The following is a 249,367-nucleotide window of genomic DNA, read 5'->3' as shown; positions in this document are numbered from 1 at the left end:
TTGGATATATTTTAGTGTCTACTATGTATCAGGCCCTGTTCTTAGCACTGAGTATATAGCTATGAGTAAAGTCAATAAAAATCCCTGCTCTCATGGAATTTATATGTCAGGTGTTCTTGTACCTCATTTACACAAGAGCAATAAGGCTGTGAAATCTTTCTAGCTAGCCATATATCTGAGACACCATTTATTTCACCAATGAAAATGTATTTCTAACATCTCTTATGCTAATTAATGAACCTTCTGGTATAAATTTCAATAGAGGTCTTTGAAATGCTTAAGTAGCCACCTGGGACGTATGGATTTCTGATTAGGGTACTTCAGATTATAACTAACCACCCCTAGAGTGCAAATTCTGATAGGTAACTCTTATAATAGCTAACCTCCCCTAGAGTGTAGATTAAAGTTAATTTACACACAAGTGCATTACACTGTTTATAAGGAAATATTTTAAAGTAAATTATAACAGATACAATATAACAAAATGGCAGAAAGTATGGTTGCCCAGAGCTCCCAAGTTTCATACATAGATTTTAAAATAGTGGAAATTACCACCTCTCTTTGGATGCCCAGTTCCTTCCCTAGGATCCAGCAACAACCAGGGTAACAAAAGGAGTATCAGGGGTCTCCAGGCCCCTCTGACTATAACATGGTTTGCAACCATTCTGACTGGCCAGTGCTCATACCATTCCAATCATTAAATATTTTTTTCTTTTTATAAAGCATGCCTTCCCTAATGCACATCTCTCTGTGTGTCAATTTAATTCTCAAAACAATACCATGGGCTGATCATCATCATCATCATCATCATCATCATCATCACCATCATCCCCTTTTTATAGATCAGGAAAGTTGATTCATAGAGAGGATAAGTTACTGGTGCTATGCCACACAGCCAGTGCAAGACAAAAACAAACAAAAAACCAGGATTTGGACTCACACAGTCTTGCTCCAGAGAACATACATCCATTACATTCTACTGCCTCTCAAAACAATAATGAATTTGCTATCTGTCAGCATTGCCAGATAAAACATAGGACACCCAGTTACATTTCAATTTTATACAAACAACTTTCTTTAAAGTGTAATTATAAAAATAAGTTTTTAGCATAAGTATGTCCCAAATATTGGATAGCCCTACTTATATTTTTTTTAAAGTTTGTTTATCTGAAACTCCAATCTAACTGGACATTCTGCACCTTCATTTGTTAAATCTAGCTACCCTACTTCCTCATATAATAACATGACCGTACATGGGTAGTTCCAGGATTGGGAAATTCAACATATCAATGACACTAGCGTTTGAAATTCACTTCTCTGTGAGTCTCTAAATTTCCCCCTCATGGTTACAAAATGGCTGCCAGTGTCCCATCTTCACAGGACAACATCCAAAAGCAACAGGGAAGAAGATGGAGGAAGGGAGAGAATGAGGAATCTAAATATTTTAAATATCACTCTTGTTTAAATCTTTACCCATGAAGAAACTGACAAGACTCTCTGAATCGCAACCCCAAATACCTTGGGGAAGGAATTATAATCCCAGCTTAGCCTGGGATTCATGACAAAATTGATTGGAATTATAATCCCAGCTTAGCCTGGGATTCATGACAAAATTGATTGGGATTGTCCAGGTTGCAGGATCTTTATAATTTCCTTGGGTGGGATGATGGAGATGGTTGTAGACCTTCTTTAGGTGTCCATGACAGGTGTACTGGGTTGCTCCAACATCAGGGTTTTACCAGAAGGGCAAATCAAAAGAGCAAAGAACCACAAGAGATGAAGATGTAAACAGGGGAGTGGACAATGGAATATTGGGTAGAAAGGGAAGTAAAACAAGCCTTTATTAAATCATTTGTAGTAAATAATTTTATTTATATCAAAAAGAGCTATGGGTGGGGCCGGCCCGGTGGCTCAGGCGGTTAGAGCTCCATGCTCCTAACTCTGAAGGCTGCCGGTTCGATTCCCACATGGGCCAGTGGGCTCTCAACCACAAGACTGTCAGTTCAATTCCTTGAGTCCCACAAGGGATGGTGGGCAGCGTCCCCTGCAACTAAGATTGAACATGGCACCTTGAGCTGAGCTGCCTCCTGGATGGCTCAGTTGGTTGGAGTGTGGTCTCTCAACCACAAGGTTGCCAGTTCGATTCCTCAACTCCCGCAAGGGATGGTGGGCTGCGCTCCCCACAACTAGTAACGGCAACTGGCCCTGGAGCTGAGCTGCACCCTCCACAACTAAGACTGAAAGGACAACAACTTGAAGCTGAATGGCACCCTCCACAACTAAGATTGAAAGGACAACAACTTGACTTGGAAAAATGTCCTGAAGTGCACACTGTTCCCCAATAAAGCCCTGTTCCCCTTCCCCAATAAAAAAAAAAAAAAAGAAAAGAGCTACCGATGTGCATTAGAAATGCTATCAGTTCTGGTCCATTTATATAAATAAATAGATGATCTGATGACAGTATTAATAACTGCTACTTTAAAGCAATGACATTTTCCATATCTTATTGTGATATTATGATGTAAGAAATATATATTTTGATCTTCATTCCTGGCTCCTGGCGATAGGAGCATCTTTTGTTCTAATGAGGGGACTCCCTGGGTGGGCTTCTGGATAGCTTCAGGATGGGGACTGGTCACCAGAAAGATCAAGCCATGATTAGAAGCTTGGACTTTTCAGTGTCACCCCCATCCTCCAGGGAGGGGAGAAGAACTAGAGATTGAGTAAATAATTGATCAAGCCTATGTGATGAGGCGTCTATAAAAAAATCCAAAAACTATGAAGTTTGGAGAGAGCTTCCATGTTGGTAAACACATCTACATGCCACTGAGAGAGTGATGCACCCCCAACTCCACAGAGACAGAAGCTCCTGAACTTGGAGAATTCTGGACCTTACCATATGTATCTCTTCATCTGCATATTCATTACTTTATTATATAATATTATATAATAAATCAGAAAATGTTGTGTTTCCCTGATTTCTGTGAGCTGTTCTAGCAAATTATTGAACCCGAGGAGGAGTTTTGTGGAACTCTGATTTACACCCCATGGATCAGAAGCAGAGGTGACAGCCTGGGGCCTGTGATTGGCATCTGAAGTGGGGGCAGTCTTGTGGGACTGAGCCCTTACGCAGTGGGATCTGACTCTAATTCCAGATAGTTTCAGAACTGAATTGAGTTGTAGGACACCCAGCTGGTGTTAAAGAACTGGTTCACACAGTTAGTGTCAGAAGTATTGTGAGTGTGAGATTTAAGAAAAAGACATACAATTTTTCCTAGACACGTATAATAACAAGGAAAATAAAACATGAATTTTTGACATGAACTTCTGAGGGATATGGACAGAATGGATCTTTAAGGACATCACAGTGTTCATTGGTGTTTACATTATGTCCAACATTTCTTTTCAAGTAAAAGAAAGTTGTATGGGGTGAATTTAGAAGAACCAGCTAATACTTGACTAATCCGTTTAGCTGGAGTATATATGGTAAGTGAAAGAGAGTACTGGGACATTGCTGTTTTGAAAAGACAGCTAAAGAGACACCACGTATCTCAGATTATTTATCACAGCAGAAAGTTCAACATTGGGGAATGAAGTAATGTGTACATACTGAGAATCTATTACGTGAAAGTCCTACCTTGCAAACTAACCTGAGCCAATTTGGCCATGCACAACTTTTAGGTTCTTTTTGTTAGATACAAATAGCCAAAAAAATTTTTCTTCAAGTAAAAGTCAAGATTCCAGAGGGAGAATTGGGCCAGGTACCTAGAAGCCTCCAGTGTCCTGGCCAGAGATCCCTTGAAGGATTTTAGCCTAGGGCATCATTGCTAAGAGCATAGGCTACAGGCCTCTGGGGATTCCTACACTCTACTTATGCCAGGACCCGAAAGAGAGTCTCTGGGATATTTTTAGATAATCACATATCATAATCACATATCTTGAATACATTTCATTTTGCCAGAAACAAACAAAAAAAAAATCTCACTTCCAACATTCATCATGTTGGTCAACAGGCCGGCTTTTACCAGTAAAACCCATTTCTCACATTTAGTAGGAAAATTACGAAGTGTTATTGTTGATCAAGCCACTGGTAAGAGAAGCATTTATAAAAGCTGCCTCTGAATGTCAGAACACCAGTGCCATTGGACTGTGCATTCTTTTTTCTTTAAGCTTTTCATTATGAACATTTTTATAAATACAGAAGATAGAGAGAATAGTATAATGAACACCCATATACTCCTTACCTAGACTTAATAAGTCTTAACATTTAAGCATACTTGCTTATGTATTATGCAGTTAATTATAGACATCGTGACATTTCACTCTTAAATACTTTAGTATACACTTCTAACAACCTAACTACATTTCCTCATGATCACAATACCATTCTCACACTTAATAAAATTAACAGTAATCCCCTAATATTCTTTAATGCTCAATCTGTACTCAGATTTCCTCCACATTTGCCCCTAAGTGTGTTTTACAGTTAATTTGAAAAAAAAAAAAAAAAACAGATCCAACAAGGATTTTGCCTTGCATTTGGTTATTGGCTTGTACCTTCTGGATTAGAATGCTGGCCGCATCTGGGTGACGTTAATATAAATGGTACACACAAAACATCGCAATGTAAATGCTGAAATATAATAATCATAGTGCAGACCTCACAATGACTTTACTACATATCTTTACTGACATTATCTCATTTATCGTTTTCCTGAAGAGGAAGAAGTTTTGCAGAGGACTCAGCCAGGCTAACATGTATTCTCTGCAGAAAAGACCTTTCTAATCATTTTGGGAATTCTTAAGTTAAAAGAACAAATGATTCCAATACCACACTTAGGGAAACACTTACCCATGATATCACATGCAAATTCTCAGGTATGATGACTCTGAAGGCTCTTTGTGATTTGGCTTCAAACCACTTTTCTACTGTCTTTTGTACCTACACAGGTATCTCGAGCTGTTCAGTTTTTACTGACAGGGCCAGGATTCGGGTGAGGGGAGAAGCCTGGGACAGAAAATGGCAGGAGGCAATGCCACAGCTGCATTTGCAGGAACATGAGAGGGACATCTCCTTAAATGTTGTGTCCTAGGAACCTCTCTCACCTCACCTTAGTCTCCTCCCTCTTCCCTGATACTCTCAAGCACTTCACATGTACAACTGCAGCACATCCTGAAAACCCACTGAGTTTGAAATTCTCTCTTATAAAATTCCTGGATATCAAAACATGTAATTTTGATGACAGTGTTCATAGGTGACTTGAATTTTGGTACAAGATGTAAGATTCCCAGGGCTGCTGAAACTCTATAGAAAACCTGTTCTACCTAAGGACCGACAAGCCCTGCAGACAGAGAGGCCTGGGGAAGTGCAGAACGTGCAGCACCCACATGGCAGGGATTTATGATCCTTCACACACATGTCCGTGATGTAAAATGAGGACCAGATTTAGAATCAGACTTTTCCAAATCCTGTGTTTCCCCGAAAATAAGACCTAGCTGGACCATCAGCTCTAATGCTTCTTTTGGAGCAAAAATTCATATAAGACCGGGTATTATATCATATTATATAAGACCAGGTCTTATATTAAAATAAGACCGGTCTCATATGAATTTTTGCTCCAAGATGCATTAGAGCTGATGGTCTGGATAGGTCTTATTTTTGGGAAACACTGTCTAAGCCAGTCATTTGCCAGGAAACTTTGGGCTTCACCTTACTTGGTCTTGGGGATCCTGTTTCCCCATCTATACAATGTAGATAATAATGGTGACTTTTTTAGAGTTATTGTGAGGAGTAAAAGAGTTAATATATGTAAGGTGCCTTCAGCCTGTAACAACATTGGTGCTCATTAAATGCTAGTTTCCCTAGAAGAGCTTAACAGGAATTTAATAATTACGTTTTCCTCAGGAGACATTCCAGCAGTGGTGGAGGTCTCAGATCTGTCAGGACTTGAGATGATAATAATAATAATAATAAGTATTTACTTCTGTCAAGCACTGTTCTAAGAATTTTACCTGGATTAACTCATTTAATCCTCCCAATCCCACGAGGTTAAAATTTGTAAAAATCCCCATTTAGACATGCAAAAAGGCACTACCAAGAAGCCTGGGTCTTGTCAATGTATGAAATGTCCAAACCTGTAGGGAATTTTTCATAAGACTTTATCTGAGCCCAAACTAATGACATATGCCAGAGAAGCAAGATCTCAAATACTCTAGAGAATAACAGGTTTTTGTTTGTTTGTTTGTTTGTTTGTTTGTTTTTATTATACTGATTGTATTATTTTACTAAGCCATTTTATCTTCCTCACACTCATGTGAGAAATAAAACAATATTTAAAAAAAAAAGGTCCTGGGACAGCTGGATGGTTCAGTTGGTTAGACCATGAGCTCTGAACAACAGGGTTGCCGGTTCAATTCCCACGTGGACCAGTGAGCTGTGCCCTCCACAACTAGATTGAAGAAAACAAGCTGCCACTGAGCTTCTAAAGTGGCGGCCGGATGGCTCAGTTGGTTAGAGTGCAAGCTCTCAACAACAAGATTGCCAGTTCAATTGCCCCATGGGATGGTGGGCTGTGTGCCCCCTGCAACTCAAGATTGAAAACAGCAACTGGACTTGGAACTGAGCTGCTCCCTCTACATCTAGATTGAAGGACAACGACTTGGAGCTGATGGGCTCTAGAGAAACACAGTGTACCCCAGTATTTCCCAATTTAAAAAAAAAAAAAGGTGCTCATTATTATTCACAATAAAGGATCTGTTTCAGGGGCGGCTGATTAGCTTGGCTGGTTAGAGCACGGTGCTCTTAACCACAAGGTTGCCGGTTCGATCCCCACATGGGCCACTGCGTCCTCTACAACTAGATTGAAACAACTATTTGACTTGGAGCTGATGTGTCCTGGAAAAACACACTTAAAATAAATAAAAGTTAAAAAAACAGAAAGAAAGGGATCTGTTTCATTCTGCAGGTCTGGGGACACTTCATGACTCAAGTGGATTAAACCATTTTGATTCTGATCCACCAAAAAGAATCTCATGCAGATATGGTGACTGGACTAACTCCATGGGAGCTGTGATAGACTGAACCATTTCTGTGGTATCCCCAGATCTCAGTAAACAAGAAAAGACCCTATGCAAGAAAAGATAACAATCAATCTATCCATAAACTATATCTATAGGCTCTTCCTTTAGTCTAAGGTAGAAGAAGAGGCCCTTTCTTTTGAGTACATGGATATAAGTATTGTTGTCTAAAGATTGGATCCATATTGGGTCTGTAATAATGAAGATAAGGCAGACATCAAAACCACTGTAAGATTAAGAAACTTCCACAACTTGTCTCAATTCTTCAAATAATGGAGCAAGTTCCTTTTCTAGGCTGACCATTAATCTTGTGTTGGCAGTGCTGCTGCCTATGAATCTCACCACCAAAGGTAAATGATGGAATTGAACCACCTGGCAGGTATTATTGTAACAGACGATATTTTAGTTTTTGAAAGTCCAAGTTTGCTACCTTGGTCTGTTAAGAAACCAGATCTTAAAGCATGCTCTGGAGTATTATCACTGGCCACTTCAATAACAGTCCCTCATCTCTGACACAACAATAGCATCGAGCCCTTCAACACTTGGACATTTTTTACAGGGAAATCACTTTAGGTCAACTGCCATGAGGAACCCCTTTCCTGCAGGTTCAATATCCACACTCGGTTTCTGGGCTGCCTGGTTCTCTGGGCAGAAGGGTTCTGAGCAGCCTGCTGTCCTTCAGGGACAGCTTCAAGAGAGATTCCACTGACAGCCATCATCACATGACTTGTGACCTTCTCTATGCTCCAAGAAGCACTTCCTACCCATCTGAAGCCCGGGGACATAAGTGGAGAATAACTGTCTTGCAGTTTATTTTATGCATTTGAAATTAAGGAGGAGACATAAAAAAGACTATATGAAGGTAGAAGAAAGCAAGTCAGGGATTGGAATATGGAATAATGAACAAGATTATGTGCTCTCTTGAGGACAGTTACATATTTTAGAAGGAGGGATCTGAAAAGAGGCATTTCAAAGGTATGTTAACCTAGATGTACAGACACAATGGACAGGGCTTGCTTCAGGCAAAGACAAGCCTTTTACTAAAAAGTTACAGGCCTAGGGCTTAACTACTAACTACGACTTGCCCAGTTAGGAATTTATAATTTATTGCAGCACCGCTTTTTCATCCACAGGTTCCTCTGACTCTGTAAGAGCAAAGAACTAAAAGTAGAAGAAGAAATTCTCTCTTAGCATCTTTATCCTTTTCTAGACCATATGGCTCTCTGAGCAGCCTGAGTATCTGTCCTCATGGTAGGGTCTATCCGTCAGGCACTGCTGCCTGCTCAGGTGCTTTCCATGCTGATGGCGAGCTACATCCTCTCCCGTGACTAATTTCTAACATTGAATTCTCCGATAAGCTGTATAGTTATTATAACACTTGTGCTAATAATGAACATTAGGTCCTAAGATGATTTCCTTTGTGTTTTATGAAATATGAAAGCAGGTTTGTTTGTTTGCTTAGCAGACTTATAGTTTCAGAAGATCCACTCCCAAATTGTAGTCAAAGCTCCCACAGACTAGTATTTGCTTATAGCTTTGCCAGTGATTTAGTTTATCTGTCAGTAAAATGGGTGTGTGTTTGCATCTGTTAGCATTCCCGAAGTCTTTCTGTGAACCTAATCATTGCTGTCATAACTTCTATGCCATTGATATGGAAGTTAGCTTTAGTTTAAGTAACAATAGTTAGTTTGCCCAAAACAAACTATGCATTTTGCCACTTACAAAGCATGTTAAGCCTTCCCTCCACTGCCTCAAACACAGCTATCTACACGTATTAGCATATCACTGACAGAGTTCTTACAGCTCACATCAATGAGAGGTCTTCAAAACACTTCCTGCCCCAGAATTCTTAGCTGTCAACAGCTACAGGGCCCATCATTTCCAACAGTCTGGCAAACAGGTCACATATGGCCATAATTTAGTATTTTTATTCATTCAACACATATTTACTGAACACCTACTATATGCCAGGATTTGTAGGGTCTCTGGCAAAGAATTCAGAAATCTCTTCTTTTCCTTTTTGTTGGAGAAAGGGGTAAATAAAGCCTAGAAACAGGAGAGAAGTAATTCCTGGAGGCACCAGGAGCCTGGGGGAGAGAATGAGGGTGTTCTTATTGGCTCCCTCAGCTAGAGGCTAGAGAAACCGGCTGGAAAGGATCAGACACAATGCAGGTTCTGTCTCAAATATTTGAATCTATTCCATCTACACTATTTGGCTGGCAGGAAGTCCCTGCTCTCTGTGGATTTACTAATGGGAGACAAACCTCTGACATAATGAAGTGGCAGGAGGTGTGCTTTACTCCAACTTCCCTTGAAGGGAGAGAATAGCAGCAACCGTTAATCCCAGGGCACACATTTATATGTGGGTGCCCATGCTGGTATGCAATCATCTGTTAAATCCAACAGGCTGCAGCTCTGTAAGATAGAGTAAATTAATTCATTTATATTTTCAAACAATAAGGAAAAGGAGACTTAGCAGTAAAGTTGGGACACTGGGCCCTATCTTAGAATGAGACAGTCTGATCTCTGAGAAGTTCTACTTGTATTGTTTTCTTGCCCTGGTCCGTTCCATTCTTGCACATTTCTGACAACTGCATAACTGGCTACAGGCTGAAATCGGTTCCCTTGAGCATACTTTGCTACCAATGAATCTGGGCAAAACTCTAGATTTTAGAAGGTGAAATCAGATGATGATTCAGAAAGTTTGCTTTTAAGGAGAGGCAACATAATTATTACTCAGGAGAAAATTTTAATGCAGTCCAAAGATAATTAGCTACAAAGCCAAAATTAGATGCAGTACTTGTTAAAATGACTCTGGTACTTAGAAAAAAAAAATTTTCTAAGCAAAGCCCACAACATTGCAATGAAAAAAGCCATCTACTAAGCCTGGTCTGATTGACTTGGTCAAATGGTATATAAATTAAATCCATCTGAAGAATCTGATCTCCAAATGGGATTTTCATTTCCATAAGACTGCAGTATGTGAGGTAAGAAAGTAAGAGTAAAAACATTTTCCCCCACGGCTGGTGAACTTGGCAGCCCACATGGAAAATGAGCCAGCTCTTCCCTTGCTGAACAAATCCATGCAAAATGATTTCATAGTTTTCCTTCCTCATCCTTTGGAATGTAGAAGCCATTTTCTAGCGGGTTTAAAAATTTTGTCTGAATTTAACCCTTTGAGAGAAGACATTTATTCTCTCTTTTTAAAATTTTTCCAAGGGTATATAGAATAATGCTATGGGGGACTTTTTTTTTTTTTTTTTTTTTTTGTAAGCACAAATGCTGTAGGCAGAAAGTTGATTCAACTTTGTTTAATTAGAACCCAAGGGGAATAGTTGTGCCTAATATAATGCAAAGTTCTATAATTGAACTAACATGATTTTGCAGCCACCTGCCAGGGAAATACCAATGTAGGTAGATTAAATGATACAGGATTTTTTTTTTTTTTTTGCCTTCGTATTGCAAAATTAAATAAGCTAATTAAAAATTACCACTTGGAGACTGCTAATTTTTGTAGTCAAGTTGGATTCTTTTTGGGATGTCTTTTTTCCCCTTGTCTATTTCCCCACATCCTATGCCAAATCCTATACCAAGTAGAAATGACATATACATATTTGCTTATACCAGAGGTGCCAAAAAAATGTATACACATGATTTGTATTCATCTCATTATCGATATATATTATTACAATTTTAATACAGTTATTTCCTTTCTTAAGATGTGTACACTTTTTTTGGCAACTTTTGTATATGCATAAAATATATCTTCTAGAGAAATACACACAAAACTTCTTAATTTTTGCATTTTTCTTCTTTTTTTGTGTGTGTGTATTGATGAAGTTAATTTGTATATTGGAACCCACAAAGTGGGGCTACCCCAGTGGTCAGGCCCCCAACATAAATCTAAACCTAAGTCAGCCTACACTTACAGACACACCTCTTAAGAAACGTAACATACACTAATCGCCATCTTCCAATTCAGCTTTAGCTGCTTACTTTAACCCTAGAAATAGGACCTGCTAGCCTTATAAGGAAATCCTGACCTCCTAGCCAATCATGCCACGTTTCCCTGTTGCCTCTTTTAACATTCGATAAAACTCTAAAACTCACTCTTGTCCCAGATCCCTCAGAAAGAGGACTCAACTGTGTGTGAGGCACTGTCTTCTCCCAATCCATGGATTATTTTCCCTCGAATAAAGAACATCAAACTCATTGCTAAATTGTTTTAGCTTTGTCATGACAGTATAGGTAATTTACTTACATTAATCCAAATTGAGGAAAGGTATACAGGAAAAGTCTTTCCATCTCTATCCCTCAACCGCTCAATTTTCCTTTCCAAAGCAACTGATATTTTGGTTTATTTAGTTATTTAATTGTTGTTGCTGTAAGGAACGTAACTTTTTTCCGAGACCTGATGTAAAAAGAAACAATTTGGATCAAAATGGAGTCAATTTTGCTAAGCCATGTCACCAAACCAAAATTTAATAATTAACCTACTTGCAGTGGCAGACTCTCCCAGGAGTGGAATTTTTAAAACAATCAGTCTGGAATTTTCTGGTCAGCACTAGTGAGGTAATCTACCTGATAAGACCCCCTGCCTACCCCTAAGGGCAGGTGCTGTTGCCTGAAATAATCCACTCTTTTAACTTCTTAGTCCCACCCTCTTTCTGCCTACAAAACCCTTCCATTTTGTGCAACTTCTCAGAGCCCATTTCTAGCTGCTAAATGGGATGTTGCTTGATTCATGACTCACTTAATAGAGCTAATTAGATCTTCGAAAGTACTCAGTTGAATTTTGTTCTTTATGGATAGTTAAGTAACTACATACATGAATTCTCTAAATGTCAACCTTTATTTTTGTACAAAGGGTAGCATAGAAAAATATTAATTTGTGCCTCACTTTTTAATGAACTGAAATGTATGTATTTGACAAAAGAGCAAAGGCTGGAACAACTGAATATCCACATGAAAAGAATCTAGACACAGACCTTACACCCTTCACAAAAATTAACTCAAATGGATCATAGACCTAAATGTAAAATACAAAGGTATCAAACTCCTAGAAGATGACATAGGAAGGAGAAAACCTAGATGACCTTGTATATGGTAATGTCTTTTTAGATAAAACACCAGAAATACGATTCATGAAAGAAATAATAGATAAGCTATTCTTCATTTAAAAAGTATCTGCTCAATGAAAGACACTGCTAAAAGAATGAAAAGACAAGCCACAGAATTGGAGAAAATATTTGTGAAAGACATAATTGTTTTCCTGAGGTCTGTAAGCCATTCTAGCAAATTATGGGACCTGAGAAGGGTTCATGAGAATTCCTGAATTTGTGGTTGTTCAGGCAAAAGTGTGGGTAGCTGAACACCTCATTTGGAGTTGACGTCTGACATGGGGGCAGACTTTTGAGAATAAGCCTTTTAACTTGTGGGTTCTAAGACAGACTCCAGGTAGATAGTGACGGAAATTAATTGATTTGTTGGGACACCAGGTTGGTGTCACAGAATTGGAGAGTTGATTGGTATTGCCAAAAACCACTATGTACTTGGTCTCAAGGGAAAAACCCTTGCAATGACAAAATGAACAACCTGATTAAAAAATGCACGAAAGACCTGAACAGACTTCTCACCAGAGAAGATATACAAATGGAAAGTAAGCATTCGAAAAGATGCCCGGGGCGGCCAGGAGGCTCAGTTGGTTAGAGGGAGAGCTCTGAGTGGCAGAGTTGCCAGTTCGATTCCCACATGGGCCAGTGAGCTGTGCCCTCCACAACTACATTGAAGACAACAAGCTGCCTCTGAGCTTCCAGAGGGGTGGCCAGATTGCTCAGTTGGTTTGAGCGCAAGCTCTCAACAACAAGGTTGCCCTTCAATTTCCACATGAGATGGTGGGCTGTGCCCCCTGCAACTAAAGATTGAAAATGGTGACTAAACTTAGAGCTGAGCTGTGCCGTCCACAACTAGATTGAAGGACAACAACTTGGAGCTGATGGGCCCTGCAGAAACACACTGTTCCCCAATATTCCCCAATAAAATAAAATAAAAAACAAACAAAAACAACAACAACAAAAAACTGAATGGACTTTCACTCTAATGTTAAAAAAAAGGAAAGGAAAGAGGCTCAACATGTATGTCATTAGGGAATTGCAAATTAAAACAACAATGAGGCACCATTGCACACCTATTAGAAGGACCAAAATCCAAAACACTGACAATGCCAAATGCTTATAAAAATGTGGAACAACAGGAACTTTCATTCATTTCTGGGATGCAAAATGTTACAGCCACTTTGGAAGACAATTTCTTATTTGTTACAAAACTAAACATACTCTTACCTTACAATACAGTATTATGGTATTTACCCAAATGTGTTGAAAACTTATGTATATAAAAACCTGCATATGCATGTTTATATCAACTTTATTCATAATTGACCAGACTTGGAAACAACCAAGATGTCCTTCCATAGGTGGATGGATAAATAGACTACAGTACATCCAGACAATGGAATATTATTCAGTACTAAAGGAAATGAGCTATGGAACCATGAAAAAACATGGAGGAAAATTAAATGAATATTATTAAGGGAAAGAAGCAAATATGAAAAGGCTACATATTGTGTGATTCCAACTATGGGACATTCTAGGAACGGCAAAACTATGGAGACAGTAAAAAGATGAGTGTTTGCTGGGGGTTAGAGGAGGGAGGGAGGGAGAGATGACTAGACAGACCGCAGAGGATTCTAAGGCAGTGAAACTATTCTGTGTGATACTGTAATGGTGACTATATGTCATATATTTGTCCAAGTCCATAGAATGTACACCACCAAGAGCGAACCCAAATGTAAACTATGGACTTTGGGTGATAATGATCTGTTAATATAGGTCCATTGATTGTAACGAATGTACCACTCTGGTGCTGGCTAGTGAGGAAGGTGGTACATGTGTGGGAATAGGGAGTACATAGGAATTCTCTGTATTTTCCGCTTAGTTTTGCTATGAACCAAAAACTGCTCTAAAAAATAAAGTCTGTTTTAAAAATTAATCGAACAAATAATAAAATATATATCTTGGAGATATTTCTGTATCAGTATTTTGAGTTTTTTTCAGTCCATTTGGTAGCTCTATGCTATTGTGAATGAAAAAAGGCGTGCTGCAATAAATCATGAATTCTTAACTGGGCAGGACATGGTAGGTAGTCATGCCCTAGACCTATAATTTTTTAGTAAAAGGCTTATCTTTGCTTTAAGCAAGCCCTGTCCATTGTTCTGTACATCTAGGTTAACATACCTCTGAAATGCCTCTTTTCAGACCCTTCTTCTAAATACTGAACCACCTGATCAGACCCCCTCCTTCTAAGATGTAACTGCCCTCAAGAGAGCAAATAATCTTAACTATCCTGTAATCCAGTCTCTGCCTTTCTTTCTCCTACTTTCATGTAATCTTATGGTCCCTCCTTAATTTCAAAAGCATAAAACAAACTGCAAAATTGTTATTATCAGGAACATTTGAGATCTTCTCAGCATATATCATTAGCTTAGCTCAAACACACTTATAAAAGTTCTCTATAGCTTTGGACGCTTTTTACGTCAACACTATGGATGTACCATTATTTATATTACCAGTTTCCTATCAAAGGACATTTAAGTTTTATTCTAATCTTTTGCAGTTATTAACCATACTGTTGCAATGTATGTCATTTCACGTGTACATGTATGTATATAGGATAAATGTGCCTTTTTAATTTCTATAGGTACCACCAAATTGCCTCTATAGCGCTTCTGTCAATTTATATATACTCTTATTAGCAAAATATGAGAGTGTCTGTGGCTATTTTCTACAAATTCAGTGTTTTATAAAATATTTGGAGCTTTGCCAATCTGATGGCTCAAAAAAATGTTATCCCAGTTTTTTTTAAAGTTCTTTTATGGGTAATTTATATTTCCTGCTCTGTGAGATTTTAACTTTTTGATGGTTAATCCATCTGGATTTTATTTTAGAGAACAGTGTGAGAAAGAGATAACTCCCTAATATTACATAACAGGAAGACATCGTCCATCCTTTCTTTATCCATTTGAAAGACTCCCTCTTTTTGGATGCTGCTCTCTTTTGTGGCTGTATTTTGTTCTACCCAATACCAACACCTTTATGATTTCAAAGACTGTAGTACCAGACTGTTTCAATATCTACTAGGGCAATCCTTCCTTACTAGTCTTCCTTCTCTAAAATTGTTTTTCGATTCACTGTCGTTTATTCTACCAAGTGCATCTTAGAATTAGCTTGTCAATTTACATAAAGAATCCTTATGAGAAATGATGACGACTTCCATTGAATTTATAGGCTGATTTCATGGGTCTCTTCAAATACAGCTGCTGCATTTGAATTTAGGAATATGATATGTCTTTCCACTTGTTTAAGCCTTCTTTTACTTCCTTCAATAATATTTTATATTTCTTGTTAAGCTTATTGCTAGGCACTGTAGTAGCTATGTTTCCATTATGACCCTAATCTTTCTTTACTACATTCTTTGAACTTTTGAATGGTTATTCTTATTGTGTACAACAATTTTCTTTTTAATGTTTTAAATAAGATATATCTCTTATCTGGTAATTCTCTGTTAGAATGATTTACATTATTTTTCCTGAATCGACAAAAAATTTTGAACAGGTCATAAACCCTAATATTTATTATGCAAGTAGAACTACTGTTTGCTGAATACTTACTACCAACAATAGCTAACTTATTGAGCACAACTGTATGTCAGCCACTAAAGTATGTTTTACATACTTTAATTTCTCACAATCATCCTATGAAGGAGTTTATATTATTATCTTTATTTTTTAGATGTATCAATTGAGTCACAGAGAAGTTAAGTAACCTGTTCAAAGTCATGTAGCTAGAGAATAGTGGAGCTAGGAATTATAAGCAATTTGGCTTCAGAAGCCCTCTTCTTGCCAAACATTGTATTTTAAATGTCTTATTTAATTTTTATTCCTTATAGTCCTATCAGATTAAAAACTATTAAACTCATTTTACGTACAGGGGAAGTTAGGCTAAGAGAAATTAAGTAATGTGCCCAAGGTCACCTACCAGACCCGGAGTAAAAGCAAACCTACGTACTTTCCATTATTCCTTGCAAAATCTCATTTTGTCTGCAAAACTGCATTGTTTATGTATCCATTAATTTGAACTTTAGTCAGAAGTGAAAACATCTTATAATCATAGCTTCTGATGAGGGTGGGATAACCAGAGGTACCATATTGCCACATATCATTTCAGTAAAAGCAAATGACATTTTAGTTAACCCGTGAAGCTCTATTGTAGGGAAATTTATTATTTTCCTTGGGCTTTCAGAAAATGGCATAGTGGCCCCTTTTTCATTCCAGCATCTTAAAAGGCAAAGCTCATATACTCTCATGAAAAATTAGCAGCCGTTTCTTCTCAGCATACTATAACACACTATTAACATTTACTACTCATTTGTCATAGAACAAGCAGTATCCCAAGAGCTGGGTTACAATTGTGAACAAAACAGACATGGTCCCTATGCTAAGGGAGCTTCATTCTAATGGGGAGGCAGATATTAATAATCATTCAAATTTATAATTATGAACTTGATAATTGCTCTGATAGGGAGTACAAGATTATTTGAGAGCACAAAACAGGGCAACAAGTCTAGTCTTGGTGTATGTTGCGGGGAGGGTGTCGAAGACAAATCTCTCAGGAAGTAATATCTGAGCCAAGCCCTGCAGAAAGGAGTGATTGAGGAAGCATGCTCAGGGTGCCTGGAACACTGGTGACGAAGGAGGACTGCTCACAATAAGGCTGAAGAGTTAGGCATGAACTAGAGAGCATGCATGGCTTTGTGGGACCTTAAGGGATTTTGATTATTGGCCCCAAAGTAGTAAGAACTCTTTGAAGGGTTTTGAGCAGTTTTCACTCACAATACTTCTGACACCAAAAGAGATTTTTTTCCCCTTCCTGACACTAAATACCTGGTGGCTTTTCCAACACCACTGCCCCAACTCTCTGACACCAACTAGGTGTGTAACAATTCAATTCAATTTTGCCACTATCCAGCTGGAGATAGCACCAGACCCACAGGTGAAAGGACTCAGTCTCACAAGACTGCTGCCAACCTCAGACACCAATTTCAAGTCCAGTGCACCCTTACTTCTGACTGACCAGCTATAAATCGGGGGTTGCTACAACCCCCTCCTCAGGTTTGATAATTTGCTAGAATGACTCACAGCACTCAGGAAAATGCTTTACTTATTATTACTGGTTTATTATAAAAGACAGAACTCAGGAACAACCAAACAAAAGAGATGCACAGGGTAAGGTACGCTGGAGGAGAACAAGGAGTCCCCATGTCCTCCCTGGGCGGGCAGGCCACTCTCCCAGCACCTCCAACCTGGACGCTCTCCAAACCTCATCACTTATGGAGGTTTCATTATGCAGTCATAACTGATTAAATCATTGGTCATTAGGGATTGAACTCAATCTCAGGCCCCTCTCCCCTCTCTAGAGGTCAAGAGGTGGAGCTGGAAGTTCCAGTCCTCTAATCAAAACGTTTGGTCTTTCTGGTGAACAGCCCCCACCCTGAAGCTATCTAGGAGCCCCCTCCCCCCCACCCTTCACGGCTACTATCAGTCATCTCAGTAGCAGCCAAAAGACATTCTTATCACTCCAGAAATTCCAAAGATTTTAGGAGTTGTGTACCAGAAACTGGGGACAAAGCCTAAATATATATATGTATGTTTTATTATACCATAGGTTTTAAGTGGAAGGATATGCTCAGGTTTCCATTTTTGAAAATATTACTCTGCAGTGTGGAAGATGGACTGAGGGGAGATAAACCCAAGTGAGTGTTGGTGGTTGCTTGATCTAGGAGACGCAGGAAGAGATGGAGAGAGGAGCATATACTTGAGGAATATGAAGATACAATAGCAGGAGTGGGAGGTAGCTTGGATGCCAAGCAGGAAGAGTTATGTCAGGGACAGCTCTTTGGTGTCTGTCTGTGCAACTGGAAGGATAGTGATACTAATCTCGAGGTAAGAATCGGAGAACTAGGTTTAGAATGAAACTGTGTGAATTCAGTTTTTAGTAAGTTATATGCAAGGTGTTTTTGAGACACGCAAGTGGAATGTCAAACAGCTGGACATACTTGAGACAGTGATGGCTTCCTGATATCTCTGACTAGGGATAGTCACAAGATCACCTAGGGACAATATAAAATGAGAAAAGCTGAAGACTGAAGCATGGGCTAATTATCTAGTTTATGAATTTGACCAAATTCTTTTCTTCCAGTTTTCCCATTTGGTCCCCAATAGATACAGAACAAATCTTTGAAAAATAGAATATTGTAATATTTTCAATGACTATTTGGACCTCATGTGGGCTGGTCATAAGAGCAAGTAAAACATCAGTTGGCATGCCTACATCCCTCATTCCCACTCAATTACACATTTTTTTAGGGCATGAAAAAGAGATAATGCTAGGAATCATTCCTTTGGTGTCTGGTTGTTGCAGAGGGGAACAGAATGCAGACCATCATTCTATCACCAAATCTCACTGCCATTTTTCTCTGGAATAATGTTTCCTTGCCCTCTCTATCCTATAGGAAAAAAATTCCATCTTTGGATCTCCCTGTACTCAGCACATACTTCCACCATCGCACCACCACCACATCATTTTATTAGAGTATCGAGAATTTTTTGTTCTGTTTTGTTTTACTTATGAGTCTATCCCATTACAAGACTGTGTGCTTTTCAAAGGCAGATATGTTGTCTTCATTCATTTTTGTATTACATTAGACTTCACTCTTGGTTTGTACATTCTGTGGATTTGAACAAATATATAATGATATCCACTATTATAATATCATACAGAATAGTTTCACTGCCCTAAAATCAGCTGTATTTTGCCTATTCACACTTCTATCCCACCTCTAACCCCTGAGAAATACTCACATTTTTACTGTCGCCATAGTTTTGCCTTTTCTAGAATGTCACTCAATTGGCATCATACTGTACGAAGCCTTTTCAGATTTCATTCTTTCTCTTAGTAATATGCATTTAAGATTTCTGCATGTCTTCTCATGGCTTAAAGGTTCATTTATTTTTAGTGCTAGATAATATTCCACTGTCTGGATGTACCCCAGTTTATTTACTCATTCACCTACTAAAGGACATTTTGGTTGCTTCCAAGTTTTGATAATTATGAACAAAGCTGCTATAAACACCCATGTGCAGTTTTATATGTGGACACATAATTTTAATTTATTTGGCTAAATGCCAAGGAGCATACTTGTTGGGTTGTATGGTAAGAGTATGTTTAGTTTTGTAAGAAACTGCCAAAATAGCTTCCAAAGTGGTTGTACCATTTTGCATCCCCACCAGCAATGAATGAGAGTTCCTGTTGCTCCACATCCTCACCAGCACTACTACACACTTACTAGAATGGCCAAAATTCCTTAAATTTAAAACAAAGTTTTCCACCTAAATTCATGGATTATTTATTGGTAAATTGATGTAAAGTAGCTCAGAGTGAAGAATTACTTAAGGGTTTCCCTTGTAGGAAAACCCCAAATTCAAACTTTTAAAACTTTGTGAAAAATTAGATTCAGATATAAAATGCAGATTTTATTTATTTGGCTCCAATTTGTATATAATAAATATTCTCTATATTCTTACACTAAGCATAACATAGGCAAATGAATAAGGGCAAGAAAGAACTAGGTACTGAGCATACCAGCAGGTTGATTAGTAAAAAAAGAAAAACCTAAATGAGGAAGTGAATTAAAAATTTAAAGGAATATTTTGGGAAATCTACTAATCTTTGCTGATTGACATGAATGATAATATTTTGCTGCTTTGTATCAGTTGGGAAGAAATAGGACATTAGGTCATTAACGTTTGCCTATTTGTAAGATGACCCCAAGCCTGCAATGCTGGGCTTATTCACTTGAAATGCCCTTTAATACCCTACTAAAAACCCTCCTATTCAATTACTTAAGAACACTTTGACTTCATAAATTGTGAGCTGTTTGGACAGATTGATTCAATTAAGAGTATACAAAAAACCCCATATGACTATTGTCATAAAATTATTTAAAGTTATGCAAAACCCACATGATCTTTCCGAGGTAGGACTGAAACACAAACAGAACTGTTTTCTTTCTACTGTGTGTTATTAAGTTTAATTGCTTCATTCTCCTGATTGCTTTTGAAAGAGAAGAAATCAATCAAGCTTTCACTAAAAGTGGATGCCATTGCATTATGTATGAGGTTGGCAAGGGAAGAGAGACCTGTGACCTAAAAGGAAATCAGGATCTAAAGCACTTACAAATGTGAGGCTCTTCCGTGTCCAAGTCGTCTTTGTGAAGAGGCATGTTGCCTTTGAACATGAACTTCAACATTATTCACTTAATGTAAGTTTCTCAAGTTTATTTTTCAAGCTAGATCAATCCCTTGAATGTAAAGATGATGCTACTGATACATTAAAACAATATACAGACACACTTTGCCCAGGAGTGTTGAAAAGGCTCTGTCTACACTGCCTCCTTTAAAGCCCTTGGGAACTTACAGCATTCATTTTTGAGATGGCAAAGCAGGATTAGGGGTGTTGATGATGGAAGAAAATTTGTCTCTGTTTGAATCTCCTGGCCCCCTGGGGCAAGCTCTTGGCCTCATTGGCACCAGAGTCCAAAAAACTGAGTGAATTGGCAAAGATTTTTCATTTAAATGCCATTATTTCACATATGTTAGATACTAGGGGTAAAAAAAAAAAAATCCTTCTGTTTTTCCCCTAATTTCCAAACATGTCTCCGCATTAATCAATCTGTTTCCTCATTATAACAGCAGATCACCATTGGAAACAAGCAAACATTCACAGAGATTAATTTAATTGAGATATATATTCACAGAGTTTTAAAGCCATGTTATAATCAGTATTATTCTCCAGCATAGTTCCAGAGCAATTTCTCATTGAAAGCCTTCCCATCCAGGGAGACTGGACTTCATTAATATGTAATCTGTTTGTCATCTTTGTAGGCAAAATTTAGCAGCCAGCAGAAATAGCTAGCAAAGGCAGGATATTTTAGGTAGGATGGAATCTCTAGAGGGAAAATAAGAATTTGGTAGAGAAAGCATCTTTCGTTGACCTTCTCTCTAGAGAAATCATTGTTTTCTGGCCTGACAGAGATTTGACTCTCTAATCATTATAGTTCCATTGAACTTATCTATCATTAACAAACAACTCGAAAGCTATGTTTCTGTAAAAAGAGGTATTCTTAAGTGTCTAGTTTCCCTGTTATTAAGTATAATTTTTGTCTATTAAATGGTTGAACTTGGAGCCAGAGTTCCTGAAAACATATCCCCTCTTTCACAGCCCTTAGAAGGATGGGGAGTCAGACAAGGGAACTCACAGTTTTTGAGAGCGTCCTCAGGGTGAGACATAAGACTGGGTAATTTTCCAACTTTCTTTATAATCAGATGAGGAAACTCTGGAAGAAGTTAGTCTGAGGATAGGCAGATGGTTAGGTACACTGTCAGCAGGAACCACAGTCTGGTTCATGCCACTGTGAGCTTTGCTGAAGAACTGGTCCCTGGTAGGAAGGGTGAAAGGTAGGCGTGACTGTTGTACACCTACGGCGGGTAGTATAGAAAAGTGATGAAGTTGTGAGTGTCCCTTTGCTCGGGCAGTGCTACTAGAGTGTCTTTTTGTGCTGTAACTGTGCCTTATACAGCCTACGCAGCATGTAGCACAGTGCTGGAGACGTGGTCCTCAAAGGAGGTTTTTGGAGTTAATTCACATTTGCATCATCTAAGACATATGTTTCATGTCAGTGTCACCATTGCTGTAAACAGAGTCCATTCTTTTTGGACAGATAAAAACTGTTGCTGGAATATAATAACATGAGCAAGTGCTGGGATGCGAGCTCCCACTGCAATTCAGCAAATATCTATCATTAATATCACATTGATAGCTCAGAATTTGATTAATCTCTTAATTAAGAGACACTAGGCAATGAAGACAAACTGACCCAAATAGGGTTAGCTGTCAGGTGCTGAAATACTGATCTCCATGTACTGTAGAATTTACCCGGAGTGTCCTCTGATTAATTTCAGGGCCCTGAAAGCCTAGGGTGAAAGGATTCAATGCCTACGATACTACTCGGAAGGTAAGAGGGAGTGGAAGAACATATTGAGTGTGAGAAACGAACAGTGCTGCCGGAGAGTAATAGAGTAGCAAACAGGCATCCTGCCTCTAGGGCAAAAGGTCTTACTTGTTTTCTGAAGTTAATAGAATCATCTGAATTTGGAAACATGCCTTTTCTCTCTCTGCCCTTTTTTAGAAGAGATATGGGGGAAGAAAGTGTTCCCTTTTGCACAATTTTACAGTGAATTCAATGGGTAACTGATTGACTAAGTTCCCCACAAAAAACTTATTCATGTTTGAGGTATGTATTAGCATTCTATTACTAGTATTAGTAATCTAGTGGCTTAAAACAACACCCATGTAATAGCTCACAGTTTTGTAGGTGAGACGTCCTGGTGGGCTCGCCTGGGTTCTCTGCTTCAGGTCTCAGGAGGCCGAAATCAAGGTATCAGCTCTGCTGGGCTCTTTGTTGCAGGCTCTGAGGAAGATTCTCTTTCAAGCTCATTCAGGTTGTTGGCAGAATTCAGATCCTTGTAGTTGTGGGATTAAGGGTCCCCTTTCCTTGCTTGGGTGTCAACCAGAGGCTGCTCTATGCTCCTAAAGGCCACGTGCATTCCTTCTTAAGTGGCCCTGTCCATCTTGAAACCAGCAACAGTGTGGCATTGAATCCTTTAAATCTTAGCTCTCTGACCTCTCCTTCTACTTAGCTGAGAAATTTCCATGATTACAAAGGGTTCATTAGGAAGATTAGGCCCATCTGGATAATCTCTGTTTTCCATGTAATGTAACCTCATCGCAGGAGTGTGGGTTTATCATAGTCACAGCTTCCACCCACACTCAGGAGGGGATAACACAAGAGCAAGGTTCACTGGGGGTCACACTTACAATTCTATCAACCCTAAGTCTCAAGGTCTGTTTTCGATCCAGAAAGGTAAAGAGACCAGCAGGCACACCTTGATGGGCATCAGTTCAGTACTTCTCTTTCAACCTTCTTGTGAGGATTAGAAAAGGCAACATTGCTTATCTTGATGGCTCTGGGCAAAATACCTGGGGGTGAAGAGCTTGGTGTGTCTCAACTTCCCACTGGAATGTGTTGTTCCCTTCCAGCCAGCATCGGGCTTTTCAAGTTAATGCATTTCCCGTTCATCTCTTACCCTATCTGTGTGATCCCACATTCCTGTAGTCTTGAGGGATAGAGAGATAATCAAATTTCATTATTAAAAACAGAGAAACATTATTACCTACTTATTCAGCAAAGCTTTACTATGTGCAAAGCACTCTACTAAGCACGGGGATACAACAATGGTACATATATTTGTTGAGTTGCTACGTGATTTGATGGGGGAGAAGCTACAGCTGTGAGGCACACAGAAGAGATGTTTTATACCAAGAAGGATGATTCAGTCAAGGAAGTCTTCTAGAAGTAATGAGGTCTAAGCTGACTCAGAAGTAGGAGATTCTCAGACAAAGGGATAGAGCGTGTGTGAGTGAGTGCTTGCATGCCTGCATGCCTGCAGGGAGAGTGTCCCAGGTGGAGGGAACAGCATATCGTTGTGATCAGTTTGGATCTCCACACTCCATGCAGCATAACTCAGCACTAAGATTTGAGATGATGGGTAGTCAGAGGATTGCTGTAATTAAGTACGTACATAGACTCTGAAGCCTGTCTTTTTTTTTTAATTATGGTAAAATACAGGTAACATGAAATTTACCACTTTAAAAGCATGTGATTCAGTAAGTACATTCACAACTATCTAGTGTGCAAATATCACCACTATCAAGTTACAAAACTTTTCCATCACCCCAAATGGAAATCCCATACTTATTAAGTAGTCATTTCTCATTTCCCCCATTTCCCAGCCCTGGCAATTGCTAATCTACTTTCTATCTCTGTGAATTTGACTATTGTAAATATTTCTTACCAGTGGAATCATAAAATATTAGGCCTTTTATGTCTGGCTTCTTTCACTTAGTGTAATGTTTTAAGTTTCACCCACGTTGTAGCACGTATCAGTACTTCATTCCTTTTTATGGCTGAGTAATATTCTATTGTATGGCTCGACCATAGTTTGTTCATCCACTGATGGCCATTGGGTTGTTTCCATCTTTTAGCTTTGTGAATAGTGCTGCTATGAATATTTGTGAACAAGCTTTTTTGTTTGGACACCTGTTCTCAATTATTTTGGCTGTGTACCTACTAGTAGAATTATTGTGTCATGTCTAACTTGTGGAGGAACCACCAAATTTGTTTTCTATAGTGGCTGCACCGTTTTACATTCCCACCAACAATGTGTGAGGATTCCAATTTCTCCATATCTTGCCAACCCTGTCTGCTTTTTAATCCTGGCTCTACCACTCACCAGTTGTAAAATCTTGGCAAGTCCTTAGTGTCTCTGTATCTCAGTTTTTTCATCTATAAAATGATGAAATAATAGTGCTTCTTTTCCCAACTTGTTGTGAGGATTAAATTTAGTTAATATGGGACTGCTGGATGGCTCAGTTGGTGAGCTCTCAACAACAAGGTTGCCGGTTCAAACGTCGACTGGACTTGGAGCTGAGCTGCGCCCTTAACTAGATTAAAGGACAACGACTTGGAGCTGAGGGGACCTGGAAGAAAAGAAACACACTGTTCCCCAATATTCCCCAATTAAACAAATAAATAATTAATTAAAAAATACTTTCTTCAACAAAAAAAATTAGTTAATATGTATATATTTAGTTAGTATGTATAGGGCAGTGTTTGGCATGAGTTAGTGGACCATACGAAGTAGCGATTGACTATTGTTGATACATAGAAGAGTAATTTTATATGACTCAACCTAATAGCAAGCAGTTTATTACAATTTGTTTTATTTAGGAAAGGGCCAGCTAAACAGTTTATCGTTGGTCTGAGAGAAATAGGACCATCATTAAGGGGTTACAAATAGGGCAGTGATATGATGACATATAGAAAATAGATTGAAAATAAGAGGTAAGTCTGCATTAATTTGGAGGCTGGTGTAGTAATCGAGGTGGGAAAAAATAGTAGCAGTGAGGATGAAACTAAGTAGATACAATCAAGAGAATTTTAGAAGATAAAATGGACAGGAAAGGCATATTGATTAGATGTGAACATATGCTGATTCTATTGATTTTTCTCTCTTAAATATAAATATTACACAAATATAGCCAGTTTCCCATCCTGTTAGCACTTCACCAGTCCAAGTTATCATCTCTCAAGTAGACTACTATTATGATTGCCTAATAGCATTTCCATATAAATTATTTTTATTCCATATCTATTCTAGATTTTCTAATCCATTCTCCATATTGTAAAGTGGTATTTATAAAATATTTCAGATATACGAAAGAATAGGGAATCATGTATATTCATGTCTCCAACTCATATATTAAAAAATAAAAATACATACGATTGTGTCCCTCTTGTAACTTTCCAATCATGTTATCCTCTTCTCATTCTATCCGTAATTAAGCATTACAAATGGAGGCCTCTGCTATCCTGATTTTGGTATCTATCATTTCCTCATATATCTTTATACTTTTACAACATTAATATATGTTTGTGTATTTGTGTATTTTCTTGAATATTTTAATGCTTCATATAGATGAGATCACATTGTATACTGCAGGTGCCAAAAAAATGTATAGACGTGATTTGTATTCATCTTTTGTTATTGGTCTATATTGACTATTACAATTTTAATACCGCTTTTTCCTTTCTAAAAATGTGTATACATTTTTTTGGCACCCTCTCTATATCCTTCTGTCATTTGTTCCCCACCCTCACCCCACTTAATCTCATATTAGTGTTAAGTTTTCATGCTGAAACATGTCCTCGTCCATTTATTTTCAGTGCAGTGGAATCTTTTCATTGTAAGAGTATACAAAAATGACAGTTATCTATTCAAAAGGCCAATCTGATCAAGTCAATCTCCTGCATAAAATACCTCAGTAGTTTTCCACTGCTCTCAGGCTGAAAGCTACAAACAGGCCTGGCTTGATTTCAGGCTCCTCCTTCTACTGCCAAAGCCTCATCTTAAGCCCCTTGCTTCCATCCTTTCTATGAATTAACTCCCACTCATTCTTCAGATCTCAGCTCAAATTTACTTCCTTGAGGAAGTCTTCCCCCACCATCACTATGTCTGGCAGATCACATCTCTTATATGCTTTCATAACACACAATCTTTCCTTTATAGCACTTACCAGAACAAATAATCACATTTGAACTGATGTTAGTTCCTCCTTCCCAAAACTGGAAGTCAGCGGAGGCCATATCTATTTTTGCTCATAACTGCACCTCCAAGAGCCATGCAGAGTGCCTGGAACTTAACAGATGTTCAATATAATTTGCCTGAATGAATGAGAAGAGAAATAGATACTAGAAGTCTCTTCCTGCCTAGTGGGTATATTTTTCTAATTAATACTACTAAATTTAAACTTAAATTTAAATACTGTTAAAAGAAAATTTCCCAGTTTACTGATCTAGCAGGCTTTTATTCAGTGATTCATGAATCAGGCAGCATCTAATCTAGCAGATAGAGAAGAACTACAAAGAGCTGTACAAGGCGAGAGATGTTTATGGACTAAAGCTAAAAGGAACGAGGAAGTTATACTAGTCACTTGTTGACTGGTTAAAGCAGGGTGGCCTTCTTTGTATGGGGTAAAGAAGAACTCTAGCACTGGGTTAGGTAACTTGTGCTGAGCAGGCAAATGCTGATGGGTTGACCTAGGCCTTCCTTTTCTGGGAGAGCTCAGCATAGAAACTTAGTTAAGTTTTGGTTTGCTGACTTGGGGCTTCTTAGCATGAGTGACTCCATCCCAGGGCCTACTTTAGCTATTTTTACAATATATATTCCAGAATTTAATTTTGGACCACGGTGGGGTGGCTGGGACTGAGTACATCCTCCCTCTGTAGACAACTGGAAAACTGGACAAAATACTGAAACCTGTTTTCAGACATTGGACAACAAAGAGTGCAGGACTGTGTGTGATCCTTGAGAGAAGACAAACAAATGAGGCAAGCCCTACCATTTTTTTTTCCTGGACAGTGAGTGGTGCAGAGAGGGTATCCCAAGCAGAGATAGCACTCAATTCAAAAGAAGCAGAAAAAGGAAAAAGGGACTAAAGAACAGATGGGACAATAGAAAACAAATAGCAAGATGGCAGATTTAAACTGAACCGTACTGATAAATACATTAAAGGCTACTAGTCAAAACACACCAATTAAGAGACAGAGATTGTCAGATTGAATAAAAAAGCAAGGCCCAACTGGTGTGCATTTATAAGAAATGCACTTTAAAGATTCATATAGGGTAAAAGTAAAAGGGTAAAAAATATACCAGGCAAACCCTAATCATAAAAAAAGCTGCAGGGGCGGCTGAATGGCTCAGTTGGTTAGAGCACGAGCTCTGAACAACCAGATTGCCAGCTTGATTTCAACATGGGCCAGTGAGCTGCACCCTCCACAACTAGATTGAAAACAACCACTTGACTTGGAGCTGATGGGTCCTGGAAAAACACAGTTCCCCAATTAAAAAACAAAAATTAAATATATATATATATATATATATATATATATATAAATAAAAACTAATGTGGATAGTTTAGGAAACGGATAGTCAGGCACATTCTAAAATTTGATTTTAAACACTATATTCTTTGGGTTCCACTATTTGTGAAGCTGCTAAGTGAACTCTATCCTTGAGTGCTCTTGACCTTCATTAGTTATTCTCTTAGCCTCAACCTGATCTACCCTCTGATCCTTGCTCTTTGCTGCTCCCAGTCCTCAGGTTTACATCCTTATCGTTTCCAGATTTTCGCCTTCTTTACTTCCTTTTTGTCCTGTATTTCTTTTACTTTTATAAAAGAAGGTAAAGCGAGCGTAGCTCATATATTCTTTCCACAAAGTGGATGTACTGATTCTCCTAGGGTTCATCCACAGGAATCTTATGAGAATCGATTACTGTCACTTTGAAAGCAATCACAGACCTCCCTTTGAGTTTTCCAGAAAATTTTGTTCCAGTTGGTATTACAGTAAAAGTCTAGTGACTCTTCAAACCTGAGGATTTTTGGACAAGATAGATTTGTGCCACTATTTTTTAAAATAGGACTAGTTTTGATTAAAAGAAATGTAACTCTGCACATTGTTTATTACAATGTCTTACGTTACTTATGAACCATTCCATCTGCAGCCAAAGGAAATCGCTTGAAACTTCAAGGAGAGTCTATGTTTTATGTTGCTGTTCCTGAGATTTCCTTGGAGATGACACATTTACAGTATCATATTCTACCAGTCCAATTCACAAGTAACTTTTTACTTAGTATACTCACCCATGACTTCTTTTTGGCATGCTTATCAGTCTTGCTTCAGAATCAGGTTCTTCATGATTGTGAGCTGAGCCTATTCCTGAAACAACTATCATTTGGCTTCCCTGACTGAGCTTTTGGTCTGACAATTGAGGGTATGCTGGAGTTTGTCCTCTTAGAAAGACAAGTGAAATATAACAGACTGCAACTAACTGTATTTTCCAAAATGATTTGTTTATGGTTTTCTCCTTATACTTGGCTTTGAATCAATTTCAAAAATGTTATGGCCAAGATATGAAGGTCACTGGGGAGCGGGGCAGGAGGCCTCATCAAGCTGATTTTAACTGACTAGTTTATCTCGTTTCAGGTCTACTGAGAACTTAAAAATGAACACTCAAAAAAATTTTTTTTCTTTTTTATTCCAAAACTAAGACATGAATGCTTGAGGAAAAGATTCAGAGACCGTAGAAATCTTTAAAGGTCCAAAATGAACTTTATCATGTATATCAGGTTTTTCTGTGAATATATCATATACAAATGTATTTTCAGGAAAATGGGATCCTGTGAAACATGTTATTCAATAACCTACCCTTTTCACTAAATATACAGTGAACAAAATTAACCACACCACAGTGGCTGCATACAATGGATATTCTCGAATTCATTTAATCAAATCCCTACAAGTGGACAGGTAGGTGGTGGGCTATTTTTTGCAGTTTGGCTCACGCAACAGCCATTTTAACACCCTTCTCACTGCCCTCCTCTATTCTAAAGGCTGGACAGATAAACACTTGCTTTCCCAGACACCCTTACAGGTCAGGTGGACATGTCATTTGGTTCTGGTCAATGAGACAGAAATGGTAGCAGCTGATAATGCCTCCTGGGCTTCCTGCCCTCCACAGGTGGCACTGCCCGAGGTGCGGCAGCACTGCTGATGGTCCAGCAGGAGAGACAGAGCATCCTGTCTTCAGCCAGCCATAGCTTCCACTGCTGGGACTTCCTACAGCGTGAGATGAAACGACCCCTTATTTAAACCACCAACAAAACAAACTACAAAAGACTCACTACATTATTTAAGATAAATTCTTTAAGTAGAGTTGCCTCTCAAAGAGCATGAGTTCTTACAGCTTTTGAAACGTTTTATCAGTTGACACTCCTACCAACCTCAGATGAATATAATATGAATATACCCTTTTCTCTATACCCTGCTAACTCTGGACATTATCATTTTGTTTATTAAAACAGGTTTAGTGCAGTATAACTGACATACGAAGAACCACACGCATTTAATATGCACAATTTGATGAGTTTGGACATACGCAAACACCCATGAAACCATCAACCACAATCAAGATAATAGACATCCAACAATTCCCAGAGTATCCTTTTGTCCCTTTGTGGGTTGTTTTTTTTTGTGTGTGTGTGTGTGTGTCTCCGTGTGTGGTAAGAACATGAGATCTACACTGTTAATTTTTTTCCAGCTTTACCGAGATATAATTGAGATAAACACTGTTTATCTCTTCACCAATTTTGAAATTTTGAATGCAAGAATACCATATCGCATTACCACTCTTTTTGCACCATTTCCAAACTGATGTTAAGGTTTAAAAAAGATATTTCATTGTTTTAATTTGTATACCACAGATGAGCATGTTTGTACGTTTATTAAATGCTTGTGTTACTTTGTAAATTTCAAGTTAGACCATTGACCTTACTGGAAGCAGTTGCTTCCCTCATCTTTGCTTGTGGACAGTTTTGGGGATATGGCTAGGGGCTAATTTGTTTGAAATGCTAGCAGCTCCAGTACTTCTCTGTTGCTTTCCAGTAGGATATGACGGGCATGAGCTTCATCTCAGGCCCACTCTTTGGCAGTTTCCAGATGTCTCCACCACCCCAACACATTTGGCAAGGATCTAGGTGAGATATGTTATTTAAAAAAAGAGAGCTAGGGGATTGTGGACCATCTGCTACTTAGGGCATACATACCTTGAACAAGTTTCCTGACAGTTTTAGTTGCTACTTCAAATACAAACGAATGTCGTTCATTTTCTTGTATTGGGTAGAACCAGACAGCTAACAGGCAGAGAATAGCAATTTCTTATACTACAAATGTCTCTGTATAAATCACATATTTCAAATAATATAATTTGAATAAATGACATGGATTTTTTCATGGGTGCAACTCCACTGTGATGTGGAATAACGTCTTTATTTACCCACTTTTAATTGTTTTTGTAATTACCCAGACTAAAGAGAATCAGGTAGATTGAATTGGTCATGAAGGCTAGATTTAAAATCCAAATACACCTGGGGGAACCAAGGAAGCACCAGAAGTGTGCGTGGAAGCTGACGCAGAAAAAGAGCCTCAGCCTTTCCTGACCTTTGCATGTCTGGACGCTGCCTTTGAAGCATTTTCCAGGAATGATTCACAGCCCGCAGGGCCCGAGAGGGACCTACATGCTCTGGATGGCACTCAGACACTGGGGCTTTCAATTCAAGGAGCAGATGCCATGACTTGCAAGTAAAAACAGCAAGCAGCATTTTCCTTGGGAAGATCGGCCGATATCTTCTCTTTGTCCCTCTGTATCTCGTATTTTTCGGCGGCGCCTTGTCACAGGAGGCTGACCTATATGGATTATTAAGGGAGGTTCTCCAGGATTCTCACATGCTTAACAACTGTTGACTCCAAACAGCTTGTTTTGTGGGTTATGTCTATTGCTATTTACTGTAATAGAAATTAAATCTGAGAAACAAAATATTTACTCATTCATCTATTATAACAGTAGTAAACACGTTAAACTTATTAACATACATTTTAATAAAAAAAATTGCTTTCCATTTTTGTTACTTTAATTTCTGAATTAGCATTTCACATCTGCTTCTGCATTCAATCTGTTGAAACATCACAGGTCAGATAACTTTTGGGCAACTCCATTATTCACTACAGAGAGAATGAAAGTGAAAAAGGCAAATAACATCTGTGTTATGAAAACACTTTTGACTTCAAGAATCTCCTGAAAAGGCATTGGAAACCCCCAAGAGTTCCCGGCCCCACCCAATACAACCCCTGAGACCTCTGAATCCTGCTGGGTTCAGCCAATGGGAGCCTGGTGTCATGGGGGAGACCCTGCTCGCTGCGCCATTTGTCATGCGGGGCGTCCGGCGGGGGATCCTGCTCACAGCGCCATTTGTCATGCCGGACGGCCTGCGGGGTCTCTGCTCCCACTCCCCATACAAGAACGCAGGATATGGTGAGGCCAAAAAGGAACACACAAGGAGCCATAGATAGGGGAGTCATACTTAGTATATTCTCGCCGGCGGCACTATACTCTCACTGGAGGCTGGATCCACACTGTCCGCAACCAGCCATCCTAACTGCAATCCGCGCTTGCCAGCCCAGCCACCATCTTCTTGCTAGCCCCCATTTTCTTCTCCTTCCTTCTAGCGTAGCCACAGCAGTTATATTAGTGGCCAATGGCTCACTGGTTACAGCTGACGGCCAACTAGCCACAGCTGATGGCCATGCAATCACAGTTGGCCATTTACTACCTGAGCCAGCACCTGTCTATGTGAGGCCGAGAGCCTGGAAACTACTCTCTGGGGCTCCGCCCCCACACTGGGAAAGAAACTGGAGTGATAAAAGACAGTGTCGTCAGAATATGGCTAAATCCCTGTAGGGCTGGCTTTGTCTCTTGAAACCAGAGTAAGGGCTTCTCACAAGTATAGATTCCAGTTCCTTCTCTCCTCATCCCTGTGGACCTCAGGGCGAAATATCTTTTGAGTTGTTACATTAACTTAGTTTTTCTATACTCTGTGCACACCTTTGTAAATAAAAACTCCCGAATTTACCCTAATTTTATACCATTACATAAATGAAACAAAACTTCAATAGACAACACAGAGCCTTATTATATGCCAGTTGTTCTCAAAGTGTGGTCCCTGGAGCATCAGCATTAGTATTACCTGGGAACTCATTACAATTCAAAATTTTGGACCATACTCCAGATTGACTGAATCAGAAATTCCAGGATGGGGCCCAATAATCTGTTTTAACAAGTCTTTCGTGTGATTTCAATGCATGCTAAATTGTGATCCAGTGTGAAAACAAGCATTGCTCAAACAAGGTAATTAATGATAGTGCCCTCGTAAATTTAGAAACTGTCATTCAAGTTAGCCCTTAGTTAGTAACAGCTAATGGGAATAAGCATTTATATGGTGCCAGGCACTGTTCAAAATACTTGACATATTAACTAATTTACAACAACCTTAGAGTGTAATAATAACTATTAGTGCACCAATTTTTGATATGCAGAAAAAAAATTACACATAGAGATCAGTACGTTGGTCTAAAGACATATAGCTAGTAAGTGGCAGAGCTAGGTGCGAACCCAGGCAACCTAGAGCCAGAGTCTATGCTCCCAACTACTGTACAATAAGGCCCCAGAGCAATAACAAGGGTCTGGAAGGAACTCAGTTTCCCCAGCTACAGAGTTGGTGGAGGGTCCCTTCCGCCATTCTGCCCAGCTAGGATGATTGCCTTCATTGTTTCCCAGCACTGGGAGAAGTGAGGATGAGCCCCTTCTAGGAAAAGAGCTGGAATGGTGAGTCCTCACTCAAGTAGACTAGATAGGCTTTTCTGAACCTGGTTAATTATTTAGAGAATGAAAGGGATTTACCAGTAGCTTGTGAGGGTCATAGTTCGGGGGGTTCTATCCTATACTTAAATGTGTTGTCCCAGGCTTGAATTACATGAAACAGTTCTGCTGTGTTCCCTCCATGCCTCTGACCAGGTCTTCACCTTCACCTTGACTTTCCGTATGAACTCCTCTCTAAAATAAGATTACCTCCAAGCTTCCTGAGATCAAGGCATCCCTTTCACATTAGCTCCTTTCTCCTTTACATATGAAAAACTTCTCTGAATTTTGCTTTTCAGACTTCAGGGTGGTGTAAAAGTGAATGACTACAATGACTGAGGAACAAGATTTCATAGAAATAGCTAGAATTAGAAATAATTAAATTTAATATACGATTTGTTGTGATCAAGTATGATGGAAGAAATAAAATGGAAATGTAACTTCAAAAAGAAAAAGGGATGATGTAAAATTAAAAAAGCTTGTTTGTATTTTAAAAATGAATGACGGAAGTATCAAAACACTATTTAGAGTGTTGGGTAAGTTAAAAAACTGTTGTAACAGTTTTATTTTAAAAAATCAATATTTACAGTATGCTAAAAATTGCATCCTTTTCAGTTTTTTAACTTATGAAAAATTGTAGATGTCAAATTGAAAATGTGCAAAGGGGTACATGATGTTTAAAAATATTTTTGTGGGTATATGCAAGCAAAAACATTTGCAGATCACTTGTTTATGGTTATCTGTTTAATTTCTGACCACCGTAAGAATTTGTCAACTTTCTATAAATTGGGGGCAGGTTAGCTGCGGGGACTTCGATATGATGACCAAGTCACCAACCCAACAGGGCATGCACTAAACTTTGGTGCTTGCTTCCATGCCTGAGAGACGGCCCCTGTGGTGATTCCCCCACTCAGAGTAACTGTCCTCCTTACCATGAGCCTCCCTAACTCCTGGGTTCGCTGAGCACCTCTCCGAAAAGACAGGGGGACTTGGGTAGGTGAGCTTTATGTGAAAAAGTTTTGATCTAGCTGGAAAGTTTTAAGAACTAGTAGTCCCTTATACTATATCCTGTAACAAGTCCCTGTGCTGACGTAGTGTTTGTAAACATGATTTTCATCGGGCTTTCTGAAATGTTGACAAGAGTTACAACTACTTTATACTGCTTTCTCCGAGCTCCATAGGCTTTCCAGTAGCCCCATAAGGGACATTTTCCCTTCTTGAAATAGTTAAAAAAAAAAAAAAAAGTGCTTATAAAACCAAAGCAAAACACACACCACACATACAAAAAACATAAAGAAAACTCCACAAAACCACCCCAAAACAGTAACTATCCCTTCAACTGTAAAAATCTGTAAAAATGACTTCATCGTAACTAAAGGGAAATAATCTGCTGATTATTTCCTTTAAGAAGACTTTTGTGTGACATCTTTAGATAAAGGTAATATGTGTAAACATATTTATGTAGATAGAGAGTTAAACACTCTCCTTTCATTTTAACCTCTCTGTTCATTCACCTCCTACAATATAGACCATACCTATTTGCATTTCTTTTTGTGTATTTCTGTATGGAGAAGATGAAGTTTTATACATCTGCATTTCGAATTAAATCTAAATCCTCTTTAATATAGCATGAAAAAAAGGAAGACTGACCAGTGCCAATTTTGTTTCAGCCATTTTATATAGGAATCCAAAAGCATCAAATTTCCCTGTACTCTGGGAACAATATACAGCATGAACAAAAGGTTATAGAAGGAAGAAAATGTAATTGAGTCTGAAGAGCGTGAACATCTGCAAAGAATGAATTGTAAGAGAAAATGATCTCTGAGGGTCCTACTTATGATGAAACGGTTTCTAGTTACTCGTGTCAGAGAAACAACCTTCTGCCCTACACACGCCTCTCAAAGTCGAATCTACTGAGCAGAGTGAGACTGCAGATGCTAGTTTCCACAACAGGGAAACAAACAGAAACAGGTGTTAAAAGACTTCACAAAACTAAATTTGCCCAGTGGTGTTGAGCTTATGGCCTCAGAGGAAAAGTCAGAAAAACGATATTCTGGTCCAAATTCTGTCATTAAAAGAAATGTGACTGTGGCTAAATCAATTTATCTCTCTGGGCCTCAAGTTCCTCAACCTTGACATGGGAGGGTTGGACTAGATGACAGAAAAGGTTCTAGAAGTCTCTTGAGCCTCAGACTTTCCATTTTAGATGGAAAGAGCAAAAATTCTAACACAAGTGATTTAAGAACATCAACATTTATTTAACATGATAAAAAAGAAATGAGATATGAACATTTGCATTTAAACAATAGTAAGTAGCCTTTAATACTTACATTACATGTGCTCATTGTATAATATATACACAATGAACATAATTACATTTGTACACAAACTAAGTACTGGATTTGAAAACCTGCTTATTGCTGTACACATCTATTCCAATGAAGTATAAGCCCAGTACTTCAAAATACCTACATTTTAAATTGTTTTTCAAGAAAAAGTAAGCGGTAACATTTGTGTTTAAGCTGACAAGAGTGTGGCAGTAACTGCTGACATTGCAATTTGACTGGAAAATAATTATGGCAGAAAACAGGACATACTTCACTTAGCAATAATAAAATGGCACATTTTAAATATATATATATACATATATATATAAAATTTTTACAAATCAAGTATGAAACAAAGCACTGCAGTAGCCAAAATGGAACGACGACAACAACAACAACAAAAAAAAAAAAAAAAAGGAAAAGAAGCTTCATTGGAAATAAAACTGATGTACTGAAAAGCAAAAGCAATATAATTCCACCTAGGCTTTAGAAACATCAAAATCTGGGAATCAGCAACTATGTAAGCTCTTGCTGAAGACTGCACAGTAAAAAGCACCTTTACTTATGCTCTGAAATCATAGCAGCAAGCTGGTGTCCGAAGAATAACCTTGAGATTATGGAGTGTACATATGGGCCATTAAAGCTGTTTGGAATAAACATTTTCCAGAAGTGATAAAATGATGCTCTGTGACCAAAAGCATCAGAACTATGAATTTCATAGATTTAAAATATACTGTACAATATCTTCTCACATTGCTGGAGGTCATGTCTTTAGGTGTGAATGGTTTCACCAGAAGACAGCATAGCTGAAAAATAAAGAGGGAAATTTATTATGACACCTGCGATTTAATGAATGACCATTTCCTAAAGTAACTAAGGGTGACATTCTATAACAATAGAATGACAAGCATGGCCATGAAAATCCTAAAACATTAATACAATTAAAGGACGTTTCTTTTTCATTTCCGTAAGCTTAATTCACAAAGCAAAGAAACACAATTCAATTAAATATCAATTCTGAATTAAAAAATGTACCCAAATGTGTGGCTGAATCTAAAAAATCCACAAAATGAGCAAAGATTTGCATAACGTCACTAAAATATGTAATAATATATTGAGCAGCCTACATAGCAGTGCCATTTGTAAAACTTTCCTAAGTTCTACCAAAACAACTAGTACAGAAAGATGACATATACACAATAGGAAGACGTAAAATAATACAAGTTTGATTGTCACTAGTTGCTTGTGCGGGCTGCATGCTGTAAGATTGGAAAATATCTGGTAATAACTGTACCTCATTCCAGTATTCCACTGGCTCTTGGAATAAAAGTAAAACAGAACAAAATTCAATAATAACATCTTAAAGAAACTGGAAATATACTTGAGTTTTCACTGAACATTCTGTATTATCAGAATAGTCTATGTGGAATGAATTGCGAACCTGTTTGTTGAACCAAAAGATAAGGAGAGTAGCTTTTAATGTACATTTCTCCACTAAGACAGACAGAGGCCACTGATCAACTCTTTGCACAAGAGGAATCAAATGAGCATAATGTTTATGTCTGGTGTTATTCAGTCACTAGTGGCAACTGTCACTTCTGAACATATTAAGTTAAAAGTCTAAACACATTGAGTGACAGAGGCAAGACATAGGTAAGACTATAACAAATAGGTTGTTTGTAACTCCAGAAAGGATGTCAGTCCTGCATTGATACCAACTGACAGCACACAAAGGCTTCTTCTAAGATCCAAGTAGACAGAATCTCAAATAAAAGTTACAAATACGACAAGATAGTGAAGCATAAGTCCTTCTGGCATTAGGGAAGGGCACAGATTATAGCTGCTATAAAAAGGTGTGAATGGGGGGGCCGACCCAGTGGCTCAGATGGTTGGAACATCATGCTCCTAACGTGGAGGTCGCCGGTTCGATTCCCACATGGGCCAGTGAGCTGTGCCCTGGACTGGCAATCAACTGCCTCAGCCGGAGGGAGCGTAAGGCTCATAATACCAGCATGGGTCAGGGAGTTGCGTCCTACACAACTAGACTGAGAAACAATGGCTTGAAACGGAGTGGGGTGGGGGAGGCGGAAGAAAGGGGGGAATAAAAAAGGTGTGAATGGAAGTGGATTATAGAAAAAAAACAATACCAGATAAATGTAGTCAAGTTAGTACTTGTATTCATTTATTCTGAGAATCTAAAAATCAAAGACTGTATGAGTAACAGTGATCACAATGTCTCCAGGTGCTTTTGCTGCTTATAATTGTGTAACAGAAACTGGGGGTAATTTTATGGGACAAAACATTACTAGATCTGGTAGATACTGAGAGAAAAAAATGCAGAAAACGGCTTAAAATGCTCACTCCATACCTCACAGCTTTTCTGAAAAGTTAAAAAGTGTATCTATATGTACCAAAATGCACGTAGGATTCAGCAATTGTTTAAGTTTAAAAGTAAGACCTTAGGAAATTATTCTGTTCTGAAACTATGGTCTAAGGAACATTATTCAAGAAAGGCTTTCTCCTTGTCCCTGTCCCCACTCGTGGTTATTTTTTAGTAGCTATCTCACTGACGTAAAAAAAAAAAAAAAAAAATCATTTAGAAATATTTTCTGATAGGTATTAAAGATTTTACTATTCCATCCAGTTGGCTATACTATAAACATTTCTTTGTCCTTTAAAATAATTAAACTCCCAATGTGGTAGATATGTCATACTAACTCTAAAACACATTACTCAATCAACATGTAATGACTTAAACAGAATTCTCAGATCTGACTACAGAAAGGAACATTAAGTTGGGAGCACAGCTGCAAAACACTGTAAGGCTTGTCTTGGCATAGGCCGCATGCTCCAAGTTTTGCTGTTTTTACAGATGATGAAATAGGAGACAGAGAAATGCTGTCACACAACAAATCATTGGAAGGACCCATGTTGGAAATGTGAGTTACTGCCCATGGTTCAAATACATGGCCTACTTGCTCTGCCAACTATCCCTAACCTACAGTTCAGAATTAATCTCAGTTTTTATTCACTAAACCAACAAATGAATAAAATTCCAGTCAGAAACTGTAAGGGAAAAGCAAAGGGAAACAACGTACTTTTCTGGAGGTTACACACACATGAAATGTGATCCTTCGGTGAGCTGAGGCTGAGTGGACGGGACCGGTGATGCTGAGCACTCAGGAGACGAGGACACACTTTTCACTAAAACACACCAAGAAAATGGGGGAAAATAAATATCTTTAAGATACATTTGAGGAAGGAAATCTGATGCCGTGATGCCACACAATAAGAATATGTTTCAAAGAGGAGTTAGTTGTATTTGGGTTCTGTTCTTTACTAATCTGGGAACTGATTATTCAATATGAAATGCCACTCGAAGACTTTTTGAATAGTCTACTTCCTTGTATACCTTAAACTCATACAATGTTAGATGTCAATCATATCCCAATAAAATTGGAATATTTTTTTTTCTTTAAGGTCAATTTTCATGTGTCTATCAGTGAATTACTCTTGTTGGGTCTCACTATTAAAAGCCTTTCTAGTTCCATGGAGTTAAATATTATAGATGGTTTAAATGTTGTAGTTTTAATATACCCACACACCACTTTGACCTAGACCTGCCACATCAATAACTGAAAGTGGTCAGTGACAATTAAAAAAAAAGTGAGCATTCCAGTGCACATATCCTTCTTATAAGTGATAGAGATGAAGGCAAAGACAGTGCTTAATACTGGTTACAAGGGAACATGATGATATAAATTTGCATATTATATGTATATAAAATACAGACAATGCTCTACCTAAGTAGAAGAATCCTAAAGAACTCAACTTCACTGTATTTACCCTTCTGCAAAATGATTGGTGGTGGTAGGGAGGGAGGATTACTAGGAATGATTTTTGAGAAGCAAAGCTGATAATATGCACTGGTAGGCAGTACGATCTCCTATCTCCACCCCTAACCAAAATTGTAAAGAAAGAACAAAAGACATGTGAAGAGTCTAAAAAATATGAAAGAATAGCACAGAAAATTTTAATTTTTAACATACTTTGGACCACAGTCTTCCATGAAAGAAAACCCCAGATGTGGACTATAATCCATTACTGTAGGAGGGGCTAGAGAAAACAAACCCATCCTATTAGTTTAGATATTCAGTCTTCCATAGTTTCCAAAGTGATAGGTTTGTGAACACTCTTGAGAATCTAGGCTCAGAGAAAACAGGTAAATTTTGCAACTAATGAAGGATATTCTTATTAGAAAAAAAATTATGGTATGTGTTAAGATAAAAAACAAAAACAAAATAAAAAATGAACAAACTGATCCCAAGCCAGGACAGCCTCTGTGTGGATCTGTCTGGTTAGGCAGGGTCACCCTTTCCTCCTTTGTCCAGGTGCATCCTTCCTGAAGGTGGGAAGGCAAAGGTTGATTAATCTGTACTCAAAGTACTTAAGTGGCTCGCTTGCTAGAATCTCCAGAGGTTCAGAGGAAGCACCAGTGAGAAAATCATGACATGTGTAATATCTACCTGCCATTGTTTGGTTTCCTTTAGAAGCCTCAGGAATTAGTTCATAAGAAACAATACTTTCTTCCTGCTCGTGAATATTGTCCTTTGTATTTTCTTCAGGGTGGCCTTCTGATTTATGATTTGTGATCTGTTTCTCTTCTTGAGGGCTAATAAAAATATGATATTTCAAAATTTATTATAGAACGCTATCTTTTCCCAATTTATTGTTATCAAATATTTTAACCCCATAGAAACGATGGCCATCATCTATATTTAAGAACTGCTAACATTTTCCTTGCAATCAATCTCTTTTCTTTTCCCCCTTTCTCATAGAAACCGCAAACATTAAAAAAAAATTAGAGTGAATACGAAACCTTTACCCTGAGCTTCAATGATTATCTACATTTTGTCAATCTTGTTTCATCTAAAATCCCTAAATCATTTTTAAAGCTCATTCCAGACACATCATTCAATCTGTAAATATTTCACTTTGTATTTATAATACCTTAATATTACCAAATATCCAATTAGGGCTCAAATTTACTTTATTGCCTTATAATTTTTTGGCATTATTTATTATTAGTTTCAGGTGTACAAAACAAGATAATAATTAGACATATACACCCCTCACAAAGTGATAACCCCACCAAATCTACTACACCTCTGACACCGTACATAGTTATTACAACACCATTGACCATATTCCCTGTGCTGTACCTTATAGCCCGCGATTATACATATATTTTAATTACAGTTGACATTCAATATTATTTTACATTACTTTCAGGTGTACAGCATAGTGGTTAGTCATTTACATAATTTATGAACTGATCCTCCCGATAAGTCTAGTACCCATCTGACACCAAACAGTTTTTACAACATTACTGACTGTATTTCCCATAATATAATTTTACTAACCAGTTTGAATCAGGAGTCAAAGTCTATACAGTGTGATTTGCCTGACAAATCTCTTAAAGTCTACTTTAATCTAAAATAACCCACCCCACACACCCCGAAAGGGTCATTGCCATTTATTTGTGAAAGAACCAGGTTTATCTGTCCTATACAATTTACCACATTCTGAATTTTGATTATTGTATCCGTCATATTTTTTATAAACCAATGTAATTTTGAAGCCTGATCAGATTTAAGTTTTTGGGGGAAAGAAGGTGGGTGTCGTGCACTATTGTATTACCAGGTCGTCACTTTTCATGATGTTAAAAATAATCCATGATTTCAGTGCTTATCAGCTTGATCCATTTATTACAAAGTTCCCTGTCAGAGTTTTTCATCTAATAGCTTTAGCAGCCACTGAGAAATTTTATTCAAATCCATTATTTCTTTAGGGTTAGCAAAGCAGTGATATTCTGTCTCTCATGCCTTACTGAATGAAATTCTTCTTAATAAAAAAATATTTCCACATTAACTCTTTGGCTGTAGTTTGTTTGGGAAAGGCAAGATAAATTTAGAGTCTCTTTAAGTTTTAGAATAATAATGATTCGATTCTTAAGCATCCCCAAAAGTGGCCAACAAATTATTTTTTGTTGTTAAATCATCATGAACTCATAGATTTTTAATATACTGGATGTGTTTCAATCTATGCCTATTAACAAAAATTCAGCAGAGATGTTTTTCTTATAAGCTATTGCCAAATATTTTTCAAATTCAATCTTGCCATTCATTGAAGAGACAAAGGCATTCCTAATAACAGTAAATCACATCATTTCTCTTTTCCAGCACAGGTTGTTTTTTAATGGAGGGTGAAATTGAGGATATGCACTTAAGAAGGCTAGTTAACAAATACAGCTAAAAAATAAACAGCAATTCACTGTAATTTCTGGAATGATTATTGATGAGACAAGTAAAGAGTTAACAGGAGCTGCCTTGTGAGCTTGCAGGATGGGACAGGCAGAGTTAACAGGAGCGAGCTTGTGAGTTAGCAAGAATGAGCTTAAAAATTAACCACTTGGCTCTGAATCTCCCAGCTAGCACTGCACCTGCAAGCTGACAAGCACCTTACATCCATCATAGGTAGGAATAGAACAGTTCCCAATCACAACCGCGACACCCTGTAAACTAACAAACACCCATCATAGATGGGAAGAGAACAGATCCTACTCGCAACAGCAACCCCCTGCAAGCTGACATCTATCATAGATGGGAACAGGACAGTTCCCAGGAGAAGACAATTGTAATGGCAGCCCCACTGCAAGCTGACAAGCACCCTACATCCTGCTTAAATATAAAACTCCAGCTAAACAGAAACCTGCTGCAGCTATCCCTATCAGGTTCTGCCCTGGCAAAACTCCCTTTGCCAGTTTCAAACAGAACTCTCTCTCTCTCTCTCTCTCTCTCTCTCTCTCTCTCTCTCTCTACCTGACTTTCAATAAAGCTTTCTTGCTCTCCCACTTTGTAGAGTCTCATGAATTCTTTTCACAGTCTGTGAATGACCAGGGGTTAAATCTACACCAAGACACTTATCAGACAACTTAGACTTCTGATCAATGTCTATCATTATGTAGGCAATGCTGAGGTGCTTACTTTGCTACAGCTCATGTACCTTTGCCATTTTTTTAAAAACAGGTACTTACTGAACACTCAGGTACTCAGTACAGTGTTAATGCTATACATGTATTTTCTTACTTAAATCCTTAAAATTCACTTGTGAGACAGCTATTATTTATCCCCATTTTCACAAGTGAGGAACCTACAGCTTAAGAAGGTTATATAACTTGCTCAAGATATTACAGCTCCTAAGTTCTATGCTGGGACTGGAATCCAAGACTTTGACTCTGAAGTTCACCATTTTTAAGCAGTTACACAAATCTGTGACTGTTCTCTTGTTTGTTTGTATTCCCTAACTATTATTACCTGTATGAAACATCCTCAGGCATTTTTTCTTTGTTTTTTTCTTCATCCATCACTTCCTTAGCATTTACTCCATTTGGCTCAGGTTTGATACGTGTTTCATAAAAAACATTTTCAGTTTTTTTAAACTATAAAATAAGATGGAAAATTTTTTTAAAGCATTTGTACCACATTAAATATTTATTAGTAAACCTAAAATGATCCCAATAAAAGTTTATTAAAAAAATCATACCCTGTCAAATATTTACTGAAATATAAATTTAGATGCAAGTATATTAAAAATATTAACATTTTTTACTATTAGGATAAAAGGTTATTTGCCCAAAGGGATGAAGCTATAAGCTAGTTGTTTTGGGATATACGATTCTTTAATTGGGTTAACAGTAATTTATTCCAGCCGTGGTTGATCATGTTTTAAAAGTTTTCAGTTAATCAGATTATTCAAAACTGATCATTTCACTTAGATCTATGGCTTCTGCGACAGAATGAAATATTACTTTATATCTTGACCTAATCTTCAAAAATCTACCCCTTTGGAATATCTGCTCTAAATAATCTCTCTACCTCTGTGCTGAAATCCGTATTTTGAGGTTCAGCTTCTATTAGTCGAACAATTTCTGCTGCAGGACTTTCATGGTTTGGCTTTACATCATTTTCTCTACTGACAGTGTCCAGTTCCTTAATGTTATCATCCTTCCTTCGAGTCTGTCCAAAAGATATATAGCATTCTTAGATTCAAACCGGTAACAGGCAGCTATTTAGATAGCACCTGTTAATTGTGAAAAAAGCTGGATCTTCACTCATAAGGTTTCCTTATGAAAACCAAGAGGAAATGTATATATTTAATATATATCAATATATTCATATACATTAATTATCGATATATTAGTATATAGCATATTAACATATGGCAGTAGTCTACACATTTTTTAAACTCTCACTTTAAATTTCTCCTTTTGTAATTTGTAGAATGTGCAGTTATTCAACTGTTAATGAGTTACTCTCCATTAGCAATGCCTGCTCTTGGTTAAACGAACAGGAATTTCTATGAAGATAGGGAAGCACTTTCAGTTGATCCACGTCTACTTACAGGGTCAGACCAGACTGAAGCTACTAAAAAGGTTTACTAGTTGGCTCCATACTTATGAATCAGGGTAACAAACAAACAATAAGGAACAGAATGGTGTCACTTTCCAAAGTTCAAATCGAGACATGAGGAATAGTAGAACTTTTATTTAGAAGCTCTCTTCCTGCTACAATTTAGGTCACATTAAATTAGGACAGAGTAATACACATTTTATTGGGAGGGGAATTGGGGACTATCTTGGTAGCCTGCATGGCAATTTACATTTGCTGAAAGCATTTTTATCTTCTTAGTATCTCTGTGAAGTAGACAGGGCAGGTTGAATCATTATCTGATTTACAGTAGAGCAGCGTAAGTCCACAATTGATGCAAGGGCATCCAACAAGTAATTTAGCTCTGTTTTTTTTTTTTAACCCAGGGTAATTTCCATTTTACTAAACTGTCTTAGCTTATTATTGTAAGATTAAATAACATAAAACAACTATCCATCTTGTAGTCATTTGAAAACCCATAAAACATGTAACTATGATTCCAAGATTCAAATGATATTAGATTTTCACACAAGAATGATTAAAAGCAATTGATATACCTGGGTAACCCTGAATGGATTATCCCTTAAATTTGAAAGACTTTGTAAGGCCGATTGCTCTAAAGCACCAATGACATTTAACCCCTTTTTCTTTTCCCTTAAGCATGCTTGTTGATGTCTCCTTATTCTTTCCATTTGTTCTTCCACAGTCATCCTAGGTCGAGTACTTTCAGCCAAACAGAGCTGTTCCACTGCACTTCTTGGTCTTTCCTTTAAATTAAGAATAAACATATGAATACAAAAATAGAGTAACTTCAGAAAAGTGTGTTAGAAAAAAAAATGTTCTAAAATGCACTTCTTTTGTCTTCAGAATCAAAAGTGGAGGTTTTGAATGTCATTTAGATAACACCAGAATTATTTTATCCTTAACAGGTAATTGCTGATGCACGGTCGTGATGGAAAGAAAGAAAAAAAGGGGAGGCAGGAGAGAAAAAAAGAGAAACTAGTGAGGGTATTTTTTTCTCTCTAAATAATACAAAAGGGTATGGCAGCTCTGGGATGATCCTACGCCATGGGCCTGAAACAGGACATTGTATAAAACTCAAACTAGGACAAAATAGGGGACACAGCTTCTAAATATCACCAGTTTCTTTTAATGAAAATGTGATGCTTTTAAGCCACATATTTACCGTGAAAGATTAGTGGAGAAAACATCCTTAGTTTCCGATCAATAATAAAACTGTGGAAGTACCTATCTGCTATAAAACGGACAGGTTTAATTTGAAAACATTACTTACATACGACTCATTTGTATGGTTTATGGAAGGGTTTAAAAATATCAGTCATATTAAACAACCAATTCTTACTTTTTCACTTTCTTACTAAACATGCAACATGACATTGGTGTAAGATTCAAAATAAATACTTTGATAACTAGTCATAGCAAATTTTAGCTTATTTTATGTAATAGAACTTTTAAATATTGAACAAATTCTAGGAACTATAGAAGAGAATCCATAGATTTCTTTGCATCTTCAGGGCTGAATTGGTGGGAACTGACTGAGACATTGGAGGAGTCGGAGTTTTTCAGAGAACAGGTCATAGGTAAATATTTCTGTAACCAAGTACTGTGTCAGGCTAATGGCTAAGATTCTTTTCTTTCCACTGCAATATGAAAAATGCAGGGCAGGAGCTATAGCTCTAGAACTATTTTCTATTGTATAGAATAAATATCTTAAAGTACTCAAGTAAAAACCAAAACGAAAAGGAAAAACAAAAAGTCTTAATGGACCTAAATGATGATTCTCATTATTTCCTATAAAAAAAAAAAACCCTTAAAAAAAACTGATTTATGTTTATTCCTCTCTATTATGTAACTTGTCTATTACATTGTAAGTATTTTCTTTTGGCATTGATATTACTTATAAAGATCTTTCTTATACCAATATTATATAACTATAGTTTCCAATATTTCCAGTATTTGGTTACGTAAAAGTCTACTTCGAGTACTCAAGATAGTTATTAAAAAAAAGGTAGTCGTAGAATAATATAAATCCATTAATATCTTTCTGCTTGACCTCAGCATGCATTTTTTAGTCCTTTTTTTGTTTATTTAACATTACAATTTCCAAAAGAGCACCCTTCTAATCTGCAAAAAATGCCTAACTCTATGAACAAGCAGTAGTATTCTATTGACAGAACCATGAACACCAATGTGAATACTGGTAACATAGCTGTTATTTTTATTCTATACTAATTATCTTTATAGGTCTTCATAATTTCTGTGCTAATTTAAAATATTATGTTTCTTATATATAAATTTTTAAGATTTTTTAGCATATACTTTAATATCTTTCAAGAATAACCAAAAACCTTTTTAGTTGTAGTACCTTTTATTCTTTTCTTCTAGCTTAAAATTATTCCATACCAAATAAGTAGAGAATTTATAAAGATAAAAAGTAAAAGTTCTTTTCCAGATCAAATTTCTAAGACTATTTGGTGAAAGGGAGGTAATCTTCCTGAGAATCTTCACAAGAACAAGATTAGACTGGTTTACAGCCAGTTTGAATTAAATGGATCTCAGATGAAAGTGTGAAATACAGGATTTATTTCCCAATCCCAACTTACATTTTCTAGAGTAACCACTGGATTGACAAACTGCACATCCACGACAGTTGAAAGGCCCTGCAGATTTAGGCTAGCTTGGAAAGCCATTAACTTGGGTGACCACAGGACATGTGTACCACTCTCATCAAGGAAATTCTTAGACATGTCAAGGGATCAAATACAAGGCAGCTATCTGAGAACAGGTTCCACAAACTGTGGACTAAGCCCCATGTCAATGCTGGTCAAAGGAAACCTAGATTAGTTACTGCGTAGGTCTGTCCTCTCAGGTGCTAATTCCCTGAACACAGTTTTAAAAAAGTAAGATTACTAAGTTTTGCTTAAGAGTATGTAAATTTTTTTGATAAAGCACTAAAAATGGAAACATATGAAAGAAAGCAATAAATAGGTTTGAGAATCCTTTTAGAAATTAATTTCTATTTAAATACCATTCTTGAATCCATCATCTTCTTAGTTTTCCTTAAGGTTACATATGAGGCTATTGTTGAAGATTCGGGTGTTGGTGATTTTGTCCTTGGAGGGACTACTCCAACAGGAAAGTGGGAACCTAAAAATTAAAACACCAGTAAGTTCTACAGAACAGCTCTCACACAACATTGCTTCTTTTGACATACTCAATTTTTGAAGCTTTTGCACACCAAAGGCAAATTTATTGTTTGAAAAGAGCCAGGGAAAATATAGTAGCCTTCCATTAGTTATTCTACCTAATAAGCCAGGCAATGATACTACCAGAGAAATTTAGGGTTAAATTTAGAGATAAAGTTCTACAGATTAACAGGTGATATTAAATATTAATTGTAAAATTTATAATAGTGTACTTAATGGCTCACATATCCTCACAACAACCCTGTAAAGAAAAGAAGGTAGATGTACTGGGTCAACATGTAAACTGAATTTATTGCTAAAATGCCTGAAAAACACACAGGAGATAAAACATATCCCAAATGCTGACCTTTAACTGAAGTTTCTATTTCTGAAACAGGTTCTGATTTTTCTTCTCCATTAGATTCATCAACTTCTGCCACTGTTGTTAACTCTGGTTCACTCTTGTAGAGTCTATAATCTGGACCCTTGAAAGGAAGATACGCAATTAGGACAAAAAGCATTGCTAAAAGTTTCTTTTAAAATGTTTACTTCTAAGGACTCAAATCAAGCTCTAAAAATTAAAAACCTCAGTCAGCTATCTTGGGTATAACACAATTCATACATATGTTACAGCTAAGGTACAAAAAGAATTGAAATATTATTTTTAACTGGTAAATGTTTTGGTAAATTAAGAATATTCTTCTTAGGGACAAAGTAATTAGAACACTTTTATTATAGTATAACTGAGTTCTGAAAATAATTATATCATAACTCAGTTGGCCCTATTCCTTTTTTCCTTATTTTCTTCTCCTTGCTTATTATATTTTACATTTATTTGTTTAACGCCAAACCTGTTATTTTCAGTTTTCCATGGGTAACGCCTCTCCTTGGCAATGTCTGCATCCTCTAATAGTTTTCCTAGACTGAACTGACCACATCCCAACCCTTTTATCATTCCTAGTAACAATCTTTTTCTTTCTTGCTTCTTTCTGAACTAATCATTTCATGTAGTCCCTTATATCTTGAAATGGTCTATTTAAAATACGACTCCTTAGACAAATGCAAAGTAATTTTATGAAAAATATAAAATTATGAATGATTATTAAAATTGTGAAAATATTAAAAAGTGAGAATGGTAAAACCAAAACAGGAAAAACAAAATGGTAACATCATAAACAAAAAGCACTGGCTAAAACTGGTGTTATAATAAGAACAAGTCTGGATGTAAAAGAAATTCACTTTAAAAAATGAGAGGGCATGTATGATTGATTATTCTGTGGCTATTGCAGCCACTTACAGAGTGAGATCCATTTCTTGTATATCCTTGAACTTGATGAATCTTCTTGTCTTCAGGCAGATGGACTGGGCCCCTGCTATAACAGAGCAAGGAGCTGCTATCACTGGGCAGAGGGGGGATTATGGGAGGTTGCTCTGTAAAGTCATAGGACCGAGGAAGTGGAGGACGAGGTGGGACTACTTCCTCTTCCTAAAGATTGTAGAATAGTCACCTTATTTAGATAAGCACATTGAATTAAGTATATCTAAATTCTTTGCAATGGTAAGTTAACTTAAATTAGCTTTAAGATAAAGGGACACTGCCAAGCCAAAAGTCTCATATTGAAAATAAAACCAAAAATATTTGATAGCCAATAACTGGTTTTTAAATATGGTTGTATTTAAACTTTTTTTGTAACATGCAGGTTAGCTTTACTCTGAAGCTCAGCATCAAAATGCTGTACGAAACTACTGTATTTCATTTTAAAAATAGAAGAAAATAATTAATTTGAAAATCTTATTACCTTTTTTTTTTTTGCATTATTTAAGGGAAAAAAAACCACATTTCTTTTTGATTGGCTTTTATACAAAATTGAAGACCACCGATGCTTTCAATTAGATTGACAGTATCTCTTTGTAATTGTAATTTCTTTATGGTACGCATGACACACACCCAACTTATCTATCAATTACCCCACAAATTTGACCAAGTATGAGAAGAAACAATAAATTTTCAAACAATAAATATTAGAAAACATGACAATGTTAAAGTTCTAACATAGATTAAAAAATAGTGATTCAATTTTTTCCTTTTTGCATTAAGGGAAGAAAAATCACATTTGTTAGAAGTACCAAATTACTAAACTGGTGAAATTTCAAGATTAAAACAATGACACTTAAATATAGTTAGAAAACATTTTTGTTATGAGTAGAGAAGACAATTCTATTTCATGTTTTAAACATTTAAAATAATTTATAGTTAGACAAACAATCCAAACTTACCTCACTTTTGTACTTAACTGTTGAGAAAGGCTTTGATACTGCCATACCTATTAAAAAATTATAAAACATAACTTATACTAAACATATCTTTCTAACACCATAGAAAAATGCCATTTCAATTTTAAACAAAGCCTTCAGTTTCTAATCCTTCATTTATAAATGTCTGCTGAATTTGAAACCAATTACACTAAAAAACACAAATTAAAGCAACCAATTTAAACAATAGTATAGGAGGTGGGTTTTCTTATACATTCACTGGCGTAAGTACATTTTGATATAATCTTTTAGGAGGGCAATTTGGCTCTGCCTATCAAAATGGAAAAATATGTGCTCATTTCCCACTTCTTGGAATCCATAGCACTAGCATGTATGCTTAGTTATATATACAATAATGGTCATTACAGCACAGCTTATGACAGGAAAAACGAACAAAGAAACAAACTTCAAAACCAGAAAACATGTTTATCAACACAGAATGGAAAAATTACAGTTCATCTATGCAATGAATTCTTATACAGATATAGTATTGTAATCAAGGGAAAAAAAAGCAATGGTTAAAAATAGGTATAGAATGATTCCATTTTTTGTTGTGGGGGGAAAAACTCCAAAACCCAAAACAGTATGTGTTTATAATTACAATACTTTTGAGTGGGTGAGCTGGCAGAGATTTTGCTTTTTACTTATAAACGTGTGTACTGATTCAATGCCACAAAGAAAAGTTTCTGTTTTCGGATGTCAAAAATCTATTAAAATAACAAAAGTAACCCAATTCTATGTGTCATCCCATTTAGATATAATATTATGGTCAATTACTGCAGAATAGAATACAAAAAGCTACCTTACCTGTTTCTGTAGTGGCTCTTTGCTGTTTGTGCTTACTCAGTCCTTCCATGACATCTTGGATTCTCCAAAGTTCTTTCTGAATCTGTGCACGCTGAATTCCTGCTGATTCAGTCTATCAGTAAAAACATACCACACAGAGGAAAAAAAAAAATCATTAAAAAAAATCATTAAATAAAGCTATAAATCTCACTAATTATATATTTAATAAATCAGAATTGTAATGGATTAAATTTTCAGAATATTTAACACATTCTCAAAAATTTTGCAACTTCAGTGGCAAAAACAAAGCAAAGAAAAAAATTTAATTTTTCAGCCTGAAGTGTACTATTTCATTATTGTCTCAGTAAGTTTTGCGCTATTATTTCTGATCCTAGGAAGCAATACTGATCAGAAGGGACTAAAAATGCAAAACAAAAACAAAAAGAAAACAACAAAATAGAAACTCACAAAACCCCAAGACACACACACACACACACACACACACACACACACACAGGGTGCCAAAAAATGTATACACATTTTACGAAAAGGAAAACTGTTATTAAAATTGTAATACTCAATATATACCAATAACAAAAGATGAATACAAGTCACGTTTGACTTCTGTAATTACAAGAGGTGCTCAAAGTGGTTACCATCAGTGTCCAGACACTTCTGATTACGGTGAACTACTTACTGCTTGAGCAAAGCTGACCAAAGTGTCCACTTGTATACATTTTTTGGCACTCCCCTCCCCCATACACACACACACACACACACACACACACACACACTTTTTTTTTTTTGGTGGGGGGGGAGTAAGAAATGGAAAGTATACTAACTTCCTAAGTTGTAGAACATAGAGACATGCCAAAAAGAAAAAAAAAAGACAACTAAAATATATTTAGAAGCGTTTTGACTAATGGAATTAAATGTATTTGTGGGACTAATTTTCAATTTTGGAATCTAAATCTAACATTGCATTTTTTCTCTACTCTAAATTATATCCACTTTCTTTGTTTTATTTTACATTTCTCTAGTTACTAGTGACTTTGAATAATATTCAAATACTTGTTAGCAATGAGTTTTCCCTTTTTATGAATTAAAACTATTAATGTTCTTTATCTATTTTGCTAATGTACTGCTTCTCAAAAAAAAAAAATCTTTGCAAACATAAATAGTAACTCTTACTGAATTTTAGTGGTCAAGATATTTATTTCCAGTTTTAAGTTTGTCTATGTTGTCTTTATTGTTTACTTATATAACAAACATTTATATTTTTTATGTGCCTGATACTAGCCCAAGTGCTTGAAAACTATCAACACATTTAATCTTTGTAACAAGCCAACAGGGGTACGTACTATTACTTTTCTTCTACAGTTGTGGAAACTGAAGTGCAGAGTTGTTATGTAACTGGTCTAATATCACATGTGCAATGCTACTTCTCATAGAGTGCGCCTTTTAATTTTTTATTTATTTTTTTAAAATGTCTTGACTGCTTATGGTCTTTACCTTAAAAATATTAAAACTGTTTTTTAAATTTATTTCAGAAAGTTCTGGAAATTTGTTTGAAATAGACTTGAGCTTATAGGAAGAATTTTCATTGTGATAATGTTAAATCAGGCCATTGATGAACATGGTACATCAATCACACTTTTGACATTTATTCAAATCTTCTCTTATGTCTTATAATACAGTAATTACATTTTCATGATGAACAGTTTTTGTTAGATTAAATCAGGGTGGCAAACTGCTTTGGTCTGCAAACTAAAAAAACACCCAAGAGTACGCTGCATACTAAATAATTCAACATCTGGCCTTTTACAGAAAAAGTGTGCTGACCCCTGGTTTATCTTAGATAATTGTAGTTTTTTCTATTGTATTTAGTATCTTGTTAGTGTAACTTCAGTCACCATCACATTTGGATAGTTAAACTTAGACAATTAAAATGCAATATAATTAAAAATTCAGTTACACTAACATTTCAAGTACCCAAAAACTACATGTGGTTAGTGGCTACTCTATTGGACAGCACAGACAGAGATCAGTTGGTTTTTTATGAGTCAGCTTACGATCCTTTTATTTGTTATATTGATTTGTCTATTGAGCCCACTGGGTTTCCACAGCAGATGATCAAATTTACATATGGCCAAAAGCATGAAGTGACTTTTTAAAATTTCTTAAACATATCTCCACGTTTCAGAGCAACACTTTAAGACAGGTATTATTATTTCCATTTCACAGAGAAATAAACTAACACCTGGAACTTGATCCCAGATCTGCTTGCTTACAAAACTGGGTCCTTTAATCCATATGGTGCTGCATCTTCTCTGTGTCTAATAATGCATCAGTCAAGATAACAGACTAAATACAGTTTGATAAAGGAGAGGCATTTAATATAGAATGAGAATCAATTTTATAAAAACATAAAATATCCATTATTTGATAAATCCATACAATTCAATACCTCAGTACCAAGTGACATGTAATTAGCTAGGAGCACAGAACATTATAGGTCTCACACCATGTACCCAATAGAACAAAGAACTTTTAAACAATTAGAAACGTGCTGCTTTGTGAGATAGTGAGATTCCTATCATTGAAAGGATTCAAACCGAGGTCTTAGGCAGCCAATAATGTAAAAAACTGTTAAGGGCATACATGGATCTAACAAGATGTTTGTACAGTACCAGTCAAAACCAGTTAAAACAATGCAAAAAACATCACACTTTAGTACCTGAACTTCACCGAGGCAATCTAGTTGCTCTTGCATCTGGTTCCTGGTAACAGTTACATCATATTCTAACTTATCATAGTCTCTCCATGCTCGTTCCAGTTCCTAAAAATCAGAGATTTAATTACTTTAATGGGGAAAACATATTTTTATGTTGTTATCACTGCAATTATCATGTGGTTTACATTGAGCAAAATAAAATTTATTTTCCTTTACTGTTAAAGCATTTTCTTATATGCTCTGATTAAAATTTCTTCATGGATAAAAATACTAAATAGGTTTATTTTGGTATGTTGGATTTTCAGTAACACCAGAAGCCTGATATGACATAGAGTGAATTTACAGAAATGTAATAAACCTAATTCAGCTAACTAAGCTAGTCAGTGAATCCTGCTCACAGTCAATATAGATACTACCCACCTATACTTTTCTTGTTGGAAAAAACATCACCCCCAAACCCTAAAATCAGAGAAATTTTTCATATTTGGTCTTTGACCACCTATTATCTGTTGAATATAGAATAATTCTACAAGAGCTCAAAAATACATCATTTCATTGTTTCAGGAATGCTGTTCTGAGGGAGTGTAGGCACTCTTCTGTGGGTTGTAGTTACTCTTCAGAAATTTCAGACAGTGGTATGAGGTCAATAAATTGATCAACTAAAGGCTGGGACTATATTTGATTACTATTTTATCACCAGTATCTATTGTGGTGCTGGCACACGTAATACAACCATCAAATACTGGGGGTACCAAAAAATGTATACAAGCGGACACTTTGGTCAATGTTGTTCAAGCAGTAGTTTGCTGTAATCAGAAGTGTCTGGAGGCTGATGGTAACCACTTTGAGCACCTTTTGTAATTGCAAAAGTCAAATATGACTTGTACTCCTCTTTTGTTATCAGTATATACTGAGTATTACACTTTTAATACTCTTTTCCTTTCTTAAAATGTGTGTACATTTTTTTGGCATGCTCTATATTTACTGACTGCTGTTGTAAAATAAATTAGTAACTCTTGTCTAAGAACTTCCCATGACCAGGGATTTCTTGCCTTGAACTGCTCTGAATGAAATTCCCTTGGGAAATGTCAGTTTAACAACAGCAATAGTCTGGGGATAAGAAAAGAGAACACTGAGTGTGGAACAAAGGTTACTTAAAGTAACCTCAAGTTGTTTTGTGTTTTGTTTTTTTTTTTAAAAAAACAACCCACCAACATCTCACGTTCCTAGAAGCTCTCTTTTAAAGAGTTATTTTATTTTGTGTATTCTGTAACTAGCTTAAAATCACTTAAAAACTTAGGCAATGAAAAATTTCTCAAAGGTGCATACTTAACAAAATTAAAAAGTGTTAAAATCTTGCCATTTGGAATAATTGCTTTTTGAATTTCAGGTTCTCCTTAAGCAGGTTTGCAATGAATTATATTTTTAAAAAAGGAGAGATAAACCACTGGAGATTTCTTTTATCATCTCTCTATTATATAGATACTTTACGGAGTCTATTAAGGAGAGTTTACCATGAATTAAATTTTAAAAAAGAGAAGTGATAAGGGACTAAAGATTTTTATCTCATCTATATTGTATAAATATTAGTAGTCTCTTTACTTGGCTTCAGCAAACTGTTTTTTTTACCTGAATAAATAGGCATATTGATCTCCTTTAATGAAATTGCTTCTAGCCATCTTCTAAAAACCACAAATTTAAATAGTGGCCTTTGAAAGCTTCGGGGAAGGCAAAATGAGGATAAGAAACGCAATGACAGCCCAGCGACAAAGGAAGATGGCATTGCCAAACGAATAGCTAACCTCTCTTGTAGAAAAGCCAGAGTTCAGGGTGGGCCCAAAGGTGCTGTAGAAGTATCTAAATATAGTAAGAACATTTTGGGATGGTAGGAATCCTCGTCTTTCTCACAGAAACATATGAGAAAAAGAGATTGAGGGCTAGAGATTACCACTATTTTAGGGGAGAAGAAACACAATATACTTTTTCCTAACCTGGAAAGTCCTGCCATTGCACTGTATCATTTAGCCTGAGTTCCACAATCCTGCTGCCACCAGCCCAACCCCGTTTCTGCCATTGCCGCTGGACTCTTCAAACATGATTACGTGTGGGCAGAACATAAGTCAAACAGGGGACGAAAAGAAAAGGGGCAGCAACACTGGCATAACATCAGTTTCCTCCCAACACCTGGCTGAGTATTTCATGAAAGAATTTAACGGATTATATAAGCACAGTGTTAAAATCTTTAAATTATGACCTTACTATTTTTTGTCAAGAAGATAATATATAGGTACACTAAGACGATTAAAAGGTATAATGATGTTCAAATATACAATTATCTTAAAATCACAGGCACAAGTCAGGACACAGTGCTTTCTATAAAAATGTGGCGAGTTTCCTGCTATACAGTTAAGACAATGAAATCTTGCAATCTGCAACCACCTGGATGGACCTCAAAAAATTAAAAGAAGCCAAAGAGTATATACTGTATGATCACACTTTTATAAAGTTGAAAAACAGGCAAAGCTAATATATAGTTTAAAATTCAAGGAGTGGTGTTTTTGGGAGGGGGCAGTCACTGGGAGGGCAGCTTCTGGCATGCTAGTTAAAATTCAATGTCTTGATATGGACGTAGGCCGCATATGTACACTTATACTGTGTACTTTTCCGAAAATACGTTATACTCTCACAAAGGTTAAAAAAAAAAATGTGCGTGCAGGTGTGGGATTGTTACAGGGAAAGCAGAAGAGTTTTAAAAAAGTGACTTCGTCTAAATTTAGGGCATGGAGCAAGTAAATTTTAATAGTGGTTACTTTTTTATACTTTACTGAAAGAAGACTTGGCCACTGTGGGGGAAAAAACCCCAAAAACAAACAAACAAAAAAAGCAAAATTTTAAATAGGTCTGCAACACTCAGATGCAATAAAACCCCAGACTGCCAAAAAGATCAATGAGGATTTTAATATCTAACTACAGAGTTGTAATAGCCACAGATTGTGGTCTTTATTAAGAAAGGCTTAGGACTAATGCCTCATTTCCAAGTTTTTAATGTAATAAGAACTTTCCTTTTCTTGTCCAGAATCAATGGTAATTTATAACAAAATCTACCCGGGAGGGAATTGTTACACAATATGCTTAAATAAGTAAATAATTATTACCACATTATGCTTAGAACTAATAGAGACTGGTTTACTTCTGGTTTGCTTCTCAATCAGTGTTTCTGAGTTTTAATCTAAGAAATGGTAATTGATTAACAGATTTTCAGTTTCAAAATGGAGAGGGAACAATAGTATAGATGTAGTATGATTATTTATTAGCTTCTTAAGGTAAGCTTCAAACAACTCTTTTCAATTTTAAATATCACAGATTAATGTTCATTATGAAATCCTGGAAAGTTAAAGCATTGCAATATTTAAACTTACCATATATGTCGAGAACTAGGCATAAAAAAATGTTAGTATTTGTCTTGTATGATTTTATACTTGCCTTGTCATATAACTGCATCTCAAATAAAAATCACTATTTACTAAGCACACGCTATACCTAACTAATAATGACTGTATTGGATTTTTAAATCTAAAAAGATGTTTAAGAGGGATCAAATTCAAACTGCATAAAGTGAGTATCATTAAATCAGTCATGGTTACAGAGATACCGATGTTTTAAATTTCCAGTTTATGGTAGCAATGATAGTAATTCTACTTTTTGGCTGTCTATCTATCTATCTATCTATCTATCTATCTATCTATCTATCTATCATCTGTCTGTCTGTCTGTCTATCATCTATCTATCTATCTGTCGGCTACTTACAATCTTTAACTCATATCTTAAGTTTCTCCTCTAATCTCCTGGAAACAAAACTATATTCCATCTCAAAGTGATTACTCTTTCCAGTACAAATTTTAGATATAATAAATTTTTGTAATTATAAAAATAGAAAAGCTGTAACACTGGAACTGGTACAGGAAAAAAAAAGACTTATTACTGTGCTATACATTTGTCAGCATTTCTGTGGATTTTATTTTAGTGTTTCTCAGATATGCACAATCGAAATTCCGAATATACAAAAAAGTAGTGCCAGCTACCTGAATTCAACAATTATCACAATACATGGCCAATCTGGTTTCATTTATAGCACCCACATTCTATCCCTGTGGGATTATTTAATTTAATTTATTTATTTATTAAGGAGGGCGCAGATCACAGTGGCCCATGCAGGGATTGAACCAGCAACCTTAGTGTTATTAGGACCATGCTCTAACCAAGTGAGCTAACACGGCACCCCTATGTGGGATTATTTTAAAGCAAACACCAAGCATCATTATCATTTCATCCATAAATACTTCAGTATGTATTTCTAAAGAAAAGAAACAAATATGAAAAAATAAGAAAATTATTTTTAAATTCATTAATAAGCAATCCTTTAACAATATGTTTAATTATAATACCACCACCCCATTCCCTTGCAACTTATTTGTTGAAGAGAATGGGTCACTTGTTCTGTATAGATTCTCCTATTCTGTATTTTGGCTAATTGAATGCCTATGGTATTTGGCTAATTGAATCCCTATGCTTAGCATACTCTTCTGTTGCTTATATTTCCTATAAACTCGTAGTTAGATATGGAGGCTTTTTGAGATTCAGATTTGATTTTTTTTTTTTTTTTTTTTTGTAAAAATACCTCATAAGTGTTGCTGGGTACTTTCTACTGCAGTACATGAGGAGGCATATCGCATCTGGCTGTCTCTTTTTTGGGAGGATGTTATTTTGTCATCATGAAATAACCAGGGCATTTAAAAACCATCTTAAAATCTTTCAAAGCATATTCCATGACAATTCATGGATGTCGACAGACTTACTGTAAAAAATTACACTTTGGAATAACCATGATTCTCAGTAGCTCTTTATTCCATTGAAAATGAGTATATATGAAGACATTTAGTGTAACCTTCTCCCCAGTATAGTTCCTTTGTCCTGTTGCCCTGCCCCTTTAAGTTTACAATCAACTTAGTTTATCCATTGTACTCTAAACTCTGCTTACTCAAGGCCCTCCTACTTAGAATCCAGTTTAGAACACAAATAAGTTTAATGGAAGTCTATCCATACTCCACATTCATGATGTACCTCTGTGCACTCTGTGTCTCAGTTTTCCATTTTTTAACATAGTAATAATACCAATGTCAAGGGGTTATAATGTGGATTAAGTGCATATAAAGCACTTATAATGGAACCCTGTATGCAATAACTGCTCCAGAAATATTCATGATTATTACTATATTTCACATATTGGTATTATTTTACAGTGGATAAATGCAGAAGCCATGCAGAAAGTTCAGAAAGTACATGTGACCACATGGTGAAGTGTAGTACAAAATACAGAAACCCTAGATTTAGGTGTTGACTCTGTTCCTTATTAGTTATGTCACCTTGGCAGGTCATTTAAACTCCACGAATCTCAGTTTCTTCATCTGCACAGCAGAGGTAATAAAAATGAAAATAAAATGGAGATAATTATATTAATTTTGTACAGCATTTTCTTAAGGCTCAAACCAGGTAATATATGTGAAAAACAAGAAATGCAAATACAGTCTGCTGCCATTATAGGATGAGTCACAAACTCTCATCTATGGTATGTGAATGATTATCTGTTTCATCTGGCTTCTTGAGTTGTTTGGAAGAATAAAAGCAGCACTCGTGGAGCTGATAAAATATAAGACTATATCTTTTCCATTTAGAGCTAAGGCCTAATGTAACTTCCCTAAAAGAGGTGACTTGTGGCAGACATTTAAGGAGCTCCACACCACAGAAACCTGATCGCAAGGAACTGTGGGACAGTTTCATGTATGCCAGCATCTCATGATGAGCTAAGGCAGTTTGGAAGTGTGGGTGAATTAAGGACTCTGAGACAACTGTGACCAGTGAGTGACAGATACCCAGCCTCCCAGCCTTTCAGCGGGAAATTCTTAAGCTTTCTGCTCATTTCCTCAGAGTCCCCAGTGGGATCAAACTCCAGCTGCCCACAGTGGTAACCAACTCAGTAGTGAGAACTTCATTTGCGTTTCTCCCTCCCTGTCTCGTTCTCCAGATTGCCTTACTGCTGCTTCCTAGAATCATCTCCCAAACAAACCTTCTGAACCCAGTTCCTCATCTCAGGCTCTGCTTTAAGAAGAGAACCCAAACTAAGACAGTGACACACTGAAAAATTTCAAGGTATAACCAACTGTTTCAACAATCTTTCTCACTAATCAGGCTTAGATAAAACAAAGTAGAGGCCAGGAAAGAAGTTTCAAGAGTTAAATAAAACATAAAACATGCCTTACATGTTTACCTTCTGATAATCCTAGTTTTATGTACCTTAGTGGCCAACCAGGTGAGAAGATGTTCTCTGAAATCAAAGCTTTGATCTATGGATGCCTTAATGTTATACTTCTTATGTTACTGTATATTTTATGCCTCACCACTTGGATTTGAAACAATGCCCTGAATCAACTGTGAAAGAATGAGAGAAGTCCTTTGAGATTCTGCTGGCATAAATGTTAATTCAAATTTAAATCTAATCAACGTCAATTGAGCACCCACCATAAGCCCAGTATGATGTTATGCATCATCTGTAGCTTTAAGCTGCAAATATGTGTAAGTTTACATAAAGGCACAAATAACAGTTTGTATTCTGTGTAGTAAGACACATCTTAGAAGAACATATTGAGAGTTTGTAATGATCAATGAATAATGCTGAAGGCAAGGAAAAAAAAAACCTAGGAAAATGATTATATAGGATAACAACCAGAAAACAGGATACTCAAACATGATTGATTTCTATTAAAATATTTTTAATAAGCTTCAATAAAGGCTGGCGTTAACCTTGGAATGGAGCAAATTCTAAGTCTACCAATGAGATTTAAGTTACTAAACAAAATGAACACTGTACATCCTTAGAATTTTCCAAAACAAACACCAATCATGAAATAGTTTCCAACTAAATTTTGATTTGACTCAGGTTGTCACAGGGATACCGAGCTTTTCATTAGGTTGGCATTGACAGTTTAACCCTATTTTCTCTTTCTAATCTCATATTCCCAAACCCCTATTTCAGCGAGTCAGTCCTGCTTCTTGCTCCTCCAGACACGTCTCCTACATTCTCATTTCTGGGCTGTATTTCAAGTTGTTTTGTCCAGTATGGGCCACCTTTCATTTCCTCTTTCTTCCTATCCAAATACTACCAATCACTGATTAACTGACTACTTTTTTGTAGGCAACATTTCAGATGTGTATATTTTCTTTGTGACATTATAAAAATGCGTGTAGATCTAAGTCTACAGGACTATGGTTAAAAGATCTGGATTTGTGTTCTAGACAGAACATTTATTAGCTCTGTAACATTGGGTAAGTCACTCAGTTCAATCATTCATCAAATTTTTAATGCACATCCCATAGTGTTGGATGCTAGAGTTACAAGGATGAACGAGATATGGTTCTGATTTCCAGGAGACCACAACTGAAAGGATATTAAATTCTTTGAAAAATCTAAACACTTTACAATGTAATTAAGATACTAAATGAGATAATTTAAGTAACAGTATTTTAAAACTGGGAAAAGGTATGCTAAAAATAAGGTATTTAAGAATCAAACACACAAGCGTACACACACACGAAAAATCACAAAATCTAAGTTTTGATGTATTTAAAACCATGGTATACTCCTTTTAAAATAGCTCACGCTTGGAATGTTATTTTAGTGCTTAGAATGGAAGCCATGTTGAGATCCTGGTATCTTTCCAGCTTGGAAATTCCTCTCTTAGTGAAGCTGTAATGTCTGTGAACGTTAAAAGGTAGCTGCTTCCTAAAGAGCCCATTGAAGGTGCAGACAAGGGTTTTTTTGTGTTAGCAGCTTTCTTCAACAGGTGGCTTTTGCAAGGATTTCTCTTTCAAAGGGCTGCTTGGGCAGGTGCTCTTACTATGTTTAGAGATGACTAACTGCATCATAGGATCTAAAGCAGACTCTTTAAACTCATAAAACACTTAATTTATAAACTCTAAGTAAGACTTTTTGATTTGGTAATCCCAAGAGACTCTGTATAAAGTGACATGACTATGGGTTAAAAGGTTCTACTAATTACATTTCTTACTCAAACCTATCATCTAAACTTAGATCACACTGCAGCTATGAAATGGTAATGTTGATGGCTTCTTACTTAAAAGCATCTCACAGGTATCTTTTATTGAAATGGTTGGTTAAAGTGAATCTAATTACCACTTACCTTCCCCAAATTATTCTAACTCTCCTAGAATTCACAAAATATTTCTTTTTTTTTCTTTTTCTTCCCCTTTTTTCTGCATCCTCCCGCCACCACTCCGGTTCAATCCGTTGTTTCTCAGTCTAGTTGTGTATGACACAGCTCCCTGGCCCATGCTGGTATTATGAGCCTTGCACTCCCCTCGGCTGAGGCAGTCGGTCGCTGGTCAGCTGCTCACAGCAGCTCAAGGCAGCTCTTGCCGGCTGCTGGCAGCTCACGCTGGCTGCCTGCCACTCATGCTGGCCACCAGCTGTTCATGGCAGCACATGGTAGCCCAAGGCAGCTGACGCCAACCTCTGGCTGCTCAAGGCAGCCCAACTCCAGGGAGAGCCGTTGTTCACAATCTTAGCTGTAGATGGCGCAGCTCACTGGCTCATGTGGGAATCGAACCCACGGACCTTGGCCTTAGGAGCATGGAGCTCCAACCACTTGAGCACCGGGCCGGACCAATGTTTGTTTATTTTCTTAATGCAATAAATTTTAACATATCTAAGAATTTTTCAATTGCATAATACATAAACAGGAGCATTTGCCTCTCCTGTAAAATATTTCACAAAACAACTATTAATCAGAGAAATTAATAGAGAAAAAAGATCATCCTTTATTTTTGGTATTGTTAATAACAAATTAATTTCCTGTTATAGTAGATAATCCCAAAGACAGTCCAATTAATTATAGTATAAATTAAATAGAAAACAAGAAAAGAAAAAAAGAACTGTGTAATATTTCAGTGACTCTTACCATAAAAAAAATCTACTACTTACAGCAGTGGCTCGAGAGAGTTCTCGACATGTACTAAGTAGCCCATTTTGTAAGTCATCCCTCTGCAACACCACGGTCTGAATGGCTGCTGGGTTATCTGCATTCATTTCTATTTCTTGGCTGGCCGATAGCAAAGCTTGCTCAAGCGTGTACTACCATAATAAAAATAATTACATTTAATGTTCTGCATCATCGAATTAATTCTTTTCTACTTTAGTTATCAGTGTCCTGATAATAATCATTTCAAGTAACATCAATTGTAGATAATAAACATAATTGTCCTACTTTCTCCTTGTGGAGTTGCTGAAGTTTCTCTTCCAGAGCATGTACCACTTTATCTTGTTCACAAAGACGACTTAACTTCGCCTAGATTATAAGAGAAGGTGTTTTTTGTTAGCAATTTTTTATTTTTCCTATAATTGGACGTAGGTAGTTATCACTTGTATAACTGGAGGTGGTTACAACAGGAGAACAAATTTAAAACAGCTATGGAATACCTAATTAGGTCAATCTTTATTTCAATGAGTAATAGTTTAAATATATCTTATAAATATAGAATGCTTAAAAAATATGCATTATTATGAAGTGAAAAAGCATTTCAACCATACTCTTTAACCTACATAATTGAAAATATTCTTAGTAGTCTCACATGCTTTTAACAAATCATTTTAACGTGGTTAAGATTTTTTCCCCTACAAACTGCTGGATAGATTAAGTGATATATGCAGTACTTAAATCACTTTCAATATTTTAATGTTTTAAATTCTTGGTACCATCCCAATTTTTAAATTATGAAAATATAATAAGAGTACTCTAATAAAATTTCAATACTACAATAAGTCAGTTCTCCACATATCTGAAAATAAAAACTTTGGACAAGTGTTACTATGTCCCAAGCTTTATTGCATAATGACAAATAAGCAAGAAACATAAGATTTCACTTTCTTTGCCATTTATATATTGAAGTAACTACCTTATCTTTGTTAGACAACAAAACTTATCAAATGGAATACAGTAGTCCCCCTTATCTGTGGGGTATAAGCTCCAAGACTCCCAATGGATGCCTGAAACAGCAGGTAGTACCCAACTCTATACATACTATGTTTTTTTCTATACATACATATACTTTACATCTTCACTTTGGCATATATGAATTACCCACATCACTACTCTTGTGCTTTGGAGCCATTATTAAGTAAAATAAGGGTTATTTGAACACGAGCACTGCGATATCCAGTCAATCTGATAACTAAGATGGCTACTGAGTGACCAACGGGTGGGGAGCAACCAGTGTGATTCACATCTCGGGTGAGATGAGCAGGATGGAATGAGATTTCATCATGATACTCAAAACAGTATCTAATTTAAAACTTATAAAATGTTTATTAATATTTCTAGAATTTTCCATTTAACATTTTCGGACCATGTTTGACCGTAACTAAAACTGCAAAAAGTGAAAACACAGATAAGGGGGGAACTACTGAATATTGAAATGAGAAAGAGATACAACTCAACATAATAAAACCAGGGAAAATGAGGGAAGAATGAGATAAAAATAAGTAATAATGCATGGCAAGTCAGTAATATGAAATATGATTTAAAAAACCCCCACAAATTTAATTAAAAAAGGAAGCAGTGATTGAATTTCTAGAGGCTGATATTTTTTCTAAGAGACATAGACACTTTTATTTTGTTTCCAGTCCTACATAATCTTTCATGAAATAGTCATTTACTTTCATTTAAATGATCCTTAGTATATTCAACCGCTAACTATGGAGGTAAGGGTTGGCAGAGAATAGACAAGGGGGTGAGCATTTAATTGAATCTAAGTGCAAAAGAAGAAAATGTTAATTTATTTGATGTCATTTTGGAGGGGAAGGGAAGAAAAGGAATTTTTTTGTCATGCTCATCTACAATGTTTGGCAGAGAATATGACAGAGCACTGCCTGACAATATATAGCATACTAATACTTACGTCAATATCTACTTCTTCAGGTCTATATTTGTATAATGTGCCTCTGCATTCATCTTGTGACAGCTATAAGGAAAAATGTCATATAGCAACTTTAAAATTAATATTTTAAAATATATGTATTTAGCCTATAGTTAATACTTTAGATTTATATAACAATAACAAAAATGGGATTTTATGGGTCTTATGCTTTTAGAAGTTTAATTCAAACACAGATCATTACAAAAGTAGAAAAATAAATTTAACAGTGATACAATATGTAAGATACATAAGAATGGTGTTAACTCAAGCTTGTCAAACAAAATAATAAGCTGGTCAAACAAAATTATACAGCACCTCACATTTTCCATTTGTAAGACACACATTATTTTAATGAAAAATTGACAAATACAATTATAGCAACTGTACTGAATGGAATATTCGAATCAGGCATATTTCAACAGTCAAAACCGTCCACAGTATACACATCATCACACAGCTGTGTATGTGTACACATCTTAGTACAATTTTACTAACAAAACCTATAACATATTATATACAGATACATAATATATAAATACACATACACAATATAGACTTATCTTGTTCTTCTGTCTTAAGAACTAAAAGATAATGGAGGAAAAGGATGGGTTTAATTGAAAAGAGGAAAATCATTCAAAACCTCATAAAACTGAAAGCCTATGTTATAAAATGGATAGTCAAATTTCATAGAAGCTTACATGTGTTCGCTGACACCATTTGTTTTATAAGGAACAATTATTCTGTATATTTAAACATTGTTTATTCAGCTTCTTTTGGTCAAACAAATCCTCATTTCTGATTGTGCTTACCAAGGTTTCTATAGCCATTCCAGTCAGTTATACCACAGATCACATCATAGCCTCTGCAAGGCAGTATTTCACTATCTCTCGTCTTTTGACTTAATATATTGACTGCTAGACAGTAACAAAGACACAGCAGGAAAAATTTAATAGGGGCTCACTGCATGTTTAGTAAATGGCACACTTTTTCCTCAAAGTGGGAAGAGAATAATGTATCCCAACTACATTCTAGACTGTAAAATTAAATTTCATATATACACATACAAATATATAAAAATGTATAAATTACAACTATATTGCCCTCTCTTAAAAAAAACTGCTTAACAGTTACATCTTTAGGAGGAGGCATAATTTAAACAGCAGGTAATTTTGAATGGATCTAGAAAAATGGGAATTGGCAGGTTAGAAATGTAAGCATTCCAAACATACAATAATAAATCCTGGCTTTGAGTGTTTATTTCAAGACATGACTTTCACATACCTCATGCAAATGAACCTGTGACTATTTAAGGGTATGCACAGTTATTATTAACCACAAAACTTTCATAGAAATGAACATCACATGAAAAATGAATTTAATGACAAAAGTCAGAATACTTGTGCACTATTTTAAAATAAACATCACTGAATGTCCTGAGAAGTGTCAATTATTCTAAATTAAAGCACCTAGGTACAAGGAAAGAATATATACTCTTACTTGAAAAAAAAGTAATGAAAAATTAAGTTTTAAAATGCTTAGATTCATGATAAAATGTAAGATAATGACACAAATTTTCTCATTTATAAGAAATTAAAGCTATAAAGCCTTTAACTACTAAATGTCCAAAATACCTTGATTATTTAATATTTAAAGTTAAATGCTAAACAGCTTTACTAAACCATGGAATGTATAATTTGAACATAACTAGTGAATACTGCTATATCCAGATTAAAATATGAATTGTACTCTACAAGCCAGGGTCAATAGATAAAAGATTAGTAATTTTAAATGGAAACCTAGTAATCCGTAATAAGTATTTAGGATATTGGTATACTACTTTTATTTAGGGAATCTTTTGTTTTTAATTTCGATTTCAATTACTTTTTAAAATAATGCTTTTACATTTTTCAATTACAGCTGATATAAAACATTATATTAGTTTCAAGTATATAACATAGTGAGTGATTAAACATTTATATACCTTATGAAGTGATCACCTCGATAAGGCTAATACTATTTAGGGAATCTTACTGCATAGTCACTTTCATATTAGTTGGCATATTATAAAAATATATACTGTGTGGCTATAATTTTAGAGTGATATATCTTTATAGACATATAACTATTAATATATGACACATAAAGTTTTGTTTTACCCATATTTTTAGCACCACTGCAAAATTTATTGAAACCTTTTATCAAGTTATCCAATAAAGATACTCATTATTAGACACCAACTAACAAAAATCTTAAAATAATCAACCTTTGACTATACATTGCTTGTACCTGTCAGAAGAAAAGCATAAGAAAATAAGATTATTCTTTAAATAATTAACTTTTAAGCATGGCCTATTTTCCATTACTGATAATAATTACTGGGGCTTTTCTTAAGAAAAAAAATGGATATAATTTGTTTAAAAAACAATTTCCACTTAGAATTGAAGATGTTTGCTATATAGTCCTCCATATAAAAATCCTACCAATTAGAAAAATGTAATTTCATAAATATTTCGATTTATTCAAGTTCTGCATCAAATAAAGTTGCATGGCAACACTTTTTTTTAAAATCATTTTTCAAATTCATCTTTAGCAAAAAAAAGTTCTACGTTTGAAGTATCTCAGCAACACTAGAAAAGCAAATGAAAATGACTATGTAGTAATTACATAAGCTTGAGCAGGGCTCAAGTTTTAATTAGAGAAGTGTATTATGCAGACTTTACTGGCTATGTAAGGATATGTGCTACATTTTATTTAGAAAGTCAACTTTTTCATAGGGTATTTAATAATCTTTTAAAAAACTGGCTTGGCATTAAGTTAAAACAAAATTATTTTTGTTAATTAAAATTCAACTTTCTACAGTATCTTTTTAAGTATGTGAAATATATGTGTGTGTATATATATATATATATATATATATATATACATACACACATATATATGTATGTGTGTATATACACACATACATACACATATACACAAACTCCAAGGAAGATTTTTTCGGGGAAACAGTTAAGAAAATTAGACATCATATTCTAGGAGGACTCAAAAATGCTCATAGGGCTGTAGGTATTTGCTAATTTAGTCTGTATCTTTTAAAACATTTATCAGGTGATTAATTTTATTGTTATTGATTATGTTATAAAAGCTCTGGTACAAAAATGTAATTATGAAAGGTGGTAGGACGATTAATAAACTCAGAGGAATCATTCAACTTGATGCTCACTTATGTAGCATTTGTTTTTATTTCAGTTTTAGGTTCTATTATTTGACTAATTTTAAGATAATTACAGCCTAGGCAATTTCTCAGGTGTCCTCCCTTTTTCTAAGAAAATGCAAACATAAAGGTCCTTCTGAGAGAAAACCTGAAAGGTTATGATTTAGAATAGCAGGTCATGGGACACTCTATTGTCACTATATTTTCGGCTGAATTTCAGGAGCCTATTAACACAGCATTGTAATGCAGTGTTAGCAAAACAAACTGTAACAGTGTACAATATAAACTTTCATCAAGCTTTTCTTTGGATAAAAACACAGTAAGGGAAACCTGGAGAAAAAATAAGATCTAATTTCAATTTGTGCAAATTTATAACAGAGTTTAAGAAATGTATCTGTCACTTTTATCTATCAATGATGATCTACAATAATTAACGTATTTTGCCAGTGGTTGATTTAAAAAAAGGATCTCCTGAAGACTCCCTAAATGTGACAGCACTGAGTCAACATTGATCACCTAGCAATTGGCTGCCCATCTCATGTCCATGCATGGCTGCTGACATGACACTCAGATCTTCTTGTTCTATACAATTTCAATTTTTTTTTCTTCCAAGTGTTACTATGAGGAAATATATTTACATAAATCTAATGCTCTTTTAGTATTCAAGGTCAGTGATGCAGTATAAAACCAGTCTCAGATAACTCCACACTTTTGAAAAACTCCAGTTAGAACTCTTAGTACAGCAGCAATTTCAATCAACAGTACGTCTGCATCATCAACCCTGATTAGTGATCAGTACAAAAAAGAAAAAAACCAAAACCAAACAGAACATACAGGCTAGTATTCTTATGTCAATTTAGCATTATATAAAATAAACGATAAGCTTCAGACATGAACAAAGGTATCAGTTACAGAGTAAGTGCGAAGGTTCTAAAGTGTGATATTTTGGAATGGAGTGTCAAGGTTCTATAATCTGGTGACTTTAAGAATGGAAAGATTCTATTTTCTTTGGAAGAGCAAAGCTGTTTAACTTTAAATATTTAATATTTCATTTATTTCAAATGAAAAACTATACTCAATCATGTAACATACGTTCAATGTTTTGAAAACTGCTCAGAAACAAGTCACCCCCTCCCACCAACTATTTCAGTTTCACAGTTAAAGGCCATGATGCAGATCCCAGGTGACTAAAGCAAACCGTGGCCTTATTTAAAGCCAGTGTAAGCTCAAGGTGCTTTTTTTTAAACCAGGCATTTTACAGATTTTAATCAAAACATATATTCATTTTTCATGTTAGTTAATTTTCTTCTTCGGTATGATTTAAGTAATTGTAACAGGTCATAGGCCACAGTAATTTGAGAGTGTTGAAGTGGAAGAAGCTGATGTTGCAAAACACACAGCTAAGAACATTTAGACCATGAAATACAAAAAAATTGGATAGGAATGTATAAAATGGCTTCTTTTGCAGATCTGCAGATAATCAATGTCCTAAAATCAAGCCAGCAAATTCCATGGTACGTATTTTGAGTAAGGGAAAAGAATGGGGTAAGATACAGCTATCTTGGTAACTGCATAAGAATGATAAGAACACAGGGAGAACAAACTCCCAGTACGTTAATAAACGGCCACCTTTAGGTTTTACCAAACCACAATACACAAACTAGATTTAAAGAACTCCTAATACATTGAGGTGGGGGGAGGGGTTACGAGGGGTTGCCATTAAAAGGAAAAAAAATTTTTTTTTAAATTTCCCCTAATAATTATCTTTAGAATGCTTTTAGAGTTAATCAAAATTAATGGCAATCTAGTAAAACTTTGAAAATGTACTGCAGACCTCCAAGTACATATCAATCAAATACTCTGCACAAAAACTTTGGGAGAATGGCACACTTAATATTCAACAGCAAAATGTTCTGCAAAGCCATGCTAAGAATACGGCAGCATCTTGAAAAGCAGGGATGAATTGTGTTTTTCCAAATAGACATAAACGAAAAATGGAGTAAGGAAAACACTAATGTTATGAGTAACTCTGAGGATAAACCAAAACTGTCACTGAGGGATTTTGCAGATGACAAAGCAGTATCATTCACTGTCCAAGACCTTACTTGCTGGTACAGTTGGGGTCTTAGCGCCGAGTTCTCAATCATTGTGTGAACCATGTTGATAATAGGTTCATTTTCTTTCATCTATTTCAAATCAGGAGGAGCATACAGCAAACATCAGTTTACAGCATAGCTAGATTTGAAAGACGACACTGTAAATATAGCCTCTACTGTAATATCTTCCTAATAGTGCAGTTGCTTACATTTTACCCCGAAGTTGTACAGATCTAACTTATATAAACCATTTCGAACAAGTATTACATGCTATACAATATTTTCAAGGTTATAAAAAAAGCTAATTGCAATATTGCTGCAAGCAGGTTTTACTTTATAAAAGGAGAAACAGGGCATCCTTCAATTGATTACTTAATCAGTAAAAAAGCTTAAAATGATATTCAGTTCTTTATAGATTAATCAGAAAATTTAGTTTTCTACAAATATAAAAATTTAATAATATAAAAATATATCTTGTCACTTGGAAAATCACACATTTTAATTGAAGTTAATCTTAATAGTTATATACGCTCCATTTTGGATTTTCTCACAGAATAACACCATATGAAGATTTATTTCAAGGATACGCAAAGAAAAATTTACTTAGCAAAGACTCTGTATCTCCCTAGCTCCTAAAAAGGCTAAAACCATGTTTCACATTTCCAGCTATGTTGTACTTAATTACTGCCTCTAGAAAAATGTTTTAGCAGGCTCTGGACTCAAGAGTTAAAGCATTCAGAAGACAATCATCATGATATATAGAGTAAAAGGCCAAAAGAGTTTATTGCCATTTGTAAGCAGATAAGTCCATTTTTAATTTAATTTGTGGCATTTAATTTACATGATTTTCATCTTCATGTTATAGAAAACAAGTATTTTTATCATGGTTAACAAATGCTACTTTACTGATTTAGCTAAATCTACAACATAAGTTTACTAATCTTAAGATTAATAAACACATAATGCAAGTAAAAAATGTATCTTGAAAACTGTATCTAGACAATTTTATTTTCAGCCTAGTTACCAATATTTCATGTCAATAAAACCTGTTTCGGTTGTCAAATTAGAAACTTCCTGTTCTGTTTAATGTACTTTTAAAAATTTTTTCAAGCTAAATAACTTATTTTTAAATCTACACATCCACATATTAAACTCGAACTTCTACACATCAAACTCAGATCTACACATTAATCTCAAACAATTTTTTTTCCTCCAATGTTTTCCAATAAGGGACCAAGGCATTTTTAAGTGACGTCTCATCCACACTGGAAACAATTATGGTGATATGAAGTACAGAATACATTTTTTACAGTGTTGGAAAATAACTTTTAAATAGACAACTACAATATAAATTTTTCTTTAGCAAGAAACCTTTATTACAGAAATTTAAGACCTCTATACTTTAAACTATCCTCTATGTTTTAATGATTAGTTATTTTACCTTAATCAAATGTTGATCTTGGAATAAAGTATAACTGCTTTTTGTTTTGGCTTAATCATTTGACTGCACTGATACATACTTTGTATAATACAAAGCAGCTTAAATCTCGATTCATTTTTGGTATTATTTAATTTTCAAAGCAATTTTATCTATATTCGGTATTTCTCAATAGCTTGTCATGGAAATTAGACAGAATAGTACCTGACCCAGAGATTATTAGGTAGTAGGGGTGGAAGTTAGAAGCACAAATGTTTAAGAAGTAATGGAAGATCAGATAGTATCCAAATTAAAGAATACTCAAGGTCAAAATAAAACTGCCCCTTGGAAATCCGGCACTACTAATGGGCCACTGTGTCAAATGGCTAATTCTGTCAATATAACTCACACTTTTAAGTGGAGCTTCAATATGGTACAAATGAACAATTAATGTTCATACTCCAGGCCTGAGGAATTTACTTAAAAATGTATTTAAACAGGGAGAAGGAACAATACGATTTCTGCAGAAGGATCATCAAGCCTGATTTATTTAGTAAACTATTTTGAGAGGACAAATATGCTTATGTGTGTGACTTAAAAATGCCTGTTTAATTTATGTGTCAAAAATCATTAAATATTAAGTCACTGAGAAGGGATCTTTGCAAGAAGAAACTGGCTTAGGAACAGAAAAACTAAAAGCAAAAATAGTATTTAAAGTATACAAATGGCACAGTGTCTCAGAGATCTCTTCTGGAATTGGCTACTTTTCACTGTGAAAAATTTCAAACATACATACCAAAACCCTAGAATTTTAAAATTAGGAGGCATCTCTGGAAGCTAACAATTTAGTACAACAAAGGAATGAAAATGCTAGCAGCAATTATTTTCAACTGTGGTAATGTGGATTATTATATTTTTCTTTCTCTATACGTCTCTACATTTCCCAAATTTCCACTACTGAGTAGATATTGAATTTATGATAATATTAGGTTGGTGCGAAAGTAATTGAGGTTTTTGCAGTTGTTTTTAACCTTTTAAACCGCAATTACTTTTGCATCAACCTAATAATAAAGAAAACTTACTGAAGAATCAAAGATAAAAATATATAAATACAAAATAAACTAAATTAATGGAATTATCCTCTAGCAAATACCCCTTGGTGACATAAAGAGACTAAGAAAAATTTTAGCACCATGTGTTCATATCATGTTAAAGGCTGGGATACTGGTAGAAGAAACCTATTGGAGTCCTCTCGTGCAGCGAGGCTTTGATCTAGAGAACTATTCTCCTAACCATTCCTCTCTTATGAACCTATATCCACATCAAAAATTTACTGGGAGATATGTTAACTAATTTAAAAAAATAAGCTACCCAATGCATTCGTAAATACATATGACTATCTTTCAATACCTTTTCTCCTTTTTATTACTGGCTACTTCAGAAAACAAAGTTCAAGTTTATTAATATTTAGACCAGTGGTTCTTAACCCACATCAGAATCACTTGAGGACCTTGAAGAGAATGCAGAATAACGTGCATCTTGAGCATCTTTGATGTAGACAGTATCATTAAAACATCAAGGTGACAGACTAGTCTAAAGATTCCTTTGGGAGAAGTAACTATGATGTTGTCGAGGTATTAAAGTAAGTCAAATGTAATCTGATTAATAGTTAGTGTTCCTCAGCTCGTATTCTCCTTGGGATCCCATTTTATTCAAGTTGAGAAGAGATTGGGATAAGACTATCCTACAGAAAGGAGGAAGCCATGGGACCATTTCAGAATTCCCTCGGGCATCACACTCACTCAACTAAGGACCCTTAGGGTACCTGGGTCTGGGTTCTAAGAATATGTGCAGGTGAGGGGTCCTGGTCCTGTAAGTGGTGGTTCTCTCCTTGCACACAGCACACAATAGCTGACGCCAACTAAGCACAATAATCAGAATCCCAAACAATGGGAGTTTGGTCCCTATTAAACAATTTCAATGATGTGATTGAACCTTCATTCTTTCCAGATTTATTGAACTGGAAATACTAGATCTGCTTTGCCTCCAAATATAGCCTAGAAATAGGCTAGTGGTTCCTTTCACTAAATTACTTCTGAAATATTCTATATCTTAATATTTAGAAACTGACTTGTTTCTGTAACTTACACTGAAATGGCGTATTTTAACTGGCTTTTGCTATGTAAACTTTATAATAGTTTTTGAATTAAAGTAGTAAAGTATAACCTAAAAAAATAAAATATATAGTGCTTCATAAACACCTTGAAATCTCAAGTTCTTAAAAAAAAGGAATATCTAACAACTCTCCTCTGGTTTGAGTTCAAGAATCCTAGACAGCACTATAATGGTATTAACAGCCCACATATTTTGCTTTAAGTAATCTGAGCAAGAGAAAGACTAATTAGTATGTGCAGGATGTTTAATAATTTACTTGAAATCGAGTTAAATGCTTTGCTTCCTGCTTTAATTCCTTCTTTGAAGTAACAGGTAATATAGGTTTAGGTTTCAGTTAATTGCTAAATTACAAAAGGCTTATTATTTTATAATAATAAAAATGAGAATGTACAATTCAGGCATTACGCTGTTTTCATAATTAATTTCAGCAGTAAGTAAGAAAAGGTAAGCGGAAATATCTTGAAAATACACTTGGTTATGCCAGTGTATTTCTGTTACAACAAAAACACATTTTTACTTAAATTTGTAAGTCCAAGTATTTAGAAAAACTGCCTAGAAAATATGATACTTGACTCTAGTCTCTTTCTCAGCTTTGCGGTATGTTAGGTAATATGAATATAAAGCATCCTTTGATGTGACTGTAAGAAATACCTTGATTTAAAAACCGATCAGCAAAAAACGTTTTCAATATGATTACATGGAACTGTGTCCCATTTGCTAGGATCTTGAGCAGAACTTCCCAAACGATACCTATTGGCTGAGAATGGGTTACAGGTGTGTGGATAGGGACGACCTCAGTCCCCGGTGGGCCTAACATGCTCCTGACAGTACCTCCTCCAGGTTCTTTCAAGGCTGTACAAATATTGTCACTTTCTATGTGTGCCATACATGAAAAAGGTTTGAAAGCACTAAGACAGTGTTTCTGTTTCAGAAAACCTAGACTTTTCTTCTTTATTTGGTGTTCCTTGTGATTATGTATCTCAGTAGTTCTCAAACCTGACTGGAAAAACAAAAAACCTATTGAGACTTTAAAATATATGCAGGGCCGGGTGAGCTCTGGCAATTCTGACTGGGACTGAGGGAAAGAGGGCCTTGAGAACTGTACATTTTGTTTTTCTCTTTCTGAAGACCCATGGGGAGTTCTGACAGGAAATCAGATTTGAGAACCATGGTCCTATCCTGAAACTAATTCAAGTAATTGAGGACTAATTCAACCTCCCCAATAAGGAATTTTTCAAGGTCCTGTTGGGTCATGCAAAATGTTGGTCAAGACATCTGCACAACTATCAAAAGATGAAAAATTTCAAACTAATTATCTAAACACAAGTATTGCATCTAGATGAAAATATTCTCGTCATTGTATGAAATATAGTATTAAGAGACTTAACCCCCTCTAAAATAGTAAATTGAATCTTCTTAGATTCAAATGATTCAGGTACAAATGTAGAAGGAACAGGATACTGTAACTCAAGAGATAATGTGCCTAAAGAATTTTTTAGGGGGAAAGGTCAGAAAAAGAGAGATTAGCAGTCAGCAGAGTCAAGAGATCATTCATGTAATTTATGCTTGGAAAAGATTAATTCTGCAGTCCTCCTTGAAGTACAAGAAGTGGTTAAGTAGTGGCTTAGCTGCTCTTTAAAAAATTTACATAATAAATCATCTAGAATAGCACCATCCAACAGAACTTTCTGTGATGATGGAAATGTTCTATATCGGTGTGTCCAATATTGTAGCCATCAGCCACATGTGGCTCTTTAGCCTTTGACATGTGGCTAGTGTAACTGAGGAAATGAATTTTACTATTATAAAAAATAACTAATTTAAATGTAAATTTAAATAGACAGGCACATATGGCTAGTAGCTATCATATTAGATAGATCTAGAAATTCTAGAGCAGTAAAATAAGTGTAATCTTCCTACCTCACTCCCAATCTGTATCTCATTCCCAGAAGGGGAAAACATTTGCTCAAACTGTCTTGTAACTGAGTTTCCTTGAGTCTGAATCTGTGCTGACAGCTTCCTCTGCTTTTTCTTTGAGCAAGCAGCCTGGATGATTTCTATCTGCCCTATAGAGCTTTTGTCCTTCACTGATAACCAATGAGAAGACCCATTTCTGTGCTGTCATTTTCCATTTAAATGGACTTTTCCTGAATTCTTAATGACATCCTAGGGAAAGAATTTTTAAGTTGGGAATCTATCTTAACAATAGCAAAAAACCATGATAGCCTAATCACTGAAAAATCCATTTCTCAAGAATGTCCTCCTGTGTCTACATCAATAAACTCTTAAGATGTGTGGCAAAACGAAAAAGCTCAAGAATTTGACACGCCTAGGGTGAAGCTTTGAGGAATGCAGGGGTCTTTATATATAGGTCATTTAGATAATGACAATGAAAATGCCTTTCACTTTCAATGGAAGCACATCTGAAAGTTCCAGAACCTGAGATTGAAGGGTATGACTACCTATTGAAAGTACTCATTGTTTAACAGGAAGCAGAGAAATTTGAAGTGACTTTTTAAAAAGAAGAATGAAAATAAATCTCTCTATAACTGATGGGGCAAAGTACTGAGGTCTATTTAAAAGTTTTGAAGCAATCAGAATACTGTCCATGCTATATATGTTTTCTAAAAGTAAAACTTTGGGAAAATATTACAATTATTACATATTCAGAAGAATCAATGGTACTTTAAAAGACATAATTAGACTATATAATGTTTCTTTATTTTCTTTAAGGGAGAAAGATTAAAGACAAAGGGAGCAACAAATTGGGACACTAACATAGGAGTCAAACATATCTGACATTCTCTTAAAAGAAAAAACAAAACATTTCTAAACTGGCTGATGCAGTAAGTTCTGGCTTCAGGAATATCTATAAGGCCCACTTACTTAGAAACATTATGAAAATACTCTAAAGCCAGCAGAACAAAGAGGGTAATCTTTATACTCACGACCTCATTTAAATTACGAATTTTTAAAGCCACCATTTTGAGATATATACCTATGTTGTATTTTGAAGGAAACATTGAAGGTCTAGGTCAAGATCTTCCCAAATAATTTACTTACAGTTTGTTTGACCCTTTTTTCTTTTTTCTTTTCTAATGTAAACATCTTTAAATGAAAATCCTTTTGCCTACAGGATAAATTTTACAAATCTGATTTTGAACTTCAGTGGCTGAATCTATTTTCCTTGTTTAAGGACTCTTAACCACTGTTCCTTTAACTTGATGCTACCATCTTTATTCCTGGCATTTACAGACAACTGGAAATATTAAAAGAACTCAACATTCATTTTGTAAAAATGGTTTATGGTGGCTACGTTTGAAATGGTTATATTTTCCTCCTCTTTGCAAATATTTTAACAATACCATTTTAAAGGGACAAAACATTCCAAATGCGAAAATCTTACATCTCTCTTAGTAAAATAAGATATATGTTCTGGCCATGGGTAAATCTACTCTAAAATATATTTGTGGTTTAAATAAAAATATCTTCTAGATACAAGGACCTGGATTTTATTAATAGCAATTGTACTCTTACTGAGTAACAGTTGGTACTGAGTAGCAGAATTCCTGCCATTAATTCAAAGATTTATCAGTTTATGTCTTAACTACATAATCACACCCATAGGTCAATCCTAGAAATGTTTTTGGCATTTATGCTCAACTTTTTTTCTTTCCTAGGCTTTGAAAAGCATTTAAGAATTCTTACTTTGTAAGCACTAACTTCCTGCCTTACACCGAACTCCATAAATCTTTGCTTTTTCAAAAAATATATAAAAATAAAACAAGAGCAAAAGCTACAGTAATTGAGGTACAAAAATATTTGCTTTGTAAATACCAAATAGAACTGTATAAATATTATGCATTTTAGGAGGGGTGTGGAGATTTTGTTTTCATTTTTCTAGCTTGTTGGATAGGAAAATAACCAGCATGTAACAAGGAGCTGATAGTTCTCAGGTAACAAAGATCAGCAACCTGAAACTGAATTACTTTAAGAACAATGGCATTAATATTAAAGCAAGTCAAGATTGATTAAAGAAAAAAGGAAAGAAAATCCATTAATACAAACTATTCATCCTAACTTTGTGATTTTGGGCAAGTCATTAAACCTGATTGAATGGGGATAAAGGTAACCAGCCCACATGCTGCAGAGGCTATGGATGAGAAGCCCAGTGGGCTATCATACATGACAGTGCTCAGAAAACGGTGAAGTGATACTTAAGCTATTAGAATGGACCAGTGCATAATGTAGAGAATGGGAGTGCTTTTGAAGTATTTGAGACACAATGAGTCGCTGGGTGGAGAAAGGGGCTTACAGGGGAGGAAGTGTTTCACAGGTTGGTGGGTGTTGGTGCTGGAGTAAGGGTTCAAATGGCAAACCAAAAAAAGACCCAATTTTGTAGTTAACAGGAAGTTTGTGAAATTTCCTGAGTTAGATGAAAGACATAATGCGGCAGATGCTTTTAGTACTGCCATGATTTAGTTACTAAATGGTAATGAGCAGCTTAATATATATAGGGTGTCATGGGGGCACGTATTATCCCGACCACGCAGATTCTCCAGCCTTAGAATGGGGAAGAGCATGCAGGAGGCCAAGGATCTTCACTTCTTGGGTCCTTCCAGGTTGCTATTTGATTTTTTCATCTACCAGGCAATCAGACTGTGAAAAACTGGTGTCAGGCTATCCTGGTCATAGCTGGAAGAGGAAACTGGGTGTCACTTTCCTGGGGGCTTAAACTACTTAAAGTTCTTGGTTTAGACAAATAGCTAAGGCAAAGGTCCTGATCCGTCTCAAAGCCCAGTGAGCTGTTCCCCAAGGATGATGTGTTCAAGAAATGTTTATTACATCAATGAGGTTAAAGGTGACCAATATTTTGAACCATTTTTCCTTTGATTTTTTTTTTTGTCAGGGAATTGAGGATAAGATGACAACCCAAATTTTGGACATGTTGGGGATGTACTGAAGGCAGAATTTCCAAATGGAGATCTGCAAAAGCAACGAGAAATACATAACTGAAACTGTAGAGAGGTGTTTTAGACATCTTTTGTGCCCCTCTCTACATCCTATGAGCCCATTAACCACTTGTATATGGTGACCCACTAGATGCTCATGTATGTACAACGTCAATGTGCTGGTGAGTTAGTCTCATGGGGCAACCCTTGGTCAACGGAGGATGAAAGCTGGTACAAATGCTTCCTTCTTCTATTGTTCAGTTGTGTATTTCTGCAGTGTTTCTACTCATTTGTCAACGAGAATCAGTCAGATGAAGCCCAAGGTGCCTATTGCAGTTGATAATATATACCCCACCTCCCTTGCTCACTCTTTCCTCCTGTCCCTTGGTATCACTTCCCAAAGTGAACTTTCTGCAAACAAGCCCCTATCAAGGAAGCTCACATCACAGGCTCTGACATCTGGGAGAAACCCAGGGGCAAGAGATAAAGAACAAAGAGAAAACTAGTGGGGCGGCCAGTTAACTCAGTTGGCTAGAGCATGGGGCTGACGATAATACCAAGGTTGTCGGTTCTATCCCCACATGGGCCACTGTTAGCTTTGCCCTCCTTAAAAAAAAAAAAAAAAAAAAAAAAATAGAGACAACTAGTAAAATGATGAGTGGATGAATGCTGAAATGAGGGAACACCAAGAAAAAAGGAACATCTCCAGTTAGGGTTGAGTTGGGAGAAAATAGCAAAAAGGGACAGATTAATTACTGGTAAGAAAGAGAACCATGATAATAAATTGTAAGCACTGGATAGACCAAGGGATCGGGATATTGACACACATATTTTAAGTCACTCCACATTCTAATATACCCATTGTCCATTTACTTAGTCTCCTTAGAATTCTGTCATAATGACATCATATTCTGCTTAAGAACTTTGAGTGCCATGCCCCCTCTCCTCACTACTTCTATGATCAAATATGCGGTGGAAATGGGAGACAGAAAAAGAAAACAGGAGGAATGGGGTATGAGGGAAAGAGAGACAGGATCGCTCCTAATAGCAAGGCATAAGAAAATACAGATATTCTGTACCATGTGACTAGTTTGGGTTAGCGAGTGTTAAATGACATATGCTTCATTTTCTAGTTTCCTTAGTTTTCTTTTTCCAAATGCCTATTTTATATCCTCCTAGAAACATTACTTCTTGTAGCTCTCAATCATCCTTAAAAATAGAAACTCCAGGACCCCTTGAAATATTAGAGAAAATGGGATCTTGCTTAATAGCTCAGTAGAATGAAGTTACTGAATTGACATGAACAATGAAAGCTATCAAGAAATCTTTTCAATCATCTTGTTAGCATTTCTTCTCTTATTGGGAAGCTGTCTTTCATAAACACAAAGAATAAAATTCAAAAAGTACTCGTGGATTTCTACCTCGAATGGTTTCAGTACCAATTACATACACCCAGCTAATTGCTCCTTTTTGCATTTCCCTTGGCGTAAGTATGTTTAAAAGTGGTCAGAGCTGTCTGCATAGTTTTTTGATTGTGGTTTCTTGAAAGGATATAGAAAGCATACTAATGAGGAATGTCCACAGAAACCAATGACAGAATATCAAGACTTCTCCGGAAAGTCACTAGTGATTTTAGCATACACTTCGTAAAATATTAATATTTATAAAAAGAATCACATCGTAAGATCTGAATGCTACCACAAAACTTTTGCAAATTAGAAAGTTTAGCTTCCTTTTCAAGGTTTTAGAAGTTAGAATTAAACAAAAGTGATTTTCTTATCCTTCCCACAAGTATTTGATACTTCAGAAGGATTTAGCTACTGATTCTTGCAAACCTTGAACATTTTTGTGTAACAAAGAACACAATCGGTATGCTTAAGCTGTTTTTTTCCTTTTACTGCACTATGGCAAACTGGCTTGTCAGGAGAAACTTCCAGCTCTTCCCTAAGAATTTAAGGACAAGGTCCTTTAGCCACCTGGTACTACAGAATTGAGAAAATGGATATAAATGCAGTCATTTCAAAACAGAGTTGGAGCTGTTATCCCAGAGGAGAGGGCTTGCCGTCTTGTTCCTTGAACCTTTGGAATGTTTGAATTGGGCAAATAACCTTTGGACTGGGCCAAACCAACATTGTATTTCAAACAACTATTTGTAAAGCTAATAGGAAAGCAGACATCCTGACTATGAGAACTGAAAATTAAGGACATTCTTCAGAAGTTCACCACCACGTAGAGCTAAAGAATAACTTAGCTTATTAGCACCAACAGACATTCCTTCCTTCTTTTCATGTAATTATTTCCTTTCCCTTTCTCATAAAAACCCCTTGCCTTTTCCCCATAATCAAGACATAATTTGGGTTTCTGTCTGAATCTACGCTCCCAGATTGCAATTCTTTTTGATCTCAAAAGAATGCTTGTTTTCTCTCACTTTGGCGTTTTATTTTTAGGTTAATAGAATACACTATTTGATGCTATATTCAGAAATGACTTAAGTATGTTCTAGCTGGGGGGAGATAACTCCAGCTTAGTAGAAGCAAATGAGTTTCATTAATTATGGTAGCACAGGCACATTCTTTTCCCAAAGAATTTTTGGGTACACTGGGTATAGGCAAGCCCCAACATAAGTGTGGCTTCCTTTCCCATTCTCATGCAGATACTTCTGATGCAATTAACTATAGTGACTCCTGAAGGGAGAGGGGTAAAGGCAGAATGCCATAATTTTAAGGTAAATTTGTGAAAGCACATTCAATGTTACAATATAATTTCATATTTAAAAGATGAAAAAAAATACCTGCTGCAGTATCAGTGCAAGTAAAGCTCAAATTTGTAGAAGTTAAAACTCAATTTACTGTGGCAGGTATTGTCAAAGAGGGTGGGTAGCTACTTGAGTGGTATAATCATAAACGGTGGTGGGAGAGAGAAATGGATTGGTATATGTTTATCTTACCCACAAGGGGGCAGCATACTTACAAAAGGCTTATGAAGGACAGCTCCAAGTTTCTTGATCCTTTGTCTACCCCTACCTGCTTATTTATCTCTTAGCATGTCATTTTCTGTTATTAATCGCCTAACATGGAAAGCTAGCAAGAAGGTTTTAGGAAGACTGAAAAGGCAACATCATCTAAATTCTCTAATAATAGCTTTTCAATCACTAATAAGAAAGAAAAAGCAAGTGAGGAAGAAAGAAACCAATGGAAGACAAGAGCTAATGAAGTGAGGAAAACAGATGAAGAGATTGGGAACACATTCTAATTTCCCCATTGCTATTAATCTTCCCTTCATGACTGATCAAACCAGCTTTTGTTCCACCTCCTGATCCATGGAGAGGACTTGCCTAATTTCTCTTTTGCTCCTAGTCTAGTTTCTAAAACCCAGACTTCATTCCCTTGCTCAATACAACCAGTCCTGGTTCAGATTACAGCAGCCAAGAGCCAAATGTTGGCGGAAATCCATACAAGTGACAAGATTAAGAAACTTGAAGTCCCCACGCCCAGTGTTAGACCTGCTTAAGAAGGTGGATATACGTGTGTGTGTGTGTGTGTCTGTGTGTGTGTTCCTAAGATCCTCGGTTGGCACTCTGAATACATTTTCTGAGAGATGTTTTCCTTAATACAGTTAGGGTGCATGATATTGTAAGTCCAAGTTTTTAGGTGTGCTACTGGGCTAAATGCATCATTTATGGCCTGGATTGGGAATTTAACAACAGGGACACTACTAAAAACACTTATTAACCAGTAGGTACAGGAACCAAAACAACCCTGTCTGTATTTTACAGCTGAATGTCAGATTGTTGACTACAATAAGCTTCTATGGAAACCAGTTACTTCAGTTTCAAACAAATGATTTACATCTGACTCTATGGAGACATGAAGAACTCTTAATCATCAAACACTTGTTCAGCAGGGCCACATAATTCTAAAACTCACGCTCAATCTGCCCTATTTTGAAAAGAAAATGTATCAAGATAGTCTCTTTTCCCTCACTTTCAAGGAACTGCAACAGGACACTCCATTCTTCTTCAGAGGAGACACCATTGATTATAAATGATACCAAATGATTATAAATGCTGATAATCTTGAATTTATTTCCAACTTATATTACTTATGACTTTCCCTCCATCTCTCTTCTGTATTGTTAGGTAGATGAATAAACAAGAAAAAAAGTTAATAAATGTTAAATTCATTTCATAGAGCATATTTTAGGATGATGCTTGCCAAGTTTCACTTAAGCTGTAAAAAGTTCCTCTAATATTCAATGATAACTAAGCTGAATGAGAAGAAAATAAGTTACTGATACATTATGTATGTATTTATTTTTTAAATAGAACCTGGATGGGTTACATAAAGTATACAGTTGGGATTATTGTATGTTCACAGGTTATACTTAGGGACTATGTTACCTTAAAATTCACGAAAATGACAAATAAACCTATGCTAGTCTTACTAAATGTAGGCTTTAGATAGTCCACTGAACTATAAAAACATAAACAAACTGTAATAGTGTACTTCCAAATGAAAAAAGAAATGCAGAAGTTTGTCATATAATTAGCACAGCTTTTGTTATTTTAAAAAACACTTCAGTACATGACTTATCTTCCTAATGGTGATAATTAGAAACCAAAGTATATTGCTCAAGGTACAGGCACCAGAAAAATCACGACTTTTGGACTGACTGTACAACACGTAAATCTTCAGAACTTCACATAAGGTGCTTTCTTTTCTTTTTGTTGTTGTAAGTATTCTGGTGATATCAGAAATGAATTTACCTCTGAAGCAACTTGGAAACTACCCTTTGGTTTTATTTTTCGTGAGTAGTGATAGAGATTAAATAATTTAAATCAATTAAAAATTTTATTTTGGTGACAGTGGTATCTGACAAGGCGCAGGCAGACTTCATTTTGTTGCTGGCCTTAGGTTATTCTGATGATTTATTATAGCAAGCAGATATAAGTGTTGAAAGTGAATATCAATTAGTACATATTCATTTGGTATTATAAATATGACCAGAGCCTTTTCCTCTAAGATTTTAAAATCTACTTTCCAATTTGTAGTTATATAAAACTGATGAATCAATTTATAAACCCAGGCAACCAATAATGCCTATAAGATTAACAGACCTGGTAATCTAAAATACGTCATTGGCAGTAACAAGACTAAAAGCTGGAAATGTTTGAGCTGAATAAAAACTTTCATTAAAATTCAAAATTATCAAGAATTCCTTTTATATAACTTACTAATCTTACTACTGATACAAAATATAGGACAGTTCAAAAGTAAATATTTTATTTATATTAAATGCAATTACTTGAAACCATAAAAAATTTTGATTTCTTTAAAGAGAGATTTTCTTTAGGAAACCTTAAGGATATATACCTTTAGACATATCTGAGCTTCTGGGCAAAGCCCCAACCATATTTTTATATATTGTCTAATTATTCTCTAAAAATGGCCCAATTTTTGCCTTCTGATCAGCACGGGAATTTTGACCTGTTCCGTTTCCGACGTGGGTCGGTTCACTCCTCCTTAGGCAATGTGGTGGTCGCTTGCTCCTGGGAGGTCACCATAGTGGTGCTGAACTTAGTGCGGACATCCAATGGGCATAGCGCCCTACAGCCCAGAACTCCTGGGCTCAAGCGATCCTCCTGCCTCAGCCTCCCGAGTAGCTGGGACTATAGGCACGAGCCCCAAACCCAGCCTTCTGAAACAGTCTTATTTCAAAACAAATTAGCATTCAAGCAATGAAATTCTATAATTCTTTCCCCAATCACAAAATTTAAAAATTGAGATAATATAACTTTATTTCTGGATCTAACTAAGAGAAAGGTAATTATTAGAAAACCTTTGCTGACATGTTGAGAGAATAGAATCAATAAAAAATTGAGATTTTTCGAAGCCTTCTGTGGGACCCCTAGCATGGTGTGATAGGAAAAACTCAGCAGAATATGTGTAGAAAGGAATTATGGGAATGGAATATAAACCTTAACTGTGATCTGGATCACTTAGGTAAAGGGAAGGAACTGATTTCAACTTGGGAAAGAGAGTTGAGGAGAAATAAGCATTTTAGTAAGTACAGTTATATTTTTGATACATTTACATGTCTTTCCCCAAGTTTTCTAAAGTTTTATGTCTCTGCAATTCCAGTTTTGATTACTGAGGTAACAAATTACAGCAAACCACTACGTTTCTTTCCGGAGGTTCTAGATAACTTCAGATTCACTTTTATATCATTGTTTTTAAATTTAATTTTTGTAATATCCCATTGTTTTCTAGAACTAGCTCTAGCTTTATAGACAAAGGAGCTTTTATTAAGAAAGTTATTTCTATGTGTCTCAGTTTTCTGACAATGTGGAATTTTGAGGGAAGTCTTATTTTACTATTTTACTGGCTAATGGGTCTTTATTACACTGCTTTCAAAGTGTATGATACACACTGTTGTTAAATTTGAATAGCACCAGTCTCTGGAGTGAAGGTCTGAATTTGGATTAATGAAATGCTGATTTCTAAAGCATTCCAAGAGGCAAAATCATGAAGAAAACATTTTGTGGGAAAATACATACATTTTTTATTAACCAACATATGTATTTAACATGATTTAACATCTTTTAAAGGGTTATCCTAACATAAAATCCCTCTTTAAACATAAATAATTTAAAGCAGTACATTATTTTGTTTCAAACAGGCAAATATAAATATGTAAACATTTGTCTTACTTTCTAGAGAAACCTCTTTCATTTCATAAAATATTCAAGTTTGAACATTTTAAAACAAACTAAAACAAGTTTTAGCTTCATTTATTTAAAAAAGTGCACTCACTGTTAGAAATTCTATGTTGAAAAACATCAAAAATTCTCAACAAATTAAAATTAAATATTAATAGAGAATTTCATAAACACTAAAATAGAGGAGTGTCAGTTCTTGTTTGCAAACTGCTACTCAAACTTCTGAACATTCACCTTAACCAATAACACTCATTGCCACCCCTGAGGTAATGCTAGGAACTGTATAGGTCACTGTAAAACTGACACTATATAGCTTAGCAAAGACCAAATACTGGAAGGAGACGATGAACAAGGAATAAGGACATAAAATTAAAAATTATCCTCATGACACCTTTCACCCATCTTTAAACTCCCCTTTGGGAATACAGAGCACACACTACACCTGCCCTCCTGGCCTTCCAACAAGGCATTCACAGCTTGGTGTCTATTTAAGCAGGTCAACTCCAAGCTGAGATAAGCCTCAATGAGTAGGAGTTTTCTTGGGATAAGAAAGAAGTCTAGAGAATTCAGGCGCTCCATTTCAAGCGACCCAGCATTTGTATCTCCCCTCACCCCTACAACTGTCTTTCTACCTGATTATGGTATTCTCAAATTCACCTGGTTGGGGGTTTCTTATTCTGCGACTTGTAAAAGTCGTGTTATTATCTCAAGATGACTAAAATATCTAAGTAGCCTGAAAAACTGTACTACATTTAAAGAGTTCTATTAGGTACTACATGTAAGAAAATTCTACAAATCCCACCTGATGATCCAAATATATGGTGTTCCTTTGAAGATGATGTGAAAGAATTTCATTCTAGTAGGCATCAATCAAGAAACAAAAGAATAGAGAAAGAAGGTGCAGATTTCATGAACAGGTCAATTTTGAAATAAGAAAAACAGGTAATTTACCACAACCTATTATATCACAGTACATGACAACTTTCACACACATGCTCCCCTGTAAATGGTTCACGTGACATATTAAATTATTATAAAATTACACTTAGTTTTATAAGATATTATATAGACATGCATATAAGCTGAAATATTAAGCAGAAAAAGCCTTTAAATGGCTTTAGCAGACTCAATGTTAGAAGCTTTACAGATTAAATTTTTTTTTTGCAATAAAGTATTACTTTTTTGGATATTTCTCATACAATCAGAGGCTATTAAACCCTTTGAGAAATGTTTACATTCGTTCATTCTCTTTAATCAAGAACAAAAGAAATATCTTAAAATTAATCTTTGACATTTAATAGGTAGTATCATTAAAACTATAATCAATTTTCAGTATATTACTTTACGGAAAATTATAGGACTTTTCAGTATCAGTTTCATCAGATGTGGAAGTTATAGTATTTGGTACATGACAACACTATTTTGAAGGCTGTATGCATTTCCTTCCTCATAACCAAATGTTGGCAGGTGAGTGGGTGGGTGGAAGGCTAAGAAGAAATGCATCCTACCTGTATTTTCCTTTAATAATGTATAAACAAGTGTATTCTCAAAGGGTCAATAGGAGATCCTAAAGTTGTTGCAATGATGGTATGGGCTCATGCTCAACACTAATGGCACTGATCCAACTGATTAATGAGTGGCTCGAAATAAATGACAATGGCAGATGACACAGACAAATCTCTTCATAGCTGACCTTTGGGCTGTGGGCCTCAAGTTTTAGCTGCATGAGCTGTGCTAACGTATGCTCCCGGATACTACTCAGTTCAGCTTGCTGCCGTCTCAGCTTTATTAGCAGCAGCGTAAGCTCCTCTGGCTGAAGGAGTACAATTTAAGAATCCAAACAGTGGAAAACAGATTAATTGTTGTCTTAAGTGACAGATATTAAACCAAGATTTCTTGGCAAGTTTCCTCTTATGGTTGACATCAAACATAGTGCCTAGGTACTATGATGATAGGTCCTACATAAATGCATAATCTAGAGAAATAGAAGGAACAGTGTTACTTGAAAAGATACAGCAAAACAACAGTACATTACGGCATTTTCTCAGAACTCATGAGAGAAATTTAAATGTTATTCATAAAAAAACCACAATGTCAAAAAAAAATAACAAAGATTTGTACATAAGAGGTATTAAAAGATATTTTAATAAGATGTTTAAAAATGACACCTAAGATTTTTACAGCAACAGAACATACTGGCATGTCCAACACTCTATTTTACAGAGCAGAAGGTAAATAAAAAGAATTAAAATCCATGTAAAACTTGGATGATATCTTTACATCATTAAACTCAGTACCTGGCATCTATGAATTGCTTCTTAGTTATATTTTTAAATGCCACTGTTAGCACTTTCGTAGGATATTTTATATGACCAAAAGATCAATTTTGACTTTTTAAGGGAAAAAAAAATGCATTTAATACGCATAGAAAGTTTCCATGGGTGCATAAACCTCCTTCCACATTCTGGGGAAAGAAGAGAACATTTTGGTTCCTGATTGGTTACTACGATCCCTAAGGGGAAGAAAATTTCAAAGGTAGATTGACTTCCTTAACAGGCCAATCTGATAAACTTTTCTTTGTTAGAAGTGCAGTGAAGTATGGACGTTGGCAGTGTTATAGGCCATAAAATATTATTTGGTGTTTCTCTGAGCTTTGTTATAATTAAAAACTGCAGATGGGCCAGAGGGAGGCTCTCCTCACTTAGGGCTGCAGTGTGCTCTTAGAACTGACAGTCTAAAAAATAAAAAGCATTCCTGAGATTTGTTCTGTCTACACCACAGCATCTCACGAGCTCTCTTTTGTTCTGCTCACTTGCTGTTGCCCATTTTTTTCTCCCATACAGTTTTGTTTTAGAGACAGAAATCATTTTTAACTGTTATTTGAAATGGTATTAAAAACTTTGGCCTTCCGGTGAGAAAAAAACGTCAGAATCACAGTTACTATTGGATTCTTCAGACAATGCTGAGTATCTATAAAGATGTGGCAAGAATCTTGTAAACAGACAAAGAATGTGTGTATGACCTGAAGAAATTTCATCATAGAGAAAGAACAGCTGCTTTTGACCTGATGCCAGCCACCCCTTGTGACCTCATCACTGTGGGATAATCCCCGTCTTATGATCATCATATCAGGATCCTGAGGTCTGTCCAGGGAGAAGGTGGGGTGGGGGAAGGAATTTAGATATTCTAAGACCCAGGGTGATATATGACAGAAATGCCACATGGAAAACAATCTTGAAACTCTGGTGTATTATTTATGGAATTAAAATTTTTTCAAAAGCATGAAAAATCAAGTTTATAAGATATTTAAAATTTGAAGCAAAATAAAAAGAGGTACATTTGAGTCTCCCTGCAAAAAAGTAGTAAATAAATAAAGGTGGTAAATAGAGGTAGTAAATAAATTTTATCTTAAATATCCAGTAGAGGGAGCAAGGCAGAAGAAAAAATTTCATAGTATATTTAGCTTTATCTTATGATTGTCTGTTTCTTTGTCAGATCAGCAATCTAAAATTTTTAAATTCCAACATTTAAAAGTTTTCAGTTTTCATCAAGCAATATTTATAACTGTTAATAAATAAGTCTCAAGTCGTCTAAAGCCCAGGAAATCTTCCTTATATCTTAGTGTGTAAAAGGTGAAAGGTGAAATAAAAGAATGTTTGCAAAATACATATAAGATGAATTATTATTTATTACTGCAAGAAGAGTATTTTAAACAAGGAACAACTACACAGACCCTCAAATCACATCTTCACAGAAAGTGAAACTACCTACTGATATTAAAGCATAGTTTCCTGACAAAAGAATGTCATTAAAATAAAACGAAGTGATGAAAAGTCATATTTTCTGTTTAATATGAAGAATAATAGTGTCCTGGTAATATAACTCCCTCCCAATCTGAACATAACACTGACAATGAAATGATAATAGTGGTTTTATAGTCTAGCTTTGTCTGCATAAATATGTAAATTCGTTTCTTTTCCACACTGAAGTAGCTAATCAATCTAAAAATCTACAGGAAAAACTTCTTAATAGGGTTGTAGTTTGACTACACATGGTTTCTTGCTGGATTTGCTCTGCTGATAAACTACTCCAACTTCTGTTTTAAGGATGAAAGAATTAACATACAATGAAGTAAAGAAACCCACCCCGGTTATACAATAAACCTTGAAAATATACTCTTATATATAAGCAGTCAGACATTTAGGGAGATGTGTTCCATACAATTCTGAAATGGCTATATGATTCCAAATTCTTCTGATGAGCATCTCTTCCACAAAAATAGTAATGGTTTTTCTTTGGGAGGCAGAGCTCTGAAAATTCAAACTTAAAAGCTATGTAGGACATGTGCTATCATGTGTAGCACATAAATAAACCATGATATGGTAAATAAAGATATTGTACTCACCGTTTTGCCTTGGAGACTCTGGGGATTAACAGACTGTAAAGTTAGGCCAGCTGGCATTGACCTCCTGTCAGGCACATAAACATGCTAAGAAAAATAAAGAAACAATATAAATTGTGTGGTCAATGTCAGTGACGACAAATCTTAAATTTAGACTGTAAAATACCATTTAAAAATTGCTGTTAGTGCTTATGAAAGAAGGTAAATACTAAAACTTCTTGACTAAAATATAGATGCTAATGAACAGAGTAATTTGACATAGTCTGGCTCAGTGGTTCTCAAACGTATTGGTCTCAGGACCCCTTCATATTCTTAAAAAGAAAATTTACTGACTAAAGTGGTATTGTTTTACAAGTTTTGCAAATCTCTAATGTCTGGCTAGATTTTCGTATCTGCTTCTGTATTCAATCCGTTGTAATAATCTTTTTTAGTGGAAGACACAAAGAAAATCTACCCTTAATATATGTACTGAAAAGGAAAGAGAACTTTAATAGCTTTTTTGGATAATTGTAAATATTCACCGTGGATATTGCACAAAAGCTCAAAAAGTGGTATTTTCTCAAAGGTAAGTTGCAAAGTAGTATCTGTAACCATATCGATGAACTTTTTACAGTTAATATCTATTAGTACATTTGCACTTTAAGTGATTTTGTAATATCAAACATTGGTCATGTGGAAAATACTGGTTCAGTGAGTCATGCAGACATTCACAATGTTGACACGGATCAATATACAATATTAGTACTTCACATTTTAGTACCACCACTGATCTTTAAGCACTGGACAACTGCCAAGCTCACCATGGCAGAAACAAGACTTTCAAAATTCTAATTTGTGCTTGAAGGCTCAAATATTGTAATCAGGGACAAATACTGTCATCTCTTTTCCTTGAAGTGACAGGCTAACATTTCACTTTGAGAAGTGTCTGTTAAATACCAAGTCTGAACAACTATAGTTTGTCATTGGTACTTTCAAGTAAACACGGTATTTCAGGAAAAAAGCAGCTAGTTCAAATTGCAACTCAAATACTCATGGCAAATGTTTTTTTAGGAGACAACCATTAGTCCTTTAGTATGCAATAGAAATGCTTGTAGTGTGTTTCCCATGTCATCACACAGAATAATAAAATGAAAAAATTATCCCTTACTGTTTCATCAAACGCATTCTTAAGTGAAACTGCTCCTTTATTTATTTTTATTGCAAGTAAGTGGCAGTGAAGCATACAATGACCTCTAGCATGGTTTGGAGCCACTCCTTTGATTTATGCTAAGGTGTCAATACTTTTACACACCTTTGCTTTTGCACTATTAGAAAATGGTAACACAAGAAATAATACCATATTATTGTTGTTGTTAGTAGTAGTATAATAATAGTTTTGAGCTTACTAAGAAACTCCCTGAAAGCATCATGGGGACTCTCAGGGACACTCCCTAGAAGTCCTTTGAGAACCAATGGTGACATCAAGATGATAAGACAGTATGAAAGAAAAATTTGGTAATGTTGGAGTTTTTTGGAAGGAGGAGTAAAATAGGAACTTGATAAGAGAACACATTCATTTCATATTTATTGTTGAAACAGAGATAAATTTTGGCCAATATGAAAAATACTGAGAACCACAAGAACACCTTTCAACCACACACTACTAAGATGTATTTGATCAGATTACTCTTGAGTGTTGTTAACTCTTTTTATCAAACACGATTGAGCCTTTGGATGGACAAACAACAACGAACTGTGTTACAAGGAAGTTCAAAGTGAGCTTTCTCCCCCCCTTTTTTGGTGAGGCAAATAAAGCTTCCTCCAAAAGAAAATTCCTGGTTGAAAAACCCAGCACATGCTGTACACAGTGATGTAACTGAAGGATTCACCCTGTCACAAGGTTAAGAACAGGTGCATTCTGTAGTGGTAAAAAGCAAGAAATTCTTTAGAACTAAAAAGAAAATGATGAGAAAATTCCTTTTCACTTTGGAGGAGACTTTAGAAAACTGGCTGTATACAAAGGAGTCTCATCAAAACAATCACTTCAGCATTTTGAAAAGTCGATCGATACAGGGTGCTGCAAATTCACTTCCCATCACCTACTAAGCAATGCTTAAACCAAGTTAAGGCACACATTAAAACATGATCTCTATCTGCACCTTAATTTTGTAAAAGTCTATACTGTATACCAGGAAGCATTGTTCCTCTGATATGAAGTTGGATATCTAAGGAGGTATTTCAATATGCCATATATCCAGCTGGTTAGAAGACAAGGCTGGCATTTTTATCTTAGCAAAGAACAGGATGAGGTTGATACAAGATTGCAGGTATGTTAGAAAGGGCAGGTGTAGAATTTGCGAGTGAGTAAAGAGCCAATACAAATGCATGTGGCCTTAACCTGCATGGAAAGCTGATGAGACATGCTATGAAGCAGAGAAGAATACCATAATGCCATCTGCTCAGTAGAACTGTCCCTGTGCTCCCGAGAGACTAAGCATTGCAAGCTCAGGTATTATACATGGGATTTGGACATGGCAGAATATTCTTCCTTAATTTCTAAAACAAAAACAGATCTACCTTGCTTATCTCCTCCCTATTTTCTTGTTTCTCATATTCAATAGAATAATGTACGCGAAGGAAAACACAGCATCCATAAAGTAGTTAACACTAGATTAGCAAACACCTTACCTTTGGGTGATGGGTCCTGTGTCTGCGGTCTATTGTCACATCTCCTCTCTGAATTGGGGAAGACACTTCTGATCTGTAGGTTCGTTGAGGGGAGTATCCCTGATAAGCAGCTATTGACCCATGGGAAGGTGATGTGGGAATAGAGTGCATTGTCTGGTCCGAAATATTAACCATGGTTTTAGGGCTGGTCAATGTACCATGACGAGGGAGGGTGCTCTGCTTATTATAAAACTGACGCTGCTGCCATTCATAGAGCTGCCACATCGTGTCATCTCTCATTGATCTTCGTTTCTCTTCTGCTGCAGGTCCGATCGTTTTATCATGAGTGGAAGGGGTTACACTGCAGATACTCTCAGGCCTGGTCTTGCTGTTTCTTGGGAGTGTTCTATAACCTTCAGGATAGCGGGCCACAATCGGCGCCCTGTGGCTTGGCATATTTCTTGGCAACGTTTGGTAAGAAATTACTCTAAAACAAAAGAGTAACTGAGATGTAAAAATGAAGGGGAAGAGTCGCTTTCCAGATTCTAAATTAGAGTACACCTTTTTTTTCTTCTGGTAAGTAAAATATATGTTAGGACTTATTTTTTAAAAGATCAAAGGATTAAAATAGTAAACATTATACAAGGTATAAATTATTAATGATCAGATTTTAATCTTTGTGAAATTCAATTTGATGGTTTTAATACATTAAGTAAACAGCATCTATGTCACTTATATAAAAGGCTATTAATTCCACACAATGTACAGTTTGGTTTAAAAAAAAAGACTTATTATACTTCTTTGAGAACTAAGAATATTCAAGACCTAATCCTAAGTCTGTCTCCATAGCTTATTTGTTTTATATCAACAAACTCCTCAAGTCTCATTCTCATACATCTCATTAGAACAGCTAAATAGAATTTCTGTGTGTGGATGGAAAACTGAAGTTTTTGAGTTGTACGTATAGAGCATGAAGACAGAAAATGAAGTACTACTGCAGGTCTATGTGACTACTCTACTGCACCATTTCCTTCAGAAAGCATGAGTATTGACGGGAAGAGTGTATCAGTACATTTGTGGTTTGAAGAAATAACTTCCCTTGATAACTCTTCTTAACTTGAAATATAAAAATGACTTGAAGCTAAAGCTCAAAAGTTAAAGACAAATTACTTAAACTCGACAACATTTCAGATATAAAACTGCAAGTCCCAGAAATTTTACAATGTTTCTGGTATAGAGATTAAAATTCCATGTCATGAATGGTATCAACATTTTGGGGGTTCTTTTTAAAGCAATGTAAAATTTCGTGTACATCAGGTATCTGAAATAAAGTTCTTATAAAATGCTAAATTTTTGGCTTTGGATACATAATAGCATGTTACTAAGCACAGATCATTTCAGTTTCTTAAAATGAAAAACTAAAATAAAATTTCAGTTCACAATTTTTGAAAAAGACACTTTGATGAAAACACTCTGAGTCTATCAAAAAATCCTTGTACTAATCTCATGTTAGGTCAGATCCATTATATGAAAAAGATTTGTAAAAGTCAGTTAAAAATTCTAAATAAAGTTAGCATTTGTTTCCCCATTATCTCTAAAGGTAGGTATAAAGTATAATTACAATTCAAAATTTAAAGGCAAGCGCAACCTTTTAATATCAATAACCACAATGAAATCTAGATTAAAAAGAACAAAAGAACAATATTAAATTACAAATATTCATTTTATGCCATCATCTCCATTGGCATAAATTTATACCCTAATATCAAATGTAATTCAATGAACCAAACATGTGGGAGAGTTGGGACCCCATAAACTCAGGTTTCCTTACCTCACCTCTTTCAATGTTTAGTTTTCACCTTTCTCCCCTGCTTACTGTATTTTCACCATAGAGTGTATTTTGGAACTGGGCATGCATAATTACTTAATATTTTGCTGCCTCCTATTGGGTGTCAAAATGTCAAACATGTTTGTGACTACATGGACCAGAAGGAGTTCCATGTCTAACTTGATGTGTAATTTACTTAACCATACTCTTAATAATCTGAGAATCCTTGGCTGATAACCTGGATGACAGAGCTCTCTTTTGACCCAGACTTATTGTCAGCAACAATACATAAATACTAATGTACAAGAAAAAAATTTCAATGTGATAAGGTGTATTGAATTGGGTGCATCCTGGGCTACAAGGCATGATAATAATAAAAATCCCCGCATAATCTGTGTCTACTGGGGTGGTAAAACTGTTACCATTCTACAAACCAATGAAAGTCTCATGTTAAATATACACCTTTTTGTGGCTTAAAGCACCTATAGAGGGGATAAGGCTGTGAAAAATATAGCAATACAGTGGGAAAAGAGTGAAGTAGGGAAAAGCTATTGATCAAAAATCAGGAGGGCCAAGTTTTGTTTCTTGCTTTCCTTTTAAGTACGGAGACCTTGGATGCGTTACTTACATCTCTTGGGACAGAGATGTCGGGGAAAAGACCAAGAGGTTGTACTCCTTTTAAGACTTGGGGTTAAAGAAAGAGTTGGTGGACCAGCTAGAACTAGAATGCAGGCCTCTTACTTCTTTAAGCAGCACCCTTTATTACGCCAATGCTTCCAAGACTTCTGGATTTAATGAAAAAGTAAACCAATCCTTCTATGTTTAAATTTTTGCCAAGAGTATGGAAATTATTAAAGAAAAAAACCTTTTCGATTGCAATGATTTAATTAAAAATAAAAAGACACCCCCAAATCAGGAAGGGCATAATATATATAGAGTCCTACACATGGTACCAAAATCTGGCCAACTGAAGCTTTCTGTGTTTGTCATCTAGAAGATGATTTGATCATGAAGTTATGTCATGGCTCTAAAATCCCATGTCTTATTCTACATTCAGAAGACTTCCAATTCCTTCAACCTTCCCCCTTAAACTAAATTTCCTTCATGATGCTGGTTGTTCTTCAGCTTTCCAGTGTCTGTTCAAAACAGGCTTGCTCAAAATTGAGCAAACTCCTCCTAGACAAGAACCACTGCAATGAGGCCAACCATCGGATGCCCCTGGGGCTGAAGTGATGGAGAAGAGTACCAATACTCTGACAGAACCAGTATAAAGAGATGCATTCTTTGCTGCTTTCCTTCCATGTATATTGCCCATTTGCCCTGTTTGGTCTTCCTCCCTATCCCTATCTTCTCTGTTAACATGAAAGCTAGAAACTGGAAAAAAAATCCAGAAGTGGCAACCCCATGGCTATCCCGCTTTGGAAGTTGATCAGCCAGGGAAAGCTGATTTCATCTAAGCAGTTATGCCCTAGTACTAAAGCAATTTACCCCAAGGTACTTTGGTTTATTTGGTCATTTATAAATTCAAGAAATACTATAATGACCTCAATATGCAAAAGGCTCTGGATTAGCCACTGAACTATATCACAAAGGCACATACTGAAAATATAAGTGATATTAACTTTATAGCTAGTTTAGAAACATGTGAAAAGATCATTTATAATCATAAGTAAGGGGCATACACTCTCAATCTAATACACACTAAATACTGCCTAAACAGTAATGTTTAAATTCCAGTTCAGAAAATGTAAGTCCACAAAACACCTTCCGTCAGTGCTTGGAAGCATTCATAATATGTGAGTTGGGCCCTGCTGTAGAGATGTCTACTGAACTTGAACCACAATCGCATCATGATCATTAATACGGCGTTTTTCTACTAAGCTTGATTAATTAATGACTACAAAGTTTAAACGGCTCTTCTGCTATTTTCGGACCACTTTGGGGGAATTTTACTAGAAAATTAAGTTATTTATGAAGCAAGGTTATTTTCATCCCATCTACTTTCTCGTGTTTTTGAGAGACCTGTTTTTCAATAATTAGTTTCCTTAGTGGTCTTCTGCCAAGAAATTCAAATTAAGCAAAAGTGTGATTTACTTTTAAGTGAAAGCTTAAGAAATGAACACTGTAAGCTCCTTCATGAGGTTTGGTGCTCCATTCACCAGCAGCTGCCTGTCAGGCACCATGAAAACCTGTCCCTGTGATTCTGCCATGCAGAACAATGGCTTAAGGCACCATGCATCGTAACAGTGCCTGCCACTCACAAAGAAACGTGAAAGCTCTGTTCACAGATGCAGGGGGCTACTATGTGACTATGTATTAAACCTCTTTTCTTTCTACCAGAACTTTAATAATAAAAGCAAGCCTTTCATAAAGTTCTACAAAATGAATTGCCATTATGCCTCTTTCCTCCAATAAAAATGATTTCATTATAAAACACCACGACTATATTTTTCAGCATGAAGTTTATATAATCATGAAGATAATATATCTCCATGATCCACACTGGACTCTAGCCAGTGAATCCAAAGTTGGAGGAACAACACAGAGAAGACTTTAGCTCAAAAATCACCTAAGACCAGGCTTCAGATGTTGCAGGTCTGCGCTCTGAAGAAAAAGTCCCAGAAGTTTTTATGTATGTTAATTACACCCATCGCGGGACCTCAAAGTGCTTGGAAACTAATATTTATGCTGAACAATTTACAAACTATCTTCCTGATAATGTTGAACCCCTTTAACTGTATACTTTCAACCTTAAGAAAGTATGATTTTACTTGAAGAAAAGTGACTGACTAACAAGTGAGATTTAACTTGCTGGGTGCAGATTCAGTAAGTCTTCTGGCTGGGATTTTTATTACTGTCTCCCTGCAAATGATTACTCCCTTAATAAAGTATTTCCAAACATCCTTTTATTGCCCCCCCACCCCAACCCGAACTACCCTCTGGCTCCTCTTCTGTCTAATCAAAGTTTATTTTTGAAACAGCAAATATTTCTCACAATTCTCCCTTGGGAAAATTAGAAAAGTGAGCACTGAGGGGCGGAGAAGAGGAATAGGAAAGTGAACAATACAGCACAGGAGAACGTTTCTGCAGCCTTGGTAGAGACGACAAAAGATGAAGCCGAGTGTGCTCAGGCTTTCGAGCTGTACTGCAGATGTCAGTGAGCAAACTGGAAGAATCTCCTTATACCCCAGAAGTTTCACTATTAAAGTAAGTTAAACCTTCATTTAATCAAAACGTGATTAGCATTATTGTTTCCTGGTTTTCTATTATTAAGAGGTAAGAGTTCCAATAACTCTTCAGTTAATTTTTATGTACATATACCACTACATTACAGCACTTTTTAAATTTTGCACCATCAAACTCCCACCTAAGGACACAACACTTCTCATTCATAGATGCCTGCTTTCCCTCCATCTTCTCTGGCCTTTACTTTGGTCTCCTTTGCATACCCTTCATTCCTTTATTTCCTTAAGTGTAAATGTTCCTTCAGGTTTTCCTTCAGAAGTTTTATTTTACCAGCTTCTCGCTGAATGAATTTATCTACTCTTAGCCTTACCTTCAAGTACTTGTGATATAATGAGGACGCTGCAACCTTATTCAAGTCCAGATCTCTCTCTGGAGGTACAGACTACTGGCACCTCAAATTTAACCTGTTCAATCATGCATTACCTTCTCTTGCCCCAAATCATTTCTGTGCAGTAAAAGTCAACAAACAACCCTTGATGACCAAGCCCAAAAGCAGGGCGTCATTCTTGATTTCCCATGTCACTCAAACTAGATTTGTCGATTTTCTTGAATCCATCCCCTCCCTCTCCTCATTTCATTTCAATAGCTTTCGAACTTCCTCTGATTCATTCTCCAGATAGTGCAGCCAGGGGCCTTTCTGAAACACCAGTCTGAACACATCTCTTACAGCTTCTCTCGCCAGCCTTGTTTCTCACCAGCATTACAGCAGTTAAACCTAAGCCATAGTGGATGTCTTTGGATTCCCTTCCTTGTTCTCTGGTAACTCTGGAGTTCGGCATATCTAAACCAAGATAAGTGTACCGTCCTTTATATCTCACCTGTATTCAGTTCCTCCAGAAAGGTTTTCCTGAACCTTTAGATTGTGTTAGTTGTCCCTAAAACATTCCTTACAGCACCGAGCATCCTGTTCCTCCTTCAATGCAGTTGTCACAATACACTGTACCTGTTTAGTTCACTTTCTCCTCTATTAAATAAGAACCTCTGTGAGAAGTCTGGACTACACCTTTCATTATTTTAATTTCTGGCCCCATGATTAGCACATCGTAGTTACACAACAAATATGTATAAAAAAAAAGTGTATGCATGAATGACTCAACGCTTAGATGAATAAAAATAACACTTAGTCATGTGCATTACGAGTTAAGAAAGAAAGGGAACGAGGAGAACTAAAGACCACAATAAGCCTTTACTGTCTACACATTACTTGTCTCAGGAGATCTGTGCATTGCATCAAGCTGCACAAGTTACTGATAGAAGACAGTCAGGCCAGGGAAGCGTGGAAGGAGGGAGTCGGGGAGGAAGAAAGGGGGTAGGGCTAGGTCTTGCTCCTTGTCTTGTCCCAAACAAACAGGATCTCTACCCACAACCTAAGACTTCTCTTGTGCTGGGCCAAGGGAGAATGATGCCTTGCCATTATTAGTGAAGCTGGATGACAGAACAATGGGAGACACAGAAAAATCACTTATATATGATTACTATGAAAAAAAGATATAGTAACAAAAACTATAATATCTAAATAACAATTTAAACTAATCTTTATAATTGGCATCTCAGAAAGCAATCTCTACAAACATAGCATGAAAGAAACCTGGTTCATAACATATAACAAGACACTTACCCCCTGGTTTCTTCTTCATGACCCCTCCCCTTCTGGATTTTAATCCACTGTTCCAACTGTTGCATTGAATTGGTTCTCTGTATGACTCGATCAGCCTCTGTGTGTGAGGGCCCTGTATTTGGATGAGCTCCACCTCTAAGATCTGCCAGGCTAACATTGACTGTTTTGTTCTCTGAACTATTCACATTGACTGGCCTGTAGTGTCCAGTCTGAGTCGGGCATGTTGACCCACTCTCATATTCAGACGGCAGAGAATTCAACTTTACACTATTAATTTTTGTTAAAGGTCTATCCTGACCATCCTTTTGAAATCCGTATTTTTCAGCCTCTAATGCTTTTTTTTCTTCATTTTTGCTTATTTCTTTGTTTTTCTGGTTATTTTGGGCCTCTGGTTTAATTAGTACTCTATGGTTGGGAAAGTTATTGATTTCTTTAGCTGGTGCATTTTCAGATGTAATCTTGTCCACTCTGAAATCAGAGAAGAAAATCATAGTAAATCAGATGAAATAATACACATGTTATTTCTGGAATTCAATCTAGGAAAAATGTAAAATTACCCTTGACTTTATGAAAAAACTTAAAGGGTCACATAGGACAAGCCTGCACAACTCCCCAATGTTGAGGTATGAAAATTGAAGCATAACACCACGGTGTATAAATGGAAAGGGGGAAAAACACTATACAGTATATAAAGCACTGGAGGATAAGAAGTGATGAGTATCCCCACCATTAGAAATCTGAATATAAAGCAAACAAGATTGCCATTTGACAGTGAAACCACAAAATCCACACTTAAAGAACCGCAGTGTCTAGTCACTGGAAATAAACAAAATGGCTTCCAGCCAGGAGGGTTAACATATCATGAAACAAACATGAGTCTGGTTTGTGGAAATGGCTGCACCAGGAAATTACAGTCTGGTGCTGTCAACGATCTGAACCATATGACTGACTAACTCTGTTTGTATTCAAGCAGACCTGAGTTTCAGCTAATAGCTCTTGGAACCAGACTGCACGTATTCAGCTTCCAGCGCTACCTCTTATTAACTGTGTCTGTCTATCTTTGGGCAAGGTGCAGAAATTTACCGTGCCTCAATCTCCTTTTTGGTAAATGAGGATAATTGTAGCACCAAAGTTACAGGATGTTGTGATGACCAGATGAGCAAGTCAGTGGCTGCCAGACGTCAGTACCATTATCACTCCACCTCCTCAAACAATTTTTTGAATTAGGATCTAGTATTCCATGTCCATCGCTCACCAGAAGAATCTGCTGCTTCACAGTGTGTCTGGACCACTGGACAGTTTTACTGCTCACCATTCCAGTTGCTATGTCTAGGTCTTTTTGAAGAGCATCAGCAGCCCTGAGACCAATCACCTCCAGGCTCTGACAAGACCAAACTGAGTGTGTCTGAACCTGCATGAAACTGCCAAGATCAAGCCATGGGGGAAGCCTCTCAGGAACTGGCCAAATTTCAATACATAATAATGCTTCGATCGGATCCTCAGTGTATCATTGCTGCCAGTTTCAATGATGCGTAGAAAATATATAATCCATACATATACAACTATAGATACTTTGGAATGAGTGAGAAAAAAATAAAATGTGACTATTTTTTTTAGAATAAAGTTATGAACTATCTACACATTTAGGTTAGCTATATAACTTACAGCACCTAGATTGGAAGTGATATTAGATATTGAGAGTTTAAGATAGGCTATGAAGCTCCTTTCCCTCGAAAGAAAAAAGTCAGAGAAGACTTACACTAAAAGTGCATTTTATACTTGCTAAATTCAGAAGGGGGGAGGGAATTTTTAACATTGAATATCAAATACGTGAAAAGATTTTTTAAACTTAGTCACAGCTAGTCTACCTAAAGCTATATTTTAAATTAGAATTGCATTGCCTTTCTTCTCTTTATTTTTTCCAAAAATCTACCATTTACAAAAAGACACATGCTGACTTTCTCTAAGTAGAGTAAAACTGATTCAGAAATGTACTCTAAAATAAACATAATTGTAAAACTAGTGATCTAATTTTAAAAAGTGACAGTTTATTGCACAAGATACATGGAAATATAGAAAATGAAAATAATGGGCCTAAAGATGGAAATTATTCAGAGACTATATATTATGCTTAGATTGTTTTATGCCATCAATGAGGTGCACACTAGGGGACTATGATATTATATTTCAGAGATTATTAAATACTTTATGGATTTAGAAGAAATGAACTATCTAGTTAAAAACTAGATGTTTTATCTCTTTAGGTCATATGCCGATACATATTTGTAAGTATTCTGGCCACACAGGAAAGAGAACCTATTATCCTAAAAACAAGCAAAGAAAATCTCCCTATACTTCTGAAATGAAATAGTACAATAATTAGGTACCTTCAATTTGAACAATCAAGATTAACAGGGCAAGATAAAAATGTGCCAGTTAGAAGTGGAATAACATAAGTCAGTTCTACCGGATAATGGTGACTGACACCCAGCTGGGCACATAGGTAGTATTCAGTAATTCTTGGCCAACCAAGAAAAAAACATCAACACAAGTGGCTAAAAATTGTTACGGGCACATAGTCAACTAACAGGTTGTCAGAAGTCAAACCCAAATACTGACTCTGCCATCCTTATCACCCTAAATTATGAGTAATTATTAATTTTTATTAGAGTGGAAAATACAAGAAAAGAAAATGAGAGTAAGCTGAAATTCTGAGTTAAGTACAATATACAATACTGAAATTATCTGAAAATCAAATATTTTAATCATTATATTTATTTTTGTATTCTAAATAATTTTCTAAAAATTTTACTTTGAAATTAAAATTAGTTTAATATTTTGAATTAATTCTTTCCACCTACATATTTTTCTCTAACAACCTCACTGCTATGTCCATTCCAGTCATTTTTACACACAGAATTCCAAAAGCAGATTTTCCTTTTATTAGCTTTCAACCTAGAATATGAATATGGTTGAGTTAGTTTTTCTTAAAAAATTGGTGTCCTAGAGTTGAATCCTAGGTCTTTTCTTTTTTCTCTGTATTTTCTCCTAGCTCAATTACTACTGATTGGCTAAGTTGCTTTAGATTTGATATTTAAAAAAAAAAGAAGAAGAAATATATAGCATCAACTTAAGTCTTTTAATCAATAAGTCATAAGACTTTATATGCATACTAAAAAAAGTGACTAAAGATTTGTATTTTAACAATCTCCTAATTCCCTGCGAAGAGACAAAAAAAGGCAAACTTGCAAGTTAGCATCTTCCTATATAAGACATGCTCAATTATCGCTGACTGGTAAAAAAAATTTAACTGTACCATAAATCTTTAAATTATAGAAATAAATATTTTTAAAGTACATTATTCAGCTGCTATTTACATAGCTTTAGAAACAGATTTCATCTCACCAGTTCTTAATATAGTTGAGTATTAAAACGATTCATATGTACAAGCAGGGAAATAAAAAATCACACAGATCAATTTTAACAGTACATACTTATATTATCAAGGAATCTGAGTACTAGACTTTCCAAATAAAGAAGGTAGAATTCATCAAGAAACAGATATATTTAGAAATAATCTAAATGCTTGATGAATTACTTTCTGGAGACATCCATCATAAAACAATCAGAATTAACCAGGAAGTGCTGAAGAAATAAAACTCATCACAAAATTTTATTTCAACTTATTAAAATCCAAAAACATACAATATAACGAAAAAAAAACACCACAATGAAATTAACTTCATGAATATAAATCCTCTTAAGATTTAGGACCTTAAAAAACACTATCTTGTGCAGTTTTAAGATAACAATTAAAAATGTACTTACCGGAAATTAAAGGTAATTCTGCAAGAAGAAAGAACATTCAGTTTGAATGTTAGGATTCTGGATTCACCTCAGTACACTGATAGGTGAAAATGAATAAAGAGGAAAGGTGGAATAAAAATGCAGGTGGTAGCTCAAACTAACTGAAGGTGTATTAATTTAATACAGAACGTGAATTAATCCTTGCTTTCTGAGGAAGAAATGATTTCATATCATGACTACTAAAATGATATGTACTATGATAATGACATACTTGAAAAGCATGGAATAAAATGTAAGTGGAAATCACCATTAATTTCCCCGCAAACTTTTACCTTTTCACAGGTTCTGTCTGTACCAGGGCAGCATCTAACATGGCTTTCATCCACAACTCCATCTCCTTTCCTGTATCAGTGCAGAAATAATATGTCCGCATGTTTGGATGGGCTGCCTGATTGAAAATGATACGATCGTTTTGAATAGGAATATAGGATCTGTAAAAGGAAAAAAAGAAAGTTATTTCCCTGCTTAGATCATTACTATCAAATTTCAAAAAAAAAAGCAGACTTGTCTTATATCCAGATATGGAAATTAATGACTTAAGAAAAATATACTTCAATGTTGAGAAATGTAAATATTAGATTTTTTTCTCCTAACTTTATGGTTTTTCTTTAAAAATTAATAAAAGTGAATGGGAAGGAAAGGGAGTAAGAAATGAAGCACTTAATCACGCCTGTTCCATGTACAAATCCCTAGCAACTTCCATTTACTATAATTCATACCACTTTATTCAAGAATGTTCCAGAGAAATAAGCAACAAAATTAATCGAAATGTACATATCACAGTATTTTCCTTGTGTTATTCTTTAGTTCTCAAAAGATGCTATTAAAGCGTTTTTCTAGTCCCGATAGACACCAGTACAAACATAAATGATTTATAAATACTCCAAAATGGTATTTCCCTTTAACTTTCATTCTCAAGTTTCAGAGTTAAAATGTAAATATTTTGGGTTTGAAGAAGGCCCAAGTAAGTGGTAAGTAGGTTTCTTTCTTTGTGGTGGTTCAATCTGTCTGTATTCCAGAGAAACAGAGAAAAACAAAATGAAGAAGAAGCTGATGAAACTGCTACCTAAAGTGTAAGCACTGAGTGCTCAGCTTAACCCATGTGCTGACCAGGCAAAGATGGACTGCAACAGTAGCTGTGTCAAAACAGGAGGAAAAAATAAAAACTAAAAAAGGCTGAGGTGAGGGAAACATTCTTAATGTCCTTTTAAAAATGTCTAGGGGGTCAGTAGAAAAGAGTAAAGAGGGTCAAATATATGGTAATGGAAAGAGACATGACTTTGGGTGGTGAACACACAATGCAGTATACAGATGATGTTTTATAAAATTATACACTTGAAACTGATATAATTTTATCAACCAATGTCACCCCAATACATTTAATAAAATTAAAAAAAAATAAGAATGCCTTATTTTCACAGTTTCCTATTAGATGCTAAAAGCCAAGGAAAAATAAACAAAGGCTCTTTCACCACAGAATGAGGTAAAGAGAACAGTATGAAGTATGTAGTTAATCTGCTAAACACAAAAAGATGAAAGGAATAAATCTGGAGCCACATACTTCACCCCAACATCTTGACTATCTGCTTTATCTACAATGTCAAATTAGCTTCTTCAAAATCTTTTCCAGAAAGAATCAGGACAGAAATAAATTCAATAAACACAGTGATCAAAATAACTACATAACCAACAAATCTTACTTGACCGTGTAAAAGATATAAAGCTGTCCATGGAAACAATTCAAAAGAAACAGCTCAAACGTTACATGTTGTTAAAATGATTAAAACCACATGTTCTTAAAATGATTAAAGTGTCACTGGACTGTCTGAGCGGGGTTTTGGAGAAATGAATAAAGACCACTGTCTATATCTGTGATCAAAGGAAGGAGCACTGGTGCTGAGAAGATCCAGTTGTAGCCATGCCTGAGATACTACAAAACCACACTCATGCTTGCCATCTGTCAAATGGAAATATTCACTAGATGATGGCAAACTTCCCTTTCTAGCTTTACGTTTCACAATTGTGCTCAATGATTGTCTATGAATTCTACTTACCATTGTGAAAAGCAGTGGCATCAATGTCAACACTTAGTAGTAAAAGTGGCTCATAAATTCAAAGGAAACATCGCAGAAGAGAGAATTTAAAACAGAAATTACTATCCTTGTTAGATAAAATAACATTAAAATTAAATCACGTAATCACAGAGAAAATATACTTAACATGCACAGTCACTTTTATTGCTCTTTTAACATCCTAATATTTTTTTAAGAGCCTAAGAACCCAGCAAAATGTCCTAAGAATAATACAAATTCAATAAACATTTGCCAAATTGATGAACAAACAAAAAACTTTAAACCCATGGCCATATAACAGTGTTAGTATCACAGTTCTATATGCATACTTTATAACGTTATTATTTTAAGTTAGTATCACAGTTCTAAATGTATACTTTATAAGGTTATTATTTTAAGTTACCAGTATTAAACTTTGCTATAACATCATAAAATATTTGTTTCTCTTGTTCACACCGTTAATGAAATGTACTGCAATATGAAGCTTTCCCCTCTTATCCGCAGGTCTTTGCTCAGCTATTACCGTCACACTGAGACCATCCATCACCCCCACCACCCTGGTACGTTTCCTGCTCTTTCTTCTCCATAGCTAATAAAGTAACACGTTAATTAACAAAAGTTGTAAATCAGACACAGTCCTGAGTACTCTTTAAAAGTGGATGGAAATTAAAAATTAAATTAATTTTATAATGGTACAAACATTTTCATTGCTAAATAATAGAATGTTACCCTTATCTCCCCTTTCCCTTTGAATGAAAATTTTACATTAAACCCTTAGTTCTTAATTTAAAACTGACTTTAAAAAACAGTTGACCTCTGAAATTTATTTCAGCCATGTCATAAAGCAAAGAATGCAGCATGGGTTTCAAAAACAAAAACTAGCCAACTTAGCATTACAGTGGCCTCTTACTTGAGAATGTACCACAAACCAGCATATCACTTGAGATGGGTGGGTATTTTTAGGGGAAGGGTGGGTGGCTCAGGTCTGCTTGGATTTAATAAAAAATTTTATGTCTTAACCTCAATATTCTCTCAAAAGTACCTGATGTTCATGATGTACTTAGACCCAAATAAATCTCTGCAAATATTCTATAAGATCATAAATGCACAACATAACTATTAACAAACACAGTTGTCTCAGACAGTACTCTGCCCCCTAAATTTATTATGAAATAATTCAAACATATAGTAACCTTAAAAAATAGTAAAATGACCAGGACACCTACAGCTATATCTACCAATTATTAGCATTTTAACATATTTGCTTTATCTAGAACCATCTGGAAGTATTATAGTCATAAAGACACTCCCCTAAGTATTTGAGCATGTGTTCCCTAATTAAAGGGACACTCCCCTACTCAACCATAAGACTATTAATTAATATATTTTAAATGTAAAAATGAGGGTAATTGAAATATCTTTTTGTCATAATCTATGGGTCAATATCCATTTTTTAATTAATGCAAGATTCGAACGCAGAATAAAAAAGTATAACTATTTCCTTACCTTAAAAGCATATTTGCGATTAATGTGATCCTCAGAGGTAAGCATAGCTATCTGAAAACTAGGTAATAGTATGCTTCCCAAGATACCCTCTTCTTTCTCATCTAGGAAATAATGGAACATCTGATTAGAATTTTAAATGTTCTCATGAAGTACAATAAATTTTCTCAAAATTTATCTTTGTCAAATCAAAATGTTCTTATATATAAATGAACTGTATTCATGTATTGCTTAGAGAGTTTTTATAAGGTTTTAAGGAAAAATATTAAGTAACAGAGGTATATATTTTTCTTTATTTTCAACCAGCTTCCCTATCCTAAACAAATCAAAATTGATCCCACACGTCAGAAAAATGTCAATTAGACATAAAAACAGCATACATTTGTTTGGCATATATACTGCATTTTACAAAGCCCTATGACATATGATTAAAAAACTATTAGCATATAAGTAATGACACAGAAACTTTAGAAAATTAATCTACCGACATTTCTATCAGGATTTAAATGCCTAACAATTTTAGGCCCAGACAAAGACACAGGTGGTTCACTTGCTCACATCCTTCCGTCTTGGCTCAAATGTCTCACCAATGAGAGCTTCTTTACCTATTATAAACTGCTTCCATCCGCAGCCATCCCAGAGCCCTCTCTCTTCTTCCCGGAACTTTACCACCCCCCACACCTTCAATACCACTGACACACTATATGTTTTAGTTGTTTATCATCTTTCTCTCCCCACGAGAATGTAAGCTCCATGAGTAGCAGATGTTTGAAAGTTTTTGAATAAATGAACATACATGTAAATATATTTTAAACTAAACTATGAACATATATGCAAATATATTTTAAACACATACGTAAGTATTTTTAAAACCATGTAATTTTGAAGGTTTGCGTGTACCAGTCATTCTGATACATAATAAAGTTACAGGAATCAATTACAGGCCTATAAGGCAAGCACATAAAATAAAACTAGGAAAATGGTAAGACATTAACCTTGGCATAGTATAGATTCACATTATTAACTTCATGCGTGGGGGCAGCGTTGAAATATATACTTCATTGTTAGAAATCCATAAGATAAGTTAATAAAGCTATGTATTAGGCTGATGAACTCACCAATGAGGAAAACCATAAATGAGAAACAATTATTTTTATAATGCTTGGCATGTTTTTTATTTTCATAAACTTAACAAAGGATTTTATTTATTTTGCCTATTTCTAGAATATATGGTAAATTTCCAAAAAAAAAAAATTGCATTAAATAGTGGTAATTTCTATAGCCCTTCTCATAACAATGGAACAAAATTTTGTTTTTACTCTTATACTGTGCCTCATTCATGTATAGTTTACAAATATGGGAAAGAATGAACAAAGGTACAGATTTAGTTTAAAAGAAAAATAGTAGAAAGCAGTCAATTATAAAGAATATGACAATGTAAAAGAATGAGTCACATTCTAATTTTAAATCCAATTTTGTGTTTATATAAAGCATATAATCAGAAACAGTTCATGTAGTCATTTTTACCAAAAAATCATTATCAAATAATACATTCTTTCTCGCAAAATTGGAAAAGCTGACTTTCCTAAAGTTATTTCAGAATGTGGAGAGACAAGATAGCATAGGGTGACTTCACTGTATTACTATGGATCGTTTCCCAGCCACACACTAAGTAGCTGTGAGATCTCGGGCAATTTATTGATGCTGTGTTTCTTATTTTCATCAACTATAAAACTGACTAAAACAGGACTTATCACAAAGGATTGCTGTGAGGGTTAAATGAGTTAATAGACATAAAGAACTCTATAACGCACTCAGCGCAAATCAAGTGTTCAGTAAATATTGCCATTTTTACGTAAAATTAAAGACACTACATATAAAATCTTCATCTCCTGTCAAATGACCATCAAAAAATTCTTCACTAGATTCTTCAAATATCCCTAATCAGGGCATTCTTCTGTTTAGTTCTCTATCAAGCCTGACCTAAGCAACTATCTTCCTCTGTATCACCCAGAGCGCTGCATATCCCGCCAAGCAAAGGGCAGGTAGTGAGCAATGCTTACAGAATGAGTGACCTCTCTGTGGGGTCAGCAGGGTCTTTTTAAAACTGCGTGGCAGCCCAATTTATCCCTCTGCCCCATCTTACTTCCTTCCCTTCCCTGCCACTGGTAGTGACCCCAAAACCACTCCCCAATAAGCTGTTGCACATTAACCTCCATCACAGAGCTTGCTTCCTGGGGAACACAACCTGGGAGAGGAACTGCAAGAGTCGCATCATTTTACCGGATTCAAGTGAAATTTTAGATCACCCCTTTCTACTTCAGCTTTAAAGATGGTTGAGAACAAGACTAAAAATACATACAAATTTACTGACTGAAATCTTATTACTCATTAACATTGCTCACTTAGAATACTTCAATACTTCGTTAATTGGTCTTTTGGCTTTTAGTTCAAGTGCTAGGGTACTTTTTCTAAAATATACACTTGATCATGTTATTCTTGCATTCAAAATGGAGTTTAAATTTATTAGGATAGCAAACAACTGCCTCTGTGCCTTGATCTACTTTTTAGCCTGTATTCCTGCCAGGTCTTCAGATATAACCTTCATTGCACTAAAGTAAGCCCGATGTGTAATTTTACCAATCTGTCATGTTCACTAGTGCTTTGTACAAGCTAAGTCCTTAGCCTGGGTCACACTTGTCTCTTAATCCCTTCCTTGTACAGGCCCGGTCAACACTCATTCAACATAACTGAAGACTGAAATTTTTCTCTCAGATTCCTTCAGCTAATCTGTGAGATCAATAAAGAGAAAGTTTCATATTGTTCATTTCTACATCCTACTACCTATGTCTGACACATCAAAAGAGCTCGCTGCTAGCTACCACCTTAGTCGAAGCAATCATCATTTCTACAAAATAACTCCTAACAGTCTTTTCTGCCTCCCTTCTCCTTTATAACCCATTCTCCAATAGCAGCTTCAGTGAACTTTTCCAATTGTAAATCAAAAGATATCACTCTCACACTTAAAAACATCCAATTGTTTCCTTACAACTTTTACAGCAGCATTCACACTTCAATCGAGTCCTACATTGGTGCGATCTCCATTTCTCCCATCCATCCATCTCCTTCTCTACTGCTAGTCCCTTATTTCGGCATGCTGGTTTCTTTCTGCTCATTCCAAACACTTTCCTACCTTAGAGCCTTTGCATTATCACTCCTCCTGCCTGAAATACTCTGCTGACTCTAGCTCCTCCTTGTAATTTACATCTTGCTACTTAAAATATCTGCTCCAAGCACCATTCCAAAGAGAACTTTCCCCCATACCTGTCTTTCATATTATAACTGTTATTTTCCTAAAAGCACTTATCATGGTCTTTACTTCACAGAGTTTATTTACTGTCTCTCTGACCTCTCATAGAATGTAAGCTTCATGAGAGCTTTCTCTCACTGCTGGTTTGACAGCACCTGAGATGAAGCAGGTCCTGCTTAATAAGTATTTGTTGAATGAATTAAGTCCCACAGTAAGTTTTGTCAATAGACTGACTATAAAATTGAACAGTCTACATGATTTATCACAGTGGGTTCACAATCTGCCTGCTACACTGCAAAGAACAGTGGGAACTTGGGCTTACATCCGGTATGGGTTGCCAACCTGTTGTAAAAAACAGCAAATCACTTATCTTTGTCTTATTTTCCATACCTATAAAACATGAACTGATCTGTTAAAAAATTCTGACAGCACACTCCGTATGTTAGTATACTAGATGCTTTGAGAAATACAGAAGAAATAAATGAGGCCACTGTATTCAGCATACAGGAGAAGAGGCAATCTGGACAGGGTCCAAAACTGGTGGTTAAAAAATGTTCCTTACAGTTACTCATTGTGAGGCCTCAGGCAAACAACTTGACCTTGCTGTCCCTTTTTGTGTGAATGGGCATAAGATTTCCCACCTTATCAGGTGGCTGTGAGGAAGAGATGAAATAGATCATCTATGTTACAAGGTCAGCAAATATATATAGAAAACACTCAAAAAATGCAAGCTATTATGATCATCTCACTAAAATCTGAGTTTTTATTTAAAAGCTGACATTTCCTACTGGTAAAATAGTGAAAGTGTCTAATAGCATATACTTCTTTCCAACCACCTGAAGAATAGAAATGAGTTAAATGGTATTTCTTTCCTTTTTCTTTCTTTTTTTTTGGTTTCATTACTCCTAGCTGGGGAACCATACTAAAATTAACACATATACTGGATATAAAATGCATAGGGTTAATATTAGTATGGAATCTCATACTTAACATTATTTCTACAATTACCTTTACTTTTTTCAAATTAGGTGAAAAGTTTTTCTATTTTAATAAAAGTGATGAGGAGAACCTATCTTCGAGCAAATTACAAGGAATTCAGTGTTGTTTTTGTTGCAAATTAACATTAAAACATTTTTGCATGAGAAGTATTAACAAACATTTTCTTGTTCTCATCTAAAGCTCTAAACAGTCTATAAATATACTGAAATATTACAAATTATAAGGTTAGGAATAATGCCCGAGTTACAACTTCTAACTTTTCTGAAAGAGTGGAAAAGTGGAAAACCTTTAAGGAAAATTGTAGTGTCAGCTTGGCTCTTAACTAAAGATATACCACAATTACAGCCTGACTAACATCTCTATGACAAAATGAAATTTTATAGCTTTGGTCAATTCTGACTCAGCAGTATTTTTCAACCATAGTTTGCAGTGGAGGGAATGACTATAATTCTAGTAATTTAAAATTTGAAGGTTAATATGTATTATTATTGCTTTGACAGATGACTGTAGAATTCTGCCACACTTTTTTTGTGTCACCACAAAGTAAACTTTAAAACTGCCAACTGGTTCTAAAATCCTGTATCTTGTGATATACTTATCTAGAAAAGTTATAAATTATTAATTATACATTGACAATCTAATTTTTTAGTGATGGTTTCCAAACAGACTTTAAAGAAGGGAAGACAAAGTAATTATTCAGATTCACGATATTATAGCCGAAGCAGATTTCTATGGAGAGTACAACCTGTGTATACCCTTCAATGTTAGGGACCAACTCTTTCGTAGGTAACAGAGTTATATAGCACATGAACAGAGACTTCAGCTTAAAATTGTATTAATAACTTGTTAACCTAAAAAACATTAAAAAAAGGAGTTTATGATACACATAAAGGATAAATGAAGACTGCTATTCCATACTTAATAATACCTTTATTTCTTCACCAACATTGACAGCCTTCCACAACTTTGTCCATGTTGTGGAAAAAAAACGGAGGGGGGACAGAAAGGGGTCATAATAAATACATTCATTTGTAATTAAAAAAAATGTACCAATACATCATAGTAGCCTTTGCTATTCTAATATCATTTGCTGAAGAGAATTGGGTACTCAGTGGACCAACCAACAGCTAGGTCTGACAAAGCTGACAAGTAAAAACAATCTCATCAAACACGATTTTTATCTATTAGGCACTGAATTCAAAGATAACATTACAGAGTGAAGATCTATATGCTCTTTACGCAAAACAAATCATATTAACACAATCAAATTACAAAACCTGGAAAACCTGGACCAAAACTCAGACTAATCGGCTTGAAGCACTATGCTGTCTTCTGTCATACCTCAATTACTTAGTATTATATGTTAATGATACTATTTCTTGATGCTATTTGATAATAATAAAATACAAAAAGAATTGCAATGTTTTTTCTTTAAAAATGCATCTGATACTTAATATTTATTCTATTGCAATGACAAAATAATACACTAAGACAGTTTATGGTAAACTCACCTCTATAATAAAAGAGACAAAGGTCAGAAAGCACGAACCAGCGTTTCTTCCATAGCTTCATGCCAGTGCTGTCCTGCATTAAATCAGTATATGCAATTTTTTTTTTCATTTCAGAAAAAATTCATTTCTGGTGCATTTATTTAAAATAAGTTTCAAAAACAAGGTGTTTGATATATGCTATACAGTAATTTAACTAAAAAGCCCATCAAAATTTTGGGGTAGTTTTCTATGGACTTGTATCACATGAAGATATTCCCAAGTATACTGGTCTCTGAAGAGTAATACTATCATGTAAGAGGAATACTGCTGAAGCAATCTGATTTGGTTTCACATCTGTAAGCAATGTGAAATTCACTCTCCTAAACAATGTCTGCTACCATGAGGATAATGTAACCATACAGCAGTACGTGCATTCTGATAAACCAGATTTAATAAATATGTTAATCTTTAACAAGAAAAATATGTGAACTGAAATTATTCCAAAGATTAATGTGATTTAAAATGTGCTAAAGGAGCCTTAGCATATAAATACATTTCATAAACATTTGTTTCTTCTTACATATACAGTTTGGATTTTGCTCATGTGGCAGAAAAGAGAACCTATTTGGCAGCTCTTTCAAAGTAATTTAACTCATAAAAATACAAAGCTCAAACAAAGTTAAAATTTCAATAAAAAATTTTCCTACATGCAATAAAGCAAAACTGTAAGAAAAAAATAAAACATCAATACAGGGGGAAAAAACAAAAAGGCAACAGTTTGTATGTGCATTGATTAATACTTTTCAATTATTTTCTAGTTGTGACCATCACTGAATAATTACTGTGGAACTAAAGAAATTATATGGGTGAAAATCTCTCGAAGTAAAAGATTTGTCCTTAAAACCGACAGCTACTTCGAGGAAAGGAAAAAACAAAAAACAAACTGGTATATGGTACTTTCAATTTTCTAATTTTTTTCATTCTTTAGTAAAGATAATTTTTAAAAGTTTAGATTTTTAAGCAGCTCTACAAACAAATACTCTCTAGTCACAAGTGGCTCTGTAAGTGACAAATATTCTCTGTAAGTCAAATCTATGACAAAATAAATATGGTAGAGAAATTGATTGGTAATACTTTTGCAGTACTAAATTACCAAGGGTTCAAGAAACAAAACATGAACGGTTTTAAATAAGAAGTTTCCTAACCTCTCTTAGGCTCAATATTGTAGTGAGCTATCGGAACATAAATTGGTTTTATTAGAAAAACTAGTTTAAAAAATCTTTCAGTTTGGGTAAGTTTAAATATCAGATGGTTAAAATACAGTAAATGATTGTTAAACAAAAATGAAAAGTTGGTATCTAAATTACATACACAATCAACTCAGTGAGAAATTGAATGATTGGGAAATGTCTAGATTTCAAGATGGTCCTCCCTCTTCCAATACGTTAGTTTAGCTACTACCCAACTTTCAGGTGGAACGATGTTTAGTGAATGTGTCATATCAAACTTATTATGAATTTTAATAACTATAATTATTAGCTCATTTGAAAGCAATTAGCGATATTTGACAGAAGAAATATGCATCATCAATGAACTATTATTTAACTTAGTCTGTATCATCTGTACATATGTAGAATCAGAGAGAAAGAACAAAGACAGATAAAGGTCTTGAATGCCAAATATATCATCTCAGTTATCTGGTGGTCACTTATCTGAAACCCAGCTGCAAATCAGAAAGTAACAAGAGAAAACACATCCTTTAAGCAGTTAAAATAGATGTCATAAAACCCAATGTACATGCATCCTAACTAATTCCGTAACTAAAGACAATGTTCCCAAAAAGCTTAGTTATCAGGTTTCCCAGACAACAGAACAATATAAACCGCAACTTATCAGGGTGTCTGAGAGTGAATCATTGCTTGAGTAAACGGGAAAACAAGAAAAGTAAAAGAAAAAAATAGCATAAACACTTAAGAAAGTAGTCTAGTCATGAGAGCACAGAAGTGAAAATCTGAAAAAAAAATCAGAAAAATCTCAAATTATGTTCAGATTTCTCTATAAATTAAAACAGAGAAGTCTATAATTGTACATTTCTCTAATGATTTTTATCTGAATAGAAAAAGGAACACCTCTGTGTGTGGTGTTTTTTTTTCTATCAAAAAAATTTTTCTGCCCGGATAAATTTAGCATGCTATTCCTAACATTTCATACAGCTTATATTTAATTTCAAATCTAGAAATACCTATAACAAACATACTGACAGTGTTTGTTCTAAGTCACATCCATTACCTTTTCTTTCTTCACTGTTCCCCTAACATTCTTTAGTGGAAATAAGAAGTGAAAGAACCTAGATAACTGCTCTGCAGTTCCTCTTCCATTTTATATAACTGTCTTAAGTAGATCAGGCAGAAAAAAATCCCTTTTGATTCTGTCCTTTTCTCAAACCAAATAGGAAAAAGAAAAAAAGAAAAAATACCTGTTTATAAAGCCAACCTCGTCTGACCACAGGTGCATTAGGATTCCTTTTAATTGAATTTGATCTCTTTCCAAAATTATGAACTTTTTTTGAAGCCCGTGAAGTCTAAATAGAAAAAAGCAAAACAGACAATGTGGTGTTAATGCCTAGATGTTTGAGTTTATATTTCATCTTCATAATTTTAATCTCTTTTCAGATTCTTCTGAAACTCGCAGTACTTAATCTTTACAGATAAATTCTTGCAACTCTGCTTTTGCTGGCTTAGTTCTTTTAAGTGTAAGAATTCTGCACAAAGATTTCTTCCCCCAGGATATTGCAAAAGGATCACAAGTTTTACAATTTCTTCTTTGAAATCTGGATATACAATTTTTAAAAAGGTAGTGTATGTGGCAGTGTTTTGTCCTACCTGTTATATAATAAATTGAATGACTCGAGGAAAAATTATTAGAATAAACCAAATGACGGAACTTTTTGCTTTATATCCGCATTTAATAGTGTTTCAATTAAAGGAAGCTAGCGTCAAGTCATAAGAGAAATACTCAGATATAAAATATAAATAAACATATCACATCAAGTGAAAACAAGGCTGGAAGGATCTGCTTAATGTCATGTAGTATTTTCTTCTTTATGGACAACTCTGAACTCGAATGATACCAAACAGATGGTCTTTACTATGTTCTTAAAAGTACACATAAGGGTACACAATCTTTGAAGATACTGCTATGTTTAGCATGAAGATTTATTTTGGCAGAAATGGTAGTAGAAACCAACCAGCATAAAAACAATGAAGTTGAATTTTAATTTCTCTATGACAGTAAGTTATATCAAGTCATCTCTTATTTTTCAACTTAACCTAGAATCTTTGGAAATCTATCTAGTGTATTTTATTAGAATTTTGTTTTGTGACGCTTACATTAGTACATACTAATAGAATATTAAGGCCCAATATCAATCACACTTTTCCTAAAACATGGTTTAGTTTAATAAATTTTAATTTACTTTTGAACAGATAATGCTTAAACACAATATAAAACTCAAATGGTATGAAAAGAAACACAAGGACCAGTGTACTTCTCTCTCACCCCTACCCACAAGCCTCTGGGGCAACCTATATCACTGTGTGCATCTGTGTGTCTATCCATCTAAAATAATTGTTTTCAGTTATGGAATATCTCTTTTTACCTCAAATGACTTCATATAACACCTACACTTTTGTTTCACTATTTCTTGGAGCTCACTACATAAAGGGAATGCTTATTTACTCCCATTCTTGCCTATGCTATAAAACTTTTTTAATCTTTGCAAATCAGATAAGTGGGAAATAGTGCCCTTTGGGGTTTTAACTAGCATTTTTCATATTATGAATGAATTTGAGCATCTTTTTTCATATATTTTAAGAGTAACATTCTGTTTTTCCTTCTTGGAAAGTGATTTTACGTATTTGCCCATTTAAAAACTGGGTTGTAAGCCTTTTATTGATTCATAGCACTTCTTTAATTATAAAGGAATTCTTTGTTACATGAATTACAGATATTATGCGTGCATGATAATTTTCTATACCTGAATTTCTCAATTTGACATATTTAGAAAGTCCAGCTACATTCCGAGTCCCTGCCCCCATCCCTACCTCCTTCCTTTTTTTCTTTCTCTCTTTCTTTGTCTTCCATTGTTTCTGTGGTACATTAATAGTTTTATTTTTAACATTTCAACACCTCATCTACCTAGAAAACTTTTGGTGTAAAGTGTGAGGCACAGATCCAACTTTATTTTCAGACAATGACTTAGTGGCCTTTAATTCACCCATCATCTTTTTAGATTTAATTAAAATATATTAACGAAGCATTAAAACTCAGTTATCTGACTAGCATTTTATGCTATACAAAAATTAAAAATTACATTTTTTTGAAAATTTACATTTACTTGTAATAGTCTATAAAATTACATTTATAAAACCTTAAAAGGCATTTAAAATACATAACTGTCTACTTACCATTTCTTTACAATAACCATAATTTACTATTACAGCTCTTTAACTATTATAAAATATTAATTATTTTTTAAATAAATAAAGATTATTCTTTATCATCTCTTGATTCTCTGGCTCTCCATTAATTTAGGAAATGAGCAGCAACTTTAAGGCAACTATTTAGTTATTCAGATTTACTAGCAAATTATCCAAGTTTGAAGAAATTTTTATATTAAGGTTCTAAATTTAAAATAACATATTTTAAAGTACAAGAAACAATAACTACAAGTTTTAAAGTAGACACACAACTCTAAGATCACAGACTAAACTATTAACATTGTTGTTTCTGATTACAAAGAAAAACCACCCACTTCTATTTCCACATGGCTATGGCACTTTTTATATAATAGATTCTACTAGATACTTTATGGTCATCAAGCACACTGGTATAGAATTTTCCTTCAGTAGTAGGAATTTTACATTTATTTTTAAATAGTGCAAGTCTGCTCAATCTAGGCATACCTAAGAGTCAGAAAATAGAATTGCTAGGCCATTATTACACGGGGGGGGGGGGGGGGGGGGGGGGGAGTATACAAGTGGACACTTTCGTCAATGTCGCTCAGGCAGTAGTAGTTCTTCGTAATCAGAAGTGTCTGGATGCTGATGGTAAACACTTTGAGCACCTCTTGTAATTGCAGAAGTCAAACATGACTTGCATTCATCTTTTGTTATCAGTATATATTGAGTATTACAATTTTAATTATTTTTTCCTTTCTTAAAATGTGTATACATTTTTAACACCCTCTGTACTAATCTTCAACTTTAAAATTTAAGCTGATTCAGTACTGCCATTCTCTCATACAAACATGCATTACATATTTGTAAAATTATTCAAAACATGAACTCAATAATATTTTTAAAAATGTAAGTCATTAACTTATTAAAATGTAATCTTATTACATTATATTCCAAGCCATTGTTTCTTATGTCAATTACCTTGAATGTAATTAGGTTCATGTAATAAAAAAATGAAATAATGATTCTATAATTCTAAAGTCCATTAAGAGTATTAGTAAGATACTGATTACCAATTATACCAGCTATCAATTATTAACAGTAAGCAAAATAACTTACTCTGCCTACAGGGCTCATTGGATGCACTGCATAATCCGAAGTCATGTTATAGTTAGAAGCTTCATTTATCATACTTATAGGTCGCTCCTTCTTTTCTTCAGATGTCATAGTTGGAACAGTCCTGAAAATATAGTATGTCAGAATGCTAGAACTTGCTGTTCATGTAAACTACTTTACAATAAAGCTCCCCTAGAGTTAACAATGCTGGTGTCCTACTTTTTAAAAACAGTTACATACTAATTAGAGCTTAATAAGCTCTATGGTCAGAGCTTAATATTTACAAGCACTTTAAATATAACACTTCTAATCACAACATGATATGATTAATATCATATTTACTTTAATAAGCATTATTACAGATATTCTACTTGGTTATCTAACTGGAAACTTTAAAAATTTAGTTACAAAGTAGCTGTTCTCATATTGAAAACAATGCTATCAATAACTAATATTTGTGAACAGATTAACAGCATGTAAAATATTTTCACACATATTTCATTTGATGCTTATAAAAATCCTGAGAAATGGTAATTAATTACCACTATCTCTGATTTAAGGATGAGAAAATTGAGCCCAAATTAGTTTAACAATCTGACTGAGTTTACAGTTTCTGACCTTGCGTCCTGGGCTCTTGAGTTTCCTCTCTGTTTGAGCTACTGTAAAAACAGCTTCTGAAACTACATTCCTCATTTGGAAAAAAAAAAAAAATTAAGTCATGTTTCTATACCACAAATAGAAAACAAATGCCATTCTGTTATTATACTGACTTCAAATGTCCACATGAGAAAACTGTTCAATTGTACTGTATTAAATATGGATAATACACAATCTCAATGTTAACTCCATTTTGAACGGAGTAATTCCATGAAACTCTTTACTTACTGTTCATTCACTACAAAAATACAATTGTCCTGTGATGGCTGTCCTGTGACTGGATGTTTACAGGTCACTTTCCTTTCGTTATGGCTGAAGAAAAGAAAAAGAAAAATATATGTACTTCTACAATCACAAATGTTTTACTAATGTTCTGGTAGCAAAACAGTCATTTCTTTATTATAACATTAAAGTTAGTGAATAAAGGAGATGAAATTCAAACCTCCAGGTGTTGAAATTTCTAAGAACAACATTTCTACTATCTGCTGTGTGTACACATGTATGTAAACGCTACTTACAGTTTTACTATACAGATAAACTCACCCTTCCAGTCTGATCTGACCTTAATTCTTTCTTCTCACTATTTTATAAACAAAGGTAAGTTGATTTGGCTCCACGACCATTGCATTTTACATTTGACAGGTGGGCCACAAAAATAACTATAGCATCTACCCACCTTTATTATTCTGTATCTCAATTTAGGCATCTAATGGCAAATTCACATATTATAAGTAAATAAAAAAACACCAGTACTCTATATGGGCAACAGCACATTAAAAAATAGAGAGTACCACGGGAAGAGCAATAATTTATGCTGTTTTTATTTTACAAGAGTCTTTATATACATAATGTAATGGGATTGATTTTTGTGATACTTAAGGAAAATATGCTATAGAAAAATGGAATCTGAAGGAGAAAACAAAAACTTTAAATGAAATATGCAAATGACAACAGAAACAAACAAAAAAATCTACTTATGTTTGATGAAAAAAATTTGCTTTGAATTAAAGGATGACTATTTTTTTGGAGAATAAGACTTTTGCATAAGAAATTCTTTCAAGATTTAAGTGATAAGGCCTCCAATGTAGTTCTTGAAATAAGAGTAGGAAAAAAATCCCCAACTATTTATCTAAGCCCAAAATATCAGACGCCAAAGTAATATACATTGATATATTAAACACATATCATTTGAATCTTAATATTTTTCCCATTGGTTTTTATAGCATAAATCAACCCATCATTGGTGTGCCTGACCCTAGAAAATTTACTTTCGTTACAAAGAAAATTTTCAAGATGTTGTACTGAATATTGCTTTGTTAATCTTAAATGATTATTACATGTAGTCTGGATTGCAGGAAGTCTATAACTACCATCCACAGCATGTTTGGCAAACTTCAGATACTTAAGTTCCTTTTCCAAATCTTAACTTTCATTATTTTTATTGGTAACTCAGTATTTGAAATTCTAGCCATTAAATAAAACTAAAATCATATAAAATAAAAGGTATACAGCTTTTTTAAAAAATTACATATTGGCAATTGTGGCAGAATGATTTATGGAATATAATGTGTTTGTATTATTCCTTTACTTAATTGGTCTACTAAGCACACAGGACTACTAAATTATCCGCTTTTTGTGATAGTTCGTCTTTATACAAACACATTCAATAGGTTCTAAATATTTATTTAGGGTGAAATCTTCACTACAGAAAAAGTATGCAAGTGACTTTCTTGCCTGCCGACTTTAAACGTACCATAGTGGAAACTAAAATCTCATGTGGTATATGAGTTTATATAATAAGCAATAAATTGATAACAGAATAACTAAGAAAGTATAGTCTGGAGAAAAGTGGAAAATAATTGAAGTATCTGAATGTGTCAAGGTATATAAATTCTGATGTTTAAACAGAATAAAGCACTGTGGGAAGAAGGGGGTAAAGTAACCTCTGATAGGGTTTAGACACCTTAATAATGAAAAATGGAGGATAGCCTTTTTTTTTTTTTTAAGCTTTTCCTTGGCAAGGATCACTGAAGAGCTAGAGGTAGTTGAGTGGTAGCTAGAACAGAAACATACAAATTCTTTTCATAAAAACAAATATTGCAAAAAGAAAATAAACACCCCCTATATATTGCATTATTTCCCTATGCTATGTCATTTTACCTGGGAGGACTACAGTAGACTCTAATGCTAATATTCCAAAAGCTCCAAATTATAACGACATGGCTCTGCAATGGTCATTGGACTAAGAGACTATACTAACTTCCTGAACACTAAATAGATCTGAGTACCCATTTCACAAGGATGCAGGGCAATGGAGATATTTAAATAACGCATGATTAAAATGGAACCCAAACATTCTTTTCCCCCAAAGTGGATGCCATTTCAATTAAATTGACATTTTTATCATGCAGGCACTTTTAAGTTTTAAAACCACAATGTCTAAATAAAAATGTTAGCATTTCGTCTTAATTAAAAGACCACTGACTAAAACCAATATGAAATATGAATACATTTATTTTCTTCTTTTACTTTTTCAAAGTATCCAACGTGTTTTGTTTTATTTAATGTTTTGATAATCAAATTGGCATAAATATTCACATAAAATCTGCAGGAACACTCTAACACGAAAGTCTTACTATTTTTTAATGAAAGAAATAATCCTTTTCTATTACATCTGCCAAATTGTTAAAGTAAACAAAGAAGTCCTCTGAAATGTTTATTCATTTGTTCTGACTTACACAATACTGCTAAAATTTGGCTCTTGGTTACAATTTAAAAAAAACAAAAACAAAAACAAAACCCACAAAAACCACACAGCACATTTTCTAAAATGTTAAATTCCCAAAATCGGTACAATGAAGTATTTTAGGTTTTAATCACTGATGATTACTAGGTTTCTATAAAATTCATGTTCAGAAAAATTAGGTTTTACAGGAAATTAGAAAAAGAAAACTCATCTCCTAAAACATTCTTATCAAATAGAAAAATCAGAGTAATGTTTTCTAATCATTTCATCCAAAATGAATTAAAAGTATGATATACCAAAATTTCAATTCCAGTCTTGACTGTTTAAACGTGGTAATTTTCAATTACCTAACAGGACTGCCCATCCTCACGGCTCTTGTGTAAATGTATTTTTATATACATTTTATATATTTAAAAACTTATTCTAAATACATTTTTAAATTTCAAAACCATTCCTTATTATATTGGCATTTACACTTCATTTTTATAGTATATTGCATTTTTAAGTACTGTCATAGTAAAGAATAAACTTAACTTATAAATCACTCACAGAAAAGAAATATGAGTTAAACGAATACTGAGCCAATAAACGAAATCAATGTAAATGAAATTGAGTGATTTTTTTGTTGGGGTGGGGAGGGGATGCCACAAGGGCATCACTATTAATGCACAGAATTATTTTACGATATAATACACTGATTCTTTAATACATATAGCAGCTGGGCACTGTGGGAGGTGGCCAGCCCACTGTTAAGTGTCAGGTCATGATCACTGTCCTTGGCTTGGAAGAGAAATGGCTGCTTAGGACTATGGGAGAGGGCAGTGGAGACAGTGATTGCAGGCCTTTCCTCAATTCTACCAAAGTTTGTCCCCTGCATTATTTACAAAGCATGTGTTTTCATCCCACACTGGCCATCTTTTTTGTAGTCCCCAGCTTTTGTTTTTTTGGGGAAGCGCCTCAAAATCCAGATTAAGAATACCATCAGTTTCACTATAACACTTGGGTAGTAGTGTGTTCCAGTGCACTTTATATATTAGGGAACAATCTGAGCATCACATAAATTCCACACTTGATCTTGTCTGTGAGAAACTCTAGGTGAATGCAGAGAACTGCACCCAATGGAATTCCAGCCACACAGCAGTACAAAAATCACACATCTACACAACCTCAAACCTCTACCAGCTACGTGAGTTCATTACCTGTTATGTGAAACACACCCATCCACGTGTAGTGATACAACTTTCTAATTTCAGATAATCCTACTTCCATACTTCCCAATAACTCACAAGCTGAAACCCTTCCAATGTCCACTTCACCAAACTGCAGGTCTTTTTCAAGGCAAAGTGTATTTGTAGTATTTTTGTAGTTTATAACCATTTATTTTAACATGTGTGGAACTGTTCGACCAGTTAATAGGTTCCTGTATTTATCTGTATGTGTCACTAATGAAGTTTTTGAGTGGTAGGCTCCTAAAGCCCATTTTTCACAGAAGTCCCACACTTTTCATTGCCCGATTATGCACAGTGAGGTTACTTTCGGGAACATATGTGTTGTGTTACAGCAAAACTGTACTACTAAATTAGGAACTAACGTACTTCTATCCTACTAGAAATGCATTTTGACAGACAAGGTATCACTTTCAAAATCCTTGCCAGGGATTTTATGCTTTTCATAAATGAAAAGGAAAATCTGGAAAGATACGGTTTTATATATAAATTTGTGTTAGAGGAATACTTATAAAGAAGGGATAAAATTCAGGTCTTGATATAAAACATACTTATGGTCGCCGAACAAACTAAGTCCCATCTTGTCTCTGAACTCACTGTGGCACAGCAAGTCCAAACTTTTCTAAAGATGACACCAGGTGTTCCCTTACTCCTGCTTCCAGACTTCTGTTTCGGATATTTTAATAGGTAGGTTTGAATCAGTGGTTCTCAAGTGGGAGTGATTTTATCTCCCAGGAGACATACAGAAATGTCTGGCAGTATTTTTGAATGTCACAACTGGGAAGTTGCTACTGGTATGTAGTGGGCAGAGGCCACAGGATGCTGGTAACCATCTTACAATCAGCAGAAAAGCTTTTGACATGAAAGAGGTATCCAGGTCAAAATGTCAGTAGCATTTAAGTTGAAGAAACCCTGCACTAGACTATCATAGCCCTCTAATGAATAAGCCACATTTATTAGTTTTCTAGAGACAACAAAGGCTGCAGGAAATAATGGTGGTTGAGAGTACAGGTTCTAGAATTAGACTACTTGGTTTGATTCCCAGTTCCTTCATGTACTAGTGATGTGAAGTTAGGCAAGTTGCTGTACCTTTCCATAACTTAATTTCCTCAATTTAGTAACAGGAGCTTTGTTACAGGTTGTTGGTTAATTGTTTCAGAACTAGTCTAGGTACTAGGGATACCAGTGAACAAAACAAAACAAAAATTCTTGTCCTCATGGAACTTAATTACTTTCTAGTGGAGATGATTATGAAGATTAAACATGCCCTGGAACAAAGTAAGTCCTCGATAAGTATTTATTTTTGTTATGAAGTACGGGACTTTCATTATATGTTATCATTAGATTACCTTTCAGTCAAGTGTTTACATTGAAACACTTTAAATTAGCACCTACCCAAGTAATTGTTTAAAACTCATGTTACTCCACTACTAATTATATACTGTAAAAGAATAAAGTTGTGATCCCTCTTGGTTTTCCTGCCCTGGTAAAAATATCTGCCCCTAATATGTCAAAAAGATAAAGGAGAAAAGCAATTGTAATATAAAAGCTCCAAAGGAAGATTAGCCGTGTTTTTATGCTAGCAAGGAAGTATGCATGTGAGAAGGTTCTTAAATAGTGACAAACACTTAAAAAAATGAACTCAGCTTATCCAGAGAGTTCAGGACTGAAGGAAATAGGACATATTCACTCGCTCAATATGAAGATCATGGTGTATCAAAGGCCCAGATAAAAGAATTGACTCAATGCCAGTTTTGGAAAAGATATCAAGAAACTGACAAATAGCAACACAAATTGCTTGTCTTCAGCATTATGTCCTCTTCACTATTTATTACCAGACAGTTAATCCTTTACTGTAACTAGAAGATCAAATGAGAGACCTGCTTAAAGCCGCTATGGAACTATTTCATTCAATAATAATTTGGTTTTAAAGGATCTTAGGATGAATAAATCAGTGTGTGCATAAAAAGGTATTTCTATCAAAGTATATAAATACCAAATTAAAAATGACATGTCTATCGTAGATAGAATAGAAATTCATCATTCCACCCAATTCCTTTTCAAATCTTATATATTTGTGAACCAAATAATGAATCATGTAGGTAACTGCATCGAAAAGCTAGGCTAAGCTGTGCTATTCTTAGGCAGTTCTTAGTTTTTTGGTAGCCTACATAAAAAGGGAAAGCTGATAAACTACACAGATCCTGTAACCTATCTACAGTACGAGCAACTTACAGGGTTTGCATCAACTCTAGTAGCAGGTATTTTTATATAACAAATAAATTGCACGGCAGCGCTCTGAAGATAGGAGAAGTTGGTATTTTTGTCCCTTTTCACAGTCGTTGGAGTGAGATTTTTTTTTTGTTCAGTCCTCACTGCTACAGTCTTCCTCAGCTGACTTACAGAGTATGCCAACGGCACCTCTGAAGAAAGGAAAGACACGCCCCTGTCCCCACTAAACAGATGCATAAAATGTACAAAACGCACATTACAAATATAAACCCCAATAAAACTATGAGTTTAGAAATTGAGAGGAATAAAAGATGTTTGCTAATATGGTGTTTCAAATTTCTAGTACAATGATAAAAGTCATTAATACTGAAGCAGTATTTCATTATTAGTGGATGGAATGTTATTCAAACTACACAAGGGAAAAACATGAAAGGATTCAGCACAATTAAATAGGGGCTCACAAATGAAATCTAGTATTAAAAGTCCTGCTATCCAACAATAGGCCAAACCTATGCAATCTTTGTTGAGTGTAAAAACCATAAATCTTCTATCTGATACTTACATACAGGTAAAAATACTTTCATAAGAAGTTCTTTAAAACATTGATATTTGTTTGATTTTTACAAAAATAAACAGTACTAAGTACTAGATTTACTAATTAAAAATTAAGAGCAATGCTATATTTATCAGTACATATTATAATTCTCTGAACCAAGTACGGAAGTATGGAAAGGAGCTATTTGTGCTTTTAAAATAAGAACACTGTGATTTCAAGGAGATACGATTACTCACAATCATGTTATATGGTAGCAACGATTGGCTTGTCTTATTTAGTTAGGTACCCTCACAGTCACAAACGGACTGTTGTAGTCTGAAATATCACATGCAGACCACAAGGTCCAGAGGTGAAAGGAAAGTTTCTCTTTATATATATCTTTTCAAGAAGTTTCCCAAAATCTCCTTGGCCATCTTTCTATAGACTGTCACTAGATAGATATATTAAGAGTCTATGCCTAATTCAATCAATGGTAAGTGAACTTACCGCAGTCAAGGGCCTCAACTTTGCGTGCAGCCCACTTAGAGGAAAGTGAATAAAATGAAGTTACATGCTAACAGCAAGGAGGAAGGGGAAGGGACAGGCTAGTAGTGAAGAAAACACCTCATTTTTCTTAGAGAAAGCAACTCACATACGTTCCAAGAAAATACTTGCACTAGCATTCAAAACTAGATTTCTCTTGTTTTACTTGGTAAAAAAGAAAAATGGTTTTACCTATTTTTTTCCTTTGGGAAGCTTTGTGAAAGTAAAGAGGGCGGTTTAACCTGAATTTAAAGAATTCCTTAGGTTTTATTCCCACTCAGAAAATTTTTAAAAAATGTTTTGGCCAATTAATAACTACATATTGGCTACTTGTTAGTATTGAAATTCTCTCCTGTGGGAGTACTTGTTCTTGTTTTTTTTTTTTCAAAACACACCTTTATTTCATGGGTAACCACAGTGACTGCTTTCATACAAAACTGTTTTCTAATTTAAGAAATAAATGTTGAAATTGCTATTAATATTAACATAATGTCAATAACAGCTGATATAATTCTTCCGAGTGATACGTTAGACAAAGCAAGCTTTATTAGGTAGTGTTTTATATGTGTAACGATGGCAATGAGGTTGAAAATTTATCCACTAGGCACAAAAAAATATGTATTTTAGAAAACTCTCTCCCACAGAAGAGATTTTGGCTATCTCTTGTTAAACTCAGATGCAAACCATTTGGACTTGCTTTGAATCGTGTATTTCCTTTGAGAAAGAAAGAAGGATTTAATTTAGTATAAGAAAAACAGAGGATCATGGTGGTTTGGCAATTCTTCTGGCAACCCTGGTAACAAAGCCAGCCTGTGTCATGACTTGGACTTCTGCACAGACCCAACCCATAAAAGAAGCCACATACCCACAATGTCGTTAGATTGGAGCAAGGCAAAAGGGCTGTGGAAATTATGGAAGCTATTGTATTTCTCAAATTCAGGCAGAAAACTATATAGCCAACAATGCAGATGTGTACTTACAACTCTTTTGTTTTCAGTATCCTTCTACTCAAAGCAAAAAGAGTCTTGTACAGACACTCTCAGTCTGGCCTTGGTTTCATTATACTGTCAGACAATTATACTTTCCAACTTATTTTAAAATTGAAGAACTTTTATCAATAGAAATCATAAAGTCTTATCAATTTAAGACTCAAACGGTCTCAAATTAGGTTAAAAAACTCCGTATTTGAAGCAGTGACTTAGTTATTAAATTAGTTATCTTATTTATTGAATCAATTGGTTCTATGGTGGTCCAAGTAATGTGTAATACCGTTAAATGTAAAGTTCATTAATGATTTATACATATAACCATTTTAGTTTATTTTCATTTTAATAAAAAGGAGAAAAATATTATGTTGAAATCTGACTACCACAATGACTGTTTCTGCAATTTATTTTTAAACTGAAAATATGCTGGCATGGAAAATTGTGCCTACAATTAAAGGCAATGTTGTTAAGAACAAAAGAAAAACACTAAAAAAGCCCTGTCTTTTCTTGAGAAACCAAATTCTTGGGCCTGAGTTATATGAAGACATAACCACTGAGTTAGTAATCTAAAAATTATATTTTTTTCTTTTTTGCAAAACATGAAAAGTATATAGTTCCTTTCCCCACATTTAGATCTAAATGCCATTTGCCTTTAACTTAGAACTGCTTCCAGACATCCTGTCCAAACCTCAGTGATTCAATTACCCTCCATCTACAGATTCTCCTTAAGGTCTGAACCCTTTATCTTCTACCCTCTCTTCTCTCATCATTTAGAAAATGGAAAATCTCAGGTTTCCTAAAGGAAAAGAAATAATTCATCAGGCGTGAGCACCTCACTGATCCTCACTACAGCAATAAATTTTAAAACCATCACCTTAATAAGTAGCACTTGAACATCAAACTTCAGGGCTACTCACTCTCAGTTGTCACAGCCTATACTTGAAACTTGATGAGCGATCTCATTTAGACACGTTGAGGTATTACTATCTTTGCTTTACAAATGGGTGAACTGAGGCTCACAGTATTTACAAAGTTATCAGAAGTCACAAGGGGACACGGCGAGGAAGAGGTGCCTCCACTCCTCGAGATACATCCTTTCCAGATACCACCTTTCAACTGCTGCCCCTTCCTGGACTCAGCACAGCCAACAGTTCTGCCCTACATCTTCTCCCATGTTTCTGCTGAATGGTACAAAGACAAACAAAACAAAACGCTATACTTTCCATTGAGGTAGGTCTCTTCCCTCTTCCACGGACTGTGAACATGCAGCCTCCCTCACTGCTCCTCTTCTTTCCCCTTCCATCTCACTGCCTAGCATCACCTCAAGTCTACGTCTGTTTGAAGCACAGTAATGAAACCTTTTCTGATTCTAATTTTAAGGCCAGTATCTCTTTTCCATCTTCCTGTTCTCTAAAGCTTGATAATCTTGTTCCACTCTTTGCTGCTCAGACAAAATTACCACAATATATTCATAAATGTTACCTCACATATTCCTGATTTTAGGTACCAAAGAATTTAAGTGCAAATAACGACAATTGTAAAACATGAGTTTTATAAAAGAGGAACTGAAAATCTTGCTTTTCCCAGTGGGAAAATATAAGTATGATGTAATGCTTCAAGTACAAAGCTGAACACATTATTATAGACTAGGAATAATAAAGAAAAAAAATTCTAAATATGAGGCTCACATACAAATTCATCTGTTTTCGTTTTTGGTTTATTTACAGATAATTTCTAAATCATCTCATTAAAAAACTTTCTTAAATAAAACCAACATTCACATTTAAAACCTACCAACTAAACACTTTTTAATAGATGTGAAATAATTTTGGAAGTAGCACAAGAAAAATTCAGTTAACACCATGCTGGTTACAAATAAAATCACATTCATAACTGTTATCCATCCTGAGTGTTATGGCACAGCTACATTTTAAATTACTCGATAAATTACATTATAAGCAAAAATGCCTACAATAATTTAGAATAATCTTTCACTTGTAAGTCATTTGAGTGATTCTGAACTTTTCAAAAGGGAAGTTTAAATGGCACTTTATGGATAAAACATAAATATGATTCTTAGAATACATGCAACCACCAAAGTAATTTGTAATCTACCAAAGTAACTTTTGGTGACATCTCTGGTTGCCACCCAGAAACCACCCTATGAGAGTAGATGGCTAACTCCATGTCTACCTATCACTGCCTTAGCTCAGGCTCTTATGTCCGAAAAGCATCCTAACTCACCTCACTATAGCCAGGCTCTCCCCAATTTAGACCATACTCCTCACTTGAGCCTCAACTTCCTTCTGTAAAATAGGAATTGAAACAATATCAACAACAACAAAAATCCTACCCCATGGGGCTTTGAAAAGATAAAGTACCTAGTAGCACCAAGGTACATTACCAAGACCTAATAAAGCCCTCACCAAATATTAACTAAACTTGAATGTGCTAGTAGAGTGAGATTTTTTGAAAAGAAGTAAAATTATGTCACTTCCTTGCTTTAAAAAGATGTTGGTTCTCTGCCCTACCTTTACTATGAAATACAATGGTTTGTACACTATTTACTATTGAATGATCTACACAAAAAGCACTTGTAGAACCACATAACAGAATGAAAATGCCAGCAAGTATTTTTAGCGGTCTAAAAGAATGCTTGTTTGAAAAAGTATAATCATCTATAATATATATATATATATATATATATATATATATATATATATATATATATATATATATATATATGAAATCTTTCTTCCCTTTCCTTCCTTCCTCCCTCCCTCCCTCCCTCCCTTCTTTCCTTCCAGGGTGCAGCTCACAGTGGCCCATGCGGGGATTCAACCGGCAACCTTGGTGTTACTAGCACCACGCTCCAAACAACTGAACTACCCGGTCACTGCAAAAATATGATTAATAACAAAAGCCTACTGGGGTTTTAAAATAAAACTCAGCAGAACCCCAACTCAGAAACATGTCAGTAGTTAGAAATATTCTTCTTGGCATTTAAAAGCAAAAATGTGACACTTAAAAATATATAACTTGGAATTTCATTAATTCAGACAACTCTAACACTCTCTAATGAATGCTAATTACTAATGTTTTATTGTAACATGTATTAAATGGAAGTTCATGATACCATTGGGAAGGAAGCAAACAAATTAGAAAAAGTTAAATTTAGGCGTCATCTCTTTTATGTGTGGTCATATGTGAAAAACGTTAACCTAATTCTAACCTACGTTAGCACACAATTTCAAAAAAGATTCAATCATTTTATAGTAGATGAAACACTTTTTTCCAATAGGGTCAGAATGTTAGAACCTAGAGCTCAATTCCAATTAAAAAAAAAAAATCACCACTCTTCTTTGTTGAATAGTATTCAATCCTTTTAATACTGCACAAGCTATAGCTAAACAATTACTTCAAGAACAAAAAGATAGTTACTAATAAGTCAAGTAATAGCACTATGAAACAAAAAGGTTTTATAAAAAAAAATGGTAGACTTTCTTTCAAAATGGCTATCTTGTAGGGCAATTTTGATACTTACATTCATTCAGTATGAGACAGGCATTGAAGAAATAGCCTTAATATTATAAACAAACAGGAGTAATAAACAAAAATACAAAGAGGAAATGGATTAGGGATGGATCTTGCTTAGATGGGGAAAAACAGAGGATATGTCACAGAGGTGGCGGCCATCTGAACTGGGCCTTACCATCAGCAATGGTCAGGTGTGGAGAGAGTTCAGCACAGAAATGGGGTTGAAAATCTAAGCTCTAGTAACAGCATATTTATGTATGTAAAATTTGTTACTTATTTGAAATACTGTATTTGTTCCATTCCTGGCACTTTGACTTCAAAATAATATGATTTTTATAACTCTGAAAAGGTCCAAACAGTAATGGAATTATGTGAGGCACACAGCATTTAATTAAGGCTCAGTTTAGTCAGCAAGTCATTATCCCGAAGCACTGAGAAATCTCTCACTTACAGAAGAGGCAGGAGATAGAAACCTGACCCAGAATAGCAGGGTAAGGCCCACTTTCTATAGCAGAGACACAAATACAGAGTGTAGAGCCAGCAATGAAATGCAGTGACTACTGCAGCATACCCTGATGGCAGCATTATACTTCAGAGACATAGCTCCTTCTAAGGAGTACAAGACCACGGCATCTTAGTAGTTGGTTAGATAACTGGCAGGTTTTCATTATCGCAGTGAAGATGGAATCTCTCTAATACAAAGATCAAACAATTCTCCTCATTCATTTAACTTGCTTAATCAATTCATTCATTTATGCTCAAATATTTATTAAGCATCTAAAATGCCCAAGGTTTTGTACCATCTACCACTAGGAAACAAAACTATTGTTCAAGACTATAAATGGCTTAAAGAATACTATTCCATCTGAATTTACTAACCTAAATTTCAAACCTAAAGAATAAATAGCACAATTATACTTTCCACCAGGTTTCAGTACTGGTGGAAAGGGCTCCTTAAAACATAACTTACTCCTTAGAAAACAAACAAGTACTTTAATTTCTACTGCTTTAGTCTTGAATAAAACCTTCCTGTCAATTTCAGGTTATTCCCCCAGCAGCTCTGCTCACCCCCGCCCTCTCTTTTTCTTTGCCAGCTTTAACTTCCTGTCCATACAAAAGTTCAAGTAGCTTCTCCCATGAACTTTAGTGCTCTTTAGACAGTTACCACTGATGTCACAATGCCTCAAAAACATCTTTGTTTAAAATGTATAGTGAATATATTCCAATTCATCATTACTACAATAACTTATTAATTTTAAAATATAGGCTATTTTAAAACCATGATAAAACATTTTAAGTGCATTCAAGATAAATTTTTAAAAGGAATAAAAATATTCATGAGCTTTCCATATACATAAATTTTCTAGCTTTGGGCACAATTTTCAGCTAGAAGCTGAAAATTCTGCAACCTAAGGGAAAAATTGTGGCTCTTGAATTAAGGCCGTCAAGTCAAATAAAATGAACTTGAAACCCTACTTCTATATTTTTATGCTTCTAAATATAGAAGTTGTACAATGTACTAGGAATCATAACGAGGCAGTTATTGCTAATTCCTCAAATGTGGTATCTTTGCACATTCACATACAAAAAGCTGATTTAGGTAATTTCCTTTCAATACTTAACCATCTTATTCACATAAAAATATGTATAACAAGTCTTATTTTTTAATTGCTTCAGAAAACTGATAATGAAAATATTTAACATATTTATTAAGAATTTCCATATCACCTTTTCCTCAACTAGACTTAAAAAGTAAAAAATGCTTATTCTTTAAGAGAAAACTTTGTTTGAAAATTCCTCTAAAGGACCTTGAAATCACAAGGCTGCTACTAAACCTGCATAAAAAGAATTATGCTCAAAATGGTAAGATGTAAAAGATTTTAAAGACTTCAGTTCATACCATATAAATAGTATGAAACTAAAGTATCATTCATCCACTAAAAATGGAGAAAAGTTATAAGAAAAACAGCTACATAAAAAAATCTTAATATAACCTGCTTCTTTAATGCTTTCAAAACAACTACATAAATAGTGCAATTCAAAGAGACACGAATATTGCTAATAAGAAATAAATCTTTTAAAGGTACTGCTGCCCAGTACAATCAATAGCAGTAGCAACTTTAATTTATTTAAATGTAAAAATATTGTTTACAATAATCTAATGTCATTATATGCTGTCAAATTTTAGGTTAATGAGGATTCCTATTTTGAATCTCATTGAAACAGCCTAAATAATTATTAGGCTGTTAATTTAGACTATATCAATACACTTTTAAAATAAAAGCATAATATAATGATATTGTCAGCATCTCCAAGCAACTTATGAGAATTATTCATTCAGTTCTCTTTAAGAAAAAAAAATTAAGTTTCTTCTTTGAATAAGTTAAAAAAATAAATGAAATATTTTCAATGAAATTCTTTAGGCTTTAAAGCAATTCTCAACTCCTGCCTTTATGTAGCTTAAAGTTAAGAAGAGACGAAGAGGAAGATTACATCTTACAATGGCAGTCGTCTGAAAACCTAATGATGTATTTACATTTCTGCAACAATACTTCAGTTATAGAAACATTTATAGTCTGTAAATCCTCTGCACTAGGCACTGTGCCTGGCACTAGGGCTACCAAGATGATTTACCACAGCATCATTAACTGAGAAAAAGGACTACTGCTCATTTAGCCATTAGTTATTTATCACTAACACATAAAAGTAGTAAGAACTACTCACCAGCCTTCATCAAAATCACATTCGTAAACAGACATTCAACTACAGGCAAAAAGGATACTGGAATAAATAAAAAAAAGACTCCTTTGTCTTTGAGCTGCTCTCAAATGAGCACTGTGGGGAGTAAACACTAAGGAAATGCACTGTGGCTGTCAGGCGGGCCTGCCCCTCGGCAAGCCTGACACCAGACTGACGTCACACACTAACATGTCGTTGCAGCTGCAAAGTAAGGCAGCTTCCTCAGGAAGAATTTCTTGTGATTATGCATGCCTTCTGGCCATAAGAGAAAAAAAATGTGATTTCAATTCCCTTAAAGTTGGCATATAGCATAGGGTAAAATACCAGCATACAGGTTTGCAAATAGCTCTTGAGGCAAATGTTCAGTGAGAAACTTAAATAACCTTAGCTCAAATAAGTAGGCATTTTTTGTCAAAACTATCAGAATACCAACTTAAATGACGTCTTTCAAAATATTCTGTTGTTTCCAAAGTTGATACATACCTACTTATTTCAAAAATTCAACCAATAAAAGGTGTAAGGAAAGCTAAAATTGCCTGGAGTTCCACCACCCAGAAATGGTAACAGCTACTCAGATTTATTGATCACTTATTATGTCAAGCATTTTACAAACTCATTTGAGCCTCATAACCCAATGATAGAAGTTCTGTAATTGTCTTCATTTTACTGAAGAAACTAGGGGCACAGAGCAGTTATGGAATTTGCCTACTGCTTATAAGAGATTGAGCAGGATTCAAACCCGGGTAAAGGGTCTCCACTGCCCAGACATTCGATCACTAAGTTACGCCATCTAGCAGTAAAGAAAACAACAGCTGTTAACATTTTGGTAAATACCTTTTTAGACCAGAGTTTGTATATATAAACATATATTTATTCAACATATGAAAATCCAACTATATATGTTGTGTTGCAACCCAGGTTTTTATTCAACAGTATGTCACGAACAGCTTTCCATGTCAATAATTATAGTCTTAACTGGTCCTTTTTTTGATGGTTGCCCATCACAATTATCTAAACTTGTTTCCTACTGACACTTAACTTCTAATTTTTTGTTATTATAAACAATACTCAATGTATGTAACTGTCCAGACATCTTTGTATTTTTCTGTTTAGCTGTGCAGAATAATTCTTAGAAGTGGGATGGATAAGTCAAAGCACGTGGGTGTTTTCAACATTCACATGCTTGGTTCTCCAAAAAGAGGTATATTTGTATTTGTACCTCAACACATTAGATTTCTCTTTTCCCCACATACTGGGTATTGAAAATTTTTCTTTTCTGCAAATCTAATAGAAAATACATGCCATCACACAGGTCTAATTGTGTGTGTTTTAATTCCAAGTAAGGTTAAGCCTTTCTTCCAGGAGGCAGTCTAGCTTAATGGTCACAAGGACACAGATTCTAGAGTCCAATGACCCAAGTTTAAGCTCAGCTCCTCTTCTCAATAGTTCTCTGACCACAGGCAAGTTATACACCCTCTCCATGACTTAATTTCCTTATATGAAAAATAAAGATAGTTTAATCTTCCTGGGATTTTTGTGAGAATTATATAAGAAAAATCAACATCAGCAACTGGAACAGTGTTTACCACATGTATTTAATTAAATGTTAACTCATATTTAATAACCAACTATATATTTCTTCTGTATTTCACGCCCTTCATCCAAAATGATGATTCTAAACAGTACGGACAAACCATTTTACAAAACATATTGTAGATATCTTATTAGAATGCTAATGACATAAATATGTTCAGATACCGCAATGTGAGTTGTCTTACAACTAATCTGGCATGTAACATAACTGGCATTAAAACATTCCTCTCATGTGAAACTGCTATAAAAAATTTTAAAATAGCATTTCAAGTTGAGAAAATAAAACTGTTTCATCATGTAGTTTGAAATACAGACAAGCAAGCCAACACAGTTTGCTATAACCAGAAGGGCTGGCATATGTTTTAGAAAAGCAGTGATTCATGATCTTTGCCATTTTTTCCAAAGCGAAGGTTTTGCTAGTACCCATTATGTTCAGTTTAAACGTCTCACACTAAGAAAACCAAAATCCATTCTTGAAAACATCAGAAAGAAGTCAAGAAAATGACGATTTTCCACAGTGAAAGCAAAGGACAGCCCTTTTCAAAGGACATAAATGATAACCTGTAAACAGAGTATGTGAAGGTTAAAATGGAGTAAGCTTCCTGTCCTTACCCTCAAATCAATTTGACCTTCTATTACATAATCAAGTCTTCAACTCTTCTCACCATCAGGATAGTTATAACAAAACACCTCTAAATCACACTAAGAAGGAAGTTTTACATTATTCTAGCAGATCTGGGTTAGGTGTACTCATTGTTGTATAGGCTATAAAACTACCCCATCTGAAAGCAGACATTTCTTTAATAAAACTGCAGTATAATATGTTTGCTGAATTATACAGCTGGCAGAGTGGCTCTGCATATGATGTTGGGAGAAAAACAGTAATAATGAAGCAGCAGAAATCTGTCAAGAGAACGTGAAAGATTACCAGGAATACTTAGAACTAACAAGTTGACCAGGTATTTGGTTTATGAAGCTACCAGTACCCTGCACTACCGTGTCCCCCGAAAATAAGACCTAGCCGGACAATCAGCTCTAATGAGTCTTTTGGAGCAAATATTAATATAAGAAACGGTCTTGTTTTACTATAAGACCGGGTATAATATAATATAACATAACATAACATAATAGAAATATATCAGGTCTTACATTAATTTTTTGCTCCAAAAGACTCATTAGAGCTGATTGTCCAGCTAGGTCTTATTTTTGGGGAAACACGGTATTTCTCCAGGACCTGGGAGGCTCGGGCCCCTTTATCACCCAGCCACCGATGACAGGACTTCCACAGGAAAGCACTGTGGTGAGGCCATGGACATAATAGAGGGAATAAGATAAGGGCCCTCCTCTCAAGGCCATTAACAGCGTGGAACTGACAGTTTAATCGGGAAGACAGAGCTGTAAACAGATCATTATAACATAACCTGATCTGCAGAGCACAGAAGAGGAAGTGGCTAATGTCTGCGGCACTCTGGAAAGGGATTATTAACAAAGTAAATAACAGCTGACCTGACTATTTCATGAGATTTCAGTTAGAGGTAGCAGTAGCTGTAAAAGCACAAATTTAAAATGCAATCTAAAATTTACACCTACAAAAGGTGCCCAATTAACAGAGAAACTATTCGTTTAAGGGACTAGTACACACAAACAGGGCATTTCTCTTAAATGCCTTATAAAATTCTGCCCTGCTTTTCTCAAATGTCAGCGATGGCTGGTTTAGCTTTCTTACTTCTGTCAAACCGCTTTTTAGGAAAGGAAATTGAGGCAGACTGTGGATGAATTGCTCCACAACTTTGTGAGAGCTAATGAATTTGTTTAAATCAGTGGGGGTCCTAAATTTCAATTAATCATGATTTTCTTTTCATGTATCTCTGTGCTTTAGGGCACGAATCCTACTTCACTAAAAAGCCACAGGAAAAAAAGTCCAGTGAGGGTCTCCAAATTATTTGCCAAAAATAATGATTCAATGCATCCCTCAGGCATGTTTGTGACAATGTCTGAGGATTCAGTTGTGATATTATTTTTAGTTCTTATTGTTACTTCACTTCTCAGTGGCATTTAAAACTCTTGGCCACTCACTTTTTAATTTTATTTTAGTTTCAGGTGTACAAAACAATGTATTGAAAAGGCCACCCTTGTCCCTGATTTACGTGACCTGGTTCCCCAGTATCAACTTTGCAAAACAGGCTTTAGTTCAAAGGACTCAAATTAGTGCCCAATAATTTGTCTCCCTAATTTGGTGCCAACTTATTCATCACTAATATCCAAAGCAGAAGTTCTTTTAATGGGTAAGAAACAGTTCTCCTACCAATCTCTTCCCTACAGTGTCTAACAGTGCTGTACAACACAAAGCACTCAACTGTCGCATCAGCTGATTACTGATTTTCATCTCTTAAATCACCTAACACAAATCTTTCAGAGCAGAAAAATACTAGTATAAAAAGAGTACAGCGAGAAGAGCACAAGTGGGGGGTGGCCAGATGGCTCAGTTGGTTAGAGTGCGAGCTCTGAACAACAGGGTTGCCGGTTCGGTTCCCACATGGGCCAGTGAGCTGCGCTCTCCACAGCTAGATTGAAGGACAACAACCTGGAGCTGATGGGCCCTGGAGAAACACCTGTTTCCCAATATTCCCCAATAAAAAAATTATAAGTAAAAAATAATAAAAAAAGAAATAAAAAAAAAAAAAGAAGAGCACAGGTGTGTACTTACAAAGTGTGGTTTTTCTAACACCACCATGCCATTAACTCAATTCTGACACCATCTACCTGGAGATGGCGCAGGAACTCACAAGAGAAAGGCTCAGTCCCACAGGAGTGCCTTCACTTCCCACATGCCAGTCTAAGTCCAGGTTGTCACCTGTGCTTCTCACATGCTGACTGTACACTGGAGAGTCCCATGACTCCCTCTTCGGATCTGATTAATTTGCTAGAGGGGCTCACAGAACTCAGAGAAACATTTAGTTAGGTTTACCAATTTACTCTGAAGGACATTATAAAGAATACAGATGAATAGTCAGATGGAAAGGTACATAGGGCAGGGTCCAGAAGAGTCCTAAGTGCAGGAGCTTCTGTCCCCATGAAACGGGGGTACACCAGCTCCTGGCAAGTAGATGAATTCACCAACCTGGTAGCTCATCAACTCTTGTTCAAGAGTTTTTATAGGGCTTAATCTGCAACCTGCCCTCCACCAACCACATCCCATTTCCAGTGGGCCAGTGAGTGGGGCTGAAAGTTTTAACCCTCTAATCACTTGGTCTTTCTGGTAACCATCTCATCCTGAGGTTATCTAGGGTCCCCACTCTAAGTCACCTCATAAATCACAAAAGACACTCCTATCACTCAGGATATTTCAAGGGTTTGAGGAGCTCTGTGTCAGGAACCTGTGACAAAGACCAAATGTATTTCTTATTATACAGTCTTCAACCACAGTTACACAGAGACAAAGTAAGAATACATTTTCTTTTCGTCCCAAATTTCCAAATTCACTTATCTTGGCATATCACATACCTTCACGATATAAAGAGCAACACCAAGGCAGCACTAATTACAAAAGTAAATTTAAAATAATTTGAAAATATGGTCTCTCACACCCTCATTATCTTCTTTTTAAAAGTGGTAATCAGGGGCTGGCCCGGTGGCTCAGGCGGTTAGAGCTCCGTGCTCCTAACTCCGAAGGCTGCCGGTTCAATTCCCACATGGGCCAGTGGGCTCTCAACCACAAGGTTGCCAGTTCAATCCCTCGAGTCCCGCAAGGGATGGTGGGCTCTGCCCCCTGCAACTAAGATTGAACACGGCACCTTGAGCTGAGCTGCCTCCCAGATGGCTCAGTTGTTGGTTGGAGCGCGGGCTCTCAACCACAAGGTTGCCAGTTCAATTCCTCGACTCCCGCAAGGGATGGTGGGCAGCGCCCCCTGCAACTAAAATTGAACATGGCACCTTGAGCTGAGCTGCCACTGAGCTCCCGGATGGCTCAGTTGGTTGGAGCATGTCCTCTCAACCACAAGGTTGCCGGTTTGACTCCCGCAAGGGATGGTGGGCTGTGCCCCCTGCAACTAGCAACAGCAACTGGACCTGGAACTGAGCTGCGCCCTCCACAACTAAGACTGAAAGGACAACAACTTGAAGCTGAACAGAACCCTCCACAACTAAGATTGAAAGGACAACAACTTGACTTGGAGAAAAAGTCCTGAAAGTGCACACTGTTTCCCAATAAAGTCCTGTTCCCCTTCCCCAATAAAATCTTTAAAAAAAAAAAAAAAGTGGTAATCAGGTACACAATAAATCGACTCACAAAAATTAAACACACACACCTGATGATAGAACCTGAGATAGAGTTTAAATATACTTACTGCACTAACCACTATATCAACTCAAATTCAGTATAGAAACAAACTATGCCACTAAGTAAGGCAATGTGTTAGGCCAACAACTTCTCCTAAACACTAGATTAGTCATCCTCATTTGACACTGACGTAACAGTTCAGATATTTTCAATTTACTACCCAAGAAATATTCAAGGGCTGTTCCATGTTATCATCTTGGTGTTCTATTACCGTGTTTCCCCCAAAATAAGACCTAGCCAGACAATTAGCTCTACTGAGTCTTTTGGGGAAAAATTAATATAAGACCTGGTATATATTATATTATATTATATTATATTATATTATATTATATTATCCGGTCTTATGTTATAGTAAAACAAGACTGGCTCTTATATTGATTTTTCCTCCAAAAGACACATTAGAGCTGATTGTCGGGCTAGGTCTTATTTTCGGGGAAACATAGTAGAGCTAAAATTTCACAACGTAGCAAATTCTCGGAAAAAAGTAATTGGAAGAGTTGAATGATTTAAGCATCAAATTAATCCATAAACTCCTGCCTAGAAAGGGACCAATTATAATGAAAAGTCCTTGATACCACTAGAATCTTCTTCCCCAGAGGTAGCAGCTACTAAAATACACTTGCTTGGTAACAGGATTCAGAACCTTCTAATGTGAAAATATACAGTTCTCAGGTCATTGATGAACAAAGTTGGCCCTCTAAGGTCAGTTTAGTAAGACACTGACTTAGCCATTTTATATTCCCCTTCATTTATTTCTTCTTCCAGTTCTTAAGTTCTTTCCAATTTTTGTGAGATTGTTAGCCATTACTTCCTCCTTCTAAAATGTCATAACTTGTGTATCTCACCAATTTACATGACTTAGGGTCCTGCCCAAATGTTACCTCCTCAGAGATTTCTCCAAACCTCCCTACTCAGGTAGTTCCAGTACCACAAATCAGGAATAATTAGTGCGACCAACAAAACTGCAGTCACACATACCTACATCTCAAAGAATCTGTCAGCAGGGATGTATATAAATGTTTGCACAATAAATAAGAAAGTATATACTCATGGAGAGTGGGCTAACACTAATAAATTAATTTATACAACCAAATACAAACCAAAGAGAGAGACACAATCTAAGAGGCCATAGTGATGTAGACATTAAAACAGGTAATCTTTCTTCCCTTTCCCTATTATCATATGAAATCTCAACTTCTGAGCTCTAGGTGAAATGTTTGGTTATATTTGTATCTCCTATGAATATCTGAACTCTCTCTAGGTGCTTGAAGATAATTTCACTTGCTAGGAAAAAAATGTATTCTGAGTAGCGAATTTTTTAATAGGCTTTGGACGCTTTAACTATATTTTACCTTAACTGTTACAGTTCTAGAAAAATTTCAAGTCAAAGAGCAAATGTACAATATGTAGTATAAAAACCCCAAATTTACTAATTTTGTACTACTGTGCAATGGTAACTAATATAAAATTAAATTTGAAAACAGTTGACCATAGAACAATGTGGGCATTAACAGTGCCAACGCTTGCAGAGTCAAAAATCCACTTATAAATTTTAATTCCCCAGAAACTTAACTACTAATAGCTTACTGTTGACTGGAAGGCTTACAATAACTTAAACAGTCAATTAACACATATTTTGTATGTCGTATGTATTATATACTATAATCTTATAGTAAAGTAAGCTAGAGAAAAGAAAATGTTCATAAGGAAAATACATGTATAGTATGCTATTGAAAAAAATCCGTGTATAAGTAGACTCGTGCAGTTCAAAACTGTGTTGTTCAAGGGTCAACTGTATTTGTGCTTCATGAAAGATAATGTTAAATTCTAGCACAATAAATAAATTCAGACTCTAGAACGTGTTGATGAACATGAAAAAATGAAAACAACCAAGTTATATGAGTAAGAAAACAAACAGAAATTTAACTCTAGTTTCCTTGCCTAGGTCCTAATTTCAACTCTGCATGAATATACATTTTTTGAGCGATAGTTTATGACTAATATTCTATCAGTATATACATTGATTTCACTCTGAAAGAAGTTATTAAATCAAACTGGTTTTCTACAGTGTGATTTACCAATAAAACATTTTTATTCAGGTACTAAGTCAATTCTACACTTGTACCACGTGCCTGGAAGACAGTCTGTTTTGATGCAGGAACAGAATCAGACATAAGACAGTGTTACCAGTTTCATTATCATCAAAAAATAGGCCTCGAGGAAACTATTAAAATGGTTGCTTTGTACATTGGCTTGATTTACTCAATTAGAAACTCCTGCTTACTCTTTCTCAAGGAAACAAGAAAACGTGTACGTTTTTAAAAGTTTTACTACCACAGAACTGGACAGAGTACATTATGGAAACTCATGATTGAGACATAGCCTTGGGACCTAAGAGTATTTTTATCTCTACAAACTGACTTAATGAAAGCTCCTGACAAAGTAACTCACTACATCAGTAGTCCTTTTCTCATCATATTATATGACACAATCAGAAAGTCTTGCGGCAACAACTACAACCAAGATCATTTGCCTGACAAGGCCAAGTTTCACTGAGGTATGGGTATTATCCCATAAAACAAAAAACAAAATAGGTTTTGACTTACCACACACTACCTCACATTTGTGACACTGGAGGCGTAACTTCTTTGACTGTTTTTAGGCCCCTTTTGTACACATTTCTTGGCCTACAACTTTTTTCTGCATTTAAATAAAAATACTGTCTTTTGGAAATTTATTGAAAATGTTATACATATTGCTGCCCCGTTTTAAAAAGAAGGAACAAAGAAAACTGGGTTGAGATTTAATTTCCTTGACTACCATTAACAGATTTTTTTATGCATTCAACAAATATTTTTCGAGGCTATTTGCTGGATCCTGTAGGAAAATTTATAAAAGAAAAGTCCAAACTCACTGACAAGTAAGTGCATAACAAAAATACAAGTAAGAATATGAGATGCTACAGCATAAATGGATTCTGGAACCAGACTGCCTAGATCAGACTTAGGCCTTAGGAAAACTACTGTACCTCTCTGTACCTCAGGTCTTTGTCTCTAAAATGGGTATAACAACAGCATCTTCATTATAGAACTGCTTTGAGGATTAAATGAATGAAAACATTGAAACTCTTATAACAGTATTTGACACATAACTAGAGCACATTAAGTAATAACTATTACTGTTCAGAAAAATAGGTGGCTCAAAACAGTGGAGCTAACTGCAAATGGGTTTGAGCATGAACCCTATAAAACATGGGTAGGATCTGGAGAGTAAAAAATAGAAAGGTCATGCTGAAAAAAAAATTTTTTTTATTCTTATTTTTAATTTTATTGGGGAATATTGGGGAACAGTGTGTTTCTCCAGGGCCCATCAGCTCCAAGTCATTGTCCTTCAATATAGTTGTGGAGGGCGCGTGTGGGGGCAGAGACCCAGAAAGAAGTTTCCAGGCTCTCAGCCTCACATAGACAGGTGCTGGCTCTGGTAGTAAATGGCCAACTGTGATTGCATGGCCATCAGCTGTGGCTAGTTGGCCGTCAGCTGTAACCAGTGAGCCATTCGCCACTAATATAACTGCTGTGGCTACGCTAGGAGAAAGGGAGGAGAAGAGAAGAGAATGGGGCTAGCAAGAAGATGGCGGCTGGGCTGGCAAGTGTGGATGGCGGTTTGAGGACAGTGTGGATCCCGCCTCCAGTGAGAGTATAGTGCCGCCAGCGAGAATATAGTGGTATGACTCCCCTACCTATGGCTCCGTGGGTGTTCCTTTTTGGCCTCACCATATCCTGCGTTCTTGTATGGGGAGTGGGAGCAGAGACCACGCAGGCCTCCCTGCACGACAAATGGCGCAGCGAGCAGGGTCTCCCGCATGACAGTGCAACTCAGCTCCAAGTCCAGTTGCCATTTTCAATCTTTAGTTGCAGGTGGCATAGCCCACCATCCCGTGTGGGAATTGAACACAGTAGTCTATAATTCTTCCTCTGATTGGATCTAATCTGGGATCTTCTTCATTATTCTAAAATTTAAAATGTGAGTTTACATATTGAAACTCAGCTTAATTCCCACACTACAAATGAACTGCCCACTCAGCTTGTTCAGGAGAAAGATAAAGAGCATTCTGATCTAAATCACAAATGAAAGAGACCCTAATTGTTTACTGTTATGGAAATCTTGGGGGAGTTTAGTACCCTCTGACATCACCTTATAAGACTGTTTTTGCTTCTGAAGAGGAAGATGGCATAAACAGATTATTTACTACTGCTGTTGTTTTAAAGCAAGGTTCTACAAGGATCAGAGGGGTCCCTCCCAGAAGGCAGACCACACAGTATAATGTAACAAAGGAAAAGACCAAGCAACCCTTGCAATTTTGTATTAAAACCCCACAAATCCTGTAATTAAAGCTCCACCTTTGTCTAGAAATTCCACTTGTTTACAAATGCTTTAGATGTGGCAAGCGAGTTCTTGCAACATTCCAGAATTCCTGCCCTGAGGAATGTAATGAAAAGAGGTGCACACTTCTCCTTGTGGAATGGAGCTGGCTCCGGCTCTGGGACAAGCAGCATCTCTCCACAAAGATGGAGCAAACACAAGCAGCTCTGGGGCCTTACAATACAATAGAAAGGTCCTCACCCTTCTGACTGATCAGCAGTAGAGGCAATAAACAGCCAGGTGTTGCTTGGTACTCCATATAGTGTGGAATAAAGGGAATGCAAAAACCCTTTTCACGGGTGTCTGTCCCTGTGGTCCTAAAATTGCTGCCCCACTGTGGCCAAAAGAGAGGTAACACCAATTGTGACAGATTTTAATACATTTATAAAATTTATAAAACATAAAGCGTACATATTTCACAAGTTAATGACATAAATTCTTTTAGAATGTGCATGTATATTTAAAGCCATATACTTCTGAAGTATTACCATATTGATTTTACTATATTAGAATACTGACTGATAAGAAAATGCTTTCAATGGAAATAATCACTGAGGTAAACTGCCTAAAATTGCATAAGTTAGTCATGTTTATTTAGAAATATTTCATAAAACTCTCTAAAGCTGAAGAACTTTATCTGCAACAAATTCTTTTCAAAAAATTTCATACGACAATATTTGGTTATAAAGAAGGTAGGTATTTTCCTTGGGGTCATCCCTTACCAAGAAAGTAGTCCAAATGTACACAACTGGCTTATCTACCAAACAAAAGCACCATCCACTGATATTATAGGCAAGTGAGAAGAGACGTTAATAGCAGAATTCTGCCCAGAAAAGATAAAGACATTTCCTTAAACCAGAGTTCTCTACTTCAGTCATTCCTGAACATACCTGAGATTCTGCTGCATCTGAGTATCACACGTACTATTAACAGCATTTGAGAGTTACCTTATTTAAAAAACAAAACCAAAAAACCCAACTTAAATAGCCTCCATCCTAAGCAATATCTGTAAAACCTCAGGTTTTATCCACTAGCTCTATTTTTCTAACATATAATAAATATTAAAATGAAAAAAATGTTATTCATGTACTACCCTGTTACACTGTCATTAACTTTAAAGTTCTTCAATACAAAGAATGAAGAAAGATAGTTGGTTAATGTATTAAACACCCTACAGCTATCCCCGCCTGTTCAGGGCAACCAAGACCATCACACAAGCACTTCAAATATCACTACCTAAATCTGTACCAGAGGGTTCATTAGCATAAGGGATGTTGGAAATATTTTGTTTAAGGTGAATTGAGTGATATTCAAAGTATGTGGATGGCTGAAGGTCCTTGCATAAATAGGAAACAAAAATTTGACTACCCCAGAAGCCAAACACCTTTGGAGTATTGGGGCCTAGTATAGAATTTTATTTGGTTCTTTGTTCCTCTCAGTGAAGGGTTTTGCTGTCTGAATCTATTAACTTAGCTGATCCCCCTGTCAGAATATTGTCACATGGAGTAGTTCTTTCATGTAAGGTGCTTGTTGGGGTATCTAAAAAGGACACGGAGGAGGGGAGACTTTACCATTCTTACAGCAATAGGTGAAATGACTGTTTCCGTACCTACTTACTAATAGTGTGTGTGGCAGAATTCAGTCTTGGGCTTGCTGTCATGCACTAACACAACTGGGAGCAACACTGTGTGGAAGAAAACATGGGTTACATCTATCTGTAACTGTCAGAGGCTACATACCGTTTCCCCGAAAATAAGACCTAGCCGGACAATCAGCTCTAATGTGTCTTTTGGAGCAAAAATTAATATAAGACTCGGTCTTAAGACCAGGTATAATAATAATATAAATATAACAATACAGTAAAATATAATATAATATATCAATTTTTGCTGCAAAAGATGCTTTAGAGCTGATTGTCCGATTAAGTCTTATTTTCAGGGAAACACGGTAGGTACTTACCAAAAGAATTAACAAAGACGAACGCCCAAACTGGCTTACCTCAGTGAGCTCACATCATACCTAAAAAACATTTTATATATGACCAGTGACATGTGCACCAGGCTTTGAGAAATGCCAAAATTAAACCTTATGTAAAAAACTAGCAACTATTAAGTCTAATAAAACAAATAATTATGGGGCTGCAAACTGAGAATCCCAGATTTCCCAGATGAGTTGTTGGTGTTCAAAAGTAGTTTTATACCACCTCACAATAAGAACACTTATACAAATATGCTTAGAGCACCCTATTTCATATATTCTAAGAAGCACTTTTTAAAAAACATTTTAACAATTCTGAAATTGGGAGGTTTCTAACATCTCATGGCATTTTATGGTCAGTGTCCACCAGGTGGCAAATGTCGTATTGTTTGCATTACCTATGTATGCTCAAATGTCAGAAGCACAGGGTGTCAGCAGGAACAGCTTGGAATAAAACCCCAGAGAGAAAAGCAGAGCAGACCCCTGCCCCAGGATGTAATGCTTGTGGGAGAAGACACTCAGCAACATTTAGATTCAGGAATCAAAATTAGGCTAAGCCTCCTCTTGGCTGTGACAGTTTCTCAGAGTTCCCTTGTTTTTGATGACCTTACTAGAACAAAGTGTTTATACAAAATGTCTTTTGTCTTTAGTTTTATAGACTCCACTCATTTCCAAAGATACTTAGGTCAGCACCTTTTTGCCCCACCTCCTCATGTAAGGCTGTGTCATAAATTGGTAATAGATTCTTTTGTCACAGTCTGCATTTCATCCTGGGATTCCTTAACCTCCTAAATAAGGTTTAAAATTTGCATACAGACTGGTTACACTCTTTGTGCTATAAAGTTCAATGGGTTTTGACAAATGCTGAGTTGTCGTGTAACCGCAATCACAGAATCATACAAAATAGTTTCACCACCCTAAAAATCTCCTTTGCTTCACTGTTGAGCCTTTCTTTTTACTGTCTGACTATAGTTTTTTTTTTCCAGAATGTCTGTGGCAATCACATAGTAGGTAGACTTTTTAGACTGGCTTCTTTCATTAAGCAATATGCATTTATTTACCATCTATATCTTTTTGTGTCTTGAAAATTTTACTGCTGAATAACATTTCATTACTAATATTTTGATCAAAAATTACTGGTAATTTCTGTTAGAATTCTCTGTGGAGCTGTGTCTCTGATACATCTAAAACAATGCTACTGGACAATCCCATTTCTCTGTAATTCACGTCCCCACTCCCAGGGGTCTACTTTTCTACTAGTCTCAAGTCTCTAAACAACTCTCAGCAGATCATCACCGTACTTTCTGATTTATTGAGATGACTGAAATCATCTGTGTCATGTGTTCTCTTAATTAATACACTTAACCATCTGTGGTAGTCAGTCTCCAAGATGGTACCCAATGATTCTGAGCTGCAACCATCCAGCTAACCTGTAGCAAATTCCTGGTCCACGAAACGTTTGTCATTGTTTTAAACACTACATTTTGCGAAAATTTGTTATGCAGCAATGGACAAGAAAATGTAATGCACTGAATTTTTTCCTAAAGCTTGCAAATATTATTTAAGTTTTCTCAAATATGAAAAGCACTCTTCCCTCAGTTCTTACATCTTTCTATTTCCCCCAAACTTCTCCAGAGAGTCTGCGCCCATCATGCTACTAAAACTGCTTTCTCAAAGGTCGATCAATAGTCTCATAATGACTACATCAATGGTCTCTGTTTCTTTCTCATCCCTTTGGTGTCTATGCAGCTTTTCACAACTGGAAATCTTTACACTCTTGGCTTCCAGGACACTGCAATCTCCTGAGGTCTCACCCAGGCTCTCTGCACTAATTTTCTGACTTTCTTCTACAGGTGCTACCCTTTTATTCATGTTCCTTAAACACAGGCATTTCTCCAAGATTCTGATTTCAGTCCCCATCTTTTCTCACAATAAGTACGACAGCGACCAGTACAACTAAAATGTATGAGCACTAATGTGCCTTATGTCACCCTCTTCACCTATATTTCATCCCATACACGTTTAGCCTTTCCATTAACTACTTGGCGCCTAAACATACTCAGCAATTCTGGGTAATCTACCACTTCAATCAAGGTTTCTTTCCTTTTCCAGGAGTAAAGTGCATTCCAAAGGCCTTATTCTCTCGTTTATGATCATCTCCCCAGCGTTTAGAACAGGGCTAGACAGAGTAGGTGTTTATGGAGCACATAGTAGGATATTTGTTGCATAAATGACTGGGAAACACACAAATCCCATCTCTTTTTGAGATATTACATGATCTACTACGCTAAGCCATAGTCTGGTTTTTTATTACACCCCACCCAATCACTTAGAATAGTAGATCAAGTTGTCTCACCTTTTGTTGGAAGTTTTCTAGAAAAAACAATATAAATAAATCTAATTTATACCAAACAATATTATACGATCTTTTCTAATATATCTTATTTATAAGTTGGGGACAAATTGTTAAAATTATCACTTTACCTTTGGAGATTAGTCAAATTTAGTCAGAAAATCAAAACCCAGCACGCCTTTGCGCTATAATGAGATCGCTAGAAGAACTTAGCTCTTCAGTACCAACTGGTTAGAAAAGATTTCTTTAAACTTGGTAAATAGTTTGAGATTGCTTTAAAATTGCTAAATACATTTTAAAAAGGGTTCTCAAGGATTAGGATTGGGTCCTTTATATAACTTATTAAGACTTTTTTCAGAAAAATACGAATATATGATTTCAAATACAAAAATGCTTTTAAATTGTTAAAAATGTAACAAAGTGGGTTGGGGTGAAGGTTGTTATCCAAACTACTTATATGCAACACACACACACACACACACACACATACACACTGCTAAAACTTCAGCTGACACACATGTGGCTAAAATCTCAGCTGTTAGCATGTCAGAGCCCATATTACCTTGGCCATCTCTGTTACTCAATGTCTGGATTCTGTTATAGCTTCTGTATTATTTTTAACTGACATTTTTATATTTCACATAAAAATAATTTTTTTGGCTAACCTAAACAAGCTTAAACTGGGGTTCCAAGTATTACAAAGAAGAAACTGTTTTTAATAAGCAACTATATTCTGGAAAGGGAAAAAAAGAAAGAAAGAAATATGCTTGCTTTTAACTGAAAGCCAGCATTTACCCACTCAGATTTATGTGATAAACAAGTCCTGGAGTCCAGCTTCAGAAGGGTTCTTAATACCAATTGGCAGGCAACTTTTAAATTCGCTTTCATTCTCCCTTCTGAAGTTTTTGTTACTCTCCTTAAGCCACCTACCGAACCCCTCGTGCGCCTCCAAGTAAACTTTAGTTGCCCTACACCTCAATTCTTAACTGTAATTCTGCCCATTCGTATTTCTTCCTTCAGGTCTTCAGAAGTTGAGATGCCTACCCTCCATTCTGTATCTCTCACCTGTTTTCTTCCCAATTTCCCTGGGACCTTGTTCCAACAATTGGTTCTTTCCTGCATCTTCAATCTCCTCTCTTCTACGGGGCTTCCACTAACCAGGTGAAAACACTTTATTCCCATTCTTTGATGGATCTTGTCAATGAATTTCACTTTTCTTTTTCAGCCAAAAGACTCGCTTCCACTGGTTGTTTGCACTCCCTCCCACCCCATTCACTCCTCCACTAACTGTAAAATTACTTCTACCCTCTACACTCCCTCAGTGATGGTCGCTAATGTCTTCTTAACGGACAAAAGTCAAAGGATCCTTCTTAGTCCTTATCTCACTGGACTGATGTGTAGTACCTGACACAGTTATGTTCCTCTCTCTTGGTTTTCCTAATCTCACTTTTGTGCTTCTCTCATGCTAACCATTTCTTCTAGGTCTCCTCTGCCCATCACCTAGACATTTGGTTTCCTTTAAGGTTCTATCTTCAATCGTCTTTCATTTACATCCTCCATCCTCAAGTGATTTAATTCACTCCTTATTTAATGACTCTTGTTGTTATTCAATAACAGTATTGGTGTTTTAATTAAACCTATCCATTCTAACCTATATCTCTTGCCCTGATATTTCTTCCTGCTCTGCAGGGACCTACACCTAATTTCTGCTCTCTGAACAAAAGAAATATCCTATCTATATTTCAAACTAAAAATGTCCAAACCTCTTTATTCCCAGTTAAACCTGTTTAATCTCCTAAATTTCTCATCTCAAATATAATCTAATGCTGGAGACTAGTCCTTCCCCTCCCATTTGCTACCGCCTCGTCCAGCTTATCAAACCCTAAGATTCTGTCTCCTCAACTTCCATTCCATCTACTTTCTCTCCCTTTCTGCTGCCATAGTTTAAAATCCTTGTCCTATGTTCAATCATATCATTTCAAACATTGTGGAATCCATAACCAATCTCCTCCCCCTCTAATTTATCTTCCACACTGTTGGTTTATCCTAGTATCAGATTTGTCCTGTTCTGCCCCCATATTTAAACGCTTAAAAATGGCCCATCAGTGCCTACAGAATTGTCTATGTTCCCTGGCATGGCACACAACACTGCTGATTTGCCTTCATTATCGGCCTGAGTTCCCTGTCCCCAGGCACCTCACACCCAATACTCTAGCAGCACTAAAGTAAGTAACTGTCCCTTGAAGAGCTCTTAAGCCTTTGGTCTTGCTTCTCTGCTTAGCAAATTCTTAATCATCCTTAGAAACCCCACACAGACATCATCTGTCTGGGAAGCTATGCACTCTCTAAGATCGTGGGGCAGCAGGAATCCCGTGCTCCTTTGTGCCACCTCACACTCTGCACACTTCTCACCCTGTTCACAGCACTCACCCCAGAAGGGTAAGTCTTCAGATATTTAGGTCATCCCATCTTTGGAGATTTAGGTCACCTGGGTCTAAACTGTGTAAATGTTCCCATGTTTATGTAATTATTTGACAGAAGTTATCTCTTTTTAGGCCATATTCCCCTCAGATGGATGGATCAGGAGCTATCTGTGGCTCACCAGAATCTTTATAATCCTTGCTATAGAAAGAAGCATGAAACCACTAATTTCATCGATTTTTCTCAAACTCAACATGACACTTTCAATTATTTTCTCCACTACTCAGTAACTCTTTAAAATAAAATGAAAAAGAAAGTGACCGAAAGACAGACTAAGCTAACAGACATTAGAAAATTTGAAAAAAAAAGCAAATCTTTAATTAGCATGATGTCAATTCATTTTTTACGTATTTTTTACAATAAGCATGTATAATGTTTTACAATAGAAATAATTTAAAAAATCTTTTAGAAAAAGCTCAAGATAAACTGTCAGGTGAAAAGGAAGAATTATAACTCTATATTCATATGATCCTAATTATAGAAGAACATATGTATACATGGGGAATACATAATGGAGGAGAAAACTAGAAAGCAATATGCAAAAAAATGTTTCTCTGGTTGGTGAAATTACCAGTAGTTTTTATGGTCTTATTTTTAGCTTTCTGTATTTTCCAATTTCTTCATAATGATCTAGTATTACTTTTTAAAATAACAGCTTCTTTGATTCACATACCATAGAATTCAACCATTTAAAATGTACAACTGAATGGTTTTTAGTATATTCAAAAAATGTGCAACCATCACCACAATCAATGTTAGAACATTTTCATAACCCCAAAAGAAAATCTGTATCCAACAAGCAGTCACCCCTCATTACCTCCTCTCCCCAGCTTCTAGCAACCTTCAACGTATTTTTTGTCTATGGATTTGTCTATTCTGGACATTTACTACAAATGGAATCATCTACTATGCGGACCTTTGTGAATGGCTTCTTACTTAACATGTTTTCAAGGTTTATCATGTTGTAGCATGTATCAGCACTTCATTTCTGTTTGTCACCAAGGAATATTCCATTGTATGAATATACTGTACTGTATTCACCCATTTAAGAGTTATCATTTGAGTCGTTTCCACCTTTTGGCTACTATGAATAATGTTATGAATATTCACATACATGTTTTGTGTACACGTTTTTAAACCTCTTGGGTATATATCTAGGAGTAGAACTGCCAGGTCATTTGGTAACTCTGTTCTACTTTTTGAGGAACTTCCAAACTGTTTTCAAAGCAGCTACACTATTTTACATTCCCGACAGCAACAAAGGAGAGTTGGAATGTTCCCACATCATTGCCAACATATGTTATTGCCATCTTTTTGATTATAGCCATCCTACTGGGTTTGAAGTGATACCATGTTTCCCCTAAAATAAGACTTAGCGGGACAATCAGCTCTAATGTGACTTTTGGAGCAAAAATCAATATAAGACCTGGTCTTATTTTACTATAAGACCACATACAATGTAATATAATATCAGGTCTTATATTAATTTTTGCTCCAAAAGATGCATTAGAACTGATTGTCCAGCTAGGTCTTATTTTCAGGGAAACACAGCAGATAAATTGAAATGTGCAATACAGTAATAAATGGTTCACACGAAGAACAAGGTTTTAAATGTATTGGGCAATTTCTTTTTTCTTATGAAAGATGGTAAATCTATGGGTGTTCTCATTCATAACCTTTATGTCTGTAATATTTTTACAGTATTATTTTATAATTTTGAAGTATGAAAAAGAAAAAGGTATACAACGTCATTTTCCTCCATAAACCCTAGAAAGCATCCAATGTGCTAAGCTTTCTTATTAACGTCTAGAATTACATCAGTAACTATCAAATGTCATTGTTAAAATCTATAAACACATCAACTCTTTATTTATGAAATAATTCCTGCTTCCTCATAAACTCTTAAGGGAAGTGAAGAAAAGGTAGTGAAAATGAGAAGGTCTCGGACAAACAAGGAAACAGATATGCTAATTAAGTTTCCCAACATTCACATCCTCTACTGTACAATTTCTACTTATTCATATAGAATGATTGTTGCACTATTTCCGAAGATTACGTTTTCCATATCCCAGATGGATTTTGCTGGTTAAATGCTAATTACTGCAATTCTCCCTTTCTTGCCATAAGCAACTTGTCCTCAAAGGAAAAACATGTTTCTGAAGTACTTATAATAAACTCACTTTTAGTGGATAAACCATACTTTCTCATTGACTTAAACTATAATTTCAGAGATTTATTCTTAAGGAAAAAGTATAGCTCCAAGGAAAAATCTGGTTATATACAAAATATACTTCTTGACAGACAGAAAAAAAATTACATCATTGTTCATCTGAACTGGAAAAACAATCCCAAAGATGTGTGCTAGACAGCGGAAAAGCTATCATATCTCCTGTCAAGGTATCGTTGCACTTGCGTTCAAGTAACCCTTATTTTACTTAATTAATGACCCAAAGTGTAAGAGCAGCTATGCTTGAAATTCAGAGATGACAAAGAGAAGCCGTAAAGTACCTCCTTTCAGTGAAAAGGTGAGAACTATAAATAAGATATTTTGAAAGAGAAAGACCACATTAACAAATTTTTTATTACAGTACATTGTTATAATTGTTGTTTTGTTATTGTTGTTAACCTCTTACTGTGTCTAATTTATAAATTAAACTTTTTCATCGGTATGTATGGATAGGAAAAAAACAGTGTGTGTACAGGGTATGGTACTATTGACGGTTTCCAGCATCCTTTGGGATTCTCTACGAGTAAGGGGGGAACTACTGCATATACTTTATTAGTTTCAGTTGTACAATGGAGTGGTTAGACATTTATATAATTTATGAGGTGATCCCCCCAATAACTCTAATAATCCATCTGACACTATACATAATGTTTACAATATTATTGACAATATATTCCCCAGACTGTATTTTATATTCCTGTGACTCTTTTGTAACTACCAATTTGTACTTCTTAATCCCTTCACCTTTCTCTCCGAGTCCCCAAACCCTCCTCAAACCTAGAACCATCAGTTTGTTCTCTGTATCTATGGGTCTGTTTGTTTTGTTTGTTCATTTATTTTGTTCTTTAGATTCCATAGGTAAGTGAGATCATATGGTAAGTGTCTTTCTCAATCTGACTTATTTTACTCAGCATAATGCCTTCTACATCCACCAAGTTGTCGCAAATGGTAAGATTTCATTCTTTTTTATGGCAGAGTAATATTCCATCGTATATATGTGCTACCTGTTTTTATCCAATCGTCTACTATTAGGCTTCAACTGTTTCCATAGCTTAGCTATTATAAATAGAGCTGCAATGAACATAGGGATATATATGTCTTTTCAATTAGTGTTTTAGATGATTAATGGCATTGAGCATCTTTTCATGTCTACTGGCCATTTGTATGACCTCTTTGAAAAAAATGTCTATTCAGTTCCTCTGCCCATTTTTACAAGACCAGTGCTCTAACCCCTGAGCTATGGAGCCTACTACTCTTTTGCCCACTTTTAATTGGATTGTTTGTTTTCTGGGTGTTGAGTTGTATGAGTTTTTCATAGATTTTTGGATATTGACCCCTTATCAGATGTATCATTGGAGAATACCTTATCCCATTCAGTAGGATGTTTTTTTTCGTTTTGTTGATGGTTTCCTTTGCTGTGCAAAAACTTTTGTTTGATGTAGTCCCATTTATTTTCTTTTATTTCCCTTGCCCGAGGAAATATGTCAGTAAAAATATTACTAAGAGTAACATCTGAGAGTTTACTGCCTATATTTACTCCTAGGAGGTTCCTGGTCTTATGTTTAAGTCTTGAATCCATTTTGAGTTTATTCTTGTATATGGCATAAGAAGTTGGCCCAGTTACATTTTTTGCATGTATTTATCCAGTTTCCCCGGCACCATTTATTGAATAAACGGTCTTTACCCCAATGTAAATTCTTGCTTCCTTTGTCATAAATTAGATGACTATATAGGCATGAATTTATTTCTGGGCTCTCTGTTCCAATGATCTACGTGTGTTTTTATGCCAATACCGTGTTGTTTTGATTACTATGGCCTTGTACTATAATTTGATATCATGTAGTGTGATACCTCCAGCTTTGTTCTTCTTTCTCAAGATTGCCGTGGCTATTCTGGGTCTTTTACATGGCCATATATATTTTAAGATTATTTGTTTTAGTTCTGTGAAAAATGCCATTGGTATTTCGATAGGGATTGCATTGAACCTATAGATTGCTTTGGGTAGTATGGACATTTTAACTGTATGAAGTCTTCCTACCCATGAGTATGGTATGTTTCCATTTATTTGTACCTTCTTTAACTTCTCTCTTCAATGTTATAATTTTCTGAGTACAGGTCTTTTACTTCCTTGGTTAAATTTATTCCTATTTTTTTTGGATGCAATTGTAAACGGGATTGTTTAATTTCTCTTTCTGATAGTTCATTATTGATGTGTAAAAATGCTACTGATTTCTGAATATTAAGTTTGTATCCTGCTACTTTACTAAATTCATTTATCAGTTCTAATAGTTTTTGGTGGACTCTTTGGGGTTTTCTATGTATGTATAAAGTCATCTGCAAATAATGACAGTGTTACTTCTTCCTTTCCAATTTGGATGCTTTTTATTTCTTGTCTCATTGTGTGGCTAGGACAATGTTGAATAAAAATGGTGAAAGTGGGTCTTCTTGTCTTGTTCTTGATCTTAAGGGAATGTTTTTAGCTTTTCCCAATTGAGTATGACGTTAGCTATGGGTTTTTCATATGTGGCCTTTATTATGTTGAGATATGTTACTTCTATTCCACTTTTCTGCGAGTTTTTATCATAAACGGATGCTGGATTTTCTCAAACATGTTTTTCTCTGCATATTTTGATATGATTTTCATTTTTCATTTTGTGTGGTGTTATGTTGATTGATTTGCAGATCTTGAACCAACTTTGCATACCAGGAATAAATCCCACTTGATTGTGGTGTATGATCTTTTTAATGCATTGCAGAATTCAGTTCGCTAATATTTTGTCACATAGAATTCTGCATCTATGTTTATTAAGGATAGTGGCCTATAATTTTCTTTTTTGTAATGTCTTTGTCTGGTTTTGGAATCAGGGTAATGGTGGCCTCATAGAATGAGTCGGGAGCCTCCCCTCTTTTGAATATTTGGGAATAGTTTGAGAAGAATATGTGTTAATTCTTTTTTGAATATTTGGTAAAATTCACCTGTGAGGCTATCTGGTCCAAGACTTTTGTATGTGGGGAGCTTGTTGATTACTGATTCGTCGTCATTAGTAGTAACTGGTTGGTTCAGATTTTCTGTTTCTTCTTGATTCAGCCTTGGAAGATTGTATGCTTTGAGGAATTTATCCATTTCTTCCAGATTGTCCAATTTGTTGGCATATAATTGCTTGTAGTATTTTAATTTTTTTTTTTTTTGGGGTATTTCTGTACTGTTGGTTGTTACTTCTACTCCTTCCTTTCTGATTTAATTTTCTGGGTCCTCTCTCTTTTTTCATCCATTTACTTTCAGTCTATGTGTGTCTTTTGAACTCTCCCTTGTAGACAGCGTATGTATGGGTCTTGTTTTCTTACTCATTCAGTAACCCTATGTCTTTTGATTGGAGCATTTAATCCATTTACATTTAAAGTGATTATTGATAGGTACGTAGTTATTGCCATTTTATTATTTGTATTTCTTATCTTTAAAAATACAGTTCTTGCACTGTAGTGTAGATTCAGGGCTGAGTCTGTTGCCCCTTCACAAAACATGAGAACACTATGGCCAGTCACCTCTTGCCAAGGGCCCACAGATCCCTGAGAGGCATCCAAGAAGGGCTACAGTGCAAGCTAGGGCTGACTGCCTGTCACTGAGTTTCCCAGGCTGCCACAGGCTGTGTACTGCTGTATAAGCTGCCTGCAGCTTGCGGGGATGGGCTGGCTGCCCAGGAACTGAGAGTGTCCCAGGTGCTGCTGCACTAGATGGGCAGGGAGGGGTCTAAAGAGTTACCAAGGTGGTGCACCCATGTGCAAATTTTACCCGATCAATGGGGTCTCAGATTTGGCCTAATGGGTTGGGTCGACACAGGAAAGATGGTGTCCTCCTGTAAGCTACACGTGAGGGAGGCTCCACATAGGCGTAATGGCTGCTGTCCCTTTAGCTCTCACTTTGAAGCCACACAACTCAGACTTCTCTGTACTTGTATATTTTTGGTGCCTCCTGAGTTGCCTCCACCAGAGCCCAGGGTGAGTGCTTGCAAGTGAATGAGTCTGTGCATGGGCCCTTGAAGAGGATATCTGCGTTTCCAGCTACCTTGTGTCTCACTGGTATGGAAAGAGGGAATCCTTGTTGATTTTCAGTATCAGATGTAGAGGAAACACGTCTTCCTGGCATGAGACTCCTGGGCTTGGGAGTCCGGTGTGTGACTGGGACCCCTCACTCTTCAGGGAATACCTCTGCCACCGATGCCCTTCCTGGTCTCAACCACTACCTGCGGGATTGGGGTCAGCCTGTTTCGCGTTTCTTCCCCTCCGACCAGTCTCAATGTAGCTTCTTCTTTATATCCTTAGTTGTAGGGGTTTTGTTCAGGTGTTTCTCGAGGTTAACTGTTCTATTATTTAGTTGTAACTTTAAAGTGATCATGAGACACAGCAGATATAGCATTTATTCTGCCATCTTGGACCTTCCTACTGCCTATACTTTTGAGGTATCGATCGTAAATCATTTATACCAATGAGATTTCATATGAAAATAAAGTAGTTTTATACTGAGTTAGTAGTAGTTTTATGTTGAATTTGCCAAAAACCTAGTCTTGGAAGAATTGTATTAGAGAAACACTAGTGTACATTATGGAACTAAACACACAGTATTAGACACGTTTTTCCAATGCCAACCCATGCACCCATTCAATCTCTGATGGCTGAACAACCTTGCTATGTTAAGGGTTAAATTGGCCCAGATTTCACCAAAATTTCATGTCCCTGGCAATTCACATTAGCAGCTCATTTATGGAGATTATATAATGGAGTCTAATAATTTACATGTTTCTTAAACAATAATGGTATGAAAGGGTTTTGTTTTTAAAGAACAGCAATTTTCACTAAAGTAGAGAACAAAGAAACACAAATATAAGCTTTTAAGCATCTTTATTCATTGATATAGATTGAAAAACATGAAAAGAACAAAAATTTAATTCAATAAACATTTAGTGAGTGCCAATTGTGTGCCAGGCACTGTTGAATTTCAACTAATTTAAGAGCTCATACTTCACTAAATGTGATTTTACTTATTTAAAATGGTTTGTATAATAATAAAAACAAATGTGAAGTATTTCTTAAGACAAAATATTCATCATTTTGCCTACAGGCCAAACACAGCTGGAACGTACAATTATTCAGCAATTACTCTATTTATAAAAGTTGGCTAAGCCATTGAGAGTCTTTTAATATTTTATCATTTATATTCTGACTTAAAAATATATTATTATAAAGAGATTCCAAGTACACTATTATTTATAAATCAGTATACTTCTCTTGATAGGTATTTCAAATAGGATAGTAATATTTTGAAAAAATTTTAATACTGAAAACGTAATTATTTGGATAAGGAGACAAACATTTATTGAACACCTATTTTGTAACTAACATTATGCTAAGTTCTTTATATAAAATTAAGTTCTCAAACCTAAGTCTAAAAGATATATATATATATATATATATATACACACATATATATATATATATATAGATAGATAGATATTTGTTTACTATTGAAACAGACAGCAAGTCATAACAGACTAAATATATTAGAATTTAACTTTTAGTTAACATTATTGAATTAGCCCTCCTTAAGAGTCAAAGTCCCACTGGCATGTAGTCATGACCTGGGGTCTACAAGCCTGCCTGCAAAGCAAGTTAATACAGAAGAATGGAGCCTGATATATAACTCTGTTCTTAAGATAATGTCACTGACTCTCTGTTCCATCACCGGGCCATCATACTGTAGATCTGGAAAGGATGCTGCCAGGAGTTGACTGCTGAAGCTTGCGTAAGAACTGACCAATCAATACAGTCCACAACCCTGAACCCCTTACTCATGATTTTTGCCCTTAAGAGCCCCGAATTTTAAGACATTGGAGAGTTTGGGTTTTAAGTGATACAGCTTCCCGTTCTCCTTGCTTAGCAATCTGCAAATAAAGCAACCCCAAATTCCCCACTGTAAAACTTGGTGCACAGTGTCTGACTGCTGTACACGAGGAGGGAGAAACTCTCTGTTTGATTGTACTACTGAAAACACAGAGAATAGAGAAATGAAGATACTTGCCCACAGTCACAAGTGGCCAAGAGCTAGATTAGAACACAGGTTCATTAGATTGCAAATAAACTTCATTACAAACCTTATTTTAAAAAATTAATTTGTTTCTCCACAGGAGTGATCTAGAAGTATCTTTAAGAGAATGAATGAGAACTCGTGAGAATTATCAAAAACTTTACATGGTCATACTGTGTCCCAAATTCTTCATATAGTATTCACTGCCTACACTTGTAGAGTTTGGGCTTTCAAAAATGTACTTTCAGTTCATAACACTGTTACTATCACTAAATCTAATTATACTCTTTTATCCCATTTACACTGTAATTCTAAGATTGATCTTCTAAATACAAAATGACAAAAGAACTGAGGCAATTTTCTGGAAGATATAAGCAAACCCATAATTCTTCCTTCACTTACCCAGATATTTTAATATAAGGGTTCAGATTCAGAATTATTAAAATGTTTGCTAAATGTTTAATATCATGTATTAGTTTTTTTCCAAAAGTAAACGTTATTCCAGAGAAAATGAAGTTCTAGAATAAAGTTCTGAACAAGCTGTTACAAGCTAAGAATTCCTGCTATTAACAAGCCCTTATTAAGACCCATTATAGTGCCCAAACTTACGTGACCATAGTAGATCCCATTTTCAAGTAAGACCTTGAGATTTTTAAGCACTACTGAACTTCATAAAAGTTGGAAACAAATGCTCCTTAATTGGCAGATGCTAAGTTAACTAAGTGATCTGATGAACTTAATGATTTGAAAATGAACAAGATAAACAGGTGTATGCTTAATCTTTAAAAACCTGACAATGAAATCCTTGTCATCAGTGATTTTTCTTTTCATAGTCCCCTCCTTCCATTTTCCCAGAATGTCTGAATATTTTTCTTCAATAGATCTTCCACCGATTATCTATCTTTCTAATTGAATATATATGACACATAACATTGGTAAATTTAAGGTGTACGATGTGTTACTTTGATATACTTTTATCTTGTGATATGCCTGCCTTTGTAGCTATATTTACCACATTACATAATTATTGTATGATGTTGCTGTCTGATTAGTTACCTTCTATTGGAGATCTATGAAGATCTGTGATTAGAGGTAACTGGGAATAAATACATAGGCAAAAACCGTGTAAAGTATAATTTTGCCATGAAATTTTCATAATTATCCATAGTCTGGGTTAAAGATGAGAGAGAAAAAAATTAAAATCTGTCATTTTTTTATTATATAATATACATGGAATACGTATTTCTGGTAAATGAGTTTCAAAGACCACAAGAGTTATACATTTTACACATTTGAAATATTTTTAATTAAAAAAGAAAGCAGCTGATTCTGTAAAAGCAATGCTTGTTTTTTTTCCCCACAGTAGCTATCTGTAAATGACTTATGGCCCTCATGAATCTTTGCAACAGTCCAAGAAATAATCTTATAACTTTAGAAACCTTAAATGATCCTATTACCATGGTAAAGTATTATATTAAAATTAAGTGGAAATAAACAGGGTGTGCATGCTGCCCAAAGTCACACAAGTGAGTCAGTATTTAGAAGTGGGAATACATTTTTTGAGTATTGTCACCTAGTCCTTATCTGTAACTGCTAACCCTCCCTTGTTTTGAATACACAAGCTTAAGTATACACCCCCCTCCTTCACATGTGCCAATCCTGGAAAATGGCATAGTGGGGGTAGTTCACAAAATATATTTTAGGAAAGCATCACATAATTGCCCGGCATTTGAAGGCACTAAGCTTTTAGTATTCTCTTCCTATTCCTCCCACCCCACACATTGTGTTTCTAGAACTATTGAAAGCACCTCTGTTCCTCCAATTCCATACCTGACATTCACACTTACTAACATTATTTCCCCCAAGGAAATAAATACGGTAATTTTATGCTTTTTCCTTGAAATCAAAAACTCAACGATTTATCTCAAGCGCAGTATGCAATTTTAATTTCCAGGAGAATACCCTGAAGATTTGGTGGCCAATTTATCTATTATAAGTACATAATCAAAACCATGTTCATTATGAAATAATAATGTATAGATTTTAAATATTACTTGATAGTATGGGAACATAATATGGAAAAAATGCCCCAAATCCTCCCCTTTAATTTCATGGTAAAACATGAACACTTTGGATAATATATATCACAAAACATTTAAATAAGATTATTTTCTTAGCAATCACCATAATATGAGCTCAAGGGAAGTAATAGAACAGCAAACAGCAAAAACTGTTATTGTGCTCCAAACATTTCTATAGCTAATTCAATAACTTAAAACAGTATGAATTATAAATATGAATACTGAATCATTGTAACATTTTACAAATACATTGTGAATCTCACTTTATTTTAGAGTATTTTAAATGACTACCTTACAAAGCGCACTTATTTTTGAACTATATTTTTAAAAATATGTACCTATCACAACCTATCCTTCTCATTTTCTTTAAAGAATTCACGCTCTTACACTAAATTGGTACCTACTACTTTTTAGATTTAGTATAGAAATGTAAAAGCAAAAATTCTAATTTCATTAAACTAGAAGAACATACATGCTAAACTATCCAAACAGACAAATCCTGAACTCCCCCAGTACACCATTTTGCCAGCATTATTCAGCACCAGTGAGCAAATGAAATTTGTGAAGAACACAAAGCAGTATTATCATAGCAATTTATGAACCTGTCACCTTAGAAATGTACTAAAAATATTTCAAAGAAAAGACTGGGATGGCAGAAACAATTTTCTCCCAATCCCTGCTAAGTTACTTGCTACATAAAGCTTCAGCTTAGTATAAAACAAGCAGCAGATCTAAGTAAAGACATACAGAGCCTTACTAAGGATTACAAAGTAGAATAAAACAGCTAATTAACTCACCAAATAGCCTTTTGTTAAAAACCTGCCTTCTTCACTTTGTTTTAAGCTTCTGGTTTCCAAAGACAAATTATATGCTCCCTGACAGGATGACAAAAGGGCACACCATGGTCTCTTTTCTGCTCTTTCCACTAGAATAAAACTGAACTACACTGCAGTCTCTAAGAGTAAGTACTTCCTATGAGCATGCTCAGTATCTAATTTAAATGACTTGATATTTCATCTCGGCATGTGATGGCCTACTTCCAAACAAACTCGGAGAGCTGCAAATTCAATTGAAGATCATTAACTGTAATAAACTAAACGGAACCACCAAATGATAACTGATTTGTTTTTAACTTCACGATTTCTGTGGTTCATTTAACTTGATGTGACTGGAAATGATTATTTCTACACTTTTATTAAAACAAGAACTTAGGTTTCAATATTTCATTAACTATGTCAATATAAGTATTCCAAAAATGCTCATAAACTGGAAATTCCAAGACATCCAGGATGTAGTCCTACAAAGAAAATCTGAACACTGATAAATTAAGCAAACTATAAGCCATTCATATTTCATTAACCCCTATTCTGTCCTTTTGCGTGGTCACCAAAGAAAACAATCTGCAAACTAGCAGTATTTTAATTTCTCCATTGGAAATATTACTAAACCTAAATGTTCAGTACCTTTAGTAAAAATGTCTGCTATCTTCAAACTATAGCAATAGGATTTTTCTCCTCTATAGATTATACATTATATAATAGATTATGTGCTTATATAACAACAAACTTCACACAAATGGTGATAAAGCTATAAAGAGGATTAATTTTTTTTGCATGTTTCAAGAACAATTTTTACAAAAAGCCACACACACACACACACACACACCAACCAAAACAGTTTACATATGTGTGTTTATGTCATCAAATAACTGCCTGGTTTGTTGACTTAAGTTGCTACAAAAGACATATACGTAGTTTTGCATGATGGAAATATGGTCAAGAAGCTTATCTTCTGCTCACTGTGACCACTGCAATCTTTCAGAAATAGAAATCTAGCACAGTAGATACTGCCCAGCCAAGACCAACCAGACCACTCCTGCATATCCACTTCTCATCTCCACCTTGGGCAGACACGCAAAAATAGGAAGTGTTCGTACACCTGACACACACCAAGCTTGGGAGAGCAAACCACTGATAGAGTGGGGCTGACCCATCTTTAACTGGTCCATATGCTAATTCATGATTTTCTTCTCTTCACAACCCTTTCTGGCTACATCTATCACTTCCATATTAATAAATTACCTAACTATCCCACCCATAAGTGTCTCATGTTGTGAACAGTAACTTTGCTTACTCCTTCTCCCCATAAATTAATTGAGAGGGTCCGGGAAAGTAAGAAGGCATAGGAAATAAATTCCACAGCAGCAAGCAGCTAAGGTAAGGTCCCTCATATAGTGGGACAGATCGTTCAAAATATCAGAGGCTGTCAAAATAAAATGTTAACGAAATTGTTTTCAAAAACCACGGAGAACCACTTATGGAATCACATCGAATTCCAGCACATTTCCAAGGGGAAAAAAAGTTAAGTTCAAAGAAAACTATTAATACACCATTTTCTTTAGCATTCTACCAAAGTAACTCCTTCTTACTGCCAGTGAACATTAGGTAGGCAAAACTGCAAGGTCTGTGGGTGCTGTAAGCTACATAAGCATTCTATCTCTAGAAAAGAAAAAAAAAAAAAGAAAAGAAAAAAAAAAACCAAAAAAAAAAAAAAAAAACAGGAAAGAGCACACAAAAGCAAATACCAAAATTCATAAAATGTACCAAGAAGTGAAAATATGCATGTTTTGTGCACTATATGTGTCAGGGTGAGGATTCTGTACAAAGAATAGGTTACCTACTGTACTCAAGGAAAGCTCTCCAGTCCCTGAATGAAAAAGGAAAAGTTCATCACTGAAAACAAATCCACTTCTGATCTATAAATATGTACTGAGGACCTAGTCTACATGAAGCAGCGCACCAAGGAAAGAAAAACAAGGAGGTCTACCTCCAGCTTCAAAGAGCTTAGAGATGACGAGGCAAGAGGACATATAACTAATCTAAGATTATCGCGGCATAAGAGAGGTGCTTCAGTGTTCTGGAGAGTTCAGAGGGAAGTGAGAAGGCATTCTGATGAGGGGAATTCAGAAAAGTATTTGCGAGGGGGTGGCCTTTTTGAAACGCCTAAATGAATACTGACGATCTGGACAGAAAGGAGAAGGGAAAAAGAGGAAGCAGAGAGGTGGAGGCTGAGAAGCAGGAAAGCAGAGGACCTGAGAGCTGGTCCTCTGTGTCCTCTGGTTCTCAAGCCAGAGAACACAGATGCAAAAGGCGGGTGGCAGGGCTGCTGAAATTTCAGGGAGTGTGAGTTCAGCACAAGGAGTGGGAACAGGAAAGGAGAAGGAGAATTGCTCAGGTTCAAACAGGTAGATGTCAGGCTCCTGACAGTCACCTGGTAATATCTATTGCGGGTCAAAGGACACATACATCTGGGGGGGGGGGGGGGGGAAGGAAAGAAAGAAAGAAAATCAGGGCCCAAAAGACACAAACTTACAGAAGAGAAGCAAATGAGACAATGGAGGATACCAGCTTGTGTGGCAGAGAGAAGAGGAGAAGCCAGATAGAGAACCTAACTAGGGAGATCAGACTATCAGAACCATCCCAGAAGTAATATCAAGGAAACCAGGGAAGGAAACTTCAAGGAAGTGGCCAAACTGTCAAGGACAGAATGGTCAAAGAGTGACGACTGAAAAGGGCCAATGGACTTAATTCACTGATGCCACTACAACCCTTGTGAAAGCTGTGTTCATAGTATTCTGGGGTCAAAAATCAGCTTACAAAAGGCTGAGGTGGGAGCGAGTCCTAAAGAAAGACGTAATACAAGCATTTATTGAGTGCTTACTTTTGCCAGGCCCTGTGTTAAAAACTTTATATGGATTATATCATTGGCCCTTGCAACAACCTTATGTGATAATGTTATTTAAAATCTCCAATAAAGATGCAAAATGAAGGCAAAGCACTTTGCTAAGTGTCTTACCCAAACTCTCCCAGCTGGAAAGTGGTGGAGCTATGCTATGATTCCATGGAGTTTGATGCCAGGATCTGCTTGTTCACCACCACCCCGCTCTACTGCCTCAACTGTTAAGTCTTTAAAAAATGGCAATAAAAAATAGCTAACACTTACAGAAGGTTTCAAATATATGGTTTCATGTAATATTCACAATGTCCCTATGCAACAGATCCTATTACTATTCTACCTATTTTTTCAGATTTGGAGACAGAGGCTCAGGGGCTTACCCACTGTCACACAAATAATCAGTGCTGGAATTGGATCCAGATTTTGGACTCAAAACCCAGTCTAAATGCGAGCTAAAAGGCAATAAGCTTATGAAGAAGGCTGAATGATTGAAAAAGATTTTCAATAGCTAAGGAAATGTGGCGAAGAAGAGCAGAATAATTGTGAAGAAGTTAAGAGTAAGCAAGAAGTAATAAACCCAAGGCAAAGGGGATTAATTCAGTTTTTGTTTGGTTTTATTCAAGTTATATTTACATTCATAAACCCCATACATGGCTTAAGTGCACAATTCAATGACTTTTAATAAATTTATAGGTTGCGTAACCATTACCACATCCAGTTTTAGAACATTTCCATCATCTTCAAAAATTCCATCATCCCAACTTCCACCCCCAGCCCCAAAGCAACAGGAACTTGAAGATAAGAAATAAACCACAAGTTAGAAACAGCCACCGCCACCACTGTCACCATTTCCTTCTTTGGGACAAACCAAATGACACACCTCAGTATAACACAGTAACAATCAGTTATAAAGTAGTAACATGATACATCCTCTCAGTAGAAGATCCTTACTTTTATTCTACTTCTTTCTCACTCAGAGATCTTCAGAGGGCATTAAGAAAAACAAACAAACAAACAAAAGTAGAAGCACTCTGATTATTAAAAATATTTGAACTTAAGTAGGATTTTTTTCTTCCAAATATATAGCAAAGAAGTAAGCCCCAGGAAGCATATAATGAAAAAGAAATAGTAACAGGAACAGTCTCTATCAAATCTGGGGTACATATTTGCAAGAATTTGGGCAAAGGAATAAATAAATAAATTCTGCACAATAATTTGTTATTATCTGACAGAAAAAAAGATTTGTAAATTTTACAACCTATTTTCATAAAATAAACTTAAATATCCCAGTGGCTTTTGCTGCAGCAATTAACCTTAAGCATCTCCTTAGCATGTGGCAAGATAATGAATAGCCCCAATTATACATTATTTTGGCATTCAAGCTTTCTCTTGCTATAGACAATGCTTAGACTATAAGAAAATCTCTTGCGCTTTACCAGAAAAACAAAAGCACACACAAAAGAAATTTACTCCTGAATTAAAGATATTTTAAGAGAAAAATATTTTTTAAATATTGTACTGTGCAAATGAAAAGAAAAAAAACGAGGCTGTGGCTGGCTGTTTTCTGTTTTCTATTAAGAGAAAGAACAATAAGAATTACTTAGTGCCTCTTGCCCCAAATCAGAATTTTTTCCATTTCTTTCCATTCTGCCTAAGGATATTCTGAATCAATTAGTCAAAATACCATCTTAAATATTACAGAAATCTGTAACTTTTAAAAAACAATTTATATCCTTTGTTCATTCGTTTCACAAATATTTACTGTCATCACGTCTGTGCCAGACACTTTTCTACATATTAGGGACACAGTGGTTAAAAAGGTCTATGCAAACATGGAACTCACATGCTCCTGGGGGGAAGAAATGCAATTAACAGAATATATAAGACAGTGGGAAAGGGTTAGGCCAAGAACTAAGGTACGCTAAGTGACTGAGACAATGGATGGTGAAGAAAATTGCCGAACATTTAAACACTGGCTCAAACAATGACAGAGAAGTGGGGAAAGAAATCCAGACAGAGTGGACAGTGAGCCTCAAGATTCTAAGGTTGGCATATTTAGAGAGAAGAAAGAAGACCCCTGTGACGAGAGTGTGCAGGGTGATGGGAAAGCTGTTAAAAGATAAGATGTGGGTCAACTAGTGCTGGATCTAAGTCAGAGAAAGGACTTTGGATGTTATTCTAAGTGCTATGTAAAGCCACTGGAAGACTGTGATGTGATGATGTGATCTGATTTACATTTTAAGAAGACATTGCTGGCTACACTGTGAAGAATGGATTGTAGAGGGTCAAGATAGAAGCTGAAGAACAACTGTGAAGCTACCGCAATTGTTTGGGTAAAGACAGAATGGTGGCACAGAGGGGAAGTGTGGCAGAGACAGAAAGAAGTGGACAGATTTGGGATGTGTTTTGAAAAACGGAAGAGTCAACTGGGCCTACTGATAGACCCGAGGGTGTGGGTGGAGGGTGAGTGAAGAAGGAAAGATCAAAATTAAGGATGGCAGCAAAGTTTTTGGGTTTTTTAAATTGTGTCCAATGGACACTTAAGTGGAGAGGTCAGTGAGCGCAGAAATGGAAAGATGATTAGGTTGGAGACGTAGATTTATGGGTGACTAACTGGCATACGCTGTACAAAGAGCCTTGGTAGCGAATGTGGCGACCTAACAGAGAACACAGGACAGACACTGTGCCTTCATCAACCAACAAGGCCTACTATGTGCCAGGCCCTATGCTGGGCGCTGGTGTGAAAAAGAAAACAAACAAGCAGACCCTTGCCCCGATAGGGCTCACACTCTCATCAGAGAAGACAAATACACACATAATAAACACGTAAACTAGGTAGTATGATAAGAAGGGTAAGTGCTACGGAAAAAAGCAAACGGAGAGCAGTTGGGAGTGTGGCTAGGGTCAGGGTAAGGGTCATTCCAAAGATGAGATGTGTGCAAAGAGCCAGGCAGAGGGAAAGGTCAGTGCTAAGGCCCTGAGGCAGAAGTAAATAAGACCTTCCAAAATAAGTATGACTGGCATATTCGAAGAGTAGCAGGGAGAAGAGTATGGCTATAGCAGAAGAAAAAAGAGCCAGTAAAGGAGTGGCCAGAAAAGCAGCATGAAACCCAGAAGTATATGAAGACAAGGGGAAAAGATGTCAAGGACCAACTATGCTGCCAAGAGCATGAGTAAGATCAGAACAAAGAGCTTCTCAACACTGGAAGTACAACGTGGAGTCAGCAGAGAAGACAGCCGTCTCTCCAGAAGGACAGGGAAGGAGATCCAGCTGGCAGGAGGTATATTCCTTTCTAAAGGTAATACAACAAGTTGGCTCTCGGGACTTAAGTCAATTCTTGCTCCATTGTGGCCAACAGGCAAGGACTTGAAATTTTTAATAAAGCAACATCATCGATCAATTCTGGAATCCAAAAGGCCCATTTTGGTTATTTTCTTATTCAGTAATAAATCCACCCAAAAAAATCACTACTCTAAGCTATTTCTCAAGGAAGGAAGGAAGGGAGAGAGGAAGGGAGGGAGGGAGGGAGGGAGGGGGGGAGGGAGGGAGAGAGGGAGGAAGGGAGAGAAGGAAAGGAACACAGAGAGAGAAAAAAGCAGAAAACTCATCACAAACCAGAGCAGCAGCTTCAGCAGCAACATAGTACCAACTACCATTTATAGAAAATCATCCCAGTTATTGTAGACAGACCACTGATCTTTCATTTGCACAAGAATGCTGTCAGATAGGTTTTACTATTCACATTATATGAGGAAAGGTGACCAGGGTTTCACTGCTAGAAAATTGAGGGAATGGATTAGAAGGAAGGAGTCCATGCTTTTTCTACTCTGCCACAGAACGTCTTTCTTCTGTTTACACTTAACCTAAATCGAGGTGGCAGACAGGGGTAGGTTTTCGTCTTGCTTTGTAAGAAGTTCTTGCTAGCTTGACATGGTAACTTTATATTCTACTGTAACCATTAACATTGTTGTACTAACAAATAGACAAAAATAGAATTGTTTTGTCCCCTTCCCTCCTCCTCCCCACCCACCCATCTCCTCATTCAGTTATAAATATGTATTAGTACACTAAGTCCTGTTGCCTTTCAGAAAAGCGAGTTTTCTAAAGAAAAAAAAAACTCCCCAAAACTTCGAAAATAAGCATCACTGCTAGATAAAAAGCATAATTAACCAATACATCAACAATGATGGTAAATTGTGTACTTTATTTCAATAAATTACTAAAATGTAGTGAGGAATTAGGTTATCTTAATGATCTTTTGGAAAAACTACTTCCCAACAGTTTGTGGTTCTAATTTTTCACTACTATTTTTAAACATGTATACGATTTTACAGTCTAATACCCTATGGAGAATCAACTCTAAAATCGTCTTTATGTGCTAATTTAAAACACTTGATTGAAATATAGAGACTCTCTAAAAAATGTTTAAATCAGTATTGACATACAAATTATAATCTGGGGGTGACTGGTTAACTCAGTTGGTTAGAGCATGGCGTTAGTAACACCAAGGTTGCCGGTTCAATCCCCGCATGGACTTGATTGAAAGACACAGGCTCCCCAAAAAAATGTTTAAATCAGTATTGACATACAAAATATAATCTGGGGGTTGCTGGTTAGCTCAGTTGGTTAGAGTGTGGTGCTAGCAACACCATGGTTGCCAGTTCAATCCCCGCATGGGCCACTGTGAGCGGCGCCCTCCTTAAAAAAATAAAATAAAATAAAAAATAAAATATCTGTTTGATAACTTAGCAAAAGAGACCTTTCAAGGAGTTAAAAAAGGGTCACAAGACCTCATGATACAGAAACCAAATCCTATTCAAGTAACTAGACTCAATAAAATGCCATTTAAGGTCATAGAAAAAAATGAAGAGAGAAAACAAGAGTCCAAAAGTCAAGAGAATAATAAATGGAAATGGCTGCACAAATTAAAGTATATCTGTACTATGGATCATGTCATAGCGCTGTCAAAAATAATAAAGCATAACTGTATGTCCTGTCATGGGAAATACGTCTGGTATATATGTACGTTATCTGGAGTAAAAGTGGCAGGTAAGAGAATCGCTAAATTTAACAGTACAGATTAAGGCTACTTTCATTTTTTACTTTATACCCTTTTGTGCCATATAAATTGTTTTGCTAAGCATGCATTAGTTATGTAATTAACAATTACCAAAAAAAGGGGAAGACAGAAAAAGAAAGGAAATGGGAAGAGGAAGAAGAGGTAGGAAGAAGGAGAAAGAAAATGGAAAGGAAAACGGGAGCCAGGAACAAGTTAAGATGTTTACAGGCCAGCACTGTGACGTGGAGAGATTTGGAGTGAGCGACTCCCTAATTCAAGTCCTAGTCCTGCTACTAACTTTGGGCAAGTTAAACTCTCTAAAGTTCAGTTTACTCAGGTGCTGAGTGAGCATAACACTATTTCTTATCCTATGGAGTTACTGTGAGCATTAAATGAGCTACTTTTTGAAATGTACCTAGCACGGTGACTGGGACCAGTGTAACTGCCCAATACCTGGCAGCTATCATTATGTTCTTAAATTAAAATGCTAACATCACTTACTTCACCTCTCAATTGTTTCCTCTTTATACCACAATCTTAAATTATATTATATTTGATATAAGCTCTTTTTACTAGTTTAGAAAAGCAGATTTTAATAACGACCCCAAAACCAGTCTGGTAGGAGAGTATCTGCTAGTGGCACTATTCCATATTAGAAATATATTAGAAATACATTTCATCTGGGATGTCCTATTCCAGCCTCACGTGAGTGCCTAGCTCCTCGTCCTCACTCATCTGACGCTGAGCCCTAAACTTTGTGCTTCTGACCCAGAAACTTCACATTTACATTTGTCTGCCACTTATCATAAGACTGGTAGGTACCTGTATCTCTTCAAGTCGTTCTACAGTAGACGGGTAAAAAAAGGAAATTACTCAAGGGCATATTCTCAAGACTATACTTTCATGTTTGGGGAAAAAAAAAAAATCAAAACTCTAACCATAAACCAGAACAGATTCCAAAGTAGTAAAAAATAAAATTCCTACTTTCAAGTTAGAGTAAGAAACTGATTGAAGTTTTTAAATGTTTTTCTTTTCTTTTCTTTTTTTTTTTTTTTACAATAACCTAATTCGGTTAACATAATGTTCACATTTGCTTTTCAAATGTTGGCTTCACATGTTCCCACATGGGCCCTATTCAAAGCTCATGAATTTTCTTAATAAACAAAGTCTTGCCTAATGAAGCCCTATTATTGTGAATTTTAGCATATCCTGTCCCTCTTCTACTTAAGACCTTTCTTCTAAAAAAATTGAAAACCCTGTTAACACTGCACCCTCTTTTATGTTCACTTACATGCTATTGTCCTTGGATTTATGCGTTTCATCAATACTCCAAAATCTTATCTTTTATTCAAAAGTCTAAAATCTAGAGCAGCATTCAGAACTTATTCTGCAAAGGATAGTAAATATTTTAGGCTTTGTGGACCAGTCTTCATTACAACTATTGCCCCTGCCATTTTTGTAATGAGAAAGCAGTCATAGACAATACATAAGCAAATGACATTGGATGTGTTCCAATAAAACTTTATTTACAAAAACAGGCAGCAGGCTGAATTTAGTCTGCAGGCCACAGTTGCCAATTACTACTCAATTAACTGGAATGCGTATGAATTCTTCTATCCTTTACATGTCTCTGACCAGTTAGTTAATAGGTCATTTTTACTTATTAATGATTAGTATTCGTAATTTTACTAAAAGTAAATTATTTTTTATTCTTATTAATTTCATTTAGTGTCTTCCCAACATTTAAGTAATTTTTCATCATTTTGTATTTAATTAAATAGAACTCACTTAATCATTCAGCATTTCCTCATGAATCCCATTTTGTAAAATTTATTTTTATACCACTGAATTCTCTCCAAATTTCCTGTGAAAAGTAGAAATGTCAGAACTTCTCTGCAAATCAAATGCCTTATAAGATTGAAAATAAAACAAGCATTTTTACATGTTTACTTTCCCTTCATTAAAAATTCAAGGCCATTATTAATGAAGACATCCTTTGAAGGTATGGCAGCCAGCCTATAAGAGAGCCAGCCCCCGAAGGAGCCTCATTTCCTGGGGCCCACAGCCTTGTATGGTCTCCTCCAGTGCAGTTTGCCTTAGTCTCCTGTATCACTCACTCTGGACAAAACCAGCTGCAGGTCATGAGAGCCACATAACCCTGTGCAGAGGCCCACATGGAGAGAAAGCAAGTAGCTGGCCCCAAGTTGTCTGCCATGTGATCCTCCAGCCCCAGTTTTCAAGTTTTCAGAGATTGCTGCCCCAGCCAATTCCAAACTACAACCTCCTAAGATACCTTGAGACAGAACTGCCCAACCAAGCAGCTGCCGAATTCCTGCCCCACGGGTACTGTGAATGTTCAGAAATGATTATTCTGCTAAGTTCTGGGGTGATTTGCGGCCACAGTGGATACTTCTTACCTAATTAGGCTATAATTTATTCTGTACAACTAAATATTTTGCTTACTGGCAGCTGTTGTCGATAAACAAGAATCTCCTGTCTTGCAATAAGATGCGTTTAGGGCACAAGGATGACACTAGCAACAACCAATTGGTACGCACGGCCGTGAAGACTGCTGTGCTGTTTGTTGAACGGCACTCAACATTAACTTGATATTTGCTCTGTGGAAAGCTAGGTGCCAGGCTATTCAGACAGTCTGACTGCTACACACCGGCACATGACCCACGAGAGTTACACGTAAGAAACAATCCTTACTTCACCTCCATTCTTGCCCATGTAAATCTCACTGTTACAGAGGGCAGTATTTTTAAATCCTGATATGACCCATGAGAGAATAAAAGACAGTTAATGGGATGCTTTCTACCAGCGCTTTTAAATAATAAAACAGAAGAGAAGGTGCAGAGAGTAAGGGGAGAATATTTTTTTCATTTCATTTTTATATAAGGAAATGTATTTGTAGGTGAACGATGGCTCATGTAATCATATGTATTTCTTATCGTTGGTCATGGTTAAGAAGTTTAAAGCCAGTGACATGAAATACCAAGTATATTAATGTCCTAGAAAACTAATGAATCACATACTCTCCCAGTTATTACCGGTCTCATTCTCCCTTTCCCACTTCTGTGCTGCCTACCTGTCGAATATCTGGGCCTCGTTGCTCATTTTGTTTTCACAATGGTTATTTTTTAAAACCTCTGTGGAAACTGGTTCTGGCCTAGTTGCTCTTTACCTAATCTCAGGCCTGTCCATCTTGAGGGATGAGAATAAGGAAGTCCCTTTTCCTTGGGGACCCCCTCTTAAAACACACTGAGTGGCTGTCTCATCAGAGTAAGACAAGCAAAAAGAGGAAGACCATATAGGGAACCTGAAATGACCCTGAGGTAACTGAAATTTGACTAAATAAATCATGTTTCATTTCTCCAGCATGGCAAATAATTTAGATACGCTGGGCTTCTAAGGTTGACTTTTAACTCTACAATGCCCCAATAACAACTATATTCCCTACTAGGCAGACTTTCTGATTGTTAAAAAGCTCTCTGCTTTTACGACAAGGGGTACAGATGTAGGAAGGGCCTTGAGTGCAGGACGTTATCTCCCAGCTTTCTCTTCTGTAGTGTCTGCAACAGACTTCGCATTCAGTTAATAAATGAATGAATGACTATTAAGAGAAAGTTATTTGGGGAATTTAAAAAGAATCGAAACGAGAAATAATCATCCAATCAACTGATAATTCATTTACTTATTAGTAATGCTTCAAGGAAAGGCCTTATTAGCCATAAGGAAGTTTTCCTAGCTTGAAACCTGTATTTCGACCACTTAAAATATGAATATAGCTAAACATTCCCTAAAATTGTCTAATAAGAGGAAGGAAGATTTCAAGAATACTCCAAAACGAGAGAGAATAACAACAAACAAAAAAATGTCAGGATGATGGTTCTAGCGAGCACTGATGGTTTTCTATCAAAAGGGCACAAGGAAGCTTAAGAAAGTCTGTGGGAAAAAATGAGACTAACAACACGACTCAGCTGATTAGCAATTCCTAAAAAACACACAACAAGGCTGAAATGGGGGATCAACATGTTCTAACTAGATCTCCTCACTAAATGAGAAAATGGATTGATGTCTTCGAAATAGCACAGAAAAAGCAAGTAATCAAATTCCTCTAGGATGAGATCAAGAAGGGGAGGGTAACATTGAAACACAAAAAGCTCTAATGAAAGGAAAGTTCTGGTTCTTTCCGAAAGCTTTTTCTAAGCAACATTCCTGATTCTTATTAATTATTCAAAAAGTAGTTATTTTTCGGTCAATAAAATTTTTAGCACAGTTACGTCATCCTTGTTCTATCACTGGTCCAAACAAGAATTAAGAATCTATATTACAGTCTGTTTATTGGCCTAAATCGTATGAACGTGTTGACACTGCCAAATTTATTTCTCAAACCCACTCTGAGTTCCAGACCTGTATACTCAACTGCCTGCCTACAATCTCCGCTGGGCTTTCCCACAACCATCTCAAACTTCCCTACCAAGGACTCATCTCTTGACCACTGTCCTTCAATCCACAACTCCTGCCTCATTCCCAACCTGCCCCCTCCCTCAAAGAACAAACCACTTTTCTCATTTCAAATATGGAACTTCCACCCAGCTGCATAAATCACAAAGCTGGAAATTATTCCTCCCATGTAACCCAACAAATTCTGTGTAGTCTACCTCCAAAAATGTCTCTCCAACTAATCTACTTGCCTCCATCTCCCCTAACACTTCCCTCCTAATCCATCCTCCACCTTTTCCTCATTTGGAGAAATTATTCTCCTTTTTCTCCCCTAAGTCTCACACCATTTAGTTCTCTGCCTGGCAGCCAAGTAACATAGAAAATGTTATTCCTCTTTAAAACCTTCAACAGTTCCCCACAGTCCTTGAAATAAGATGCTAAGACATTAACTGAGCTACAAGGTCCTGCACGGTAGCCCCTGGCTGTGTGTCTAGAGCCAGGGATGCTCTCCCCTCACTCATCCAGGTGCTCTGGCAGCTTTCAGACCCTGCGGGTCTCTGAAGCCTAGAGGGCTCTTCCCTGGCAAACTAACTCCCCTTATTACTCTTTCTAGTCTCAGCTTAAATATTTTAAAATATGCTTGTATTTCTACGCTTATAGTTTACCCATGTCTAATGTCCATCATATCAGTCTAATGTCCATCTCTCCTCTAAGCTGGCAGCTGCAAAAATTCAGTGACAAGGCCTGTTTTGTTCATCACTGGGAACCCAAAAGCCATCAAGGAGGCCTTGGTATATAATAGAAGCCCCATAAATATTTGTTCAGTGAAAGCACTTTCTTTTATATTTACATTACTTACCACTAAATATACACAATGGCTTTGCACATAAATTATAAATGTAAATAAACAATCACAAGATAAAATAAGAAATGAATGCATTAAACTCATAAAAAGAATACACTCTGAATGAAAACACGTATGTTCTAAAGAGAATATCAACATATAACATATTACAAATCTATCGTTTTGGACTTTGGGGGATTACAAACGTATTAGTATATTAATTTCCTCAGCCAAATTTGCAAACTAAGACCTTAAAGATAAACAGGATGTTACAGTTATTCCATGGAAGCAGTTACTCTAGGTTGGCCGTCACCGGAAGCATCAATAAAATTGCAGCGCCGCAAAAATCATTTCTAATATGATTTGTTTCTAAAATGGTACCGAAACCATTATATGAAAAACAGATCAATATAATTTTAATCTTTTAAATTGTATACATCCTCCGACATTCCTTCTCATACATACACAACACTGAAAGTATCACTATTGTATTTTGAAATTGAACATGCCAACCTGAAAACAGATTTATGAAAAAGATGTACTGAAATAGAATGGAAAATAAAAGAGGAAAACAATTTGGGGGGAACGTAGCAGAGAGGAGTGGCAACGTTAATTCTCCGTTCTAATTTTATTTCCAAGTCCTGATGTTCTTCATAATAAAAAGTAAAATTCTGGTCTAGACACTTCACGCATATCTGTTTCGAATGGCCTAGCTCAATGTATGAAGTGGCCACACTCTCCTTACTCCCCAATCAAGTGTATTTTTCCATTTTTCATCATGACCTTGAAGCTAGCAGTGTTCTGACAGGCTGCAGAGTACAAATGGTGCTCATTACTTGAAGAAAAATATGTAAGTAATTTGACAACAAATCTTTGAGAAACAAGCAGTAGTTTCTGTGAAGCTTAGTCAGCCATCATTTACTAAGCATTCACTCACTGCCTGGCACAGAAATGTAAGTTGAAATAGATCACATTGTTAAAAAATTAGTATGTTCCAGTCTCACTTTCATAAACGTATGTTCTAATAAAACTCATTTCTATTACCATTCTTTCCCTGCTTGTCTAAGTGCAGCATTTGAAAGTGTCAGCTTGGGAGCACTGAGAACTCACCGACATTCTCGCAGGGGAATGAAGAATGAAAATTAAAGTGAAGATGAGCTGATCTAATTCTTCAACCCCCTATTTCACTCTAGAATACTTCCATCGGAAAATGTCCTAGTGTCTTCGTTGTATGGGCCCAAAATCATTGACAGATGCTTACCAACAGAAGGTTACAACGTGTGGCAGCCAGCATACAAGGTGGCCCCCAGTAAGTCTCTCCTCCTGGTATTCCAGCCCTTATACACTAAATAGCTCCGATTTTTATATCCAATAGGATATGGCACAAATGACAAACGCTTGCCTTCTAAAACTGTGGCTTCTGTCTTGTGCTCGCTTGAATCACTCGCACTGGGTGAAGCCAAGAGAATGACGGGAACAACTGTGGCCTCCTGTCAAGCAGGATCAACACAGAAGCACATCCTCCAGCCCGTTACCGCCTTCAGAGGACTGCAGCCCTGACTAATATCTTGACTGCACTCTCCTAAGAGACTCTGAGCCTGAACCATCCAGCTGAATCACTATCACAACTCCTGACTCACAGCAACTCTGAGATATTAAATGTTTATTATAGTTTTAAGCTGCTACTTTGTTAGGCCGCCAAGAGAATTAACATACAATATTGCCTCGTTTTTCAACCATCACATGTACAACCAGTTTGAAGCTCAGTAGGCCTAGATATGTTAGCTGTAGATAGGAAAACACTTTGCTACCCAAATATGGAGCCCAAAAAGTCCTATCTAGATGTGCTAGAAGCATGCTTTTGGACTTCTGTTTGTGAGACCGTACATACGTTAACTATTGTAACTGAAGGCGAGAATGCTACTACACCAGACAAGCCTCCTTTAAAGCACTGATAAAGGCTGTCATATGAAGACACTCATTACATGCCTGATAAATGAGTGAACCAATAAATGCAGTAGGAATAAAAGAAATGGAAGATGCCACGGCTGGTAAGAGTTTAGCACACATCTTTATAATTATTTGTTGCAATGTCTCATTCAACCACCAGAGGGCAGACATGGCCTATTGTTCTTCTTTGACCTTCTAACACTTAACGGCCTAAAGCATGTATGTACCTTAGCAGAAATAAAATAAAAATCCTGGCAAGGAGAAATGGAGGCAAGGAGAAAGGGAGGATGTTTGCTAATAAATGGGAAGAGAGCAAGTCTGATTACAGAGTCTAGAAAAGCTTCTCAGAACGTGAGTTGAATTAGAATACAAGACTTCAACGGATGGATACTAAGTCACAAATGGTATTCTAGAAAGGGAATAAAGCAAAACACAGAGGTTGAGCACATCTGGCCAATTTCAAGGAACATACATCCAGACCACAGGGAGTGTGGACTGGGACTCAACTTCAATCTAAACTTTTTACTCCTTTTTTCAACCTACTAATTAGACATTAGTTGGGATTATTCTTTTATAAATATCTAACAGCAAATTTAGTGTATTAAATTCAGGCACAGTTTCTGCTATCCACAGGTGATTATAATCCAACTTTCTTGTTTGATATTAACCAAAACCAGGCATCACTGTGCACCTGTTGGAGCCGTAGCTATTGCAGGCCAGAAAAAAACAGTCATCCTCTATGCGGGCAGCCTCGTTAACTCAAACCTATTAAATGACCGCAGATGTCACAATGTCCTCTGAAATCGTATTATCATACCAGCAGTTTCAAACTGCCCTACTATTTCCAATGCTACCTTTCAGCAAAGGTTATTAAAATTACATTTTTAAATATCCATGAAGAGTATTGAATTGGATGCTAACTCCTTAATGACAACATCAACAAATCCCTTTTCCTTTTTCTTCAAGTTACTTAGCTAGAGTCAGGGACAACTTCGTATTTGGATTTTATAAGGTTTTTGGCAAATTATATTGTTTTCATGGGTTATGTTCTGATTCCTAGATCTAAGATTTATGCTTAGCAAGAATATTTATAAGTCTATAGTGACAGGTAATAAATAAAATGGAATCCCAACATTTCAAAAAGGATATCCTTGCTGAAAGAAACTGAAGCGGATACATCGGTTAACTCGTGATTAATCTAAAAGGCATTAATAAATATACCTTATCGTCCCAACTACAATAAATGTTATGTGCATGTCTGCAATAAAGATCAAATTGTTCAAGATGGCTATTAATTAATTATAACAATACTGGATCTAGATTTGTGGGGCAAATTTTCAAGATAATAATGTTGAAGAAATAAAGCAGTGGCATTTAATTAGGTTCAGGGGGCCCCTACCAAGCTGTAAACCTCTGTATCATTTGCATACCTTTTAATGCCTAAGTGCACAGGCATTCTTCAGGGGAATGAGACTCTTACAGCATCAAATGACAGAAAATCCAATTCAAAATAGCTTAAGCAAAAGAAGGAATTTATTGGTTCAAATAACTGAAAGGTCCAGGAGTAGATTTAGGAATAGCTGGATCCAGAGACTCAATTCATACGATAAAGGTGTGTATCTATCTGTCTGTCTTAGGCCCTCACCTGCCTCCTGCGTTATGCCTCCTCCTTTTCCCTGTCTCAGAGATCACAGATATTAATTCCATGAGGACAGCTCTGGGCGTTACACTTTTCCAGTTTCAAATGCAATGAGAGAGAGAGAGAGAGAGAGAGAGAGAGAGAGAGAGAGAGAGAGAGAGAGATATTCTCTTCCTCTAGAGCTTAAGCAAAGTCCCAGGATCAAGTCTCAGTGACCCAGCTTACATCCTGTACTCTCCTGAGCCATCACCGGGGTCAGGCTGCAATAAATACTCACCACTAAGGCCATGCCTGAGAATGAGAGTTATTCTCCAGGGAAATACAGGTCAGATTCTCAGAAGAAAGAGAGGATGATGGGCAGGGAACAAAATAAATGGACATCATCTAGCCATGCCGTGCCTGCAGTTTCCAAGAGGTCCTGAATGCCCTAACGTTGTAAAATAGGTTTAGAGAAGAATAGGTACAGTTCTGAAATGTTACTTGAAATCTAACATTCCACTACCTGCTCATGCTTAAGTAAGTGATGTCCTAATCCAATCCAATACCTTACTTGGCCTCCTCTGCTTATAAACACTGCCATTTCCCTCCACTGACCTATTGCTTAGGATACATAGGTATAATCAATCATCTCTTCTTGAAATACTGTTTTCTGACTTTGGCTTCCAAGAAATACCCTAGTCAGGTCTTACCGCTGACTTTTCCAGGTATTCCCTAGTTTCCTCCCCTCTTTTCCTATATTATTTGAACTTATCGAGCACTTCTATCCAAATGACTCTCCAATATTCAATTCATCTCCAGACAAAAAAATCCTTTAAAAACAAAAAAATTCTACTCCCCTATTCCTAAAAACCAAATAGACACCGCAAAACCTAGGTGCCACTCCCAAAATATTCAAAACAAACATCTTCTCTTAAACAAAACCAGTCCGTCCTCTGAGTCACCGGTCTTAGAAATCATCTGATCACTTGTGCTTCAGGATTCGGCTCAGAGATTTCACCTTCCATGAAGCGAAGGCTTCCCCCCCCCCCTCTCCTCACCAGGCAGCAGTGTGTGGTTTCCCACACCCCGCCCACTGTCAAAGTACACATCCCATGTCAGTGTAATGACTGCTTTACTTCCTGAGCTCTTACACTAGATGACACTCAATAGCAAGAGCACAGCTGTGTCTTACATCTGTGTCCAATATGCCAAGCTGAGTGGCTGGCACTTAGAAAGCTCCCAATGAATGCTCCATGAATGAGCGAGAAAAAGTCAATTCTTATTAAAGATCTGTAACTTTCTTGGTTTAAAATATTTACTACACTAAAAAGGACTGTCAGCAGAAAAAGATTTGTTTGGTTTACTATTCAGAAAGACTCAAGTCTTGGTAAGGTCTAGGCAACAAAGAATGCTACCCTGTTTCAACAAAAATAAGACCTGCTGGACATTCAGCTCTAATGCATCTTTATACATTTATAAAATACAAAGTCAGGGGACAGAAAAATCACTACTTTCTTCTTCCCGTTTTTTAAGCAACCAACAGGTTTAAAAAAAAAAGATGTTAAAGGCTGGTGGATGTTAAACACTAGAGAACTCTTATTTCTCTTTAAGAGACTAATACTAATAACAGTCCATCAGTAGGACCGGAGGTGCCTGCTGTTGAGGCCTCACCAAATCTTCCCTCACAGGTAGCAAGCATCCCAGCTGCTATTCCTCGACGTACCAGCAGATGGCGCTTTGAGACACAAAGAGCTGACTGGGAACAACTCGTTCCTTTCAACCCAAAGCCCTTGCTTCTTGATGATACATACTCCACCTAATTTTAAAGTGTCTTTAATCCTTATGACCTGAATTTTGGTCTGAGAATTCATTCTTTACCAGTTGCTGTGACAGTGAACACATTAGCTAAGGTCTCTGAGCCTAAGTTTTCCCATCTTTAAAATGGAACTAATAAAAAAATAAAACTACCTGTCTCACAGGGTTAACAAGAATAAGTGAACAAGCAGGAAAAGCACCCAACACGTGGCTGGCACTCAGAAGAGGGGTTATGATGACAGTGATGACAGCTGCTCTCTGGCATTACTACAGGACACTAAGATTTACTGGCTTCTCTCAGCTGACACCCCTTTCAGACTCACTTGATAGCAGCTTGCTTAAAGCTACTCTAGGGAGGTATTATTCATACTCATCTTGTTATACACATAGTTTAAAAATAATTCATTCCTTCTCATGACCAGTCAAATCGTGTACAATATTAAACAAACTTGCTCCCTGAACTCATCTTTGCTGATTCCTCCCCGTCCTTGTTAATGTCCTTCAAGTCAATCCAGTTTTGATGATGTTTATTTTCATTAATTTCATAAAATAACAAGTGGTTTCGTTTCACTGTTGTTCAGAAACTGAACTTCCAAAAAAAAAAAAAGAGTGGTCAATTTTATTTGTCTATGGTGAAATGACAGGAGCTTTGTTGTACAAACCTCAACATTATTGTGTTTGGTTTTCTCCTTACACCATCCACATCAACACCAAGTAGTTGCAGTTGGGCTTGTTTCTCAAATCATTACACAGCCTAACCTTAGAAACCCTGCCCTACTCAATCTAGCCCTCAACAGCCATCATGACAAATAAAAACAGGTAAACATGTCATATTTCTGATATTTTACTTACAGGTGTTAGATTGTAGTCCTGACATATATTTGTTTATTGTTTGTTTGTTGTAAGACAAAATATGTCTGGTATTTTACTTTCTCTCCATTTTGATTTTGATGGTAATGCAAAGTGACAGTGATTTGGTGTAAAGCAGGCATTAGAAATCTGATGAGATTCGCGTCCCTTCTATCTTGCTGTAGACACACTGAGAGTACTGAAATTTGGTTAAAAGTAAATTTCAACTTATATTATTAATTATAAGCAAAATTACCCATCACATACACATTTGTTTCTTGTTCCACAGAAATTTTGTCATTTGTTTTAAAGTTTCCATATATAAAAACCTTTGCAAGAAACTGAAGCTTTTTCTTCTGGGGAAAGATCAACCTATGATAATACAACACAACCAAAACACTAAAAATGTCAAAACTATTTCTCTCACTGGCAATAATAACAGAAAGTAAGTAACAGCTTGGATGAGGAAAAACAAATCTGCTTCACAGCTCAAACTCTAGAAATGTAAAGAAAAAGTGCCCTCATCTGGCCACATAAAAAACTTAACATTTTAGGCACACATACTAACCTCCTGTTCAAGAGTAATTTTCAGGGATGACTGGTATATAAATATGAAGGTTTTAAAAAATAAGTAGCAACCCAACAGTATAAAAAATTTTGCTGCCTTCTAATAAATATAACTATTTGCTGTTAAACAATTATCTAAACCATAAAATATAAAGCAAATTATATAAAACATAATCCCCCCAACCAGATATCCTAGAAATGTTTTAGGAAGAAAGAAAACGTTAGCAGTCCTCTTAGTTGTAATTCATTAATCAGAAAATGGCACAACTATATTCTAATGATAAAATGGATTTATGACTCTCATGCTATTATCTAGAAAAAAACATCTTTGCAAAACCTAAGAGTTCCTCTTTTCTTCCCGAGTACGTCTAAAAAATAATATACCATTTCAAGTTAAATGTTGGTAAATTACTTATATTATCAGACTGACATCTCTGCCAAACAAACCCAGTAGAGCCCTGAATGGAAATACAATTTCAATTGTAGCCTCAGTGACAACTGTGATGTGTTACGAAATGCTAGGGATGAGTAATCCTGGTCGCTTACAGCAATGATGCCGACGAGAACAATACCAACAATATGAGAAATCACTAACATTCCAGGCAGTGTGACACCGTGGTGTCCCCACCCATCTACCCAAGTAGTCCATGTCCTGACCCCTTAATCTGTGATTATGTTACCTGACTACCTTACACGGCAAAAGGACTGCAGATGTGGTTTAGTTCAGATGGGGCAATAAAATGGAGAGACTGTGCTGGATTATCTTGGTGGTCCAGACAAGGGTCCTCAAAAGAGGGAGGCAAGAGTCAGAGTGAGGTGTGACTGAAGAAGAAAGGTTGGAGAGAAATGCAACATGGCTGGCTTTAAAGATGGAGCAAGTTGATCACGCACTAAGGAATATGGGTAGCCTCTTAAAGATGGAGAAGGAAAAACAAACAAACAAAAAAAAAACTTTGCCATGGAACACAGTCCTGCCAACGCCTTCTTAGCCATTGAGTCCCTGTGCTGGACTTCTGACCTACAGAACTGTAAGGTAAGAAATCTGTGTTGTTTTAAGGCATACAGTTTGTGGTAAATTTTACAGCAGCAACAGAAAACTCATACACGGGCTAAATTCAATTTTTCCTCATACTAACGAGGCAGGTATTATTAATCCTACTTTAGCAAAAGAAAGCTGAGACTTAAACAGAGATCAAGCCAACTCGCCTGAGGTCACAAGCTGGGGATAAACTTCAGACTTGCATTTGTCTCTCTGATCTCAGCATCCTACAAGGATGATGCCACTTCCTAGATCACTGCCTTCAATCTGTAAACATGATACGACTGACCTCTGGGGGTTCAATGTGTTCCACTAATTTCTCCCACACTCAGTACTAATGAGATCTTACTGTTGTTTTAAATTACTTACCTCACTTCTCCCCTCATTCAACCAACCTTTGAATCTTTGTATCTTATATCTATCCTCTACTTTCCAAATCCACTGTGGCCAGGCTGGTTGGATAAAAAGGTGATCCTAACTCACTTCCCAATATTGATTCCAGTCATGTCATGTCCCACTCAAAAGCCTTCAATAGCTCTCCGGTAAGTATATAATCAAATAAAACCCAAGTTTCTTTAGGAAATTGGCTTCAGGAATCCTTTACGGGTCTCAAAAGGATCCCACCTTGTCTTTTTCCACCTTCCACGACTGAATGCTTCGCACATACTATAAGACCCATCCAAATGTCCTCTCCAGGCCCATATTCTGCCATCATCTCACTTCCACATCCTTTGTTACACCACAATATTCACATGGAATGTTCATCTACCAAAAATTATATCTGTATCTATCAAAAAACTGTGTCTGCCCCTACAAAACAGCACACCAGTCACAAAGCCTTACAGAATTTGGCTTATACCACTCGTCAGTCACTGCTTTGCCCAACCTCATTTGGCTTCAGACACTAAAGGCTCAGTTAGGCTAGAGGAGGTGGTACACAATTCTCATCTCTTAGGTCAGACATCCTGGGTTCAAATCCTAGCTCGACCACTGCCTAGCTTTGTGATCGAGGGCAATTCTTTCACTTCCTTGGTCTAAGTTTTCTTACCTGAAAAATGGGAAAAATAATAGTATCCTGATTGCTTCAACAATTAAATGGATTACTACACATAGCTGTACATAGATTCTTGATTTTTTTACTCCATGGCCCCTCAAGAAGCGGCTTCTTCCCGCAATCTCAGTCCACTTGGCTGGTACACAATGGATATGTCTAATCATTACCTTCCCTTCTCCCAGATGGCTGTATCTTGTGACCCATGAAATAGCGCCAAAGTAGGCCTCCATTCCCAGCAAATGGACCCCCACCCACGCCCAACAACACCTGGTATCACCATGAATCAGCACCATCTTTCTCTTTCTCTCTCCTGAGCGACCCCCCAGATCATACTCTCAATGTATTTTCTCAAACAGATTCACTATATACACTTAGATACTGTGTCTTTAATGACTTTAAGGACTAGCTGTGTAGATGAGTTAGTCCTTCTAGCAATGGCTTTCCCAGCAAGACCCTTTTCCTATTACTCCATCAAAGAAAAAGGCCAACATGCTGTTCTTGTTGTTACTGGTATATGTCTTATTCACCTATAAAATTACAGGCTTCTACAGAGCAAAGACTATGTAATAATCATCTGTGAATTCCCTCAGACCTAAACACACAGTTCTCAGTTTTATTTTTGATTAGCCTAATGGCTGAAAAGAGTCACATATGATTTTTAGTTGAGTACCAATCAGCAAAAACATTTTTAACATCTTTGTTTACCACCCCTCCCCCAACCACTAGTACTAAAATACAAACAATACACATTTATCCTCACTTATAAATTGAAATGAGTTTTTAAATGACTGACCCATTACACTTCTCTCAAGTTTCCAGTGACATCTGTTTACCTTATCTTAATTATTTTAGATTAATGTACTAATCTCTTCTTTACAGGGCTTGTAAAATATCAAAATAATAATCAATGTAGCCACATTAATACTTTTCAGTATCATCTTTTTGCACTGAGAGGTACCTTAAGCCTTCATAGTCTATACTTAAATACTATGAAATTACTGTGCTGCCTTCAACAAGAAATTTCAACTCTTTAAAAGATAACAACAGCAGGGCCGCCGGATGGCTCAGTTGATTAGAGTGTGAGCTCTTAACAAGGTTGCCAGTTCAATTCCTGCATGGGATGGTGGGCTGTGCTCCCTGCAACTAAAGATTGAAAACTGTGACTGGACTTGGAGCTGAGCTGCGCCCTCCACAACTAGATTGAAGGATGACTTGACTTGGAGCTGATGGGCCCTGGAAAAACACTGTTCCCCAATATTCCCCAATTAAAAAAAAAAAAAGATAACAGTACGTACTATTATTCTACTTCCCTACTCACATGCTTCTCTCGTAACTTTCCTTTACTGTCAAATTTAAGTCACTTGATAAACTAGGCCTGATTCAAGTCTAGTTCATGTCAATACTGATCTGTGACTATCAAATGTTCTACCATCTTCTATTTTGTTCCGTTTAGTTCACGTCATCTCGATCTGACATTTTTCAGAATATTAAAAGAAGTAAAATTGAATTTTTTTTTTTTACAATTACTGCAAGATAATTAGGCGATTTCTTTCAACTATCTGCCTTTCCATGTGATACTTACAAAACTTTACCATAGTGGTTTGAAAACCTGACTGTGAGCTATAACCATCTGTGAAATTCTTTAAAAATAGGTCCCCAGGGCCGGCCCGGTGGCTCAGGCAGTTAGAGCTCCATGCTCCTAACTCTGAAGGCTGCCAGTTAGATTCCCACATGGGCCAGTGGGCTCTCAACCACAAGGTTGCCAGTTCAATTCTTCGACTCCCGCAAGGGATGGTGGGCAGCGCCCCCTGCAACTAAGATTGAACATGGCACCTTGAGCTGAGCTGCCGCTAAGCTCCTGGATGGCTCAGTTGGTTGGAGCGCATCCTCTCAACCACAAGGCTGCCGGTTCGACTTCCACAAGGGATGGTGGGCTGCGCCCCCTGTAACTAGCAACGGCAACTGGACCTGGAGCTGAGCTGCGTCCTCCACAACTAAGACTGAAAGGACAACAAGTTGACTTGGAAAATAAAAGGCCTGGAAGTACACACTGTTCCCCAATAAAGTCCTATTCCCCTTCCCCAATAAAATCTTTAAAAAATAAATAAATAAATAGGTCCTCAGACCCCAGCCCAAAGAGGTCTGACTTGGTTGGTCTCTGGTGAGCCCAAGTTTGAATGCTGTTGATGTTTTCTGAAGAGCAATCGTGATTAACAAGCACAGTTTGAAGTATCCTTTTCTTTAAAAGAACACACTATATTTCAAAGAACTGTATAGCTATATATTAAAAATACGTATAGTGCACATATAAGAATCATCTAATTTAAAAAACTCATTAACCACCGTATTTTAAATCATTATTGAATTGCACTTCTTTGAAAAATATAACTGCAATGATCATTGTCAAAATTTCTCCCTTAAATGATCAGTCCTCATATGGGTGATTTTCTAAAATAAACTTTTAGGTGTAAAATTTTTTGCACATCAAAAGTAATAACACAACGTATGTTCTAAATACCTTTAATCCTCGGTAGCTGGACAAATTGTTCCCTATCTGCTTGTTGCCAAATTTAAAACTCATTTTCTGGCTTAGTCTGAAAAACAAATCTCCCTGTTTTATTAATATTATTCTTTTGTGTGAAGTACCCCAAATTCAGTATGTCTCATCCCTAAGAATGACTCCCCTACCAGTGCTGATGGAGGACCTCGCCGCTGGGCCTGCAAAATCAGTGTTGAGAATGAAAATGCCCTTGATTACTGTCAAATGACCTAGTCTTCCAGAGTAAAAATTTAAATCCCAGTGGTGATTTAAAGTCTATATTCAGTTGTTAAGCCCTTTTGGACTCGAATAGCAGACACACATAATAAATCTCAAAGCTGACAGTTTAGGATTTACCTCTGGCACTTCCATACTCTACAAAAATCATTCACATCCTGCACTCTGACACAAAACATAAAATTAAGCATAACATTAACTATATGAGGGAGGAGGGAGGCTCTGAATGACTTTTGCTTAAACCAACGCCACATTTTCATATGTATTTATCAAGTGATCTTCTACCTCATTCTATTTATTTCTCTGTTAATCTCTTTCACAAAAATATTATATTACTTCTGCGTTACAAATAAGACTGCATTTCAACCACCCTGAAATTAACTTTACTGCTATTACTGCGACAAACCCATCCCTCCTCCATACACCAGGGAAAAGCCTATATTTAATGAACACATCATTGTTTTGCAATTCCAATAGTTTCTCGGGTTCCCCTCCAGTCTTTAGCATAACACATAAATTTACTAAATTGCAATCACAGTGCATCGTAATTGTTTCTTCTGTTTCAACATGAGTAATATTGTAAAACAGGGGTCTTAAGAATACTGCATGAGGCCTTTAACAGTAATGGGTTAAAAATTGGAATGGAAAATCATTCAAGGATAGTTATATACAACAGTCAATTTCACATTAAACACACACACACACACACACACACACACACACACACACACACACACAGAGTGCCCAAAAAACTGATTTCACAGTGCCAAGGAATTAAGTATCTCCCTCTGAAATGTAATGTAATCATTAGTTTTAAGAAGAATCCTATCCTAAGAAATTCAGAAAGAGGTAATTAATGTATGCCTGCAATTAAAATAACACAAAGACAAGATTTTGTGTTCTTTCTTCTAAGTATCTGGTTTCTATTCCCAAGAAGAATAAACCAAGGAAGATAAGACATACACGGATTTCTACATTTCAACTCATTAGACTAACATGCACCACCACTCACTATAAATAATTCTGCTTCTTTTTTCTTTTTCCTTTTTAAAGAAAGCAATCAACAGACATCACCACATTTTAGCCCACACCTCCTCTGTAGGGATGGGGAAATTAAAGCCCAGTGAGGCAGGCGACAGTGATGATGCAGTGAAATGGAGGAGGCTGAATTCTTACCCCTCTATTCAGGATAAACCTACATCAACTGGGAAAACCCTGTAAACATCTCACCAAAGGTGAGCAGGCTCTAAAAGCTATTGACTGTTATCACACTACCTGTGTACAACATCACTGCAATTTATTTCCTTACATGGATTTTGTAACTTCAACCATTAAAATTAAGAATAAAATTACCCACTTAGAAGAAGTGGTCAAGCATTCCATTGCATGTTCCACTCCATATAAGCCCCACTGTTGCAACCCAGGTCTTGATTTCCCTGTTTTTCTATAAATCGAGTTTGCTGGCAGAACGTTCAATAATCCCTGAATAGGACACTATCTTCAACCAAGGATAGGATCAAGTTTGACATTTAACCATCTCTGCGGCACTAACCTAGAGAATGAATTCTGAACAAAACGTAATGTATGGACGAAAATCAAACCAATTTCTGTGTCACACTTTTATAAATATGTGGTTGGTTGGCAACGCTTCTCCAACTTTTTTCATGCCACAACACAAAAAGGAAATGAAATACTCAGGCGCCCGATAGCGTAATGGACCAAGGAGACTGATGGAGGTAGGTGGGGGCTGGTTCAGGCCCTGAGGTGTGGTGTGGGGGTGAAGCAGGACCAGTTGGGAACCCCACAGTAGAGGCCTCGCTGTGTCCCCGCCTGATCTTTCCTGGACCTATAGCTTAGTAATAGATTGACCCCCTGAGGCTTGAGTTTGGAATGTCCGTCCCAGTTCCGTTTTAGAAAATTACCCTGAAATTTATGATTACTACCCTGAGGCTTACTGATCACAATCTCTACGGTCTAACATTCTTTCCAGGCTAATCCCATCATTGTTCCTGGGTTCCTGACTCCACCAGAGAATCCTGTGGCCAGAGGGAAGATTCCATGCAGGACCTGGAACCATCACTTTAGCCTTTAGAGGAACGCACAGATTTTCCCTTAAATACACTAAAACGGACTGAGACTGTTAAGAAAGTTTTTGAAGCTGTTAACCTGCTGCCTTCTCAGACCACTGGTGCTCTGATAATAAACCCTTATTCTATAGTCCAACTCCTGTGTCGGTCTATTGGCTGAGCACACTGGCTGCTCGAGCCCTGGACTCAGTTGTCTTCCGGTTTTAGGGATAGGGTGGGATGCAGCGCTCAAGGGCTCCTGGAACATGATCATGGCACACCAGGAGTTGAGGAAGCTGTGTGCTGTAGCATGGAAGTGATGATGACACTATCACAGGCTCAACTGCCACAAGGAAAGATTTGCTCACTGTATAGAAGCCTATACAGTGGCCTATACCTCCAGAGTTAACTCACAAAGGTATGCGATGTCACACAGAAACTGATCATCAGCATCGCCTAAATCACAGAAAATGAATAATGGCAGCATATTCCAAACATCAAAAGACAAAGCAAACATTTTTGAATGGGGAAATCATTTATTATTAATTACCCTTAGAATTACAAATGCACCTATAAATTGCAATACAACAAAAGTATATAAATCAGAGCAGGTCTAATTCTTCTCAACTTGAAGTTGGAACCACTACTTGCCATGCCAGAGTTCAGCTGGATCCAGCTGTTCTTTAAAATCATTATTATTGATTATTTAAGCATTATTGCCAAAAGAAGAGGGCACAACTTCTTCCTGAGGGGCAGCACGGTGCTGTGAGTGCATGGAGGGGTTAGAGTGGGAGCTGAAGGACTTTGACACTGGGGTATATATATAAAAAAAAGCTCATCTACACAATTAACTCCTCTCATCCTTAGTTTCCTTTACTATCAAATGAAGGCAATATTATCTTCCTTTTTCGAGTTTTTGTGAGGATTAGAGCTAATACAGGAAACCTGGTTTCTACCATGCATGTCTGATACTCAAAAGCATTCAAAAACCATCATTGTAACTACTGGCCCTATTTTGCATGCATTTTTCTTCACTTAACATTAATCCCTGTGTCTTTTTACAAGTACTTTCACAGTATCAGTGTGTTCCTGTTTTTCAAGGCTACATAGTATTCTATCTTGATACCCCACGGTTTCAGTCAACGAGAATTGATTGCTAGACATCTGTATTACAGTCATTTTCTACTATTACGAACATTTTAAAATGATTTCCTTAGTACCTAGACCCGGAAATGGAATTACAGTCCAAGAATATGATTACTTTTATCGTTTTTGATATATGCACTTCTTAGAGATCTTCCTTCCTGGATGAAGACTGGGGGATAGAGTGCGAGCGAGGTAGAATCCTACTGTTTTGAAACTCTGCTCGTTGAATTTCAATTACGTTAATTGAATCTTGGAACTAAACATGCTTTTTCTTTCAGAAAAATTAAGAAATTAGGAACAAGCTTTTAAAAATTATTTCAAAATAAAGATTTCCTCAGTCACAGTTACTAAGCAAAATCACTTTGACAATGAACACACTTTACTGTTTAAAACTTTTTTAAACAAAAAACAACATAAATGCATGGTGTCCATACGCGAGTATTTTTTTTTCCACAAAACAGAAGAATTTAAAATAAAAAGATTCAGTTTCTACTGCTCCATCCTCAATAGTCGTCATGAAAACCCAATGAAACCCAAAGTCATTATTATTAACATTTTCATTTGTATCCTATCAGAATTTTTAAATAGAAAAAACGTAACTATGTATATCTTTGTTAGTATACAAACTGCTCTAAAAGTTGCTTTTTTCCCCTCTAATAAATCTTGGACTTCAGCACATACAGATCTACTACCACATATGTATAGTCTATTATTTTCTACTGTTCCATAATTTATATAACTCGCTCATTATTAAAAGATACTTGACCAACTACCAGTTTTTGCTATTTGTGTGTGTGTGTGGCGGGGGGCGGGGGGAATAAAAACAAAACTTCAATAACCATCCTTGTACATCACTATAAATAATATGAAAGTTCAATCTTATATTAATACTATTATATTTTTAGCACAAAGTTGCAGTTAGAGAATTGATGGGTTACAGGGTATGACTATTTTATATTTGACTGTTTTCACAAGTTTACATTCCCACCAGTAATAAATGAGAGTGACTATTTCCCTCTGCCTTCACTAATACGAGGTATTACCATACTTAAATCTTGGCCAATCCGATAGGTGAATATCTCATTTGAGCTGGCATTTTTTCCTTTTTTTTTTTTTTTTGGTGGCTGTTTGTATTTCTTTTAGTATGAGCTGACATTCCTGTTTCCATCTTTTATCCACATTTTCTACTAGCTTGCTCATTTTTGTATTGGGGCTCAAATACTTTAAAATGCTACAGATTCAAGGTCACTCAACACGATTTCTCTCATTACAAAAACAATTCTGAAAACTGGCTGTAGTTTCCTTGTTATGTGCATTGCTTGTTAAGAATTATTTTACTTACTCCAGTCTAGGTCCAACAGAGATGACTGCATGTAGATTTGTTTTTACACGCAGAAATCTACTGTAAAGATCAATAGAAAAACAACCAAATGGCACGTGGAAGGAGATGACAAGAACACTGCATCGTGCAGGTGAAAGGCCAGAAAATCAGGGTCCATCTAATTCTGGTCTCAGCTCTGCCAATGAGCTGAATAACCCCCAAGTGTTCTCTTAGCCTCAGAGTATCAGCTCTTCAATCGATTAAAATGAAAAAGTTGGGCAGAGCGGTCCCTAAGACTGCTTCCACGTATGAATCCCAAGAGTCTAAGAGATCTCAAGTCTTAGTTGAGATTTTTGTTAAGACCATGAAACACTTGTAATAGGATATAATTTGATCGTTTTGAAGTAAAAAAAAAAAAATATGATCAAAAAACAAGTATGTTTTTAGAAACTTATAACAAGATTATCAACAGGGTAATATGCAGTTTCTTAGATGCTTTGATTTTTTAAGTCCTTAGACATTTGTATTAGGAACTTAGAAAATATACACATGCACTGAATATATTCAAAGCATTAACTTTCCACCTTCAATGTGATTTTCTGGTAATCACTGTACGAGTAGTTTAGCAGGAATAAAAAATAAACCTACTGAAGAGCCCACTGCTATTAAAAGCTTCTTGCTGCTGGAATAGTATCATGCTGCTCAGTGGCATTCATGTGATTTTAATTTCTCAACTCTTGCTTTAAAGGAGCTATATCTACAAATCAAATTAGACTTGTATTTGAGTTTATATGTTCCCACACGTGAAATCAACCGAGATTTGTGATATCGAGTTTTCATGTTTCCACTCATGAAATTATTAAAAACAAAGCACCTTTCTCCCATTTGAAGAATTATTTCAGGGCCACCATGGTGCCTACGCTTATTTCATTTTATAGTTTTAAAAACTGAGTTTAAGAAAAAAATGGTCTCAAACACAAATTTTATGTAGGTGGAAAATCATCGCCTAGCAACAGTAGCTTCAGTTTATGAGAACTGAAAGGTGAAAAATTCACATTTCCAACACTTGAAGCTTAACTATTTCGTTTTTGATGGCTGTGGGTACAGGGTGGTAGCTCCTAGCCTTTTCAGCACAACAATCAGGACCTGGATCCCAATGAGACTTGGCCAAACTCAAAGTCCTAGAAGATAAAAATATATGGTGCCTTCTTTAATGATAAAGTTAACTACTAGAAATCAAACATGACCCTTGGGGCCATCCCCCAGGCCGTTCTCTGCTCCCTCAGGTTCCAAGGACCCAAGGGAGTCAGTGGGAGTTAGAGGGACAAACTCTACCGGTGAGCAATCTGTGCCATCTTTGAGGTCTTCTGCTAATGAAAAGCACTTAGCACCATGCCTTCACTTTGGGGGGGGAGAAAAACACTGGTCCCAGCTTGAACTGGCATCTACAGCCTCAACTGTGGCTGGCTCCAACGACGGAGCATATCTCTTTCTAAGGATCCTTTCCTTACTACTCTGCTGATGGGCAGAGGTTGAAAACTAGCAACAAAAAGAAATTAAAACAGTATATTTCTATAAGCAGATGGCAAAATTTTGTGTGTATGAGTATATGGCCATAAGAAAGGAAAATCAGGAGCAGTTTTCTTTAAAAAACATTTTTTTCCCCATTCTACTGTCCAAGTTCAACATACCCCTGGGCACAACGGAAGTGACCACATCCATTAGCGTAACCCAACAGGACATGACCCACTGAATAAGGCAGAGTAATACAGTGTTCACGTAATTCTGTAATATTTTCCTGGCTCTGCCATTAACTAGCTGTGTGACTGTGGCCAATTTATTCACCTGAAAATCTGGATCATTGGTGGTATTCTTATAGGTTTGCTGCAAAGATCAAATGAATTAATACAGGGGCAGCCAGGTGGCTCAGTTGGTTAGAGAGCGCTGAACAACAGGGTTGCCAATTCGATTCCCGTAAGGCATGGTGGGCTGCGCCCCCTGCAACTAAAGATTGAAAATGGCAATTGGACTTGAAGCTGAGCTGCGCCCTCCACAACTAGATTGAAGGACAATGACTTGGAGCTGATGGGCCCTGGAGAAACACACTGTTCCCCAATAAAATTTTTTTAAAAATGAGTTAATACATGTAAAGCACTGAGAACTGTCACTGGCACATGAATTAATACATGTAAAGCACTTAATAAGGGGAATGACTGTCTTCACTGTTTTGTTTTAATACGCATGCAGTGGTACCTAATTGTTATTTTAAATTGCATTTCCCAAATGACTGCTGTTGAGCCCCTTTTCATGTATTACAATTATTTGTAAGCTGTGTATCTTTTTTCTTTTTTTTTTGGCAAAGAGTTTTTTTGTCAGATCTTTTGCTCACTGTTTTGTCTTCCTATTCTTGAGTTTTAAGAGCTCTTTATGCTATTTGGAAACAATTTCTTTGTCAGATATATGATTTGCAAATAGTTTCTCCCAGTCAGTTGTCTTCTTTCCATTAACAGTCTTTCACAGAGCAAAAAGGTTTTAATTTCGATAAAGCTCAATTTATCATTTTTTTCTTTTTGTGGATTATGCCTTTGATGTCATCTCGAAGAAATCTTTGCCTAACCCAAGATCAGAAAGATTATCTCCTATGTTTTCTTCTAGAAGTTTTATAGTTTTAAATTTAGGTCTATGATCTATTTTGATGTTTATATTGTGGACCAAAAAAAAGCATTCTATGGAAAGCAACCTCACAGGATGACCTGATCATGGATTCCTAACTGGGGAGATCATGGTGGGTAGGCATGTACCAGGCCTATAGCTTTTTTGGTTTATCTTTGCCTGAAGTAAGCCCTGTCCATTGTTCTGGTGCATCCAGGATAACATACCTTTTAAATACCAGAAGTAATTATCCTGGAAAGGGATATTAACCTTCAAGAGAGCACATACTCTTATTAACTGTCCTGTAATACAATTCCCACCTTGCTTTTTCCCACCTGCATGTATGTTCGTTTCCTACTTAAACAAATACTAACAGAAGCTGCAACACTGTTATTCTTGGGAGCATCTGAGATCTTGCTCCCGGCATATGTCCTCAGTTTGGCTCAAATACACACTAATACACAGTGTTTCTTAATTCTGTATTAAAATAAATATTGCACTATATATCTGAAGCTGGTGTAGAATAATACTGAATGTCAAATAATTATATATATAATATATATTATACATGTATTATAATATATAATATATATACGTATGTGGTCACAGGACGTAAAGTACAGCATAGGGAATATAGTCAATGGTACAGTAATAACTATGTACAGTGTCAGATGGGTAGTAGACTTGGTGGGGTTATCACTTTATGAGGGGTGTAAATATCTAATCATTATGTTGTTTTGTGCACCTGAAATTAAAAAAAAAACCAAAAAAACCCACTAAAATCTTCCCAGAGAGGCAGATGAAGGAGCTAATTCCCATGTTTCCCAAATGGTTTGAGTCTTGTGACAGAATTTAAATGTTCATTCCCTCAATTAATTTCTTCTTAATTAATAAATTCAGTCTTCTCAGGCATAACTTGACATCACAGTCCTCAAGTTATAACTAAAGCTATTTTTCTGTAGCATGGCCCCCTAGAAGTCAAGCCAGGCTGTTTGGGGTTCCTCTCTGGAGCAGGGGAAAGAAAAAGTCTAGGAAAACTCTATCCCTATTCTAGCTACTATTCCCATTTTACATCTCAAACTGCAGAATAATTTTCACTTAAGATTTTATGAACTTCTTGCAATGGTCTTATTAGCCATATACCAAAAGACATCAGAAATCAGCAATAATAACAGACTGTAACTATAAACGAGGATTTTCCAACTCTGGTTTTGTAAAGGGCATGGGCTGTGGCACATCATTCAACTACCCTTCCATCCAGGCAAGCTGCTCACTTTTAACTGACGTATATAAGGAAAGACAGCCGGCATCAAAAAATTATGTAGACTCCAGAAATGAAGGATGATACGATAAATTACTTAAACTGTTACAGGGAGATTTCAATTATATTTTATGTAGAAAGTTACCGATCTGTAGTAACAGGGTTTAAATGCCCCAAAACAAAACCCTTGATAATCACAGCTACAGGTGACCATTTTTTCCTTTACAGTTTGTTTACAGGGAAGAGAAGGCTCTGTTAACAAATATACAACTGAAAAATCAAAAGTTAAAACACAAAAGAAAGCCATTAAATTATTCGTTTAGTATCTACAAGGCCAGGTTTAAAATTAACCTCTGTAAACATACACCTACAAGTCAGATGGGCTATCCATCTTCCCATTTGCCACTTCAGAAAATAAGAACAAATCTTAACAGAGAAGTGTAATTGATTATACAATTTCTGGCCTGATTTCCTATAATTCAATTCAGCTAAAGCCAATGACAAAGATAAAAAAAATTAAGAATTTTCCAACTTGCTACCTACCAGTCTCCCGCATACAATTATAAGTTTTTACTTCACTCATCCCTATACTTTCAACTATTTAGAAACAAAATACCTGCAGAAACTTCTGCAAGTATAGGTATGGTACAGGATTTTTTCCTTTTAATTTAAAGGGAAAAAGAGAAACACTCCAGATAAGCCCACCATAAGAGATTTTTGATCCTACAGCAAAGGTCATACACTTGAATTTTACCAGTAAAAGAAAATAGGCAAGAAAGGGAGTTCACAACCCTGGGATCAGGTTTCTACCTGATCTCGCTGCATATTTTAATGAGGGTTTATATGTAGCCTACTTCCTAAAATGGTTCACTCAGGACTAGAGGTTGTCTAGAACAGACAGAACAGACATAAGTAATAATGCATAGTAAATACTGATGAAATATTAATTTTTTTTACACAATGCTTTCTCTCTACATATAGAACTTAATATTCATTTTTTTCCCATCACTGAGTGAAGAACAAGAAGAAATGACAGATACAGTTTACAAAAGAGAGCGGGCTATGATGGGAGATATTGACAAGGGAGGCTTTGCATATGCAGGGGCGAGAGGTACATGGCAAAATCTCTGTACCTTCCTCTTAATTTTCTGTGAGCCGAAAATTGCTCTTCAAAAAAGCCTAAAACAAAGAGTGGACAGTTATACAAAGTAGGGGGGAAAAAGAGCTGCAAGTCATCAGTAATGCCCCAGAAAGGTGTTCAGTTCAAGTTCTAAGAGACGGTGGCCCAATTAAATCTTGACCTGGTAAAACCACACCGTTTCCAGGGAGCCATGATGGTTCTACAGGATGCAGAAGACAAGATTTCGGAAGACCCTAATTGTACCAACACATGCAAGGTCACAAAAAAAGACTTACTAACAGGATCTTCAAAGTACATGTTTCCTGGTTTTATACATTTTGTTTCACATTTTAATGTTTATGAAATTGGGTTCGTCTTAGATTCAAAGTGTGCATTTAATAGAGTAGTTTGTTTTATTCCTAGAAAAGTCGAGATCAAACCACTGGAGAATCTTTCAATCAAAGTGCCTCAGAAGGCAATGTGAAACTCAAATCTGCCACTGGTAGACAGAGGCAGCCAACTTAGCACTGTCACAAAATCACTGTAAACTGGGTGGGTGACGGCCAGAAGACGCTGGAGGTCCTCCCAGTACTGGACGGGGAGAGAGGGCTCCAATTCCCTTCCTTGTAGCATCACTGGAAACTAACTAAGCAAGCGATACTAACTTCATTCATCTGCGGTGGCTTCAGTTTACAAACATCCTTTTTTTTTTTTTTTAAACTTGATAATCTTTAAATAGCAATGAATACACCTTTATTTAGGCCCGAAGATAACATTAAAATTTGGTGTAAGTTAGCCACTTGGGTCTAAACAAGCTGTACAACACTAGCAAAGCTGTTAAACCCATTACTGATAACCCAATTTTTCTTTAAGGATAAAAACAAGTGGAGGGAGGCCGGCCCGGTGGCTCAGGTGGTTGGAGCTCCATGCTCCTGACTCCGAAGGCTGCCGATTCGATTCCCACATGGGCCAGTGGGCTCTCAACCACAAGGTTGCCAGTTCAATTCCTCAAGTCCCACAAGGGATGGTGGGCTGCGCCCCCTGCAACTAGCAACAGCAACTGGACCGGGAGCTGAGCTGCGCACTCCACAACTAAGATTGAAAGGACAACAACTTGACTTGGAAAAAAAGTCCTGGAAGTACACACTGTTCCCCAATAAAGTCCTGTTCCCCTTCCCCAATAAAATCTTTAAAAAAAAAAAAAAACAAGTGGAAAAAAAATGGCACAAGCTTTCTAGGACTACTATCTTTGATAAATTATTACAAAATAATAACTACTGGATCTTATTATTTACGTATCTATTACCATGTGCCATGAACTTAAAGTACATTACTTTAGTATTGTATGGTAGCTGTTAATCTCACTTTACAGAAAAGGAAACAAGAGACTCGAAGAGGTTATATGCTAGAGTCAGGTCTGGGATTCAAAGCCCAACTGTGTGGACAGAGCCAGGAGTGCAGTTTCCAGGCTCTGGGCCTCACGTAGAAAGATGCTGGCTCAGGTAGTAAATGGCCATCAACTGTGATTGGATGGCCATAAGCTGTGGCTAGTTGGCCATCAGCTGTAACTAGTGAGCCATTGGCCACTAATATAACTGTCATGGCTATTCTAGCAGAAAAATGGGGGCTAGCAAGAAGATGGTTGCTGAGCTAGCAAGTGGATTGCAAAGCGGCAGAGTGAGGGTTGCAGATCGTGTGGCTCCTGCTTCCTGTTTCTCCAACCCAGCCACCAGTAAGACTATAGTGGTATGACTCCCCTATCTATGGCTCCGGTGGTGTTCCTTTTTGGCCTCACCAAATCCTGCATTCTTATGAGGGGAGCAGGACTAGAGACCCCAGAAGAGACCCCGTATGACTCCCCGCGTGACACCAACTCTTTCCACTTCATCAAGTTGCCTCCAGCACAGTGACTTACTAGTTCACCATCATTCATTTACCTTTAACCATGTTTCTGAATATAACATATTCTTACAAGAAATCTCAAAATTTGGTATTACCCACTACTATTATACTCTCTCCCTCATTTGAAGAGCTCTTTGTAATTAATGTGATTGTTTGTATCAAATATTATGAAAATCAGAATGTGTGTATATGTGTGTGCTTGCAAGTATATGCATGGAGGAAGGGGAATGCATGGGAAAAGGCAGAATTTTAAGTAAATTTATTATGCATTCAAACAAAGGCAAAGATACTGGTATCAAATTTTTATTTCTCCCGCCCCAAAGAAATTGCTAGATAGCTATTTCCTTATAAATCACTGCGATAAACTGCCTTTAATTCAGAGTCCTCTGGTTTCCACAAATGTACTTGCCACAATAGATTTGTTTCATCTATGGCATAAATAAGGCATAACTCACTTTTGCTGTAGAAACTCTGAAGTTTATTTTATATTAGAACAGCCTATTTACACATAAAACAGAATATTTTTTTCCCCACCAACAGAATCCAAATACATAATTTCAATGAAAAGTAAATCTCAAAAACCATTAAGTCAGCCAAGGACAATACTTCACAAGAAATGAAGCAAAATGGCAGCCAGGAGATGGTTCTTTCTGTTTAATATGGAAAAGTTTATATCTGGAAGCAAATCTGTAGGTTACGTAGAGTCAAAACACCTGGCTTTAATGGATGGAATTCTGCTTCAAAGTAATCAAGAACTCCTTTAGGGGGCTGGGTGGTGTGGAGACAATAAATAGAAGCTTTCAAATAGTGTGAACTATTACCACCGTGTTTCCCCGAAAATAAGACCTAGCCAGACAATCAGCTCTAACGCATCTTTTGGAGCAAAAATTAATACAAGACCCGGTCTTATGTTATATAAGACCGGGTTTTATATTAAAGTAAGACCAGGTCTTATATTAATTTTTTTTCCAAAAGACACATTAGAAATGATTGTCCGGCTAAGTCTTATTTTTGGGGAAACACGGTATGAAGTATAATAGCAGTAGTCTCTCCACTAATTAACTGTATTACACTTTTAGACTTAGAATGGTAACACTGCTTGCAACGAAATACAAAATTATCAATGACCAGAACCCATTATACCATGGATGCCTTACAGAAGGATGATGACAATGACAAGTAGATGAGGGCCATCTCAAGAGTTGTGTCATTTTTCCCAGCGTTTTCCTGAAGAGGGAAGCTGGCCCAGGATTTTTTTTGTGTGTTTTTTTTTTTTCCTGGGGTATATGCAGCAAAATGGAAAAGAATATGAAGAAATCAAGATCCGTGGAGAGGAAAATATCAAAGGAACACACAGTAGACATCAGCTGGGGAGTCTCACCATCTCATGATTCTCTTAACAATTCAAAGAGCCCCAAAAGCCATGTCTGTGCCGTTAAGGTGAAATATGAGAAATTGTTTTTTCTGTGGTTCAAGAACAGTCCAACACCAGCCAATTAATATGATTTGATCTACTAAATATGGCTCTATCCTTCTATTCATCAAGCAAATCAGATTCTCTGTCTTAGAAATATTAGACTTGGCTAAAGAGATGGTCGGAGGTGTGTCATCTTAATGAAAGAACTCGAGAGGGGTCAGAGCTCCCGCTCCTCAAGACCCTAGGTTCCTACCTGCCCAAAGTTTAGCTACACAGCAACTCCTTTAAAACTGCAAGTTCTCCAAGAACCCTCTCAATAACCAATTTTACCAAATAACTTCTTTTCATGAAGTTCGACTTAGTTTCTGTCTTTGTAACCCAAAGAACCTTACCTAACACTAACTGTGAGCCTGAGAAGCTAGTCAGGTGGTGGCAGTAGACCCTTGAGTCACCAGTCCAACACCCAAGTTTAGTTTTTCTTTCTGTGCTCACAAAACCTGAGCATGACTGTTGATGAAGCAAAGTATAGCAGCAAGCAAGAAAGGTTTCCTCTTTCTTCTTTCAGAGACCTTACAATTTTTGCATAGATATGTAAAGACTTGCTCAAAGGATGTTACGTAAACTGAGGGAGAAAATTATGTTAATGAAATGTCTAGTGAGGCTCAAGAACTTTGGTTATTTTTAATAGTAACTTTAATAGTCAAACATGTTAAATAAATTTAAATGATATAAAGTGCTCCTTAAAAAAAAACAGTCCCTAAAGTTACCACGATCTCAATTTCCACTAAAAAGAAATCTATTTTACCTTCAACCAGCCCGGTAGTATTCTCACCTCCCTCATGACTCAGTGTAAGATGACACAAAAAGAGCACAGGAAATGACAGCCCAATAGCGCCTCAGGTAAATTAGACAGTAAACCTATGTAACTGGGGATCAGCTACAAGCATGGAGAGGATTTTCCACATCTAAAAGTCTATCATACCCTCTGAGCCAATAAAAGGGACTTCGCCTTTTCCATGATATAGTGTTTAATGCTTGATGATGCCGCCTTTTGTTTGTGACAACGTGGCTCTCTGCTTCAAATGACCCAGAGATCTGATACTTTCTATCTTACTCCACCCTAACGACTAATTATAAGGATGTCTTAAAATACTTCATAATAGTTTTATGTATGTTCACATATTCCTATGTATTTTTTAAAAAGACCCAACAACTAATGCTACTAGGACAACTAACCAACCATGTGACAAAAAGTTAGATTCTATATGCAAAATCATTTCCCGATGAATTAGAAATGTACATATGAAAAATAAAAACATAAACATATAGAAAAATTATAGCTATTTTTATAACCTAAGGCTAAATCCAAGTATGACGTCAAAAGCAGAAATCAAAAAAGGAAGACTGGTAGATTTCTCTAAAAACAAACTTCTCTAGCAATAAGAAAATGACAATCAAAATTAAAAACTTATATAATATCAGTAAGAAAATAAGTAACATACTGAATAAAAATGGACACTGAGGAAAATTAATCTGCAGACCAATATAGGAATGTGTATCAAAATCTGAATAATGGGCTTACGCCTTTTGATCCATCAATTCTACTTCTAATAACTGATCCTGTGAGAACATTTTATTATCAAAGACATTCACTTCAGCACTGTGACAGCAAAAAAACAAACAAACAAAACCACCAACATTATCACGTTAAATTGTAATTCATCCCATCTGTTGAATGAAATAATCTACTTCCATTAAAAAACACAACAGGAATCTACATTCATTGACATGAAAAGACAGTCACAATGTACTATGTAGTATGTGGGAGGACAAAAAACAACAGATTACGGGGCAGAGGGATGGCTCAGTTAGTTAGAGCAGGAGCTCTCAGCAACAAGGTTGCCAGTTCAATTCCTGCATGGGATGGTGGGCTGCGCCCCCTGCAACTAAAGATTAAAGATGGTGACTGGCTTTGGAGCTGAGCTGCGTCCACAACTAGATTGAAGAACTACTTGGAGCTGATTGGCCCTGGAGAAACACACTGTTCCACCACATTCCCCAATTAAAAAAGAAGGGCTGGCCCGGTGGCTCAGGCGGTTAGAGCTCCATGCTCCTAACTGCGAAAGCTGCTGGTTCGATTCCCACATGGGCCAGTGGGCTCTCAACCACAAGGTTGCCGGTGCGGCTCCTCAAGTCCCACAAGGGATGGTGGGCTCTGCCCCCTGCAACTAAGATTGAACACAGCACCTTGAGCTGAGCTGCCGCTGAGCTCCCGGATAGCTCAGTTGGTTGGAGCGCAGGCTCTCAACCACAAGGTGGCCGGTTTCGACTCCCTCAAGGGATGGTGGGCTGTGCCCCCTGCAAACAGCAACGGCAACTGGACCTGGAGCTGAGCTGCGCCCTCCACAACTAAGATTGAAAGGACAACTTGACTTGGAAAAAAAGCCTGGAAGTATACACTGTTCCCCAATAAAGTCCTGTTCCCCTTCCTCCCCCCCCCAAAAAAAAAAAAAGAAGAAGAAGAAGAAGAAGCTTAAAAAAAAAAAAAAAAAAACAGATTACAAAACAGCAAGAAAGAATGTGCACAGCCAGACTCCTATCAAAGTCCATTCTTCCTGGGCACACAAGTAGACTGTATTTCCACCCCCATCCTTCCTCCCGACACACAGTTTGGTGGACCTTGTGTTTATGTTCTCCACAATAGAATGAAAGCAGGGATGTAACTCTGGAGCTACATGTTAAAGGTGGTAGGGACAACCCTGGCCCAAATTTCTGAAAGAATGAAAGGAGTGAAAACAGCCCCCCACCCAGATCCCAACCCGGGTCATCTACCCTGGGCTGTTGTGTGAGAGAAAAATAAACTTCTGTGATGTTTATGCTATTCCGTTTGGGCCTACATTCAGTGGCTTGGCCTACCCTAGGCTAGAACAGAATACCAGCAGTTTTACCATTTAAAGAAATCTGTATGTGCATATAAATATTTTTAAAAGTCTGGGTAGATATGCATCAAAACTTATCTTTATATTTATCCCTACTGTTGCATGCACAGGTACACTGTTTATTCTCATTGCTGTACAGTGTTTCATGGTGTGAATATGCCACAATTTATTTACCTACTACTGACGGGCATTTGGGTAGTTTCCAGTTTCTGCTATTATTATAAAGCTATACCGTAAACAGTTTTGTACATGAACAGTTTTGTTCTTTTGGTGAACATATATATACCCGTATTTGTTGGGTACTTACTTACGAGAGGAATTACTATTGGGTCACATGCCTATGTTCAGCTATTGTAGATGCTACCAAACAGTATTCCTACGTGATGGCACAATCTGCACTCCCCTCAGTAGCATGAGAGTTCTAGCTGCCCCACACCCTACACCTTACATCCCTGTCAACGCTTACTGTTTTCTTTTTCATTGTCAGTATTCTGGTGGGTAAGTACCACACATTTTTAATGATTCTTAGCATAAAATATTTTATTATCTAAAATTAAAAGAAGTTTAGTTAATTACAGAGTACAGCCACAATGGAATAATGTGATTTCAAAACTATATATAAAATGTGCTCTCAATGTTGTAAAATAATGACTAGAAAACACAAAAAGAAAATGGGATGCCACCCTGTAAAGTGAATTAGTTGTAGACATTTGCAATCTGACCTTCCTTGACTTAGAGAAAACTATATCCCTGATGTCTGTAATTCTCTGGGAAATGTCACATGGGCTCTGATGTCAGAGTGCCTGGCCTGGAGTCCTGCTTCCGTGACAGATTGTACCATGTGACCTTGGCTCTAACCTGCCACTTCTGACCTATCACCACTTAAAGGAATGGTTAAGAGCTAGGATTCTAGAAATAAAATGCCTGAGTTCAAACCCTGCTCTGCAATTCCATAAATCTCTCTGGGCCTCAACCTCATCTGTAAGTAGAGAAGATAAAAGTTCCAACACCTCATGGGGACTGTATGAGAAATAAATGTGTATAACTACAAGGCACTCAGGACAGTGTCAGACACATTAAGGATGCATTTGCTACTATCACTGTTGCTGCTTCTGCTACTGCTATGACTACTGCCGCCGCCACCACCATAAGTCTCATATCTAACAGAAAAAAAATTAAGAAGCCAATGAAATCATCAGAAGGCAAGACAGTATTTGGACCTCAATACACCTGAGCTTATTCTCAAACACTGACAGATGATCATCAGACCAAGTGGCCAGATAGCTAGAAGGCTTCAAGTAGCCTCAAGGTCTTTGCAAGGCTGATAGAAGACAAGCTTCCACCATGCAAATCCCAAATACACACCACAAAGATGGTAAAATAAGGGCACCATTTTATATCTGAAAATTTATTCAAATGACTTTTACAACAGCCTCCTAATTTTCCTACATCCATCTTTCACCTCACAGGATGAGTTTTTCGAAACAGAAATGGATCTTGGCACCCTTCTGCTCTGAGGATAAACACAAAAATCTTTAACATGGCCTTTGTGGTCCTGCTTGGTATGACCCTAACCTACCTCTCCCACCTCAGCCTGCCCCCAGACTTCGTCTACACACTCCAGACACACAGGCCTTCGTTGACTCCCACAACCCCACCATGTTTTCTTCCTCCATAGGGATTTTGGGCAAATTGTCCCCCATGCTTCATCAATTCACTCAGCTCCCCGCAGACGGTGTGCCTCTCCTTCACTAAGCTCCTTACAGTTGTAACTTTACATTGACTTGTGTGACCACTGGTTTAGTGACCACCTCCCTCACCAAAATGAAGACTCAGTGAAGACATCTGTGTTTGCTCACAGTGGTAACCCCCAGTGAAAAACAGACCACCTGGTGCAAAGTAGAGGCTGAATAAATATCTTTCAGTTGATGAATGAATAAAATGAATGGAAAAAATGAAACGAAAAACTGTGAAGTAACACAGGTCAAACCAACAAGGAAAAGATAGGATTTCAAAACCTAAAGCTGTCAGCATAGCTAAAAACTACCACACACAAAAAAAATTTCTCTCAAATTATCTCCGCATCAAGACTGAATCTGCCCACAGCCATGTTTCCAAAGCAAAAAGGCCTCAGAAGACTTGCAGCGTCTTAACGTAAGTGGAATGACAACACCAAAATCAAGACTATTTTTTGCAGTTTCCTAAGTCAACAAGTAAGTTACTGAATCTGCTGCCACTTCTGTCCATCTTATAAGTAGGTAAACTACATTCAGTTCACTCTTTTTGAAAGACACAGAAGAATCTGAGATCAGATTACTGCTCCAAGGTTCCCCTGGAGATTGCTTTTATCACTGAACTATACGTAAAATATAGATTGCAAAAGGAAACAATCCTAAACGGATAGAACAATTGGATAAGCAACGAGTTTGGAAAGGTGGGGCTTGGGTGTGTGAATAGTATCAGTCTTTTAAATTCACAGGCAGTAGTTATTATATGTCAGGATAAATATCTGCCAACTTCTTTCACTTTTTATTTTTTTGGTGGTGAAAAGATTATAGAAGAGAACTTTTAAAGTCAATGGCTTATCTGATAAATTTAATTTAAGCAAACTATAAGGTAGACTACCCCTTAATAGATGAGTCACAAAGAGTGACAAATCAAAGGTCAACTGGTCCAAATAACTAGGAAAAACTAAATTTATACTGTCACGGTCCCTACTACTTTCAAAAGAAAGTAAAGATAAAAAGGTGAAACGTACAGGTTTTTTTTTTTTTTTAAGTTCAGTTTATCATTATTTACATGTAATAGCTGCCAACGTGGAAACTTGATACTTAACTAGTAACTTGCAGAGACTAGAGAAATCATGATCTGGAACTTATTCTGGACAGCTGACAGCCTTTGCGTAGGTGCCAGGGAGGGAAGTTCCTGGATCACGGCCACTAGTCACCTAAAGTATAAAAGGACAGATTTGGGATGTGGCACACCATTTAGGGGTGATAATCAATAATGTATGACAGTTGAGTACTGACACAAAGATCCAGCCAGGAACAGACTGCCAGACACTCAACAAAAGAGAGGCAAAAGCAGAGGTAAAGAGATAACGCTGTTAACTTTTGCCGGTTAGGTATAAACACTGGGTACAAGACATTTAGTACCTGATGTGTTTGTGTAACTGCACTCTGTTTCAGTGAGGTCAGTGTTACCTGGAATAAGCTGCATAAAATTAAGTCAAGTGTTCAATTTAGGTTAAACTTTCTTCAACCCTGCTCTAAGCTGGCAGTTTTTTCTTTCATGTTTGGCTTTAGAAAATTACTGCTATTTTTTAAGCCCACACACAATTTACAGAAAAAACGAACATGAGGAGAGGCTGCATAGTGTAGAGTTAAGAATATGGATTTTGGAGCTAGATTCCAATGCCACCACTTACCACCTGTGTGACCTTGGGCAGTCACTGAACTCTTTTTGCCTCAGTTTCCTTCTGCAAAATGTCACAAATAATATCTACTTCATTGTTAGAAGGATTAAGTGAATTAATATTTCTAAAAGTACAAAGACCTGGAACATGGTATGCCTTACGTAAGTATCTGTTAAACACAATTAGCATTCTTTGCTTCGTTTAATTAGGTTAAGTAGATTTCTAAAATTCCACCATGTCATAAAACACATGAAAGAGTTTAAGTATCTATTTTCAAGAGACCTAATTGCTCATACCTTTACAATAAATTCTATTAAGTGTCCATCTGTTCCTTTGATTCAATATAAATGGCAAAAAAACAAACAAACAAAAACTATCACTTATTTAGTACTTACTTTGTCCCTCACAACAATCCTATAAACTAGATATTATCCTCACCGAACCTGAGGTTAAATGACTTCCTGAAGGACACATTGAATAAGGTTAAAGTTGGAATTTAAACCCTGGCATTTCTGATTCCAAAGTCTGTCTTCTTACTCACAAAGTATTTTGTTTCTAAAGATAGCTTTGTTATCTACTGATTAAAATGGTCTTTAAATACTTAGCTTAAATATAGGTAGACTTTCCAGAAAAAGTTAGATCTCAATATAAACTAGGATAGTAAATCGGTATTGCAGAACATTTGGTAAACAGACAGTAGTTTCACATCTCATAACTACTTCCAAAATCAAACAGACTTATTGAAAAATCCTTGCATTAACTAACAAGTATCACACACTAAGTGAAAAATGCTGGGTACCATAATTTCAGAATATTATTTCTGAAAAAGGTAAAAAGAAGTTCTTAATCCTGACTTGGATAAACAGGGCCCATTAATTGGCTTCCTCTCGATACCTAAATAAAAGGAGTCCTTTTGTCTAGCCTAAATACTAATTTAGTTGGTATCAATATAAAGCCAAAGGTTGGAATTAAAATGCATAATTTCTGAATCATAATTTTATGTTCAAATGAGCCATTCATGAGGATAACATGTGAAAATAATTATAATGGGGACGTTAAACGCTATTGCCAGTGTCCCATTCCTCTTTTAAAGGAAGTAAGGGAAAGGTAGGAGGGGCAATGCAAGAAACAGAAAATACGCCTCAGGTATCCAGAGCACATAACCTCTGGTATTTCGGTGAACAATGGGCAGCCATGTTCGGATTTGCACCAGACCATCCTGGTGAATCACTTCTTCAGGGTGAAACATGGTTTCTCAGTTAAACCCAATTTCCTAATTTGTCACCTCATCTAGCACATGCGTGCCCCACTGAGAATGGGACCTTTCGCTTCCTGTGGTATTCTCTAAGGATGCTATCACGGTGCCTCCAGAGTTGGCCTTCAATAAATCTTTGCTACTGAAGTGAAAGTTATTAAATCATCCACATTTCTGTACAGTTTACAAATTGAAACCATAGTTAAATAATGGTACCTGGGACGACACCGATTACTTTCCCTTTTGCACACTCTCTTCAAAACTGCTCACAATCTATGATATAACCACGCCCCCTGAAGTGGTTTCTGTATTTGAAAAGTTTGACCAAAATATACCGAAGTTTTAGAGGATGAAAGACATTACAAATCACGTAGAGTAGGAAGTTCCCCGTGTGGATCCTGCAGAGAATCTGCCCAGTCTTAATCACAACACAGGCTGAACAGGTATTACAAGTTTCTAGTCTGAACTCTTTCCTTTACGCCGTACTTCAGGCCTCATCTCTGAATCTCAAAGGTTTTATCACTGCCAATTTAAAACTGATGAAGGATGTGGGTGAACTAAACATTGTCCAAAGATCTGTAAAAGTGATGTCTAGGACGCTAACACAAAAGGTTCCTACCCAGAAATGAGGTTCTTTGGATTCTTGATTTACTAAATACATGAACTGAAAGGAAACTAGGGTTAAACAAAGAAGTGAGGTACTTATATCTTAGGCTTCTAATTAAAACAAAAGACATTTGCTGAGCACCAAGCATAATGATGTATGCATGGAAGCTTGACCTAAATAAACAATGTGACACAGTATATGTCCCATGCAAAGCCACTTACAGAATACTAAATAAGAAAACCAAACCTCACGTGATACTGTTCAGAAGACCTGCAGCACATCTATCGTTGGGAACATCTTCACCCCATCAAGAGAATGACTTTCAGCAACTCCAAAACTGTAACCTTTAAGGTGTTTTGCACCATCCCAGTGGGTGTTCATGGAGGACAGAGCAAGGTTGTTTTTGTTTTGTTTGGGGTGGGGGGGGCACTGATTCATTGTTGTTTTTGAAGAGAATAGTAGAGGGAAAATATGTTGAGATGGGGAAAGGGAAGAATGTGTTCACTTTGGAAACTTTCAATTTATAGTATCTGTGACACCCACGGGTAGAAATAGAAAAATGGCTTTGAAGCTGAGGAGAGAAGACCACTGGAGATAAAATTTGAGGAGGTATCACCTGTGGCTCTGGATGTTATAGTGAGAGTAAGATCACTATGGAGAGTGGCTATATCAAGAAGAAAGACATGAAGGACATGAGCAATAGTGGCCACCAGTATTTAAGGCTGAAGGTAAGCCTTTTAGCAGGCTGGTTCTACTCAGAGAAGCATAAAGAGATTCCAATGAGAACAATGCTGAGCTAAGCACGTAAGAGGATTTTAAAGATGGGGAATGGTGTCGAGGAAGCAGGATAACATGAATGCCAAACTGAAAACAAACTAATGACTTTGCCTATTAAAAAACAATTTGGAGAGAAGGGGGGAAAGTATCGAGAATGAGAGCAAGTTAAGGAAAGCCTTTTCAGAAAGGGGAGGCTTGAGCAAGTTTTCTGATTTGAAGAAATAAAACAGAAGGTAAAAAGGGGGATCATTTAAGCAATCGCTTAAAAAGACTTTGGGGTGGTTTCAGGATCAACAGCAGAAGTAGAAGGAGAATTTCTCTAGGAAGAAAAAAATAATGTTCACTTCTTTAAAACTGAGAGAATAGAAGTAAAGATGGGATAAAACTGTATCTCTGTTTGGGTGGTGGGAGAAAAAAGTTGGAGAAAGAAAAGTTCTTATCAGGCAGTTTCACTTTTCTCTAGAGAGAAAAGGGACAGGGGCAGAGGTGATTAGGGACTATTTAAAGGGTTAGTATTACTGAAAAGCCAGGTGAGAGTTGGAAACTGAAAATTTGGAAGAGTCCCAAATAGCAGAGTTATTTTATTTTTCCCAAGACAGCAGAAAAGAGCAGATGGGTGGATAGCCCAAACTGAAAAACTCAGAATAGAAAACTTGTGAACAAGATGTTAATCATAGTTTTCCAGAGAACACAAACGCATGAGCAATAAACAGCAGAGGTAACATTTGGAGGCATACAATTTCAACCGAGAGAGTATGGCAGAAAGTGGACTCGAATTCTGGTTCTTGGTTACTATGACGTTGGTCAAGCTTTTCTATGTCTTAGGCATGAAAAGGCGAGTATAGGACCTTGTAATACCTACCTTTACCAAATTGTCTGAGTATTAAAGGAGATAATGTGTGAAACGACCCAGTGTAGTTTCTGACACTTAAAAGGTACTAAATAAATGGTAGGGTTTTTTCCTGTGTAAAATGAGGACACTAGGCCAGGCTAGAATCCCATCCTACTGGAAAATTTGTCATTAGTTGTCCTGGACATACTTCACGCCCTTTGAAGTTTGTGAGTTACTTTCCACCACCGACACCAGGACTAATAATGATACCATCCTTTATTTATTTGTAAGGTGCTTTGCAGTTTAAAGAGCATTTATTTTCATTATCTTACTCATTAGTCCTGACAACCCTCTGAGGTAGACAAAATAGTTAACTGCCATCAATTTATGTATGAGGAAACAGAGGTAGGGAGATTAAATGATTTGTCCTAGGCCAATTTAACATTCATTTAGTTATCTTTGAAATCAATTTAAAAAGTCAACCTGTCCCAGTATAGAAAATAGGCTCCCTCTGCTTTTTTTTAATTAAAACTAACTTACTGCTGATTTTATTTGTATCTTATTTTGAATTGTGCCTTAATTTGCCAATCATTTCACATGTCCTTTTAAAAAGGCACAACTTAAACGTTACCCATGAATCAGAGGAAATACCTGAAATCACATAAAATACATAAAAGTACCTAGATCGGTGCCTGGCTTAGCAGGTACTCGATAGATGTTTGTGGATATGCAAAACAGCTTTTGATGGAAGCCTAAAAATTCCTTAATAATTTAATACATATGACAATCTTTCTTGCATTCTATATTTACAGCTATAATTTATTTCATTGGGGAGGGGCTATACTTTTTAGATAAAGATAGCTGCAATTTGCTTTTTCCCTGCATATAAATAGTACTCCCAAGGAATCAGAGGGAATACAGGGGCCGGGGGATAGAATTCAGAAAATCCATTAAGTTAGTTGGGGAAGAGCATATACTTCCAGCTTCATCAATCTCTAACTGAAATTCAGCACCTCTGATTTTTATCACCAATAGATTTGGTGATTTTTATCACCAATTCACGTATTTTATATCTATTTCAGCAATGCTATCTTCAAATATTATTTACATTTATCACAACTTCAAAATTACCATATTTATTAGACTCACTTTTAGACTTCATTTAATGTGTTGATAAAGAAGTAGACATTACTATATTACAAATTTGTTTTAAGACTGAATTTCCCTCTTGGTGCTGTACTTCAAGAAATTTCCTCTTTCTCTCCTTTTCCCCAGTCTGCTCTTCTTACCCAGCTCTTCCATACTGCTTGGTTTTGAATGCAAGGAACTCAAAAAAGAGAAAGAGGGTGAAAAGTATCCTTTTTCTCTTCTCCCCTCAAATACAGGCACGGTGATTATTATTTATACCGACAGACTCTAAATCCATTGCCTCTCCTAAACTCTGAAATGCCCTTTTTGTTCTCTGCTCCCTTAAGCTCTAACATCGATATCAATGATAAAATCTCTAGGGTAGACAAACTACAGCTTTTTAATATCCAAAGACGCATAAACTGTGTGGCAATACAATCGATAGAATATGGTCCACAAAAAAAAAACACAAAAAAAAAAACGAGGAAGAAGCCAGGATAAGGAGGTGGAGGTGGGGAGAGGAGCAACTGGGCTACGGAAGGGAGGTGGGCTATAGAAAGAGTTTTTGTTTCTCATCTTCCTAGCAATTACAAGGAAAGACAGAATGAATAAAGCATATACACCCACATTCACACCAGTGGAAACATGGCTTTTGGGAAGGCAGAAGAAATGAGATTGCATCACTACAGGAAGGAAGTGGGGAAGATGCACTGGTTGAACTGAGAGAATAGTGAGAAAAGACATGCTGGTTGATTTTTGGTAGTAGACCAGTCAGCCAAGTACCTAGTTCAAGACTAAGAGTGTCCAAATAGAAAACCCAGGTTTGTTCATATTCATATAGTTCTCCCCAGCTTCCACATGGACAGAACACAACTTCCACCATAGACCCTCTACCAAGCCATAGCAGCTATCTTCAGAAGCTTAGAGCTAGAGAAGACTCCATCACACTTGCAAAAAAGCAAAGGGAAGGCAAAAGAGAATCCTTACAAGATTATAGTACAGGGATATTATCTGTCTAAAGAAATACTGCAAATGAATTTAAGTTTTCTAGTACTGTCAGTACTTTACATCACGAGTTGGCTGGGTTAAGGACAGATTTACCTACACAGTATTGTTTCTACGGGAAAATGTACTGCAAGTTCTAAACAAATGATTTATATAGTCTGAACATGACTCATGTCTGAGAACTACTTTTATTAATTAGCCTCCAAAGCACCAAACAAATGACAAATGTAGTAGCAAAAAAAAAAACCACTAAAACTTTAAGAAATGATGGAAAAATTAAGACAGAGGTAAATATATTTTTCAAAATAACAGGGATTACTTTGATATTTTATACAAATTTTAGTTGATTATACTTTAAATAATCAACTTAATTACTAGGGCATATATACCATAATTCAAGCTCCAATGCAGTATATAAATTTAATGTTTTAACTTAAATTTGGAAACATACACAGAAATGGGCTATTTTTCTATGCTATCCCTCTATAACAACATTTTTCAATAAAATTCCTTATTTTCCTTCTTCATACATAAAACACCTCCTCAATCAGAAAATCAAAATGAGGAATAGTATTTACATGATTTAATAAAATGTTATTCTTTTAAATGATAAAGCAAAACTTGTGTAGGTATGACTTATACAGAATAAAACTAAAATTTCTTCTGACTGAGCAAAAATTAGCTTTAGAAAAACATTTTGTTAGTCTTATAATTAATGATCAAATAAGAATATTTAAAAATCAAGTTAATGTAACAGCATTACGTTGTACATTACATTATATTACAAAATATTAGGATGGAAAGATACATCAAAACTGTAAACGCTTGAAGAAAATGAAAAAGCCTACTGCATTTTTCTAAAGTAATTGTGAATGTTGGCCCTTCTATAACTTACTAAATTGTTAGTTGTCTAATTATAATGTCTTGTTTTCACTTCCCCTATAATTTCAAGTATTATTTCATCACTGCCTTGCTAATATAATACTTGGAATGAAATTTCTATTAAAATTTTTTCGAAAGGCCCACATTCTTATAAGATGAAATGTTTAAGTGCTTTGTTCTTTAGTGAAATTCACAAAGCAATCTGACAAGGAATATATTAAGATCCTAAAACTGAATGGCTGGACTAGAAAGGACATACAGTGAGGCTTCCTTTTAATTTTGGTTCCTTTAGATCTTAAAACATTCCAAGAAAAAAAAATGTCTTTATAAAAGTGAGTTGAAGGGATGAATGATGTCCAACAATTTCATGTTCAAGAAAAATCTGTTTTACCCATAAATAAACTCTTCTTTCCCTACTTGCCTCAATAGAAAACATTTTCCCCCAAAATGTTCAACATAACACTCTTATATGGAGTGTTCCGAAGAGTCAAAATTAAGTACAAAGAAACCCATTTCTTATGAAAGAATAATTAATAAATTAGTGGTCATCATTTTAAAATCACCTACCAAGATGCTGGCAGGGGGAAAAAAAACATCAGAGCTTGCCTAGCATATAGTAGGAGCTCAGTGAGTAATTTGTTGAATAAAGGCATTTAATCTTGAAAACTTTCCAGTGGGAATAAAATGAAAGTTGGAATAGGAATTTGTTCCTCTCATTCAAGTTACTTGAATATTCAAGTTCTGTAATAAGGAAAAATTTACTAAGGCAAATGTATAATCCATTTTATAGTAAAACAAACTTGTATTTCGAGATAAATACAAAGCAACTGCTAAAGCAATAACCCTAATTGTGAATTTCCTGCATTTTCCCAAAAATGATTGCATCACAGTACAATTGCTTTTCAGAAGTGAAAAGATCTCTGACTTACATTAGATGACTAATGTTTCCTTTGCGTTGTTTTTTGGGGGTGAGGGAAGGGGGCTTTGGCCATTTACTTAAATGAGTGGGAAACAAAAGTAATAGTACTTATGACCCCAGGAAAAAAAATCTACTCATTTTGTTATTTTAAAGGGATATCTAATTTGAATATCAAGATTATATTTTCCTTTGCCCTGAAGGAAAGCACATTCTCAGTTCAGTTTTAAAGCTGGCACCAACATAATCTTGGTTAATTTCCAAAAGCACATATGTTATAGTAAATCCTCTTCTGTCAAAGCCAAAAAGGTTTTGCTCCTAGAAATTGTTTTACTGGCACATTCTCAACATATCAGTACCTCAATACCTGCTAATCCTAGAGAAGCAAGAGTAGCCAAGACTCTTTAGAAAAGTGAAGGTTCCATTTTAAGTCTATAAAAAGTTGACATTTTCTTTGAGTAAGATCCTATCTGTTAAACCTGAGAGTTTTTAAAAATAGTTTTCAAAAAAAAAAAAATAAATAAATAAAAATAGTTTTCAAACTTGGGTGCATTTTAGAATCACACAGTTGGAGAGAGGTGTTTATTTTATATTTTAATACACTGCTAACTATTAAACCTGTTAGCTCTTACCATATAATGGACTTTCTTACAAATGAGGTAACAACATTTCAGTCTTAGGAACGACAGAGAAACAAACAAATTTTGGCCAATTCGGATGGAAGTTATAAGACATATGCTGAAGTGTTTTTCCAGTGAAAAACCAATGACTGACTCAAATTAGCAATTAAAAAAAAAAAATCAAGTGCCAGACATTTCAATAAAAGAATGTTGTTTTTATAATAACTCCTTTAATTTAAATGAAAACAAAAAACTAACAGCTTTCTTTTATAAATGCAAGCTATTATTAATATTAATACTATGATTTTGATTTTTAGTATAGCAAAGAAAAAATATTTCTTAGGGCAATATTAAGGATATAAAGCTTTTGCACTCCCTCCAATTAAAGTTCAATTTAAAAAGACCTCACTATAAAGTATCAAAAGTTTAAAATTCATACTCCTTGATCCATCAATTCCACCGTGTTTCCCCGAAAATAAGACATAGCTGGACCATCAGCTCTAATGAGTCTTTTGGAGCAAAAATTAATATAAGATCTGGTATTATATTATATTATATTAAGACCCGGTATTATATAGTGTATTGTATTATATTATATTATATTATATTATATTATATTATATTATATTATATTAATTATATCATAACATATCATATCATAGACCCGGTTTTATATTATATTAAAATAAGACCAGGTCTTGTATTAATTTTTGCTCCAAAAGACGCATTAGAGCTGATGGTCCAGTTAGGTCTTATTTTAGGGGAACTACAGTATGTTAAGTGAATAAAGTTATGAATGTATATGCTATGATCTTATGTATGTAAACATACAAAGGAAACTGAAATATATGTCAATGGTTTATATAAATGGGTGGCATTGTATAGGTATATCTTTAGTACTTCTCTGTATTTCCCAAAAGGAGCACGTATTTAATATTCAGCATATATGGTCACTTAATATAGTGTTATGCCCCATTTTCCTGTTATATAAAAACTATAGTTAAAAATGCTTTGGTTTAAAAAAAATTATCATCCAAACCTATAAATCATGCTGTAAGGCAGATGATGAAGATGATGATGATGATATACCAATGGGGAGGAGGTGATTATCCACGTCCTATAACAAAGATTTTACTTTTAAAAAATTAAGAACACTAGAATTTGATAAATCTCAATGTCTTATAATAAATAAATTTAGGAGACAGAAAACATTGCATTATATATGGTTACTTAATACATACTAAAAAAATAGATTTAACAGAGTGAAAATAAGTCCATGGATGACAGATACATAACAGTATGTTAACTAAAATGAGAGAGATGTGGGGGCCCATCACTAAACAAATTACAGAGCAACGATGCCCTACCGTGAGATCACTTTAATTCCACTAGACAGATTGTCATCTGAAGGAGCCACATCATCTTGCTATAATAAACAGCTTACTATTGCCAATTACACGTAAATTGCTGTGTATGAACAGGCATGCCTGGATATACATAAAAAAAAAAAAAAAAAATGAACTCGCTAAGGCCTCTGACACATCCCTTGCCTAGATTTGAGATTAAGAAACACTTCAAATACTTTGGGTAGTAATTTCAACTGTTAAAATTATAAGTTTTCATTTACCCATACCTGATGTTCTTTGAACTGAATGTTTTGACCTATGCTAATTTGCACAGCATAAGGCTTTAAGAGAATACTAATATTTAATCAGTATGCTGCCCAGAAAAAAAATTTAAACGGATGTTATTCATAACTGAAAGTAATGCTATTTTGGAACCAAGTGAACTGTATAGAGTTTTAAATGACAATGACTAACAGTGGAATACTATGCAGAGGTTAAAATTATAATGACCCTGTCAATGTGTAGAAAAAAAAATATTATAGTAACCATATAGTGAAAAAAGCAGACAACTAAAAGATATATAGATTGTGTCTACAACTATATGAAAATAGGTAATGGTGAAATTGTGGGTAACTACTTCAAAAAGTATTTTAATATTATGGATAGCATTGATTCAACTGAAAAAGATTTTTAAAAATCAGGAATAAGGCAATTTTTCTAGGCCTAAATGCCCAGTTTGCTTCTGCTGAGACTCAGATTTTAAGGAATAAACAATAAAACAATGCACAGCTGTTTGCTTCTAGGAATACAAACAGGAGGAAATAAACTGAGGGAAGCTAATGTCTGTGAGACTGGGCTAACGACTTCATTCCCAGCTGTGTTTTAATTTGTATTACTAAACAATAACAAACGCTTTTTATAATGAAAGGCTGAGAATTTCCATTTGTGCCCAGTGCAAGTTAGAGGCACACTGGAAAACACTTGGAATGTTAGATTCAGTCATTTATTGTCTGGTCTATATTCTAAGTTGTACATCAGTTCAATGATTCAGGAGTTAATTCTAAGTTATTGCCATTTTAAAGCAGAGATGCTGACAGAGATGCCTGATCACTAACAAGTGACTTAAAATATAAGAAGAATCGGTAGGTTAAAATCATACCCTTTTTGCTGCAGTAAGATAATTACGTCAATAAAGCAAGCCGATACAGACTGAGGTCTGTTTGTGGCAGTGGATGGTAACTGCAAATAGCCCTGTTCTCTATCCTTCAAAAACTACGTAAGATTTCTACTATGGCCACAGAAACCGAGGAGGCAGATACGTATGCTCAAATGGAGGTGAGGCAATACTTTAGCAGGTGAATGTCTTTGTCTATTTAGACACTACTTCTCTCTTTTTTTTCCTTTTAAATGAGAACTGTAAAGTCAATGGAAGTCCAGACCCGTAAGAAATAAAAAAGAGGACATTAAAAAATTTACAATAAACTTCTTCAAGCTATTAATTTTTAATGCCATCAGCATAAGATGGCTACCTTTACACAGGTGAACTGATTGTAAAAAAATACATTAATTATATACAACGCATTTTTAAAAAATCTCATTATAAACTTGATCCTAAGTTTATGGCAATAGCTGTATTCCTGGAACTGTGTGGAAGTTTTTTTTAAAAAGCTGGTCATAATAGATATGATATCGGTTAATAAAGTGATTAAAAAATCCCATATTTGGGTATTGCTCAAAACTTCTATTCCTTTTTAACTTGGTGAATTTTAACTAATCCGATCACCTATTATTTGTACTGCAGATGAAAGTTTTACCATCAAACTCAACTGCTAAAAGATCTTTTCCAGGAGAGTAGAGACCCATGATTGCCAAACCACCTCAGGCTTGATTCCCAGTCTGCCAGTTCTCTCAGGTTTAGGTTCCTCATTTATAAGGAAATAAAAATGCTTACATAGTGACAGGTACCTAAATGCTCAACAGCTGGTGGCTAGGTCTGTCTGTATGGCATATGCAATAAATAACTTAATACATATAAAACACTCAGCTGAGTGCCTGGAACGCAGTTAAGTGTTTCATAAACAGCAGATATTACATAAAACAAGTAGACAAGAACTTAGAATAACCAATATAAATGAAAGTGTGTCTAATTCAAATAATTATGTTCTCAAAATCTTAAGGACACAAACCCAACCCCCCACTATTGGCATGCAATTTGTTAATGCCTAGCATCCTAAGCAAAGCGATATAGGATAAATATTGTTACATTACTTGTTACATTACTAAATAATGACTATCAAAATCAATTAAAACTGTGTATTACTTACTACTTTGTAGACCTTGCTTATTTTATCTTTGCATCCTAGTGCCTGTTAGATTATGTAACACACAGCATTCAGTTAATTTCATCTTTTCTCAATTAAAACATAAATTGATTTGAATTATTAAAACTTTTTATTTGTAATCTTTAAAACCAATGCAAAGTGTTTTGTGTTTGGACTACACAAGGGTAAGGGGCAGGTCTGTCTTGTTCATTATTATATTCCTAATAGACGATGTTTAACAATTAGGGGCTCAAATATTTAAATAAATGCATGATTTTTTTTTTCATGTTCTGTAGAAAGAGGAAAACAAAACTATGATTTCTAACCAGAGTGTATACCAAATATATATGAGAGGGCTATAATGCAAAAATTACTGCTGATAAGCTCCGTTTTAAGAAAAAGTCTTGTATATGTCAACCATATCTCAATGAAGCTGGAAAAGTGTCTTGGAAGTGACAAGTAGAATAAGCTCATCACAGTACAGGATTAACAGCAGTGTTATCATTTTGGATCCCATAAACATTTACTCTAAATGGCAAAATGAACTTTTGTGTGCTTTCTTACCAAAACCAAAACATAAAAATTCAGTATCGTGTATAGTTTCACCAATCATACATTTTCACCTGAGAAGCTCCATACGACCAATTTTCTAAAGTAAAAAGCCAACTTTTTATAAAAAAAATCTCTATATACAAAAAGCTCTATAAAAATCTCTAATTATTTCCTCTTCTGTTTCACAGAAATTTTAATAACTGGCTTGGTTCTACACCCTAAAGGAAAAAAAAAAAAAAAAGCAAGAAAATGCTCTTATCTAACCTTTTTGATCCCACTGCCAATTAAAGAACATACTCCAAGGGAGGTCCCTGCAATACTATCTTTGATAATACCTGACATAGGAAACCTCAAAAAGCAAGATTATAAAATGGAAACTATTTTCTAATACAAATAATTATCACAAAAAGCAATCAAAACTAATGGGTAGCAATTATAAAAGTTAACTTCTTTGTACATGTGGGTCCGCCTATGTAAGCTATTATATTTCTGAGAAAAGGACCCTTCATTCCATGTACACTTTCCAGAAATGTCTCTGAAAATAAACAAGATTTTCAATCAGGGATGAGTTATTTTCAGAGATCAATGTGATTTTTTCAGAGGGTATTAGTAAACAGAGGGTTCCCAACTCAAAATGGTTCAACTCCCGATTGATTTTTTTGACTTGACAATGGTGCAAAAGCAATACACTTAATAAATTATATGAGATACTCAATACTTCATTATAAAATAGGCTTTGTATTAGATGACTTGGTCAAACTGCAGGCTAATGTAAGTGTTCTGAGCACATTTAAGGTAGGCTAGGCTAAGCTATGATGTTTGATGTTAGGTGTATTTAAATGCATTTTTGATATCGATATTTTCAATTCAGGGTGGGTTTATTGGGACCTTAAGTCTAGGAGCATCTGTATTTGGGTCAGTAAGGTGTTATCGTGCTCAGTTCCACAGAAGCTGTCACTATTCTGCCGCATGTGTTTGATTACAAGAAAGTAATTCTATCTATGATAGAATCTTGTCACCTAAGTGAAGGCCTTGGCAATCTTGAGTGCAGAGCAGTAACAAATTTTAGATAGAGATTAATAATATTTTATGCCCAAGTCTATGATTCACACCCTTAACTTACCATCTTTTGCATATTTGACTCCAATCTGATTCTAAGCAGCCCACATTTGAAGTCCGGAAGCTGGTGATTCCAAAGATAATCTACAGGTCCCCAAACCACACTAGATCAGGCAGATGTCTGACTAAAGACTAACCGAGCAACACACAAATGGAACCTGAAGAAAAATCAAGGTTTTGGGACTTCATAGGAAAGGATCTTGCTTTTTCCATTCCTGGCAGAGTCTCTCTTACTAGATAGAGCTAGGTTCATTATTCAGAAGCATCTAATAAAAGCATTTTTATTTAATCTCATGATCAAAACAGGTTTAGGATTGTCTGGATTTCCTTCTTGCCAAGTAAAACAGCTGATAATATAAAATCACACCTAAGTTACTTTACATAGAGCTCATCTTCCCAGTATGTGACTACCAGGTTCCAGATAAGGACTAGCAAGCAACATAAAGAAATATAAGAACTAGAAAGGGAAAGGATAAAAGAACTGGAAAGGAAAAAAAAAATTGTCATAACTTACAGAAGACTGATAAATAATTATGTTAAAATTAAGAATTATATTCATCAAAAGAACCCTTTAAAGAAAGTGAAGGCAAGCTACAAACTCAAAGAATAAATTTGTAAAAGACTACCTATAATAAACAAAAACATCATAAGGAAAAAGACACCAAGAAAAGTGGACGGAAGATACAGGCATTTCACAAAGGAAGAAACATGAATACACAATAAACTTAATAAAAGATGCTTAATTTCATTACTCTTGCAAATTCAAAATAAAAGCCACAATAAGAAAACATTCGACAACCACCAGACTGGCAAAAATGTAAAAAGTTGGGCAATATCAACTGCTGGTGAAGATATGAAGCAGCAAGAATTCATATACTACTAGAGGGATTACAACAGCACCAGCACTTTGGAAAATAGATTTATCCAATAAAGCTGAAACGTGCATACCTTACCACCTCAATTTTACTCCTACTCATTTTTCTAGAGAAACCCTTACAAATGTGCATGAGGACACATACAATAATGTTCACATAACTGCCATAAAATGGGAAACAAATGTCCACCAATAGGAAATGATTAAGTTATAGCATAATCATACACTGACATGCTAGTCATAAAAAATAAACTATTTCTTAGATGAAGCTCACAAATAATTACATTTAACAAAATAAGCAAATCACACATAGAATACCTCTACTTTTGTAAAGATTAAAAAAAAGGCAGTGGAAATTAAACCATTAACAGACATAGGTGGTAAAATTTAAAGAAAACCATAAAAATGTTACAAACACAAAATAAGGGATGGTGGCTGCCTATGGGGGGGAGGAATGGGATTAAGTGGGGCAAGAGGAAGCTTCAAAGGTCTGAGACATGTTCTGTATCTAAAGCTGAGTATCACGTGCAGTGGTAAAAGTCACCTTATTTTTCTTTGTCTGACAAATGTTATATTCATTTGGTATGTATTAAATGTTTCATAATGAAATTAAACATACTTAAAAAGATCTTAAAAGTCTTAGATCAGATAGATATAAGCAACAGTGGAATAAATATTTCACCACAGAGATTAGACTATTGCTTATTGCATAAAATACTCACCTGTATTGCACACTTTAAACTGCATAGATTATTTTAACCTGCCTCCCCCTTTCATTGGAACAAGTATGACCAAAAGGTTAAAAGCAAGCAAGTAATTACTATTAATTATTTTACATGTTACAAAGTCCCTATTTATGAGCTTATACTTAAATTATTTCCTGGTGGTTCCGGGAATCTGCAAAATCTTCCACTGCTGTCATTTCTACTTTGTTGCCTATTAGGCAACTGTTTGTTTAAAGATTATGAAATTTTGCTCCGGTTCATCACACAGTTTAAACTTTCAAGAGACTAACAGCAAAAAGAAGAGATTAAACATTTACGTTTAAAATATCTATTAATACCAAAGTAAAAAACTTTGACCAAAAAATGGAAAATATTAATCTGAAAATCCTGATCCCAAGGATTTTAGACTTGACTTAGTACTTGATACATAGCACTACATAAATTAATTAAATCACTGTCCTTTAATATTTGTATATCATTAATGTTTCATATTTTTAAATAGTTTATATTTGGAAAACATCACTTCTAATAAAAAGGTATTTAAAATATTCGAAAAAACCTACAGTGAAAATACTCAAGCAATACATGAGTATATATGTATCTGTTCGGTATGTAAGCTCCCAAGAGTTCCCAATATGTCTACCTAAACCGCTTTTACACAGGCAGATCCCAGAAATTCCTGGGTTGACCTCTCTATCTTTGGCCATATGAGTCATGGCCACTGTTAGTCTCAGGGTGACTTTTCTCTAAGATTGTACTGAACCTAAATCCATCAAGCCTCTCAATGCCCACGTTCATACCATCTCTATTCCATTTCCCAATCCATCCCTTGACCCAGCATTAGCCCTAAGAAGCTCTGCTCTCTCTCCCTGACCTAGCCTCCACTCTACCTCTAGCTTGTAAACTAACCTACCTGTGGAATGGTGTGCTCTATCATTGGCAAACTCCCCCATAGCCTCAACTTCTTCTCAAAGCATTACCCCAATATCCTGGCTGTTAAGGACTCCCCCTGAGGACAGCAGCTGTGCTGCCGCATTTTCTCAAACAACAGCTGTTTACTCCCTATTAAAGGTCCTTCAACCACCTGAACCATTCATTTTTCTTAACCCCAGGACCCTGTCATGCCCATCTGAAACCACTACTTCAGTGACCACACTGCATCAACACAACACTCAACCTCTAGCATGCGTGTTTAATTACTCTCCCTCTGGTGATTCTCTGGTCTTGGGAGAATCTCTATCCCAAGCCATTAGATTTCTTCTTGCTCCACTTCCCTCCTTCCAAAACTGAAGTCCAATGGTCTTAACATTTCAACAAATTTATCACACCTTAAACTGTCATGCTCATCGGTCTTCATTGCATTAATCTGGAAAAATGCTTTGTGGCTTCAACTATTCATTTTCTCTAAGCTCCCACTGCCATGACCCTCCCTAAAGATTCCATAAATACTCAATGAAGGTATACGAGGTACCAGAGATAGCACATAGTACTCTGTATTTTAACAAGTTACTGACTTGTTTATCACAAAATTTTTATTACAAATATTCAATATTTACTGAGCATCTCCTAAGAAGAAGGCACTATTCTAAGCTCAGAATTCAGGAGTGAACAGGTCAGAAGGGGTCCTGATCTTGTGAAGCTTACATCCCAGTGAGGGAAGACAAATGACAAAAGTAAATAAACAAAAACTTGAGGCAGTGGTAATTGCCATGAGGAAAATAAAACATAGTAACATGACAGCGGGTGCCTGGTCAATGCGATTAGGGTGTGGGCAAGATACAGGCATAACTCAGACATTATGGGTTCAGTTCTAGACCACTGCAATAAAGCAAGTACCACAATATAGCGAGTCATAACCTCTTTGCTGGTGGAGGGTCTTGCCTTCAATTTGTAAAAAACATAATATCTGTGAAGTGTAATAAAGCAAAACACAATAAAATGAGGTATGCCTGTACTTGAAAGCCTTCTTGGAAACACAGAAACCTACAGCATTTTCCTCACCTCCCACAACAGGAACACTAGAGGCCATTCTGAACCTTAATCTGACATGACCCTAATGAGACTCAATACATCATCAAAAGGTAAAATTACCCTACTCTGCAACATTTAGGAGCTGTTTTAATAAAGAAAAGAATCTCACACACACCCACTTAACTTTCTATGTAACTGACGAAATACATGATCAGTAGTAGTGTGACCATGATAAAGTGTAATCCCATATTTGAGACACAGGAACTGTAAAATTCAACTGGGTTGTGTGATTCTTTGGGCAGGTGTACTATATGGATTACAAAAATCTTCCAATTCTTCATCCTTCCCTGTATCCACAAACTTTGCAATATGAGCTTCCAACTCTTCCCTCCAAAGGTGGAATCTGTTTATCCACTCCTTGAATGCAGGCTGGCCTTGTGACTTTCTTTGGCCAACAGAAAGCAATGGAAGTGACAAGGGCTGTCCAAATTCAGAGCCCAGGCCTGAAGAAACATAGAGCACTTCTGCTTACTCGCTTGGACACCTGCCTTCACCAGAAGAGCAAGCCTAATGGAGGATGAGAGATCACATAAAAGACAGCTGAGTCATTCCCGCCATCCCAGATAATGCCATTCTAGACCAACCACGATGAGCAAAGTTTCCTACTTGACCCACAGCTGATCTCAGACAAGAGTAAACCCAACAGAAACTAGAGGAAATGCCCTGCCAATTCAGGGAGGGACCTGTGCACAATAATATAATTCTTATTTTAAGCCACTGCATTTTTGGATGGTTTGTTATACAGCAGTAACTAATACAGCAAGATTAATTAATCATATTTGTTCAACTTAGATAATCTATTACATTTCTCCTTTAATGTTTTTGAGGAACTGAAGCCAAAAATTGTAACATTTTAATTTCAGGTTCTTCTGCAATGAGGCTTTAATAGCAGGCCAGGCAGGAACTGTTACATACAGAAAGGATTTAGAACCCCATCACAGGATTCTATTTCTCCTATCAATAATACTGCTTGTTTTCAAATTTAGAATTTCTTTTGCAGCTCCGCTGAGTAAGAAACAGCAGCTGGACTGAAAATCATTCATATCAGAATAACGAGGGGCTAGCTTGATATTGTAAAAATGTGAATTATTAGGCAAATGTTCAGAAACGGACCCGAGATTCCGCTGTATAAGAAAAATATAAGTAGCTGATTTCCTTGTCCTTTCATCATTCTTTTCTAAAACACAGACATTTCTCAGTGTGAACTATTTCTGAGAAACATATCTATTTTTCCAAATTCAAAAGAATTGCTTTACATTTTTGCACACTGTCTACTACCTCCTCCAAGAGCGTAAGTACGTTTTTGGAAGTAGATATAATAAGTATACATGCTACCTTCCCTTTCCACTCATCTGGGGAAGCATAAAAGGTTTAGTGACTTGGACTTGGCCGGTCCTGTTTTCCAACCCCGTAGAGTTGTTCTGAGAATCAAATTAAGAGGGAAGAAGAGGAAAGTGTTGAGAAGGAATGTGACCTCGCTTGGCTCATTGCCCACATTTCTCAGTCCCGGCCTACTCAAGCCACTACTGGTCATGGGTTCGGCCTGTACCCTTGGGCATGCCTAAGAGTACCTGTTTTCCAGCAACTTTGCAGAACCTGTGTATTAATGCATTTTAAATACCTCAAACCTACATACGTATTTATCCAGTTGCAATCCACATTCTCTTATTCTTTCTTTTTTATTAATAAGGGGTTCAGTTCTTTTACTTCTCCCTCCATCCGCCCCCTTTTACAGACAATAATAATTTATTCCACAGTTAAATTCATTCATTTTAAAAGTATAAAACATGCTTTTATAAAACAGCAACACCTATATTCAAAATTGCCTTTTCATAGTCACTCCTGAGTACACCGTGTCATATACTGCTTTCCTTACAATTCAGTTCGACCTGCCTACGTAAGAGTCCCTAATGTTACAATACCTTGAATTCTTTACTACCCTGGAGAACATAGTCAAACTAGGTCCTGCCTTTTATCTCCAGCTTTGGACAACAGCTACTTTACCCTTTAAGGAAAGTCTTCCTCAGTGCCACTGGGCATTTTAAAAATAAACTGATTGCTAATACCTAAGTCCCAGGGCTTTCTTAAATATAAAACATTTTAAAAACCAAATATGTATATTATTACGTGTACACTGCACTATCACTAACAAACACTTCTTGCTTATCATGTGCAACGGTACCTACTTTTAAGAGGTTTAAAATCTACACAGGATGATGACTTAACCACTATCAGTAGGACAAGCATTTTAAGCTCTGTTCCAACATAAATGACACCGAAGCGTATTCTCACATATACCCATTGTTATGAACCAGCAAAACAAATACCCATGTATTTCCTATCTAGACCATGTTTTATAGTTTTTCCAAGTTGGTTGACATAAATTAACTCATAACATCATAAGCCTATAAAACACGCAAGACAAGAATTATTCTCTCCATTTATACATGAAGAAACTGGTACATAATAGGATGAAGCGATTTTCTCAGAGTAGTTAGGTGAACAGAGGTAACAGAGCCAGCCAAGGTCTGGCCCGTGGCTACCGTCCACTTCACTGCAGTACTCAGGTCACACAAGCTTACAAATATGCACACTGGGATCACACAACAGAGTGTGTTCCTCCTGGCAAATCTAACTGGCCTGGAAAGGGCCAAAATCGTATTGTGCTCTCAACTCCGGATTTCCTAGGGAGATACTCACTAAACCTCCCGATGGGCTGCGGTTAGGTTAGCACCCGTTTACACTTATTTTTAAATCACAATAAGAAAAAAAAATAAGCTTACTAAAATGTAAGACATGGATTAGCAGCAACACACGTACATAATTTATAAATAAAGATACATATAATGAGACTGTATAACGAAAAACTTTTTAATTGTAGGGGTGCACAACCAACGTATTTTGATTATCTCTACGAAGCTAACTGGTCCAGACATCAAAAATACAAGTAAATATCCAACATAAATCATTAAGAAAAATAACAAGAGAGAAATATACAAAATCTATGGAAGAGACAATTCACAGAAGAGATTCAGACAGGCAACAAATAAAGGAAAAGAGGCCAACCGTGGCCAAAACCAGGAACATACAAATTCAAACAAGACACCATTTTGTCCATTAGATTACTTAACACTTAAGTCTGGTAATACCAAGTGCTGGCAAGGATTATTCAGGAAAGAATAATCCGATCTGCTCCATGATGCAAGGGTAAAAATGGTGAAGACTTTTTGGAAGACAGTTGGCCTAATTATAAACCATAAATTAAAGCAAACCATAAATGAATCTAAACGTGACTGTCAAATGGCTCCAATAATTGGCCCAACTTCAATTCCCAAAGGAATCTAGGAAGTGTATGCACTGTTATCATTTGGGACTTTCTGATTCATTACACAGTCAGTTTTTCACAATGTGTCACTTCTAATCACTGTTTTTTTTTTACTCCATGGACTTACTGAAAAATATTGTTTTTCATTAATTTTATAAGTATGCTTTTAATCATTTCAATATTTTTGGACCCCAGTTATAATGTTTAGCAGGATTTTACTGTCTTTATCTAAAGCTAAAATACACATACTGCCTAACTCAGCAATTCCACAGCTAACAACTGTTTTATAAAAATATTTACACATAACCACAACGTTTATGTGTAAGTATGTTCACTACAACACTTTTAGAAATTGAGAAAAAAATGAAAAACACTAAATGCCCAACAATAGGTGTATAGCTAAATTATTAAAACACGTTTTACAGCTATCGAAAGAATAGTGTTGACTTCTAACTACTAATATGAAAAGTCCTAAGATGTTTATTAAATAAGAAGGAAATCAAACAATAGTACATAAAGGATAAGCTTATTTTTGTTAAGCAACAGAAACATTGTCCTATAAATCTCCCTTAGAGTGCAGAGGGCTATCTGTCTAACCTTAAATTGTCATTGATAATTACTTATTAAGTCACATGAGTTCATCCAAAGGTCAAGATGACAACTCAGTGAAGCACTTAAAAAAAAAAATCACACTCACACAAATACATACATAGGTGAACTTCCTTCCTCTTCCTTCCCCTCCTCTCCCTCCCTCCCGTCCTTCCATATATATATATATATATATATATATATATATATATATATCCATCTACCAATCCATCCATCCATTCACCCATATAACCCTGGCACTACTGTCTTCATCACTAGTATAGGTACTTTGATCCTCATCTAGGAATTCTGCTACAGCTTTTTCACTCAGCAATGGGAAAGAGCAACCCTGGTACAAAACATGGGTATTTTGTAAACTCATCCAGCATAAGATACCAATTACTGATACCTTATACTACCAATTATATTAACTGTCAATGTGAAACCAAGATGAACAAAAGCTTACGACTCAATTTCCTCAAGTACTGAAATGTTTTGAACTACTTGGGCTTATGTGCAAATTCATGAATTGCTTCTACTTTTTGGTTTATGGCTTTAGAATACAAATTCATAGATATTACATTAAAGATAGTAAATACACCCACATACTTACCTAAGCCCTTGCAAACACCACTAACTTATTACAATATGCTTTCTTACTGATCCAGAAGTTGGTCTCTCCAAACCTTCTGAATACAGTGCTCCAAAGTGCTACTGCTAATCAATTAAGAGTTGGAACGCTAGTTGAAACTTATTTACCATCTCTGGTAGTCCATTACATCAACAAACCACACCTCTTGGTATTCACAGGCTTGTGTAGTCCTCTCCCACTTTTGATTTTGGCCTTGCTCATGTGACTTGCTTTGGTTAACAGGACATAAGCCAGCACACTGGGGCTTGTCCTCTCGGAATGTTCCCTCTTAGAAGCCAGCTGCCATGTTATGAAGAAATTCTAAACAGACCCCCAGGTGGTAAGAGGCCATGAGGAGAAAGACACTGGACATTCCAGCCACGTCCAGTTCTAGCTGAATATATCTGCATGAGTAACCTCAGTTACACCACACAGAAGAAGAGCCTAGCTAAGCCAAGTCAACCCCAAAAAAGGTGAGGAATTATAAATTGTTGTTTTAAGCCACTAAGTTTTGGGGCTGTTGGTTATGTAGCAGCAGAAACTAAAAACCTAATCAATGTTCCTAAACATCTGAATCACTAATAACAATCCACATAGATTCTCCATCAGTTAGTTACCTTTCAATTTCATCAATCCAATCAAGAATATTGCATGTTGGAGAAATGGCAGTACTTTCATACATATATACTGCAGAAGAGAATACAAATCTGTACAAAATTTAGCAAAATGTTTAGTAATGAACCTTTTTAAAACCTCAAATCCTTTTCCAATAATTCCAAGTCTAGGAAACAGACATGCATAAGAATGTTCTATAAGAATTTTTCTCATAGCAAAAACCTGGAAACAACATAGCCATATAACAATAGAGGAATGATTAAACTATTATATATTCATAAGACAGAACATCATAGTTATTAAAAAAATCCATTGAATATATAATGACATGAGCACACACAATATAAATTTAATGAAAATAGTATTCAACACAGTATTAGCAATAAGACCAAATCTTTAAAAATATATATGCATACGATTATGCACATATACTGAAATATTAATAGAAATTCTCTCTGCATAACAGGAGTGGGTGATTTTTATTTTTTCCTCCTTTATACTCATCACTCAGTATTTCCCAAATGTTCTATAATAAAAATACATTACTTCTATAATCAGAAAAAACATTTAACATTATAAAACAGATTAGGAAAACACACACAAATTAAACGTAGACGTATTATTTATTTGATGCTTATTGTTTGATTTGGAATCCTTTGATACTTTACTCCATTTTTTCCAATGCCAACATTATTAAAGTGCATCTATATTCTATGACGGAACTAATTTTTCAATATAAATGTAGTACAACCAATGAATTTTCAACAGAGAAAAAAATCTGACACTAAGTTGAACATGTTACTTTCCCTTTATCATTGCTTTCTACTACAAAACAGGGCAAGGAGTTCCTTAGTTCTTTTCAAGACTCTGCCATACTGTCCTATTTTACTGAGTTTTAAATTTTAGGTTGAACAGCTTAACAATAAATTATTTAATAAAATAGGTATTACCAGTTTCCCCCAAAATAAGACCTAACCGGAAAATAAGCCATAGCATGATTTTTTAGGGTGCTCATAATATAAAATAAGCCCTAATGCGTCTTTTGGAGCAAAAATTAGTATAAGACCCGGTCTTATTTTCTGGGAAATAACAGTAGGGCTTATATTACGAGCATCCTGAAAAAACATGCTATGGCTTATTTTCCGGTTAGGTCTTATTTTCAGGGAAAACATGGTATATACACCTTCAACCAAGTTCAGCAAAAGCTGTTGAAATTGATTCAATATGAAGACTAAAACTATTTTTCATCTCAGAGGCAATTTTTTTTTTAAGACCATGCCTATACAAAGAAATAACATGTGTAACATATTGGGAAGGGATAGGAGAAAGAAAACAAAAATCTCATGGGAGGCACATAGCAAGCAAGTTTTGGTAGCATTACTGAAGCACTGACACTGGGAATTATTCTCTGAAGTGGCCAGTGATTCCAGAAGAACCAGAGGGAATCAATCCCTGGCCTACCACAGATCACAGTGACGGTCTACTGCCTTGGTTTCCTCCATCTCCCTTGCTTACAACAGCCAGTATAGGGTCGGTCCTCAGTATTCACTTCCTCTTCATTCTCCCAGATCCAGTCCTCAACCATCCTGCATAGCTTCAACTACTCCTTCTGCAATGTAACGCAAAATGCTTCCTTGAAGAGCAGTGATAATATCAATAGTCTGGAGGGATTCTTTTGGGTGCTTCAAAAGTTACTGGCCACTCCGGAGAATAATTCCCAAATAGCTCAGAAGCTACTCCTAAGTGGCCAAGAAGCCCCCCACGTGGCTCTGAAACGTCTATCACCTGCACAACATGAGGACTCCTTTCTGTTTCTCGCAGGTTTCTACAGGACCCACTGACTTCCATATTTTAAGATTTGGTCTACATTCTCTTTACCCATACTATTTATGTCAGTACAGACTTCAGCATCTCGCTTGTTCTCTGGAAACCACAGCAGCCTAAACTGTGAAAGTCTGTAATGGAAACAGCACGGACCATGGCAAGGTCTGGGTTTCTGCTGTCTCTAAAAATGCCTCCTGGGTCTCTGCCCTGTCTTGGATTTATCATGGATCTGGTCCTACAGTGAGGCTTCCGAGCATATCCTGTCTGTCTCTTGGAGGAGAATCACATAAACCAAACTTTGATAAACAGCTGATTTACTAACTCAGGTTGGGTTGGAAATGTCAACAGAGAATATTTACATTTCAGAAAAAGCCAAATTATTAAGTTTCTAAATCGCGTGAAATTAAGTTGACTGTCATCATCAAACTTCATTCAATCAAGAAATATTTATTGAGGAACTACTATGAGAAAGCCTTTGGCTGAGGGACTAAAAATACAGCAATGAACAAGACTGCTTTTCATGAAGCTTTCCAAGCATAAGGAGTGCAGGCAAACAGGTATTAAACTAAGTGTTGCCTTGCTTCTAACATATACCTCTTAAATACACTGTTTCTGAAATAAGGATCAAGGGGTTTATTTAACACGATCATCTCTCTCTCTTTTCCCCCTGAAACGCTGTTATTAAATCAATGGTAACTGATAATCACGGGTAGCTTAAAAGAAATATGGTGATTATACAATTAAATATTTAACCATAATCCTGTTAAGTGCTAAGAAGTATAAGGTGAGAATCTGATGGGGGACAGAACTTACTCTGGAGGGGCTCCACTAGCCTCCAAAATCTTGTCTTAACACAGCAATGACCCTTTCAAAGGGTGAAGCCAGATGACGAGTCTCCTCCTCTGCTCAGACCTGCTACGGCTCCCCACTTCCCTGAGTAACAGCCAGTTACATCAACCAATGAGACCCCACAGTCCTGCCCATTACATCTCTGATCTCTCCTCCTTTTTCTCCTACACTCATTCCTCGTTCCTCTTCTCCTGAACCTTCCTACCTTACTCTATTTTTTTCTTATAGCTTTTATATATTCTCACATATATACAATTTACTTATTATGTGCACTTTGTCTGACATTCTCTCCCCTACCATCCCACTCCCCAAAAGGGTAGAGTTTTTCGGTCTATTTTGTTTAGGGATGATATAATCTAATTACCAAGGCACATAATTGGGCGTTCAAAATGTGGTGAAGACAATGAAAGAAAGAATGCATCCGGGAACAACTGACTGGAAAACCTTGCTGCTGGGACTGAGATAATAATCAAAATCAGTTGGCTAAGCCTTGCTCTGTATTAGATACTAGGGAACAACTTCTGCTATAGTTTTTTTTTTTATTCTCTTTTCTAAATTTGCAAATCACACCAATCCCATCCCAAGCCTTTCTTTAGACATGGCAACTCTCTCACTCAGGTTATGGTCCAATTTCAAGCCCAAGATGCTAGTTATTCTTTATCTTTCAGGTGATTTGGCTCTGCTCTATTCTGATCTACTATGTGGGGATTTCACAGCTGAACTTTCAGAGGCAGCAGGCTTAATCTTGTGTTTGTGAGAAACGCCTCTTCCAGTAAACCCCATTCCTCTCCACATATCTGGTCAAATCTTGATGTGTTGGGACAGCCGGATGGCTCAGTTGGTTAGAGCGCGAGCTCTGAGCAACAGGGTTGCTGGTCTGGTTCCCACATGGGCCAGTGGGCTGCACCCTCCACAACTAGATTGAGGGACAATGGCTTGGAGCTGATGGGCCCTGGAGAAACACATTGTTCCCCAATAAAATTTATTGGGGGAAAAAAAAAAAGCTTGATGTGTTCTTCACAGCATTTATCACAGTCTACAATGATACATTTGTGGTTATTTTATTACTGTTTATCCTACTAATTTAACTATAAGCTCCTTCAGAGCAAGGTCCATGTCTATTTTATTTACAAAGCCTAAATCACCTGGCACACAGTAAATAATAAGTATTTGTTGAATGAATAATTGGATGGATGAATATGACATTTCCAGCTTGGATCTATATGTACGTAGATAATTAGGTTGCTGACAGGATTTGGCAGGGGAGGGAGCTGTGCTTCTTGCTCATAAGGAAGGAATAAAAGATAACGTTGGGAGTCCTATGGAAAGGCCGTATTTTAGCCACCTAAAATGCTGTCTCCTCAAGATAAGCAGCTCAAACATCAAACCATCATTAACACTGCCACCTAACGTTCCCCCACCACCATCACCTACTCCTTTAATCTGGTCAAGGGGACCAATCATTCTTGTAGCCACTCAGACACAAAGGCTTTGAGTGGCTTTTGACCTCTTTTTCTCTGTCAACCTCCGAGCTCAGCAAGATTTCTAAGGCCTGTCAACTCCTCTTTAATATCTTTGATCAATGGCTTCCTTCCTTTCCATTCCCACTGCTACCTACTTGGTTCAGTCTACCTCCCAGATGACAGCCACAGACCCAGAATTGGTCTCCTTGATTTCAGGCTTGCCCCCTTTCTAATCCATGCTGACTATATTAAAATTTCCCTTAAAACCCTCACTTTACACTACCATGTTTCCCCGAAAATAAGACCTAGCCGGACATTCAGCTCTAATGCGTCTGTTGGAGCAAAAATTAATATAAGACCTGGTCTTATTTTACTAATTTTTGCTCCAACAGACGCATTAGAGCTGAATGTCCGGCTAGGTCTTATTTTCGGGGAAACACGGTATTAATGCTACACCAAAAGACATCTGCAATGGATTGCCTAGAAAATAAAAAGTTCAGCCTGACATTCGAAGACCAGACACAATATAGCTCCAAACAGTATTCCTAGTTCTACCTCCCATGATTGTAGCATTTTCTATGCTGACGTCACTTACCAACAGGGTATTATCACTATTCATCACATACATTATACATATTCCCCACCCCTATGAATTTGTCCCACCGTTCATTTGTGTCAACCCATTGGAATTCCATCCATACCCCCAGGCCTACCTCTTCCTTTAAGCCTTTCCAGGACAGTCCAGCCTAATTTGCCTCTTCCTTCTCTGATTTCTTATGACACCATCTGACAGACAACTAGTGCCCTTTTTTTACACTATTAACTCCAATTTACACACACAGATACGTGTAACTTTTCACCAATTAACCCCAACTAATGCACATCTATTATAGAAAAATGAAAAGGTCATAGGAGAAGAGAACTTGTCAACAAATGCTAAGAAACTGTGTCTTTCATAGGACAGACAGAGGTGGGCAGATAGGGTGTTTACATCCGGTTAGTCTCCAGGGTATCCAACTCCGACTTACCTAACAAATTTTATCTTTTCCTACTCTTCATTTCTCCCCCCTCCCCCCTCCTAAACATACATCAGCTTTGAGAATATGATAAAATAAACAAGAGGGATCTATCTGGATTAAAGGGAAAAATCATTTGAGAAATCCAGAAAGGGTTTTCAAAATGCAACCACTTGAGTTGTGGGGGCTCCTCTTGTTCTATCCCAATTAACTCCTTCAAAGGAGCCAGCATTGTACCACCATTGTGGACACCGCTTACTCAGAGGGTGACTGGAGGCCAGGCATTACGCTATACTTGGGAGCTGCAAGGAGAAGACACCGGGCAGGCCTGGTCTTGAGCAGTGGTCCTGGGGCTAAAACAGAAGGACACTGGGATTCCAGGATAAAATTCACTGTTTGGAAGTTCTGGCAATCCAATCTTGAAACTCGAAGTGCATTTTATCGTGGAAACACTGTTATCTATGGTAAACTTTCCTACTCTGTCACAGAAGCTCTTCTTTCCCTTTATGAAGATGCCATTTTTAAGTCACGTTTGTTCCATTTTTTGTTTGAGTGTCTATTTCTCCTACTAGAATGGAGGCTCCAGGAAAGCAGGGTCCCTGCTGTGTAGCCCCCCAGTGAATTTCCAAGCCCCTAGAACAGTGCCTGGCATTTACTAGGCACTCCTCAGTGGATGCAAAGGAATGACCAAATCCCAAGACCCTGTTATTATACCAGTAAACAGGTTGTTAAAAGGTTAAACAAGCTTTTATTTGTAGGCAGGCCTACTAACCTAACCACTATGCTTGTTTCTATGAACGAGTATCTCTAGTCCTAAGCAACCAACTTCTGTTGGGATACATACTGCAGGACCTGCTTATACTGTCCTGTACTTTTAGGTATAGAAGGGCTTTAGCCCAGAGACCTTAATTTGCATGCTAGTGACTAATAATGAAGGTATATGATCTACAATAGATCTTAGTCTCTTTAAGTTTCAGTTTCATCATCTAAAAAAAAAAAAAGAAAGAAAAAGATAACAAAGGGATATTGAGAAGATTAAACTAGTTTAATGCTATGCTGAAAAGCCTAGCCCTAAATAAGTCCGTATTTCCCACACCATCTCCCTCTTTTAATACATTACATGTCTTTATATTACAAACTCCTTGAAGGTTGTTCACAGTTGTGTTGTGCCCCCTAAATCAGCATAAAGTGTTTTATACTGGTAAGAATACATATTACAGTCCAAACTCTATTATGAATATGAAAAAGAAACATAATGTCCATGAATTGTTCTGAAGCATTATATGGTTATTGCTTTAGGAATCAAAATCCAATTATAATATTACAGAACTAAAGTATACCAAACAATTTTAAATATCAAATACATAGTAATATATTCTAACATTCTTGTGGCAATTATGTTATGTTCCCCATCTTCACTCATATTTTAGAATGTGATCATCTATGAAGAAACAGACTTTTTTCCTCATGCAACCTTACACAGCTACTTCTTATAAGAACTCCCTTCACTGCAGGTTAAATTGAAATTCTCAGCACATTATATCCAGCTATTGCAGATACTGAAATAAAACTTCATTAGTCAAAAATCAAGCACTGCTCTATTTGCATATCTAAGAAAAAGTTCAGTTTTCAGAACTTAAAATTTTAAGTCAAGAAAAAAGCATTATGAAAATGTAATCTCAAAATTTACATATTATTTTATTATCCTGAAATGACTGTTTTGATCCCCAATCCTGCCACATAAAACAATGACCTTTAAATAATCAAAACAATGTTTTTCACTACTCAGAGAGCATTGTTTTAAGATTTACTTGGCACTTGAACCATCTTAAAGCTTTGAAACACAAAGGAATAGTCAATGACACATCCATTTTAAGCTACCATATGACCTGCCATTACAGAGTCTTCAAGTGATAGTTTCAAGGAGTAAGCAGAAAGCTTTATAACTTTCAAATACATAAGATTATTTTCTGTACTTAATGGGCTAAGTTATTTGATTATTTAAAGCTATACTTTATAAATTATGAAATTCACTGTAATTTTCACATTCTTCCTAAAGATAAATAGTATGAATTAAGTTTTAAAAGCAAAATGGAAACTCAATAATCAAACTCTATGTACATGTATTTACACACACCATAATAAAGTAATTTAAAGGCTAACTAGCTTAAGATACACAGAAAAACTACTTTTCTCAGAAAAAAAATTAAAGTATTAAATATTTATATTTAAGATAAAGAATTAATTTTCAAATATTAACATTTTCTGGCTAGATGAATTTAGAGTAATATGCATTCTTTATATTTTTTGGTCTGTTACCTAACTATAAACTTTTATTAAAAACCAATTTCAAAATGTGTATAAAATAAACTGATTATCCAACTCATATCTGTACTACTCTTACTCTAATCAAGTCCTTTGTTGACATTAGCACTATTAACTGTTTCTGTGAAGCTCTGCAGGGAAGATATGTATGTACACAACGTAAAAAATGCAGCAACACAAAGAACTCTGGCACTCCATACTTCATACTTATCTATGGTTATCTGTACAAAGCTTAAAGAGACAGACTAAAATAGTTACGCAAGTAGGAAACCTAAGTAGCTTTCTCTGTTTCCCACTTCATCTCTTCTTGGCACCGTGAGTTCAGTATTTTGTAGAATACTGTAAATTCCCAGAATAGCACATAATTCAAAGAAATTAAAAAATGGGATGGAGTTTGGAAGTTGCCCTTTCCAGTCAGCCTAATTTAAAGATGTGACTATTGAGCTCTAAAGTCTGTAAGAGGTTCAAGACCACTGTCCAGCTCATCCAGCTCTTCCCACTCTTCCCCACTCCGATCGATGCTCTTTTCCTTACCACCCACATTGATTCAATCAATACCAAAATATTATCCAAAGATAATTCTTTCTGGCAATCTGCCATTCTGAACAACAACTAACACTTGTTCAGCAGAGAAATAATTTGAGTTAAATGTACCTCACTTAGGAATGAAAGTAGAAATAACTCAAGTTCTTTAGGTCTCCCTTCTTGCTAAGGGAGCCTCCAAGAACCACAGGATTAGGAATAAGCAAGAGGCTGAGGTGTTTTTTACTGGCCTATCTTCCCCCTTCCCATGTGAACAAAACCCACTCTGCTTATTCTATCACCTCATTTTCTTGTAATTTGATGAATAACCTTTCTTTATCTAAGAGAGAACCAACAATGAGAAATATATTCACCAATATGAATCACTTTCCTACTTCAGACTTCTTTCTTCTACTCCAAACATTCTAAATATAGTTCATGTTTCTGCTGTTTCTCATCTTGCTGTCTTTGCAGACTATAAGTTTCAAAACAACAGCATGTTTCTGTTGTTTTATTACGTGGTGTAACAATGGAAATAGTAATTCTGCTGACTGTTTTCATGATTAAAATGAGATTCAGACGTGGTAATGTATGCAAAAGCACTTTTTAAACTGCAAAGTTTAAGACAGAAGTAGTGTCCTATTGTATTTGAATGACAAAGCATCCTAATTGCTCATAACAATACAAGTAAGTAAAAAAGTTTCTATGAAACTACAGCCTACATTAGGGATTTAACTAATCTTAAAAGAAATCAGTCTTCTGATATGAAACCCAAAAAGGAAAAGCAGTAGCATCTGCCATTCGACAAATCATATATTTGTCAATGGTAATTTTACGGAAAAAAAAGTTTAATGTGACATGTTTCTATAATATGCTCAATTTTAGAATAAATTACTTTCATAACCTAAATTATTTACGGTTACTTTTAAATAATTATTGCCTAGCTATTTATACCACACGATTAAAACCCACTAGTTTAAAAATGTCTTCAGAGTTAAAGTAAAATTACAGCTTTCTTAATATTGTCCTCATATTCCTCAGAAACATACTTAGGCATAACACTCAAATAAGATTCTAATTTGTTTTGGTCAACACAAAAGAAAGTCAAAAGGGCTAGTAAAACAAAAGAAAACAGTCTCTCCAACAGCTTAGTTCTAAATTAAAACACATATTCTGCCCATACAGAGTAACATTTTGTACTGTCAAATAAACATTCATCTAAGAATGCACATATTCACAGAAATTAAAATATTGAGAATTGTTCTTATTCCTATTCTTGTAAGATCAGCAAGGCTTAATGTACAGTAGTTAACATTATAGTGGATAAAAATAAATGAATTCCATCTTTCTTCAGAAATATCAATACTACATCCAAAAAAGTATCACTTTTCATTGTAATTAAAACTCACTTTAATTCAGCACAAAAACAACCACTAGAAAAAAATACTTGGTGACTCTGCACTTTACTCACTTTTATTTTTTAGATCATCTAATAATGCATAACGCAATCTCCAAACAAAAGATGTAACTGAAAAGTATCCAGAGAAGGACCACATCATAAAAATCACTCCATTCCTGTATCTTATTTCTCCTTCCTCTACCTCCAACATCCAAAAGCAAGCATTCTTAATACCTATAATTATCCCTTGACATTTTATACATATATATGTGTGTGTGTGTGTGTGTATCATGTGTGTATATATATATATATAATTTTTTTAGAATGATATAGATGTATATCATTCTAAAAAATGTTAAAACCATGCAAGTAATTATAATTTAGTGGAAGCATGGCATGATCTTAAAAATGTCACTTAGTAAAATACCTTACAGGAACTGACAGAATAAAAGTAGACTTAGCTATGTAGCTGTTGTTATCAATAAATTATTGACATCGCAACCAAATCTTGTATTTAAGCATTCTCTTTCAAGCTTCAGTTCCTTAAAATTAAATAAAAAAATTTAAAACCACAAAAACAAGCTCTAAGTAAATAAGTTTCTAATATAAAATGAAGATAAAACCACCTTTATTTTCCCTTGGGGGATAAAAAATTTTTCCTACATAATGTTAACCTAGGCATTGTATACATGTCTCCAAGTACTACCAAGTTAACTGTGAATAGAAATTGGTTCAATATTTTATAGAATTAATTTAAAGGTTAGGACTGACTGATCAGTTCTCCTCTATATGCTCCACTGAAAGTCTTTTATTCAATCACAAACGTCAGTAAAACATTTAGATATATTTTTAGAACTTAGATATATTTAAATAAACGGAAGCAAATTACAAATGCCTAAAGAGATGTTTGTGAAATATTCACTATTTCACTATTTATTTGTTATTACTTTTAGCCCTGTCATTGATCATCAAACTGTAACCTAGCTTTACATCACTTTTGCTACTCATCAACAGCTCAGGTCAAAAAACACATAAACAGAATTCACTTAAAAAGAACAAAAAAAGATGCTCAAGACAAAATATTATAATGCTCTATCACCCAGGAATATCCACAGAAGGACTAAAAATATAATTGCGGCCATAAACAATCTAATATCCAAATCAATGAATGTCCAGGCAAATAACAAGAAAAGTAAGAGTGGCATCTTTTCTCTCAAAATTCCAACACTGTATAAAGGATAAAGTCAGTATTATACGATAACCCTTAAATAAAAACCATGATCCTATCTAGACATACAACTATTCAACTGAAGATCAATCACAACATTCAAATTAGCAAGGAGAAAATTCATAATAAAAAACTCACTTTATATAGTATCTTGCACCTTCAAAAGTATATGCTTCTTCCCAGCCAGTGGGCAAATCTAAAAAACACATATTACACAATTAGTATTACTTCAATGGGACAGCAAAATAAGTTTCAACCCATTTTAATTATTCTTTTTCATGATAAGCTATTTTTTATTAAGTAGGTTTCTAACCCTCCAACCCCCAAAAAAGTGTTGGACTGGTAATAAAACTCATAGTTGATATATTATTTTTGGCAAAATGGCAATTCAATTGAAAACCACCAGAAAAGTATCACAATATTACAGATATGTCACGATTACATACATTAATGATTAGAGTAGAGAGGAACAATACTTTGGCATCCAAAAAACGAAAGGAAAGCCTTCGAATCCTAGGTAAAATACCCATGAACTGTTGGCCAAAAAAAAAACCACAAAAACAAAAAAAACCCAAAACACTGCGTAAAAGGCAACACCTGCTTCTTCTTAGGTATTAGGTTGGTGCAAAAGTAATTGTGGTTTAAAAGGTTAAAAATAATTGCAAAAACTGAAGTTACTTTTGCACCAATCTATACGTTGTGTCTATTTAAGACTATACTTTTCAGCTACATAAATGAATCCATCCAGGAAGTGTCACTGATGAGAAAGAACTTCCTAAATAATCAGGGGAAAAGAAATCTGACATCACACACTTATACATATGTGTTTCGATAGACTTGACTTTAAAAGATTTGTAGTTTCAAGTAATACACCTGCCAATAATTCAGGTGAACCATGATAACTTTATGTGCTATATATTACTTACAAATGACTAGTGGCTTGGATTTAATCAAACCTCTCTAAAATAAAAAGCCGTTGATATGTCTACAAAGGCAGTCAAAGCAAAGTAAACCAAACCAGAAAAAAATCATGACCGTCTTTAAAAAAAAAATTAACGTGAAATCATTAAGATAATTTTTCTGTGGTATGAATATGATCAAATCTGTGGGGGTAAATGGGATATAAATTTACATTGCACATAACCAAAATAAGCAAGAAACAATTCTACAACATGATTAAGCTGAATAATTTAAATACCATGTTGGCTTCTGAAATAAATTTGTTACTACTACCCATAAGGCAAAGAGGCCAGCAAAGTTGAAATGTGTATGCAAAACACTGAAAGGTATATTGAGGTCAAAGACTGCTCTGGGGAGTTAAGAAATATGACGATGTTATTAGTCAGAAATGCCTTTAAAAATGTAACCTCATGTTTGCTACACCAACCTTCCCTTTCCTCCTCCACCTTTTTGCAAATTTGGAAACATTAGTCACTTCAGTGAGAACTCCAGAATTTTAAAAGAAAAGGCAGGTTTGTTCAATATGCCGGCAACTTGAAGGGATCCACAGAATTTCAGAGTTGGAGTGAAAGTACTATCCTGAAAGCACTGCTGAAGCCGGCCTCACCTCCGACCTTAACTGTTCTCAAGCCTTTCCAATCACCAGAAATAGAGGCAGGCCAGTAAGAGAACACGTTACGTTTCAAAGACAAACAAGTTTCACGAATGTAAACAAAGAACGACAAAAGAAAGCCAGACCAGCACTGAAGCTACCACCAGCCCTGCTCCGTCCACCTCAACTCATATTTAGCATTCAAACAAGCTACCAAAGGCTCCAGAGAGGTCAGCTTCCCCGCCGACTCCCTCCAATTAGGGCACAAATGCCCACACACGGGACACCCCCTTGCACGCCCACCGCCTCCTGGCGGTCTGTGCAACCTCAGTATTGCTGCCGGGGACTTTGAATCTGGCTGGCCAGCAACTGCAGCTGCAAAAGCCTCCTCCGGCTCCTGCTGCTCCTCTGGTGGCAGGAGGAGCAGCGCCCAGCGTTTTCTGAGCTGTTCTTGGTCACAGAGAGGATCGCAGCACCCCCCAAACTCCTCTCCTCCTCCTCCTCCTCAATCAGCCATCTACCCACAAATTCCAGCTAAGAGGATGAGGAAGCTGCACAGCAGGAGGCTGCTCTCCCGGGAGGAGGGAGAGAATGTGAATACATTATCCGGGCGGACCAGTGGCAGGGTCCCGGGCTGCGGGGAAGGGAGTGGGAAAGGACTTCGTAAAGGTTGAAAGGGCGGGGTGGGGGAAGTCTTGGGAGAGTAGGAGAATTCAGGAGTGACTGCCGGAGGAAAAACTCTGGATTCCAGGTTTCCTGCGAGACGGGAGTCGGCCACCACAAGGACAGGGGGGGTGTCCAGGTTGGGATAGGGGAGAGGGCACAGGAAGAGGGCGCCGTCTCCAAGTGGTGATGAAAGGCTGCGGAGAAGAGAGGTGTCCAGAGACTCGAGAGAACTCGGCGGTGGAGCCCCTGTGGCCCCTCTACCTGCGGCCGCCCCCGCCAGCCTCCGCCCCACCTCTCTGCCTCCGGGGGACGACGGCTCCGGGCAGGTTGCCGGGAGGCTGGCGGCCCGGGCTCTGCCGCCTCCTCCCGACGGATCCCAACTCCGCTCGGGCCCGGCCGGGCTCAGCGTTACCTGTGCTCTGCCGCCGGTGCCCGGTGACCACTGCCTCGCCGGTGACGGGGTGCAGCCAGGTGGTGCTCTTCGCCTCCTCGCTGCAGGGGTGAGAGAAGGGGCAGAGACGGAGCGTGAGCGGGGGCGCGGGAGGAGCCGCGGGGCTGAAGCTGCACAGACCGGGCTCGCTCTCCCCCTTGTCGCCAGCCTCCCGCACCCTCCGGGCCCCCGCGCCGTCCCCGGCTCTTTACTTGATGAAGAAGACTCGGCCGCCCCTGGTGATCCCGTAAGTCCAGGACCGGGGCAGGGAGCAGATCCACTCCAGGTTCAGATCCGCCGCCATGTCTGATCCCCAGCCGCTGCCGCCGCCGCCGCCGCCTTCTCCTACTGCCGCCGCGGGAGGAGGGATCGAGCGAGCGAGCTAAGGGAGCGCGGAACGAGCGCGGCCGGAGCGCGCCTCACCGGCCCGGCGCGCCCCCGCGCGCGCTCTACCCCCTCGGGCGGCGCCCGCCCCGCCGCCCGGGCTGGGTCGGGCCCGCGTCGCCGCCCCTCCGCATCCTCAGCGGCCGCCGGCCGGCCGCCCAGCCGCGCGCGCTCGGGGGATGGGCGAGCGGCGCCGCGCCCCGAAACCGGACCCCTCCCTCGCGCCCCTCTCTAGCTCCCGCCCCACCTCGCCCCAAGGAAGGTTTCGGGATCGATTAAAAAAAAAAAAAAAAAAAAAAACACGTCCTCTGCCCCCAGGGCTTTGCCCCAAGGCTTCCCAGCCCCGAGCGCGATTCAAGGGGAGTGAAATGTCCGCTCTCCGGATTGCTCTCTCTTTCAAACAACAAAATCACAGCATCTGAGCTTTGTTTTGTAAGACCAATTGGATATCCAAGAGATTTTTCAAAATATATACTATATATACATATATCTATCTATCTGTACATATTATATATATATATATATATATATATATATATATATGTATATATTTAAAATAGAAAGCTGTTTTTATTAAAGCACACGAAAGACTTTTCCTGTTTGTGTTTTGTGTGCCAGATATCACAGGCTTGACTAGTTATCATGGACCAGTGAAATGAGTAGATTCAGGCTTGCCAAAACAAATTTTCCTTTTCTTAGGCCTCTTAAATCATATAATGCTTTATAAAATAAAAACTTGCCTTTTACTCTTACATTTTTTTAAATATTCACTTATTGTCAATCTTGATTTCTGCCTTTCACTATCTCACATAAATTCCAATAATAGCTAACTTTACAGAGTCCTTGAAATGGTGTACATTTTAATCCCCACAACGACCCTATAGATGCTATTAGAATCCCCATTTTCCAGATGGGAAAAATGAGGTTTAAAAAACAGTAACTTGCCCAAGGTCATAGTGTCAAAGCCTGGAGGCAAACTGGCTCTAGTATTTCAAAAGTCTTTTTGTATAATCGCACTACTATACTTATTTTAATAGTCATGTTTATCTCATTCCCCACACACCTTTTTGTTCTTTGAACTAGAGAAAGGCAGATTTCACTGCAAGTGAGGACTGCTCTCTTAACACCACCTAAGAGTACTTGCCTCTTCCCATTGTGTCTGGTCCTCAGCTACACTTGGAACTGCTTATGAATCTTTGCAGCAAGATGACTCATTCCAACAGAATACACAGTTCAATAATAATAGTACTACAGTACTTGGTATTCTTACAGCACCTTTTTCTCACCAGTATTGGGTGCCTCTGAAACATTATCTCATTCATCTTCCCAGTAGCTCCAAGAGGCGAATAATAATCTTTTTCAATATTTAAGGAAACTAAGGCATAGAAAGGGTAAATGACCTTGGCTAACGCCATATCCAGCAAGTCCGGTGGGGCCTGGATAAGGATGAAGCTTTATGGACTTTTTCTCCCTTACTCTAATTCCTCAAGGCCATTATATCTTTGGTGAAAAGGAGTCTGCAATTACTGCTATAATTTTCCTGTCTATCTGGATACACAGGGGAAAAAAATAATGTCACTTTAATGTTTTCTCTTCTTGGTTCCTTTGCATTCTCCTCCTTCATTTCACTACTTATTACTTCTTGACATCTTATCTCCTGCCCAGTCTGTGGAAAAGATGACTTTTTTTTTTTTGTTTAATCAATGAATAACTAAAAGGAAATGTTCCACATTACCATCACTGGTCACTGGATATATAACATTGCAAGAAATTATATTGTGCTACCATTACAAATTTAAAAATCTAAATCTAAAGCGAATCTTTTAAATATCAAGTAACTCTCAGACTAGCCACAATGTTTGACTTTTTGACTGTATTGCTGAGAAGTTTTAAGTTAACCGTATGTTGTATGGAGATTCTTTTAAGCTGTGAATCTTTGATTTCATAAGAGTCATTAGTGCAAGGAATATTTCAAAAAGTGACAGAGATTCACTTAATAAAAATATGTCTCTTAATAAATTGCATTCACAGTGCTTAAATGGTCACCTAAAATCTCAAGTACAATTCTATAATATGTCCCAAAATTTAGGAAAAGCAGTAAATAAAAAACTTAGCAACATACATACAAAATGAGGCATGCTTTAGGGAAATAATGATCCTCAGGCTTCCAGGAGCTAATAAAAGCAGCTTCATACATTAGGGTTTTGGGCATTCTAGATAATTTTCACTCTTAATGAGCAAAATTGTGTTTTTCATAAAATTTTTCTAGAGTGCCCTTTCTCTATAACGGTACTGCCTGATCTGATCTGCTTTACTTCCAGTTACATGTATATGTGTGTCTCCTTCACTGCAGGAGGCTAAGAATCATGTCTTCCCCATCACTGAATCCTCCCCAACCTTGAGTCAGTACTAGAATGGTTATTGAATTGCATTTTCTTCCCATGCTTCAACTTTCCAATAGAGTTATTTCCAAATAACATATCCCTGTTTTTATCACCCCATACCTCTTCAATAACTGACTCATTCCTAAACTCATATCTAACCTCTGCTTTTTATTGCATTTTTTATATTTCCAGCCTAGGAGACTTCAATTCCTTATATCATGATCTGCCTTTTTGTGGAGTATTATCCTATGATTATTGCAGCTTCTCTGAAAAAAAGAAGAGTTAAAAGTACTGAGCACTAAAAATAAACATAATTCTATTCAGACATAGAGGGCAATCCTTGTTCTAAAGAACTGCCAGTTCAAATGTAACAGAAAAATACACAAGGTAGCAAGGAAAACTGAAAGGAAAGTTTGATAAAATATGAAAAAACAAACAGAACAAGGTGACAGCAAATCAGCCCCATCCCCCCTTACAGGTAATGAAAAAAGCATGAGCTGTAGAAAGCAGAAGAGGCTCTTGAGAAAGAAATTCCTTTTTCTATCAAGAAACATCTCGTATTCATAAACATTAATGTTTATTAAAATCTACCAACAAAGTTTTGTAACTTTGATTAGGTTGTCTTTCCAAATATATTTGTTACGTTGTACGTTTTGTTACATTATCAGTTCACAAAATAGAGAATATTGTAAACAGTTCCTTTGGTCAACTGCAGAGTGTTATGTATCATGAAATGTTGTAAGAAAGGGCAAAGTAGAGAATCCAATTAGCTTATTGGAAGTCTGGGCAGAAGGGATGGAGACTTAGGGTGTAAGACAGGGATGAAAAATAATATGTAGAAGCCAATTTATTAGAGATTTGTTTTCTGTTAAGGAATAAACTGATAAGAGTTATGGATAAAATTATTTCACTCATTCATTCAACAACCATAAATAAGATCTCAATTGCATGCCAGCCATTCTTCTGGGTGATAGGGATTGAAGAATTTGTCCTGCTTTGGGCATCTTAGAAAGGGAGATGGAGACACGCATATTTAAGTATAATGTGGGAAGTAGCATATCTGTCCTTATAGAAATAAGCCTTCCATAACAGTTGTTTTCCAAGCATGTCCTGTGAAACACTCAAAGCCAGTCTCAAACTACAGTCTTTTAATATTGATGTTTTGGAGAGCTCTTCAATTATGAATGGGGACCATTGTATGGGGACCATGTAGCAGCAACAGTTACCCAGCTGTTGGCTTATCCCTATGCTACAGCTAGGGTTCTAGACTAAGTTGGCATCTGCCTGGAAGCTTGAGAATAAGAGGGAAGGAGATAGTTCAAAAACGTCCTCAAGGAATTTATGTCTGAACCCATAGACTTGTTCAAATTAAACAGCTCTTCCTTTACCCCAATCAGCAAAATTCCAATCATCTACTTCTCGCTTTGCTATAAAAGGAAAAGACCAAAATTCCAATGGTGAAGAATTAAGAAGTTTGGTATAATGTAGGGGCAGGGGGCTGGATAGAGTGTGGGGACATTCAGTCAGGAGTCTGACCAAATTTTATACCTGGCTTTGTCATTAATTAGCTGTATGACTGAACAAATCATTTAACCTCCATTCCCCATTCAAAGCTCTGGCTCCTCATCCATAAAGAGGACTGATCTATTTAAGACATTACGTGTGATTGTTTTTTCCCTCTAAAGTCCTCTGCTTTTATAGGGTGAGCACTCCAGTGGCTGAAGTTAGGGATGTTTTGTCACAGTGGATAGACAAAGGTAAAATGCCTGCTGTATAGAACTGTTTGGGATTTTCTGCTACGTAGATGGTTTGTCCATAGAAAAGTTTGAAAGAGCAAGTTGCAGCATTTTTTTCACATGCAATATCATACTTAATTTGTACAAAGGACTCTGTAACAGACATAGTAACATATTAAAAACAAGAAAATAGGCTTGTTTATATTGTATATAATATAGCCATTAAGTGGCAGACTTAGGGCTTGAACCAGGTCCTTTGGCTATTAGATTTCAAATTCTGTGCACAAGGTATTCCCTTCCTTCACTCATCATTGTGTTCTCCTCCTTACCCCAGCCCCCTTGTACCTGCTGCAGTTGGTGTCTGCTCTCACCACCTTACTGCACCTGCTTTTCCAGGTCACCAGTGTCTCCCTGTAGGCTGTCCAATGGATGCGTTCAGTTCCAAGCTTTCTTGATCTCCCAGCTATATTCACATGTCACCACTTAAACCCCTTGAAACTTGCCACCTTTGGTATCATGACACCCCTACCTTGTAGTTCTCCTGCCCTTGCTATAGACCATCTGCAACACAGTCACCAGGAAGCTTATTGAAAAGTTACTTAATATTGATTCCTGCGCCTCTACCCAGACCCATTTAACCAGAACATCTGTGGATTAGATTAAGGAATTGGCATTTAATAAGCACTTTGGTAACTCTTACATGCACTAACGTCTGATACTTATATACACTAACCATTTCTCCGTTTGATAATATAGTTGACCCTTGAACAATACAGGTTTGAACTGTGTGGGTCCACTTACATATGGATTTTTTTTTCAATAAATATACAGTCTGTCTTCGTATCCCCAGGTTTCGCATCATGAATTCAACTAACCACAGATCAAAAACAGTATTTTTGACCTGCGGTTGGGAATCCCACTAGGTGAAGGGCCAACTTAAGTTATAAGTGGATTTTCAACTTTGTGGGAAGGAAGGCGGTGGTTGGCGCCCCTAACTCCCACGCATTCAAGGGTCAACTGTAATTCCTGAATCTACATTTTCAGCGTAGCCCTCTCTCCTGTGTTCCAGACCATACATCAAATTTCCTTCTAGACATGTTCTTTCTGGAATATTCCTTCTGGATGTTCCTCAAGTACATCAAACTCAACATTCCAAAACAAGTCACTTTTCCTCCGAATACTGGCATCATCTTGTATATTCTACTCTCAGGGAAGGCGCCCATCATCCAAACAAATTTCCACATCAGAAACTTGGGAATCATCCTTCCACACTTAGTTGGTTAATACAATTTTCAAATTGTATTAAATAGATCACCCCATTATCTCTCTTCCTCGTTTCCTATATCCTGATATGAGCATTCATCACTGCTACCAGAATGATGATCTTTTTAAAAATGCAAATCTGATTATGTTCCTTTTTTGTATAAAATCCTCTCATAGCTCAAAAAACCTGCAGGATAAAATCCAAAGCCTGTTGCTTTGGCATTCGAGGCCTTGCTTGATCTGAGTCCTGCCCGCCCACATGTTAGCCATATGGAATGGCCTACTGTTCTCTGAACAAGCCAGGCTCTTTCAAAGTCTCCGTGCACACTCTTCTTTCTGCCTAGAATACCCTCTTCCCTGTTTACCTAAGAAACCCCTACTGAAATTTAAATTCTTAGTTCAAAAGTCACTTCTGCTCAAAAAACATCCCTGATTCCTTTAGGCCAACCTAAATTATTCCTTCTGCCATAATCCCATATCTTCTCTACTGAATTTTTATTATAGTCTGTATTTCTTTCTCCTCCCTAAACTCGCTAAATGAAAACATTTTATTTATCTGTGTCACTTAGCATTCAATAAGTGTTATTTACATGAATGAATACTAGTACTTCCATTTCCATAGTGCCCTATATTTTATAAAGCTCTCTGTATTTGATTCTTATTTCTGTTTGTATTGCTGCAACTTGCCAGTGAGTCATGTTTCTATCCTTTCTAAGATTTAACATTCTCTTAAGCTTTTTATAGGCTGTTCCATATAGAGGAGAAAAAAATGGCGTGGGCCCAAGAGCAGCTTAGCAGTATATGAAATAGCTGCTTTCTACAGAGTGTCTACCTGGCTTAAAAAATACTAAGATTTGTAGTTACATTGAGTGAAAAATTGAAGGACAGAAAAGATTCAACATTGTATTTAATTTGTTAAAGGGATCTATGGAAACTTCTTTTGAATATAAATTCTTCCTAGAAAATGTAACATTGATAAAAATAATAGTACTTAAAAATCAAATACTATAGTTGGGTGAACTGGGGGAATAAAAACAAATAAGCTTGTAATTACTAATGATATGTGTAGCTATAATTGATAAAGGGTATCAGACCTCATGCCTTGAGTCCAAGGGAAAAATGAAAGAATAAAGAGGAATCATTTCCTCCCTCGTTGTTAGTGTTTTACATATTATACTAAAGCTCTCTGAATAGATAACTTTTTCTTTAATATTTTAAGAATTGCTTAAAGCAAGAAAAAAATTCTTATCTGCCAGTTCATCTCCTTTTATAGAAAATTATATACACACGTACATATTTGATATTTTAATTTCAATTTTCTTCAGTTTCCAATTCATTGTTCATGTTTCAGTTTACATATAGAATTATATAAATAGTAATCTAAAATAGAATATCTGTAGTTAATTGTAATATGTAGCCCAAATTAATGAAAATGTAACGTGAATGCAAATGTATTGTCATAGGCAGTGCAGTGCCTTGTATATAGTTAGTATTTAACAAATGTTTAGTAATTGAATGTCTCATAAGATAACAATGTACAGTGCTAAAAAAAACAAAACTGGAGGCTTTTTAACAAAACTCTTCTATTTTGGATACATTTTTCTTAAAATCAAGCAGTTGGAAATTCAAAATTGTCTCATCAATTGAATTTGTGATCTGAAAAATATACATGTTTGACCTAAGAAAATTAAAAAAAAAAAGTTATGAATAATTACAATAGGAAATGAACAGGTTTGAAATAAAAAAGGCTAAAAAAATAAATTGTATCAGCTTAAATTTCTTTTTAAGTTTGCGTATGGGTAACGGAGGGAAGGAGGGAGACTGAGCTATGGAACTCATTTTGGTGAAAGCCTTGTCCACCGTAGGACTGCCCCACGAGAACTGTGTAACGGTATACACCTAGGACCCAGGGAACAATATTGTGTAGGGTCTTGTGTGTCATTCTATTTCCAATTGTGTCATTCTGAGCCCAATGTTGCAATGTATATAAAGGAGACAGAATTAGCTATGAGTATGTTTTTTACCAGAATATTTTAAGAAAGCTCAGGGGCGGGGGGCAATCTTGATAAAAGGGTGATTTAATTTTTTTTATAATTTCTTAACATTCATCATTGACTAAATGCAATTAATTCTCTTTCAGCAGTATTTAACATGCTCAGAAAATCAGATGACATTCTAAATATTGGTGAAAATAAAAGAATCTCTTGTGTTCATAAGCAAAAATGTGCTGCTAATTATTCTGATGACTGTAGAATTTCTCTTGATATTATTACTTAATCTGTGGTAACTACTTTATTAAATTTGATTAGAGATCCTTTATCTGCAGTTTATTTATTCACCCAATTTAAATAGTAGACACTTTTCACGAATCTACTCTGTGTCATATACTAGGCTGGGGATACTGGGAATACAAAGAAAGACAAATTCAGGTTTTGACCCTCAAGGCATTTCAGCCAAGTGGGGTGGGAGGTCGTGGGGAAGAGATAAGCAGACAAGCATTATATCAGTAATAAATAGTATGACAGATACTGTGCAAGATGGAAGATAAAAGCTTGTAAAAAGGGCATCCAATCTTGTGAGGAGAGGTGGTTAGGGAAGAGTTCCTGGAGAAAGTGGCACCTGGGTTACGTCGTTAATTGACTTTGCCTCTACAAGGATTTCTTGACATTGGTAAATTACACCTTAAGCTGAATCTGCCCTCTTTCCTCCCTCCTTCAGCTGTTTGGTGTATTAGGTACAAGAGGTCTGGAGCCACGTGTGGCAGGAATCAATTGTTTACCCCTAACATCTCTTCTTCCCTATTAAATCATCCCAGATTTTGTTGTTGTTGTTGGATACATAGGTGCCTGAACTAAAGACGTATTTCCCAGGCACCCTTTTACCTAGATGTGAGCCTTTGGATTGGGTGCTGGTAAGTTGATGTAAATAGAGAAAGGTATGGCAGATGATGGGAACTTTGCTTAAAACATGGCTGGCAAATATTTAATCCTGCTTCTTTCCCTCTTCCTCAAGCTGCTGCTTGGAATGTGGATGGGATGGCTGCATTCCATTTGGGATGAAGAAGACAAAGGCCACACCTTAGGGATGGCAGAGCAAACACCTGGATATAGCCTGGGTCTCTAAGGACTTCAGGTAGCAGCACCAATGCGAAGGTAACAACTCTGAACTGCTTCCTTTAGACTTACAAGTGAAAGAGAAATTCAATTCTATCTTGATTA

At 36.2% G+C, this 249,367-nt stretch overlaps 1 protein-coding gene and 2 pseudogenes across 18 annotated transcripts; all 3 read right to left on the bottom strand.

The window, feature by feature from the left end:
• Positions 1 to 7,311: 7,311 nt before the first annotated feature.
• Positions 7,312 to 7,662, bottom strand: LOC109436214 (ragulator complex protein LAMTOR3 pseudogene; annotated as a pseudogene).
• A 27,759-nt stretch (positions 7,663 to 35,421) lies between these two features.
• PLEKHA5 (pleckstrin homology domain containing A5) lies at positions 35,422 to 241,106 on the bottom strand. 18 transcript variants are annotated; one of them, XM_019714629.3, is made up of 32 exons: positions 240,595 to 241,079; positions 240,365 to 240,444; positions 237,873 to 237,930; positions 118,097 to 118,180; positions 117,215 to 117,335; positions 114,115 to 114,219; positions 111,660 to 111,732; positions 105,843 to 105,943; positions 102,537 to 102,652; positions 102,226 to 102,243; positions 98,398 to 98,865; positions 91,727 to 92,192; positions 89,063 to 89,146; positions 86,351 to 86,470; positions 85,460 to 85,513; positions 69,405 to 69,485; positions 64,631 to 64,666; positions 64,068 to 64,130; positions 62,378 to 62,458; positions 62,095 to 62,244; positions 53,043 to 53,144; positions 50,327 to 50,438; positions 49,484 to 49,530; positions 48,504 to 48,692; positions 47,574 to 47,691; positions 47,050 to 47,168; positions 44,558 to 44,767; positions 43,449 to 43,589; positions 42,888 to 43,012; positions 40,038 to 40,183; positions 38,610 to 38,715; positions 35,422 to 36,317 (listed from the first exon to the last, which is right to left on the bottom strand). In XM_019714629.3, exons 1-31 carry the CDS (start codon positions 240,684 to 240,686, stop codon positions 38,621 to 38,623), a joined length of 3,855 nt encoding a protein of 1,284 aa, XP_019570188.3. In that variant the 5' UTR covers positions 240,687 to 241,079; the 3' UTR covers positions 35,422 to 36,317; positions 38,610 to 38,620. The 18 variants fall into 18 exon arrangements, with proteins under 18 accessions (XP_019570188.3, XP_019570192.3, XP_019570190.3 ...); XM_019714633.3 differs by lacking the exon at positions 43,449 to 43,589 and having other exon boundaries at positions 240,595 to 241,106; XM_019714631.3 differs by lacking the exon at positions 64,631 to 64,666 and having other exon boundaries at positions 240,595 to 241,077.
• Positions 83,358 to 83,633, bottom strand: LOC148759046 (signal recognition particle RNA; annotated as a pseudogene).
• Positions 241,107 to 249,367: the final 8,261 nt, after the last annotated feature.

Source organism: Rhinolophus sinicus, chromosome 1 (assembly GCF_057876585.1).
Source record: "Rhinolophus sinicus isolate RSI-liver-muscle chromosome 1, RSI-T2T, whole genome shotgun sequence".
NCBI classification, from domain to species: Eukaryota; Metazoa; Chordata; class Mammalia; order Chiroptera; family Rhinolophidae; genus Rhinolophus; species Rhinolophus sinicus.
This window is presented reverse-complemented; position numbering and strand designations above follow the sequence as displayed.

Excerpts from the sequence above, each read along its gene's own strand:
- PLEKHA5 (XM_019714629.3), bottom strand. The coding sequence starts at position 240,686 with ATGGCGGCGGATCTGAACCTGGAGTGGATCTGCTCCCTGCCCCGGTCC. Across the intron at positions 43,013-43,448 it reads ATACGGATTTCAGCACAGAG|TTTAAAAAAACTGAAAATGT; the intron begins GTAGAGAGATTA and ends CTTATTTTATAG. Across the intron at positions 38,716-40,037 it reads AGGAAACCAAACAATGGCAG|TGAAAAGTGTGTCCTCGTCT; the intron begins GTAGATATTACA and ends GGTGTGTTTTAG.